The sequence below is a fragment of the Macaca nemestrina genome, chromosome 14, assembly GCF_043159975.1.
Source record: "Macaca nemestrina isolate mMacNem1 chromosome 14, mMacNem.hap1, whole genome shotgun sequence".
NCBI classification, from domain to species: domain Eukaryota; kingdom Metazoa; phylum Chordata; class Mammalia; order Primates; family Cercopithecidae; genus Macaca; species Macaca nemestrina.
In genome coordinates, this window is record NC_092138.1 from 7,868,438 (window position 1) to 8,156,795 (window position 288,358).

Consider the following 288,358-nt stretch of genomic DNA (forward strand, 5'->3'; position numbering starts at 1 on the left):
CCATGTTCAGTTAAGTGACAATAGACAGTGTGCTTACTTCTCAAGGCTCCTGGGACAATAAATATAATACAATCAGGACCTGTCATACAAGAAGCCTTGAGCAAATGTTAGCTACTTGTAATGAGTAGGCTTTTATAATTATTTCTTCTTTTGCTTGTGATTTTTCTGAGCTTTGTTTTGTTTTTCAAAGATTTATTGGTTGTTTCTTTTCTTTTTGGCATCACCAATTGCAGATGACTAGTGGGGTCATGTTTTTGTGGTCCCATAGCCTTTTCCTCAGAACACTGTAGATATCTCTCCATTGTCATCTAGCATTAAGTAAATATTAATGTGATGAGTTGTGAGAGCAGCCTGATTTTTTTCCCTTTAGATGATTTGTTCAAGGAGTAGAAATTTTTGTTTTGTCAATCTTGAATTGCGATAAGTTAGCTATATTATGTTACATTGTTAATTTTCCTGTTACCGAAAGATTTGATTCTTCTAATTCAACTCAAGGAAATTTTCTTGCTTTTTATGTTGGAAAATTTTTTCTTCTCTGTTAGTTTTGGTTGTTTGTTTCATGGACTTGAATTATCCTAACATCGGATCAATGTTGGTGTTTTGGGGTTCTTTCTTTTCAGTTTCTTCTAGTTAGTTAAATTTCTGTCCTTTTCTTTTTCTATCATCATAATAGGCCTCTCTGTATGTCATTGATTCAGTTTTCAGGATTGTTTAGTTTGCTCTTTGCAGTTTTTAATTTTGGTTTCAGTTTGTTTTCTTAGCTCTTTATTGCCCCTTGAATGCTGTTTTGTTAATTGTTTGGCCTTTGAGTACTCCTTTAAAAAAATATGTGTTCATTCTCATTGAAGTGTTTTCTGGATTGAAATATTATCAGGAATTCATTTATGTTCCTTAGGTTAGATTTTCTTCTGTAAACCCAGGAAATTTGAGACAGGTCTCAGTTAATTTAGAAAATTCATTTTGCCAAGGTTGAGGACACACACCTGTGACACAGCCTCAGGAAGTCCTGACAACATGTACCCAAGGTAGTTGGGGGCCAGCTTGGTTTTATAAATTTTAGGGAGACATGAGACATCAATCAATGTGTGTAAGAACTACACTGGTTCCGTCAAGAAAGGTGGGAACAACTTGCAGCAGGGAGGGGGGCTTCCAGGTCACAGGTAGGTGACAGACAAATGGTTGCACTCTTTGGAGTTTCTGGTAAACCTTTCCAAAGGAGGCAAGCAGAATAAGCATCTATCTCGGTGAGCAGGGGGATGACTTTGAAGAGAGCAGGAGGCAGGTTTGCACTGAGCAGTTTCCAGCTTGAAATCTCCTTTTATCAGTATGATTTTGGGGGCCCAAGATATTTTCATTTCACATTTCCAAACCAAGCTCCTAGGAACCACTTTACATTTTTGCATTTTTATGCTCTTTCTCTCACCTGCATTTATGGCTGTGCTGCTTCTGTTTTGCAGTCATGCTGGCTCTTTTTCATCAGATGGAGGCTGGAGCAGCTCTGTTCAAGGTGAATACTATGGGTCTGGCCGGTGACCGCTAACTCGTGTAATTCTTTTCCCTCCACCTTTCAGTGTCAAGACCAGATACTGCAAGTTGTAGAGACTTTCGAGTGGCCGGAGGGAATCAGAGGAGAGTGCGGGTGAGAGGTACCTCAGGAGACCTGGGCTCTCCTCTCCTTTCTAGTGAAATGTTGTTAAACGTCCTGGACCAGAGTTTACAGAAACCACCACAATGGGTTTCCTAGGGCCATGAAATGGATCCTTGGACTTTGCACACTCCCTAAAATCAGAACCTTTCATAACAATCATATCCACTACCCTGAACTCCAACCAAAAAATCTACCTTCTTTCCAGAATTGAGGGATGGATAAGGATTTTGGGGGTTTTGTGTCTACCTCAATGTACACCTGTGCACCTGAGGTGTGGGGAGACAGAGTCTGGGGTAAGATTGATAGCAAGGCATGCCACAATATTCTACATTATTACATTAAACAATGACATGTTTTTTCCCCCTTTCTGTATGTATTTGCTGCGGCAGTTTGCTTCCTCTTTGTTGATTTTTCTTACTTGGGTCATTTTATTAGGAACTGGGTGCCACGCAGGTAGCAGCTTGGTCTTCAGCTTCAGTACGAATGAGAAGGATGGCTGGGCTGCTTCTGCCCACCCCCTGCATCTTCTCCACCCTTTCCCACAGGCTTTTGCCTCCAGTTTTCTAGTGCTGCATAACAATCCCCCCAAAGCTCAGTTGTGTAAAATAACCATTTTATTTTTCCTCATGATGTTCTGCGTGGGGCATTCACACAGGTCACGGTGGGATTGGCTGGTCTCCTGAGCTTCATATAGGGCAACACTAATGTCTAGACAGGGCTGGGATGCTTGGCCATGGCCATGTGCCTGGTACAAGAGTAGGTTCTTTTGTACTCACCACATGTCACCTGCTGGAGTTGGAATGTTGGAGACAGCTTTCACTGGCTTCTGCATTCTTCACTAAAGAGGGTGGTTGGGCTGGGAGGACAAGGGAAGCTGGAGTCTGGTCAGACATCTGTCTCTCCATGCAGCCTCTCCAATGTTCACACCTTGGCAGCCCAGGAATGGCAGCCTCCGGGGCCCTACTTCTTACCCTGTAGCTGGCTTTTCCCAGAGTGACTGGCTCAGAACAGGGGGTGGAAGCTGCTAATCTCTTATGGCCTTGAACTGGAAACCTGCACAGTGTCACTTCTGTTTGGTCAAAGTCACACAGACACAATCATCAATCCAACACACTCCCCTGAAATTCGGGAAGATATACTTAATGAAATGGAGAGAGGTCCAAGACATGGCTGGAGATGGCATTTGCTTTTTCCACTCCAGGTGCCCTATTATCTCAAAATGATTCAAAGTTCATTACTTTTTAAAATGCTGCACATATTGAGACATACAAAAGACAGCTGGGTGGGTGAATTGCTCAGATATTGGATTATTTGGGCTAGAAGCGGTCTGAAGAGCATATGCTCTAGCCCCATTATTTCAGAAATAAGTGAGCCACATTCATCTAACTCCTGCCATGTTTAAAGTCTTGGGTTCACTGGTATTTCCATTACTTAACAATAGCGTCAAAAAGAGAAACATCATTTAGAATGTGTTCCATGAAAGGACCACTGCATTGTGAGGCTCAAAGGCTTCTCTGGATGATGCTTATTTTATTCTTCAACAGTTGAGTTCTCAAGTGTACAGAAGGATAAAAGTCCTAACAATAGTGTATACCCTAGAAAATATATTTTCCAAAGGATGGCAAGAAGTTGTAAAAATTAACTGTTTGTTACAGGAGGATCTTCCTTTTTTTTTTTTTTTTTTTTTTTTTGAGACGGAGTCTGGCTCTGTGCCCAGGCTGGAGTGCAGTGGCCGGATCTCAGCTCACTGCAAGCTCCGCCTCCCGGGTTCACGCCATTCTCCTGCCTCAGCCTCCCGAGTAGCTGGGACTACAGGTGCCCGCCGCCGTGCCCGGCTAGTTTTTTTTTGTATTTTTTTTAGTAGAGACGGGGTTTCACCGTGTTAGTCAGGATGGTCTCGATCTCCTGACCTCGTGATCCGCCCGTCTCGGCCTCCCAAAGTGCTGGGATTACAGGCTTGAGCCACCGCGCCCGGTCAGTTTTGCTGATCTTTAAACTTAATCTAAAGAGAGTCACGCGGCCTGGCGCGGTGGCTCAAGCCTGTAATCCCAGCACTTTGGGAGGCCGAGACGGGCGGATCACGAGGTCAGGAGATGGAGACCATCCTGGCTAACACGGGTCTCTGCTAAAAATACAAAAAACTAGCCGGGCGAGGTGGCGGCGCCTGTAGTCCCAGCCGCTCGGGAGGCTGAGGCAGGAGAATGGCGTGAACCCAGGAGGCGGAGCTTGCAGTGAGCTGAGATGGCGCCACTGCACTCCAGCCTGGGCGACAGAGCGAGACTCCGTCTCAGAAAAGAAAAAAAAAAAAAGAGAGAATCACGCAATGTGTATTGTTTTTCACGTGGCTTGTTTTGCTCAGCTTCATGTTTGTCAGACTCATCGGTGCTGCTGTGCCGAGCAGCAGCTTATTTTGTTCCCACTGAAGCATGGCCCTGCATTGAGGCCCAAATCACAACTTCGGTTTCCATTTTGCCATCCAGGAATGATTGCATTTGTCGCAGTGTTTACTATCACACTGTATACTACTACAAACAACACTGTTTTCGAAAATGGCTTTTTTGTCATGTGTTTTGTAATGGCTTTTTTTTTAGACGGAGTCTTGCTCTGTCACCAGGCTGGAGTGCAGTGGCACGATCTCAGCTCACTGCAACCTCCGCCTCCGGGGTTCAAGCGATTCTCCCGCCTCATTCTTTTATATGTCTTTGGGGAACATTGATAAAACTTCTGCTGAGTACACAGCTGCCAAGTGTTTCCCAAAGTGGTCGCATGTATTTACACACTCAGCACAAGGGTTACAGGGGTTCCATGTTCCCACTCATATTTGGTATTTTCACACTTCCTAATTTTACGATTTGAGTGAAAGTGTAATGGTATTTAGGTTCGCCTTTTTTTTTTTTTTTTTTTTTTTTGAGACGGAGTTTTTCTCTTGTTGCCCAGGCTGGAGTGCAATGGAGCAATCTTAGCTCATTGCAACCTCTGCCTCCCGGGTTCAAGCGATTCTTCTGCTTCAGCCACTCGAGTAGCTGGGATTACAGGCAGGCGCAATCACACCGAGCTGATTTTTGTATTTTTAGTAGAGGCAGGGTTTCGCCATGTTGGCCAGGCTGGTCTCAAACTCATGACCTCAGGTCATCCACCCGTCTTGGTCTCCCAAAGTGCTGGGATTACAGGCATGAGTCACCACACCTGGTCAGTTCAGCTTATTTTTATTAACCCGATGATTGAGGCTGAGCATATTTTCGTAGGTGTATTGGTTATTTGGATATTATCTTTTATAAAGTACCTGTTTCTGACTTTTATTTACTTAAAAATTAAATTATCTTTTTCCTAATGATTTAAAAAATGTATTCTGAGCATTAGTCTTTTGCTGCCTACATTTAATATGTATCACAAATTTCTTCTACTCTGCAGCAAGCCATTCCTTTTTTAAGATATTTTGATAAATAATGCTTGATTTTAATGATTCTAATTGATCAATCTTTTCCATTTTTTATCTTGTTTGACAAATCATCTTATCATAAGACCATATGTTTTTTTTTTGAAACATTGTTAATTTATTTTTCACATTTAGACCTATAATCTATGAAGACTTAATTTCTCTTTATCCTATGAAACAGAGTGACCATTTTTATTTTTTTTCTCTATTTATATTCAGTTTTCTTGGTACTGTTTTTTTTAAAAGAACCATACTTTCCCCTGTTCCATGGTATTACCGCTGTCCAAAATCAAGTGTCTTTTTATGCTTGGGTCTGTTAACAAACTTTCTATTGTGTTCCATTGGACTCTTTATCTATCCTTGTCCCCACACTACACTGTCTTGTCAAAAGACAAAATGCAACAGATTTAGTTTAACAATCGAACTGGCTTTTGTTAGTGAATCTAGAATGGGACAACATCTCATTTTACCAAACAAAATGAATGCTCAGATGAGCTGAGCAGAGGAGACTGGCTTTACTGGCAATAAGAAGAAAGCTGAAACAGGAAACAAGATGGGATTGGTCTTTTCAAGTTACGTTCTCTATAGGGTTAACCAAGGGGGACTTCTTTATTATGCTGGCTCAGGTAAACTGGGGCCCTTTTGCCAGGTGAATCTCCTGTTTCTCGGAAAACTGGCCCATTTCAAAGTTCAGTTTGATCATGTGGCACCTAGACCTGTGACTCCATTCTGATTTGGTCTGATCAGCTGGGGCCCAGCGCAGTTCAGTCCAAAACAACGGCTTCCCGTGAATTCTAGGTAACATTCTTTACAATGTTGCATAGCAGATCGTGCCAGTCCTCAAACTCTGTTTCACTTAGTAAGATTGTTTAGGTTATTTCTGGCCCTTTGTATTTCCATATGGGTTTTTTTTAACGAGCTTGCTAATTTTTGCAAAAAAAACCCAAAAGCATAAACAAAACAAATCAGGGAAGATCTGCACAGGACAAGCACTGATTCCTTAGTCTCGGTACCGGGAGAGCTGACGTTGCCACAGAGTTGAGTCTTTTAACCCTTAAGCACTACATATTCTTCTGTTGGTGTCCGCCTTGCTGAATTATTCTCAATAATATTTTTTAGTTTTTTGTGTCTCAAATTCGTGTGATTTTGAGAGTGTTTTATGCTTAGGTATTTGATTTATTTTATTTGTTATTGTAACAAGTAGAATTTTAAAACAGCATTTTCTTATTTTCTCCTGTTGGCATGTAGCAATACAGTTAAGTTTTGTATAACTTTGTATCTAGAGACTTTGTTTATCTCAATGATTAACATGCTAAATTTATTTGTGGATTCTTTTGGATGTTTTCCATCCACAATCATGTCATCCTGTTATCCTTTCTCAGAGTGAGGACATTCCTATCTGTTTGTTACATGTGAGCTGAGAGTTTTAATCATAGTAAGGGGCTTGTAAACCAAAAAAAACAAAAAAAGACTGTGTGGCCAAGTCTCAATTGGTTTTGAGGTTTATTTTGAAAAAGTTGAGGAGACACTTAGGAAAAAAGAAACACAAGTTACAGGTGGATTTGTGACTTGAGATTCTTCCAAAGAGGGTTTTGAGGACTTCAGTATTTAAAGGGGGAAAGAGTGAGCAGGTGGGAAAAGACAAAAGGCAAAAAGAGAGGAAGAGTGTAGGCAATGAGGAAGTGGTTACATTCTTGTTAGGCCTTTGTTAGCACTCACTGAATCCACATTTGACTTATGGAAGGAGGGGGCAGAGCAAGCTTGTCCAATCCACGGCCTGTGGGATGCATGTGGCCCAGGACAGCTTTGAATGCGGTCCAACACAACTTAGCAAACTTTCCCAAAACATTTGTGAGATTTGTTTGTGATTTTTGTTTTTTTTTGTTTTTGTTTTTAGCTCATCTGCTATTGTTAGTGTTAGTGTATTTTATGTGTGGCCCAAGACAATGCTTCTTTTTCCAATGTGGCCCAAGGAAGCCGAAATACTGGATATCCCTGGGGTAGAGGAACAGTCTACTATGCATTCCTCCCGTGCTGTTTATCACATAAGATAAAGTAAGCATGTGAAGTTACAGCTATCTTTCTGGGAACTAAAGGAAGGCAGTTTTTGTGTGACTCAGTCCCCAACCTTAACTTTCCCTTTGGTGCAGTGAGTTGGGAGTCCCAAGATTTCATTTTCCTTTCATAGGTTGGATTTTAATTATTTCCCAGCATTTTTAGGTTTATGTGATTTTTTTCTCCTTACTATCGTGATTTGATTTATTTATTTATTTTTGAAACTGAGTCTTGCTCTTGTTGCCCAGGCTGGAGTGCAATGGCACGATCTCAGCTCACCACAACCTCCACCTCCCGGGTTCAAGCGAGTCTCCTGTCTCAGGCTCCCAAGTAGCTAGGATTACAGGCATGCACCACCATGCCTGGCTAATTTTGTAGTTTTTTAAAGTAGAGATAGGGTTTCTCCTTGTTGCTCAGGCCGGTTTCGAACTCCCGACCTTAGGTAATCCATCTGCCTCGGCCTCCCAAAGTGCTGGGATTACAGGCTGAGCCACCGTGCCTGGCCTATAGTGATTTATATTGATTAATTTTCTAGTATTAAACCAACATTGTACTATGGAAATAAACAAAACTTGGTTATGATCTAGTATCATTTTATGCATCTGTTTGTTTGCTACCATTTTGTTTAGAATATTTGTATCTATGTTCATGAGAATGATTAGTCTACATTTTCCTTTCTTTTAATGATACATACATATTTTGATAATCAGATTATATTGTTCTCATTATTTAGTGGAGAGCCCCCTCTTGCTATACCCTGAAAGTATATGTGTAAGATTTGTGTTATTTCTTCATTAAGTGTTTTTTTCCCCCCCCCTTGAGGCAGGGTCTCAAAATAATTATCTGCTAAAGCCATCTGGTGTGGAAGTTTTCTTTGTGGAAATAATTTTAATAATGGGTTTCTTTAATAGCTACAGGACTATTAGCACTTTTGACTTTTTGTTGCTTATGTTTGGGTTAGTTGTGTTTTTCTAGAAATTTGTCTAAAATTATTGCCATGAATTTTTTTATAATGATCTCTGATTATCATTTCTGTCTATATTTGTAGCTTTGTTCCCTCTTTCAGTCTGAAGTATTTACTTATTCTTTCTTTGTTGTAATCAGATTTGCCAGTCATTTATCATTTTTTTAATCTTCTGAAGAGCCATCTTTGTCAGTCTCAATATATTAAGTATTTTTTTCTTATTTCATAATATTCTGCTCTTGTTTTAACAATTCGTTCTTTTTACTTTATTTAAGTTTGATTTGCGGTTACTTTTTACTTTCTCAGTCCTTACTGATTTTCCAACCTTTCTTCTTTTCTAATACGCACGTTTAAAGCGACACATTTTTCTCTAGACACAGCTTTAGAAAAATTTCATGTTTGATCTGTTGGATCTTCATTATTATGAAGCCATTGTGATTCTTTTGACTCATAGACTACATCCAGTGTCATTGCTTAATATTTTCACATTTAGAGATTCTCCAGTTTTCTTTTTATCACTGGCTTCCAGCTTCATTGTGATCATAGAATCATACTTGGTATAATTTCAGAAGTTTGAAATCTGTTAAATTTTATGGCAGATCATATAGTCAGTTTTGACAAATATTTCATGTACACTTAACAAGAATTAACATCCTTTTCTCTGTGTGTGTGTGCGTGATTCTTTTCTTTCTTTTTTTTAATCTTCTGAAGAGCCATCTTTGTCCATCTCTATGAAGTATTTTTTCTTATTTCATAATATTCTGCTCTTGTTTTAACAATCCATTCTTTTTACTTTATCTGAGTTTGTTTGCAATTACTTTTTACGTTCTCAGCCCTAACTGATTTTCCAAACTTTCTTCTTGCTCTTGCTTCTTGTCTTGCTCTGTCGCCCAGGCTGCAGTGCATTGATGTGATCATAGCTCACTGAAGCCTTGAGCTCCTGGGCTCGACCAACCCTCCTATCTCAGCCTCTCGAGTAGATGGGACTACATGTGAGCACCACCATGGCTGGCTAATTTTTAAATTTTTTTGTAAAGATGAGGTGTTTCTATGTTGCCCAGGCTGGACTGGGACTCCTGGAGTAAACTGATCCTCCCTTTTTTGTTGTTCCAATGCTTACAGCTTTTCTGTCTCCTTCTTAAGGCTTCTCAAAGTGCTGGGACTACAGGTGTGAGCCACCCCACCTGGCCTAGAATGAATATTTCATGTAATGGCTTATTTCCATCCTTTGCGTTCTTTCCTTGATTTTGGAGCCTGGTTGCTCTTCCCCCTCTTTATATTCTTTTGGTTGAAATTTTTGAGAAAATTGTTAATCCATATGTAGCTGTAAGAAATGAAACAGAGAAATTTATTGTACTGTCTGCTCAGTTTCCCCAAATGGTGACATTTTGCAAAGCAGGAATATGTCACAACCAGGAATTACATGGTGCTATTACCCCTGCCATTATCCACAGGCAGACCTGCTGTCTCTGGGCAATGGAGGAAAGTCTCAAGGCCAATGGGGACAGAGCAGCTTCCCCAGTCACGCACCTTGCTATGGTCACGTCCCTTCTCCTGATTTCACCTGCCGTCCCAGTTATCTTTCTTCAGAAAAGGGAGTTTCAATCCCAGATTGGGAGGAACATGTCTCCACTGGGCATGTATTTCTGGTGGGCCCCCAATCCATTCCGCTTGCCAGTGGTGTGGTCCTATCTATGATTGTCTGATGGAGTATTCTTCCATTGGTGTACGAATGAGCCTGCTCAGATGGCCTCTGCTGTACGTGGGAGTTGGGAAATGTCAGGTCTGGAGGGCCTTCTTTTAGAAGATGCTTATGCTATTGGGCCAGTCCTGGAGTCCCCAACCAGTCTGCTCTCCTGTTTCTCCCTTTCAGAGTCCTGCCTTCCTTGTCTGGTGCCATTTCCAGGGTCTACGGTTGTGCATTGCAAGGAGCTGGGGGAGAAACCAGTCTATACCATCTTGTCTCGAACAGAAGTCTCTGATTTTAAAAAAATATTGCCTGGATTACTAGTTGTTTTCAAAAAGTCAGAGAGGAATAAAACTAGAAAGCCAAAAACAGAAGAAAAATGGGAAAATTCACAGTATGCAAAAATTAAAAAGCATGCTTTTAAACAACAAATGAGTCAAAGGAGAAATCATAAGAGAAATTAGAAAGTATCTTGAGATAAATAAAAATGAAAAACAACATGACAAAACTCACGAACTGCAGCAAAAGCAGTACTAAAGGGGTAATTTATAACATAAATGCTTACATTTTTAAAAAGGTGTTAAATCAACAACTTTACAATGTAAGGAATTAGAACAAGAATGACTAATAGGGGCTGCATGCGGTGGCTCACACCTGTAATCCTAGCATTTTAGGAGTCCGAGGCAGGTGGATCACTTGAGGTTAGGAGTTCAAGACCAGTCTGGCCAATATGGTGAAACCATATTAAACTTTTTTGTAAAGATGAGGTGTTTCTATGTTGCCCAGGCTGGACTAGAACTACTAAAAATACAAAAATATTAGCTGGGCGCGGTGGTGTGTACTTGTAATCCCAACTACTTGGGAGGCTGAGGCAGGAGAATCACTTGAACCGAGAAGTGGAGCTTGCACTGAGCCAAGATCGCTGCCACTGCACTCCAGCCTGTGTGACAAAATGAGACTCCATCTCAAAAAAAAAAACAGAGAAGAGGAAAACAATAAAGAAAATAAGTGAAACCAAGGGTTGGCTCTTTGCAAAGATCAACAAAATTGACAAATTTTTAGCTTAAGAAAAAAAAAAGAAAGACGACTATTTAAATTCTAAAAGGCAAGACTATCATAGCTTCAAATGCTCTATGGAGGCACTCCTAATCCATCCTATGTTAACCTTCCCTTTATTATTTCTCTTTGCTGCAGTCCCTGTTTATACCTGGTCTTCCACAGAGCCTCACTTCAGTCTGTCCCAGAAGCTTACCGGAGTGCTCTCTCAGCACAGGCACTCTCAGTACTGAAATCTTCATTGTTCAAACGTGCTTCAGGAAAAACAAAAAAATGCATTGTATCTAGAAACCAGGGTCTGAAGCTGTGAAGGCAAATGAAGCCATGGAGGATCTTTAAAAGGATCTGGAAGCAGGTACCCAGGCTACAGTGTGAGCCATTCTGTGCAGAGCTGCCTGAAACCGAACCCTCTGCACATAGGAGCCTCCGAGGTTCTGCTGCTGCTCCTTAGCCTTGGTAAATTTCAGATGGCTGAGCATAAACCACCAGGGATGCCCCAGGCCGCATTTTACCTTTGTATTTTTTCTTGGGGGAAAGCTTGCTTTCAAGGCCCTGTTAAATTTCTTTAGTCCTTTCCCTGTAATATTGAGCGATTATTAAAATATTCCCAAACCTTGATAAATTTTTTAAAATGTAAGATGAAGGGCTTTTTTTTGCACTTCACCATTAATGATTCTACAAAATTGAATTATGGTGCAAACTGATTTTGAACCTCCCAGACTTGATGTACAGGCTAATATTCAGCGAACTCAGCATTTCCCGAGATCCCACTGGAATTGAGAAGCTGCTGCTGACCGACTTTTCTGCTGCTCACCACGTCCCGGTGCCCCATTAACAATGGCCTGGGAGACCCAGGGGACTTCTGAAGCATAGGGTCGCAACTGAGTAGGACTTCAATTCATGTAATTGCTTTAGCCTTTGGTGGTTGATTTAAAATGTTATACAAATGGTAAATAGTAGCCCTGAATTCCCTCAAATGACATTTTTTTGAGTACTGTTCTAAGCATATCTCTTATGTGTAAATAATGCTAAAGGTCTCAGCCTTTGATTCTATTAATAAGGGATATACTTGTGGACAAAAATGAATGTGCAGTTTGTTTCAAGATGGTGGAGGCAGCGGGAGGGAGGGTTTGGGCAGTTAAAAATGCCAGGGAAGGCCAGATGTGGTGGCTTACACCTGTAATTATGGCACTTACGGAGGCCGAAGTGAGTGAATCATTTGAGGTCAGGAGTTCGAGACCAGCCTGGCCAACATGGTGAAATCCCGTCTCTACTAAAAATACAAAAATTAGCTGGGTGTGGTGGCAGGTGCCTGTAATCCCAGCTACTCAGGAGGCTGAGGCATGAGAATCACTTGAACCCAGGAGGCAGAGGTTGCAGTGAGCTGAAATGGTGCCACTGCACTCCAGCCTGGGAGACAGAGCAAGATTCTGTCAAAAAAAAAAAAAGGCCACGAAGGAAGTTTGTCAAAAAATCCCTCACTTCCTTTCAAACTCTACTCTTGTAACTTTTGTAAGAAAAGTTCCATCTCATATAAACTAGGTGTTTTGTCTTTAAACCTACCATTATTCCTCTTAATATTGAAGCAGCTGGTAGAGCTCTAAAGTACTTTTTATTATTTAATGCAAATTTTTGGAAGGAACCCCAGCAGGCTCTCCATTTTAGTGGAACACAATTCCTGCAAATGATTGCTGAAGCTGCTCACGTTTAAACTAAATGTGCATAAGGTTTAAGCAAATGCCACATTACAGAGTAACTGCACAGTGTTGATCAGGGCGGGATAATCAGCACACTGCTTGGGGAAGGGTGATGGGGTGGGCCTTGGGGAGGGACTAGTCACAGGCCCTGGGAGGATTAGTTGCTGAATGCACTCAGCAGGTGTGGGCTGGGAAGAAGTCCAGTCGTTGGAACTCAAGATAAGCCCAAAACTGCATAGTGGGGGAGGAGTGTGTCCTTATTGGTCACAGGTCTCCTTTGGGGACCAAAACAGGCTTCAAGTGCTCTGTCCTTGTCTTGTGGGATTTCCTTTCTCAGCACCTGGGGCTCCTAGTGAGAGCTTTGTTCTACTGACTGATCCGCCTCCAACCCATCCACAGCAAGCCGGAAATGCCCTCCAACAGTGCAGGGCAGGAACTGTTATCTTGCTCGCTCCTGGCTGGGATCAGTCTTACAGGTGCTCCACAGCCCCCATAGCCCTAAAATGTAACTTGCTCATTAGCACACCAGGTCTGGGCTTCCGACTCCGCCCACCTTGCAGGCCTTCCTGGGCTCATCTCTCAAATACGGTCCATTAAAAACAATTATTTCCAACCCTTGTTGGAGATGGTAAGAGAGACTTGATTCAAGCAGGCCACAGCCATGGGGAACACAGCAACAGGCTTGTGCAGTAGGGGAGAGATTGGACTCAACTCCAACTCCAACAAAGACAAGCGGGGGTTTTAGCCAAGCAGCAGGGTGGGGTCAGGGGGTGGGAAGCAGTGTAGAGGAAACACCAAGAGTAAGAAGTTTCTGGCTACATTGGCTCACTGGGATTCTTGCTGAAGTCAGGCCAGGGTGATCAGATACCAACAGTGGTGAGATACAAGGGGCGAGGTGTCTTCCCTGAACTGACTTAGGATTCTTGGTCAAACTGGATTCAACAAGACAGAGAGGGAAGCTCAAGGTCAGGTCTCTTGGAAAAAACTCATGAGGTTGAGTCAAGTTCTGGTCAAAGGAGAGAGTCTTTGCCAAGTCACCTGTGCTTGCATGAAAGTGCAAATTTGTGCCAATGGGATTGATGTACAGTCATGTGTCGCTTGACGATGTAGACACATTCTGAGACGTGTCGTTAGGTGATTTTGTCATTACCCGATCATTGCAGAGTGCACTTACACAAACCTAGATGGTGTAGCCGCCTGCACACATAGGCTACATGGTATTTACTATTGCTTCCAGGTTACAAACCTGCAAAGCATGTTGCTGTACTAAACGCTGTAGGCAACTGTAACACGATGGGAAGTATTTGTGTGTCTAAATATATCTAAAGATAGATACAGTAAAAATACAGTATTATAATCTTATAGGACCACTGTTATCTATATGGTCTGTCCTTGACCAAAACATGACTACGAGGTACACACAGTTGGGTATGTTAGGTAACAGTTAGGCAACTATGAGGTATACAACTGGGTATAAGTGGGCTTTGCATTTGCTTATAAATGTGATTCACAAGACGGATGCCGGAAACAGCCACCAGCTGACTGGCACTGAACAGGAATCCAAGGCTCCTGCCTGCATTTCCAACACACCCTGACTCCCTGGGCACTGTGCACCTCTGGCCTTGCAGTTCGGGGCCACCAGTAGCCCTCCGTTACTGCGTGGTGGCTCCAGGCTGTAGTCCATACCTCTGCCCACTCTAATTTTCCCTCTTTCCTCCTGTCCCAGTTCTATCCATCCTCTGTTCTTTCTCGCTCTCTCTTTTGTTTTCTTCATCTGGCACAGAGGGCATAAGAGCAACAAAGGCACAAGCAAGGCTTAGTTAGGTCTTTTTCAAGGTGAGGTGCCATAGGTACTATAGCACTTTTGTATATCTTAACTGTAGAGCATGCAGAAACTGTGCTACCATGGTTATTAGCTTTCTGTCTTTTTATGTGTCACTGGCAGTCGTGGAGTGTTGTACCAATAACCCCATTTTCCCATCTGCCCTGCAGCCTTCACTTAGTGACTTTAGGAGGGCATGTGTGCATTATGGCAAAAGTGGCTTTGGACTTGGCGATCGAATTTTTGGCTCAGCGTCTTCTCACCTAGCTCAGTATGCTCCATCACAAGGGAAGAATTGATAGGCTAATTGGGCTAAATTATAAATGTCTGCTAAAGATGTAATGTCTTCTGTCCTCTAAAGGGTGTTTGAAGACTCCCACAGAGAACCTTGCAAAAGCATAAGCAATGCATTTCTGAGACTGGGAAGGATACTTGCAAATCATATATAGGAAGCATTATGTTCTATAACCTCTGTACCAGGAGGAAGTCCTTTCAGATCACTTACTTGGAAGCAGATCCAGTCTCTCCATGCTCCCTCTCTCCGTTTTTTTAAATTTAGGTGTGCAGGAAAGCCGAAGGAAGGAAACCAAAAGGAGAGATTCTCCAAACACAAAACAGCTCCTTAAGCCACATGGAGCAAATATCTGATAGTGAATAGTCTAGAAAGCTGTTGGGGGAGAATAAACAGAACTGAGCTACCACTGGCTGGAAATAAGCATAAGCAGTGTGTTTCGGGGCACACTGGGAAGTCAGATTTCCTGTGGTTTTGATTGAATGGACTTGTGCAGTAGTGAACCAGGGACAATCAACTCTATGGAAAGAATAAGACTTTGAGAGCTAGTTTTACATGCAATTTGGAAAGAATAATACTTTGAGGACTATATTTAAACAAGTACGGACCTTAAGGAATCACAGGTAGAGTTACCAAGACTACCTTAGAATAGGCATGAGAACATTGATGTCATGAAGTGCCCTGCACACTGCAGAATCGCGTGGACATGAACATGGCACTTCCTGACATTCAACACGGAGGATGTGAGTAGCATAGGGATGGAAGTCTCCTCTGATCACATTTAGCTCAAGTGCTTCATTTTTATGCTCAGTCCTTAGGCAGACAATGTTAACCCCAGGAAAACAAAAAAAAAAAGATATATGATTTGATTTATACATGTTAATGCTGCTTTTATCATTTTAGTAAAATGCATTTACAAGTTCTCATTTAAAAATATAGGCTCAGTCCAGTCATTCTCATCATTTTTGATATTTTTACAAAACAGTACTTTAAAATATTGTTAACGATTCCTGAGATTCTGGTGTTCAAAAGGAGCATAATTTATGATTCTGCCCTAACATATTTGTTTTAAGGGGCCATCTCCTTGATATATGTATAACATATACATGCACATGTATATTTGTATATGTATGTGCCTGCGTTTATTTGCTCATGTGTATACCCACCCCCACACACATATATATTTGGTTTTTAGGCATAATTTGTTATATAAGAAGGGTTTCCTGCTTCGTTTGTTTTGTTATTCTTGTTTGGTTTGCTTTTTCTTAATGAAGGACTCTGAACATAGCATGGCACAACAGAATGCCTTAGGGAATGTTAGCTCCACCAGTGTCCATCAGACCTTGCCAGTCATTCCAAATAAATCATGAAGAGGAAACAATGCAGCTGCTATGCAAACATGATGTCAAGAGAAGAATTCTCCTCGTTCACACACCCAGTCCGCTACTGCCCCAAGTCTTTGTTAGACAGAAATCCCTGAGCCATTGATTGCATCTGCAAACTATGTAATAATATTTCTAAATAATATTTGAAGAGCATTTCATATTTTACAAATTGTATTCATGCATCACCTTTCTGAATTTTTACAACAGTCTTGTGAATTAGATAATATCAATGCCATTTTACAATAGACTCCAGTGCCTTTGTGCTTTGATGAAAACAACACGTTTGCAGGCAGGTAGTGAACTGGAATTGGATGTTGTTTTAGTCACCAATCCCACTTATTTTAGGATGAATTTAGAATTCAAAGATTGGAATAATGCATGTATGAAAAGGGGATCTTTCTCAAGACCCATTTGCAAAACAGACATGAATGTTGATTATTTTGAGGGTGGAAAATAGGGGTGAACTATTACTTGTTGCAAAGGCTTAGGAATTTTATGTTTATCAGAATCCTGTTAGCCTCTGATTAAGGGGGATGCTAGTCATTTATTCAATTTGCAATGTTTTCAGTTTGTATTAGAGTTGCCAGACTATAAACAAAGTGAGAGTGGCTGTGCCAGTGCTGGACTCAGCAGTGTGTGCCGCTGTGAGGTTGCAGCAGCTGGCTAAAGCTAACGTTTAAGGAGTTTCACCTTCTTCTCATAAAACTGCTAGTAGCTTAGCCCGGGCGCGGTGGCTCAGACCTGTAATCCCAGCACTTTGGGAGGCAGAGGTGGGCGGATCACAAGGTCAACAGATGGAGACCATCCTGGCCAGCACGGTGAAACTCCCATCTCTACTAAGATACAGAAAATTAGCCGGGCATGGTGACTCGCGCCTGTAGTCCCAGCTATTTGGGAGGCTGAGGCAGGGGAATCGCTTGAACCCGGGAGGCAGAGGTTTCAGGGAGAGGAGATAGCGCCATGGCACTCCAGCCTGGGCGACAGGGCGAGACTCCGTATCAAATAAATAAACGAGTAAAAATAAATAAAACATCCCTTTCTACTAAAAATACAAAAATTAGTTGAGTGCAATGACCCATGCCTGTAGTCCCAGGTACTCGGGAGGCTGAGGCAGGAGAATTGAATCGCTTGAACCCAGGAGGCGGAGGTTGCAGTGAGCCAAGATGGCGCCCCCACTCCAGGTTGGCAACAGAGCAAGACTCTCTCAAAAACAAACAAACAAACAAACAAACAAACAAAAACCATTAGTAGCTTGAAATTGGCCATAGTGGGAGAAATTACATCATGAAAACTGGCAAATTCTTCAAATCAGTGCTTTTTATTTTTATTTATTGTGGAGAGCTGACTTACCAGAGCACCCATGGACTTGGACACCTGAGACGTCTGCTTGGGATCCCACACTTTCAAGGTCTTTCCTCTGGCCTTCTTGTGGTTCTGCAACTCCTCACAGTGCTGGGAGTTGGTGCTGCCAACAGGACATACCCTCCCAGAGCCTCCCGCTCCCAGATCACTTTAAAAGGCACCCAGGACCCCAGAATTCTCATCCTCAAAGGCATAGAGCTCAGTTCTTGACCCTCAACAAATCTCTTCCCCATAAAGATCCTTTTGAGAGCATAGGGTACCGCCTGGATGGTTTTGGTTGCAGATTGTGGTGGTGGAGGGAGCTATAAAATTTAACCCATTACGATTAATTGGATGCGCTAATGGCAGATTGGGCAGCGATAACGCCATAAGGCGTGGTGTGTGAACGGTGTGCTGCATCTGTGCCAGCTCAGGTAAGTCAGCACACAGTGCCTGCAGCCTCCTCTCACCTCTTCCCTGAGCAGCACCTTTTGGCCTGAACATGCCGATCCCCTGGTTCTTCATCTTGACAGCGACTTAACACGCCCTGGGCAGCTTTTTAAAATAAATGACTATGATATTGACTATGAAACTATATAAAAGTCACTTGTTTTTCAGTCACAATCCATGTCTAACTGCAGAAGAAATTCACACATTTGAAAAACAAATAAAAATGTAAAAAGTGAAAACTTTTTGTAACCGCAGTATCCTGAAATAGAACTTTTCTGTTAGATCATTTTCAAGAGGATTTTTCATACTTTCCTACAAAAATATCAATGTATGTGCACATGTATAAATTCATGGTTGAAATATTTATCAGGTGTATATGTCTAAATACAGAATCATACCCTATTGTATAGTTCTAGTAAATAGGTTTTCTTTGCTTTTAACTTAGGAAATATATTTTTTATTATACTTAAATTCTGGAATACATGTGCAGAACGTGCAGGTTTGTTACATTGGTATACACGTGCCATGGTGGTTTACTGCACTCATCAACCCATCATTTACGTTAGGTATTTCTCCTAACGCTCTTCCTCCCCTAGCCCCCACTCCCCGACAGGCCCCAATGTGGGATGTTCCCCTCCCCGTCTGTGTCCATGTGTTCTCATTGTTCAACTCCCACTTATGAGTGAGAACATGTGGTGTTTGTTCCTGTGTTAGTTTGCTGAGAATTATGGTTTCCAGCTTTGTCCATGTCCCTGCAAAGATGTGAACTCATCCTTTTTTATGGCTGCATAGTATTCCATTGTGAATATGTCACATTTTCTTTATCCAGACTATCACTGATGGGCATTTGGGCTGGTTCAAAGTCTTTGCTATTGTGAACAGTGCTGCAATAAACATAAAGTGTGCATGTGTCTTTATAGTAGAATGATTTATAATCCTTTGGGTATATACCCAGTAATGGGATTGCTGGGTCAAATGTTATTTCTGGTTCTAGATCCTTGAGGAATTGCAAGATGGTCTTCCACGATGGTTGAACTAATTTACACTCCCGCCAACAGTGTAAATGCATTCCTATTTCTCCATATCCTCTCCAGCATCTGTTGTTTCCTGACTTTTTAATGATCACTATTCTAACTGGCGTGAGATGGTAGCTCATTGTGGTTTTGATTTGTGTTTCTCTAATGACCAGTAATGATGAGCTTTTTTTTTTTTCATATATTTGTTGGCTGCATAAATGTCTTCTTTTGAGAAGTGTCTGTTCATATCCTTTGCCCACTTTTTGATGGGGTTGTTTGTTTTTTCTTGTAAGTTTGTTTACGTTCCTTGTAGATTCTGGATATTAGCCCTTTGCCAGATGGGTAGATTGCAAAAATATTCTCCCATTCTGTAGGTTGCCTGTTCACTCTGATGCTAGTTTCTTTTGCTGTGCAGAAGTTCTTTAGTTTAATTAGATCCCATTTGTCAATTTTGACTTTTGTTGCTATTGCTTTTGGCATTTTAGTCATGAAGTCTTTTCCCATGCCTATGTCCTGAATGGTATTGCCTAAGTTTTCCTCTAGGGTTTTTGTGGTTTTAGGTCTTAAATTTAAGTCTTTAATCCATCTTGAGTTAACTTTTGTATAAGATGTAAGAAAGGGGTCCAGTTTCAGTTTTCTGCATATGGCTAGCCAGTTTTCCCAACACCATTTATTAAATAGGGAATCCTTTCCCCAGTGCTTGTTTTTGTCAAGTTTGTCAAAGATCAGATAGTTGTAGATGTGTGGGATTATTTCTGAGGCTTCTGTTCTGTTCCATTGGTCTATACATCTGTTTTGGTACCAGTACCATGCTGTTTTGGTTACTGTAGTCTTGTAGTATAGTTTGAAGTCAGGTGGCATGACACTTCCAGCTTTGTTCTTTTTGCTTAGAATTGTCTTGACTTGACATTCATGCAAAATATTGTATATTCAACTTCTTTATTTGCAAAGGATACATAAATTTCATTTCAAAAGCAATACAACAAAGTGTTCCATTTGACAAATATAGGATAGCTTAACTTTTCCAGGATAAATGAATCACGCTTTTATTAATTTATGCATTTTCTTCTGAGAGCAGCTTCACACAGTAAAGTCTCCTTTTTGAGGCATCTGTTGATTATATTGCTATTTAATCCTCAACCACATGCTCCTTTGGAATATTTTTTATGTGATAGACATGGACTTTTACTTGACTTTGAGGAATTTTTCTTGCTTTTCCAACCAGATTATAAGTGTCACGAGGTCAAGAAACTTGTATTATCTTATTCTATTTTCTATGGAGTTTAAACCTCTACTATGTGATGGTAGTTTTATTGGATAGGAAACATGTGAGGGTAGGGAACAGAATACTCAAAATTTTCCAAATAAATAAATGATCCGTGCTCGTAAATGACCAGATATGAGCTGCCATCACAGGCCGTCTCAAATCTGGACGTCATTTCAAAGTACAAATAGACCCAGTGCCCTTAGACTCAATATGACCAAGGGTTGTAGGAAAAAGGAATCTGTGTTTTGAAAAGTGTTTTTGGATCGCTCTCATTTACCTATTTTGTTTGTTTGTTTGTTTGTTTGTTTTATCTTATTGAGATCAATGAGCTGAGATTCTCATGCGCTATTAGACCTGAAAGGGGCTTCAAGGATCCCTCAACATTTCTCAAACTGGTGAATAGTAAAAATGTCCCCCTTGAATTCTCCAGCCCTTCCCTGGAGATTCTGATGTAATAAGTCCAGGGTGGGCCTGGGTCCATCTACTTAAATAAGGACTCTGGCTGCTCTGTTTATGGGGTGTTTGAGGCATGTGAGGAAGCATGTCCCCAGGAGCACTGGTAGAACAGACAGAAGGCACACATGGCAATAACAAAGGTTGCTCTAGCGTTTGCCAAGGTTTATTGTGTCACTGTAATTACAGGTTGAGCACAGCTACATTCCTCAGCACAATAAAGTTGTCGGAGCCCACTCGGAGGCAATTGTTTCCCATTAGGGAAATGATGGGTTTCCTTTAATGATGAAAGGCAATAACACAACATGTAATTCCTGTAGCTGTGATATAATGCTTCCAGAACCGAAACACAACCCTCCTGGGAGCCACATCTACAGAGTGCCCAGAAAGGTGAGGTGTTCTCTTGGATTGAGGGGTGACCTCTTTGTCTTTTGCTGATATGAATTGACATCTCTGCTCCCCAGAAAGCTGAAATGTGACAGAGTCTTTGGACCTCACTTTCTCCCTCATAGCAATGAAGCAACACATACATACTGAGATTCACAAGGCTTCAGGCTTAGCTACGCCGAAAGAAAAACATGGTTTTTGTCTGAATTTTTTTGTTGTTGTTGTTGTAGATAATTTTAGTCCTAGAGGTTTTGTGGAAGTGATCTGAAATTTCTCCTTCTGAAGCTTTCAGTATTATAGATAATTATAGCTCTGCAGTGATCTGTAGAAATGATTGCTGACACACAGCATTTTCCCTGCCTCTCTCTTTCTTCTTTCCTGCCTACTCTTTCTTTGGGAGTTTTAGCCTCACCCAAAAAGACACAGGCCTATTATCTCATAGACTCTTACAAAAAAATAATGGATCAACAAGTAGAGATAAATTAATAGTAACTTAAGCCAGCTTAAATATAGAGAGATGCAAACTTTTGTGATAGATTCCTAGTATGCCTTTGTTTTATGTTTGTGGGTAAACACACTGTAATAAGAGGATAACAAGGGAAGTTGTTGAAGGTGTAAGGGAGAAGATAGTAGGTCTTAGGGCCTTTGTCAGTGTCATCTGCAGGCAGCTGCACACACTGAAGATGTTTGCATAAACTTCTGATTTCTGATCTACATGTACCTCGTGGGCTACTTTCAGAAGCACATCTCTAACTGAAACCAGTTTCACAATTTCATGTTGTGTTCATGGACAAGAGACAAAATGGGAGTTGTTTGCCTCGGATATGTGGGGAAAATTGTTTTGGAAAGATCTTTGGCGACTATTTAAAAAATTGATTTCCAAGAAAATTATATTGTGATTTGACCTGGCAAGTAAGGGCTAGAAAGTGTCATTTGGAGTCTATAAAAAATAACTTATGCTTCAATTGTTTCCAGTCCAATTCAATCCAGTCCAACCCAAGTGTGACTGAAAACAAAATATCTCCTAATGAAAACCTGCACAGAATACCGAGAGCAGAAGGCCATGGGAAGGCTGGCGCTTGTAGCCTTGAAGGGTTGTACCCAGCAGTGGGGAAGGGGAGGCGGGGATGGTGCTGCCGACATCAGCAAGCCAGCCCCGCTGTGAGGTCTTCCTTGGACGCCAGCAGGTGGCCACAGGGACTCTGACAGTACACAGGAAATGACCCCTGGACTCCATAGCGATCAACGGGCAATCACTGCTTCAGAGAGGCCAGGGGCAGAGCCAGGGAAATACTATGAGCATCCAGGACTGCTCTGCACACCACGTTGCTGTGTCATGGAAATTGTTCTAAAATTTTGAGAAAATTCGATTTTCGATTTTGCAATAAATACCAAAACTAATTTCTGCAGGAAATAAGCCTTTTTTTTTTCTTTTCAAAATATTTACCAAGGGCCTTCTTATATGTGCCTCATGTTTTGGGCTTAAATAAAACAAAAAACAAAAATACCCTCCTTATTAAATACTACCTTACCTAATTTTTATTCATTTCTATGTCAGAGTTCTTCTGAGATTATTTAATGTGGCTTATTACTTTTGCAGAAATGTACAATCTGCTAGGACAATGTAATAGCAAAACCTAAAAAATAAAAATAAAAAAAAGCAAAAAACAAAAAACAAAATCCCAACCCAAACCATCTTCTACTAGCTGCTGATAAAATATACACTGCAGAGACTTGAGTATTATTTGGTAATGCTCATCACTTCTTTCTCCTAGTTACACACCAGAGTGCACGCACACAACACACACACACCCCCCGTATCCCCCATACAACGCACATACTCCCACACACACAAACACCACACGCACATCCCCCACACAACAGAATCTTACAGACAGGCATTAATCAAATAATTCTAAATTGCATGGGAAATTTCCAGAGCGATCAGTGCTATATAAGGGAGACCACTGTGCCCTGAATACATGCAGTTGAGTCATCTAATTCCAAAAAAAAAAAAAAAAATGCCTCAGGGAAGGTTTTCCTGAGGTAATGAGGAGTAATCTGGAATCTAAAGGATGAGCCTGGATTTACTAGGAAAACCGAGGTGAAAAGGGCCTCTGACCACAGGAAAAACAGCACGTGTGCAAGTACAATGGCTGTGAAGGCTGCCCAGCATGTGGGGCCAGAAGGTGTGAACATATGGCTGGAGAAGAAGCAACGGGCTGGGCCTGCACCAGCGGGTCACATGCTGCCAGGGTAAGGGCATTTTTCCTTAAGAGCTGTAGCAGCATAGAGCCATCAGGTGTTTTGACAGGCACGGCAGGAGGACCTGGAAACTGATGGAATCAGGCTTGCATTTCAGAGCATCAGTGCAAAGGACACTGTGGATGTGAGTGATGATGCATCCTGGTAGACCCACTAATAGGGCTAGGGAAGGAACGATGGTAGGTAAAGGTGAGGTGTCAGCGCCTATTCCCTCTACCCAAAATTCCCAACCAGATCATCACAAGGCTGTCTCTTTCTCATCATTCAATTTTAGTTCCAGTATATTCACCTCAAAAAGACCTCCTTTAACCACTCTATATATTGTTGCTCCCTCTTCTTCTCATGGTGTTGCCAGACCTTTTGGTCTTGAATTTCTTATTCACAGCCCTTGCCATGAGCTGATTCAGCAGGTCCTAAAACAACATGGTTCCATTATAACATTGATGAGAAAAACAAGTGGCTCCTGATTTCCAGGAGTGTGGCGTTTGCAAGTCCTCCCAGCAGAGAAAGCAGAGAAAGCGGCTCTTCTCAGGGTACTCCGGTTTCTCCCACATCCCAAAGGTGCGTTGGTTAGGTGGATGGGTGTGTCCACACATGCCAGCGTGAGTGAACGGGTGTGGGTGGGTGTGAGTGCACCCTATGATGGGATGGCTTCCTGTCCAGCGTGGGTCCCACTTTTACTCTGCATTGCCAGGACAGGCTTTGGCCATCCACTACCATAAATTGGAATAAGAGGGCTGGAAAAAAGGAATGAGTGGATGAATACAAATTATTGTAAAATAAGAAAGTGCAAGGTCTATGATCATCACGCAAATATGCGATAAGGGCCAGTGAGGTACCAAGGGCCAAGAAGCTCAGCAGGCCCGCCAGATTGGTTCTTGCTTGCTTTTGAACTGCATGGTAGTAGGAGGTACTCCTGACAATTTTTGTCTTGCAAACACTTATTGCTTGATTTAACCGACCACCACTGCCACTGCAGTTCCTTGATGATTCAGCAAATATGTAATAAAAAATTATCTTACTTGTTTTTATTCATGTTTCTTAAATGTATGTATAGCTCACATGTATTTCGGTGTTTAATATTACAAGTGTTTGGGTCTTTTTTTTTTTGATAGAGTCTCACTCTGTCACCCAGGCTAGAGTACAGTGGCACGATCTCTGCTCACTGCATCCTCCGCCTCCCAGGCTCAAACAATTCTCCTGCCTCAGCCTCCCAAGCACCTGCGATTATAGGTGCCCACCACCATACTTGGCTGACTTTTTTGTATTTTTAGTAGAGACAGGGTTTCTCCATGTTGGCCAGACTGGTTTCGAACTCCTGACCTCAAGCAATCCACCTGCCTCGGCCTCCCAAAGGGCTAGGATTACAGGCATGAGCCACTGCACCTGGCCATGTTTGGGTCTTTATGTAGAAGTTTGGTGATGGTTTTGTGACTAGAAATGTGTCATAGGAATTTAACTCTTGTTTACATAAATTAGCTTATGGCAAAATTGGTTTAGTTATATATCATTTTGCTTAAAGTCACGGTTTCCAAGAAGCAGGTGATGACACTAAGTGAGGACTTACTGTACTCAAATGTTTGCTTCTGTCAGTTCATATTTTTCTCCTCCCTAGAATGTAATCTCCAGGGAGCATAAGCCTGTTCTTCTTCCTGTATCACTGTGTCCCTGCTGCCTAGTAAACCCCTGGGACACAAGAGATGCTCATTGATTTATATTTTATGAATAAATAGAGACAAATAAGCATATTCTAGAGGTATTAGAGAGGCCAAACAGGCAGGTGTCAGCAGTAGATTGGCTGCGGTGAGGAAGGAAGGCATTAGGGGCTACTTTTAGGCTTTCATCGCTGGTAGAAGGAAAATGCTAAGATCATTTGGGGGCCCCAGGGGACAATGAGTATTTGGAATAAATAAATAAATGAGTAAATAAGTCAATTAATATTTGTACCTTTTGGCAAAACAATGGCAGTTCAGGATTGATGGAATTGTAGGAGCTCCACTCTAGGCCAACAGCTTTGGGTTTTGGCAGACCTGATATTCCAGTTTCAATCAACCTGCCCAGCAAAACAAACAGGAAGGAGAGGTGAGGGCCCTCATATTTTGCTGCTTGCTTACTGCATTTCTATCTCTGGCCTTGCCAGAGCAGCCTGCTGGAAATATCGAAGGTAAGTCCTGTGTGTTCTCCAGGAAGCAAGGTCTCGGAAGCCACTGGATCCTGGAACACCTCACTCTTGCTGATTAACTTGTGCAGCCTGCAGAGAACCCCCTTGTCTCTGGCAAGCACCTTCTGAACACAAGATAGAGAGGACCTCAAGCAGAGCTGTGGGGAGAAAAATGTTCTGCCTTGCAGTGATGTGAGAAAAGAAAACACAGTGAAGCCCTGGGTAAATGAGAAGACGGAGTTGTTCTGGTTTTCCCGCAGGGGATAGTCAGCAGATGAATTTGCCTATTTTCTTTATCCTAAACAGCTAGGCTACCTTGAGAGAAGCAAGAGATCCTCTCCCTTTTGCCAAAACCTGCCTCCCCCAGGAGACTGTGGTTTGCTCAAACACATCATTAGAAATTGTCCTTAAATTTTAAAAAATAAATGAATATTCAATGAAAGACTAAAGTTTCACTAGTTTGAAAGCAAAACCTGTAAACTCTTATGTATTCAATTACACAAGGAAGATGAAAATGAACTGATTCATGGGCAACGCTAATTAATAATGAAGAAGGCCAGAAAAGTGGCCCTGTCATTGGGGGTGGCTAGAAGTGATGGGGAAGGCCTAAGCGAACTTTCAGGAGTGATGGCAAAGTTCTATATCTTGATGGGAATTCGGTTATACAGGTGTATACCAAATTTGTCAAAACCCACTGAATGGTCCCCTTGAGCTTTGTGCATTTCCCTCTCTGTAACTGTAACTAGAAAAAAACATAGAATAGGTACATGTTGAACTCAAGTCAATGATATGTACCCCAAAGCATTTAGGATGAAGGGGACTGACATCTGCAACTTACTTTAAAATGTATTAAAAAATGAAGTGGCCTGGTGGTGGCTAGAGGAAAGAAGGGTTGAATAGGTAAGTCAAAGCAAGGGTAGTAATGTGAATGGTAGGTTCTGAGTCCTGGTCATGTTCTTGTTCACACTGCCATGGCTTCAGCTTTTCTGTGTTTGAACACTTGAAAAATGAACTGATGGAAAAAAAGGAACTGGTTAGAATCGTGTCCAATGACCATTTCCCACTATATGAAATATCTCTTTTCTTAGGAATGCAGGACTATAATCACAAAGGGTATTTCTGCTTTAAAGTTCTGACTTAGATACTGAATTTGTATGTTACCCCAAATCCAATCAAATGCTAACAAAGGCAAGGTCCTTACTGCAGAGAATCCAGATAGTATTGTAAAGGAACATTATCCTAAACTAGTCTACAGCAGTGGGTTCAGTCTACACCACAGTGCTGTGGTAGTTACAGTTTTAATTCTGTTCTCTTCCCTGACTTATATTTATCCTCACTGAAACAAGTTTCTCAGCATGAGTCTTCATGTTCAGATGCATTGTTTTGATTTAGGGAAGATACATTCCAAAGAGTCATGCAAATATCTAAAAATATATTTGAAGGAATGCCTATTTTTATCTCCAATTTATAGATTTGTTTATATTGGACAACAGTATCACATTTACCATTAAGCGGAGTGAAACTTTTTAGCAGCAGAGCATATATTAACAAAGATGCTTGCATAATTATTAGGTAGACAGTAAAATGCACAAATATAATTCATCTTTATATGTTTGTAACTCTAATTTGCCTATAGCTGCCCTGAAAAGGACCTGTTCACCCATCCGTATGATCTCAATGGCTATTTCCTGGTTTAAATTTACTGTCAGAAACCCAGGTTCCCGTTATAGGTGGTTTCAGGCACAATATGTGCAAAGTAGCTGCAAAGGAATAGCAGTTAGACTGAGCACTGATGGTAAGCACGTCTTAGCCAATGTTTGAACCAAGGTGTCTGGAATGAGAAAACTAGTAATGATCCTCCAAGTATGAGAAAGCCTAGAATTGCATGAAGACAGTGTGGCGAAATTCAAAGTAACCTTTATATAAGCCCTTTTTCACACAAGCCAAGAGTGGTTGTACAAACAGCGCGCTGTGCAAGAATCCACACAGCATCTTAGGTAGATGTCCAAATAGTCCAAATGCACAGTGGCACCTCTAAAAATCCATGCGCTGTGCAAGAATCCACACAGCATCTTAGACAGATGTCCAAATAGTCCAAATGCACGGCGGCACCTCTAAAAATCCATGCGCTGTGCAAGAATCCACACAGCATCTTAGACAGATGTCCAAATAGTCCCAATGCACGGCGGCACCTCTAAAAATCCATGCTGAGTGGTGGCAGGGACAGCTTCATGGACTTACAAGTTGTGCAAGCATCAGAGGCTTGCAATAGGGTCCTGCTCTCGGGAGGGTCCCCGTGTTGGTTTAATGATTTGCTGAGATTCTTTGGAACTAACTTAAACTTTTACCTTTAAACTCATGTTTTTTAAGTGAGGCGTGGACATTGGAGAACGCACATGAGTGAAAACCTCTGCTTGGGGACAGTGCTTCCACACACAGGCTCAGGCTTAGGAACGTGACTGCCGCATGTGCGCCAAGCAGTTGCTCTGGGCACACCTGGGGCAGTCTGGGGAATGGTGGGGCCTCAAAAGCACAGGCCTGGCTGGTATCTGGGTCCACACTGCTGGTGGGGACTGTGGCAGTAGACAAAGGAAGAATTCTTCATGGGCAGCAATGGACTCAGAGCAGGAACCTCCGAGGCTCGTGCTGTCAATTTTGTCGCAAATTATTACCAAAAAGTGCACATATGGGCATTTGCAATAATGCATATCAGAAAGTTATGAGGTTCCTTGTGAGAATTTAGCATCCATAGTTTTAAAAATTGCTGCAACATTGCAAAGCAAATACTCATAGTATTAGAAATAAAAATTACATTTAAAGTTTATCACATTGAACAGAAAAAGCCACATTTCCATAAGGGGCTTCTGATGAATCCATTACAAAGAAGAGAACAATGTTGGAATTAATTTTTCCCTGTAATTGAAGATGCAAGGATAGCTTGCAAAACAGGCCTTTGAGTTATATACAGATCACAAAGTCACTTAGCACTTCTTGTACACCCTCCACAAGCTATCAGGTTACGTTGCTATTGTGTTTACGTGTGAAGTTAAATTCAGAATTGCATGAAACCTGTTTGTGTCAAGAGTTAAACCAATTTAGAAAATTCATTCTGTAGGATTCATCAACTCCAGATGGCCTAAAATTAATATGTTGAAATCGGTTATAAGAAATTTATCCCAACATTTTATAGAAAATGTCCACAATTTCCATAAACACACTTAACAGCCTCACTAACATTTTCATTAGCATAAAGGTCCTTCTCACTTTAAGCTGTGATTAAAAATTATTTGCAACCTTGTATTTTCCAACAGTGACTGGCATTGCTTTCAGTTATATCAATCATAAACAAGTTGTAAAAGTAAAAATTTTGATGAGATAATAAATGATTTTCAGAGTAACAGGCCAGGAAAATCTTACAATCAATCAAAATCTCACATTAATAAGGTATTATTTATTATATTATATTAAATTATGACACCATTATATATAATTGTTTTTCATATGTATATATGTATGCATATATATACACACACATGTGTATGTATGGCCTTCCACCAAATGCATCTCATTTCACCATGACTGTCTCCCCAGATCTTCCTCTGGGTCTGAATAGATCTAGGTGAGGAATACAAACCCCTAGAATGATTTTCCTGCAATCTGTGCTAGGCTGGAAGGCTTTTTTCGGCACATGTACAGTAATCATTGCAGCAAATACATTTTGTTACTTTCAAGTCAAGCTTCACAGACAAATGACAATAGGCGTTATTTTTTCTGGATTTTCTAGTCTGAATCAACTTGGCATGGGTGGATTTTGTGAGAAACACTTTCCACCAAATACAGAAGGTGCAGGGGGTCAAGTTTGTTTTCTTTTCTATCAAGCTTCTATCCCTAAAGAACTATATCCCATTTATCTTTAAAATCAGTCCTTTCTATTTTCTAAATTAATTAGCACTGCGTGGTGGTATTTCTCACGCAGCATCCACTGTTTCCAGAGCAAGTGTTGCAGTAATCCCCATAGCATTCCCTTATTATCAGAGTTTTCTCTGGGCAGACGCTTAATGACTGGGGAGGTAGTCTGGCTCCACCCTCTTTAAGACCTGTCTGTCTATCCCACATCTGGTCCATGGCAGCAGCAATGGGCTCAGTGTGATGGATCCAAGGCCAGAATCTGAAGAGCCTCTGGGGAGGTCCCAGGCTCTGGAATTGCCCTGGGTCAAGGTGGCCCCTCTCATTGCTCAGCAATATCCATGCCGGCCTTCAGGGGGACGTGCACGGGGAGCTTGCCACCTTACACGACTCTTCTCTTATCTGAGACATTTTCAGTGCTTATATCTACTTTATGAGAGAGAAGCATTGGGCCTCTCTGTTAGGCCCCCAAGTGGCCCTGGGCTTTTGCTCTTATGCATTCTTATGACACACGTCAGTGATTCTCCAAGTATGGTCCCCAGACCAGCGACATCCACGTCACCTGGAGCTAGTTAGAAAAGCAATCACTTGGGCCCTCCTCAGGCCTTCTGAGTCAGAAACTCTTCAGGTGGGCCTCAGCAAGTATGTTTTCACAAGGCTTACAGATGACGCTGCCACACTATGAGGTATGAGAATCACTGAACCACTCGGTGCCCACAGACTTTCCATCTATCACTTTGTACCTGAAGAACTGGAGTCATGTGTCAGCTCTGTAGCTGTGAAAACAATTTCCTGTGATGCCAACTCCCTGGCTTGCTCTGACCTTTCCCCAGATGCAGTCAGGGCTGGTGGGATCAGCTCTCCTCAAGACCCCAGTTCATCAGAGGCCAAGCCGCAGATGCCTGAAGAATTGTTCTATTAATCAACAAGCTGCCCTTCAATGTATCGGTAGCAGGTTTTCCTGTCTGCTGTGTTTACTCTGCAAAATGACGGCATGGATTAATGAATGATTCCTATCCGAAAGTCTAGGATAGACTAAGGACGCAGGGCATTGGTGTGCTATGTACGGTTGGTTCACAGCCTGACACTCCACACTCATCACACTTGTTAATGTTTCTTGCCGCAGGCCCCTCAATGAGATGTGGTTGGAGTTTTTTGATGTGATTGTTTGATGTGTCTATTTCTGACAGCAGACTTCCTGGGAGGCTCCTTAAAGCACTGCTCATGAAGGAAGAACCCTCGGGTCGTCATATGTAGTTTTCTTTTCATCTCTCCTTTCATTTCTCAGACTTCAGGGAGCATGAAACTTCTGATGACTTCTCCCTCCAGATACCCTTCACTGAAGAGTCATGAACAGCCCACGGGGTGAGCAGGCCTCCTTCTGATGGGTGCACTCACATGGATGCCTGTGTCACTAGGAAAGGGCCAGTGTTACCCCCAGCAAGCCCAAGAGGGAGATCCCCAAAAGGTCCTCGCTCTGGATGGGCAGCAAGGTCCAGAAACACCACTAGAGTGGGGGCTCCAGCTTCTTCAGACATTGCAGGGTTATCTCAAGGCACTCCAACATGGTAACTCTGTACCAGAGCCACACGGTGACCCCTTGTGAGTTGGCAGAGGGTGAGGATCACAAGTTGCCCCACAGACTGACTGAAAATTGGCAATGATAGGAGGTTCCAGTTTTTGGCATCCTGGGGGGAGGTTCCTCCTTAATCATAGCTGGCGTGTGTCCCTGGGGCCTCACCAATCCTGGTATCGAGAAAGCTGGGAGCTGCTCATGACCATTGGGGTTGGGGGTCATGCCTGGACAGCGTTAAGCCCAAGTCAGTTGGGGGCAAGCTCTCCTGTCTGAAGCCCCAAACCCTTTCCCTGGCAGGTCCCAGCACATCTGAATTTTTATCCAGGAGGAATTATGCCACTGAGGACAGAAGTGTGAGTTAGTAGAGAGCACCTGGCTTATCCACTGGAGAGGGTGGGGACTTGGGGAAATTCAGTGTCCCCTGTCTGAGAGCATGCTCCTGCTTCTCACCATGGCTCTCTGGTGACCCTGCACTGCCCACCACAGTGGCAGATGGCAGCCCAGCTGCACAGGACATGTATACAATTTTAGCACCACTGGTTTTCTCCTCTTTCCCTCAGTCACAAAGGCTGGAAAAATTCCGAGGTTTCTAAAGGAGATAGCATGAAGCCTGATGCTGGCCAAGAAAGCTGGGTGAGAAATCACCCCCAGGCAAAATAAGCTGGGAACATAATCAGAGATTGTGAGTGGTGTTCTCCACTGCCATGGCCTGTAGCTATCAGGTGGCTAAGGATTCAGCAAACACTTTTTGGACATCCTGTGCCCTCACCAAGTCTTACCCTAGAAATAAGAACCATCATGCATCACGCAGGTGCTTCCTTCCTGACTTTCAACCTACGTCCCAGGCAGTTCTGAGGCATTCTGCCTTGCTCCTCAGCCTCTGACCTTCTCCGTCTATTCTGGGCTCAGCTCCCAACTTCAAGTACCCCAGTGGAACTCACATAACCCTCTCAGGCCTTCGGTGCTTGACAGCATTCAGCAAAGGCTGCCTCCCCGGACTTATTGCCGATGCAGGTCCTCGGGCCATGGTTTTTGAGAAGCCACCGTTGAATCCAATATCTGCCTGAATCCGTCTGCCAGCTCTTCCAGGGTATGGCCTACCATGGATCTTCTCTTTCAACACCACATTCTCTAAACCCGTTTTCATAGGTCACTGTGGGATTATAAGCTGCTCCCTGGGGCTCCCCTCCCCTCCTACTTGCTCATGGGATCTCATGGAAATTGACCCGTTAAACAAACATCTCCCTCAACTGTAAAAACACCTTCTCTAATATCCACTGTATCCAGTGGTTCTCGCATGGAGTGTACATCTCTTCTTGATCCTTTTCACAACCTCAGTCCAGCACTAAGGGAAAATCTAAGCCTCATTATTTCTCTTCTGGGAACATTGTTGCTTCTCTTAACTGTGTAGACATCCTGCATCTAAATATTCCTTGACTCATCTCTAGAAACCCTTCTTTGGTCCTCTAGCAGGTAGTCTTGCACTCAGGAGTCCTATCCTAGATGAAAAGCTCACATCTCCCCTCAACATAACCCAGCACAGAGCTCAGGATCTTCAGGGGAGGCAAGACCCCTGAGCACTGGCCTCAAAGTGGATTATTTCAGACACAGCCAACCTTTTTACACTTCTCAAATTAAACACTGTTTAATCTCTTTTGTTCCTTTTTGTGCAAAATAATGTATCTCTTTCGCTACAAGTTTTATTGCTAAAGAACCCTTCTGTCATCTGCCTGTGCTGTGTACAAGGCCAACGGGTGGGAGGGGAACTTTCCGTCTCACAGACAATGGACATGTGTTTAACAAAAAAGAGACAGATGCTCAGTCACAAAGTCATAAAGATAATTATGTCCTCCAGGCCAGGGTCACAGAGCTGCTGCTATGATTCATAGATCACTTGGGAATGTTCTCAATAAAAGCTTTATGCATTTCTGACCTGAGACAGCAACACAGCCTGTACCATGTTGGCATTGATATGACTTGGGGCAAGAAAGAAGATTCAAATACCATCACCAGTGCAGCTCAACTATAGTCAAATTAATTAACACAGCTGCGAGAACGTGAGGTGACATGCAACGTATTTGCAGGAGAGCCACTTTTCGGTGATAATTAAGTGAGAGGAATTTAACACATTACAAATCAGAGACGAAAAATGCCAGAGGGTAGCTTGCTGATTCCTGGAGAGAACACATTTGCAGACACCTGGTGAAAGGCCTGACAATCCTGTACAGAAGAGGAGAACCAGAGTGAGATTTTCTCATAACGTGGGCATTATTGTCATGATGTGAGTTTCTGTGTCACTACCTTAGTCATTCCACGGGGCCTGTCAGTGTTTCTTGGTGGGTTATATTGCTTGATTTTTATAACATTTAAAGCAAATGAATGCTCTTCCCTTTAGACGAGATCACTTAAATTCTTACAAGGTGGAATCTGTCTATATAAAGACACAAAACAGAATTGCTTCTAGAAGGAAACTGGGTTGGGGAAGGATGGCCCAATCTGCCCTGGACCTATAGAGTAGCCTCTAAGACAAAAGAGGTAGCGGCTGGGCAAGGTAGCTCACCTCTGTAATCCCAGCACTTTGGGAGACTGAGGTGGGTGGATCACCTGAGGTCAGGAGTTCGAGACCAGCCTGGCCAACATGGTGAAACCCCATCACTTCTAAAAATACAAAACTTAGCTGTGCATGGTGGCATGCACCTGTAATCCCAGCTACTCGGGAGGCTGAGGCAGGAGAATTTCTTGAACCCAGGAAGTGGAGGTTGCCGTGAGCCAAGATCATGCCACTATACTCCATCTCAAAAAAAAAAAAAAAAAAAAAAAGAATGAGATGTGTGTGTGCATGCTCAGGTAGGGTTGTGTACCTGAACATATGTGTTTATGTAAATTCCAAAACAGAATTGCATTAGCTGCAAAACTTAATAACAATTTCTACCTAGAGTGAGATCATATCTTCCTGGAGCTCTGCTTTAGAGGTTGCACAAGGGAAAAGGTGTAGAATTTAAGTGACCAGGAGGGTGATTCGCTCCTTGGGAAAAGGGTGGATCATAGGTTGAGATAAGCTCTCTCTGGTCTGCAAAGCTGGCTTCCTCCTTCCTGTGTTTGAGCAGATCATTTTTCCCCCTTGAATATCAGCAGTCAGTGCATATGTTTTTAGGAGCCATGTGGAAAGAAAATCGTATATCTTCAAATCCTCTATTCACATACAACAGGGAAGTTTATGCTGAAATCCTGTAAGATGCATGGGAACTGACAGGTGTAAGTGGCAGATTCACATCTGGCTTCTCACAGTCCTTCTGGGAAGACACACTCTGGGTGGGATGGGGCAGAGCAAACCTGCCATGTTGCTTCCCACTGCCCTGGGGTTTAGTGATTGTGTGGCTTCAGTGGAATTCACAAACACTGAATCCACATAGGGATCCACTGTGTGAATCAGTGGCATGCCCTGATGGCTTTGGGTACACTATTCAGCTCCACAGCTTCTGGGCATAAAATGGAATTTTAGAAAGGAAAAAGAGCTGATTTATGGTGACTTGCAGTCTGTTTCTTTCAAATGTGCATACTTATACTAAGGAGCATGCTCACAAACTACAAGACATCTAATTCAACACTTCTGAATAAACATTCATCCAAGAGCCCTTCAAAGACAGTTTTGAATCTGCAAGTCAGGGTTCTCTGTCTTCCTTATTTATCACACAGCTCCAGTGGGGACCATAAGACGAGAGGCTGGGGCGGTCAAGCAGTTGACATTCCGCCGAGCATCCTAAGAAGATCAAAAGAGAGGCTCAGAAGCACTTGAGCAGCTGATGATCTTAGTGGCATCTTTGGCTTCTTCATCTGCTGAGTGTCTGATAAGGAGAATGGATAGCAGAGTGTTGATCTTCTCCTTGCATTTCCAAAGCAGACAAGGTGTTATGCTTCCACAAGTCAATGAAAATTATGTCCGACAAACTTCTCTTCAGGCTCTCCAGCATCAAAGAATCTGGTTCAGAGCTGTGCCTTCTCCATATAAGTAGTGATGTTTGGGGCCTTGCAAAGTCCATTGGTACAAAACAAACCTTGAAAAGGTGTTGAATGCATCAGAGGACTTTGTAGCTTCTTTGAAAAATAGGCTGCTGACTTCCACGACACTGATGCACATACAACACTGTCCCGTAGACCCAGCTTTCACAACATTCACCAAACTCCTTAACACAACCAAGCAAGCACCCTTATCTTACTAATCCTGACACCCACCTTGCAGCTTTCCTCTCTATCTGGGGCAGCGCCTGGCCTCAAGTGTGCCCCGCCTGCACACAGACTCTACCTGCCTGGAACTCTAGAGTAACATGGTGCATCTGCTTGCCTTCACTAAATTTCACTAACACTGTTTGGAACAGCTAAAGCCTCTGGGATGCCCTCGGGTTGTAAAGCGGAGGCTACCATATTCTCAGTCTCAGTTGAGCAAATATCCTGTGGTCACACATGGAAGCTGGACCAAGAAGAAGTATGTGTTTTCCATTCACAAAAGCTGATTTGTCTGCTATATGCATGTCCGAACATATGCTGAGAAACTGGAGACATCAAATTTGCTATAAATATCCATTCTGATTTTCCCCAATATTAACATCATGTTTCCAGAGGTGCCAGACTTTGTCACTTGTTGCCTTAAGAACTTTGGTCTGGAAGAGAGCACAACAGCCTTTGGAAGCCTACGTTGGCCATAAGGTTCAGCTCCAGAGGAGATCATACATACAAGGACCTCTAGATGGGAAAGGCGGAGCTCTGGAGCTAGGAGTCAAGAAGCAGAGAGGGGCCTGGGGAAGTCCAGCATCAACAGCACTTGCGATGACTTCTGCTTCTCTTGGTAGAGGTTAGCGCTCAGAGAAGATGCTGCTGTTGTGATGGTTTTACAGGGGTCAGAGCACTCAGAGTGGGATTCCCTGGCTCGTGAAAGATTACGAAAAGCAACAAAACCTATTTCCAGCCAGACTGGGTGGAGAAATGGTGTGTTGTCCTTGAATCAAGTAGGCATCTAGAGGTAGTCTCTCCATGCCATGGATGGTTTTGGGTTAGCCCGCAGCGTCGCTGAGCTGTCGGTGTCCAAATATCACACACACACGCACATACACACACACACACACACACTTCTGGGATTTAACTGACCACACAAGGTTTTTGCAGTGCTGATGCCAGTAGCAACCAGGATAGACTGGAGGACTGAAGACTTCTCTCTTCATTTGCAGGGACCAAGGAAGCCTCCAGGATCTCATGTGTCTTCTGGGAGAGGCAGTGGGGACAGATTCCAATTGTTATGGGCATAGAATCTTCTCATGAGGCTGCCGGGACTTGGCATCAGAATATAAGCTGATTTAAGTGATCGAAAGAAGAGGATATTTCTTGCCTACTGAGTTAAGAGTTAATCGTGCCTGGCTCATCATCTTTTTAAAGAGCCGATCTTTTTAAAGTCAGATAGCTAACTATAATCTCGTCATTTACAAAAGTTCTCTTCACAGGCTTAACACCAGGAATGGCTTTTGGTAGATGTTGTCAGGTATTTTCTAACTTTAGTTGGTTCTCTTTCTAAATCAGGGTGATGTTAAATTGCTCTCAGATTAGAAACAAAGCAAAAGAGTGAAGACCCAGACAGGAACACACTTAAAATAGCCAAAAACCTGTTTGATGTTACAGCAACACAGTTTGCCTCAGGCATGAGGGTGTGTAGCTTGGACTTTTGATTTTCCAAAGGATAATTTGATTCTAAAAGCATCTTAGTTTAATCTCAAATTGTTTTGATAAACACCTACGTGGAAGGAAAATGTTAAATGATGGGGTGGCGGTTGGTGGACAGAGCTTCTTATTTTCTAACAGGGCAGGAGGAAAATAAAAGAACATAAGGAAATATATTCCCTGGGCATGAGGATGGGAAGCCAAGCTTCACTCTAATAAAAGAAAGGAGAGAAGAGTCCACAGTATCCTTATGTCCTCATTTGGAGCAACCAACATGCCACTACATTTTGCTAAAGAAAAACCAGAGCTAGACAGTAAAGTGGTGAGAAAGAATTATTCAGGAACTACTGCAGTAGAGGAAAAGACACCTCAGTGCAAAACTGGGCTTAATTCCAAATACAAGGAGAAGTGAGAATTTATAGCTAAGAAGCAGGATGGAGGGGTCGGGGGATGAAAAATTACTAAGAGGAAACAGCAGGGGTAGGAAGAATTCTATTCTCTAAAAAGATCTAACAGGGTTCTTGCTGAGGACAGACTGGGGTCACCAGACATCACTTGGGGGAGGAGGAGGATGAGGAAGCTGATGAGATATGGAGGGTGGGGGGGTTCTCGCCTCATTGACTTGGCAAGATTTCTGTTGTAACTGAGCGACTCAGTCCTGACACCATGATAGAAGCCTGCAGCGCTTAGAGGATGCTGACTAAAGTTAAGTCAAGCAGGTGCAGGGTCTTGTTGATTAATTCTTTGTTTGTAGACTATAGTCATCTACTCTGGTTAATTATTACAAAATAGGTGTGTGCCAAAAATATCAGAGATACCTCATAGAATGAGCTACAATCTGGGAATCCACCCTGGCAGAACACAGGGCAGTGCCAGGGGTGTAAGTGGCAGGTGCCAACACTTGGCCATCTCCTCACGGCTCATTTACAATTGCATGAGCATTACCTCTTGTCCTTGTGTCAATCCATTCAGCATCTGAGGGCCTCACCCAGTCCTTGCTAGGGGAGGGGAGGGCATCTTAATGACAGCCCCACCAGACAGTGCACACTGGGAGGAGGTGATCCCACAGGTTTTTCGAAAGATGACAAAACACTGGTCCTGGAAATGGGCAAAGGGGTGCTATGAAAAAAATAAATAAAATAAAATTAAGTCTCTAAATGAAGCCTTTAAATCATGACTTCTCTGCAGAATTGTCTAATTTAGGGGCTAGACAAAGACCCAGATTCCTGAACCCTCAGGTAACTATTTACAATGTGGATGACAGAATCAGCTACAGCCAACATTACCTGAGATATGCACATTACTGGCTTTTGCTAATTGCATTTAACTTTTTGTTTTTCTACAAACTAGTAAAAAAGAACTATCAGCAGAACTTTAAAGATGCAGACTTGAGCTTGAATCTCGGTTCCATCATATACGATTTTTTTGTGAGTTTAGGCAAGTTAATTAGGAATTTTGAGACTCAGTTTGTTCTTCTGCATAACGTGGGGTGATACGGTCCTGCCCCAGAATCATGGGGATTAGACGTAATAATGCGTGTGCACTGCTGTGTGCCTGGCACCTGGTAACAAACTGATACATGTTAAAGATTACTCAGGTCTATATTTTCCCATCTTTAATAACTGTTTGTCAATAATATGGTTTAAATGTGCCCCCTCCAAAATCCAGGTGTTGCCAATATGGTGTTGTGAAGAGGCGAGACCTTTAAGAGGTGATTTGGCTATGAGGGATCCTCCCATGTCAGTTGAGTTAGGACTTGATAAAGGGAGTCCATCTCGTCTCACCTTTCTGCCTGCTTTCATGCAAGGACACAGCGTCCCTCCCCATTAGAGGACTCAGCATTCTAGACACCATCTTGGAAGCAGGGAGTGAAGCTTCTGCAGACCAATGAACATGCTGGTGCCTTGATCTTGAGCTTCCAGCCTCCAGAATTGTGAGAAATATATTTTTGTTCTTTATAAATTACCCAGTCTGACATCCACCATCCCAAGACTGAACCAGGATGAAGTTGAATCCCTGTATAGACCAATAACAAGTTCTGCAATTAAGGCAGTAATAAATAGCCTACTAACCCAAAACAGCTCAAGACCAGATGGATTTACAGCTGAATTTTACCAGTGGTGCAAATAAGAGGTGGTACCATTTTTCTGAAACTATTCCAAACAACTGAAAAGGAGGAACTCCTCCCTAACTCATTTTATGAGGCCAGCTTCATCCTCATACCAAAACCTGGTAGAGATACAACAAAAAAGAAAACTTCAGGTCAATCTCCCTAATGAACATTGATGCAAAAATCTTCAATAAAATACTGGCAAACCAAATTCAGAAGCATATCAAAAAGTTTATTCACCACGATCAAGTTGGTTTCATCCCCAGGATTCAAGGCTGGTTCAACATATGCAAATCAATAAACATAGTTCATCACATAAACAGAACTAAACACAAAAACCACATGATTATCTCAATAGATGCAGAAAAGGTCTTCCTATGTTGAATAAAATTCAACATCCCTTCATGTTAAACACTCTCAGTAAACTACGTATTGATGAAACATATCTCAAAATAATAAGAAGCACTTATGAAAAACCCACAGCCAACATCATACTGAAGAGACAAAAGCTGGAAGCATTCCCCTTGAAAACTGGCATAAGACAAGGATGCCCCTCTCTCACCACTCCTGTTCAACATGGTATTAGAAGTTCTGGCCAGGGCAATCAAGCGAGAGAAAGAAATAAAGGGTATTCAAACAGGAATAGAGGAAGTCAAATTGCCTGTTTGCAGATTACATGAACCTATTTCTATAAAACCCCAGTCTCAGCCCAAAATATTCTTAAGCTGATAAGCAACTTCAGTAGTCTCAGGATACAAAATCAATGTGCAAAAATCACAAGCATTCCTATACACCAACAACAGACAAGCAGAGAGTCAAATCATGAATGAATTCCCATTCACAATTGCTACAAAGAGAATAAAATACCTAGAAATACAGCTAACAAGGGAAATAAAGGACCTTTGCAAGAAGAACTACAAATCACTGTTCAAGGAAATCAGAGAGGACACAAACAAATGGAAAAACGTTCCATGCTCATGGATAGAAAGAATCAATATCATGAAAATTGCCATACTGCCCAAAGTAATTTATAGATTCAATGCTATTCCCATTAAACTACCACTGACATTCTTCACAGAATTAGAAAAAACTATTTTAAAATTCATATGGAACCAAAAAAGAGCCCTTATAGCCCAAACAATCCTAAGCAAAAACAACAAAGTAGAGCCATCACCCTACTTGACGTTAAACTGTACTGCAAGGCTACAGTAACCAAAACAGCATGGTACCGGTACAAAAACAGACATATAGACGAGAAGAGCAGAACAGATAACTCAGAAATAAGACCAAACACACACAACCATCTGATCTTCAACAAAACAAGCAACGGGGAAAGAATTCCTTATTTAATAAATGGTGGTGGGAGAACTGGCTAACCATATGCAGAAGATTGAAACTGGACTCCCTTCCTTATACCTTATACAAAAATTGATTCAAGATGGATTAAAGCCCTCAATGTAATACCCCAAAACTATAAAAACTCTAGAAGAAAATCTAGCAATACCATTTAGGACATAGGCACAGGCAAAGATTTTATGATGAAAACATCAAAAGCAATTGCAACAAAAGCAAAAATTGACAAATGGGATTTAATTAAACTAAAGATCTCTGCACAGTCAAAGAAACCATCGTCACAATGACAGCCAACCTACAGAATGGGAGAAAATTTTTGCAAACTGTGTATTTGACAAATTATCCCAACCTACAGAATGGGAGAAAATTTTTGCAAACTATGTATTTGACAAAGGTCTAATATCCAGAGTCTACAAGGAACTTAAAGAAATTTACAAGAAAACAAACAAACAACCCCATTAAAAAGTGGGCAAAGGACATGAACAGATACTTCTCAAAAGAAGACATTTATGGAGCCAACAAACATATGAAGAAAGCTCAACATTCTTGATGTGTTTTCATGAACCCTCTTCCACCCACAGCTGCAAGACCTATCTGTTTTTCATGTCTGTGCAGGGGAAAGCTGGAGGAAGCAAAAGAGTGTCTGACTAACTTGCAAACAGGAGAACACCAAAGAGTCAGGAGGTGTTCACTGCAAAGAGACGATGGTGCTAAGAAAAGGAGGCATCCATTACAATTTGGAAAAATCCTCAGCCATTATAAATTCAAATATTTTTTCTGTTCTGTTCTTTGTTACTTTTCTTTTATTCTAAGAAGGCATATGTTACACTCATGTCTTTGGAAAATGTCCCACAGCGATTGAATATCTGTTATTTTATTGTTTTATTCTTCTTTCACTTTGCATTTTAGTTTGGGGGAGGTCTCTGTACCATCTTCTCTAATTTCAAAATATAAAGTTATATAAAATAGACTCAGTTGGAACCACAAAGCACCAATAATGAAAGAAAGAAAAGAAATGATGAAAGATGTAAAAATCTTTTGAGAAGGTGACATAATTGAATGTAGGCAAGTAAGATATAACACAGACGTAATAAGAATCCTTTAGGAAAAAATAGAAGCAAGAACAGAACAAATAGTAAACGTTGTAATTTCAGACATTTTTAAAAATTGAAAACAAAATGATTTTAACCTAAACATTGAAATACTACATATCTGCAAATATTGACCCAGAATGACCAACATAAAAAGATTCTAGTAAAACAACTAGAATTTAGAAGCATCTAGGCACAAAGGGTCTGTGACTTAGAAGAAAATGTATTAGGCTATCATCAGGCTGATGGACAAGAATGCCAGAAGAAGACAGATTCACATAGTCAGGGGAAGAGAAAACTGAGCTTCCAGTGTTAAAGGCACAAATCATAATCAACATATAAGAATCTGGGGAATATTATTCCCACGAGCCTTTCCTAAGAATTCTACTAGAGAAAGAGCTTCAGAAAAACTGTGTAAGAGTGTTGACGGTGATAAACATCGAACATGTAATTATTTGTGGACACCTAAATGAAGGTTAAAAGTGAGTGATTAGCTGTCCAATGAGACTGTGATGTAACAATGTAGATTTAATACGGCTATTTAAAAATTATGGAAAATGGAGATATCTATTACAAACCAATGGTTTCCAGTGATTAGAATCAGTAGTGGAAGAATTAGCAGTGTTATTTTGAGTTTATTTTATGTGTAATATAGAATTACAAATGGTAATTATGAGATATTCTAATTCTGTTATCCCCTGTGTCTTTGGACACCAACATTTTCTGTGTGGAAGAAAAGAAATGTTAATGTAATATTAAAAAGGTCAAGTGAAGCCCTACAGTCCTGAATTTGAATTGGGAATGTTAGTATGAATTTACAGATTCTTTCAGCTTTATATATAACAGCAATAGATTAAAGAGTCAAAAACTTAAATTGATGAATTCATAATGATATTCCAAAATATAATCGATGACTTCCTGAAGATAGTAAGGAATCAATTTACGAGGTTGAAAATGGGGAAATGAAAGGATTCCTCTTTCCTAAAGAGCTGTGCTGTTGATTAAACAAAGTATAGAAGAGGGGCAGCAAGCCTTAATAATGTCATTCATAAGGCTTCTGATGAAATGAACCACCACCAACCCCGATACTCTGATCATCATCTTCCCAAAGGGGTCCATCCTAAGTCTATTTGAGCCTCCAGATCTAGAGACCAATGTGCAAGGAATACAGAGGGTAAAGGAAATGCTGAACTCAATTTGAGTTTGAATTAACAAAGCCGGACTGTGGGAGAGTACAGGTTAAGTATCCTGGGTTTTCCAACAGATAAATTGTAAGAATAAGAGTAGACTGAGAGGCTCAAGAAAAAAAAAAAAAAAAGACATTTTAAAAATCAACTAAGCCATAGAGTGTACAGATGTACACCAAAGTGAAAAAACTAGGAATGGACACACTAACTGTGAAATTCTTATCCTTGAAGTTCACATGAGCTCACTTTGGCCAGTGGAAATATCCGCCAGTGGCTCCGGAGCCCTCCTAACATGACTTGTGACCACTTTCTTGAATTCTGATATGACAAGATGCTCCAGGCTCAACTCGTAGAGTTCATGGAGTAGACCTAGAATCAGCCATGTCTCCGAAGAGCCCAGGTGCCATTGGGTTGGCAATACCAGTTTAAAATCACAAGTCAGGTGCTAGTTTTCTAGTCCTTTTCTGTGAAGAGGGTGAGGGCTTTTGAGAGGCAAAATACATCATGAGTTTATTCTAGTACTTTCAATTCAAATTCAGGACTACAGGTTTTTTATATAACCTCTTCTGTCTTATATTTTTACCTACTTTCTCCCATGCTGAGTACCTTATGAAGACCCATTTAGATGCTAATGAGCCTTGTCTGATAGAGACAGGAACAACAGTATGGAGGTTAATTTCACAGGACTTGGATTCAGAATGAACTGCATTCAAATACTCCACTTAATTTGGGCAAGTTACTGAAGTAAATTAAAGGATTCAGTGTTCTAATCCATAAACAATAATACCTCTATCATAGTGTTGTTATGAAGATAACTTGGAAGATAAATACTTCCTTTAAGGGCATCTTGAGGGATCAGGCAGCTGGATCTAATGATTGCATCCAAATTATTGCTTCGACTGTATGGTTCTTCCCATTTTAAAATGTCCATAGGAGGTCGCCAATGATTTCCTAGCAATCAGACAATCTTGAGTTAAGTTTGAACTTGTGATGTGAGAGAACATAATTCCAATTAGCTAACTCCTAATTTTTCTATTCCGCTAACCAAAATTCCAGCTAAATTGTAACAAAACAAAATCGCACACTTAAGATTTGTTAAAATGTTACATTATATATTATGTATATTTACCACAATAAAAAATATGTATGATAAATGCTTCAGTGATTAGAAAATAAATATCTTTAAAAATTAAATAAATGATAAAATTTTCTTTTTTAAAAATTTGATTATTAGATGCAAAAGTTAGGGATCAGATCTGCATTAAATATTATAAATACAGCTATTGTTAAGACAAGATAAGTAATGGGATTTAGGATAGTAATGTTTGGGTTATACATTAGAACTGCAATTATTCATCTTATAAGAAAGAAAATAGTGTAAATAAATTAAATTTTTAACATGGAAAGTATTGCCATTGGACCTCAGCCAACTTCTGCCTCCATCTTTTCCTTCCAGGAAACATAGCTGATAGTGTTTTCTGGTTTTTGTTTTTCTGGTGGCCTTTCTCTAGATGGGGGATGTTAATGGGAAAGCCTGTTGAGGAAAAGCCAGCATGTAGTTTACGTGCCTGCAGATAGGAAGAGTAACTGCTGCCCTATGCGCTCCCCATTCCCAGGAGAGCAATTGAGTATTTGGAGAGACTCAGGACCATTCTCCTCTGCCCCGCTGTTGCTGCGGGGACTGGTACATTCCAGGGAGGAGAGTAGTAGCCTCACATTAACCCCAAGAAACTCTTCTCTGAAAGCGAAGCATATCTGCTTGATTTCCAGAAGGCAAGCATGAGCTTAGCCTTGGGAAGGAGTTCTGCAAGATGCTCCCTTTTTGAGGACTGGGAAATTCATGTGTGGGAGTAGGGGAGAGCAGGACACTAGATGCTGCTTGATCAGGATGGCAGTAAACAGATCGTCAGAAGTGAGATTTTCTTTTTCCATTTTAAGAAGTTTCATGTATGTTCTCTTTCAACAGCTCTCAATTCCGGGATGTTCTGCTGCTCAGGGAGCGCATGAGATTTTTGGTTATCCCAGTGACTGGAGAGAAATTCCTGGCATACACTGAGCAGGATGCTTGCTAACAAGACTTCAGCAGGGAAAAATAGTCCTGCCGTAGAAAGACTACTGCTGCCCAAAATACTTCCCTTGACAAACTCTGATAGATGAACAAAATTTAATTTATTTTAGTTGCTTGACATAAACCTTGATCTTTTAATGGTCTTTCCTGCTGTCAATTTTTTTGAAACAACAGAGGACTGGGAGTATTTATAGAAATATTTAGTTTTATGCAGGTCAGAAGGACTGTGCGATGCCAGGAATCAGTGAAAAGAGAGAGGAGTACAAAGCCTGGTGCTTTACTGTCAAACGCAGGTCCCCAGCTGAAGCATGAAATTATCAAAATTGGTTTTTTCTTCTTTCATCTTCATTTATTTACATCTTCAGTGGATAGAGACAGCTTCTGAAATTTTCTTGTGAATACCAAAATTTTATGTGAATAAATAAATAATATGCAAATAAACAATAGCCATAGTAACCATGCATATGGAAAATTGATTAGTAGCTGTTTTCACATTGAAACCAACTATGATGAAGGAACTGTATTCAATTGCTTTTAGTGTTTGAGATATCAGATATTAGAACTAAGCTTAGAAATCTAGTTTGGTAAAGATGAATCTTTTATATTTATTCTTTTACTTGCTGTTTTCCTTGTTTATAACAATTTCTTTTCTTATTCTTCTTAATGTTCTTGTATGTCTATGATCCCTTGTTAGTGTGCTGTAAATTTTTAAGAGTGTAAAGAATATAATCTCACATTCTAAGGAAATGAGGAACTGTGTAAAATTGGTTTTAAAGGCCCGGCACGGTGGCTCATGCCTGTAATCCTAGCACTTTGGGAGGCCGAGGAGGGCGGATCACGAGGTCAGGAGATCAGGACCATCCTGGCTAACATGGTGAAACCCCGTCTCTACTAAAAATACAAAAAAACGTTAGCTCGGTGTGGTGGCGGACACCTGTAGTCCCAGCTACTTGGGAGGCTGAGGCAGGAGAAGGACGTGAACCCGGGAGGTAGAGCTTGCAGTGAGCGCCACTGCACTCCAGCGTGGGGGACAGAGCAAGACTCCACCTCAAAAAAAAAAAAAAAAAATTGGTTTTAAAAACTCATTGACTTTTCAAACTATTTTTGAGTTCAGAAGTAGAATTGGCTATAAACATATACTCCTTTTGGTCCACTACTGAACCACAGTGATGACTTTTGTAATAGAATTTTAGTTCCAGGATGACCATTTGAAATGATTTTACCCATCTCCCTCATCACATGTGTGATATCATTGGTTCTACATGGAAAGTTGTGTCTAACCAAACTATTGGATTTCTACTTTCCTAATTGGTAACTCCAGGGAAGAGATTTCCCACGGAGCTGGGTGGAGGTGAGGATGGGGGGATGTTTTCAGGATGAAACTGTTCCACCTCAGATCATCAAGCATTCGATGATTCTTACAAGGAGCACGCAACCTAGACCCCTCGCATGTGCAGTTCTCAGTAGGGCACGGCTCCGGTGAGAATGGAATGCTTCTGCTGTTCTGACAGGAGGCGGAGCTCCGGCGGTAATGCTCATCTCCTGCTGTGCCACCCGGTTCCTAAGAGGCCACAGACAGGCCGGAGTGGGGCAGGGGGATCCCTGCTTTAGTTGAAAAGAGGTGAGTCCTAGATGGATTAGAGACTTAAATGTTAGACCTAATACCATAAAAATCCTAGAGGAAAACCTAGGTAGTACCATTCAGGACATAGGCATGGGCAAAGACTTCATGTCTAAAACACCAAAAGCAACAGCAGCAAAAGCCAAAATTGACAAATGGGATCTAATTAAACTAAAGAGCTTCTGCACAGCAAAAGAAACTACCATCAGAGTGAACAGGCAACCTACAGAATGGGAGAAAATTTTTGCAATCTACTCATCTGACAAAGGGCTAATATCCAGAACCTACAAAGAACTCAAACAAATTTACAAGAAAAAAACAAACAACCCCACCAAAAAGTGGGCAAAGGATATGAACAGACATTTCTCAAAAGAAGACATTCATACAGCCAACAGACACATGAAAAAATGCTCATCATCACTGGCCATCAGAGAAATGCAAATCAAAACCACAATGAGATACCATCTCACACCAGTTAGAATGGCGATCATTAAAAAGTCAGGAAACAACAGGTGCTGGAGAGGATGTGGAGAAATAGGAACACTTTTACACTGTTGGTGGGATTGTAAACTAGTTCAACCATTATGGAAAACAGTATGGCGATTCCTCAAGGATCTAGAACTAGATGTACCATATGACCCAGCCATCCCATTACTGGGTATATACCCAAAGGATTATAAATTATGCTGCTATAAAGACACATGCACACGTATGTTTATTGCAGCACTATTCACAATAGCAAAGACTTGGAATCAACCCAAATGTCCATCAGTGACAGATTGGATTAAGAAAATGTGGCACATATACACCATGGAATACTATGCAGCCATAAAAAAGGATGAGTTTGTGTCCTTTGTAGGTACATGGATGCAGCTGGAAACCATCATTCTTAGCAAACTATCACAAGAACAGAAAACCAAACACCGCATGTTCTCACTCATAGGTGGGAACTGAACAATGAGATCACTTGGACTCAGGAAGGGGAACATCACACACCGGGGCCTATCATGGGGAGGGGGGAGGGGGGAGGGATTGCATTGGGAGTTATACGTGATGTAAATGACGAGTTGATGGGTGCAGCATACCAACATGGCACAAGTATACATATGTAACAAACCTGCACGTTATGCACATGTACCCTACAACTTAAAGTATAATAATAATAAATAAAAAATAAAAATAAAAAAAAAAAAGAAAAGAAAAGAGGTGAGTCCTTATATGAATAGGAACTAACAAGAGGAATCTTCAGAAGTGGGAAAGGCAGTGAAGTCCTGCAAATGACCTCGGGGAAAATGTTAGCACTCCTCAAAGCCCCTCTCGCGCACAGTAGGGCACCCCCAGCTCCCTGAGGGCCTGGCCCTAAGTCGGAGGGAAAACACTTGAACTTGCCAGACAGAACTCAAACACTGACTGTGGCGACGCGGGTGGAGAGAGAGATTGTGCACCTACACGTGTCACTTCACAAAGGCCTCCAGGTGACAAGCAGTACCATACATGCTAAGGCACAGACCTGAGTCCCAGGAGGAAGAAGAACGGCACTTGGGTTTTTTTCGTTTGTTTATTTGTTGCTGTTGTTGTTTTTTGCTAAAGAGCATATGATTTGTGAATTGGCAGTAAGAGAGATGGAGGATTTCTTTTGGGAGTTCCACACTGAATACAGTCCTCTCAAACGATGACTTAGGCTGCTGCTGTGAGAGCTTGAATTTAATCACAGCCTCTGTCATCCTTACAGCCTCCGTCATAGTCACCTTCAGGATGAGACCAGGTCCTTCTGAGCACATGTGGTGCCGTGCATGTGTGTGCTTATGTGTGTCTAAGTCATACATGCATAAGTCAAGGGATAACATTACCCCTAATCTGCATGTACGCCTCCGCCCGCCTCCTGACCAGCGTGGTCTGTTTTGCTAGTCTAAATATCCACAAAGAAAACTGGTTCACGAGGAAGAATATCTGTTCAAGGCAAACCCTCTCTCCATCCCGTATCAGCCCACTCAGCTTCTCCTCTTTACGGATAAAAACTTAAAATGGAGGCTTTCTGTTAACTGCTTTCAGTCTTAAGGCAGAAATAACTCCATTTCATACGTATGGAACTTGGCACTAGCGTCAAAACTGGGTCAGGGAATTTAAGCCTAAAGCAAGGACCCAGCTCGGAAGCTTAATTTTAATAAATCCACATTGTGGGAATAAATATCAAGGTGTATTCCCTCAAAACTAGGTATCTCTTTATAGTTAAAAAATACCAACTTGTCACAATACATAGTGTTGTTTGATTTGCTATAGGTATGTTTGTATTTAGGAAAATTTTAAAGTCATGGACAAAAAGAATCCTAGCCAATCTGTGATATTTATTACATCTCAGAGGAATTGGGAGTGTTCACCTAGTTTTTAATTTTGAGAGGATTTATCAAACCCTGTAATTGATGCATCCAATCTTTGTCTAATGCAGGTATTACATGACTTTATTACATTACTACTAGTATTACATTAATTTGGGGAAGAGAAAATAGACATCAGATTTTTGTCTAATCATCACCTATAAGAAACTTTAATACCGTGAGTGCACTGTATATCTGCTTATGTAGTGAACATGTCTGTGCTTCATACAAAAAAAAAAGACTAAGTAGAAACCTTACTAATTTTATTCATTGCCAGGTTAAGAATGACTAAACAAAATGCTTAAGTTAAAATTTAAAAGTAAAAGCTATAACATTTAACTTTATCTTTTTAGCCTAATAACTATTAATGTAATTTATTGCTTTATACAAATTGCAATGGATCACATTATTTATAAATATATATTAGCAACATAATATACATTTTAAACAGCATTCACAATTGCTTTTTCCCATCAAAGGTGAATAATTGAAAAATTAATTTCTTCAAACATTTAGTGAAGTTAACTTTTGCTTGATAAGAAAATTGTTAACTGTAATTCATTACTGCTATTTTTTTCTTTTTAGCACCTGACATAGTCAACCATGAATTGAAGAACATTTTTATAACTAAATGATAAAATACAAACAATTACATTTAATTCCCAAAGCCTAAGCCACACATAAAATCACTGAGATCATATGAGAAGTAATGCTTACAAGGTGACCGGGGCAGCCAACAGCACAGGCCAGCTCTCCACATGTGACTTTGAAATGGAGCAAGGGATGGAGAAGAAGCCCCCTACTCATGGCCATTTGCCACAGTTTTGTAGCATGACCTTGGATACATTTTGGGTCTCTGCCAGGAACTCAGTGTCCATGCGGCTTTTGTGATATCTAAGAAAATTCAATAGGAGAAATTAAATACTAGAGAATGAGGTTGATTGTCCTGCTTCAGTCTCCTGAGTAGCTGGGATTACAGGCGCCCGCCACCACACCCAGCTAACTTTTGTATTTTTAGTAGAGATGGACTACGTTGGCCAGGCTGGTCTCCAACTCCTGTTCTCAAGTGATCCATCTGCCTCGGCCTCCCAAAGTGCCAGGATTACAGGCAGGAGCCACCGTGCCTTGCCAGAGAAAATAAGGTTTTGTTGGGTAAGGTTGAGCTTTGGAGAGCCACAGATAAATATCATATCTAATAATTTTTTTTTGCTTCAGGAATTTTTACCTCCTAGGGAGTGATACTGCCTCTATTGAAAATGCAAGCTCTAGTTATATTTATATTATAAAACTGGGGTATTTTGATTTCCTTCTAATATTTATCACACAATTATATCACCACTATTCTTAGATCAAAAGGAAGATTATTTGAATCTTCTATACTTTTCTACCTCAAAAAATGAAGTAAACACATTAGATCTGTTTACTTAAAAAAAAAAACTGTTTGGGACCTTGAATTCTGTCTTTTTCTGAATTATGGTCTATTGATTAAAAGCACAAATCTTCACCTTTACTTTGGAGTTGCCAACTACTCCCTAAGAATTCTGGAGCATCTCATCAAGCCGTTCCATTTCCTGAACTATGAAACTCCAGTGCCTCTCCTAGAACAGAAACCCTCAGTTTTCCAACCTTAAGCTCACTTACTCTCCCTGTCCTTTTGTTTGGAAGGCCCTGGGCAGTCACAGTTCCTTCCTGGCCTGATCTCCTTAGTTTAACATTGGACCTGTCTATTCCCAGAATCCTTAACTCGCTCAGCACCTTATTTCTGTACCATGCTCAATTCTACAAATCCTAATTTCATACCAGTGTTATCGTCTGTTGCTTCATGGCAGTTAATCCCCAGAGAAAATTCTACAACGCTACTAAAAATTTATATTTCTAGGCTTGGTTGGGGCCTCAAACTACTATTCCATCTCTTTACTTGTCCGTGATTCTAAGGTTTTTTTACTCTAAAACCATCCTATTATAAACGGACACATGTATACATTTATTAGATCCTCACTACAATTGTTGAGACAGATGCCATTTAATTGCATTTTACAATTTTCATATGGAATCTGGAGCACAGAGAAGTTGTGATTTACCCAAGGTCACACAGCAAGTGACTGCCTAAGTGAGAGTGGACTCCAGGCAGTCTAATCCCAGAGACTATGCACTTAACTACATTGCCTGTCTAGTTAATGTTTGCCCCACTTTTAAGTAAATAGATAAACATATGTAACAATTTATTCTTTACAGGATTTATAGTCACCTGCTGCTTGAAAGTTTAGGCAATGGAAAACTTATAAGGGGAACTACTACTTTTGAGTTGTGCTGGTTTTGATTCCTACCTTTCTATCTCTTTTCCTTAAAAAGCTATTATGGGCTTTTCAAATCTTGTATTTTCATGGAATCTAGATTCTGTATAGGAATTTTGGAAAATAAAAGCAACAAAAGTCTTTGCACAGAAATTTAGCCTAAACATTCCATCTGGGTGAGGTGGTATATATTATCATCATTTCCAATTATGAGATGATAATAGGGAAAAGGGGGATCTGGTCAGGCAATGACTTCCTTATTCAAATAGAGGGAGACCCTTTCTTCATCTGTTTCCTTAGGAATCGTTGGTTTTTGATATTGAGAGGCTAGCATCTCCACTGGCATAAAGCATGGTGGAGGTTTTGTTTTTCAGATAATGAATTGCAGCCTTCTAGCCTTCCAAGAGACTTACTATTACCTTGATAAATTGCCCCATATGCTGTGTAACATAAAGAAAGAATGTTTGGCTGAACTGTGAATAGATTTTTTTCACCATTATTCAGAAAGAGCATATTGAGCAGAGAGAAGTAGCTAGTGGTGAGGCGAAGTCTCCTCGATGGTCCACTGATACCCTGTGGGAAGCCTAGGACCCATACAGTGTGTGGGTCAGAGGACAGCATCACACAGGGACAGCGTCACAGGACAGGAGGTTGGAGTTGGATCTGTAATCCAACTGTCTTCAAATGGTATAACAAAAGCACTCCCCGGTATGAAACAGGCGTTAGGGACTGCACAGGTGAAAGACCTCCCTGCAAAATGTGGAGAGTTTGGCTGAAATGGTCCGTGATTCAAAGAAATCCATATGCAACCGGATTGGTAGATTTTCTTCTACTTTACAACCTTTATTCCTTCCTCCAGAGAAGTCCCTAAGTCCACTGCATGCACATTTTATTCATATACACATAAACATATATAACTATATACAACTATGTGCAAGTAGATGTATGTACACACATGATGTAAACATGCATACATTGTCTCAGCTGGATTGAAAGGCAGGAAAAAGAGAGGTCATTATAATAAAACGGGCCAAAGGTAAACATCGAATACAATTTTTCTACACCTGTGAAAACAAAGTATTGCAGAATTCTGTTTTCCAATAGTCTTAGTTCTCTTCTGAGAAGAATCCAGGAACCCAGGCTGGCTTCCTCATGTGAAGAGCTCACCTTTGGCTTCGGTCTGTTGTCCAGCTCTCAGATTCAGAACTTGACTTGGACCTGGATGATGAGAACAGCGGCGTTTTGCAGGGAATGCTTTGTCATAACTAAACAAAAGAGATCAAGATATGCTGTCAGAATAGCAAGCGACATCTTAGGAGATGCAGAATCCTCCCAGCAGGCTGGCTGGTATAGCTGCAGGGTGACCCCAATCCTCCGTCTGCGCAGATGTCGGCGGCTGCCCAGAGAACATGGGCTCAGAGTGGGAGTAGTTAGTTGCACGGGCCCAGTGTCGAAGGGCCTCAGGCCGAGGGGACAGCTGCAGCCTCTGCATTCTAGGCTGGCTTTCCTTGCCACTACTGCTCCAGGAATCGGTCTAACCAAGTGATGGAGTTGTTTGCTGCTGTCCCTCACTTTTTCCTGGCTTCCAAACATGGCCAGACACCTGACTGACACAAATACTCTTCAGGTAATCCGGTGTGAGTGAGCAGTCAGCAGCTCAGCCTGAGGGTCTGTCTTCGAGGCGCTCTCGAGGTTGTTCCTTCACCTTGCCTGATATTTAGGGACTTTAAGAGGCTCATCTGATGTCCTTTCTTTTCAAGTCTTCAGGAAAAGTCTGTCTGTGGTCTAAGTGCAAACACCACAGATTAGTTACTAGTAGATAGTGAGCTAAATTATTCAAGTAATGTAATTACTTAATGGGAAGAATAACACCCTCCCCCTCTTTTGGGAGAGAGTAGGCCTTGAGGAGGTCAGCACATACCCAAATCTGATACATTTTCAATGTGAGAGGTGTGTTAGTAGTGGGGGGTGAAGCTAGCTGGACTTCCTGGGTCGAGTGGGGACTTGGAGAACTTTCCTGTCTTACAGGAGGATTGTAAAACGCACCCATCAGTGCTCTGCAGCTAGCAAGAGGTTTGTAAAATGCACCAATCAGTGCTCTGGAAAAATGCACCATCCAGTGCTCTGTAGCTAGCTAGAGGTTTATAAAATGGACCTTTCAGCCCTCTGTAAAATGGACCAATCAGTGCTCTGCAAAATGGACCAATCAGCGCTCTGTAAAATGGACCAATCAGTGCTCTGTAAAATGGACCAATCAGCACTCTGTAAAATGGACCAATCAGCAGGACATGGGCAGGGACAAATAAGGGAATAAAAACTGCCCACGCGGCCGGGCGCGGTGCCTCAAGGCTGTAATCCCAGCACTTTGGGAGGCCGAGGTGGGTGGATCACGAGGTCAGGAAATCGAGACCATCCTGGCTAACACGGTGAAACCCCGTCTCTACTAATACAAAAAATTAGCCGGGCGTGGTGGCGGCGCCTGTAGTCCCAGCTGCTCGCGAGGCTGAGGCAGGAGAATGGCGTGAACCCGGGAGGCGGAGCTTGCAGTGAGCTGAGATCCGGCCACTGTGCTCCAGCCTGGGCGGCAGAGCGAGACTGCGTCTCAAAAAAAACAAAAAACAAAAAACAAAAAACTGGCCGCCGTATCTGGCACAGGCAAGCTGGGTGTCCTTCCGCGGTGTGGAAGCTTTGTTCGTTCGTTCTTGGCAATAAATCTTGCTGCTGCTCGCTGTTTGGGTCCAGGCCATCTTTAAGAACTGAAACACTCACGGTCCGCAGCTCCATTCTTGAAGTCAGAGAGACCACGAATCCACCAGAAGGAACCAACTGCGGAACCAACAGGTAGAGAAGAATTCTTACTGCTGTATGTTTATAAGAGTGCATTTAATTTTTTAAAACATTTTTCTTCTGTCTCTTCTTTACTGTTACTGCTAATGCTCCTTCCTGTGGGCCCTTTTTCAAGCCTTTCTAGGTTTTCAATATTCTCATGACTACTATTCCCACTCCCCTAAAAAAAAAAAGCAGGACTATCTCAGAGCAGCTCTCCTAGCAGGTGTGCAGTCCATGGTGAGGCTGGGTCGCTGGCCAGTGGGGTAGCCATGTTTATGACATGGTTTCACTTCTTACACCATCAGGCTCTCTTGGCGCTGAGTGCCTTCTGCTTTTTAATCTGTGGAGACAAGTGATCTCTATGTTCTTATGCCTCACCATGCCCCACACCGAGCCTACCATCGAAACAGATCACCCTGGTTCACGTAACTACTAAACATCGGTGTTTTCTTAATTAGCGCAGCTATAAAGATTTATTATCTCTTGGGAGAGTAAGAGTGAGTCTGATTAAATAGTTCTTTGCAGAACAGCCACACATGACAACTGAGCTTTTGAAAATGTGTCTAGTGCCACAACTGAAAATACTATTACATTGAATATATTGGGACAAATGAAATAGCGTGTAAAAATTAATTTTACTTGTTTAATTTTATTTTTTAAAAATTGGGTCACTAGAAAATTTTAAATTGCACATGTGGCTCAGCATGTATTTCTTTGAATGGCCCTGGCTTAGAGGGTTGTAGTTAATTCTACCTTTAGAATTTACTGGTGAAACCCATTTGGTTACCACTGGATGAGACCCCTGAGATGCGTTCTTGTGAAGCACCCTTACTGGTACCACTCCTTGCTCTGATCTGAATCTTCTGGCTAGGTGTTTGTTTCCCAGGCTACCTGGTACATTGACCGTTCTCAGTCATTGCTTATTCTTGCTCAGGTAGAAACTAGTACAAATACATTTCTTAGACGTATACTAACTAGATGCAACCGAAACCGCACATGCACAAATAACTCTATAACTTACTAAAATCAATAATGAATTAAAAGTGTCTATCACATTCATCTTTTTTATTATAATTATCTATTTCCTTTTTTTTTTTTTTTTTTGAGAGTCTTACTCTATCACCCAGGCTGGAGTGCATTGGTACGATCTCGGCCCACTGCAACCTCCACCTCCCAGGTTCAAGTGATTCTCCTGCCTCAACCTCCTGAGTAACTGTGATTACAGGCACCTGCCACCGTGCCCAGCTAATTTTGTGTGTGTATGTGTGTGTTTTTAGTAGAGATGGGGTTTTACCATGTTGGCAAGGCTGGTCTCGAATTCCTGACCTCAAAGTCCTGAGATTACAGGTGTGAGCCACCATGTCAGGTATCACTTTACATTTTTAAATCAGTAGTTCTCTTTTGTCATTATGAACCTCATCAATATAATTAATGTAAGTTAATATGCCATTAACTATTATTATTTTCATGCTTCCGCAAATTGTCCAAATTTGACTGTGTACTACTTTCAGCTCTTCTAGTAACAGTCTTAAAGGGTGGAAGCGCCAGATTTTCTGAAAACATCTTAAATTTTTACATGAACTATATAATTATGAATTATGAGATAAATGTCCATCAGGAAGTCCCGATTTCTTCCAAGGCAGGAGAGGATTAGAGTTCAATATCTGGGCTCACGAGAGCTGGTATTGGGCAGAGAGCTGTCCTTGCTGCAACTGCTATATTTGGAATATATATTTTGTGTTAGTGACTTGGAAAAGACCATTTCTTTTACATTTTTATTTCACATTGATTTTCCAGTTTGATATAATATATCCTACTTGTTAGAGAATAAATGGTTTCATCTGTAGAAGAATGCATTCTCTACTAATTCGTATGATGACATTGCTCTCTTTTCCATATTTAAGTATAGAGGGAAAATAGGCAGAGGGTTAAGAACACACACACACACTCACACATGCTCACACTCACACACATGAAATGCTCACGTGACTCCACTGCCCCAAGAAGCAGGATGTAGGTCTTTCAAACACCTGTAAGGAAAGCCTCCTCAACTTGCATTTATATTTAATATAAGATTCAGTGGATCAAGATTTTCACAAGTCAAGTAGGTGCTGCCTGACTACAGAGTGATAGTCATGTGAGTAGTTCCTATTATTTCTTCAGTCGTGATTAGGAGCACTTCCTGGGATGTGTCTAATTTTACCACAGATCACCTCCTGTCACACGGATTATATAAAACTTCCAGGATTTAACTGGGACTTGGGGAAATGTATCTCATCATGGACGAGAAAATGACTTCTGTATTTTATTTACATATATCTCTTCTCTCTCCATGTCTGTCGTATTGAATCTTTGAATCTGTATAACAAGATGAAACTTCCATACTTTATTTCCTTTAATTTTCTTGAGTTTCCTCTGAGCCGGATATTACCCTCTCTGTTTTGTGTGTAAGGAAGCTGGGGCCCAGATCGGTTAAGGACTTGCTCAGGAATTTACAAAGAAGTTATCAATTCTCTCTGAAGTTTCCTCATCATCCTAATCTTTTAAGAAAACCCATAGAACCTACCAGAAAACCAGTGGAAACTACTAGATCTTGACTGGTTCATACCTCTAGAGTTTGAACTCTAGCCACTTGCTCCTTCTGAAAATTGACAGACTCATTTCCAAATGATTCACAACACACCTCTAAAAGAAAGGGCACACACAAAAGGGTTTCTGTACACAGCCCAGAAAATGCGAATAAAGCAAATTTTCAGCCATCTACTGAGGCTACTTGATTAGCTTGGCTTGGAGTGAAGTACTAAGAATCAGATATGCTGGAATTCAATATTGCTGCTTGATAGTCTAGCAAAAAAAGGTGTGTTGATCCCAAGAAGAAGGAATTCCCAGATGAAGATAGTTAAAAGCATTTTATCTGCCCAAAACGAATGTGCCTGTGGATGGGTTTCAAGTTGTTTTCGAAATTAGCAATCTTTCAAGGATTATACTTTATTTTTAGTTCTTCTCCATTATATTTGCTAGTATTATTTTATTTTTCAACTCATGATTTTCTTTTCTCAATGGTAAATCTGAAGTAGCTGTCCCTTCAAACATTGTTAGTTTTCTTCCATTAAAGGATATTAATAAAGAATTAGAGATAGTGTAGAAGTGAAAACAATGTAGATTCAGAGTTACACATTCATTCATTTGACAAATATTCCTTGAGTCCCTGCTATGAGCCAGTAGATTATTTTAGATGATGCACACACTAATAAATAATGAGACAAAAATCTTGTCTTTATGGAGTTATCATTCTGAAAGGGGAAGTGGACACAAATGAGATAAATAGGTAAAAAGATGTAATAAGTGAGGTTGAGTTAAAGCAAAGCAGTGGGAGTTAAGAGGCATTGAGAGAGTGGCTACAGTTGTGAAAGCTGGCCACAGAAGAGGCTTGTTGTGAACATGATGCTCAAAGGTCGGAATGGTGAAAGGGAGCCCTGCACATACACGGAGGAAAAGCTCAGGCAGAGGGAATAGCAAACGCACTGTCAAGGCAAGTGGTTGCCTGTTAGGTTTAAGGGTTAGGAAAGAAACCAGTGTTGTTGGAGCAAAGCAAGCAAGTAAAAGAGCTAATGTGTGTGAGTGTGCAGTGAAGGGGTAAGGGGGAACCATAAGGCTTCCATATTTACTCTGAATGGGGTAGGAAGGCCGTGGGAGGCTTAAACAGAGAAGAGAGTATTGAGTCAGGAACTGTGAAGGATCTGAGCTTTGACCCTACTCGCCCACCATGATGTTTTACATGTATGCTGACCAAAGGCATACACCATTAATTACTCACAGCAAAGTCAGCAGCTGCAGAAACATCTTGCCCTGGTTCCTACGCCCCAAGCTCTGCAAGGAGTGTAGTGAGGATCTCACATCACTTGTATAGGCGGTGAGGTCTACCACAGGGCATCACGGCAGAGGAACCACACAGTTAGGTGGCTGTGAGCTTTTATAGCGCTGCTATGTTTGCTTTTTTGCCTTTCCTCTTCTCTGAAGAGAGATGACTTACTACCCTGGAATGTAAGTGGATATCTCTGGGAAGAAAAGAGAGCTTTATCTTTACTACAGTGGATGTCTCTGGGGTGGTAGCTTCTTAAATTTCTCTACAGGGATACACCACCTCTAGCTTCCAAAGCTGTCTGCTATTTAAACATGTCTTTGCTCAGAAGCCCAATCTTTGCAGGAACAAAAGCGATCCATAGAATTGTCTCCCAACAGTCAACTCTCTCAGCACGACATGACAAGTTTTTAATAGCAAGCTCCATGCTGGATTGAGGACAGACTGAAAGTGGAAGAGGTGAGACAGAGTGGAGAGGGGAGACCAGTTAAGAGGCTACTATAAGGACTCAAGAGCAGGGATGATGGTTTCTTTCAACTTCTCTGTCTACTGTTCATGTGAGATTGGCCAAGTGTCTTAAGCTCTTTGATCCTCAGTTTCATTATGTGGACCATGTGGACAAGAGTACTTTCTAGGGCTGTTGTAGTTTAAAAAGTAATGGACATAAAGTAATCCCACGTCTAGAACTTAGTATTTCTATTCATATTCATTTAAAGTAACACCACTTACATTTCACTTTGGAAAACAAGCTACATGAAAAATGCTTGAATTGAAAATTAATACTTATTACATTAAATAAACAATACTAGACTTACCCATAATTACTTGATAAATCTTTACCACAATTATGATTCTCTATGAAATCATAATCTATTACTTGTATAATATAAATTTCATAATGAATCTATGAATTTCATAATGAATCTATGAATTCTATGAATCTATGAATTCATATGAATCTATGAATGAAATTCTATAAATCTATGAAATCCATGAATTTCATAATTTATGAATTTCAAATTCATAGATCTCTACAAAGAGTAAATTAAGCAGTTTTCTTTGCAAAAATAATTTCATTTGCATCTGTCTTTATCAGGGAAATGTTCAAGAAAGATAAACCAAAATGTTTTGGTGTATCTTTTAAAAAGAAATGTCTGAACATTTCTTTTGAGGTAATTATTATATTTCCAAGTTTGAAATATATGATATTTTGAAGGGTTATTTAAGATGGAGTAGAAATGATTCATTTACTCTATGTCTGGAAAGCAACGAATAACAAAGTATAAAAGCAGAAGAGACATATTTCAAAAAGCAGGAAACAGGCACAACACAACCCCAAATATGAATAATGAAGAGTGCCTGCCAACTATATGCAATTTGGACCAAATTTACAGTATTTCCTCTTACCAGATGCATTGTGATATACTAGGAATAATGGCAGGTAGAGATCTGAACACCCCATGGTGCTTTCCTGGTGGCCAGTGGACCTGTTACTTGCTCATAAAGGATGAACTACTAAGAGTTTGCAATGCTGAGGACAAAAGGTATGTCTAGATATGCCTTGGACATCATGCACAGCACAGTGGACCTGGAAATGATCAGACATACAGCATTTCATTGAGATGGCTGATACACCTTGTCTTTCCCTTGACACTTATTTTTCACTCTGTTTTCTGAAAATGCAGGTCCAGAAAGAAAATTTTTTCCTCTATGATGAGTACTAGACAGAATAGTGCCGCTAGGAGATAGGAGTTTATATGCTGATCCATTAAAACAGACAGAAAGCAAGAACCTAATACCCAAGTAAAATTCCTGCAAGGAAAAATGATTAAGGAACACAGTGCCTCATTCCAGAAGAGATTACTGCCAAGTATTTGGCCCTCTCTGCCTTGACAAATAGAAACAAAGCCCAGTGATTAGTGAGACCATCTGGCATTGGCACTCTTGCACACCCATGCAGAGCTCTTGATGGGACCCGTCTACCTTTGAGTGAGGCCCCCACCAACCCAGTGTCCTGGAGACCCTTCAACTGGTCACCCAGGCCACCTTCCCTGTGAGCCCCACTTTGCCACTTGAGTTACAGGTCTTGGTAACATCCTTCCCAACTTCCCATTTGCCAATTCAACCCTGTGGCAAAATGCATGACCTCTGGCCAGAGGACCCTGCTGCACTTTGAGACCCATAAGCTCCCAGCATTGGCTAAAAATTGTACACCTTTTCAGAGAAAATTATTTTCCTGTTACTGGGCTTTTGTAAATATTGAACACATAATCTATGGTTGTAAAATAATCTTAAAATTCCAAATCCTTATTGTATTGTGGGTCTAAAAATAGTCTCAAAATACTGAGTGGGAGCAACTCAGGTGTCTTCTATAGTAAAACAAAAATGATACCCACAAGAGCAGGCATGACTCAGGTTAGCTGGGATACTGCAGCTTCATGGAAAGATCTCAGGAGTGTCCCTTCACCTCCGCTGCACATCACCCAAGGAGATGCTGCCTCCACTGGCTCAGATATAGAGACCTCCCTTACCGCACTTGGGCCTGCTTCACTGACGGGTTACCTTCCTCCCAGGTAGCCTTTGTTGGCTGGAACAGGTTGTGCCTGTCCTCCAGCCTAAGAGAGGCCTGTCTCTTACAGAGCATGGTAAGGGATATTCAGCTCCATGGCAGAGCTTCGTAGGGTTCTGATGGCTATACAGGCCTCCCAACAAAGGATCCCTGTTGTCGTTCCATGGACTCATGGGTTATGGCTCAGCCCCAGACTGACATCAAACAAGCCACCCTGTGGGGATGAGACATTTACATAAAAATTAGCCCCACTCCTAATAAACGCTTTGTTGCCAATGTAAATAGTCTCTAGAAAAGCTGCTGAGCCGACAAGAGAAAACATAACCAATGAGCAGACTGCTTGCCAAGGAAATGAGACTGAAGCGTCTGCCCCAGAGGGAGCAGATGTGTGACTGTTCGCCTCCTGGATCCACAGGAAGGTGGCCCAGGCAAATCCAGACACTGTGCTAGACCAGGCATCCAGCCACAATGGCCACTGTCCTCAGAAGCTTCCGGATCAGCATAGAAAAGCCATACTCCTTGCCAGACTCTGGCCTAGGCTACAAACACGGCCCAGGCATTCTTGGCAGGTGGATCCCACTGGGCGTCTCTTCCCAGCCTTGGGGCTCATCTGGATGCTGACTGTGGTTGACACTTTCTTCAAGTTCAGCCTCCTCATCTCCAAACGTTTCACTGGCCTGGGCCACACTATTCAGGCCCTACAAGATCACGTTTGTTTCCTGATCAGGTTTCCGCAACACATTGCATCTGATGATAGCCAGTCATGGGGCAGGCAGTGGAATCTCTTCGTTCCGTGTCACTCTCAAGTTGCAGAGATGAAAAAACATTTTAATGATGTTTACAAACAGGCTTAAGTGGCTGGGAAGAGGAGACTAACCCCAATCTGCAGTATACATCTCAGGTAAGCAGTGCCCCAAGAGGGCACTTCTCATCTGTGGCATGTAGTTGGGTGGGCCTGGCTGCCCGTCCTTTACTTGTGTGCCCTCCTACAGTCACTGGCCCTGTGGTTTCCGTGGAAGACCCAGCAGGGGCCTTCTATCCCCTTTGACCCATTTCTAAAGACTTACATGAATTTGTTAAAATGTTTTTTAAACAACAAAGAGTGAGAGGTTATGGAAACTCATTTAAAAATTTTTTAAAAAGTGAAACCTTTGTGCTAGCCAGTTCTTAAACATGGTGTGTTTTCATACTTAAGTTATATACAAATATTTTCCTGTGAAAATCCTTTGTCTCTCTGACAATTCTTCCAAACAAAAAAATCTAAAAATTTAAAAATAATTTTAAAGAATACGAAGTCTTGGTTGAAGAAGACACACTAATGACAGCAACAACCAACCCCAAAGGAAACACAAAACCCCAACTCCTAGAAGGGTACAGGGGAGAGAAAAAGACACTAATAATCTTTGTTTTGTCAAACTGCATGCTCTGTAAAGCTTTCTCCTCATTCCCATGCCTCCAAAACAAAACCCAAAAACCTTGCCACACTGCCCATCCCAGCACTGGTGAGTGCTGTAGGTTCAGACAGACTGCTGAGCCTATACTCACGCCTGCCACCCTGACCCTGAGAGACAGTCTCAGCTGCCACCAGAACACCTCCAAATGACATCTACACTCCAAAGGCTGCTAAACTGATGTCATAGACAAACAAAACTGTGAAAACGACTGCCTCAGGCAGTTCCTCTAAAGCCAGAGACTAAATTATTCAGATGAAACTAAAAAGCCCAGGATAAGAGGCCCCGTGATAAAAGGCTCCATTCAAAACCCTGTTAACTTGACTACTTCATTAATAAATGTCTTACTTGGGGTGCCCTGACATCACAGACTCTTTATTTCCAAGCAGAGGAACCATGTGTGCCCCTTGGGATTACGCTTCTCCCGTATGAATCTGATTTTCATGACAAGGCTTCATCCCTGGCAGACATACATGACAGCTTCATCTTACTGGTCAGAGCTCACTTGTCTCAGGCCAAGCAAAAAAGGTTCACATAAAAACTTGTCTTTTTAAGCTCTTAACTCTCTAAAGTAAAGGCAGATAGTCCAGGAAACATCTTCCTGGTGTGGTAGACACTGTATTGAGACAGAGCTCATACTGAGACCCAGTCCTCCAGGTGGGCCTCATCATCCTGCGTAGAGGGACTGTGATCCCAGTATGGGTCTTTGGTCCCCTGTTGGCTCTAACAAATTACCCAGCCCTTGACAGAGCCCCTCAAAGTCTAACCTATTCCAGACCATGATATATAGCCCATGTTTCTCACTTCAGTCCTAAAAAATCCAGGAGTTGAGTGGAAGTGGTGAGGCCAGAACCCTCTGTGTCATCTCTCAGGTCCCACGTGGGTAGTCACAGCAGACTTGGGGGCCCTGCCCTGCCCTGCGCACATCAGACCAGGGGGCCTGCCAGGACATTGGCAGGCTCTGCAGGGAGCTGCAGTCAAGGACTCAGGCCTCCTGCCCAGCCATGCTGTCATTCATAGCTATATTTCCAGCCCGAGTGACTATATATGGAGGCCAGCTGCAGAGGCATCCTCAGGCACTTTGAACAAGACCTTCTTCTGAGGGGAGGGGTGACCTGAAAGACACTTGCCCTACTCGGACTCAGAACTCAGTGCTCTTCTGCTCCTAGGCTTTCTCCAGTCCCTGCTGTCAGCCCCCGGGGCCCACAAAACTGCAGAAGCCTTTTGTGTGGGGCTCCCTCTAAAGTGAGATGTCCCCCTAGACCCTCACGTCTGGGCAGGTCCACCTGACCATCTACCCACAAACTGTTCTATGGGAGATAAAGAGAACAAGGGGAGGATCAGTGCCTTCCCTGATTTAGCCTCTTGCATGGAAAATTCCAGAGTCTTAAAAAAAACTCAGTTGAAAGATGCAAAGTCAACATACAAAAACCAGTCATCTCTGTATATACTAGCAGTGGAAAAATTGGAAACCAAAATTAAAAGCATCATACCATTTACAGTTACTAAAAAACTCAAAAAGAACATAGCTAAAATGTATATTCTAACAAAGCCGTCTCGGATTCTGTTTAGTGAAAACTACAAAATATAAATGAAACAAATCAAAGAGTAAATAAATGGACAAACATTCTGTGTTTATCTTTATAGCAAAGGTGTTAGTTCTTCCCAAATCTGTAAGTCTAATGTAATTCTTATCCAAATCCCAACAGAATTATCTGTAGATATAGAAAAGCTGATTAGAAAATGTATGTGGAGACGCAAATGAGAGAGATCAAATAGTTTCAGAAAAGACTAATGCAGGAAGGATAACACTATGCAATTTTTTTTATTGTGGTAAAATATATATAACAAAATTTGCCATTTTAACTATTTTAAGTGTATTACTCAGTGGCATCAATTATATTCGCAGTGTTGTACATTTATCAATACTATCTACAGTTATTTCAAAACATTTTCATCACTCTAACAGAAACTTTGCACCCATTAACTGATAAATCTGCATTTTTCCCTATCACAGCCCCTGGTAATCTATAATCTGCTTTCTTTATCTATGAATTTGCCTATTCTAGGTACCTTATATAAGTGAAATCATATAATATTTCTTCTTTTACATTTGGCTTTTTTAACTTAGAATAATATTTTCAAAGTTCATCTATGTTGTAGCATGTGTTAGAATTTCATTCCTTTTTAAGGCTGAGTAATATTCCATTGCATGAATAGATTGCATTTTGTTTATACATCTGTTAATGGACACTTGGGTTCTTTTCACATTTTGACTCTTGTGAATAATGCTGCTTTGAACGTGGTGTACAAGTATCTATTTGAGTCTCTATTTTCAGATCTTTTGGTTATATAACTAGACAAGGAATTGGTAGGTCACATGGTAATTCTATGTTTAACTTTTTGAGAAACTGCCAAATTGTTTTCCACAGTGCCTGTACCACTTTACGTTTCAATCAGAAATGTATAAGAACTTCAATTTTATTATATCTTTGTCAATGCTTATTTTCTGCTTTTGCTTTGTTTTATTATAGTTGTCTTAGTAGTTGTGGAGTGGTATTTCATGATTTTAATTTGTATTTTCCTAATGACTAATGAAATTGGCAATCTTTTGTTTGCTTATGAGCCATTTATTTCTTCTTTGGAGAAATTCTATTCAAGTCCTTTGCCCAATTTTTAATTGAACTGTTTGCTTTTTGGCTGTTGAGTAGTAAGAGATTTTATATATTTTTGGTGTTAGGTCCTTATCAGATATGTGGATTGCAAATAGTTTTTTCCATTCTATGGTTTGTCTTCTCACTTTCTTCATAGTGTCTTTTGAGTCACATAGATTTTTAATTTTAACGAAGTTTCATTTATCTTTTTTTTCTTTGGTTGTCTGTACCTTTGATGTTGTATTTAAGAAAACATTGCCAAATCCAAGAGCATGAAGGTTTGCCCTTGTTTTATTCGAGTTTTATAATTTTAGCTCTTTAATTGAGGTCTTTTTATTTCATTTTGAGCCATTTTTTGTATATAGATTAAGGTAGGGGTCAGACTTTATTCTTTTGCATGTGGATATCCATTTTTCTAGAATTATTTCTAGAAGACACTGTTCTTTTTCCATTGAATGGTTTTGGTATACTTGTTAAAAGTCAATTTTTTTTTTTTTTAAGACAGGGTTTCATTCTGTCAACTTAGGCTGGAGTGCAGTGGCGCAATCACAACTCACTGCAGCCTCTGGTTCCCGGGTTCAAATAATCCTCCTACCTCAGCCTCCCAAGTATCTGGGACTATAGGCATGTACCAACAAGCCTGGCTAATTTTTGTATTTTCTTTCTTTTTTTTAATTGTAGAGAAAAGGTTTTAACTTGTTGCCCAGGCTGTTCTTGAGCTCCTGGGCTCAAGATATTTGCCCTCCTTGGCCCCTCAAAGTGATGGGATTGCAGGTATAAGCCACTGCACCCAGACTGAACATCTTTTAATGGTCATTATAGCTTAGTTTTGTCAATTTTATTGATCTTTTCAAAGTACTAATTTCTACTATTGTTTATTGTATGTATTGTTTTCTTACTCTTTATATCATTTCTACTATAATCTGTATTGTTTCTTTTTATTTTGATTTAAGTTTGTATTTATTTTTATACTTAAGGTGACAGTCCAGATTACTGATTTGAGATCTTTCTTCTTAATATAAGTGCTTTGGGCTATACATTTCTCTCTAAGCACTGCTTTAGCTGCACTCTAAAATAAGGATTAACTGCTTTCATTTACATCCCAAAATTTGGCATTTTGTGTTCTTCATTCATATCAAAGTATTTTCTAAGTTTCTTTTTAAAACTTCCTTCTTAATCACGGGTTATTTAGTAGTGGGTTTTAAATTTTCATATATTTGTAATTTTAAAAAAATTCCTTCTGCTATTTATTTCCAGCTTTATTCCACGTGATCAGAGGAGACACTTTATATAATTTCAGCCTTTTTAAATATACTGAGACTTGTTTTGTGGCCTAGCACATGGTCTGTTCTGGAAAATGCTCCATGCACACTGAGGAGAATATCTATTTTCCTGTTCTTAGGCAGACAGTTTTTAAAATGTCTGTTAAATGTTGTTGGTGCCCAGTGTTGTTCAAGTCTTCTATTTTCTTCTATTTCTGTCAAATCATTCTATTACTAAAAATATGATGTTGAAGTTACTAACTAGTATTGTTGAATAGTCTGTTTCTCTCTTCAACTGTATCATTTTTCTCTGTGTATTATGGGGCTCCATTTTTAGGTTCATATATACTTATAATTGCTATAATTTCTTGATGTACAAATACTTTTATTATCATAAACTGCCTGTTTTTATTTCTATTGACATCTTTTGTATAAACTCTAATTGTCTGTATGTATAGCTAGCTATTCTAGCATTCTTATAGTTAAAGGTTGCCTAATGTATTTTTCTACTTTTTTATTTTCAACTTGTATGTCTTTGAATCTAATCTGTGTCTCTTATAGACAACATATAGTTGGATCATTTTTATTTTGTTCTATTGTATCTAATCTTCTCATCTCTGACCATTTAGACTTAATGTACCTTTTAAAGTATGTTTTGTGTCTGTCGCTGTGTCATTTGGTTTCTCTGTGTAATATGTAATTTTTGTTCATTTAATATTCCATTACTATATTCTTTTGTATTAAATCAATATTTTCTACTCTATGATTTTAATTCTTCTGGTTTTTCTTTTACTACATTTTTCAATTTATTTTCTTCATGGTTGCCTTGGTGATCACAATTAACTTCTTAATTTGTAACATTTTTGTTTTCATTAATGCTGACATAATATTATTGGTATATAGCAGCTTCGCTCTTATGAAGCACTATTCTTTCCTTCCTCCTGTGGCACCATTATTATACAAATGACCTCTTTGTACATGATAGGTCCATCAATTTTTTGTGATTATTACTTTATTCAGTTGTCTTTTCAATCAGGTAGAAAAAAGTTACAAAGGAAAACAAAAATCTGTTTATACTGTCTTTTGTATTTACCTATATAGTTACCTTTACCAGTATTCTTTATTTTTTATGTGGCTTTGAGTTACCGGCTAGTGTCTTTTCCTTTGAGCTAGAAAGACTCTCTTCAGTATTCTTGTAAAGCAGGTGGTCTAATGATAAATTCTCCAGTGTTTGTTTATCTCAGACTATCTTAATCTCTCTTGTGTTTTTGAAAGGTTTTTTTGATGAATATAGAATTGTTGTTGACAGTGTTTTTCTTTTAGTGCCTTCACTATGTCATCGACTGCTTTCTGGACTCCATAATTTTGAATGCATAATCAGTGTTAATCTCATTAAGGAGCCTTATGGTCCTATTTTGTTCTCCTCAGTTTACCTGTTACCACAGGGGCTCCCTCTAGTTACCACTGGTCATGCCTAAAGGGCCGTGTGGGGTTTCTCCAGGCTAGGCCACCAGTGTCGTTCTGTGAGGTAGGGGAATCTTAGGCCTGTGGAGGTAAAGAGACTTCCCTAACTTGGGGCTTGCTGTGGTAGGATCCGCTTTGTCTGGGGCATGGAGAATGCATCTGTGCTCTTGTGCTTGTTCTGGCGGAATATTCCCTGGTGGTGCCCCTTGGCTGCTCTGATGTCTCTGGGTGGTGGAGTGGCATCTCAGGCCTGTGAATACAAAGCAGCTTCCCGGGCTAGGCACTTGGTGTAGTGTGGTTTCTCTTTCTAGTGCCATCTGAGCACGCTGTATCTCTCAGTGGTAGAGGGGAGCCCCAGGTTCAGTGGTAAAAAACACCACCCCGGCTGCTTAATGTTAGCAGTGGTGCTGGACTGACTTGCCGTTGTATTCAGGCCTGTCATTCAGTTTTGGGAGAAATATGCAAATGGGGCTACCTTCATATTGGTAAGAAACACCAGGGTTGGACAGCCTTTGTTCTTGTGTTGGGTGAGGAGATGAGAGACCTCAGTTGTCATGTTTCTCCTTCAGTCCTGGCATTCATTCAAAGCAGTTCACCTTCCTCTTTCTACCCCTCAGAAATCACATGTAGTCACTTCTTGCATTATTTCCAGGGCACACAGTTGTAACTGCTGGAGAGAAGAGGGTAAAGGAGTCTTCAGAATCTTATCTTATCCAGAATGGAAGTAGCCCAACTGATTATTGACACTGGTGCAAAAGCAATTCCATAAAGAAAGGGATGCTTCTTCAACAAATGATGTTGGAGCAATAGGACCCATATGTATAAAAAGGAAGCCTCCAACTAAACTTTGCATCCTATATAAGTATTAACTCACTATGGATCACAGACTCAAATTAAAATATAAAACTCTCAGTTTTGCAAAAAAGATAAAAGAAAAATTGGGGAATTTGTAAAAATAAATGAAGAGTACTTGATCTTGACTCCATATGTGTGATTCATATAAAAATATGGCAAATTGATCTCATCTAAATTAGTGACTTTTGCTCAGTGAGAGCCCATGTTAAAAGGACGAAGAGACAAATTACAGATAGGAAATACTCGTAAGCCACATATCTGACCAAGAACTAGTATATAAAATACATTTGGATGTATTTTATACATTTTATACAAACTGTACTCTTTGGCATTTATTCCTGAGTAATGAAACTTTATGTCTACATGAAACCTGTGCATGACTTCTTAAAGAAGCTTTGTGCAAAATAGCCAAATCCAGAAACAACCTGAATGTCATCAGTGGATGAATGATCAAATCATGATTCATGTATACCTTGGGATCATAGTCAACAATAAAAAGGAACAAATTATGGATACACAACTTGGAATAATCTTCTGGGAATTATGCTTTGTAAAAAAAGCCAATCCCAAGAGGTTACATACTGTGTGATTTCATGTATTTAGCATTTTTGAAATAATAAAGTGTTATAATTGGAGAAGAGATCAATGGCTTCTAGGGTTTAGGAGTGGGTGGGGGTGGGGGTAGACATGAGGGAGGTAAGCATTATTATCCAAAGGCAACACAAGAAATCCTGTGTTGCTGAAACTTTATCGCAACTGTAGTGGTGGACACACAAACCTACACATGTAATAAAATTGTGTAGAAGTAAACACATACACGTATGCACATGGGTAGTACGAGTAATACTAGGACAATCTGATCAGTGGATTCTATCAATATACTGTTTGTGATATTTTACCCTGATATTTTGAAATGTTAACATTGTGAACAACTAGGATAAAAATGTATGGGACCTCCATTATTTCTTCACTTAATCACCATAAGTGAGCTTTTCATCTCTCTGGAATTTGACCTCAGAGGTCCTGGTTGGCTAATACAGATGTTTTGTGTATTTTCACCTAGCTCTTCTAGTTGCTGTCAGTGAAAGTGTTGGTTTACTGTAAGTTACTCTATTATAGTCCTGTTTGATTGATTTTTGCAAGATGATTAAAATAGAAAACTTTAAAAATGACACTGTTTAGATGAAAATCTATGTTTTTGCAAAATGGCTCATTGTTTAAGAAGTAAAGCTACCTGGTTTCATTATCCTCATCTCCCCATAATATTTGAGGCTTTATAACATAGATGAAATAAGTCATAAGGATTATAAACATTATTTTATCTTTGCCTAATTATGTTCAAACTTCTAGCACACAAAGGACACACCACACTGCTTAAATGAGATCATTTCCAAAGTCCCTTGAAATCTTGTTCCAGTTTACAGTGGGATTAGATCAAACGGGCCTTCACATGATTGATTTTAGGTTTTTTCTTTAAAAACAATAATCAAAGTATCTACTCTTTAAGACACACACACATGCAGGCATGCACACACAATTTACCCACTGACAAATATTTTTATGTGAATAACTTATTATTGTAGTTTTTTCAAATGACACATTCAGCAACCATATTTAAGCAAATGCAGAAGACTTAATTTAACTGCACCATCTGTCCGTACAACTTTGAATAAATTTCATTTGTTCAAAATATCTTTAAATATAGATTATTTTAAACATAGATTATTTGTCAGGATTAACCCATTCCTCTGGTCTTCCCGCTCACATAAATTAAAATTTCTCGCACATTCTCGTGTAATATTTGTGAGAAGAAGAAGTGTAATTTACCTCCTGTTATTTGATAGCCTCTTTCCCCCAAATGCTAACTAGATGGAGGTCAGAGTGAACACATTCTATTTGTACTCATGGGCAACCCATCCTACAAGTTTCACTTCACAAAACCCTGCATAGAATCATCCAGCAAAGGCAGAGAGCTAAAAAGATCGGATTGTCATGATAAGTCTAGGAAGATTGGCCAAGAAAATTTGGGTTAGGCTATTATGAAAATGCACCATAGAGTTCTCTTATGTACAAGAGAGTATAAAAGCAAAACTTACCATTTTCTTCCTTGCAGCATAAAGCTGGGTGTTTAAACAAAACAGTGGGAGGGAATTCCAAATATATTCTACTTGAGTTAATTGTTTAATAATGGGCCAAGAAGTATTCTATTTTGCTTCCAAATATTTAAATTAGAAAAAAAAAAAACTCTTTCAACTATTTAACAAGCATTTTACTAAGAATAGTATGTAATTCAAACTATGAAACAACTCCAAGGAGCCAGATAACAATAGCAACAGTGAAGGCTGAATGAATGTGCTACATGAATCAGTACCAAGTAACATTTGGGGGAAACAAATAAAATGTGTTCAAAGAGCATGCACTTCCTAAAATAAAAGGATTTCATGGAAACATAGCAGCTGATCTATCTGTACCATATAATCTGTTTAACATTAGTGCAGGACTTTTGCAATCACTAATGTTTAAGGGTCTATAAAATAGCCAATGAACTGTTTGCATTGGGAAAACATAGGGTATTGATCCAGGGGTTGGGGTTTCTGGTCAGACCTCCTGGGTCCAAGTGCTGTCACTAACATGGTTTCCTTGCGAGAAGGGCTGCTTGTCTTCCTGACCTGTAGATTCCCCATCTGTAAGATGAGGAATCTTATGAAATCTTCATGAAAAGTCAGTGAGATGGCTGGGCTCGGTGGCTTATGCCTGTAATCCCAGCACTCTGGGAGGCTGGGGCAGGTGGATCACCTGAGGTCGGGAGTTCGAGAGCAGCCTGGCCAACATGGAGAAACCCTGTCTCTACTAAAAATACAAGAGTTAGCTGGATGCGGCGGCTGGTGCCTGTAATCCCAACTACTCAGAAGGCTGAGGCAGGAGAATCACTTGAACCCAGGAGGTGGAGATTGCTGTGAGCCGAGATTGCATTCCAGCCTGGGCAACAAGAGCGAGATTCCGTCTCAAAAAAAAAAAAAGAAAGAAAAAGAAAAGTCACTGACACACTGTAAGCAAAGTGCTTGTCACAGAGCCTGGCAAAGTGGGGCAAGATGGCCCCACAAAATTTGGTGCTGTGGCAAATGTCAAGTTATTTTGGTATCAGTAGGTGTCATCATATAGCGGTTCTATCTCTACAGCCTTGGCCACCAATAAGTAAATCACAGTGGAAGCAGGTTTTGGTGCACATCCTGCCAAACACACACACGTGCAGGAGCCATGCCCACTGCCATCAGAACCTCAGAGACACTTGTCATGAAAGGCTCTTCTCAGAGAAAATGTCCTGGATGCTGATGTCAAGCTCAGCAGGCAGGACTTACACCTGGGTCTGGCGGCAAAATGCAAACTGAAGTGAAAGCAGCAGGGTCAGCCCAGGACCTTGTTTCTTAGGTCCTATGTGTGCAAAGGTGGCAAGCTCTGCCATACTACTCTTTCCAATCACGCTGCAAAAGGACAGCAATTGCGCCAACTAAGAAATTAGTTTGGGCACCACTGTGTGAATTATCTAAGCTTAAGGTATTGATTCAGAGAAGGGATACTTCCTAAATGGATTAATCACCACTAAAGTGCTTATTAGAATGCCCTTATACACATGCAGTACAGAGTGTTTTCAAGTAATTTACTCCACAACAATTATTAATATGATGGAGGGTAACAGAAGGAATAGTTTAAGTCCTTACTATGTACTGGGAATCTTCTAAAAAGTTCAATATGAACTACTTTATTAAAGCCTCACCATCCCCTACTGTGCTAGATGTGTTTATTCACATTTTACCGATGAGGAAAGTGAGGCTAAGAAATTAACAACTTTGTAACATTGCAAGGCTAGTGAATGACAGAGTCAGGGTTTAAATGCAGACAGCTTTAATTACATCTCTCCAAAGGACTTTCTACTTTACTAAACAAATGGTAATTTTATTACACAAAATCATATATCAAAGTAGCCTGAAAGCTATAACTGTTATATGAACACATTGTATGTATTGTTATTATTGTTATTATTCATTTTGCTATTATGGACATCATTTTATTGTCATAATATAATGCCAATTAATAAATGGTAGCTATTAATACTTTCATCAGTCTAACTTGTGTTCCAAATCTAAAGAGGCAGAAAATACCAAAATATAAAACAAATAAAAAAGAAATAAAAGCTACTCGTTTGGCCCAAATACTTGTGGAATGCTCTACACTTTTATCTTCCAAATGGACAATTTGAAGTTATTACCTAATGATAGAAAAACACAATGGAAAATTTATCCCACCGCTAACATGGGCCTCATCAAATGACTGCCATATTAATTGCACTTGTTTGGAAATGTGTACGTATAAAAACAGTGAACAGACCCAATTTATGTAAAATTATGTTCTTAATAGTAAAATTAATGATAATATAATTTGCATTCATATAACAATTATAGCTTTTAGGCTATTTTGATATATGATTTAGTGTGATAAAATTACCATTTGTTTGGTAAAGTAGCAAGAGTGAGTCGTTTGCAGAGATGTGCTTAGAAAGCAGTCTCATACCTGCTAGCCAAATTCCCTTTCTACTGCTGTCATTACTAGATTGAATACATTTTCAAACACAATTGTGGTCATATGCAATGAGCAAACCAAAGCTAAATACATAATTTTGATTATGTGATTCAGCTTACCAATAGAATAACTTAAAAGTTATTATAGTTGGCTGGGTACGGTGGCTCACACCTGTAATCCCAGCTCCTTGGGAGGCTGAGGCTGGCAGATCACTTGAGGTCAGGAGTTCGAGACCAGCCTGGCCAATACGGTAAAACCTCGTCTCTACTAAAAATACAAAAATCAGCTGGGCATGGTGGTGCATACCTGTAGTCCCAGCTACTTGGGAAGCTGAGGCAGGAGAATCACTTGAACCCCGGAAGCAGAGTTTTCAGTGAGCCAAGATCTCGCCACTGCACTCCAGCCTGGGCATCACAGCAAGACTCTGACTCAAAAAAATATATATATTATAGTTGCCATTTAAAATTTTAATATAAATTTAGTGTCATGCACATCTTATTTAACTTAACTTTCCATATTCATATCATTTAATATAGCAGAGGTATCATTTTTGTGGTGAGAACATATCACACCCCTCTCTCGGCATTTTTCAACAGTACGATCTATGGTTAACTAACTATAGTCAGCATATTGTACAATAGTTCTCTTAAATTTATTCCTCTTATCTAAGTAAAATTTTGGATTCTTTGACCAACATTTCCTCATCTCTCTGCCCCCAACACCAACCACTATCATCGAACACCCCAGATCCTGGTACCACCATTCTATTCTCTACTTGTATGAGATCAATGTTTTTAGATTCCACATAAGTGAGATCATACAGTATTTGTCTTTCTGTGCCTGGCTTATTTCTCTTAACATGATATCCTCTGGGTTCATCTATGTTGTCAAAAACAACAGGATTTCTTTCCTTTTGATGACTGGATAGTATTCCACTGTGTATATATACCAAAATTTCTGTTTTTTTTTTTTTTTTTTTTTGAGATGGAATCTTGCTCTGTCACCAGGCTGGAGTGCAGTGGCACAATCTTGGCTCACTGCCACCTCTGCCTCCGGGTTCAAGTGATTCTCCTGCCTCAGCCTCCTGAGTAGCTAGGATTACAGGCACGCACCACCATGCCCAGCTAATTTTTGTATTTTCACTAGAGATGGGGTTTCACCATGTTGGTCAGGATGGTCTCGGTCTCTTGACCTCATGATCCACCTGCCTCGGCCTCCCAAAGTACTGGGATTACAGGTGAGAGCCACGGTGCCCAGCCCACAATTTCTTTATCCCTTCATCCATTGAAGGGCACTTAGGTTGACTCCATCTCTTGCCTTTTGTGAATAGTGCTGCAAAGATATGGGAATGCAGATACCACTTTTAGGTACTGATTTCCTTTCCTTTGAGTATATACCCAGTAGGGGAATTTCTGGATTATATGGTAGTTCTGTTTTTAATTTTTTGAGGAACCTCCATACTATTTTTCATAATATGTATACTAATTTACATACCCACCAACAGTTTGCGAGGCTTCCCATTATTTTTTCTTTAAACAATTGCCTTAACAGATTTTAAAATGAGAAAAAAATTGTGTATTTAACCATATACTTGCGATTTCTGATTTTCTTCATTCTGTCTATTATAATGTCTTGTGACTTTGAAGGGCTTCCTTTAATATTTCTTGTACTGCAGATATGCTAGCAATTAGTTCTCTTAGATTTTGTATGTCTCAAAGGTTTTATTTTGCCTTTGTGTTTTAAAAATATTTTTCTATGTATGGAATTTAAAGATCATTTTCTTCTTTTGTTACTTTTAAAATGTTGCTTCATTTTCTTCTGCTTTACTTTTATTCTAATGAGACATTTTATTTTCTGTTATGTAAAAAATCTTTTTGCCCGTTTATGTAATATGTCCTTTTTCTACAGCTGCTTTTAATATTTTCTTTTTTTAAATCAAGTTTTCAACAATTTTATTATGAGGTGCCTGATATGGCTTTCTTCTTGTTTCTTCTGCTTGGATGCTTTTAGGTATCTTGGAACTTTGGTTTTAACAGTTTTCATCATATTTATAAAAATAATTGGCCATTATTTCTTTAAATATCCAGTACCCAACCTTGTCCAGACTCCAGTTACTCACATGCTTTGTCACTTGTGCTGTCCCACTGCTCACTGATATTTTTTCTGATCTTTTATTGATCTCTGTGTGTCATTTTGGGTAGTTTTTATTCCTGTGTCTCCAGGTTCACGCATCTTTTTGTCTATAGTGTCTCACGCTGTTTATTCCATCAAGTATACTTTTCATTTTAGATATTTTAGATATTGTATTTCATTTCTAGAAGTTTGTTTGGGGCTTATTTTGCATGTACCATTCCCTACCTCATGGTGCTCGTGTTTTCCAACTTTTTTGATCATATGGAATACATTTATATCTGTTTTAATGTCCTTCGCATTCATGTTTTAATGCTAAGTGTATTGTTTGAATCACTTTGGGATCTATTTCTGCTGATTGATTTTCTCAAATGTATGAGTCCTATCTTTCTAATATTTGATTAGTTGTTGAACATGATGGATGTATGCTGTTGAATGGCTGGTGGTGGTGTTTATAAAAATATTTTTGAACTTTGTTCAGGGATGTAGTTAAGTCACGCCTTTTAAGTGTCAATCACTTTGTCCTTTTTAAGATTCACTTTAAAGTCTACCTTTTCTATAGACAGAATTTAATGTCATTACTGACTCACATATTCACATCGCTAATAATTTCTGTACATAGCTAAATTCCATTTCATTTTCTTGAGTTTTGCTTTTTTAATACATTTTCTTTTTTTTTTTTTTTTTTGGTCACTCTGTCGCCTGGGCTGGAGTGCAGTGGCTTGAACCCGCCTCCTGAATTCAAGCCATTCTCCTGCCTCAGCCTCCCAAGTAGCTGTGACTACAGGCGCCCGCCACTATGCCCAGCTAATTTTTTGTATTTTTAGTAGAGACGGGGTTTCACCATGTTGGCCAGGCTGGTCTCGAACTGCTGACCTCGTGATTCACGACCTCAGGTGATCTGCCTGCCTTGGCCTCCCAAAGTGCTAGAATTACAGGCTTGAGCCACCACACTGGGCCAACCTTTTGTTTTATTTTCTAACTGTACTGGTGATATGGAAGAAACTTTGAATTTTATGTATTAATTTTGTCACATTATAACCTAACTTCTGGCTTGTCACACTCTCAGTGGTTTCAGATTTCCCCCGGTTATTCCATTCTTTCATTTGCAAAGAATGACCACTTTATTGTCTTCTAACATTGCCCCCTCTTTTTTATTCTCTTGTTAGAGTTTACTGGTATATGGCTGGGAACCTTTGGGTTGCTACTAATGATAGTGGAAAAGCATTTCATGTTTCATAATTAAGTATAGAGCTGACTGTTGATTTGTGCTGGGGGATTTGGTGGAAAACAGAGCTTCTGATCAAGGCCTCTGGAGCCATGTTTACAGCATTCCGTCCAAGCTTCATTACTGCAACTCTGTGGCATCACAGTAATTATTTAAACTCTCTGTGCCTCAATTTCCTCATCTGTAAAATGGGACAATGACACTTATCTTAAAGAGTTTTCAGAAATTAATATTTGTAAAACACATAACCAGTTCTTGGCACATAACAGGTGCAAAATAAGTTTGCTATTTATTATAGCTTTCTACAAAGCACTCTGTTAAAATAGTTTAATAGCTTCTGAACTTCAGTTATTTTAAATCTTCAAATGTTTTAGGTTTGTTATTTATGTTTTGTATATTTTTATTATCTTTTATTCTGATTAGTATTGTGATTTGTTTTATTAGGTTTTGAAAAAAGAAGTGATGAATTTGTCAAACCTCTTTTTCTACAGTCAATTTCTGCTATGTTTCTTCCCTTTTTATCATAAATGTCATTCATGAATGTGTTTTAGTTTTATAAAATATGCAAAAAATCCATAAACAAAAGAAAAATATAGAAAAGTAGACATTTCCTCTTCAATTCTCACTTTAGTCTGCCTGGAAGTTTTCATAGTCACAAATTTGGTTGGCATCACCCTCTTTTATTTTGATGCATGTGCGTACATATTTATGCATCTACAGATGCATTTTACATGAATATATATTATTCTACAACTCTCCAGTTTACAATATGTCTTAGCAAGATATTTTGTTTGATTTAAAAATATCTGCCTGTTTCTCTGCAACAGCTACCTAGTATATTCCGCAGACAAATGCAGAGTCCGCTGTATAAGCACTTCCGTATTCATAGATGCAATAAGTATTCATGCACTTGTTTCTATAAACTCATGTGAAATTAATTTCTAAGGACAATTCTGAGAGTGAAATTATTCTATAAACGGCAAGCCTGTTTCATAACGTGGTGCACGGGGTAATACTGCTTCCCAATGTTTTTCTACCATTTACAGAACCACTAATACTTTGTGACAAGAGTACTAGTGCCTGCATGCTTTCTATTATTAGGGCTCATTAATGATTTTAATTTTTGCCAGTGGGATGGGTGACAAATGTTTCCTTCTTTCTTATCATTTTCTGTAAACACTGGAGAGTCTAAGCTTCTCTTTGTATAACCAATTGCTTTTGGGTGTGGGCTCTTTTTGACCCCACTTTCAGTGGAGCAGGTTGCGTGTGTACAGTCTAGTTTACAGCAATTGCTCACAGTTCACAGGGTTTTTGCTGAGTGGGTCAGTGAGCACTTGCTTTTGCAGGGCCGCCTTTGGTCAGCAGCTGGATTGTTGACTTGGCTCCAGTCCCACTTTTGAAGTTAATTTTAAGAGACAGACTAATTTAAACTTGCTCCTTTCCCGTCCCTCCCTGAGTTCACTCACTGCGCATCTGAACTAAGGTGTCCTTCTCTAATGGGTGCCCATTCCCTGTTCACATATTGCGTTTGACTCCTGACAAAGATTATCTTCTTGACCAGACTCACCTCAGGGTCCTCTCAGCTTGTTTTCAACTGGACTTCATCTTTGGATATGTACTCAGTAGCCCAGTGTTAGCAGTAATTCTGTCAAGCCCATTTAGCCAGAATCTGCCACCATCAAAATCTGATCCCTGTGAAAAGAGAGTAAATCTTGGGACCCCCAAAATCACTTAAGCCAAAGGGAAAAGTCAAGCTGGGGAACACATCAGGCAAACCTGCCCCCATTTTCTTCCTTTTTTTTTTTTTTTTTTTTTTTGAGACGGAGTCTCGCTCTGTCACCCGGGCTGGAGTGCAGTGGCCGGATCTCAGCTCACTGCAAGCTCTGCCTCCAGGTTCACGCCATTCTCCTGCCTCAGCCTCCCGAGTAGCTGGGACTACAGGCGCCCGCCACCTCGCCCGGCTAGTTTTTTGTATTTTTTAGTAGAGACGGGGTTTCACCGGGTTAGCCAGGATGGTTTCATCTCCTGACCTCGTGATCCACCCGCCTCGGCCTCCCAAAGTGCTGGGATTACAGGCTTGAGCCACCGCGCCCATTTTCTTCCTAAATAGGATAGTTGCAAAGGTAAAAAAGCTCCATGTCTCCCTCACAATTTGCCCACAATGAAACTCCTTGTGGGCCTCACAGTCTTTACCTTAAAACAGTTCTGTTGAATGTCACTGTCAATGTCAAAAAAAAATTTTTTTTTTTTTGAGACAATTTCTCTCTTTTTGCCCAAGCTGGAGAGCAATGATGCGATCTTAGCTCACTGCAGCCTCCGCCTCCTGGGTTCAAGTGATTCTCCTGCCTCAGCCTCCCAAGTACCTGGGATTACACGAGCGTGCTACCACGCCCGGCTAATTTTGTATTTTTAGTAGAGATGCGGTTTCACCGTGTTGGCCAGGCTGGTCCCGAACTCCTGACCTTGCGATCCACCCACCTTGGCCTCCCAAAGTGCTGGGATTACAGGCATGAGCCACCATGCCTGGCCTGTCAATGTAAATTGATAGCTTATCTTCACAGGTATGGTACAAAGGACAGAACTTAAAGTCATCTTTCTGCTCACCCGAGACAAGTGCATATCTGATTATTCCTCTGTCCTATCGTTTATGCAAAAATGCAGATTCACTGAGCCAGACTAAGGCTTAAGTGACTATTTCTCTACCCCTTCTCTCACATGTAAACTGTGATTCAGCGAAAGGCTGATCAAAGACTTAAAAGAATGCAAGTGTCTCTCATCTATCTATCCCCTGGAAGTTCCCACTTTGAGTTGTCCTGTCTTTCCAAACTAAAACAATGAACGTGTTACCCATAATTTATTGACGTCTGCCTAAAATGACGCATAATTGATTGATGTCTCATGTCTCCTCAAAATGTATAAAACTAAGCTGTACCCCCAACTTGGGCACAAGTCATCAGAAACTCCCGAGGCTGTGTCACAGGTACATCCTTAACCTTAGAAAAATAAAATTTCTAGATTGATTGAGACTTGGCTCAGAGACTTTTGGATTTACATCACTATCCACATCTGATCAAATTCCTCATGCTCACTACCTCCAGGTGATCCCTGGTTACCCTGGGTCTGCTCTCAGATAGATCCTGCTAGGTCAGTTTAGCAAAGCATTACCCCACCCTCTTAATAATTTTCCATTCACCCCCACCCACACTTTGATCCTTTTCTATACACCCGCAAGTTTTCCTTGTTGTATTCAGAGTTGAGTCCAATCTCTCTCTTCACTGCAAAGCCCCACTATAGTAGTCCCTGGAATAAAGTTTGCCTTTCAGTCCCTTGACAAGCATCAATAGTGATTATTTTCTTAAACACCGGAGAGCTCCCACTGCCAGAGTAGGGGTGGCTTCGGGGACCCATTGAGCTTATGCTTGGCATCATGAGGATTTTATCAGCTCCAAACAGTTTCTTTCCATTTGCTTCAAAGCATTATTGTATCAGGTGCAATGTGCTGAGAAATTGCCAGTATGAGGTTTTAGCCATTTCCTAGTTAAAGTAGAGGAAATTATCTTCTTCAGAACTCATTTTAAGGAGATTTGCAAGTGGGCGTCTGTGTTGGTACCCTTCCTAGAAGTCTTAAGTCAATTCTTTATCACTGAGGGTCAGATTTTTATTCTATCCTAGGCTAGTGGGTTTCCTAGTAGTTTTGCGACTTTACCAGTTCTGATGAGGTGTTACTATTAGTCAGAACCAGGCCTAAAACAAGGAACACTGGTATGTTGCCCTTTGATTAGTAGAGAAATCTGTAAATTTATGCTTTTTCTTTTTTCCTTTCTTTTATTTTTTCTTTAGACGGAGCTTCACTCTTGTTGCCCAGGCTGGAGTGCAGTGGTGTGATCTCAGCTCACCACAACCTCTGCCTCCCAGGTTCAAGCGATTCTCCTGCCTCAGCCTCCTGAGTAGCTGGGATTACAGGCAAGCACCACCATGCCCGGCTAATTTTTTGTGTTTTTAGTAGAGATGGGGTTTCTCCATGTTGTTCAGGCTGGTCTTGAACTCACGACCTCAGGTGATCTGCCTGCCTCGGCCTCCCAGAGTGCTGGGATTACAGGCATGAGCCACCGCACCTGGCTATACTTTTTCATAGTAGTAAGATGATTCAGAGAAGTTGTCCAGTGACATAACCATCAGACGTCTGAGTAAATCAAGCCTGGATGGGAAGTCTGAGTGAACTGCCTGCCTGCTGGCAAGGCTGGGGAGGAGGCAAGAGAGTGGAGGAACGGGGCGGGTCCAGATGGGGCCTGGGAAGAAGCAGCACAGGTCCAGGAAGGGAGCTCATCTGAGCAGAAAGGGCAGGGAAGTGAGAGGAGATATTGGAGTGAGGAGGAGAAGGGGATGTCAAAACTGGAGAAGGTGAAGCAACAGCAGGGAGAGGAGTCCCAGGAAGGGCAGCTGGGAGTGACAGTGGAAAAGAGAAAGAAGGGGTGCTAGGGGAAACAAGGATCAGACTGAGAGACAAGGAAGAGTGCAGGTGGTGGAGGAAGGCAGGAGAAAAGGGGACGAGAGTGAGAGATACAGGTGAGGGTGTGGTAGGGGTGTCTGTCAAAGGAAGTTCGGGGCTGCTGCTGAAATACTTCTCTTTAGGTCCACCTCACATTAAGAGGAAATTCTCCACCTTTTTAGTTTCCAATGGGTCTCCATTGTTAATGAAAAAACCAAACACTGTGAAATATTTTAAAGAGTTTATTCTGAGCCAATGTAAGTGACTGCAGCCTAGAGAAAACACAAACTGAAAAGCCTTGAGTAAGTGTTCCCTAGGCAGTGGGGTTACAATTTGGTTTCATGCATTTTAGGGAGACAGAAATTGTAGGGAAAATTATATATCAATACATGAAAGGCATACATTGGTTAAGCCCAAAAAGGCAGAGCATCTTGAAATGGGGGCTTGGAAGGTATAGGTGGGTTTTAGAGATTCTTTAGTTGGCAGTTGGTTGAAAGAGTTAAGCTTTGTCCGAAGACTTCAAGTCAGTAGCAAGAAGTGCTTAAGTTAAGATACGGGGTCTGCTTTCTGCCATATGATGTTATCCTAGAGTCAGGTTGGAAAGTAAGCCACATTATACTCGATTAATTAAAAAACCCATTTAACAAGATTTTATGGTTTGCAGGGCATGACTCAACTCTTTCCTTGCATGGCTTTAGGTCTTTTTTACAATTTGCTGTCTTATCGCCACAAAGAGTCTGTTTAATATTTAATTTTAATGGTGTAGACTAAAAATAAAACCCTAAGCCCCCAGCCAACTGAACAGACTCCCTGTTGGCCAAGGAGACCCCAGAAAAACCTTAAAAACTGAATTCCTGGCCATGACAGGAAGGGCAATCAGACCATGCCTTGTTACACTTTCCACCTTTTGGAGTTTAGGCACAAGCTCCCATCATTAATGTTAACATAGAAATTATAAGATTTAATTCACCTTAGATTTTCTGGGGTCTCCTTGGTCAACAGGGACGTCTGTTCATTCGGTTGGGGGATTAGGATTTTATTTTTAGCTTGCACCGTTAAAATGTAATATTCACTGTGGGGCAATGAATAATCTGCCCCTAAAATGAATTAAATCAATAGAGATAATGCATGCAAACAGTAAGGAAAGAATAGGTTGGATTAAGTTAAAAAATAAAAGCAGGCCAGGCACGGTGGCTCGCGCCTGTAATCCCAGCACTTTGGGAGGCCTAGGTGGGCGGATCACGAGGTCAGGAGATTGAGACCATCCTGGCTAACACGGTGCAACCCCGTCTCTACTAAAAATACAAAAAAGGTTAGCGGGGCGAGGTGGCGTGCGCCTGTAGTCCCAGCTACTTGGGAGGCTGAGGCAGGAGAATGGCGTGAACCCACGAGGCGGAGCTTGCAGTGAGCCGAGATCGCGCCACTGCACTCCAGCCTGGGCGACAGAGTGAGTCTCTGTCTCCAAACAAACAAAAAAACAGCAACAACAACAACAACAACAACAAAAGAAACACAAAAAAATTAGCCGGGCATGGCGGCTTGCGCCTGTAGTCCCAGCTGCTGGGGAGGCTGAGGCAAGAGAATGGCATGAACCCAAGAGGCCGAACTTGCAGTGAGCCAAGATCGCACCACTGCACTCCAGCCTGGGTGACAGAGCAAGACTCTGTCTCAAAACAAACAAACAACAACAAACAAAAAAACAATTAGCCGGGCATGGCGGCTTGCGCCTGTAGTCCCAGCTGCTGGAGAGGCTGAGGCAAGAGAATGGCGTGAACGCAGGAAGCCAAGCTTGCAGTGAGCCTAGATCGCGCCACCGCACTCCAGCCTGGGCGACGGAGGGAGACTGTGTCTCAAATAAATAAATAAATAAATAAAATAAAAATAAATAAAAACAAAAACTACTCTGGTCCTAAGTATTAAATTATCTTTAACTCATACAGACTAGGTAAGTGCAACCTAATTAATACAGTAGCGTTTCAATCATTCTAAACTGTTACTAAGGAAACTGAATTGTTTTGTACGCCTGTTGCCCGCCCATCAGGAAGCTTGGAGCGGAAGGCAGGCAGCACGCTGATTCAGAGTCTGGCGTGTTCTTTCTGTTTCCTCAGTTTTTTGAGCCATATAAAGCGGGAGGTGGCTCTTGGAGGACTGAGGAACAAACCTGGAGTCGCCTCCCTGAGATCAGCCCTTATAGGCATGAGCTTTCTCAGGTTGAGTGGCAGCAGGAAGGCTGTGTCAGCTCCATTGAACTCCATGTGGCACCAGGAAATATTTCCACCCAGGAGCAAAGGCGCACCTTAATACTCACACGGAAAGGAGGTTAGGTCACCTGTGCCCGGTCTGACTCGTGTTGGGTAGTGACTTTCTTAGGCTATGCTGGGAAGTTTAAGGCCAAGTCAGGACCCAAAGGGAGGGAGTGTAGTCCTCACCTAGTGATGTATGAGCATCTGTATTTTAACTTTGTAAAATGTCTTCATTTAAAGTTGCTTAAGGAAAATATAGTTAAGTAGTGGCTGATATACAGAGTATTTTAAAAATTACTTACAACATGACCATAAGACAAAAATGTGAGTGTTTGTCTCTCATTGTCCTTTGGGGGCAATTTAACAGGCCCCACAAGGGCTTCTCTGGAGGAATAGACCTTGTGTGACTCATTGCTAGCAAATGGTCCCCAGCTTAATAACATACATCCCAAGGTTACAGACTGTGGACCAGTGGGATTTTAGTCAGTTTTCTATCCAATTTAACAAACTTAGACTAACATTATTTTAAATTGGGTATAAAACCTGCCTCTTTAAATACTCTTTGAACCAGCTTTATAATCTTACTGACTCCCTCATCAATTAACAAGTTGAATAAAATCTTTGATATCCATTCGTGTCTTTTTGTGTTTCTTTGTGTTTTGAGACAGGGTCTTGCTCTGTTACTCAGGCTGGAGTGCAGTGGCATGATCACAGCTCGCTGCAGCCTCGACCTCCTGGGCTCAAGTGATTCTCCCACCTCAGCTTCTTGGGTAGCTGGGCCTATAGGCGTGAGTCACCATGCCCAGGTAATTTTTTTTTTTTTTTTTTTTTTTAGAGATGGTGTCTCACTATGTTACCCAGGCTGGTCTCAAATTCCTGGGCTCAGTGATCCTCTTGACTCAGCCTCTCCAAGTGCTGAGATGATAGGCATGAGCCACCTCTCCTGGCCCTGCATTCATCTTATATTTGTATGATGGTCATTTTTTTTTTTTTTTTTTTTTACTTTTGAAAGTTATACTTTAACATGAACATGATATCAAATTGTGCCTAGATATTTGCATATCTCTGAATCTTCCTTATAAACAGTTTTGCAAATGCTTAATTTTTATTTTAACAATTTAATTTTTCAGCTGAAGCATAATTATTGACAGAAAAAAAAATTAGCATGTCTTATTCCTTTTAGGAGAAACCTAGTTATAGACTATGCGGCTATTAATATATATAACAGAAAATGAGTGGTAACTTTTTAATGCATCTTCATAAGAAACTGTACAAGGAATAGTGAAACATCCTGTTGTTGGGATTAGGAGACAGGATAAAAAGTTGAAAAACAACGCTTTTTTAAATAGATAATTTAAATACTTTATTGTTATTTGCCCTGCATTGGAGGTAGATAAGCCTTCTTGTCCTTGCAACCCAAACTATAGTTGGGCATTTAAAAAATGTTTTTGAACCAGTATAATGATTCTTAGTCTTTGTATAACCCTGGAATCACTTGAAGGACTTTGAAACTGCCAGTGCCTGGGTTCCGTTCCCAGCACTTCCAATTTAATTGATGTAATCATGGCCCTGAACACTGAGATTTTAAGGATATATTTAATTCACAAATAAAGAATTGCATATATTTAAAGTATACAACATGGCGATTTGATATACATGTACATTGTGTAATGATTAGCACAATCAAATTAATTTACACATTGTCTAGGTGAAAACCATGGCCAACATAGACAATCACCAAGATTGTTCTCAGCACCTTATTAAAAATGAAAATTCGTGGTTCCCACCACTCAGAGGTTCTCATTCAGGTAGTTTCAAGTGGCAACAAAGAATCCGCAGTAAATGCTAATGATCGATCAAGTCTGGGATTTTAGTAGAATTGGTAATAAGATTGATTACCCAGACCAGACATTTTTGCCTTATCATATCCAGCTCCAACTATTATCCTTAGCTGGCTTTGTTCATTCACATGTTGGAAATTTAGTTTTTGATATTTTAGTAGGGAAATCTTATTTTGGGAAACGAGGAGATTCAATGTAATATTGAGAGGAAACAAGGTATTTTCATAGGAGGAGACATAATAGCTCCATAATTAAAGTACAAAAAGTGCATTTTACTGAACTTATGTAATTTTCACTGATCAATATTTGTTAATTGGGGAAATGAATTCAATCACAAGGGGAGAAAAATCATTTCTCAGTGTTCTAAATTGAAATCTTCCAGAAATACTGAAGACTGATAAAACCTTGGCCCCACTACCACATCACGATGTGGAATGGGGCTGCTGCTGCCCTAGCACTGGCTAATTATAAACATCTCTCTGAAACGCACAGAAAGCTTTCAACATAGGAACCTGCTGTCTCTAAATTGGGCACTACGAAGCACACTCCAGCTGGTGAGCGGCAAGCTCCATCTAGCCCTCTCTTTACCTGTTTGACTGTTTGTCTCAAAGGGGATGAACATGAAAGTTTACTTTCAGAAACAATAAACGTTAACTGACTTTGTTCCACTTCTTAAATTTTATGTTCTCATAATGGTATGGGAACTCTGTTGTCCCCACCCAAATCTCACCTTGAATTGTAATAATCCCCAAGTGCCAAGGGTGGGACCAGGCAGAAATAATTGAATTATGGGGGTGGTTTCCCCCATGCTGTTCTCGTGATAATGAGCAAGTTCTTACAAGATCTGATGGTGTTTATAAGTGTCTGACATTTCTCCTGATGGTTCTCTTTTTCTCTCCTGCTGCCCTGTGAAGAGGGGCCTTCTGCCATGATTGTAAGTTTCCTGAGGCCTGCTCAGCCACGTGTAACTATGAGTCAATTAAACCTCTTTGTAAATTACTCAACCTCCAGTATGTCTTTATAGCAGTGTGAGAAACGGACTCATACACAGAAGAAAATTAAAAGAACATTACAGTTGCATGCTTAACATTGATGCTGGTTGGAAAATCAAATTTTCATTCAGGTAGAGATAGAAGATAAAGAACTTGGAATTCACTGAGTTCAATAGAATTGCAAAAAATAACTAAGTTAATCATTCAAAGTCCAGATATTTCCTTGTTTGCAAGATAGTTTTTATTTTTATCTTATAACTTGACCATTTCAGGCTTCTCAAGGAATTTTTATGATAAGCATGCATTTAGACAAGCATAAATAGTACATAATGAATAGCGTAGAATTATATAAGTATACATGCTGTTGATGAGAATATGAATAGAAAAACATAAACTTGTATCTACATTCCACCAAATCACAAAATCTTAATATAAAATTGTATTTGTTTTGTTTTAGATTTTACAGATATTAAAACTAGATATAAAATTGAGGCTCATAGTGTTTCTATCGGAGATCCACCTCCATTTTTTCTATCCCCATGTATAACCACTATCATGAACTTCATGCATATGTTTATATCCTTTTTACATCTATAGGCATACACACATACATGCACATATATATGTATATGTACACAAGAATGCACTGCATTCTTTTGCAGGCTTTTATCTTTTATATAAATAATGTCATAGAGTGTGGACATTGTACAACTTACTCTTTTCAAATTGTTTTGGAAATTTGTACATGTTGATCCAGGAATCTCTAGCTTATTCATTTTAATTGCTCAGTTAAGTTTCATTTTAAGAATATTTTGCCAATATTTATTAAAAATCTTTACGTACTTAAAATATTGTATATTTTCATTTATTAGAGTACTTTGTGATGTACATTTTCATCAAACCAAACTTACTGATTTTGCTATCCCAAAAGTCTATACTATTTCCAATGTATTCTGATTTTTCTACCCATTTCTGAAATTAATCCATTAAAAATCTCCTATTATGATTACGGATTTGTCCATTTCTCCTTGAATTTCTGGCAGGTTTTGCTGTATGTATTTAAAGGTTGTGAATATTAAGTGCATATAAATGTGACTAATGGTGGATTTTTTCCATGTATTATTATGTAGTGATTGTTATTGCTTTTTGACATAAAATCTATTTTGTCTGTTATTAACATTACCGTACTGGTTTTTTGGTCAGTACTGATATAGTATTTTTATTCCACCACTTTATTATTTTTTCTCTGTATATGTATATAACAGGGCTCCTTCAACCAGCTCATAGCTACACTTAATATATCCAGTAAAATGTTTTCTGTCTTTCAATAGAGGACCTTGAGTGCATTTCTATTTACGGTGATTTCAATATACCCCAACTTAACTGTCATATATGGTGGGTTTTCTTTTAATATCCTTTTTTCTCTTCCCCGTTGCATTGTTTGATTGATTGTTTTCTCTTTCCATATCTTCTTTTGGATAAAGTTTCCTTTCTTCCTTTTTTCCTGCGCATTCCATAGTTTACTCAGTAAGCATTAAACCAGAAGTTGCCTCTTATTCTAGAATAGTCTGATTGTTCCGTACCTAGGTTACCCTTGCACTTTTAAAAAAATGGACAGATAGCATTGTACATTTTTACCATGTACAACATGATGCTTTGAAGCACGTATACATTGTGGAATGGTTAAATCTGATCATCAACAAATACATTACCACAATGGTTATTATGTTTCTGGTGACAGCACATGACATCCATTCTTTTCACATTTTTCAAGCATACATTATATCATCATTAACTTTAGTCACCTTATGGTACAGCCTATCTGTTGAAATGTATTCCTTTTATCTGTGATCATATATCCTTTGACAAACATCTCCCCATCCTCTGCTCCCTGCTAATAACCCCAGCTTCTGATAAGCACTGTTCTACTCTCCACTATGTGCTCAACTTTTTCTGTATTCTTCTTAAGTCTTCATACATCCGAAAATGTTCTTTTTTTCTCTTGCTCTTTTTAAATTCTAGGCTAACAGATTTTTCCTCAGAGATTTAAAGATTTTTGAACTACTGAAATTTTCCTCCATTGTTGTTGAAAAGGCAGTCAGCTGTCTGTCCAATTAATGACCCTTTGTACATAATTGGCTCATTCACTTTGATGTTCCACAGTTACGCTTCAATATGTCTAGGTATGGACTTAGTATTATTTACTCTGTTTGGGGCTTGGCATACCTTTTTAAAACCAAGGATTCATGTTATTCATTAGTTCTGGAACATTGTCAGATACTCTTCTTAAAATATTGTTTTTTTCTTGCAGTTATGTTGTATTTTCTCATTTTATCCTCCATACCTCCTACCTTTTCTTCTTTTTTTCTTCAATTTATTGTCTCTGTGATGAATCTCAAGTAGTTCGGACTGCTGTATTTTTATTCCACCACTTCTCCCTTCAGAGATATCTCAGCTGCTATTTAGTATACCCATTTACTATTTAGATGTCATTATCTATATTTTTCTGGCCAAAAGTGGCAGCATCTCCAGGCATTCCTCATCCCCAGCAGGTCTCAACTATACTGGGACCTAGGCCAGGAGCACCATGGTCCTCTAAGAATAAACAGAGCCAATGAGAAGAAATCCAAAACAAAATAAACAGAAAAAAGTAGAATAAAAACTTCATATAGATGAAGACCCCAAATTATGAAATTGTATAGAATATAATGGTAATTTTAGTTAGAAATACGAAGTTACTTCTATTTTGGTTGTTTATATTGCTTGAAATAATTAAGGAGAGAAAACCTTTGACAAGCCATTTAAAATGAAAGAAAAACCACACTTCAGAAATAATAAAAGTCATATATTAATATCTGCAGCAATAATCAAATTATTAGGTTGATGCAAAATGTAATGCTTTTATTACATTGAAAGTAATGGCAACAACCACAATTACTTTTTCACCTACCTAATAAAAAGCAATATAAGGTTTTTTTGTATAATCCTATAGGAATCAGCTGGCAAGTCTGCATAAAACTAATGGTTTTGAAGAAGATGTGCTGTCAAAATTAACTCAGAGATAAGAAAAAACTGAATAATAACCACATGAGTAATAGAATTTATGTTAATACAAAATAGTAAACGTAGTAAAAGTTTCAGATGTAATAAAAGAAAGAAAGTTGTGGCAAGGGGCATTCCCTAATGAGAGAAGGAGACAATGTGGCAAAGCATTGGCCAGTTCTTGCTGCAGGAGGGCTGAGGCTATGGTGTCTGAGTCATTTTTTTCTGGTTGTCACACCACCCCTAACTCCACTCAGAGCTTTTTTTTTTTTTTTTTTTTTAAAGCCACATGAGTTTCTAAAGATTTGCAAAAACAGTTGGTAAAATTCTACATGCCTTTGTGACTAACACTTATCATGCTGGTATCAGAAAGGTACATTTTAAAGAAGCATGCCAACAGCTTTGTCTTGATAGGCAAACATTAGACATATTCCCAGCAAAATAAGAGACAAAGTGGCTAACATCACCACTTCAATTGTGACTTTTATTTATTTTTTGAAAAGGCTCCACACCACTCTTGGTTCGAAAGAATCCTGCTGCAGCTTTCCTGAAAATGATTTGACTGGAATGCCACAGAATCTACACAATTCAAGAGCAGTGCTATTTAAAACCTGGCAGGGAACATCCATCCAAGTTTCCTTTTCTCCTTTATTTGGAAATGATTTTCTGGGAATTACTAATAATTCATATTAATGAATTTTTCTCAAAATTGTCACCCCTGGCTGGCCTGTGAGCCCTGGCTGTCCAGTGTTCCCAGAGCCGTCTGGGCCCAACCTTCTATATTCCTGGAAATTGGGGCTCTGATAGGACCAGTGTCAATATGAAGCGAGTATATTGGTGTCATCCTGATCTCTTTCAGGGCAGTTTTATATTATCCATCATGAGAGCAACCGCAGCCCTTTAAGGGAGTGTGGGTGGTAGATACCGGCTTCAGTGGGCGTGTTGACTCACCTAGCCTCTCAGGTGGGAGGGAAGAGCTGTAAGCAGAACCCAGGTCTCTGATCAGCCATGCCTGCTCCCTGGGGCCTCCTTCCACTAGTGTTGAAGCCCACCTGGAAAGGAGGAGCAGGTGCAGCCGGCAGGCTGCCTGGTGCTGCCGTCTCGCCCAAGTCTACCCTGCGGTGCTCCCTGCACTGCCACCTCTGGTCCTCTGGGCACCATGTCACTGTTTGCCATGTGGCTCCATCAAGACTGTTCTCTCCTGCTTAAATGATTTTCTTGATAGCTATGATTCTTCTGTCATACAATAAGGTTGATGATAAAAACACATGATCGTAACAAATATGAGTGATTAGTAACAGCTGTGATTCAAAGATAAAAATAAAACTAAGAACAAGGAGAGGTTCCACAATTTTCTAATGATTAAACTAATTCTGCATTGATGGATTCTTTGTCATTGTTATGACTAGTGTTAAGAGTTAGGGAATAATTTTAGGTGAACAGACTCATGAATGAGTCCAGTCACTGAATGTGAAAGCTGTCAAAGGGGATGGCTTTCTGAAAGGATTTCGTAGCAATAACAGCAACAACAAACCCGCAGCAGAGAATACGACGATTATTTATTTAACGTGTACAGTTGGCTAGGAAGGCAAAGTGTTAAGTGTTTTACTTTAAAATCCCACAAAAATATATGAAAAGTTTATTTTATTGTTCCCATTCCACAGATGGAATGGCTTCTCTGTTTCTTCTGCTGAAGAAACAAAGCTCTGATATAACGTGTTCCTTCATGCAACAGCAACTGGTGTGGGGCTTTGGAAAGTTCACAGGCTTTGTGTTCGAGATCGAGGAATTTTAAAGTGAGATGTGTCTTTGAAAGGGCATTTCTTTAATTTACAGCCCATGTTATTTCTGCTCTGCCATGGATATGACAAAAGCCAGGTAATGAGGAGTCTGCCAACATACATGAACTAAATTGTATCCACGTGAGGAGCTGGGTCTGTGCAATTAGCAATGACACTCTGTGATTAGTTAGGATGCAGAAGTGGAAATTCTGGGTCTGTTGCATATCAGAATGGAAAATTGCTTCTTCTAGCACAAGTTCAAAAATAGCTATTCAGGTGGTAGCTTATGCTGAGGAGGAATCATATAATTCCAAATTTTAAACACAAATCATTGCAAGTATTTTGAGACAATGTCTGATTATCCTACAGTAATCAAGATGTTTTAAAAGAGTCTACGTCATGCCTAAGGGTTCCTTATTCACTTCTCCCTCCACCCAGATTCCGACAAGTTGACATATGGTGCAGATATCAGGGATTAAAATATCTCCTTCATCGCTGATAAGGCTGAGTTGGGGAATTCTTCTTGGATCCAATACAAAAATGAGATTGTTTCCATTTCCCACCTGAATTAAACTTACAGGGCAGAGATGAAGTGCTCAGTGAGCAGGCCACATTCAGCAATAGCAGATCAAAGACCCGTATGTCTCGTGATCTTCAAGAAGTGGCTGGCAAGGCCAGAGATTCTGATCCCATCACCGCATGTTAATCTCCTGTCAAGAGAAGTAAAGAGCTGCTGAGAGAAAAGCAGATCCAGACTCCCCTCTCCTTGTGGGTGACTACAAAATCTTACTTTGTGGCACGAGGCAGGAGCCCAGAGAGATGGAGGAAAAAGCTGCTCCTCTAGAATGTGAAAATACAGTTTAAAGGGAAAGAGATTGACTAGTGATTCAGTGTATTCAGTGCTGTCTCTCCACCTGTTTGTCTGGCTGCCTCTTGCCTGCATGGCCTCCTGCTACTCAGTGTGGGTAACGTCAGAGACCTTCATCTGCAGGAAGGTAGAAAAAGGGATGTGCACACAAACATTGAATTCAGTACTCAAATGATAACACAACAAGCGTATCACAACACACCAGGTGCTCTCAAATAGCATACATTTCATTGTATCCGTACAGATGAGAGGCTTTTGAATTCTGATGAGGACAAGATCATTACTGACTGAGTCATGAGGGGATTTCCATGGGGCTGGTGCTTCCTTAGAAAAAACGTGTTCTTGAAGGGCAGGCAAGGTTGCGTAAGAGAGGCTTGTAGGAGAGAGGTTGTATGGAGTGCAAAACTAAGGAGACTTTGGGGATCGCCGATGAGAATGCAACGTTTTAAAGTTTCAGGCAATGCCTTAGGAAAACCTGAGGAGCCTGTGCCTCGTTCACTGGGAGAGGTAACTTGGGCAAAGAGGACTTTGGGAGGGGTTGAAAAATATAGCCCATGCAGTGATGGAATTAAAAGGGTGTTGGATGTGGGGATTATTACACAGGTGGCTTCTATGTGATTCCATTCTCTTCAGATTCGTGATGTAGACAGACTATTAACAATACAGCATCAGGGACAGAAAAGTGTCTAAAGGACCTGCTGAGAAAGATAACTGGGAGGCACAGTGGGTCACAGCTTCTCTGCACCAGAGAGGGAGTTGCTTTGGAGCCTTAAAGATCATGGCCACACTCGCGCTGTCTATATTGGTTGGGGTTTGGTCTGTGTTCTGATGACCATGAGTTTGGGACAACTTAATCTCACCTGGTTCATCTGCCGTCTATTTGTCCTTAAGGAAGGCACATCGTAGAACTACATCTTACCCAAAATGGACACGGATTATTTGTGGACTCTGGATGCATGTAATGGCAAGGATTGGTTGAGACAGCAGAGAATTCTGGGGACAAATCCTGGCTTTAACACTTCCTAGAGAGGTCACCATACATAGACAAATACAATTTCTGTGAGTTCTTGAAAGAGTGAAAATAATACCTCTCAATGAGCTGTTTTAAAATATAAATAATGGAATGGAAGGTGCCTGGGACAAAGCGTCACTGAATTGTTGTTCAGAAAATGCCAATTTACCTCTGAATTCCTTTTCTATGTATTCCATGATTTGTTGCTATTTGTGGCCTCCATGACCTTGAACAATCTCATCTATAAAATCCCTTCATCTCTGTGCTTTTCAGTTCCGTTTAGATAATTACGTACTTTTAGTGAATTCTCATAATATGCCAGACACAGCACTAGAGGTCCTGAATACACGGAACACAGTAAAATATGGTCTCCACTTTACAGGGGCTTATGATCAGGCAGAGGAGACGCCAGGAAAGAGGAGCAGAGTGGCCAGGGCAGTGCAGTGTAGATGCATGGATGAAATCACGCAGCAGCACAGGCATGGGGGGTCTGATCAGGGATGAGTGTGAGCAGCAGAACGGGGAGCACGCTTTCCCAGAGGAAGACAGGAAGCCGCTGGAGAGACGAAGGATGCCTTGGACAGATAAAACAGTGTGAAGTGGCATTTGCTGCCCACCACCACTTTCATATTCTATGCTTATAGAGGGAGTTGCCTTGGAGCCTTGCAGATCATGGCCACACTCAAGCTGTCGATCTTGGTTGGGGTTTGGTCTATGTTCCGATGGCTTGCGTCAGTTTGAGACAACTTAATCTCACCTGGCTCATCTGCCCTCCGCTTATTAAACAAACATTTACAGCAACTCTATATTCTGCTACTTTTTTTCTCCTATGCTTGGTGCCCACAGAGAGCGACCACAGTAACAAACATAAAGGCAAACAAATACCAGTATGTTGAGCATTAACTGGGTCACCCACTGTTTTAGATACTTCATGTATATTCTTATTTAATTTTCACTTTTTGGTACAAAAATTGGTTCAGAGAGGAAAAGCGAGTTAGCCAATGTTATACATAGTAAATAGTAGAACAAGCATTTTGGTTCACACATTAGGATTCCAAGTTCAGCATTCTTTCCACAGTGTTATATCTTTACTATGTTCCAATGAGGACGTTTCTGTGAGATGGTGCAAAGCTATAATGTATCTTGTGTATGTGTGTGTAATACATGATTTTTGCCTAGTTAATGTATTTAAATTTGAACAATTTCCATACAAAAATTACCCAGTATTACTGTGCAATTCAGTGACTTTAGTTACTTTGACTTGTTCAGTCATCATCACAGTCCAGTTTGAAGCATTTCCATCACTCTGAAAGTGGCACCTGCTCATTTGCAGTCAGTTTCTGCTTCCGTACCCAGTCCCATGCAGACATTGATCTGCTTTCTTTATGTATAAATTTGACTGTTATAGATATTTCATATAAATGGAACATATAACAAGTAACCTTTCTTCCTTCTTTTTTTTTTTGAGACAGAATCTCTCTCTGTTGCTGGAGTACAATGGCGCAATCATGGCTCACTGCAGTCTCCAATTTTGGGGGTCAAGTGATCTACCCACTTGAGCCTCCCGAGTAGCTGGGACTACAGGCACATGCCTCCATGTCTAGCTAATTTTTATTTTTCATTTTTAAGTTTTTTAGAGATGGGGTCTTACTATGTTGCCCGGACTAGTCTTGAACTCCTGGGCTCAAATGATCCTCCTACCTCAGCCTCCCCAGGTGCTAGGATTACAGGCGTGAGCCACTGCACTATGTCTGCAATCTTTCTCATACAGCTTTTCCTCACTGCAGTTAATGGAGCTGCCTGTGTGTGTAGATTAGTTCATTCATCAAATTTGTGAAGTCTTCAGCCATTATTTCTTCAAATAATTTTTCCTCCACTTAGCCTTCTTTTTCTGGGACTCTCATATGCTTATGTGGGTATACTGGGTGTATTTCTATAGATCTTTGAGACAATGTTTATTTTTACTTTCAATTTTTCTTTCTCTGTGCTCTTCATATTGGATACTTTCTATTAATCTGTCTCTAAATTTACTGATTACTTCATCTGCCATCTCAAACTGCTATGAAGTCCCCTGTCTAGGAAACTTCATTTCAGGTTAATTTACTTGTCAACTTCAAAATTTCCATTTGGTTCTCTTTTATAATTTGTATATGTTTACCGAGACTCTCTATTTGTTAATTCATTGTTATCATACATTAATTCTTTAAACTTGAATAACGTTAACGCTATGAATGTGTTTATAATAGCTACTCTGAAGTCTTTGATTACTAAATCAAAGACTGGGTCAAAATAACCTGTCTCCTGGGAGGTGCAGCCATTGATACTTCAGCTTAAGTGCTTTTGGTTGCTGTTCTTGAATTTTTGTTTTCGTACTTACTTCCTAGGGTTTGTACCTGGGTCAGCCTGCCTTAGTAGTCTATTGGTCAAATACCTCCAGCCAACAAGGCTTCTATCCCCTGCTCACGGATCAGAGATCAGGTCATTTTCAACTTGCCAGACTTTGGCTTTCCATGGGGCTCTAGGGAGTCTCCTGTGTGCACATGTGTAGCCCCAGGGTCAGCCAGGAGAGTGTGAATAATCTGAGCCCGGCCGGGCGCGGTGACTCACGCCTATAATCGCAGCACTTTGGGAGGCCGAGGCGGGATTACGCGGTTAGGAGATCGAGACCATCCTGGCTAACACAGTGAAACCCCATCTCTACTAAAGAATACAAAAAATTAGCCGGGCGTGGTGGCGGGCACCTGTAGTCCCAGCTACTCGGGAGGCTGAGGCAGGAGAATGGCGTGAACCCGGGAGGTGGAGGTTGCAGTGAGCCGAGATGGCGCCACCGCACTCCAGCCTGGGAGACAGAGCGATACTCTGTCTCAAAATAAATAAATAAATAAAATAAAACAAAAAATAAAAAAAATAATCTGAGCCCTCTGTTCTTGACTGCATACATGTGCAGCCTGAAGCAGGAATATGTGCTTCCCAACCATGACCACAAACTCAGGCTCATAGAGTCAAAAGTTAAGACTCCCACTTGTCCCCCACCTCTCCAAAAGCCCCTTCCCCAGAGGACACCTTGGCAGTGGGCATCACTGCTGCTCCATGCCAAGTGGACTTCCTTCCGTCATGGCAGAAGACAGAGAGCCCAGTCCTAGCAGAATCTCCATAGTGACTGATCCAGGGCTGAGTCCCCCAGGCCAGAATGCCACACACATCACCACTGTTCTTATTCAAAATTGAGTAGTTCGCCAATTTCCAGAGCAACAAAGGGTGGTTATTGAAGATTTTTTTCACCTTATGTTTGCTTTTTTGGGGAAAGAATTTACTGATCTTTTCTCTTGGCCATGGTACTCTCCTTACTATTTTTGCAACTGCTCTGGACATCTAAAATTATCTCAGAAAGTTTAGGCCGGACGCAGTGGCTCATGCCTGTAATCCCAACACTTTGGGAGGCCAAGGCAGACGGATCACAAGGTCAGGAGATCGAGACCATCCTGGCTAACACGGTGAAACTCCGTCTCTACTAAAAATACAAAAAATTAGCCGGGCGTGGTGGCGGGCGCCTGTAGTCCCAGCTACTCAGGAGGCTGAGGCAGGAGGAGGACGGGAACCCGGGAGGCAGAGGTTGCAGTGAGCCGAGATTGTGCCACCACACTCCAGCCTGGGCAACAGAGCGAGACTCCGTCTCAAAAAAAAAAAAAAAAAAAATTCAATTAATTATGACATTTCTTCTTTCTTTTCTACTTTTTTTTTTCTTTTTGTCATGAAATCCTGGAACGAAGGAGGCAGAAGTGGATTAATAATTCTGTATAATTCATCCTCCGCAAGTATGAATCTGGTAGAATTCTCTGGAACACTGACTTTGCTAGCCATTAAGAGTCATGGGCCCTGTCCCGTCGGCTGGGGGTGGGGAAGTTGGAAGGTGGGAAATACCTGCCAGAGCCCTTTCCCCACAGCAGAGGAAGATTAGTAAAATGAACCTTTTGGTCATGATGTGGGACATCCTTCAGCATGCCTAGCAAAACTAGTTTACATAGAGGAGATAAGGGAAAAAGTTAATAAAAGTTCTTATTTGGTAGATTATAACAAATGGGTGGATATACAAAAAGGCTGCCACATTCTGTAGATAAATGTCCAACTTTAGGGACACCCAGAATTCAATAACATGAAATGAAAAAAAGTATCTGAAGTGTATAAAGCAATGATAAGTCGCACAGAATCACTTACTGTCTCCTAGGAGATGAGTCCCAGTCCAACCTGTAATCAGATAGAAGTGAAGCTGCCGAATAAATGAAAAACGCTCAAAAGGGGCAGATTCTGAGAATGGCACAGGGGCCACAAAAGACGGTGGAGATACGAAGAGTGGCTGTGAGCGTCTGGAAAAGGGGCGTGTGCTTGAGAGCCCCGTGCATCCCCTTGCTCGCCAGGGCTCCACTGTCTGACTGCTGGCTTTGTATCTCAGCTTCGCCCCTCTACTGGCTATGTGACTGTAAACAAGCCACCTGAGTCCTCAGTCTAATCCTCCATGAAAATGGGGATTAAAATGGTACTTTTCTCGGGGGCGGGTGGGTTGTACAAATTGATGATTTAATACATGTAGTGTCCTTTGAGGTAGAGCATGGTGCTTAATACATGTTCAACAGCGTTTGCCATTTTGTTAAAAGCCAGGCTCTTTTCTATGTGTTGCCCAAAGAGCCCCTGTCCTCAATCAGAGCTTACATTTGAGTCACAACCACCAACCAGGCACACCCAGGACGTAATTAATCTAGGGTGGTTGACATGCTGCGGGGAGGGCTGCCATAATAAGGTACAAAAACTGGCTGGCTTAAAGCAACAGAAATGTATTGTCTCACACTTCTGAAAACTGGAAGTCCGAAATCAAGGTGTTGTCAGGACAGTGCTTCCTCTGAAAGCTTCCTTGCCTCCTCCTAGCTTCTGGGGGCCGGCCAGTCATGTTTTGGTGGTCCCGGCTCGCAGTTGCGTGGCGGTCCTCTGCCTTCCTGGTCACAGGGCAGTCTTTGAGTGTATCTATCTTCACGTGGCTGTGTTCTAATAATGACTCCAGTTACTTTGGATTAGGGGCCCCCCTTACAGTACCACCTCATTTAAACAAATTATATCTGAAATGACCCTATTTTCTAATAAAGTGGCATTCTGGAGTACTAGGGGTTAGGACTTCAACACTGATTTGTGGGGGACACAATTCAGTTCATAACGTGTTGTTGAAGGGACTAACGATGATTACAGCAGATGTAGAAAGAGATCTTAACTGAACTTCTCCTATCAGAGTAAAGCAGAGACTCCAGAGAATTCAGCTGCCGTACAACCCGAATCCAGGGTTTCCAGTCAGGGAGACAACTGAGACCTTTAGCATCATGGCATTTCAAGTCAATGGTGTTGGTGTCAGCAAACCTCAGCAGAACCTTCCATTCTTTCCCTAACCCTCCCTGCCCTCCCTTCTTTAATCAAGCTCCTATGTGAGCCACAGCCCCTAGCTGTTCAGAGATGCACTTCTTTGGTGTGCTGCTACGTGTGTGTAGAGAAATTCTGCCTTTTCTGCTGTTAATCTATTCGTTGCCATTTAATTCACAGGCTCCTGACCACTGAGATCTAAACTGATAGAGGAAGAGTCTCCTTCCCAACATGGTAAAGAGAGAGAGCCAAAGGGGACATTTGAGCAGAGGCCTGAAACAAGGACAGCTGGGCATCAAGAAATACTCACCTTGTGCTAGGAGCCTTGTGCCCAGACTTGTGATTCATCCCAGGTTTCCTAGGTTACAAAAATACATACTAGTGGGACTGACATGGAGATTAAATTGAGGGAATTTTTTATTTGTTTGTGTTTGTTTTTTTTTTTTGACACGGAGCCTCGCTCTGTTACCCAGACTGGAGTTCAGTGGCACTATCTTGGCTCAATGCAACCTCTGCCTCCTGGATTCAAGCGATTCTCCTGTCTCAGCCTCCTGAGTAGCTGGGATTACAGGTGCACACCACCATGCCCAGTTAATTTTGTATTTTTAGAAGAGATGGGTTTCATCAGGTTGGACAGGCTGGTCTTGAACTCCTGACTCCAAGAGATCCACCTGGCTTGGCCTCCCAAAGTGCTGGGATTACAGGTGTGAGCCACTGTGCCTGGCCCACTAAATTGCAGGAATCTAATCCCTGAATTGCAAGAATCTGATTATCTCAAATGCAAAAATTTAAGTTGCTGCAAACATCTTGCTTGTACCTAGCTTGGTGAAAGATGCTGATCAAGAACAATTGTGAAAATACAGCGTGTGCAGTATTTAATCCCTTTCATCATTTCATAGTTGTGTGTCAATTAGGTTTTGTTGCACAACAAACCATCCCAAAATTTATAAGGTGTGAAACAATATATTTTTTATGATTGGTCATGGGGTCATGGGCAGCGGAGTAGTTCCTCTGCTACGGAGCTACTGGGGTAGTCAGCTGTGGGTCTGGTAAGTTGGGTAGAGGGTGGGTCTGCTGAAATGGCTTAGACTCTGTTGTGTGTTGGGGTCATTTTTAAACAGGCTGGGGTCTTAACTCTCCTTTTCTCACCTTCCAGCAGGCTAGCCCAGGCTTGTTCTTATGAGATGCAAAAAAAGGAGCCAAAATGTGTACAACCTCTTCAAGTACAGGCTTAGAACAGGCATGCCATTATTACACCACATTCCATGGGCTAAAATAAATAAATAAATAAAAAGCACAAGGACAACCAAAGTGAAGGGCTTAGAAAATAGACTCTACTTCTTGATGGAAGAGTTACAAATTCACTTTGTAAAGAGCGTAAATACAGGAAAGAAAGGTGAGCTCTCTTTGCAGTCGTTTTACACCAGCGATTATAGCTTCAAGTGTACATCAGGAGTTGACCGGTGTTTTGTGCAAAGGGCTAGAAAATAAGCATTTTAGGTTTTGCAGGGCATGTATGTTCTTGGCTGCTTATTATTATTATATTTCTGCTTTCTCTCCTCCCTCTTTTTTTTTTTTTTTTTTGCTTCTCTGTTTTCTTCTACTTCTTCACCCTTTAAACATGTAAAAGCATTCTTTGAACAATGGCTGTACAAGAACAGGCTGTAGGCCAATTTTGAGCTGTAGACTCTCATTTGGAAACCATTGTAGATAATTAAACAGGCAACTGGCAAGGCAAAGTTTAGTTCTCTATGTATTTAAGAATTGTGTGTTGAAACTGGTACAATTTTAAGCAAGAATTCTTAAAAATTTTATTCTAAATATGTGCTTATGTTCAGCACTGAGAGAAGACGCTTATGTGACTAACCACACACAGTGTAATTTCACCATACGATATGTCCATTTACAAGTCTTTAGTTGAAAAATCGTTGCATGGATAACACCTGAGGGAAGAACACTGCTTGGTCTTTGTTCTGAAAAAATTCAGTTGTATTATACAAAGAAGCGCTTTGATTTCTGTAGCTTTGTAACAGGTTTTGAAATTTGGAAGTGTGAGTTTTCCACATTTGTTCTTTTTTCAAGATCGTATTGGCTATTCCAGATCCCTTGGATTTCCATATAAATTTGAGGATAGATCTTGTCAATTTCTGCAAAGAATCCAGCTGGGATTTTGTTAGTGTTGGTGTGAAATGTGTGTATCAGGGCAGTATTGCATAGAAGTGCCAAGAGTGGACAGCCCTGCCTTGTTTTTAACCTTAGTAGGAAATCCTTCCATCTTTCACCATTAAATACGATGTTAGTTGTGGGTTTTTCATTGATGCCCTTTTTGAGGTGGTAAAAGTTCCCTTCAGTTCTTAATTTGTTGGATAAAGTCTTACCAAGAAAAGGTGTTGGATATTTTAAAGTGCTGTTTCTTTGTCTGTTGGGATGATCATGTAGTTTTTGTTCTTTATTCAGTCAATTGATTTCTGAATGTCAACTTCTTCTGACATTCCTAGGATTAATTCCACTTGGGCATGGTGTACGTTGCTGGATTCAATGTAAAATTATTTTTGGAGAATTTTTGTCTGTATTCGTAAAATACATTAGGCTGTAGTTTTGTTCTCTTGTGAGGTCTCCATTTGATTTTGTATCTAAATAATACTGGTCTCAAAGAGTGAGTTAGAAAGTATTTCCACCTCTTATGTTTTAGAAGATTTAAAAAAAAATGGTACTAATTATTTTTTAAGTGCTTGGTAGAATTCATCAGTAGATTCATCTTAAGCTGGGCTTTTCTTTGTTGAAAGTTTAAAAATTACAAATTCAATCTCTTTACATTTTATGTTTATTACTGAGTTGGTTTTGGTAGTTTGTATGTTTCTAGGAATTTGCATAAGGCATCCTTGTTATCTAATTTTTTGCCATTCAATTTTTCATAGTATTTTCTTATAATTCTTTTACTTCCATAAAGTCAATATAATGCCCCTTCTTTTGTTCCTAATTTCAGTAATTTGAGTCTTTTTTCTTTTTCACTTGATCATTATTGCTAAAGGTTTGCCAAATGTGTTGAACTTGTCATTGGTTTTTTTCTACTGTTTCCTCATTTCAATTTTACTACTTTCCACTCTAATCTTTATTATCATCTTCATTTTGTTTGCTTTAGATTTAGTTTACTTTTGTTTATCCAGTGACTTTGCAGGAAAATTATGTCATTCATTTGAGATCTTTATTTTTCTTTAGTAGATGCATTTACAGCTGTAGAATTTCCTCCAAATTCTGCTTTAGCTGTATCTCATATTTTCATATGTTGTCTTCATTTAATTTATTTTAAAGTATTTTCATCGAGACCAACCTGGACAACATGGTGAAACCTCGTCTCTACTAAAAACACAAAAATTAGCTGGTCGTGGTGGCAGGCGCCTGTAGTCTCAGCTACTCAGGAGGCTGAGGCAGGGAAATCGCTTGAACCCGGAAGGGGGAGGTTGCGGTGACAGAAGATCATGCCACTGCACTCTAGACTGGGTGACAGAGCAAGACTGTGTCTCAAAAAATATATATATATGTATTTTTTGAAATTTCCATTGTGATTTGTTTTCTGAGTCTTTGGTTATTTAGCAGTATCTCATTTAACACATATGTGTGGATTGCTCAAATTTGCTTTTGTTATTGATTTATTATTTAATCCCACTTTCATCAGTACACTTTTCGTGATTTTAATTCTTTTTCATATGTTGAGGCTTTTTAGCCTATTGTATGGTTTGTCCTGGAGAATGTTCCATATGCTATTGAGAAGAATGTATATTGTGCTGTTGGTGGGTGATGTGTTTCACAGATATCTCTTAGGTCTACTTGCTGAATGGTGCAGTTCAATTACTCTGTACACTTTTTGATATTTTCTTAGTTGTCCTATTCATTGCTGAAAGTGGGATATTGATGTCTGCAATTATTATTATTGAATTGTCTATTTTCCCTTCATTTCCATCAGATTTTTTTCATGTATTTTAGAGCTCTGTTATTAGGGTACATATGTCTATAATTGATATTTCTTCTTGACTGATTCATTCTTTTATTATTACTAAGTGTTCCTTTTCATTTCTAAACACATTTTGGTCTGTTTTAAAGCTTGTTTTGTCTGATGTTAGTACCACCACTGCAGTTTTCTTATCTTATGGATGCTTTGGCATGACATATTATTTCTGTTCTTTTACGTTTTATTTTATTTTATTTTATTTTATTTTATTTTATTTTAATTTTATTTTTGAGATGGAGTTTCGCTCGTTGCCCAGACTGTAGTGCAATAGCGCAATCTCGGCTCCCTGCAACCTTCACTTCTTGGGTTCAAGTGAGTCTCCTGTCTCAGCCTCCCAAGTAGCTGGGATTACAGGTGCATGCCACCATGCCCTGCTAACTTTTGTAATTTTAGTAGAGATGGGGTTTCATCATATTGGTCAGGCTGGTCTCAAACTCCTGATTTCAGATTACCTGCCCGCCTCAGCCTCCCAAAGGGCTGCCATTCTTTTATTTTCAACCCAAAATAAAAAGATAAAATGTGTCTTCTATAGACAGCATATAATTGGATTTTAAAAATCAAGTCTGACAACACCGTCTTTTCTTTGGGTTTTAAAATCCATTTAAATTTAATGTTCTTTATATGCTTGAATTTACACCTGCCCTTTTACTTTTTGTTTTCTATATATGTATATTTGCTCCACTATTTCTCCTTTCCAGGCTTTTTTTTTTTTTTGCATAAAATGAATATTTAATATTTTAATATCTTTAACACTCTTCTTACTATGTTTTTGTTTTTATCTTATTGATAGCTCTAGGACATACCATATCCTTCTTAAATAATCCAAATATATTTTAGATTTATACTAACTTGATTGCAGTGAAATACTGAAATACTACTCTTCTGTAGTTTTTGTGTCTCTTAACCATCCTTTGTGTTGTCATTGTACATATTACATTTATATATTTTGCAAACCCCAAAACACATTCTTATAATTATTTTTTACAAGTTTATGACTTTTAAATAAAACTGTGAGAAGGAAGATTAGTAATACATACTTAGAGGGTTCGATGTATTGACTTTCTTACTTTCCATTTCTGGTTCTCTTCATTTGTTCCTTTGGATTCTAGTAACTATTTGGTGTCACTTCCTTACCCCAGTTCAACTTTAGTGCCACTAATGTCCTCTATGTTGATACTGGAAGGTACACATACATACCCAGAGATATTGTAGGTTTGGTTTCACACCACTGCAGTAAAGCAATATTGTCATAAGGCAAGTAACACACTTTTTATTTTATCTCCCAGTGCCTTTAAAAGTTGTGTTTAAACTACACTGTAGTCTATTAAGTGTGCAATAGCATTTTGACAAAAAATGTATGTACCTTAATTTTAAAATACTTTATCGCTAAAAAATGCTAATGATCGTCTAAGCCGTTAGTGAGTCTTAATCTTTTTGCAGGTGGAGGATCTTGCCTTGATGTTGATGGCTGCTGACTGATCAGGGTGGTGATTGCTGAAGGGTGAGGTGGCTGTGGAAATTTCTTAAAATAAGACAACAATGAAATTTATCCCATCAATTGACTCTCTTTCACGAAAGATTTCTCTGTAGTATGCAATGCTGTTTGATAGTATTTTACTTGTAGTAAAACTTCTTTGAAATTGAGGTCCATCATCTCAAATCCTGCCCGGCTTTATCAATTAGCTGTATGTAATATCCTAATCCCATTATTGTCACTTCAACAATGTTCGCAGCATCTTTACCAGGAGTAGATTCCGTCTCAGGAAACCACTTTCCATGCTCATCCCTGAGAATCAACTCCTCATGTGTTCAAGTTTCATCATGAGACTCAGCAATTCAGTCACATCTTCAGGTTACACTTCTAATTCAAATTCTCTTGCTATTTCTACCACATCTGCAGTCATTTCTGCTGAAGTCTTCAACTTCTCGAAGTTATCCATGAGGGTTGGAATCAACTTCTTTCAAACTCCTGGTAATACTGATATTTTTACCTCCTTCCATGAATCATGAATGTTCTTAATGGCATCTAAAATGATGAGTCCATTCCAGAAGATTTCCAATTTACTTGGCCCAGATCCATCAGAAGAATCACTATCTATGGCAACTATAACCTTACAAAATGTATTTCTTAAATAATAAGACTTGAAAGTCAAAATCAGTTCTTGATCCATGGGCTGCAGAATGGATGTGTTACAAGTCATGAAAACATTAATCTCCTCGTACATCTCCATCAGAGCTCTTAGGTGAGACTGGGTGCATTGTCAATGAGCAGCAATATTTTGAAAAAATATCTTTTTTTCTGAGCAATAGGTTTCAATACAAGGCTTAAAATATTCAAAAAACCATATTATAAATAGATGTGTTGTCATCTAGGCTCTGTTGTTTCATTTATAGAGCACAGGCAGCACGGATTTACCATACATTTTAAAGATCCCAGGATTTTCGGGATGATAAATGAGCATTGGTTTCAACTTAAAGTTACCAGCTATATTAGCCGCCATCAAGAGAGTCAGCCTGTCATTGAAGCTTTGTAGCCAGTCATTTACTTCTCTCTAGCTATGAAAGTCCAAGATGACAATAGCATATATAAGGCTGTTTTGCCTACGTGAAAAACTTGTCATTTAGTGTAGCCACCTTCATCAGTTATCTTAGCTAGATACGCTGGATAGCTTCCTGCAGCTTCTCCAGCAGTGCTTGTGGCTTCACCTTACGCTTTTACATTATAGAGGCAGCTTCTTTTACATTAGACCTCATGAACTAACCTCTGCTAGATTTAAACTTTTCTCCTGCTGCTTCGTCAACTCTGGGCCTCCATAGATGTGAAGAGAGTTCGAGTTTTGTGTGAGACTTTGGCTTAGGGGAATGTTGTGCCTGGTTTGATCTTCTATGCACACCCCCAAAACTTTGTCCGTATCAGCAATGAGGCTGCTTTGCTTTCTTTTTTTTTTTTTTGAGACGGAGTCTCACGCTGTTGCCCAGGCTGGAGTGCAGTGGCGCGATCTCGGCTCACTGCAAGCTCCGCCTCCCAGGTTCCCGCCATTCTCCTGCCTCAGCCTCCTGAGTAGCTAGGACTACAGGCGCCCGCCACCGCGCCCGGCTAATTTTTTGTATTTTTAGTAGAGACGGGGTTTCACTGTGGTCTCGATCTCCTGACCTTGTGATCCGCCCACCTCGGCCTCCCAAAGTGCTGGGATTACAGGCTTGAGCCACCGCGCCCGGCCGGCTGCTTTGCTTTCTCATCATTCATGTGCTCACCAGAGTAGCACTTTTCATATTCTTCAAGAACTTTCCCTTTGCAGTCAGAACTTGGCTAACTGGCACAAGAAACATAACCTTCAGCCTATCTTGACTTTAAATGTGCCTTCTTCACTAAGCCTACTTATTTTCTTATTAAAGTGAGATATGTTTGACTCTTCCTTTCATATGAACACTTAGAGGTCTTTGCAGTGTTATTAACTGGCCTAATTTCAATATTATAGTGTTTCAGGGAATAGGGAGACCCGAGGAGAAGGGAAATGGGAACAGCTGGTTGGTAGAGCAGTCAGAACATACACAACATTTACTGATTAAGTTTACCGTCTTATACGGGGGCAATTGGTGGCACTCCAAAGCAATTACAATAGCACCATCAAAGGTGACCGACCACAGATCACCGTAACAGATATAATAATAATGAAAAAAATTTGAAAGTTTACAAGAATTACCAAAATGTGACACAGAAACACAAAGCGAGCGCATCCTGCTGGAAAATTAGCAATGATAGATTTGTTCAACTCTGGCTTGCCACCAGACTTCAATGTGTAAATACCAAGCTATCTGTGAAGTGCAACAAAGTGAAACTCAACAAAAGAAAGTATTCCTGTATTACATTTCTCTATATTGTAGACCTAATGGTGAAATTATAAACATGTTGTTTTATACAACTGCTTTATAAACAAGTTAAGAGAATGAAGGAAAAGAAATATGCACTTATACTGCTTTTCATTGTTACATTTATTGGTGCCCTGTGTGTGTGTGTGTGTGTGTGTGTGTGTATGCATGTGTGAGCACATATGTGAATTTATGTTACTACCTGGAGTCACTTGCTTTCAGATTGCAGGACTTCCTTTAGGATTTCTTGTAAGGCAGGTCATATAGTTACATATTCCCTAAGTTTTGTTTATCTGAGAATGTCTTTATTTCACAGTGATTTTAGAAACTTACTCTCATTTTCATGTAAGAATCTTGATTAAAAAGACTTTGTACGTGATGAGTTCTTTATCTTTTTCTGCTTTAAATATTTTTCTTTAAAAAAAGTTTGGGTGTGAAATCATTACATTTCTCTTACTTGGAGTTTGTTGAGCTTCTTGAATGTGTAGATTTATGTTGTACATCAAATTTCAGAAAATGTTAGCTATTTTTTTGAATATTTTTTCTGCTTCTTTTTCTCTTGCCTTCCTTTCAGGTAATCTCATTAAATGTTTGGTTATCTGCTTAAGGGTTTGCCACATTTTTCTGAGGCTTTAGTTCTTTTCTTTCATTCTTTTTATTCTCTGTTCTTTGGATTTTATAGTCTTTATTTATCTATTTTCAAGTTTATTGATTTTTGCTTCTGCCAGCTAAACACTACTCTTGAGCTGCTGTAGTGATTTTTTAAATTTGTTATATTTTTCTATTTCTAAATTTGTTTTGTTATTTTTTATATTTTTTGTCATTGTATTATCTTCTGTTTGATGAGACATTATCATCATACTTTTGTTCACTTCTTTGAGAATAATTTCCTTTAATTTTTAAATTATACTTATAATGACTGCTTTGAAATCTTACAGTAAGTCTGTCACTTGGCTCTTTCATGGGAAGTTTCTGTTTGCTGCTACTTCTTCCTGTATGAGTAACATTTTTGTATTTTAAAAATATTTCATATTTTTTGGTGAAAACTGGGAATGTTAGGTAATTCACTGTAGCGACTTTGGATGCTTATACCACATCTTCTAGGACTTGCTATTGATGGCTTCTGCCATCAATATGTGTATTTGTTTAGCAACTTGGTGGGATTATTTTAGTGATGTCTACCTCTGTCATTGTATGGATAATCTGATGTCCCTTCTGCAAGAGCATACACAGCCATGGACATGAACGCAGCTGCCCTAGGATGGCAGTGTATGGATGTGGGCTCTTTCTGAACATCACTTTCCTTTGTCCTTCTGTCAAGTTGTCTGCCTCTATTGGTTTTGAGTCCAGGTTTACTAATGATCAAGTGGTTAATCTTTTTTTTTTTTTTGACAATTCCCTGGAACATAATTTTCTCTACAGCCTGAGTCAATTAAATATTGTCTTTTTTTAGGGACAGTTTTTGAGACCAGTCTTTGAGGTTTATTCTAAAAGGACAGGAGGGAAAACACGAGGGCTCTTCTTAGCTGTGTTATTCTCTGGTTCTCCCTAGTAAATTAACAGGCTTATAGTTTAGCTCATTGCTCTCCTGGAGAGAACAGCCTCCTCTTCATTGCTTGATAACAAAATCGCATTTGGTTTTAAGAGAACACTTAGGCATGAATTTCTCCATATTCTTTTCTAAATAATGTTAGTCCCTTTGTGGAAAGCTTCAGACCTCTGTTCTCATGACCTGCCTCTCCACTTGGGCTAAGTTTCTGAGCCCATGCTCAGGGAGTGAGTCACTTTTCTCTGGCCACTGCTTTGAGTTGTGTGCTGGACTGTGGTGACAGCCTCTGGTCCTCTTGGCTTAACTCTCCCAGCAAGAAATGTTTGCTCTGTGACTGAAAAGTGCCAAGGATGATCAGGGCCCCAATATTCTTGGCCTGTCATGCTCTGGGCAGAGCCTTCACACTCTGGGGGAGTCTAGGAGTAGGAGGGAAGCCCCAAGCCTCTCAGTCATGCTTGCTTGAAATTTAGCCTCTACAGCATAGAGCTGGGGGGGATAAGTGATGCTATCAGACTACCCCTCCAAAGAGAAGACCATAGCCCTCAACTTGGAGCCTGCAGGAGAGGGAGCCCCATCTCCTTGGCCACGCCGACTTGTGGTGGAATTTCCATTGTGCTAAGTTGGAAGACGAATCAGGCAAGAGGTGGGCGAATCTCAAGAACCGCAGGAATCTGCTGTTCCTACTTAGATTTGGTAGATTTTATTGACTAAATGTGTTATTTTCACTTGGTGTTGATCTGAGAACAATTTCCAGAGATTTGAAATAGTTAAAAAACATATTTCCCCCTAGTGATAGTTGATTTGATTGGAAGAGGGTTCAAGCAGTTCCTCATGCTGTCATTCTAAGTCTTGTTCTGTAAATAAGCATTTTAAAACTACAAAGAAGAGCAAGAGAGAGAAAATCAATAGTTTGACATTTATTTGCTTGTAGCTACGGTTGATTTAGTTAGTTGTCTTTATCCCCTTGATCTCTAAAATTCTTCAGCAAAAGGCTCTTTTATACCTGAGTACTAAATATAATTAAGAAATTATTGTAATTGATGCTTGGTTTAATAAGCACTTACTAAATGAGAAGCTATCCTCTTAGACAATGCAAATCCACACATGAGTGTAGGTAAAGAGTGACAGGTACATTCTGTAAACAGTGGGAGTGAATAATTGAGGCAGAATCTGCATGCTTTGTGGGAACCTGAAGCTGGCAGTTCTTTTTAAGAAATATCAGGCTAAGAATTCTAGAAGAGATAAGCAGAGTTATTAAGAACCTTGTAACAGTTGAAGCTGTGCCATGTATTTGCATTTCAATGATGTCAGCCCCTGGCTCACATTCCTATTTCATATTCACCTGCCTACTTTATTTTAATATTCTCATATTTTAGTCAAAATCCACTGTGGTCTTTGATTTGGAGTTTTTCTTTAGAAATATCTTAATATAAAGTACACACAGTATTGTAACAATCATCCTTATATCTCCACCCAGAATAATTTGTTTTAGATCTTTATTTTTAAAAACGAATGTTAGCTTAGATATACTTTAAGATGACTTTGTTTTTGTCTCCACTTCAATTTCCCTCTTCAGAAAAAAGGTCAATATCATAAATTTGATATGTATTCTTTCTCTGTATATATATCTACATACATACATATGCACAAGTAAGCACGTGCATACACACACATGCATGCATACACACATACAGGTTTGCTTCAATGTTACCTGTTTATAACTGTGCTTACCAAATTTCTGTCCACAGTTTAATGTCTTTATTTCTTTCTAAATGAATGAAAATTTAAAGTTAATACTTGGAATTTGGCATGTGTGACAGGGATATGGTAATTCCAGTACTGTGGGTGGAGAGAGTAACAGGCAGGCATATTCAGAAGGAAGATATTAAGCCTGGGGTTTTGTGTTTGAAGTGCTTCTGAGGCATTCAGGAGGTAATCTATGAACATATGCACATATGTAAATCTAGGAAAAGACGTCTGTCTAAAAAATCTCAATTTTGGAGACAAAAAATAACTAATTGTGGAAATAATGAGTGTGAATGAAAACACATATGGATGAAAACTTTTCTAAACCTCAGAAATGCTTATACCAAACACCTCTAGCAAATGAAGTATTAATCATAAATCATTTAAAATACTCTATTAGAAAATCAAAATGAACAAGTGAGGTGTGTTCTCGGTCCCAGCTAAAGGTCAATATATACCCCACTGAAGAAGGTAACCATGACAGTAAGACAAGAAATGCCAGCAGAAGAGGAAATATTGCACAAAAGAGACAATAACACTGTCATTATTCATAGATAACACAACATTCTATGAGAAAAACTTCCAGAAAGTGAAAAAGTACTAGTCAATAGGATAATTAGTAATCCCAGCTACTCGAGAGGCTGAGGCAAGAGAATCGCTTGAACCCAGGAGGCAGAGGTGGCAGTGAGCCGAGATCACACCACTGCACTCCAGCCTGGGCGACAGAGCAAGACTCCATCTCAAAAAAAAAAAAAAAAAAAAAGAAAGAAAGAAAGAAAAAAAAGAAATATTCAACATCCTAGTTTCCTGTAACTCAAGAGCAATGTGTTTGAAAATTGACAATGTGACAAATGAACCATATTTAAAATAGAACAAAATGTCTAAAGTACCTAGAAATATGCTTAACCATAAATTTTAAAAATTGTAGGGAGCAAACTATGAAATTACACTGAAAGACAGAAAATAGGATTTAAATAAATCTAGAGACATAGCATACCCCTGTTTTGAAACGTGACAGTTCTCCTCAAATCGACTTATTAAGTTAGTACAATTCCAGTAAAAGTCCCAACAGACTTTATTCATGGCTCTTAAAAAATTTTTCAGAAAATTAACAAAGTAAGGAAATGTACACACTTTTATTTAAAACAATTTTATAAAAGTAATGAAGAAGGCAATTATATTTGCTTTTTTAGATAGCAAAATGTACTGAAAACAGTTGTAAGTATACCAGTGTGAGTACTGGTGACACTTTACAAATAGAGAACAGAGTAATAGTTCACAGGGTTTGTGGATGGGTCAGGGAAAGGTAGTAGGGGTTGAGGGTGGTAATGGAAAGACAAAATGAAGGATGCTGGTAGTGATGGAAATGTTCAGTATGTTGAATTTGTTTTTTTTTTTTTTTTTTTGAGACCAAGTCTCCCTCTGTTGCCCAGGCTGGAGTGCAATGATGTGATCTCAGCTCACTGCAGCCTTCGTCCCCTAGATTCAAGTGATTCTTCTGCCTCAGCCTCCCAAGTAGCTGGGTTTACAGGCACATGCCACCATGCCCGGCTGATTTTTGTATCTTTATTAGAGACGGGGTTTCACCATGTTGACCAGCTTGATCTCGAACTTCTGACCTCAGGTGATCTGCCCACCTCAGCCTCCCAAAGTGCCGGGATTACAGGCGTGAGCCACCACTCCTGGCCTGTTGACTATTTTAACAGAGGAAGAGAATTTATCTGATTGGTGAGTTGAGAAGTAGCTTCCTTTGTCCAAGACCTTGTCAGGCTCCCTCTTTCTCAAAGCCAAGCTATTCTGTGCTCCTTTATGCTGCAGCAAAGGTCTATGTTTCTCTATCTGTCCGTGCCTATGATTGAATACATACGTTTAAGCCTAATGGTTTGACGATACAAAGACACACTCTTCTTAAATAGTATATTCAGCAGTAATAACCTAATGTTTTGACCTCAAGATGTCTTTTTTTGTTTTACTATTTCAATTGGCTCCAAACTCAGAAGGGGAAGATATCATTATTTCTTGCTTTTCTAATCCAATGTATTAGTTTTCTGTTTGAGATCATTGACAAATTGAGCAGAACTTGTCTAGGCGGGATAATCTGTGCTGATGTACAAATTCTTAAAAGGAAAACTGTTCTTGCTTGGATCGCTGTGTGTGGAAATGCCTTTTCCAACTAGCAGTGCTTTTGGGAAAAACAAGCAACACACGATTAGGAAGCTTAATGACAGGACATTTCTTTGTTTTTGAACTGCTATGTTTTTTGCACTTTCTCATGTAATGTGAGTATAGTACACATCTCTTTATTTTCTTTAAAAAAAATGAAAAAAATATGATTTTTTAAATTATAAAGATTACCCTCCAACGTTATCATTTTAACACAATATTTGTCCCCAAACTCTTCATTCTTTTATCTATATGGATGTTTTTCTAGATACTTTAAAGGAAAATAATTGGGAATGTAGAAACAATGCAAACAGTCTGAGGATAATGACCCATAGAGAATCTTAATAAACTAGATAGCATCATGAAATATAATTTCCAGCAATAATATAATGATCATGCAAACTATAAAAATAATATCTTGTTCCAAAATAATACTGATACATTTTGAGTTGAAAAGCATAAATAGAATAGCAGTAAAGTGGATATCATGACATCTTATTGGGAATATGAAAATTATTCTGTTGTTTGAATCATAATTGCATTTTGGTGGTGTGCCAGGAAAAGCCGAGTTTCTGTAAACATGCCTGGGCTAATATGAGTCCAGGCTTCTTTCACTGCATTGAGCACTGTAGCATAAGGGCCCCAGACAGCCTTGCCCCCACAGGCGAGGAAGGAGGCTTGTTCATCTGTCTGTGACAACACCTCTTTCATCTATAGACACATGGTCTTGGTAAATTTTCCCCAGGAGAGTTCAGCATTAATACGTTTGGGCCACTGTATTTCCACCTGGTCATGTAAATTATTTTAAAAAAGAAACAGGTGGGAATGGGGTGGTCTTGGGCAGCTGATTAGTGTCTCACGCATAATAATTTCACATGTTTGTGGCCAGGCGCAGTGGCTCATGCCTGTAATCCCAGCACTTTGGGAGGCTGAAGTCGGTGGATCACAAGGTCAGGAGTTCAAGGCCAGCCTGACCAAGATGGTGAAACCCTGTCTCTACTAAAACACAAAAATTAACCAGGCGTGGTGGCAGGCACCTGTGATCCCAGCTACTCAGGAGGCTGAGGCAGAAGAATTGCTTGAACCCGGGAGGCGGAGGTTGCAGTGAGCCAAGATTGCGCCACTGCACTCCAGCCTGGGCAACAGAGCGAGACTCTGTTCTTAAATAAATAAATAACAATAAAAAAAGAATTTTACATGTTTGCACCTTTGTTAGAGAACAGAGAACCTGACTCCTGGTGATACAAGTGAGACACCCATGAGCTATGAACAGTGTTAGGATTAACCAATGAAGGGAACTGACACGAGATGTGGAAAGTAGAGATGAAGATGAGGCCAGTGTTTTTGGTGGTTGGTTGCAGCCAGGTAAATGGATAATTTGAGATACACAGCTACCTCCTCCATGTGTGCTTCTTGGCAACCACTGATCCCGGTGCTGTGAGCTGAGGGTATTGGCTGCAATATTCCTGAGTAGGGCTGCCCCAGTGGGCCCTGAGGATACACTTTAATAAGATCATCTCTTAAAAATTGATTAAATAGAATACAGAGTATCTTAATATGATGCCCAAAATGTGAAATATATAATACGACAATCACTCATAATACCAAGAACCAGGAAGATCACAACATGATCTAGAAAAGGCAGCTCAACAAAAATAACACTGAGATGAATTAGATGTTGAGATTATCTGAAAATGATTTTAAAGCCACCATTATAAACATTATTTTATAAGCAATTATGACTTCTCCTGAAACAATTTGAAAAGTAGGAAATCTCAGCAAAGAAATAAAAACTAAAAGGAAGATCCAGATGGAAAGTATAGAACTGAAAAATTCAATCACCAAAACAAAATAAACAAACAAAAAGCTCACTGAATGATTTTAACATAAGGTGGAGAGATGACAGAAGATGGAGTCAGTGAACATAAGAACAGATGAATAGAATTTGCCCAATTTAAACAGTAGAAAAAAAGCTGAAAAAAATAACTACAAAGTATCAAGTGCCTGAAGTACTATAATGAAAAAGCTAACCTTTTGTATTCTCAGAGACCCAGAAGGAGAGAAAAAAGAATGAGATTGAAAAACTTCATCCTAAAAAGTAATGGCTATAATTTTCCCAAATTTGAAGACATAAACTAATTGATTCAAGAGGCAAATACACCACAGTGGATATACCCAAAGAATCACATAAAAAGACATCATCATTAAGATGCTGAAAATTGAAGGCAAAAAGAAAATCTTAGAAGCAGTCAGAGAAAAAAACATATGACCTATATGGGTATGCCAATTCAAATGTCAGTAAACTCATTTGAAATTTGGATGCCAGAAGAAAATGGCACATTTTTCAAGTCCTGAAGGACAAGGAGAGTCAATTGTGAATTCTGTATCTGGCTAGAGTATATTACTTCAGGAATAAAATAAAAATAAACATTATTAGATGAAAAAAACTAAGAGAGTTTGTTGCTGGTCAACCTACCTGTAAAGAATGGCTAAAAAAAATCATAACAGAATAAATCATGTAACTTCAGAAAGAAAATAAAATTAGCATGTATAAAAATAGAAATAAATATACAAGAATGTCTTTGAGTTTTTAAATCATATTTTATGGTTGAAGTAAAAGTTATAATGTTAACTGATGTGGTTCTCAATGACTGTAGATGAAAGACTTAAGATAATTACATTTAAACATAGTATAGAGTACAGGGACTTAAATGGAAGTAAGCTTTCTATGCCTCGCTCAAAGTCTGAAATGTTTGTACCTGGCTCTGTCTCTCTCTTTCTCTCTGTGTGTGTATGGTGTGTATATACATAGATACAAATATAGGGTGATAATTAATAATCTCTACAAAAACTCTCCAAAGAGATATACATAAAATCATTATAAATAAATGAAGATTGAATTAATTAAATGTTCAAATAAACAACATAAAGGCAAGAAAAGAGAAAGAGGCTACCAACAGAAAACAAATAAAATGGCAAACTAAAACCATAACACATCAATAATTACTCTTTGTGTATGTGTATCAGTCTGTTCTCACAGTACTGTAAAGAGCTACCTGAGACTGAGTAATTTATAAAGAAAAAGAGGTTTAATTGGCCGGTGGCTCCTGCAATCAAGGCAGAAGGCAAAGAGGAAAAAGGCATGTCTTACATGGCCAGAGAAAAAGAAAGATAGAAGCAGGGGTGGTACATACTTTTAAACAGACAGATCTCGTGAGAATTCACTCATTATCATAAGAACAGCAAGGGGAAAATCCACCTCCCTGATCTGATCACCTCCCAACAGGCCCCTCCACTAACACTGGGTATTACAATTTGATGTGAGATTTGGATGGGACAAAAATCCAAACCATGTCAGTGTGAATGGGATAAATACACCAATTAAAAGACAGAGATTGAGTGCATAAAAAAAATGATGCAACAGTATATTGTCTACAAAATAACTCACTTCAAATACAATGACATGGTTATGTTGAGTAAAAGAATAGAGTAAAAGAATAAAAAAAGATATGACGTGTATTATTCAGGGTTCTCCAGAGAAACAGAACAAATAACATAGGTATGTATATTGGCTCAAGTGATGATGGAGGCAGACACATTCCAAAATCTGCAGTTGGTGAGCTGAAGACCGAGGAGAGCCAATGGTGTATTCCAGCTCAAGTCTGAAAGCCTGAGACCTAAGAGACCTGATGATAGTTCCAGTCCAAATACCAGCAGGCTTGAGATCCAGTTTGAGTCTGACGAGGGGAAAAAACTCAAGTCCTAGAATAAAGCAGTCAGGCAGGAGGAGTTTCTTCTTACTTGTGGGAGGGTCCAGCTTTTGGTTCTTTTAAAATTTCCAACTGATTGAATAAGGCCCAACTACTTCAGGGAAGACAGTCTGCTTTACTTGATCTACTGATTCAACTGTTAATCTCATTTAGACGCACTCTCACAGAAACATCCAGAATAAACTTGTCCAAATGTATGGTCACCCCACGGCCCAGTTAAATAGATACCTGAAAATAATCATTGCACCATGGATACTTTAAACAAAAAACATAAAAGCGGTTATGTTAATATCAAACAATAGATTTCGGTGTGAAACAAAAAGTACTAGAGACAAAGAGGTACATTACATGAAACATAAAAAGATACATCTATGTGGATCCTGAATGTGTAGGTGCTAAACAACAAAGCCTCAAAATGTAAGAAGCAAATACCGAGGGCTGAAAGGAACAATAAACACAACTACAATGATGGGCGGAGGCTTCTACAAGCCACTCACATCAATTAAGATAAACATTGAATAGTAAAGATATAGAACTAAACAACACATTCAGCCAAAAGGATCTAATTACATATATAGAACACTCCCCTTAACAGCAGCAGAGCATACAGTTGACCAGCAACACAGGTTTGAACTGTGTGGGTCCACTCATGTATGGATTAAAAGTTACACTGAGTGTGCTTGCCCCGCCTGCCTCTCTTTCTATTTGCTCCATCTCTTCTGTCTCTGCCACCCGTGAGACAGCGAGACCAACCTCTCCTCCTCCTCAGTCTACCCCATATGAAGATGAGGATAAATACCTTTATGATAATCCACTTCCCCTTAATGAGTAGTAAATAGATTCTCTCTCCCTTACGATTTTTAATATTTTTCTCTAGCTTACTTTATTAAAAGAATATAGTATATAATATATATGACATATACGATATTTGTTAATTGGCTGTTATTGATAAGGCTTCTGATCAACAGTAGACTGAGAGTAAAGTTTTTGTGGACTCAAAATTTCACATGAATTTTCTACTGAATGGGGTGTTGATGCCTCTGAACCCTGCATTGTTCAAGGGTCAACTATATATATTTTTCAAGTGCCCATGTAACACTCACTAAGATAACTCATAGCCTTGGAAATAAAATGAACCACATAAATTTAAAAAATATGAAATCATACATTGTATGGAGCGTGTCCTACGGTTATATCTGAATCAAATTAGAAATCAATAACATAAAAAGGAACAAAACACTAAACACTTAGAAATTGAACAACATATTTGTAAATAATACATGAGCCAAAGAGAAAAAGTCCCAAGGAAGATAAAAATGAAAACATAAAACTAAATAAAATGGAAATATTACATTTCAACATATGTGGGTACAGCTAAAGCAAGGCTGAAAGGAAAATGTATAGTACTACTTGCTTTTATTAGAAAAAAGGACAGGTCACACCAATCAGTCATCTAAGTTTATAGCTCAAGAAACTAGAAAAATAAGCAAAGTAAACCCAATGCAAGTATAAGGGAGAAAATAATAAAAATAATTATATAAATCGGTGCATTTGAAAATATGAAACAGTGGAGTAAATTGATAAAACTAAAAGCTGGTTCTTTAAAAATCAACAAAATTCACAAGCCTCTAGCAAAACTGACAAAAAAGAAAGAAAACACAATTACTGATATCAGAAGGAAGTATCAGCACAGGCATATATCAAAAAGATAAGAGAATACTACCAATTACTCAGGACATATACATTTGACAACTTTCATAAAATGGAACAACTCCTCAAAAGGCACAGACTTCCACAGCTCACCAAATATGAAAAAGATTTGGACAGCCCCAAAACTATTAAGGAAATTAAACTTGTAATTAAAATACTTCTTCAAAAGAAATCTTCAGACCCAGGTGATTTCTCTGAAGAGTTCTATCAAACATTACATGGTTCAACATTTAAAAATCAATCAGTATAATCCACAAGATCAACAGACACTGAACAAAAGTTAATCATATAAATAAACACAGAAGAACATTTGACAAAATCTATGGTAAAAAATTCTCAACAACTTAGGAACAAATTTACAGAGTTCCTAAAGCACCTTACAGTAGCATCATTCTTAAAAGATTGAAGCTTTTTCACTAAGATTAGAAATAAAAACAATTTTAATTTTCATCACCCTTATTAAACATAGTACTAGAAATTCTAAAAAGGCCATTAAGACAAGAAAGGAGAGAGAAGGGAAGAAAAAAACTGGGAAAGAAGAAATAAAACTTTTCCTATTTTCAGGTGGCATGATCGATGCAGAAAATTTCGATGAATCTCCAAAAACAATTCTCCTAGAACTAATAAGTGAGTCCAGCAAGGTCACAGGATACACTATTGACACACAAAAATCAATTACATTTCTTTATATAGAGTGAACATGTGAAAACTGAAATTGAAAACACAATACCATTTAAAATTCCTTCAAAGATAACAAAATATTTAGGCATACGCAAAACAAAAGAAGTACAAAATCTGCATTTTAAATATAACAAAATACTAATGAAAGAAATCAAAAAATACCTAAATAAATGGAAAGACATACTATGTTCATAAGCTGGAAGACTAAACATAGTGACAATGTTGATTCTCCTTAAATTGATCTAAGATTTGATGCAATTATATCAAAATTCCAAAATCAGACAAGCTGATTATGAAATTTATGTGGAAAAGTACAGATCCTAGAATAGTTAAAACAATCTTGAAAATGAGAAATGTGGTGGGAACGTATCCTCCAAAAGATTTTTACAGATGGCAAATAGCATCTGGAAAGATGATCAATTTTATTAGCTATCAGGAAAATGCAAATTTAAGCCACAATGAGCTATCACCATACACTTATTAGAATGGATAGCATTTAAAAAATAGGGCAAACATCAAATGCTGGCAAGGATGCAGAGAAGCTGGACCACTGACACATTGCTGATAAGAATGTAAAACCATACAGCCATTCTGGAAAATGGCTTGTCATTTTCTTATAAAACTAAATATGCACTTATCTGGTAAGCCAGCAATTTCACATTGGAGCATTTATCCCAGAAAAGTAAAGATTCATAGTCACTGAAAAATTTCTACAGAAAGATTCAAAATAGCTTTTGATTCATAACCCTCATAAACTGGAAACATTCCAAATGTCATTCAATAAATGAATGGTTAAACAGACTGTCATGCATTTATACCATGGAACACTACTTGTCATTAAAAAGAAAGGAATTATTGACACATGTAATAATTTGGATAAGCCTCAGAGAAATATAATAAATGAAAAAAGCCATTTCAAAAAGATTATATAGTGAATGATTCAACTCACATTACATTTTTGAAATGACAAAATCTAGAAATGGAGTATAGATTAGTGGTTTCCAGGATCAGGGATGGCTGGGAGGTGGTTGGCTATAAAAGAGCAACACAACAGATCCTTCCATAGATGGCAATGTCTGTACCTGGATTCTGAACGTCAATATCATGGTTGTTACAGTGTGGTATAGTTTTGCAAGATGCTACCATTTCTGTAAACAATGCATAGGATTTCCGAATTTTTTTTTTTACAACTGCATGCAAATTTGCATTTACCTAAAAATAAAGTTTGATTTTGAAAAGGATAATTTGAAACAAAACAAACATAACCTCTTTCCTGGGAATTTTGTTCCTGTCAAGCAGCAGGAATTTTATGTATTTATTTATTTATTTATTTATTTATTTATTTATTTTATTATTATTTTTTTTGCCAGGATCCACTTTCATTGCCAATGACAAGTACACACTCATCCTTGTATCCTTCAAAGGTTCTTTTGAATAATTGGGTCTGGGCTGGCACAGTTGTGATAGGACCACATTGTTGGTTATGACAGCCACTGAAATGGGACTACTGCAGCATGGACACAAAAGATCCTAGTGATGGGCACCATCACATCCACAGTGAGCACTGATTGAGTATTGGATTAAAAAGAACATACATAACATGAAATTCAATAAGGACATTAAAGATCATTTTGTCTTTCCCTTTAATATTGCAGAAGATTAAACGGAGGCCTACATTATCTCATCCAAGATTAAAGCACTAGGTATTGGCAAACTCACAACTAAAAGCAAAGTTCAGGAATCTTAATGTTCCTATCTTTAAACCAGAAAAAAAACATGGATTTCTTTGCTCTCTTTCTTTCCCATCATCAGTGCATTCTTGTTTTGATAAAGAGATCTAAGGATCTGTAAAGCTTCCCTCTCATCACTATATATCTACAATAAGGATCCACTTTGTTGTATTTTCATCTGTAAGTTTTATACATGCTACAAAACTAATTTTGAAACACATAGAATAATGTATTGTAAATTGTTTACAGAGATAAATGGAACAAATATTTGTTTGATGATTGAATTATCTTCAGAGTTCATCTATCCTTTGCTTTACTGTCATGTCTTTCGCTATGTTTGTCTTGGCTGCTTTCCTAATTTTTCAATTTAAATACATTTTACTATTTCTTTTGCTTCTATCTCATCACTATGGAATCTTGAAGTCAACTTTGAACCAACCACATGCATTTTCTATGTCATCATCTAGATCACTAAATGAAAGGAACATGAATCGATCTTTCAGTATTTTTAGGATCACTGTGATCCAGACTAGTCTCTGAACCATCTAGGATGCAGTTTTCAGTCTAGAAGTTTCCTTCCATAAGTATATTTTTCGAGGAAAGAGTAAGGAATGCTTCCTGGTTGTATAAAGGGAGATGAATTAATGATAGTTTTTGTAAAGACTGCTTGACTGTAAGTTCTGACTCTGATGAACTATAAAAAAATGAAATCATCGGATACTAAAATAGGACAATTAATTTTTTTATATCTGTGATACTTTAACACCTTTATGAACTGTAAATCCTGGCTTTACTTTTTGCTTTAAAAATAATTTAAAAGAAATTCTTGGGTCCATCCTAACTAAAATAGTTACAAATGACAAAAAGATAAATGTATTATTTTGTTTTTTAAAAAAGTTCTGGCAGATGGAGTGAAAAAGGATAGAAGTTCTCATTTTCTCACTTACCTCCTTCCCCTTCACTCCTACTTCACCTCCTACTTCTCATCCATAGATATTCATAGACATTTAGCAGAAAACTAACATGCATTCTAGGCTTTCTTCCTAATTCAAGCAATGCCATCTGTACAATACATACAGAGGTATAGGTATCTTCAAAATGAAATTTATCCTTATTTTCATGAGCCAGGGACACACTGTTTTGTATGATTGCTTAATACAATACAATTTAATTTGTTGAAAACAAGAATGTTACAGATACATGAATTCAAACAGACAAACATTTTTTGCACCCCTTTGCAGTCAACCCCTCTCTCCACTCCCGGCCCCTCTCCACATTGCTCTGTTTTCTATCCCTGTAGTTCTACCTTTTTTTGCAATGTCATATAAACACAATCAATTTGAGCTTCATCTATGAAGTTGTGTATCAGTAGTTTGCTCATTTTAATGCTGAGTAGCATTCCTTTGCATGGATATACAACAGCTTATTCACTAATTGAAAGATAGTTTCAGTGTTTGCAGCTTTTGACAAGATGCATAATGCCAAGAGAACTATCATACGGGTTTTTTAGTAAATGTAAGTTTTTGTCTTGGGAAAATATTTAAGAGTAGGACTGCTGGGTCATATGGTAAGTGTGTGTTTAGCTTTATAAAAAAAAATTGCCAAACTGTTTGCAAAGTAGCTGTACCATTTTGCCTTCACACCAGCAATGTATGAGAGTTCCAGTTGCTCTGCCTGTTTCTTGTCAACATTTGCAGCACTTGATAGTGTCAATTATTTTTTGCCATTACATAAAGCGTACAATATTTTGTTTTTAAGTTTGCATATCCTTAATGCAAATTTAAATGAAAATATTTTTGGATAATTATTTGACATCCATTTATCTTCTTTCAAAGTGTTCAAAACCTTTGCACATTTTGTAATTGGAATGTTTGTCTCATAGTATTGAATTGGAGTTATTCATATATTCTGGATACAACACTTGCATATTTGGCAGATATTTTTGCTTAGTCTCTGCCATTTTTTATTCTGTTAACAATGTATTTCAAAGGGAAAAAGATTTAAATTTTGACCATTTAACATTTTTTCTCTTCTAAATAATGTTTTTGATATATGTCAGAGAAATCAAAAATATATTATGTTTTCTTTTAGAAGTGTTATTGTTTTAAGTTTTACATTTAAGTCTGTAATCTACTTTGAATTAATTGTTGTATATAGTGTGAGGTGTGGCTCAAGATTTGTTTTAATAATTACGTAGAACTTTTCCATCACCATTTTTTGAAAAGATTATTTTTTATAATGTTTTCAATTTGTTTAATACCAATTGACCACATATGTGTAGATCTTTTGATAGGCTCTCTATTCAGTTCTATTTATCTGCTTGTCTACCCTTTCAAAAATACCAACTGTCATAATTAGGGCATCTTTGTGTGTCTTAAATTGTGTAAACATTGTCTTCAACATTGTTCATCGTTAAAATTATTTTGGCTATTTTAGTTCCTTGCGTTTTCATATGAGTTTTAAAATAAGCTTATTGATTGTTATCACATTTTCTACTGAAATTTTGTTTTGTGGTTTCCTTTAGTTTGTAGCTCAATTTGGGATAATTGACATTTTAACAACATTGAGCTTTCTTTTTTTTCCATTTACATGGTGCATTTCTCAACTTTAGGTCTTCTGTGATTTCTTTCATCAATGTTTTGTAGTTTCTAGTATTTTGCACATATTTTATTAGATTTATATTTAAGTATTTCATTTTTTGTGGTAATGTAGATGATAATTTTAAAAAACTAAGTGTCCATTACTAGAATATATACATACAATTGATTTATATGTAGTGACATTGCACCTTGCAAACATACTAAGCTCACTTATTACTTTCAGTAGCTTTAGAGAAAGATTTCATGGGATTTTCTCCATGATAATTGTATCTTATATGAATAGAACAATTTTTATTTCTCCCTTTCCAATCTATATTCATGTTATTTCTTTTTCTTCTCTTATTGCACTGGTTGGGACCTCCAGTATAATGTTGAATAGGAGTGCTGAGAGCAAACATGTCCCCCAATCTTAGGTGAAAAGCATACAGGTTTTTATTAATGGTCATATTATCTGTAAGTCTGTATAGATGTTCATTATCGGGATAAGGAAATTTCCTTCTACTCTCAGTTTGCTGAGAGCTTTTACCATGCATACATGAAGGATTTAGTAATGTGCTTTTTTGGCATTTACTGAGATAATCATATGTTTTTTCTTCTTCTTTAGATATAGATATACTATAGATATAGTAACTCACATTGTTTTTTTATTGTCAAACAAGCCTTGCATTCCACGGATAAGTTGCGTCCTAATGTATTGCTGTTTTTATACATAGCTGGGGTTAATTTGCTAATATTTATTGAGGAATTTTCATCCATGTTTATAAAAGCTATTGGTCGGCATTTTTCTTTTCTTATAATTTCGGTATCTAGTTTTGGTGTTAAGTTATTATTGGTCTCTGTAGATGATTTAGACGTGCTAACTCCACTTGTTTTCTCAAGGAGTATATGTAGCATTGGGAATATTTCTTCCTTAAATATTTTGTAGAATTTGTCAGTGAAACCATCTAGACTTGGAACTTTTTGTTTTTGTTATTAAGAAGTTTTAAATTATGAATTCAGTGTCTTTAACAGATGTACAAATATTCAAAATGCACATTTCTTTAGTAGCCTTTAATAGTAGGTGATTTTGTAGAAAATTATTGTATTTAAGTTGTTGAATTTAGAGATATAAAGTTCTTAATATATCCTTATTATTTTAAATTTTATCTAGAGTAGTGATGAGGTCTCTTTTTTATCCTTGTATTGGTAATCTCTCTCTCTCTCTCTCTTTCTCTCTCCTCTTTTCCCTCCTTCCCTTTCTCTCTTATTTTTAAAGGTCTGGCTAGATATTTTTCAATTTCATTAACTTTTTTCAGTGCATCAGCTATTGGCATTATTTATTTTCTCTATTGTTTTTTCTGTCTCCAAATTGCATTTTTTGATTGTTATCTTCATTATACATTTCCTTCCTCTTTTTTTGATTTTAATTGGTTCTCCTTTCCTAGTTGTTTACGGTGGAAGCTTATATCATTGTTTTACTATCTGTGTGCTTTTTTAATTTAAGCATTTAATGCTATACAAGTCCCTCTAAGCATTGCTGTAGTAACATTTAACAAGTATTGCTAGGTTAAGTTTTATTTTTATTTCATTAAGAACATTTTCCCATTTCCACTGTTTGTTCTTTGACTCCTATTTAAATGCGTTATTTTCAATTTCTCAGTATTTAGGTGTTATCTTCATATAATTTTTATTCCTTTTAAAATTTTCTTATGATCAGATAATCATATTTTTACAATTCTCTTTTTAATTTGTTAAAATCAGTTTTGTGTTCATAATAAGTTCTATCCTAGAAAATATTCTATATGCACTTCAAGAGAATGTGTGCTCAGTGATTGTTGTTTAGAGTGTTCTATAAACGTTAGTTAAATCCAGATAGTTGATGAGGTTGTTCACTTCTTCCATATGCTTACTGACTTGCCGTGTATTTGTTTTACCTATTACTAAAAGAGGTAGATAAGACATCCAAGAATTTCCAATTACACAAATTTAGGATTCATACCTGTCTATTGCATTGACCTCTTTATTATTAGATAATGTCTCCTTTCATCTCTGGAAATGTTCTTGTTTTGAATTCTACTTGTGTGAAATTAATATAGCCACTCTAACTTTATTTTGATTCATTTGTATGGTATACATTTTTCTATTCTTTTATACTTATTATATGTTTTTCTCTTATTTAGTTTGTTATAGTTAAATATTGCTTTTTGTCCATCCTGACAATTTCTGTCTTTTAATGAGTATATTCAGACCATTCCCATTTAATTACTGATATAGCTAAATTAAAATCAGTCATCATGGTGGTTCTTTTTAAATTTCTATTTAGTCTAAACAGGTTCCTTTGTACCTGTTTTTCTGCCTGTTTTGTATTTTTTAAATTCTAGTTTGACTTTAGTATTGGCTTATTATTTATAATTGTATAAAAATACTTTATTAATTGCTGTGGTATTTGAAATATATATTTTAATTAATCATCATCTAGCTTCAAATAGCATTGAAGTTTCACCTGCAGTATTAGAACAATATAACTGCACACAACTATTTTCTCCTTTATGTCCTTTGTGTTCCTTATCATACCTTTTACTTTTCCATATGCTATAAACCCACAATACATTGCTACTGTTTTTTCTTTAAATAGTCAATTACCTTTTAGAGCAATTAAATGTATATAAAATAACTTTATACTTACTCTTATTTTAATGAGTTCTGAATATCTCCCTTTATTTGTGTTGATCAAAGTTTTGATCTGATGCCCTATTCTTTCTGCTTGAGGAACTTTTTAACATTTCAGGTAGTGTAAATTTGTTGGTCATGCATTTTAAAGTTTTGTTTGCCTGAAAATGTATTCACTTTGAAAGATATTTTCACAGTATAGAATTCTGTTGACATAACTAACAACTTTGTTTTCACTTACTGTCACTTTAAAAATTTTGCTTCACTCTTTTTTAACTTTTAGGTTCAAGGGTACTTGTGCAGGTTTGTTATATAGGTAAATTGCATGTCACAGGGATTTGACGTAAAGATTGTTTTGTCACCCAGGAAATAAGCATAGTACCTGATAGGTAGTTTTTCAATCCTCTTCCTGCTCCCACCCTCCAGCTTCAAATAGGTCTCAGTGCCTGTTGTTCCCCTCTTTGTGTCAATATGTACTCAAAGTTCAGCTCCTACTTATAAGTGAGAACATGTTGTATTTGGTTTTCTGTTCCAGTGTTAGTTTGCTTAGGATACTGGCCTCCAGCTCCATTTATGTTGCTGCAAAGAATATGATCTCACTCTTTGTATGGCTGCATAGTATCCCATGGTGTATATGTACCACAGTTTTAAATGCAGTCTACCACTGATAGGCATTTAGGTTGATTTCCATCTTTTGCTATTAGGAAGAGTGCAGTGATGAACATACATGTGCATGTGTCTTTTTAACAGAACAGTTTATATTCCTATGGGTATATACCTAATAATGGGATTGCTGGATGAAATGGTAATTATGTTTTAAGTTCCTCGAGAAATTGTCAAACTGATCTCCAAAATGGCTGAACTAATTTACATTCCCACCAGCGGTGTATAAGTGTTCTCTTTTCTCTACAACCTCACCAGCATCTATTTTTAGAGTTTTTAGTAATAGCCATTCTGACTGTTGTGAGATGGTGTCTCATTATGGTTTTGATCTGCATTTCTCTAATGATTAGTGATGATGAGCATATTTTCATATTCTTGCTGGCCACATGTATGTCTTCTTTTGAGAAGTGTCTGTTCATGTTCTTTACCCATTTTTTAATGGGCTTGTTTGATTTTTGCTTGTGAATTTGTTTAACTTCCTTATAGATTCTGGATATTAGACCTTTGTCAGATGCATAGTTTGCAAATATTTCCTCCCATTCTGTAGGTTGTCTATTTACCCTGTTGATAGTTTATTTTGCCATGTAGGAGCTCTTTAATTAGGTCCCTTTTGTCACTTTTTGGTTTTGCTGCAATTGCTTTTGGTATCTTCATCATGAAATCTTTGCCAGGTCCTATGTCCAGAATATTTCTTGGGTTATCTTCCAGGATTTTGACAGTTTTAGATTTTACATTCAAATCTTTAATCCACCTTGAGTTGATTTTTGTGTAGAGTATGAGGAAGGAGTCCAATTCCAATCTTCTGCATATGGCTAGCCCATTATCCAATTTATTGAATAGAAGGTCATTTCTCCATTGCTTGTTTTTGTTGATTTTGTCAAAGATCAGATGGTTGTAGATGTACAGCGTCATTTCTGAGCTGTCTGTTCTGTTCCATTGGTCTATATGTCTGTTTTTTTACTAGTACCATGCTGTTTGGTTACTGTGCCTTGTAGTATAGTTTGAAGTCAGGTAATGTGATGCCTCCAGCTTTGCTCTTTTTGCTTAATTTGCTTTTGATTGCCTTGGCTATTTTGACTCTTTTTTGGCTCTATGTGAATTTAAAAATAGTTTTTCTAGTTCTGTGAAGAATTTCATTCATTGTTTGACAGGAACAGCTTTTAATCTGTAGATTGCTTTGGACAGTATAGCCATTTTAATGATATTGATTCTTCCTAACCACGAGCATGAAAATTTTCCCATTTGTTAGTATAGTCTCTGAGTTATTTGAGCAGTGTTTTCAAATTCTCATTGTAGATGTTTTTCTACATATTAAACCATGTTTTGGTTAGCTATATTTCTAGGTATTTTATTGTTTTTTGGCAATTGTGAATGGAATTGTGTTCTTAATTTGGCTCTCAGGTTGGATGTTATTGGTGCATAGGAATGCTACTGATTTTTGTACATTGACTGTATCCTAACATTTTGCTGAAACTGTTGATCAGATCAAGGAGCTTTTGGGCAGAGACTATGGGGTTTTCTAGGTATAAAATCATGTTACCTATAAACAGATTTAGTTTAACTTCCTGTCTTCCTGTTTCCTGTTTGAATGCCTTTTATTTCTTTCTCTTGCCTGACTGCTCTGGATAGAATTTCTAGTACTGTGTTGAATAGGAGTGGTGAGAGTGGGCATCCTTGTCTTCTGCTGGTTTTCAAGAAAAATGCTTCCAGATTTTCTGTATTTGGTATGATGTTGGTTGTGAGTTTTTCCATAGATGGCCCTTATTATTATGAGGTGTAGTCCTTCAATCCCTAGATTGTTGAGAGGCTTTCATATGAAGGTATGTTGAATTTTATCAAAAGTCTTTTATGCATTTATTGAGATGATCATGTGGTTTTGGTTTTAGTTCTGGTTATGTGGTGAATCACACATCTTGATTTGCATATATTGAACCAACCTTGCATCCCAGGGATAAAGCCTACTTGATTGTAGCAGATTAGACTTTTGCTGCTGGATTCTGTTTGCTAGAATTTTATTATTTTTGCATCTGTGTTCATCAAGGATATTGGCCTGAAGTTTTCTTTTTTTCTTGCATCTCTGCAAGGTTTTGGCATCAGGATGAATGAGTTAGGAAGGAAGCCCTCCTCCTCAATTTTTTGAATATTTCAGCAGGAGTGGTACCAGTTCTTCATACGTCTGGTAGAATTCAGCTATGAATCCATCTGGTCTTGGCCTTTTCAGTTTGGTAGACTTTTTATTATTAATTCAGTTTTGGAACTCATTATTGGTCTAATCTGGGATTCAATAACTTCCTGGTTCAAGATTGGGAGGTTATATGTTTCCAGAAATTTATCCATTTTTCTACGTTTTCTAGCTTGTGTGCATAAAGGTATTCATAATAGTCTCTGTTTTTTGTGTTTCTGTGGGATCAGTGGTAACATCCCCTTTGTCATTTCTAACTGTGTTTATTTTTATCTTCTCTTTTTTTTCCTTTATTAGTCTGGGTAGCAGTCTGTTGATCTTATTAATTCTTTCAAAGAATTAGCTCCTGAATTTATTACTTGTTGTTTGGTGTTTTTGCCTTAATTTCCTTCAATTCTACTCTGATTTTGGCTATTTCTTGTCTTCTGCTAGCCTTGGAGTTGGTTTGCTCTTGTTTCTCTAGTTCTCTAATTGTGATATTAACTTGCTAATTTGAGATCTCTGTAACATTTTGATGGGGGCATTTAGTGCTATAAACTTTCCTCTTGACACTGCTTTGGCTGTGTCACAAGGATTCTGATATGTTGTATCTTTTTTCTCATTAGTTTCAAGGAATTTCTTGATTTCTGCCTTAATTTCATGGTTTACCAAAGTCATTTAGGAGCATGTTGTTTCATTTCCACATAACTTTATGGTTTTGAGTGGTTTTCTTAGCATTGATTTCTATTTTTATTGTGTTGTGGTCTGAGAGTGTGGTTAGTATGATTGTGATTTTTTTCAGATTTGCTGAGGATTATTATTTTTTTATTTTATTTATTTTTTTGAGATGGAGTCTTGCTCTGTCGCCCAGGCTGGAGTACAGTGGCACAATCTCAGCTCACTGCAAGTTCCGCCTCCCAGGTTCACGCCATTCTCCTGCCTCAGTCTCCCAAGTAGCTGGGACTACAGGTGCGCGCCACTACGCCTGGCTAATTTTTTGTATTTTTAGTAGAGACGAGGTTTCACCATGTTAGCCAGGATAGTCTCGATATCCTGACCACTGAGGATTATTTTATGCCTGATTGTGTGGTTAATTTCAGAGCATGTGCCGTATGCGGACGAGAAGAGTATATATTCTGTTGGTTCCTTCGGTCTTTGAAATTGCTGTCCTTTGGATTGGTTTTTTTGCTTTTTTTCATCTTTGATACCCTTGGTGGTTTGATTATGGTATAAGGTGAGTTTGATTGACTGACTTTGATTCTAGTCTTCTCCTAGGTCTTGGAGGGACGATCTCTGATTAGTCTCCATGCCCACATTTCTTTTGTTGGGTGTTCTGGTCCATGGAGTCCCTCAGGCAGGGCTCTCAGTTGGCAGACAAGTCACATCCTTGCTAGGTTGGCCCTAATCGGCTGTCTGTGTGTTTCCTCAGGAAATACAGAGTTGTGCCTGCCTGCAGAGTTCAGGCAGAGGTAAGACCACTTGGTTGGAAGCTGTAGCAGGTGTGGCCCATCTGGCTATGGAGGTGGGGGTGGGTGGAGTTGCCTGCCCTGCCATCCAGGTGTTTCCATGGCAACAGGCAGCTGTGCTCCTTAGGAAATTTAGGCAGAAGAAGGACCACTGGGCCTAGCAGGCATGGCTCACCTGGCTACCAGCAGTGGAGGTGGGTGAGAATGCCTGCCCTGCCCTCTGGGTATTTACTGGGACAACAGGAAGCTGTGACCTCTAGAGGAGTTCACATATAAGTGGGGCCATTGAGCCCAAAGCTCTAGCAGGTGCTGCCTGCCTGCCCGCCTATCAGTGGTGGGAGTGAGTAGGGTCATGCGCCCTGTTGTCCAGGTGTTTTCTGGGATAACAGAAACTTCCATGTGCCCACCAGTTGAGTTTCCATGGAAGCAGAATAACTGGGCTGAGAGCTCTAGTAGGTGTTGACTGCCTGACCATCAGCAGCAGGGGTGGGTGCGGTTGCTGGCTCTGCCATCTAGGTGCTTCCTGGGACAACAGGAGACTGTACCCAGCAGCTGAGTTCAGGCAGAAGTAGGGACCACAGGACCAGAAGCTCTAGTAGGTGTTGCTTGCCTGGATACCAGTGGCAGGAGTGGGTGGAGTGGCTGGCCAAGTTCAGGCCAAAGAGGGACCACTGGACCAGAAGCTGGCACCATGCTCCATCTGGCAAGGAGGGGTAGAGCAATCTTGCTGCTCACAGGCACCACAACTGCAGCCTCTATTGGGGATATGGCTCCTGTGATGGTCTGCTCTGGGCCCTGAGGCTTATAGAGGTCCCCTTGGACTCAAGAGTTGCCTCTGCAAAACAAATGGGTGGCTCTCTGCCTCAGTCTATAAGTCTGGTGGGGAGTGGGTGTGGGGAGGGGGTGGTCAGGGAGATTCTCCCATTTCTAATCTTGCACAGGTGGAGGGCATGAATCCCCTGAGGGCTCTCACGCACTCAGTATTTCCCATGTTAGAGAGGTCCTCCTGGCTCCATGCTGAGCCTAGACAGGCTGATGTCCAGCTTCTCTCCTGTCTGCTCTCTGTGTCCACCTGCTGTCTTGGTGTATCCCAGTGTGGTTTCTCAGATGATTGGCCTGCAGAGTCACTGCTCACTAGCACTTCTGTTTCCTCTCTCTGAGAGTGGTGCACATGAGCTGCCTCTAGTCTGCCGTCTTGGCCTTGCCCCCTCCACTTTCTTCTGGATTGCATGCTTTTTTACTGAAAGTCTCCTATAATGCTTATCATTGTTCCGCTTATGTCATGTGTTACATTTCTCCAGCTGTCTTTCATAATTTCTCTTCATCTTTTTTTAACAGTTTAAATATGTTTATATTCCTCCTTTTCCCTTGGATATTTATCTTACTTTACATTCTCTGAGCTCCTTGGGTCTATGTCAATATGGCTAATATATCTTCAAATATTTCTCATATTTTATTCTCTCTGCTTCTCCTGAAAGTCCTGTTACACATAGGTTAAATTATATGGTGTTATCCCGTAGCTCTTGAGTGCTTTGTTCTAGATTTCTTTAAACTTGTATTTTTCTCTATTTCAATTTTGGTAATTTCAATTGACATTATCTTTACATTCACAGATATTTTCCTCAACTGTCTCATGTCCACTGATGACCTTCTCAACAGAATTCTTACTGTTTTTTATTTCTAGAATTTCTGTTTGATTCTTGCTTTTAGTTTCTATCTTTCTGATAATACTCTACAACTGTTCATGTATGTTTTTTACTACAGCCTTTAACATATTACCTATAGATTTATTAAAAATTCCCTGGTTGATAGCTTAAACATCAGATTTATACTTGAATTTAGTTTCGTTGATTGATTTAGTCTGTTGACAGTAGCATTGACAGTGGTTTATTTGTTCATGCTATCCTGTGTGTCCCATAATTTTTGGTTGAAGGCTGGACATTGAGGGTAAAATAGTAGGAAATGAGGTAAATAGTATTTATGTCTGAAAATTGGCATAGCTCTTCTTCTTCTTGGTTTTAATATTGGGAGTAGAGAAGAGATTGGGTCAATTTATCACAACTTAAACTGGGTTACATATTTTGTTCTTATGTTACCATCAAACTATCACTGGATTCACATTCCTCTCAAGCTTAGCATGGGAGCCAATTTATCACCTTCAGGTTTAGACCTTCCTCAAATACCTGATCCTCAAAGGGAATCTCTCTCCACAGTCTCACCCTCTCCTCTGAGTGTAGAATGCCATATTCTCGGTCCAGAATGTGTTAGGCAAGTCCTCTATCTCTGGGTCATAGTGGTGGAGCTTTGTCAGTAGTCCTACCCTTCTGCCAGCAGTAGGCAATCTCTAATTTCCTGAGCCCAGAATGGTTTCTTACCTCTCCCCAGAATTAAAACGTTTCATTTTTTCCTATTTTCAACCTTCAGCAGCAAATTTTCACCTTTGTTTTGGAGGCAACATGTTTCTCCTGCTCTTTGACCAGTGGCCTAAGGCTTTTGCATTGTAGGGATGATTGATACAGGTGAGGCTGTCTGCGTTTCCTGCAGTAGCAGATCCTCCCTTTTTTCAGACCTATACCTCCAAGGGAATCTCCCTTTGGTTTCCTGCTTGACTCAAATTGGTTTTTATGAGGACCATGGAGAAGAGCCTGCAAGTGAGTGTCTGAGACTCTTAAGGTGCTATACTCTCATGTTAACCTGCTGTTGGCCTTTAACAAATCATTGAAAATGTTGGTTGCCATCTTACCTGCTTATATGGCTTTCATGGCAGTCCTGTCTACCTCTGCCTCAAGTCAATGCTCACATATCATCAATCCTTGGAAGTGCTTCTCTTTCCTTAGATCTTAGGCTACTTGATTGCTCTGCCACCTCAGCTCTCTGATTGATTCTAAAGATATTGATTTTGTCAATATCTGGATTTTCCTTGTTGTTAGAGTAGAAGTGTAACATGGTTTCCATTTGTTTTACATCCTAAAATAAGCCCGTATTCTCTCACTATGTTTTAATAGCAAGAAAAATTTTATTTGTCTGCAAATCTGCAAATTTCATTTGCAGGGCAAAATAAAAAATCAGAGCTTAGTCCTCACTCAGAAATTTCAAAGATTTCTTACTTAAAAGTTGTGTATAAGACTTTGCAGTATATTTAGTTCAGCTATGTAATGGCATGCAAAATATTATCAGCCTCAGAAGGAAACATTGTAATCATGTCTAATAATATTTGCCAAAAAAAAGAAAGAAAAAAATTAAAGTAATTTAAAACTTAAATAGAACAACCATACCAGCTTGCAACAATTTGTGAGAAGCCATGTTCACACTTCAGGCTAGAGTATAAATTTAGAATATTCCTAATGTCTCTTTGCCTGTTCATCAAGTTCAACAAATTAGATCTGTATAACTGACACATTTGTTGAGCATCATAAAAAATGTGCCTTGCAATATTCCTTCATTCCTTCATGTGACAGGAGGGAATGCAAAACAAGTTCAGCAGAGTCAGCAAGATATGTTTACTCAACTGTACTTTCTGCAGCCTACCAAAACTCATAAAGTGAAAATAAAAATGGGAAAAGGAATACTAATTTCCAATATTATTTGCCAAGAATTCCCAAGCTTAAGACTCTAGAAAATATCTCCCAAATATAGAGGCTCCTCAATATGTAGAATTTCCACTAACAAACTCTCACAAATGTGCACTGTACCAACTCTACAGTTTACTGATAGCTGGAAACAACCTTCTTAGCATTGCTCCCAGTGTTCAGAAATTTTGCTCTGTGTGTGCCTTTTGATCTCACAATTCAAAAAGCAATGGGAATGTTAAAAGGAGAAGAGGGACATGATTAAATTAACATGAAAATAGATCTACATAGAAATTTAAAAGAGAAAGGAAATAATATTTGATGTACTTATGGCATTAATGATTTGAAAGTAGAAACAATTCAGAGGTCAGAGTGATTCAGATGCCACATGAAAACGATTGTTAATGTGCACTCGGAAGAATTACAAAATACAAGACAAACTGACTAACAAAATGAATGTCAAAAATTTAAATATATTTTCAGATCTTCAGTTAGTCTAGCAACCAGGGATTGCTGGATGTCTTTTGGCCTAATATTAATTGAAGAGTTTGTACCTTTAAAAATGGGCTTTCAGTGAGCCTTTTAGAACTTACTTTTTTTTTTCTTTTTGGTAAGAAAAAGAAAAAACTGTGCTCTTCCACACAGTTAAATTTTGAGCCATAGTGAGTGGGATTGCTGAGAGACAAAAGTGCAGCCTTCTAAAATGTGAGCAGGATGCAGCATATATACACATACCTTACATTACCAGGTAAGCCTCAAACAGCAGTCCTTCCTGAATACAGTGAGACAGAGCAATGTGAGTGGGGGGCCTGAGAACATCCTCCTAAGTATTGAGCTAAATACCACAAAATGGCAGAGGAAATGGGTTCACAATGATAAATTCTGCAGATAAATAACATTTTAACTTCCTGTGACCTGACTTCCTTACCTGTAGAAGTGGATTAAACAGTGGTGAAAAGAAGAGGGGAAGAAATCAAATGGATACAAGCACGTGCTGCTATTTAGAGTCAGACCAGCAGAAAAAGCAAGTACTCAATCACCCAACAGAGACCTGGGCTGGAGGGGTAGGACTATGAATCTTGCCAGTCTCATCTCACTGCCAAGCATGGATGGGAATTATGAGGCAGAGTGAGTGCCCTGGGCTGTGCTGACATCACATGGGGAGAAAAATGAATCTAGCACAACGGAAGTCGCCACTGATTCTATTCATTTTGTCTCTCTCCCCATCCCTACCACACATGGTTACCTTAGGGACAACAGCCAATGTCAGAGAAGCAAAGGCAGGCACACAGTGACCTTGTATAAACAAGTGTAAACATGTACCAGTGTAAACATGCACACATACTAATACACACAAGAAGAAAGAAAGATAAAGTGTAAAAACAATAGTAGAAACCTGGCACGGTGGCTCACGCCTGTAATCCCAGCACTTTGGGAGGCTGACAGGAAGATCATGAGGTCAGGAGTTTGAGACCAGCTTGACCAACATGGTGAAACCCCATCTCTACTAAAAACACAAAAATTAGCCAGCCATGGTGGCGGGCACCTATAATCCCAGCTACTCAAGAGGCTGAGGCAGGAGAATCGCTTGAACCCAGGAGGCGGAGGTTGCAGTGAGCTGAGATCGTGCCGCTGTACTCCAGCCTGGGTGACAGCGAGACTCTGTCTCAAAAAAAAAAAAAAAAAAAAAAAAAAAAGTAGAATATGACTCTGAAGAATCACGATAGGAAACAGAGATTTTGAAATAAGTATCCATTCCCTTTAGGCAATTAAAGTAAACATGAAGTGTGTGAAAAAAATGTGACAAAGATATAAAATCAAAAAAGAAAAATGTGGGCAATTGAAGATAATATGTAAGCTAGGAGAAGGAAATGTAAAATAAAACTAAAAGCATTACAGAAATGAGTTGCACTGAAGACTCAGTCAGGGTCGGGGAGACTAGACTTAGGTGAATTGCAGAGGAAGAACTAGAAAATGGGAAAGAACAGAGAGAGAAAATATTGCAGAGAAGTTGATTGATACATGAGTCTGACAAAAAAAAAAAGAAAAAAGCCAGTTCCATAATTGTGTTTTCAGAATGAAGAAACAGAAAATATATTTCTTGTTTTAAAAATAAACTATGATTTCCTTAGTTAAAAAAAAAGTCACTTCAGTCTGGGTTATTTAAAAGTAACAATAGATCCAGATGATCAACATTAAGTCATATCCCCATGAAGTCACTGAATTGGAAAGATTAAATAAATAAAATAAAAAATTATTTGGTCCTTTTAGTTAAAAGCTCAGTCATCTCTTAAGAAGAAAATATAACTGACCTCATACTTTTCCACAGAAGTTCTTAATAACTGAGTGAAGACAGTAATATCTCCACAGTGGGTAGGGAAAGAACATACAAGGAAAGAACATTCTTTGAATTCCTCAGTTCACTGGCCAGATACGTTCTTTTTATTTTCCAGTCTGACTCTTCTGTTTGTGGGAGAAATCAGAAGATGTAGGAGGTGTCAGAACTACTTTTCTGGGCAGGACACAGCATGAATCAGTGAAACAAAAGAAAGCAGAATTGTTTCAAAGCAACCCATGGTAACAACAGCAAAAAGTGTTTGTGGGGTTGGAACAGAGATCATTTACATAGAAACAACACACCCTGTGGACTTTCCACTTATCTGACTTATGCTTTGCCTCAGAGACGGACTCAGCCAAGCACCCGTTTAAGTGACCGTGTCTCCTCTTGAGCTGCTCTGTCCTAGAAAAATAGAACTTGGCCAGTCCTTCCCCAGATGGATCTGCTCATGAATGATGATGAGGAGAAAGTGAAAAGGATGCAGCAGAATTTGTCCATGGATTAAAATTTTAAATTGCAGTTTTATTTTATGGAAATTGAAAATAATGAATTGGCTGGGAAAAATAAGGGTCTGTTGAAAAACTGCTGTTTTTCTTTAAAAAATGTATTATCGAGCTTAGGAGTTGGATTGATTGGAGTTGGAGGGAGGACAGAGAAGAGTAAAAGAAACAGAGATAAAGGCTAAGAACAAAGAGGCAGAAAGGTCAGTACATTGGACAGCAACAAAGGAGTGGTAAGGGCAGATGTTTGAAGGAGAATGGAGCCAGAGTTGGTAACCAGTTTAATGATCAGTGAAGACAAAAGCTAGTGTCTGCAGAGAAGCATAGTAATGACACTTAAGATAATTAGGCCTGTAGATCCTTTGAAATTGTCAGGGGTTTGGCTTAGGCTCACAGAAGGCTGATTGAGAATTGGACTGAAAGCAAATACTAATGACTTGATTGAAAGTCAATGAATTGAAATGGCATCTCTACACCACCATTGCCTTCCTGGGAAGGAGGCTGCAGCTGGCCTGGTTTCCGATGTTTAGAAAATGAGTCAGGGGCTGGGGTGGTGGCTCACACCTGTAATGCCAACACTTTGGGAGGCTGAGGCGGGTGAATCACCTGAGGCCAGGAGTTCAAGACCAGCCTGGTCAACATGGTAAAACCTCATCTCTACTAAAAATACAAAAATTAGCTGGGCATGGTGGCAGGCACCTGTAATTCCAGCTACTATGGAGACTGAGGCAGGAGGATCACTTGAACCTGGGAGGTAGAGATCACAGTGAGCCGAGATTGTGCCACTACTCTCCACCCTGGGTGACAGAGTGAGCGTCTGTTTCAAAAAGGAAAAAAAAAGAAAGAAAGGAAGAAAACAAGCCAGGGACGGGGAACAAGAGGTCCAATTACTTCCTAGGTAGACCTGTATTGAATATCCTATTTTCAACCCTGTGTCTCACTTCTGCTCTCTACCACAACTAGTGTCCTCATGTCCCCATACTTCTTTTTCCAATATCTTCACAGATCAACCTCCATATTCTGCTCAACTCAGAGAACACTACTGATGGGGCTTTAGACCCAAACAGAATATGGAGGAGTGTTCTCTGCTTTAATCCAATGGCTTGTCAGAATAGACTTTCATATCCCAATATTTGAGCATTCCGCAAAGAAAGAGTTGACTCCTCTTCCAATACTTCTAGAATGAATCTTAAAAGTTAATCAATGTTTCAACATATTGACAAACTTTCTGTTTAGTTCTTTAATGTCTTACTCTTAAATATGTAAAGACAGCTGAAGATAGCCTCATGTATTGGGTTTGGTTTCCCAAGAAACAGATGGAGATCTACATGCAGAGAGTTGATTGAAGAGTTCCCTTGCAATCCACAACTGTAGGAGGAATAGGAGGGAAAAAGTTTGGCAGAGAGATCAGTCAGACTCCCATACATGGTATAGGGTACTCTCAGATTGTTGTGGGAAGTCAGGGACTCTGAATGGAGGGACTGGCTGGAGCTGAGGCAGAAGAACATAAATTGTGAAGATTTCATGGATATTTATCAGTTCCCAAAAGTAATAATTTTATAATTTCTTACATCCTTCTTTACTGCAATCTCTGAACATAAATTATGAAGATTTCATGGACATTTATCACTTCCCTAGTAATACTCTTATAATTTCTTATGCCTGTCTTTACTTTAATCTCTTAATCCTGTTGTCTTCGTAAGCTGAGAAAGTACGCCACCTCAGGAATACTGTTGTACAAATTGATTGTAGAACATGTGTGTTTGAACAATATGAAATCAGTGCACCCTGAAAAAGAACAGAATAACAGTGATTTTCAGGGAACGGGGAAGACGACCATAAGGTCTCACTGCCTGTGGGGTCGGGCAGAATACAGCCATATTTTCCTTCTGGCAGAAAGCCTATAAACGGATGTGCGAGTAGGAGAGATATCACTGAATTCTTTTCCTGTCAAGGAATAACTCTGGGGAAGGAATGCATTCCTGGGGGGAGGTTTATAGACAGCCACTCTGGAATTGTCTGTCTTACGTGGTCAAGATAAGGACTGAAATACACCCTGGTCTCCTGCAGTACCCTCAGGCTTACTAAGGTTGGGAAATCCCAGCCTGGTAAATTCTAGTCAGACCAGTTCTCTGCTGTCAAACCCTGTTTCTTGTTAAGATGCTTATCAAGACAATGCATGCACAGCAGGACGCAGACCCATCAGTAATTCTAATTTTGCCTTTGCCTTGTGATCTTCATTGCCTTTTGAAGCATGTGGTCCTTGTGACCTACTCCCTGTTTGTACACCCCCTCCCCTTTTGAAATCCCTAATAAAAACTTGCTGGTTCTGCGGCTCGGGGGTCATCATCATGGTCCTACCAATATCTAATGTCACCCCTGGAGACCCAGCTGTAAAATTTCTCTCTTTGTACTCTTTCTCTTTATTTCTCAGACCAGCCCACACTTAGGGAAAATAGAAAGGACTTATGCTGAAATATTGGGGGCTGGTTCCCCTGATATCAGATGATCCCACAGAGAGCTCTGGGCTGGGAAATCTTTGTAGAGTCATCCCAAGTGGAGAAAAGAGGGGCAGACTTTTGACCCGATATCTATTGCAGGATCTGGTCAGCAACCCACAATGCAGTGGGGCTCTCTGTTTGTTCCCAAGCAGATTGGCAGCTCGAGAAATAATAGACACATACAAGATAGTGAAAGCTGGGTCCAGGGGAGTCACTGCCTTCTGGTCCCATGGTGCTGCCAATGCACTGGATATACCAGCATTTATTAAGTTCAGTGAGGGTGGCAGTAGGTTAGTGAGGGATTTAGGGTGATTTGATTATGAGGTGAGATGGTCACATGAGGATGAAGTAATTCTTTAACACAACATCTGTATGCAAAAGTACAGTATACAGAGGTAAGTATTTACAAGATAGTGTGTGCATCAGTAATTTCTAACAGAGCCTTAAAACAGGAACATAGTCTTTCCATAACCTATGATTAGCAAGATATTAATCAGCAGTAACAGTTGCAGCAAAAGCTGGTTACAAACAATCCATAGAAACAGGACGTGAAGCTAGACAACTGGTTAGACCAGAAATTCTCAGAAGGGAGTATGCCTTAATGCTGAAGAGGCCTAGAAGAGCCGTGGCAAGATGAGGGCATTTATAGCCCTATCTTATCCACATGGACAGGTGCTCCCCTTCCCCAATGCGTCCGTTTATAGGCTCTCCACAAGAGTCGCATTCCATTCCCAGAGCTATGAACATCTGCTTTTCTGGGATAGGAATCTTGGTGATGTGAAACCTCCCTGACTACATGTCCATTCACAGGCTCTCTGCAGGGGGAAGCACATCATGCGCTGTTGGTTCATTCTGGCATTCCAACCTGGCATTGTCTTTACACAATCCTGCATGCAATTTTGTATTTACAGTAATCAGGAGCATTTTATCTTTTATTCCATAGCAATAGTTTCAGGGAGTCTCCCTACACATATCCAGTGATTGCAGGTCAATTGCCCTGGAGTGGAATTAAAACTTTATATGATGTGGGTCCCTTCAGCCATGTCCACAGAAGTCAGAATTCATCTCCTCCCAAAAAGATCCAAGGTCATGTTGGACAAGTTGAATCAACTGTCAATACCATACAAGGATGCTCTTCAATTGGTGTAGTTCTTAAGTTATCCATGCCTTCTCACTGGGCTTGTTGGTCCCAGGAATGCCACTACATCACATTCCCATCTCACTGAGGCTTCTAACCCCAGATTTGCCATGATTTTGGTGTGTGCTTGCATTATGCATCTTGATTGGTACCTCAGTTTGTCAATTTTGATGGAGACCACAGAGGATTTCTAAGCATCCAATGTCCTGAACATTGTTGGGTTGGTCAGTATTTTCTGAGTGCAAGGGCAGTCATTCAGTGCCATTACCAGAAAATCTTCCTGTGCTGCAGGATAAACTCCATTTACTTTTCTCCTTTTCTTGCTCCCATCCAAAAGTTAATGAAGCAGACCATGGTGTACTTTAAAAAGTTGGAATTATTTGGTACTCTTTGCAAGGGAGACCCACTAAGGGGATTGCTTGTATTCATTTAAGTCTTTAAGAATTACCTTCTAATTTGGAATTTTAAGTCATCCCCACTAGATGATACACTTTGATTCCTTGGCTCCTCAGTAAATAGGTGCTTTATCTCTTTTAGTTATACAAGTTCTCTTTAGAGTATACAGGAGGAAGAACAGATGGCAGAGACTCCAGACATTTGAGGTTGAAGAGCAACATTTTGATACTCTCTCAGACGAGTTGCAGCAACTAGTAGCAAGAATCCTTGCAGGAAAGCAAGTTAAGAAAGTAAATGTCACATCTGTTTTCACATCTTTTCCCTTAATAGAAGTGCTTTCCTATAATATTTCTCTCAAATATTCATATGAAAAAGCATAGAAATTATGTAACAGGAAACTTGAGAATAGTCTAAATATGCACGACAGCAAATAAAAATGATACTCTGGGTATGTATTTACTGGAGTAGAACAATGTTCATACAAGGTTCAGTGAATAAAGGAAGTTTAAAGAAGAGGAATTAATGATTGCTGAATAAAGATTTGCATTGTCTTCTTGGATTCAAAAAAGAGTATTTCTGAGATAGAAAAAAAAAAAAACATAAGCTTTCACCTGTCAGAATCCTGCAGCAGGTATTTCAGAGGGAATGAAACCTCCAAGATTAAAACTCAACATTTTAGAATGACATTTAACCTTCCAAAATGGTATTATGAGTACAAGCTTAAATTCTTATAACTCTTGCAAAGTGAGGCATTTACAACCCTGTTAGAGATTCTAATGAAATTTCGACTACATCTTCATTTCAGGATACAGTGTAGACTCTGGGGCCAGACTGCCTGGCTTCAAAACTGGGCCCCTCCACTAGCTGCTCATGTGCCACTGGGCATTTTCTTAATTTACAAAAGAACAAAAATAACAGTAGCTTTTGGTAGCCTGCTTGTATTGCATCAGCCTCTCTGAATGCCCCCCGTCCTGACCCCTATTCCTGTATTACTCTGCCTGAAAGTATTCTCTGGACACGGGCCCTGCTTGCCCTCCCTCTAGGCAGGCAGAAGTGCAGGAATCAGTGCCTTGAGAACACCGTCAATTAACGAGAGCTGGGGTTTCAGCAGGGAGACCCCCTGTCTTAATGGAAGAGCTGTCAGTTGTGTTTCAAACAGTCTTACAGAGGCTCCTCGAAGGATTTGAGCCCCAGTCGTTCACAGCAGTATTATGCTCATTATTGCACTTTTCCCTTCTTTTTCCTGTTTCACTCACAATTCTTCTTCTCATCACTTTTCAAATCACCTTTTTCCATCCAAAGCTCTTCTCCAAAGGGAATCCAATCTAAGGCAATAGCATTTATCTTATGGAGTTGTGGTGAAAACTACATGAAATGATGCATGTTAAGAAATAAGCATCGTGCCTATCAAAAGCGAGTGGCCAATAAATATTGACTATAATTTATCACCATAAATATTATACAATCAGTATTACACTGGAATATCTAACATAAACAACTATATGAAAGAAGTTGTAAAAATATGCATCCAGGCTGGGCGTGGTGGCTCACACCTGTAATCCCAGCACTTTGGGAGGCCAAGTGGATGGATCACCTGAGGTCGGGAGTTCAAGGCCAGCCTGGCTAACATGGCGAAACCCCATCTCTACTAAAAATACAAAAAAAAAAATAGCTGAGTATGGTGGCAGGTACCTGTAATCCCAGCTACTTGGGAGGCTGAGGCACAAGAATCACTTGAACCTGGGAGGTGGAGGTTGCAGTGAACTGAGATTGTGCCACTGCACTCCAGCCTGGGCAACAAAGAGAAACTCCATCTCAAAAAAAAAAAAAAAAAAATGCATCCATTATAACACAATTTTAAATGTATTTACTAACAATTTTAAAATGCAAAATTATTCAAATTCCTACATGACTATAGATGAGATGAAATATAAACACATTTATCCTTTAAATTATCTTCAGTTTTTAGATACCAATTTTTACAACCACAAAACCAATCGCTATATTTCAAGCTTCATCTCCTTCAGTATACTGATTTTACAGATAAAAGTCCTGAGGAAAAAAAAAAGATGAGCTATAGTTTGGATATTTGACTCCTCCAAATGTCATGTTAAAATGTGATCCCCAATGTTGAATGTGGGGCCTGATGGGAAGTGTTGGGTCATGGTAGTGGATCCCTCGTGAATGTCTTGGTGCTGTCCTCACAGTGGTGAGTTCTCACTCTATTTGTTCCAATGAGAGCTGATTGTTTAAAAAAGCCTGGCACCTCCAGACCCCTGGCCCCATTATACAATCTTTGCATATGCTAGCTCCCCTTCCCCTTCCACCATTAATGGAAAGAGCCTGAATTCATCACCAGATGCAGATGCTGGTGCCATGCTGCTTGTACAGCTTGCAGAACCATGAGCCAAATAAACCTCTTTTCTTTACAAATCAGCCAGCCTCAGGTAGTCCTTTGTAGCAACACAAATGAGCTAAGATAGAGTGTTACATAGTTACTTGTCCTAGACCACACTCCTGACTGGGTTTTCCAACTTTCAACTCCTGGTCAGGTGTCCTTGCCATCATGCCACATCCCATACACTTTATTAAAAAGATAACCAAGAAAAAGACATCAAATAACCAGGTCATGCTGATCCTGGTGTGGATGAAGGGGTAGGGGGCTAAGCAATTGATTGACATTGATTCGTGGACAGTACCTGTTTTAGTCTATTTGGGCTGCTATAATAGAATACCTGAGGCTGCATAGTTAAAAAGAACAGAAATTTATTTCTCACCATTCTGGAGGCTGAGATGTACAGCGTCAAGGTGCTGTGTCCTCTGGAGAAGAGAAATATCATGTCTTCACATGGAAGAAGAGCAGAAGAGAGACAGAGCCCAGTCTTGCATGCCCTTTTTATAGGGCCACTAGCCCATTCATGAAGGCTCCACCCTAAACACCTCCCATTAGGCCCCACTTTCCCAAGACTTGCGTTGGGGATTAAATTTCTTTCATGTGAACTTTGGGGTACACATTCAGATCATAGCAGTAGTCAATCATTTGATCAATTGTTTTGGGACTTAGAAATAGCATAATCAGAGTATTTGCAATAAAGAGACCTGGGGAAGAAGTGCGTGGACAGATTCTTGGGAGGGACACCGAGTGTGAAGATACCCATTTCAGAGGAGGCACCAGATAAGTAGAGGAGGCATCAGATGATGAACGTGATTCTGCTATGAACAGTAGTCATCATCTTTCCTTATCCACGCCAGCACCTGCTCAATGGGTTCTTTGGCAGAAGGATAGAGGTTACACATGGAAATAACTCCCTTCCCAAGGCTGATATAACTGCCATTACCATGGAAATCAGTGCTGAGCTCCGTTGATGGTGCTGGTTCCTTGCAGGTACCACAAGTGAGCAGCAAGTTGGTTATATGGGATTCCACCTGTCCTATGTGGATGATACATGTGTAGTGATATGTCATTGTTGTTTAAACTTGCAGTTCCATCATGACAAATCATGTTGACCATATTTTCGTATGCTTATTTGCCTTCTGTGTATTTTCTTCCATTGGTGAGGTATGCCTGTGCAGATCTTTTGCCTATTTTTTACTTGGGATTTTTTTTTATTCTTAAGAGCCTTTGCATATTTTAGATATATGTCCTTTATCAGATATGTGTTTTGCAAATATTTTTCCCAGTCTGGGTCTGTTTGCCTTTTGACTCCCTTAAAAGTGACTTTCACAGAAAATACCTTTTCTATTTTAAGAAAAATTATCAAATCTAACTTTCATGGATTGGTGGAGTATCTAAAAACTCATCACCAAACCCAAATTCACCTAGATTTTCTCTGCTGTTTTCAAAGTTTAGTAATTTTGCATTTCAGATTTTAAGTTCATTATATCTTTTGAATTAATTTTTGTGAAAAGGGCAAAGTCTATGTCTTGGGTTTTATTGTTTGCTCATATAAATATCCAACTGTTTTAGCCTCATTTTAGAGAATCCTTTCTTCATTGAATGGCTTCAGAGCCTTTGCCGTGGATAAGGTGACTAGTCTGTTCCTTTGATCTGTCTGTTCCTTTGCTCATATCATGTTGTCTTGATTCTTGGAGCTTTACAACAATCTTGAAATTGGGTTGTATGCATCTTTAACTTACATTTCTTCTTCAATATTGTGTTAGCTATTGTAGGTTTTTTTGCCTTTATGTATATTTTAGAATTAGTTTGTTGATATGTATAAAATGGTTTATTGAAATTTTCATTGGGATTGTGTTGAATTTATTAAAATGGAGAATAATTGACATCCTAATTTGCGCTTCAGATTAAGAAATGTGAACTATCTTTCCATTTATTTAGACCTTTCTTGATTTCTTTCATCAATTTTATTTTTGTATATAGACCCTATACATATTTTATTAGGCTTATACCTTAAGTATGCCATGATTTTTGGTGCTATTGTAAGTGGTATTTTTAAAAAATAATTCTAATTCCAATTATTTATTGCTGAGACATGGAAATGCAGTTGCCTTTAATAAATTAACATTACAGTCCACAACCTTGCTACAGTCACTTATCAATTCCAGAAGTATTTTTGTTGAATCCTTAAGATTGTCACATATAATTGTTATCTGTGAGCAAAAGTAGTTTTCTGTTTTCCTTCCCAATCTGTATGCCTTTTACTTTCTCTTCTTGTTTCGCTCCCTTCACTAGGTCTTCCAGTGGCAGGCAGAATAGGAGAAATAGAAGTGGACATCCTGCCAGTTTCCAATATTTGGGGGAAAACAACCAGTTTCTCACCATCAAATATAATGCTAGAAGTAGAATACTTGTAAGTATTCTTTACCAAGATGAGAACGTTCCCTGTATTTCTAGTGTGCTGAGTTATTTTTTTATCCTGAATAGGTATTGGATTTTGTCAAATGCTTTTTTTTGCATCTACAGATATAATAATACATTTTTTCCTTTAAGCCTGTTGATATAAAAGATTAAATATACTGATTTTCAAATGATAAAATAGCCCTGCATACCTAGAATAAATTCCTCTTGGTCATGATGAAGAGATTTTTTTATACATTGCTGGATTTGATTTGCTCATGTTTTGTTGAGAATATTTGTGCCTGTGTTCACTGAAGATATTGATTTGTAGTTTTCTTTTTTGGATGTGCCTTAGTCTGATTTTGGAATCAAGGTAATCCTAGGCTTATAAAATGAACTAGGAAGCATTACCTGTGCTTCTATTTTCTGGAAGAAGTTGTAAAAAATTAAAGTCATTTTCTCCTTAATGTTTGGTAAGATTAACCATTGAAACCATCTGGGCATGGTACTTTTCTTTTTTGGAAGATTACTAATTATTTACCCAATTTCTTTAATAGATACAGGGCTATTCAAATGTTCTGTTTCTCCTTGTGTGATTTTGGTATTTTTTGGTCTTTTTTGGTATTGTTTATATATAAAAACTATCCATTTATGGACATAAAGTTGTTCATAGTGTTATTTTATTCTCCTTTTCATATCCATGGTAGTAGTAGTAATGACCTCTCCTGCATTTCTTGTGCTCTGTCTCTGTCTATCTCTCTCTCTCTCTTTCTGTGCTAGGCTAGTTAGATTTTATCAAGTACATCTCTGTTTTTAAAGAACCATCTTTTGGTTAGTTTGATTTTCTTTATTTTCTTCTTTTTTCATCTTTTTGATTTCTACTTTAATTTTTGTTATTTTATTTGCTTCCTTCAGATATAAATTGTACTTCTTTCTGTTATCACTAAGGTAGTAATAAGGTAGCTTAGATGATTGCTTTTAGTTCTCTGTGGATTTGTAACATAAGCACTCTAAGCACTCCTTTCTCTAAGTCTCCCAAAGTTTGAGAAGTTGTATTTTCAATTAGACCAAAATACTTTCTGGTTTATCTTCAGACTACTTATTTGGCATGACTCATTTACAAGGATATATTTACATTTTTTAATATTTGTGGCTTTTCTAGCTATCTTTCTGGTATGTATTTTTAGTTTAATTTCATTTTGGTCTGAGAACATACTTTGTATGATTCTAATTATTTTAAACTTCTTATGATGGGTTTTAGGACCCAGAGTATTATTTACCTTGATGAATATTCGACATAAGCTTAAGATGAAAGTGTGCGCTGCTGTCGTTGGATGGAATATTCTACAAACGTCCATTTGACTAAGTTAATTGATAGTGTTGTGCAGGCCAACTGTATCCTCGGTGATTTTCTGCCTGCTTGACCTATCAATCAATTGCAAAAACAGGCATGTTGAAATCTCCAACTGTGACAGTGCATTTGTCTACTTTTGTTTTCAGTCCTATTAGTTTTTGCCTTATGTACTTTGATGCTCTATTGTTAAGTCATACATGCTTAGATTGTTACATGTTTTTGGAAAATTGACCTTTTTGTCAATATGTAATACCTCTCTCTATCTCTAATAATTTGTCTTGCTCTGAAGTCTTCTTTGTTTAATATTAACCTATATACTTCAGTTTTCTTTTGGTTAGATTTACCATGGTAAAATTTCCTTTACTTTTTACTTGCAACCTATCTGAGTTGTTGTATTTAAAGTAGGTTTATTTTAAACAACATAATTTTATTTTTTATTCATGATGACAATTTTTATTGGTTTATTATGAGTATGATTGAATCAGTTTCTATCATTTTTATAGCTAATCTCTATTCATTACCTTTGTTCTTTGTTTTTTTCTCCTCTTATGCTTTATCTGGCTTTAATTGAACATTTTTATGATTCCATTTTATCTTCTGTCTTGCCATATCAATTATACTACTTTTTTAAAAAACATTAATTGTTACACTAGAAGTGCAATATATATTTTTAACTAATATAAGTCCACCTAAATTATCACTGTGCTGCTTCAAATGTAGGTCAAATGTAACAGTTTTCCCAATTACTTCTTATCTAGTACAGCATTGCTGTCCTTTCACTTAACCCTTGGCAGTAATAACCCAATACGTTGTTGCTACTGTTACCTTAAACAAAAGCTTATGTATTAATACATTAATTGTATTAATACATTTGTATTAATACAATTATACAATTATACATTTAATACATTAATTGTAATAAATTAATGTATTAACTAATATATTATTAATACATACATTAATATGAATAAGAAAACAAAAGATTTATTTTATTCTCATTTGTTATTTAAGTGATGATCTTCCTTCCTTTATGTAGATCAGAATTGCTGAACGATATAATTTTTCTTTTCCCTGAAGAACTTCTGTCCACACTTCTTGAAGGGTTGCTCTACTAGTGAGGAATTCCCTGAGTTTCTGTTTGTCTGAGACTGTCCTTATTTCCCCTTCACTTTTGAAGGATAATTTTTCTGGACATAGACACTCCAAGTTGGTGATTTTTTCATCCTATTTAAAATATCCACTCCACTCTCCCTTGCTTGCATGGTTTGTGGTGAGGAGTAAACTGTAATACTTACTTTGTTCCTCTACTTGTAAGGGGTTTTATTTCTCTAGCATTGTTTCAAGATTTTCTCAGGTTTCAATTTTTTTTTTTTTTTTTATTTATTATGCTCAGTGTTTTCTGAATTCTCTATAGCTGTGTTTTGCTGTCTGCCACTAATTTCTGGAAATTCTCAGCCATTATTTCTTCAAATATTTTCTCTGCTTTGTTCTCCCTTTCTGCTGCCATTCCAGGGTGCATGGTTTATGTATTTTCAAGTTGTTGAACAATTCTTGGATCTTTTGGATCTTTCTTTTTTTTTTGGATCTTATTTTTTCTCTTTACATTTCAGTTTGGGAATTTTTTTACAGACTCTATCTTTAAATTCCTTTCTTGGCTGTTTTCAGTATGCTGATGAGTGCATCAAAAGCATTCTTTATTTCTTTTGATTCATAGCATTTCCTTCTGATTCTTTTATGTATCTTCTGTCTCTGCTTACATTATCTGTCTCTTCCTATATGGCGTCTAATTTTTTTATTAGCATGTTTAACATATTAATCATAGTTTTTAAATTCCCTGTCGGATAATCTAATATCTGTATCATATCTAAGTCTGGTTCTGATGCTTGCTTTGTCTCTCGGACTGTGTTTCTGTTGTCTCTTAGCATGCTTTGTACATTTTTAGGAAAATTTGAACACGATATACTAGGGAATAGAACCTGAGATAAATAGGCCTTTCCTGTGAAGTTTTATGATAATCTAACAAAGAATTGGGCTGTGTTTAATGTTTGCCGTAGCTGTGGGTGCCAGACCCTTCACATTCCGTTAGGGTTCTTGTCGTTGTCTACACTATTAACTTTGAGCTTCCTTGCATACTTCTCAAAGAGAACTTTCATCTTGCAGCTCTTTTTGCTGTAACCCACTGTTACTGCACTGGAGCCCTGTTGGTGAGACAGTAAAAAGTCATAGGGGAGAAAAACTACTGTATAATCTTAGGATTAAATCCCACTCTTTTAGTGGCCTTCTTGGTATGTGGCCTCCTTGGTATGCGACTTTCATAAATATTTTCTAGTTTTGTTTTGTTTTGTTTTTGTGTTTTTCTTCCTCAGACGACACAGGAAAGTTAAAGGGGTCTGAAGTCAGAAAAATATCCTTACCTCAGGTGGATAATACTCGGTTATCCTTCACAGTGGAGAGCAGGCCTTTGCTAGGGAGAAAGTTCTAGGAGTATTTCACAGTGGTGACTCTTCTCCCCCGGCCAGAATCTAGGAGATTTTCTTTGCCTTTCTCTGTTGAGAATTTCTTGTTACAGTTTATGCAGCATTTCTAGGTGTTTTTTAAGAGAGATTTTAAGATTATCTAATCTGTAATTGTGCTAGAAATGGAAGCTTCTCAGTTCTTTCTCTAACACATATGGGTTGAGCATAAGCTCTGTGCCAGTCATTGTGTTAAACTGTGAGAAGAAATTAAAAAATAACTTAGATATATATTTTGCTTTTCCAAAATCTATAGTCTTATTTAAAAAAAGGTCTTGCACAAAAACTATAATAGGTAGAAAATAAGTGTTTGTTGGGTAAGCATCCCTTTGTGGCCATCTCCTAATGTAATCACAGTAGGTCCATTTTCCAATACATACAGCAAGTCGGGATGCTGAGACACCACGTTGCCCCCGAGAAAGAGGTTGAATCACAAGGTTACCAAATGAGAAGATAAGAGGAAATCTCAAAACTGTCTCTCCTTAGGAGTTGAGGCTGGGGATTTTAAGGATTTGGGAGTGGGCTGAAGTGTGGAAGTTATTGTTCGGTCAGAGTGCAGGGCGGAGTCATGGGACAGGGAAATGAAGAAACTGCATTCTCATGCTGATTCTATTTTTCTGTGGATGTTTTCAAACTGGTTTGCATCAGCTGTTTCACTGGAATTCAGAATCAGAAAAACATCTTAAGCAATCTTTAAACAAAAGCCTCAGGATTCTAATGTCGGGTATTTTATCTATAGGAGCAATAGGCGTGCAAATCAATTCTTAAAGAGAAGTCTTATGATCTTAACATCAGAAAGCCTACCCAGAGGATCAGTGGGGAGAGAGGTGGTCTGCATCGAGTGCTACCTGACTTTCAGCAGCAAGGAAGTGAGCCAAAGCGCAGCCTGATTAATGCTTAATTAGAGCTGTATTTCTATCCAGAACCCAGCATGCAATTCTTGACAACGCTGTGGGGATGGTTTTACTAACAGGCTCTATATTCTTTAATGGAATTTGCTACTTACTCAGAGTACTCAATTTACTTACATATCCTAGGTCATTTTCACTCAGCTATGTTAGCTCATGTCGACAAAAAGAGTCAAATTCTGTAAAGTATATTAAGAGATTTATTTTGAGCCAAATGTCAGTGACCAGGGCCCATGACACAGCCCTCAGGAGGTCCTGAGAACATGTGCCCAAGGTGGTCGGGGTACAGCTTGGTTTTACACATTTTAGGGAGGCACGAGGCATCAATAAAATACATTTAAGAAATACATTGGTTTGGTCCAGAAAGGCAGGACAACTCAAAGCAGGGGCTTCCAGGCTATAGGTAAATTTAAACATTTTCTGATTGACAATTGGTTGAGTTTATCTGAAGACCTGGGATCAATGGAAAGGAATGTTCAGGTTAAGATAAAGGATTGTGGAGACCAACTTTTATTGTGCAGAGGAAGCTCTCAGCTGACTTCAGAGAGAGAGCAGGTTGTAAAATGTTTCTTATCAGGCCTAAAAGGGTGCCTGGCTCTTAGCTGTTTTATCTCCTGGATCTGGAAAGAAAGGAAAAAAAAAAAAAAAAAAAAAAAAACAAGGGGGGAAGGGGGTTATCTATAGGATGTGGATTTTTCCCACAAGGGACTTTGCCAGGCAGTTTCAAGGTATGGCAAGGAAATACATTTTAGGGTTAAATATTTTTTTTTCTTTGTCTTGTAATGTTATTCCAGAGCCAGATTGAAAAGTAAGCCATGATACATAGGGTCAAATAAAACCCATCTGATGAGGATTTATGGTTTGCGGGGCATGACTTCCTAAACCCCTTAGGTAGGAATTTGGGCAAAATAAAAAATCAGAGCTTAGTCCTCACTCAGAAATTTCAAAGATTCTTTCCAGTTCTCAATCTCCTGACAGGTATCCTCCATCTTCCTGCCACTTCCTAGGCTTCATCGGCTTAGCCCCTTTTATGCGTAGATTTAAGGCTTTTGATTAACTAAAAATAAACTTTATAAATCATAATTCATTTGGATATCTGAATTTTCTATTTATGATATACATTTATGATACATATGATAAATTAAAATTTTTTTCACACATATTTGTTTATATTAAGAAATGAGTTTAAAAATAAAATGAAACTTTTGTATAAATTTTATTATCTCCAGTTATAAGAAATGTAGTCTAGTATATGACAAATATATTCCAGAATACTTTTTTCACAACTACTCATTACATCTCCTCACAATCTGAGCTGATTTTTACACATCAAAGGGTGTTTTGTTTTTACAGTACTAAGTTCAGATATACAGAGAAAATTAAGAACTGAGAGTTTGTCTCTTTTATTCGGAAAATTACTCTACTTTTCAGCCTTCCTCTAATTAGTAGAAAATTATACTCTTTCCATTTTATGCATTTTACTAAATTAAGTGAGCAAAGTGATAAAAAGAAGCCAACTAAAAGCTTTGGTTCCAGTTCATCAAATTTAATTTTAATTATGAGCAGTTAATCAAGATAAGGCCCTGGAGGGAAGACTCAAGCAACTGGGATTGCTTAGACAGAAAATAGAAGCCTCGGGAAGGTGTGGGGACAGAGCATGATGATGAGGCCATCACAGCCTCTGCGGGAAGAGTGGACCGGAGCCAGAGCAGCAGAGATTTTAGGTTAGAGTTAGAAATGGTTTATCTGATGTTCTTACTGAATTACAAAATGAATGTATTGGTCAGAAAGTTGCTTTAAGTTTCTTACAAGAACTCTGTAAGGCAAGTGTTTTTACCTCACAAAAGCATGAAAAGCTGAGAAAGTTTCCAAAACTCACAGTTACTCTGTAACTGGGCCAGGATTTTTACCTGGATATTCTCATTCCAAGACCTAAGGTCAGTGAGTCTTACTAAACTTCCCACCCTCATTCTGCCCAAGGGCCAGTGAATAAACTCGTGGACTTACCCAGTGCACTAGACTATGTTCATTGATGAGAGTCCACCAAAACCATCCCCAGGAACCTTTGCGCCGTTCACATGGTTCTGGAAAGTTGATGGGATTGGGGGCCCATTTTCACCCCCACATTTATAGCCCTTTGGGAAAAGACTGGTGGATGTTCTCATGGGTCATGGAAACCCTCAAGAAAAAAAGTGAAAATCTGCATACTTCATAAAGTTTCTGACCTCTTTATAATGCAGAGTGATCCATTTCTAGAGTAATAGTCAATGGATGAAAACACCGTTTAACAGCCAGTATCAGATTTTCAGGGTAAAATAATTGCCAGCTGATGAATAGAAATAAATTAAAAGAAATGGCCTGTAATCCCAGCACTTTGGGAGGCTGAGGTGAGCGGATCACCTGAGGTTGGGAGTTTGAGACCAGCCTGATCAACATGGAGAAACCTCGTCTCTACTAAAAATACAAAAAATTAGCTGGGCATGGTGGTGCATGCCTGTAATCCCAGATACTCAACAGGCTGAGGCAGGAGAATCGCTTGAACCTAGGAGGTGGAGGTTGCAGTGAGCTGAGGTTGCGCCACTGCACTGGAGCCCGGGTGACAAAATGAGACCGTCAAAACAACAGCAGCAATACAGAAACAAACCTCAAACAAGTCATTTTTTATGTTTATGAGATTTTTCAAAACTGTGGTATCTATCTCATAATTAAATATTTATTGAGTATTGATAATAAATGCTAAAGAGTAAATTTTAGAGTGATCTGTTTCCCTCAGCAGGTGACCTACCTTCCTAAATTTCACAGTGAAAATAGCATCTGTGTAGCAAATGAGGGTTTGGTTTAGTTTATCATGGTATGTTTAGGCCACAGGAGTAATGAAGTGGAGGTTCTTCTCTCTGTCAGTTTTATAGGGTAGTCATTAATTCCAGGGCAGAATAGGTGAGTGGTCTGAAGATGGAGAGAAAGAAGCACTATTCTTTACTGCAGGTCATGAGGCAATGCCAAGCTGGGGGCACAGGCACACGGCAGCTGCCAGGAAATTGCTGCAATGTTAGTAGCATGGCATCATTCACTCAGCAAATATCAGCTATAGTCCAACAAATTTCTGCTGAAGCCCTGCCGTCTTCTAGATATTAGGATATAACACCAAAGAAAGCCAGGAAAGTCACTGCCCTCACAGAGCACACATCCTGGTATGGGAAAGGGAAGACAAAACAGATTTAGAAAAGCAATGCAGACAGCGATGGCACCATAAAGAAAATAGAACAAAGTAATGACCTCCGTGCATCAGATTTTTTTGAAAACTTCTCTAGGGGTGACAGATGAGTGAGTCCTGAGCAGTTCGAAGAAGCCATGGGAGCGATCTTGGGAAAAGAGCCTCCCAGACAGAAGGCATAGCAGTGGCACAGGCCTGTGGTCAGATCCACGCTCAGGACAAACCATAAGTAGCACAAGGTCAACTCCATAGTGATGAAGTGGAGACTGACTGCCGGGAGACTAAGTTGGAGAAGCAGACAGCAGCCACTCTAGACGCAGCTTTGCAAACCAGAGCCCGGAGACTTCATGCAGGAAGTCAGTCTGGCTGCTCTGTTCAGAATAAATTGCAGGTGAGCAAAATTGGAAGCAGGGCAACTTCTAATGACTCAGGCCCCATAAGTAACACAGAAAAAGGCACCACTCACCACCTTTTGGGAATCTTTTGTCTTCCTGTGGCGTCTGAAGAGTTATGGACAGGTTCTTCTCAAGTCTAAAACTCTGCTGTCTTTGGTATTGCATTACCTGATCTCTTTGGCTTTTGGTGGTACCAGAGATGGCAATTAAAACTGGTGAAATCTGCATAAAGTCAGTAGGCTGTACCCATGTCAATTTCCTAGTCTGATGTTGTACTGGAGTTACATGAGATGTTACCATTGGCGAAACCTGGGCAAAAAGTACAGAACATCACATTGTACTATTTTTGAAACATCTGTTATTTATGATTATATCAACATTAAAATGTTTTAAATATCATAGAGGCACTGAAATAAACACTGTATAATGTGTATATTCATTGGCCCGCCTTTAGTAAATCTACCAGTTGATAATGCCTACACGAGGTAACCAAGTTACGTGTTTGCTGCTAGCATACTGGATAGTGTATTCTTGGCCTTGGGGTAGTTTTCGGAATGGGGGCGATGGATAGCAATATTGGTGGTACTAGTATGAGAATCCATGAATCCATGATAATGGAACTGACAGTGGTGGCCAAGGCCCCTGGGCAACCCCAGGGACGAACAATTGGGAGACTCTGGGGATGATGGTGTTGATAAGAAAGGTGATTGTGTCTTCAACAGTGGCATCTTTAGAGGTGAGCTAAATCCATGGGGCACAAGAGGCTGTGAAACAGCCTCACAGATTGCAGTGGTCCAGGTGCTGGCTGTAGCAGACAGAGAGATGCTATTGAAGGAGACAGTTGTTGTAGAATTAAGGGAAAAATACAAACTACAGTCTCATTAAAAATTCCTTTCATGTAAAATTTAAAAAAAATTTAAATGTCTTACCCAGAGGTTGGCTAGTTTGTGAAAGCCCAAAATTAACCAAAACCATTTGTTAGAAAGAAGACAAACACTTAAGGTTCAAACTATGATTCTTGGAAAATAAAGCATCTTTTAAAAAGTGCAGATGAAAAGACAATCCGGAGAATGGAAAAAATGTTAAATAATATTCCTGATAAGGGTCTAGTAAAAATAACATATAAAGCGATCTTACTCTTAAAAAGACAAATAATCCAATTAAATATATAGGCAAAGAATTTGAATGAGTATTGCTTCAAAAAAGACATACAAGTGGTCAATAAGTGCATTAAAAGGTGCTCAACATCATCAGTTGTCAGGCAGATGCAGATCAAACCCACATGAGACAGCACTTCACATCCCCTAGGATAGGTATGATTATAATGTTAAAAAGAGACAACGAGTGATAGTGAGGATGCTTTAAAAATGGAATTTAAAAAAATAGATTGGTGGTGGGAATGTGAAATGGCACAGCCACTTTGGCAGTTCCTCAAAGAGTTAAACATAGAATTTTATAATCTAAACATAGAAATAAAAGTTTAAAATAAAATTACCATATAATCCAGCAATTCTGCTCCTAGATATATGTCCAAGAGTACTGAAATATATGCTGTTACCAAAATGTGTACATGATTGTTTATAGCAATTAGTTATGATCACCAAAAGTGGAAACATTCCAAATGACCATCAGCTGATGAATAAACAAAAAATGTGATAAATCTATACGGAGTATTATTCATCCATAAAATGAATAAAGTACTGTTACATACCAATCCTTGGTTACAATATTGGTGAACCTTAAAAACAATATTCTAAGTGAATGAATAAAGACAAAACAGCCACATACTGTATGATTCCACTTATATGAAATGTACAGAAAAGGCAAATCGATAGAAAGTAGATTAGAGCTTGTTAGAGGATGAGAAGTGAGGTGTCTTTTTAGGTGCTGAACATATTCTGGAATTAGAAAGTGGGATAATTGTATAATGATTATACTACAGCCCTTAAGATGAATACTTTAAGGGGATAGAATTTATGATATATGAATAATATCTCAATAAATTGCAATGGTTCATTTGTTTTTACTAAGTGGATGCTAAAGTTAAGAAATATGAAGACACATCGGTAAATAGCTAAGTCAGACATGGGAGAAAAGTGAGACAATTTAACATTGTCTTTTGCTTGCTTGGTTTTTTAAGCCACGTTGTACTTTTCTAAACAATATAGTACATTGGCTGGACACAATGGCTCACGCCTGTAATCCCAGCACTTTAGGAAGCCAAGGCAGGCGGATCACAAGGTCGTCAGGAGGTCGAGACCAGCCTGACTAACATGGTGAAACCCTGTCTCTACTAAAAGTACAAAAATTAGGCGGGTGTGGTGGCACACACATGTAGTCCCAACTGCTCAGGAGGCTGAGGCAGGAGAATCACTTGAACCCGGGTGGCGGAGCTTGCAGTAAGCCGAGATTGCGCCGCTACTCTCCAGCCTGGGTGACATGTCTCAAGAAAAAGAAAAAAAGAATATAGTGCATTCTTAAATATTTCATGGTTTATCCACTTGGGGATTTTTTTGAAGTCTTTATTTTTCTTCTCACTATGTCTCAGTTGTATAGTAAAAGAATCATGCCAGAGGACAGACAGCACACCGTGAACATCAAATCAATTAATTTGGCTTTTAAGTGTTGTCATAAAAAATTCAACGGTAGAAACTCAAGTTGACATATTTTAGAGAAATTTGTGCTTCTCTATTCGTGCAAGCTTTAGTCACTGTGATAGATTATATATAATTACATTGGACATTTGGCATCTTGCCTTGTTAAAACATGAATCCCCCAGGTGCTTTATGAAGGTCCTCCAATACTGTTAGTTCCATTAGGAAGCCATGAACTGAAAACACTGAACTACTGACTGATCCCACGCTAAATGTGCTGAGTCACAGTGTTTCGTTTGTGTTTTTCTCCAAGTGTAAGGACTTACGGGCTAAGATGTTGGCTTGTCAACTCTATTAGAGAAGTCCATCCTAAATTACTAATAAAAGATCTATGGAAGTATATTTTTAAAAAAACCTTCACAATTCCATTCAAACAAGGAAAACTCAACATCATATGCTACAATCTGGGGATAATTTCTATAGACTCTAGCAAAAGAAAAAAAGGCTTGAGGAATGTCACTGTGGACTACGCATGTTCCTCCTGGGACCCAAATGATCCTTCCAGTTGGCGTTGTGAGAATACAGACACACCGGGCTAGACTTACCCGGGGAAAGGCGTCACATTCCTGAATTGCAGTATTTTCTGAAGGAATATTTGGATGGGAATACGTGTGTGTGTCTCTCCCACTAATGCTTCCACATTAGTAGATTTTGTTCAGAGGCCATAGAATGTTAAGAAACTGAAGTTAGAGGCTGAAACACAATTTATACTAGGAATATCCTATAAATCAAAACAAAACATTAGCTGAAAAGCAGTAAGATTTCGGATCGAACAGATAAAATTACCTTCTTTTTTAATCAGAATCTCATAGGAAAGGCAGAAAGTGTCTAAGATAGGGAATAGATTTCTAACAACTTGAAAAATATTTTTAAAAATCATCAGTAGCAGCCAGGCATGGTGGCTCATGCCTGTAATCCCAGCACTTTGGGAGGCCAAGATGGGGGGATCCCGAGGTCAGGAGTTTGAGACCAGCCTGGCCAACATAGTGAAACCCCATCTCTACCAAAAATATTAGCCAGGCATGGTGGCATGTGCCTGTAGTCCCAGCTAATCAGGTGGCTGAGGCAGGAGAATCACTTGAATCTGGGAGGCAGAGGTTGCAGTAAGCCGAGGTCACGCCACTGCACTCCAGCCTGGGTAACAGATTGAGACTCTGTCTCAAAAAAAAAAAAAAGAAAGAAAAAATCATCAGTGGCATTTTTAAGATTTTTTAAAAATATGCAATGAAATAGAAACTGAGAAAATAAAACATTACTGAAAACATATATTGAGCCTATCAGTTTTATCAGTGAAGCCCAGGAAAAAGTCCAAAATAAAAATTGCCAATATCACGGAAAAATTTTTCAACAAATGATATTTGGAGAACTAGATATACACATGCAAATAAGAAAAGATAAAAATAGGCTGGGCACGGTGGTTCAGGCTTGTAGCCCCAGCACTGTGGGAAGCTGAGATGGGGAGATAACCTGAGGTCAGGAGTTCGAGTTAACATAGTGAAACCCTGTCTCTACTAAAAATACAAAAGTTAGCCAAGTATGGTGGCACATGCCTGTAATCCCAGCTACTCGTGAGGCTGAGGAAGGAGAATGGCTTGAATCCTTGAATCTGGGAGGTGAAGGTTGCAGTGAGCCGAGATCGCACCACTGCACTCCAGCCTGGGCGACAGAGTGAGACTCCGTCTTAGGGAAAAAAAAAAGAAATAGATAAATATACCTTTATTTTATACCATGCACAAAAATCAAATCAAAATAAACTGAAGCCCTAAATATAAGAGGTAAAGCTATAAAACTTTTAGAGGAAACGTAGGAGATATCTTTGTCTTTAGATTAGGCAAACATTTCTTAGATTACACCAAAAATAATATATAAAAATATGATAAACTTGACTTGATCAAAATTAAAAATATTGGCCGGGCGCGGTGGCTCAAGCCTGTAATCCCAGCACTTTGGGAGGCCGAGGCGGGCGGATCACAAGGTCAGGAGATCGAGACCACGGTGAAACCCCGTCTCTACTAAAAAAAAAAAAATACAAAAAAAAAATTAGCCGGGCGTGGTTGTGGGCGCCTGTAGTCCCAGCTACTCGGGAGGCTGAGGCAGGAGAATGGCGTGAACCCGGGAGGCGGAGCTTGCAGTGAGCCGAGATCGCGCCACTGCACTCCAGCCTGGGCGACAGAGCGAGACTCCGTCTCAAAAAAAAAAAAAAAAAAAAAAAAAAAAAAAAATTAAAAATATTTTCTCCTGGACAATTTTTAAAATAATTAAAAGATAAGCCACAGACCGGGAGCAAGTTTTTACAAATCACATGTCTGACAAAGGACTCATATCTGCAATATATAAATAACTCTGAAAAATCCAAAATAAGAAAGCAAACAACCCAATTTTCAAAATTGGGCAAAAGATCTGAACATATACTTCACCACGAAAGATAAATGGATGGCAAATAAATAAAACACTCAGTGGCCAGGCGCGGTGGCCCATGCCTGTAATCCCAGCACTTTGGGAGGCCGAGGCAGGTGGATCACAAGGTCAGGAGTTCAAGACCAGCCTGGCCAAGATTGTGAAACCCCATCTCTACTAAAAATACAAAAAATTAGCCGGGCGTGGTGGTGGGCACCTGTAATCCCAGCTACTCGGGAGGCTGAGGCAGAGAACTGCTTGAACTCGCCAGGCAGAGGTTGTAGTGAGCCGAGATCTTGCCCCTGCACTCCAACCTGGGCGAAAGAGTGAGACTCAGTCTGAAAAAAAAAACATGCTCAACGTCATTTGTCACTAGGGAAATGCAAATTAGTAAATACCTTGGTGACACATCACTACACACTTGTTGGAATAGCTGAAATCCAAAAGAATAACTGATGACACCAAATGCCAGCCACAATGTGGAGCAACAGGATTGCTCATGGGGCTGCAAGATGATAGTCTCTTTGGAAGACAATGTGACAGTTTCTTATAAAGTTAAATATGTAGTTACCATAGAATTTGCCAGCTGAAATCCAAGGTGTTTACTACAGCAAATCAAAAACTTAAACTGGCAGAAAACTCTGTATTTGAATATGTATAGCAACTTTATTTGTAATAGTTAAAAACTGGGGGGAAAGTCAACAAGATGCTGTTCAACAGAGGAACTGATAAAATGTGATAACATGCATAAAATGGAATATTATTCAATGATATAAAAGAGAACAATGATTGATTCATTCAGCAACATGAATGAAACAAACACATTTTGCTAAATGAAAGAAACCAGCCACAAAAGGCTATATATAGTAAGATTTTATTCATATGACATTTGGGAAAACAGAAAAACTATAGGATGAAAAATATATTGCTTTGGAACTTTGGAAAATAGTGTTTTGACTGGAAACTACATATCTAAAGACAAAAAGAACTGTACATAAACAATATGCTCTAACTGGTGAATAGTATTTCATATAAGTGCAAAGATCTAGCCAAACAATCGTGAAAAAGAAAGAAGCTGAAGGACTCATATTTCCCAATTTCAAAAGTTATGACAAAGCTGCAGTAATCAAAAGAGTGTGGTACTGACATAGAACAGTCGTGTAAAACAAAGGAGTCAAAGAATTCAGAAATAAACCCATACATTTATGCCCAATTGATTTTTGATGAGTATTATTTAATGGGGAAAGAATAGTCTTTCTAAGAAGTAATACAGGGACAACTAAATATCTGCATACAAAAGAATGAAATTAGACCCCTGTCTCACACTGTATACAAAAACTAATTCAAAAGGGATCAAGACTTAAATGTAAGAATGAAAACTATAAAACTATGAGAAAGAAACATAAATCTTTGTGACCTTAGGTTAGGAAATATTTCTTGTTAACACCACCAAAAACACAACGCACTAAAGAAAAAAAAAATTGATTTCCTCACAATTTTTAAAAAATTGCTTCGAAAGACACCCTTAAGAAAATAAAAAGACAAGTCACAGACTGGGAGAAAATATCTTATTTTCTGATACTATATCTGATGAAAGACATGTCCAGAATATATACAGAATTCTTACAACTCAATAACAAAAATCAAAAGGGCTAATGAAAAGGGGCAAAAGATTTGAATAGACATGACAGCTAAGAATATGTACAAGTTGCCAAAAGGCACATGAGAAGATGTTCAACATCATGAGTCATTCAGGGAAGGCAAATTAAACTGCTATGAAGTACAGCCTGCAACTTCTAGATATAATCAAAAAGACAGATGGGAGCAAGGGTAGCAAGGGCATAGGGAAAATGGAACTGTCATACATGCTATTAGGAATGTGAAATGGAAAACAGTTTGGTAGTATCTTAAAAGGTTAAGCATAAATTAACTCCACAAACCAGTAAATCCATTCCTAAATATCTACACAAGAAAAATGAAAGTATATGTTCGCATACAGATTTACATATGACTGTTCCTAGCAGAATTATCTATATTAGTCCTAACTTGGAAAAAAAAAAAAAACAAATGTCTATCAAATGCTGAATGGAGAAAATATATCCATTTGGTATATCTATATGATGAAATATTATTCAATTTAAAAATGCACAAAATACTGGCATATGCTCAAACATGGAAGAAGCTCAAAATCATTATGCTAAGTTAAGGAAGATGGACATAAAAACTTACATATTATATGATTTCATTTATATGTACAGAAAAGGCAAATCTATAGAAACAGAAAATGGATGAGTGATTTTCTGGGCCTGGGACAGGATGGGAGGATTGGGAAGCGACTGCTAATGGGTAGAGATGAGGTTTCACCATGTTGGCCAGGCTGGCCTTGAACTACTGACCTCAGGAGATCCGCCCACCTTGGCCTCCCAAACTGCTGGGATTACAGGCATGAGCCACCACACCCAGCCCTTTTGTCAAATTTTTAATGGAAATGTCTGCCTTTTTAACATTGAGTTGTGAGAGTTCTTCATACACTCCAGGTATGAGCCTCTGTCAGATGTGTGGTATGCAAATATTTTCTCCCACTCTATAGCTTGTCTTTTGATCCTCTTCCCAGGGTTTTTCTCAGAGAGGAACATTTTAATTATGATGAGGTCCAGTGTGTTGAGTTTTTAATAGATCATGCTCTTTTGGTGTCATGTCTACACTTTATCAAGCCCTAGGTCTGGAAGATCTGTGTTATCTTTAAAAAATTTATAGCTAATTCTTTAACTCTATGATCATTTTTTTTAAGTCATGAGTTTTATTTTTTTTTTAAGTCATGAGTTCATTTTTTTTTAAGTCATGAGGTTTATGTCAGGGCTGCTTTTTTTATTGCCTATCTATATCCAGTTCCTCCAGCATGATTTGTTGAAAGTACTATCCTTCCTCTTTGCAACTCTATCGGAAACCAATTAGTCAGCTGGGCACGGTGGCTCATACCTGTAATCCCAGCATTGTGGGAGGCCAAGGCAGGTGGATCACCTGAGGTCAGGAGTTTGAGACCAGCCTGGACAACCTGGTGAAACCCCATCTCTACTAAAAATACAAAAATTAGCCAGGTGTGGTGGCAGGCACCTGTAATCCCAGCTACTTGGGAGGCTGAGGCAGGAGAATTGCTTGAACCTGGAAGGCAAAGGTTGCAGTGAGCCGAGATCACGCCACTGCACTACAACCTGGGTGACAAGAGCAAAACTCCATCTCAGAAGACCAACTAGTCATATCTGAGTTACTCAGTTTCTAGGTTCTTTATAGTATCCTGTTGATCTCTGAGTAGCTCTCTCCACCAATACTATACACTCCTGGTTACTGCAGCGACAAAACGTCTTGAAATTGGTAGACTGATTCCTCACATTTTATTCTTTATTCTTTTTTTTTTCAGGATCTAATTTCTTTGCATCTTCATGTAACTTTTATTTCCTTTTAATATTTTGTATTTGCCTTTTGATATTCCTGAAATGTCACTATGTAACTTTTAAAATAATCTTGTCTATATCTACAAAATCTATTTTTGAGATTTTGATAGGAATTGTGTTAAATCTGTATACTAATTTGGAGAGAATTGACATCTGTACCATACTGATTCCTCCCGTCCATGAAGGCAAAATGTCTTTCCATTTATTTAAATATTTGATTTATTTGCCAGCATTTTGAGTTTTTGGTGTTCAGATCCTGCACATCTTTTATTAGATTTGCAACTGTTTTTTCAATGTTGTGTGCCATCACAATTATATATGCCATTGGCATTTTTAATTTCAGTTTCCACATGTTCATTGCTAGTGCATTCATCTCATATACAGACCACGTATCGTATAAAATTGCGGAACTCATTTGTTGTAGGAGATTCTTTTTTTGTAGATTCCTTGTAATTTTCTACGTACATCATTATGCTATTTGCAAATAGGCTGTTTTATTTATTATCTGTAAGCAGAAAATGTTATAGGTCATTCACTTATTACCTAATCACCTCCGAAAGGCCCCACCTATTAATATTATTGCACTGGGGTCTGGACATCAACATATAAATTTTTCAGAAACACATTCAGACCATAACACAGTTAAAAAAAGAGAGACATCAATTTAAAAACTCTTGACAATAGAAGATTGAAGAGATATTATTTAACTTTGAAAAGGAAGTAATTCTGTGTCTGCTAATACTTTAATGAGGTTCACCAATTGTCTCATCCCTGGTTCCAGGTCAGAGGTAGGAGCTATTGGTCCAGTTTCAATTGTGTGAAATTGGCCAAGCACTTTCACTTTCTGGGCCTTAGATTTTTTTATCTGTAAGTTTCTCTAAGATTGTAAGAATGTATTTTTGAGATTATAATTGGAATGTGTAAATTACAAAGAAAACAAAAAGCAAGTTTATGTTACACCAGCAGCGTCTCTTTGGTAAAAAAGAACATTTTGATCAAGCTGTAAATACTATGATTTCTCTACTCCTAAATGTCTTTTATAAGTTTGCATTTTACTGGTAAATTTCTTGTATAGGTTTGCACTGGCAAAGTGCAGGTTAGTGACAAATTCTAGTGTACTTTCCAGGATAATGAAAGCTGTCATTTGTTGATAGAAGCCAAAATAAAAAAGGTTAAGCAGGGATTTTCGAGGTCATTCTAGTCTTTCCTTGTTGAGATTGATTCTAATTTTAATGCATTCTCTGCCCAGCTTTAAATATGGCAAGGGATTAAACAAAGTAATATTGATTGTTGCATCTGTGTTCAGGACTTTCGCACTGAATGTCCTGGAACTGTGAAAACCACCTTGGGTTAGGACAGCTCACCAGGGACCTCCTCTCTTCTGTGTATGATTATTTTATCTTTTGAGATAACTCTTAATTTTTTTTTATGACAGAGTAAATAACAATAGCAGGGACCTGTGACAAAGCCGCATGGGCAGGCAACCAGGGCCTCCCTGACAGTGACATTTTGTTGGACCCAGATGGTTTGCAGCCACTGTGATATGGCCCTGCTTTGTTTTATGAGCATGGAGCTAAGTGCCTCACCCTCCCTGATGCTGCCCACCTGCTTCCTGATCGCAGATATGCTCCCTCACCTCTCCCTACATAGAGCATCTTAATGCTGAGTTTGCTTTGATTAAGTCATGCTTGTGATTGAGCAGACACAGCCTCTGTTCTAATAGGGTGGCCCTTCAACTTTAAAGACTGCTGAGTTGCTACTATTCCTCGGCTGAGATCAAAATGAGTAAACTCAGCCTGTCAGCAAGGAGTTTAGAGTCTGATGGGGAAGAAGCAAGTGTTCAGGGCATGAAAGAGTCAGAAACAAAGGCCAGGACTCTGCCAGAAGGCCCACAGCACACTTGCCCAGTCTCTCTGCCACTGCTGGCTTCCAGGCAAGTGAACTCTGACTGGAGTTTCTTGGATGCTACTTGAATGTGGATTTAGCATCTTTAATTCAGAGCAGCCTCTGCTTACATGCTTAGCTCTACACTCCACCATCCACTTTCCAAATTTTTTTTTTTTTTTTTGAGGCGGAGTCTTGCTCTGTCGCCCAGTCTGGAGTGCAGTGGTGCAATCTCGGCTCACTGCAGCCTCTGCCTCCTGGGTTCCAGTGATTTTCTGGCCTCAGCCTCCCAGGTAGCTGGGATTACAGGCACATGCCACCACGCCTGGGTAATTTTTGTATTTTTAGTAGAAATGGGGTTTCACCATGTTGGCCAGACTGGTCTCGAACTCCTGACCTCAGGTGATCTGCCCTAATGGACCTCATTTATTAGTTTCTGATCACTGGGCACCTCCTGCCGGAGGCAGTCAGGACCATCCTTCACACCCTGGCAGCTGGGAAACAGCCTCCATCCTCCAGCAGCCAGTAAGGACCTTAGTCGTGGGAACCCGACAGGTATGTTAAATTCTGCACTCCGTCCTGATCCCAATTATCCAATTGTGTCTACTCCAGATGAAGAGATAATGTTTTTACCCCAAAGACAAGGGCACTGGCACTTTACTATGTTACTAGAAAAATAATTGACACTCAAATCAGTTACGCAATTTCTTAGAACTTACATTAAATTCACAACTGATGAAGCTCAGTGCATTTCCTTGAATGTTTTCGTTCATTTTAAATTCTAATATTAAGCTATGGTAGATGATTTTATTAAGAGCTGAATGAGCTTACGTATTTGGAGGATCAAGATCTTTCCTCATCTAAGATCTGGTAGCAAAATAAATAAATGAATAAAGTAAACATGCACAGCATCCATTTGTTAATGCAGGCTGTATGGTCCTTGTAGCAGGAGAGGATGTTATGGGAGGTCTTTTGTTTGACAGGTGAGTCCTATGGATGTGGCAGAGCTATGGTCTAGCCAGAAGCAAAATTGTTCTTACAGCATTACATTCTTCCTACATAGTTTTAATCTATGTTGATTCTACAAAGCATGTTTCCTAAAAAAAATTCTACCATATTTTGAATAGTTATTTCTTTGTTTCTCCTACTGCATTGGACTGTGTTATGAGGCTCATTTTCTCTGGGAATACGTGAACCCACCTTATTTCAGCATGTGAAATGCACAAATATAAAGGTTGTTCATTTCTGACAGCCAGTTGGTCAACTAGCACTGGGTGCTGGAAGTTCTGTGTACCACCTGCTGCATCCCCACGAGGATTTTGACACTGAAGCAGGTAAATGGGTACCAGCCAATATGTGAGGAGTTTTGCCATGATCATCAGCCACAAGGAATTTAAGTCTGAAATCACTGGGCTAATGTGTCTTCAATAACTTAGAGAAGCCTTTCTTAGAGCATTTCTCTGGGATCTATGCATGCAGGGGCATTCGTGATGCAAATGATACATTCCCAAATACATGAGAATTTGTGTGCAAGTTAAGAAACCTCAGTCACAATCACTTCCTTGCAGATGGTTTAAGTCGAGTATAGAAAAAGAATGAAGAGGAAATGAAGGTAGAGAGGCCTGCATTTTGTCTGGGAATGGGGAGCGGCTTCTGTGGAGGGGGTTTTGTGGTGGGAGAACACCCTGGAGTCCAAAGGCGAGGGAAAGAGACCCATCTGACTGGCAGATGGAGCAGAAGTTATGGAAAAGGTTGAGTCTCGCCTGCAGGTGCAGAAGAGGAACCAAGATAGTTGATCCCCTGATGAACTAGAAATAAAAGAGAGACATGGGAAAAATGAGACTGTGTTAGAAGCGAACAGAAGCCTCCAGGCTCCCTATTTGAGCTGTGACAGAATTCACTGTAGGGGATTGATAGCAGCTGATTTGCAGAGATGCTGCCGGTGTTGGATATAGAAAAGGACTGATTCCTTTTTATTTATTTTTATTTTTTTAGAGACTGAGCCACTTTCTGTTGCCAGGCTGGAGTGCAGTGGCAAGATCTCGGCTCACTGCAACCTCTGCCTCCCTAGTTCAAGCAATTCTTCTGCCTCAGCCTCCTAAGTAGCTGGGACTATAGGCGCATGCCACTACACCCAGCTAATTTTTTGTATTTTAGTAGAGATGGGGTTTCACCATGTTGCCCAGGCTGGTCTTGAACTCCTGAGCTGAGGAGCTCAGGCAGTCTGCCCTCCTCAGCCTCCCAAAGTGTTAGGGTTACAGGCGTGAGCCACTTTGCCTGGCCTGATTCCTTTTTAAATGGTGAGAAAAGAATTATGATTGAATGATGTGATTGGCAGTCTGCTGATAAAATTGGTTTGCAAGTCTACCATGTTGGCTGTGAAGACAGTAATGCCTCAAATCTTATTTTCAGTCATTTAAATATAAAATGGGCATAGCAGAAGAGTCACAAAGCTTTATTATTTATGATAATAAAACATTTTTACTATTCTAATTGTGACATGAATCTCTTTTGGATTTGTCCTTTTGGATTAAAACACAAAGCATCCAAATTTCACAAAAGTAACAACGCAATCACCTTGGAGACAGAAGAATGAATTGATAAGACCTGTGATTAAACATGGCAGACTGGGCTTCTGAACCTAAGCATGCTTTGATCAAGTAAGGAGGGGATTGTGTAATGCCCACAAAGACAAAGAACAGGAGAGGAGACTACCCCAGGAAGGTGTTCGGAAATTAGAAATCAGAGGGCAAAATGTTTACTATCCTACCTGCCAGACAGGACTTGCAGAGAGAAGCCCTAAAGAAAGCTAACTCCAGGGACGGGTGTGGTGGCTCACGCCTGTAAGCCCAGTACTTTGGGAGGTCGAGGCGGGCGGATCACGAGGTTAACAGATCGAGACTGTCCTGCCCAACATGGTGAAACCCCATCTCTACTAAAAATACAAAAATTAGCTGGGCATGGTGACACAAGCCTGCAGTCCCAGCTACTCGGGAGGCTGAGGCAGGAGAATTGCTTGAACCCGGGAGGCAGACATTGCTGTGAGCCGAGATCCTGCCACTGCACTCCAGCCTGGGCGACACAGCGAGACTTCATCTCAAAAAAAAAAAAAAGAAAGTTGACTGCAACCATGGGGCTGGAAATGCCCAGCAAGGAAAGCGACACTTCCCGTGCCTTGCACTTAACCAGGGAGATAACCAGAGATCAGCAGGCATTTGAGCAAGAAAGACCAGCCGAAAGGACCAGAGTGGAGAAACCCAGAGGAAACAAACTGCATGAAACAGAATAAAATGACTTTTTAAAACTGTAACTAATATTCTCAAAGTCATAAGAACAGATTGAATGTATGAACCGAGAACATGTAGCTATAGAAACATTCAAAAAATACGTATTTTTTTAAAAACCCATAAGTTAAAATAAAATCTAATTGAATAATTGCAAGCTAAAGTTAAGGAAATCTACCAGAAGTCAGGGCTAAAAGAAACAGACATGGAAAATATGAGAAAAGTAATAATATTAGATAATATTTCTAAGGGGTTCAACTAAACAATATTTCACAATGTTAAAAACAACGAAAAAGGAAAAATAGAAAAGCAAACATTAAAGAAAATTCTCCACAATAAAAGCATATGAGTTTCCAGATTTAAAAGGATCCCTGAGGCTGGGTATGGTGGCTCATAATTGTAATCCCAGCACTTTGGGAGGCCGAGGTGGGAGGATTGCTTGAGCTCAGGAGTTTGAGACCAGCCTGGGCAGCATGGCAAAACCTCGTCTGTACAAAAAATACAAACATTAGCCAGGTGTGGTGGCACGTACCTGGAGTCCCAGCTACGGGGGGGGTGGGTGCTGAGGTGGGACGAATGCTTGAGCCTAGGAGGTCAAAGCTGCAGTGAGCTGAAATCACGCCACTGCACTGCTGCCTGGGCGAGAGTAAGACTGTGTCTCAAAAAATAAATAGAAAGAATAAATAATAAATAAAAGGACCACTGAAAAAGCAGAACAAAAAGTATAAAATTATTCCTTACAAAGTGCCCCATGTATAACTTCAGACTATTAGTGATAATGACTAGATCATAAAATCTTCCAAAGAAAAGAAAGGCTCACATAGATAACTCTGTAAGAATCTGAATAACACATGTGCACATGTACATGTGCACAACGTGCAGGTTCGTTACATATGTATACATGTGCCATGTTGGTGTGCTGCACCCATTAACTCGTCATTTACATTAGGTATATCTCCTAATGCTATCCCTCCCCCCTCCCTCCACAATAGGACCCGGTGTGTGATGATCCCCTTCCTGTGTCCAAGTGATCTCATTGTTCAATTCCCACCTATGAGTGAGTCAGTTATTTTCAATGGGAAGAGCCATGAAGAAGTCACCAGAGGGACTGACAGAGACGCCTGCGAAGCTTGGAAATCAGCTGCCCTGTCCTAGCAATGGCAGTACAGCAAGACCCTTATCCATCAATTAACCTTCTCCAAATGATTAATAATGTTTTACTCCGCTAGGGAGCTGTGTTTTTTTCTGGTTGGAGGGAGGGGAGCAGAAAAAGGACAAAGAAGAGAGGAAATGAGGAGTCAGGCCCTGTTTTCCTTTCCCACCGCAGTCTGGCTGTCCTGGAAGAGGACGCATGGCCTTAACTGTGTTGAAGTTCTGACGACTACACTGAACTAAACATTTTCATCATGAATTTTATTGGGTGACATAGAGTAACCAGAATTCTTTTTGTTATCTAAAAATGATGTGAAATATTTTGCAGTTACTCTAGATTCCGAGGAGGAGTAAATAGGAGCAAATTGCAGCGTGGGTTGAAGGAGCAGTGAGGAGTATAAAGTAATTTCCTCCTACTTTCCCCGGATGGAGGCCCACTCATTCCATACAATTCCCCTTCTTACGCCATAGAAATGAGAAGGTTGTGGGCAAAGGGAGAGTGAGGGTTTAGGGATGCACTGGGGTGAACAGTATCAGAGAGCAAACTCTTCATCTTTAATGTAAGGAAGTCAGCTGATAATACCTACAACAAAAAGATAGGAAATGGTAAAGTAAGAGAAGCAAATAGCAGATGAAACACTCAAGATTATTTCTGGAAACAGGGCGGCAGTGGGGGTGAGAGGAACCTCTTTCTCCTTGTAGACTTATTTGACCCACCTGACCAGACAGTCCTGGCACTGCATGTGTTTCAGCTGAAGAACGTCACATTTAGCACATAGAACGCCTGCAGGAGGAGGGGTGCTGGGGGTGGGCGAAACAATTTCTAGTAGAAATGATTTTTTTTTTGAGGTGGAGTCACACTCTGTCGCCCAGGCTGGAGTGCAGTAGCGTGATCTCAGCTCACCTCCGCCTCCTGGGTTCAAGCGATTCTCCTGCTTCAGCCTCCCAAGTAGCTGGGACTACAGGTGCCTGCCACCATGCCCGGCTAATTATTTGTATTTTTAGTAGAGATGGGTTTTCACCGTGTTAGCCAGGATGGTCTCGATCTCCTGACCTCGTGATCCGCCTGCCTCAGCCTCCCCAAGTGCTGGGATTACAAGCATAAGCCACCACACCCGGCCTAGAAATGATATTCTTCTATCAGTCAGTTTTAAGATGTTAACTAAATGTCAAACTCTTTGTTTAGCTCCATCATCAAAATCACCTAAGTTTAAGGAAGAAGGGAAAAGAAAATGTCATAGTATGGGAGGGGCAGGCTCTTGGATTTTGTTTAAACAGTCAGCTTTTTAATTTGTGAATAAGACAAGTTAGATGCAAACATAAATTTACTAATGTAATGTGACATTGGAAAATCGCTTAACACCTGTTAACTAAGTACCATAGACATTAGCTAAACTATTTACCATTTCATTTCATGCTTTGACTTCTAAACTATAAATGAAATTTTATGAAACATTTTGAGTAAACCTCCTCAACTCATCCGTGAAGTTTTGGTATGCCAGGCAGCTTTTCAATGTAAATGATTTTAACATTTCCAGGAAAGATTTTATTTTAATTTTTTAAACTACCAGTCTTTCTTCTCTTCAGTCTTATAATGAGGTAGAACAATTTATTCAAAAGTACAGATATGGCTTTGTATAATGCTGATAATTCAGAAAGAAATTACCCAATTCATTCTTTCCAGTGCTGGACAAAGTTTAACAGGAAATAAACAGGGTATCATACATTGTAACAGTAGATTCTAGAACTATATGGCAGAAAATAATACATTACTACCCCAAATGGGCTATGTTCTCCATTTGGGTGAAAATAGAAAATAGCTATTTTATAGGGGGAATTTGAATGCTAAATCTGTTACTTATGACACAAGTTCTCACTCATTCTCTTCTGCTCAAGCACAGCTTAGGCCTTGCAGATGAGGTTACATTACACTCAGAGGCTGCCCACTGTAGATGGTGAAGCCACTGTCACCAAGCCGTGTGTGCACAGCTGACTCTGACCTGCTGAAATCAGCCACTTCTCCCATTACAGTGGATACAAGAGCTTTGCCATGATCTGTTCTGCTGCTATGAACTGTTGCAGGCTCCCCATTATGGGCTGTTTATGACTTAATTCTATGAGTACTTTGGCTCTGAGGTTCTGTTAATGCTTATGGTTCTATTCCTTTTTCATAAGCAAATGTGACCCAGCCCTTTGGAGACATGTAATGGAGCTGAAAAGATGCTGAAGATAGTATTTTCACCACTTTCCTCAATCCACGGAAATCAAAATAAAGCATTAAACATTGACTAGCTGAAGGCTAGATTCTGCCCCCACCAAGGTATTGAGGGAATCAACAGCTGCAGCACCAACAACACGGCTACTGTTCAAAGAGCTTTCTCTGCACTGCACATTGTGTTGGTGTTTTATATACATTACTTCCTTTAGTGCTCATAACCACCTGTTAGGTCAGCCTCGTCAGCTCCAACAAACAGAAATTAAGAATTGCCAAAGTCACACAATTGAGGGCAGACCTGGATTTTTATTTAAATCTGTATGAAATCATGAGAATGTATGGCTTATACATAGTGCTATGGATCCCCTGGAAATTGCATGTCAAGATAGTCCATTTCAAAGAGCTAACCATTACTTCACCTTCCCATAGGAGGTCTACATTTGCACCAGGACTTCTAGATATAAAGATTACAAGAGTAAAAGGGGGCCAGGCTTGGTGGTTCATGCCTGTAATACCAGCACTCTGGGAGGCCAAGGCAGGCGGATCACCTGAGGATGGGAGTTTAAGACCAGCCTGACCAACAATGGAGAAACCCCGTCTCTACTAAAAATACAAAATTAGCCAGGCATGGTGGCACATGCCTGTAATCCCAGCTACTTGGAAAGCTCAGGCAGGAGGGTCACTTGAACCCGGGAGCAGAAGTTGCAGTGAGCTGAGATTGCGCCATTGCACTCCAGCCTGGGCAACGAGAGCAAAACTCCTTCTCAAAAAACAAAAACAAAAACAAAAAAACCCACAAAAACAGTGAAAGGGAAAAGAGAGCTGTAGCTATAGCTCAAAAAAATATATACCTCATACACAGTGGATGTTTCTTGCTATGCCTAGCAGTCAGGGTTCCTCCAGAGAAGAGGAACCAGCAGGGTATATGTATTTATGTACATAAGTATGGTACAACATTAAGGAACTTATTACATCAACGGACTGATGACCAGAAATGAAACGATGCAGCTGTGGTCCCAGGACAGGCAGAGAGGGAGTGCCGTCAGCAATCTGCACCCTGACAGGCACGTGCTACGCATGGTGTTCACAGGCAGTGGTCAGCAAGGAGAATATGGAAGGATGGAAGAGTAATTTCAAATGCAGCTGCTTTTCAGAGTTGCTGGATCAAGGAGCTTAAACTCTCTTTTAAAGACTCCAACTGATTCTGTCAGGCCACTCGGACGATCTCACTTTGGATTAACCTTTGGTCAAGCCATGAGAGATTGTAATGGCACTTGCGGAGTCCCTTCACAGCAGCACTTAGGTTCATGTTTGATTGAATGCCTGGGAGAAGATGCCTGCAGGCTGCACAATGGGCTGCTTCCTCCAGTTCTCCCAAGGGAATATTCTTTGGAGCCTGCCTTAACCAGAAACATAATAGGAAGGCGGTTCTGGGACTGTATTTTAGCTAAGCCAAGATGATACACCAAAAAGCCTGCGCAGGATGTGCTTAGAGATGTGTTTTGCACAGCTCACGTGTGACCTAATGTTAACCTCAGACCATTCCATGAAGTAGGAGCTATGTGCTCATTCACTTTACGGGGGAGGAAACTGAGGGTTGGAATGATTACACAACTTGTCCAAACTTCCACCAATTGGAAATGATTAAGCCAGGAATAGAACAGAGCTGTGAACTCTGTTGGACAGGGATTGGCTTCTCAAGACCTGTCTAAGATTGACCATTGGTCTGTCTTCAATATCAGATTCATTTCAAGGCTACACACAATACTTATCTGGTTTCTATTTTCAGACCATCACTTATGAAAAAAGATGTACGGCCTTCATATAAAGAAAATAAAGATTTCTAGGATTTACAAAGGGGAAATAATCTAGATATACCTGTTGGGGTTTAAATTATTTTTATGTAACTCAGAGGGAACAGGATCAAAGAAAAAATGTTTTCCACCTATTTCCATCCATTACTAGTCATTTTCTGTTTGTTTCAAAAAAAACATTTCTTTTACCTGAGCATGCTTTTGTTTCTAGTAAACACTGTGTGGGAATAAGGGCTCTGCAGAGAGACGTGCTTTACAGACTGAATTCCAAGGCCTGTTCTCTGCCTGCACTTCATTTTATAGCTCTGTATCTGTACTAATCGTTTTGTTCTGAGTGTGACTCGTAAGTGGAGAGTCAGGCAGCCCACTCATAGTACACACTGTCAGCCTCCTGTCAGAACACTGCTACGTTTTATTTTTTATTAGCCACCAGCTTGACTTTTTCAAGTCCTGATGTATATTTTTTAAAATTCTGTAGATGGTCAAAGCCTGCAGCAACCATTTGGGAGTCCAAGTGTGAGGTTTTTGTTTTTTTAATGAGGGGTTTAGGGTACAGCATCTTTCACTGAGGCTGTTAGTAACAGGGGTGATGAAAGATCATTTTCACCATGGAGGTTTTACCTGGCAGTTTCCTCAGCTGCGCCTATAGCCTGGGGTTGAACAAATGTCCTCAAGGCAAAAACGTCAGTGGTCTTGTCAGCATCTCCCAGCTATGTGTCCTGGTGACACGCAGCCTCCAGGCTGTGTTTGTGGATCCCGGGTGCTGAAGAAGCCCTGATTCTGGGAAGCAAAGCTCTTTTCTAGGATGTATTCTAACTCCAGTGCTCTGCAATGTGCTGCCTGCAGCTCCATTTATTGGTGACTGTACAGACCCTGCTGTGTGCGATTCAGAACAGTCCCTTGTAACCGCAGGAGAAGAGGCTAAATGGAAAAATGTCTGTATATCCCACCCCAAGCTGTCACTTCAACATTGTCCTAAGTGGCTCCTAATGGCTTCTCCCTCCAGCAAATCAGCCACATGGAGCTGAGCCAGGGCTACTGCTTTGTCTGCAGCTGTTTGGGGTAATGCGGAGGTCACCACAGAGAGGGGATGTGAGAGGCAGCCAAACGCCAACATGCACAGGTCAGAGCTGGGAAGCAGAAAGCTGCCTCAATTCTCCAGTCCCCTTGGCACAGAGAAATACTGATGCCCCCTAGGCATCACCATTGGACCTGAGGACCTGCAGGCAGAGCTACAGCAGGAGACAAGGAATAGAGCATTGCGGATGGCTTTGTTGATTGGCAGATTTCATCATTTCACAATGCATGTGTACATCAAAGCATTATGTTGTATGCCAAAACATACACATTTTTAAAATTTGTCAGTTATACCTGAATAAAGCTAAAAATAAGGAAATGGAATCCACAGTGCTTGCAAATGGAGTAGCTGTGAAGGGTGTAGTCAAGGAGAAATCAACATTGACCTCTGGGCTCCTGCAATCTGATCTGTCTTTCCTGAGCCTCCCTCATCTCTTGCAGGGACTGCTCTTCAAAAATTCCAAGCTGGCCAGGCGCGGTGGCTCACGCCTGTAATTTCAGCACTTTGGGAGGCTGAGGTGGGTGGATCATGAGGTCAGGAGTTCAAGACCAGCCTGGCCAAGACGGTGAAACCCGTCTCTACTAAAAATACAAAATTAGCCAGGAGTGGTGGCGGGTGCCTGTAATCCCAGCTTCTCCTACTGGGGAGGCTGAGGCAGCGAATTGCTTGAACATAGAAGGCGGAGGTTGCAGTGAGCTGAGATCGCGCCACTGCTCTCCAACCTGGGCAACAGAGCGAGACTCTGTCTCAAAAAAATAAAAAATAAAAAATAAATACTCCAAGGTGGTCTGTCTTCTGTCATTTCTCTCTCTATAATTCAGTTCCCACAGAGAAGCCAGGGTTACTGCTTACAATGTATACCCAATCCTGTCATGGACTTGCTGGAAATTCCGCAATGGCATATCCCCTGCAGCCCTGCCCCCTCTCCCCCTCACATTTCACACGTGCTCCCTCCACCCAGCCACACGGCTTCCTTGGCTTCACAGGCCGCCCACAGGGCAGCACCAGGCTTGGCTGTGGGAGCCTGCAGCCAAGAGGAGATCCCTGTGGTTGGCAGCCAGGGGACCAAGAAGCGAAGGGTTCTGTGCTTGCTGCCCACCAATATTCATGCCAGGTGACAGGGTGCCCAGGGAGTGTCCAGGAGAAAAGCAGGGAGGAAGTGAAGACAAGGGTGGCCCAAACCTGAAGCAGCATTGTTTGAGGGTGGGGAAGAAATTGGAAAAAAATTACACTCAACCTCGTGTCCACTCCTGGAACGAGATGGGAAGAGAGGTCAGGCCAGCTTCTGCCTGAGAAGGCTGCAGGGAGGTGGGTCCTCAGAGGAGAGTTGGAACCCGTGAAGGCCAGGAGGTGAAGCCTGGGAGGGGTTGGGAGCATGGGGGCGTTTGTTAATGACAGGAGTTCAGAGGTCATGGTGCAACAATCCGGGAGGCACTGGAGAGCATGTGAAGAGGGAGGGCCTGTCATCTCCAGTTCTGCCTCAGGCAGGAAAGGAAGTTACAGAGATCCCATGACAGCCAGTTCTCCCCAGAACAAGGACAGCGCCAAAGGTGTCTGCTCCACTCTGAGGGTCGGAGTCCACACGATACCATGGTGTCTGTGAGCTATACCTGAGGGTTGTGACAATGTGGCTTCAGCAGCGTCCGTGCAGACCACTGGGAGACGTGTCACTCTGAGCACCAGGATTCTTGTCTCCGCTGTTCCAGGGAGCTGTGTTAGGTGATCTTTTTGGTTTGGTGAGCCTCGCAGTTCCTCTGTTTCAATGAGTTAAAATAATAAAACATTAGTCCCCAACTCTCAAAAGAAAGTAGATATTGGTGTAGCAGGAAGTACGCTTTCTGAAATGTGTCAGCTGTGTTTTCATGTCCTGTGAATATTATTTTCCTGAGGCGGGTTCCCACCAATTGAACCATGGGCTTCATTTGGGAAAAGCAGATACCACAGAGAATAACAGAGCCATTCCCCAAGCTTGAGAGGTGGAGAATTTTGAGTGTCTAGCAGGACAGTGAATTAAAAATCAAGCAGGATTGGAAGTAAAAAAGAATTCTGTATGTCCAAACTCTGCCTTCGCATACCCGAAACAAAACTTTCACATTGGAGCGATATGTGCTGGATGTGCACTGGGTAGGGGAATGCAGGATTTGATGTGAATGAGGAAGAGGAAAGTGGATGATATTTGACATGGAGCACACAGCAGATACTTGTGTCCCTGACACCACTCTCTGGGGCAGAACCCTGAATCCAAGAAGTAACAGAAACATCAAGGAAGGCTTGAAGAAATCGGGAGCTTCAGGATCAAGGCCCTGTTTCTGCCTGCATGGCCTGGGGAGGCTTGGTGTTTCTCAGTGGGTGCCTTCACCCAATGCCTCCACTTTCTGCCTATCCAGGAGCTGCAGAGTAACGATGGAGGAGCAATGTCCCTAGAGAGACTGACAACTGGGCTGGCTCCCTGCACATGGTGTCCCAGGTACCCAGAGGTTTCCAAGTGCCACCTGAGGGTTGTGCTAATTATCAATGTTGTATAACTGCCTCCAAACTTAATGAGCTAAAAAGACAACTGAATTTCTTTTTCTCATACATCTGCAATCCGGAAAGAGGTTTACCAAATTTATCCTGTATGTCCAAAATACCGTTGAAAATACAATGGTATTTTCATACAAAAGCACACTAAACGAATACTCTATAAAAAGTTGCTAGAACTTCAAACTTTCTTCTTTATGCCCAGAGGAGGTGGTGTCTCTGGAGCCACCTAGCAGCAGCCTCATTGCTCAGAAGATGAAGATGCTGACAAAGATCCAGACAGGAAAAAAGGAAGAAAAAGCATCCTGACTGTTCCATTAGCAAAACCACAGTCCCGGAGAGCAAAGGGAGGGGCACAGCAGGCAGCCGCACCCATGGGATGCATCTGCAGCTTGTGAGCAACACATGAGAGAGGAATCACACAACAGCATTGCCTTCAGCTTCCTTGTGCTACGGCTCACTCAGCACCAGCTCTGCAGGCTGCCTAAGCCGAAGTCAGTCTCTGCCTTTAGACTTGCTCGCTTCGTTTGGGAATGGAGATACCCTCTGATCCCTTGTCCTACAACCTCGATTAATGTCTTTGCAACAGCCATCTGCCAAACTCAAGAAGACCCTGGAACAACCTAATTGGGAAAGTTTCTCTCTTATCCCTTGGAAAACTATAGAATAGCAATGTCACACAAATGTTTAATTTCTGATTTCTACAATTTCAGATACCAGAGTTGATCTGTTACCATGACAACTAAGAGCTTTATAAATGTTTTCTAGCCTCTGCTATTTTCTGGAACTTATCTACATGTCAGTATTTGCTTAATAATTTTGAGCTGACACTAGTAACATGATTGTGTCTGGATTGTGTATGTCTTGTGTGTGTTTGCAGGGGGTGGGTATAACATGTCAGTGTTTTTCAATGTGAGCAATTTTTAATAAACTTTTATATTTAATGGGAACATTAAATGTCCCATTCCCTCTGTCTGGATTCCAGTTAATTCATTGCCTACCCCTGTATTACTATTCCCTCCAAGCTGAGAAATCATCACTAATGTGATTGTTCACTCCAGGCATTATCAGGCCATGGATACTTGTGGGGAGAGGCATTGTCCAAACGACTACCAAACCGAGTTTATCAACACTCGCTGGGTTAATGACAACTTGTGGGAGACAGTATAAGCAGTGCTTTAGGTGACATTTACAGCCTTAAGTATTTATAGTAAGGAGTAGTAAAGCTAAAAATTGATGGGCAAAATGACTAAACTAATTAGTAATGAAAAGCAAAGTAAACTCAAAGCAAAAAGAAGGAGGTAAAATTGTGAAAATAAAAAGCTGTAATAGAAAATCAACAATCAACTTTCAAAAGAGTAATTGTGTGTTCTGACTTGCCCAGGATAGTCCCAGTTTCCCTGCCGTCTGGTGTCACATTCCAATTAACTTACCTTGTGGATTATTTGTTATTGAAATACTATTAATGGTTGAATTCTGCTTATCCAGGATGAATTTGGTAAACCTCTCTTTTGTATTTCCGGCTTGTTTCATGGTCTCATTTCACAGTGCGTGCAATTAAACAGAAATCTCATTATAATGTGTGTTTAAGTCTGAGAGACGACCTGTGATAAACTGCCTTTTTACAGTCTTTCCCAGAGAGGAAATGGCTAACACCTCCCCTAGAGGAACAGCATGCATGCAGGGTTAGCTGATTAACTGTGTGTGCCGAGACACAAACAGGGACAGATAACTTCTCCTGATGGTGGGGACATGCTTGGCCCTGCCACTTTTGCCACACATTTGGTGTACCAGCTAGTTGGTACACCAGGCTGCTTCCTAGTGAGGACAGTCATTAAACATGGGAAATTAAGGGTCAGGTGTATGTGAAATATGCATGGGAAATGGAAGCAAACCAATTCTTTTCTAGAGTGTAAATAGCCCGAACATGCTTTTTTATGGCATTCTTCTCATCTTATGTAGGGTAAACCTATAATTATTTATTATATTGTTTGGCAACACCATCTCCTTTTGCAATTAAGTACTTTGTTTTGCAGCAATGAGCTAACAACTCCAAACTTTTACGTTCAATTAAAAAATACATATAGAAATTCTATTCCTCAAGAAGATTGATGATGGATAGTTAATTACCTTGCACATAACATTCAGTGGCACAGACCTCCTGCCATGGGGTTCATGGTGAACACATGGACATGAGAAGTGACAACATGAGAATCAGAAGACACAAATAATTTAAAGGTTAAGAGTTACTATAAGACCATACCTGAAAGTGAAAATTGAATACATCTTCAGAAATGTGTTAATACAGCATGCTATGAGGGAAGACTTTTCATTTAGATCAAATAGCTGTTTTCACTTTCATGTTCAAATTTTCATAGCCTCTATAAAAAGTGAAGCTATAGCTGTAAATGTTTTGTCTTTTTTTTTTTTTCTTTTCTGAGATGGAGTTTCGCTCTTGTTGCTCAAGCTGGAGTGCAATGGCACGTTATCAGCTCACTGCAACCTCTGCCTCCCGAGTTAAAGTGATCCTCCTGCCTCAGCCTCCCAAGTAGCGGGGATAACAGGTGTGTGCCATGACGCCTGGCTAATTTTTTGCATTTTTAGAAGAAACAGGGTTTCACCATGTTCGCCAGGCTGGTCTTGAACTCCTGACCTCAGGTGATCCACCCACCTCGGCCTCCCAAAGTCCTGGGATAACAGGTGTGAGCCATCATGTCCAACTATGTTTTGTCTTCTGTTAGCAGAAGAACATGGTCAACAATTGAATAATGCCAGATTTCTATCAGTGAATTGGATTCCTCAAATAGATCACATATTTCATTCCAATACTGGTTTTATCATTTAATCTATGGAATCAAAGTAGGCCTTTGGAAGTTTATTTTGTTAAAGGTGAAACATCTGATATTATGTGAATGTTATCAGGATTTTAGTTAAAAAGTTCAACCATGAATATGCAAGTATTTGTATCTGTGATAATAATAAAATTTTGTTGGTGCCAACGTTCATGAATAAAACAATTTGTTGAGTTAAATTTTTCAGCAGAAATATACTAGACAGTGACTGTAGACATAAAATTCATAATTTGTTCCAAATAAATTGCAATGTTCTGCCAATTGGAATAAAAATGTAGTTCACAAAATTTACAAATATTTTATATATCCACAGCTCAGAAGCTGAACAACAAAATGTGTGAAGAAGCTGACAATTAAGTTAAAAATAGCATAATGGAATGTGATTTATTTGTCTTCTTCACTCAACACAAATCTCATTTTAAATCATTGAACCTTTGAAGTAACAATTTTATGAAGTAATCCAAGTAATCAACAATGATAATTAATTTTTATAAATGAGTCTTTCAAATTTAGTTTTGTATTTTATTCCAAATGAGTGAAAAATCTTAAAACACAAGAACATCTACAAAAAACACTCAAAGAAAATGGTTTGACAATTTTACAGCATCTAAATTTGGCAAAATCCTCCCAAAATTGTATAGAGACAGTTTGATAAGTTTATCTTGTAAGATATTTGTCAATAAAATATATTCTGAGGGAAGGCACATCGTAGTACTGTACCTGTAAAAATACTTGAGCTAAAATATTTACATTTTAATTTAAAAATTGGAACTGCGAATAACTCCTTCCAAACTCTGTTGACGCTTTGATTTCAGCCTGTGAGAACCTGAACAGGGAACCCAACCGTGCCCTGCAGGATTCTGACCCACAGAAACTCAGATGAGACATTTGTGATGTTCTAAGCTGCTGAGTTTGTAGTAATTTGTCATGCAGCAAATTAAGCAATAAAATAACATGATTTTAAAAACCCTAGAAATAAAGAAAGAAAGTGTAAAGACAAAATGGCTCCCAAAGACAAAAATGGCATTTCATAAGGAGAAAGACATACATGGCCAATAAATATATGAAAGATATATTTAAAGTTAACCTCTAACAAGCAGTGCAAATGAAGCTACGACGAAATAATATTTTACATCTATTAAATTGCCATTACTTGAGAAAACCATCAATACCAAGATTTGGAGATGATATGAATCAATAATCTTATATATTGTGCATAGATAGAAATGTAAATTAATGTAACTACTTTAGTAAATAATGTAGCATTATATGGTAAAGTGGAATATTTGCATATCTTATTATGACTAGGAAATTCTCTTCCGAGGAACATTCCCAAGAATGTTGCAAGTGTGCATTAGGAATGATGTATTAGTTCAAAACAGCACTGTTTTTGTTGGAAATACCTTGGAAACAACCAAAACGCCTGTTAGTGGAAGAATGGATAAATTAACTGTGGCACAGTCACACATGAAATACTATGCAGTAGTCAACACGGCAGCCAGCCACACAGAACCGTATGGGTCAGTCTTAGCAATATATGGTAATAAAATGGAGCACATTTCCCAAGGCTAAATATAGCAGGATGTCATTTTGATAAAGTTAAGCAAATTAATTGTCATAAGAACCTTTAAAAAGGTTTTTAGAAATGCTAAAATAGTATTTTGCGAAAGCATCAGAATGATAAACATAAATTTTAGGAGAGTGCTTACCTCAGTGGCGAACAGCAGGAGTTTGGGTACGGAAGGAACACTGGGGAAGACATAAGTGGCAATTGGATGTAAAATTAATGTGGCCTCTGGGAAATTTCTAGTAAATAGGATATTCAATTTAGCTTTCATTTTTTTCTATCTAATTTGCTTATAGTTCATATATAGCAATACAAAAACATTCAAGGAAATAAAAAATCAGTTATCCCACTATGAAACAAAATACTTAATTTTCTTAATTTTTCCATGTTTTTTTCATTATGTCCATCCTATGTCAATAGATATTTTTTAACAGTTTAATTATGTCAGTAATTTATTGCACATTTTCTGTCTCTTTATAATGGGCTTTTGGATATAAACTGAGCGCCATAACCTCTGATGATTTATAGTCACAGATGCTCTAGAGGATTAATGCAGTATCATGCTGTGCGCCAAATTTCTTGGAAGAAATCCACGAGGAAATCACTGAGCATTATAAGGGGATCAATCATGTGGCTTGAGTCTAGCTTTTAGCACACTGTTACTGCATCAATCAATTGAAGAAATAAAACTGGTACATCACATTTGTGTTTGCAAAGACGCTGGATTTGTCTGTACTGTGCGTGGCTCAAAATACTGGGGAAAACCGGCCTGCAGTCATCTGCAGCGACCCAGCTGTGTGCACTGAGACTGCCCACGAGTCTTCCGGGGCAGGGGCTTCCTTGTGGATGAAATGAGAAACTGGATTTGATGAGCTCTAATCTCCTTCCAACATCTCAGATTTTGTAAACCTCAGAGTGAAAGAGAGCACTTCCAAGCAAGTTAATGCAAATACTGTCACTTGGAGATGTTTTCCTTTTGTGCTAGAAAAACAACACACGATTCTAACTCACTGCATTTTGGAGGCACAGAATATTAAACGTTGATAGTAAATGGAAGCCTCTGTTAGTCGATTTTAAAAATGAAAGAAGGAAAGGCTAAGACAATGTTGGCAAACTGGACAGTTACAGAAGGAGTGTTTTGCCACTAAGACAAAAATATGTGGACATTATATGAATAAGGGACCTGGGTGTACTCAAAAAGAAGCGGTGGTTGGGGCAGAGACGTGCAGAGTCTGCCTTCAAACATTTGAAATGTTCCCATAACTGAACAGGTTTAAACCTTCCCTATGCAATTACAGAGACAGAATTAACACAAATAAATAGAATCAGACAGGCAAATAACAAATTTCCAAATAAAAAAATAATCTTTTAAATATTAAACATTCAAAAACGATTTAGTTTCTCATGAAGCAATGTAATCAGTTGCATAATTATCAGAATTTATGGAGAAATATTCTAAAATTGGCTTAGAAGTTTAATAATATGACCCCAAATTCCTTCCAATGTTAAGATTATGTTATTCTGAACATTATATTATTAGAACATTATAAAAGAGTACATAATCTTTTAACCCTCTTTATTTTTGCATATGAAACTTAAGCAAACACATCTTTATGTAATCTCACAGACAACATTTATATTTTGTGTTTGAATTTTGAATGCCTACCTATTTTCTGGAAAAAAAATCTGAAAGGGTAAACATTTCCCTTCAATGTAACACTGAAGCAGAATTCGTATGTTAAACAAACGTGTTCATTTGGTTCGAGATATTTTCTAATTTTCCTTGTGACCTCTTCCTCAACCCATTATTTAAGAGTGTGTTACTTTCCACATATTTGTGCTTTTTTCAGTTTTCCTTTTACTATTGATGTCTAATTATAGTCCCTTGTGGTCAGAAAAGATACTCAGTATGATTTTAATCTTTGCAAATTTGTCAAGACCTGTTTTATGGACTTAAGATGTAGATAATCTTGTAGACTTACTTGGAAACTATAAAAATCTCTTACAACTTAATAATATAAGGACATATAACCCAATTAAAATGGGGCAAATAATTTAAATAGATATTTCTTTAAAGAAAATATACAATGGGCCAATAAACCCATCAAAAGATGCTCAACATCATTAGTCATCAGACAAAAGCAAATCAGAAACACAGTTCTATACCACCTCACTCCTACTAGGCTATTAAAAAAAAAAAAAAAAAAACACAAAAAAACCCAGAAAATTGAAAGTGTTGAGAGGATGTGAAGAAGTTGGAATTCTCATACATTGGTGATGGGAATATAAAACTGTGCAGTCACTTTGGAACACAGTTTGGCATTTCCTCAAACAGTTAAACATAGCGTTACCAAATGACCTAGAAATTCTACTCTTAGGTTTACACCCAAATACAAAAAAATTTGAAGATATATGCCCTCACAAACACTTGTGCATGAATGTTCATAGCAACATTACTCTTATTAGTCAAAAATTAGAAGCAACCCAAATTTCCATCAAATGAATGAATTGGTAAAAGGTGGCATATTTATATAATTAAATATTATTCAACAATAAAAAGAAATGACATACTGATACATGCTACAATGTGGATGAACCTTGAAAACATAATGCTAAGTAAAAGGATGCAAGCCAAAAAAATAATAAACACAAGCTATATATGGTATGATTCAATATATAAAAAATATCCAGAATAGGCAAATCTATTAATGGCCACTTAGCACCAAGGAGAAGGGTTGAGGAAAATGAGGAGTAACTGCTAATAGGTTACTAAGTTTCTCTTCAGAATGATGAAAACATTTGAAAATTGATCATGGTAATGGTTGCAAACCTGTAGATATCCTAAAAACTATTGAATTAACAACTTAAGTGGGCAATTTATATGTTATATGAATTATATATCAATAAAACTGTTACATAAATATTATGTACAAAAATATTCAGAGGGGCATTGAGAAAAAAATGAAAAATCAATAAAAATGTCCATTAGTGACAACTACATTGAAGAGCATCTTTTTAATGGAATATTATGTGATCTCCCAAAAGTGGCAGAGAATACACACACTGATGTATTCTGAACACACTCACTGATGAGAAGCAAGCTCTGTGCAATGAAAAGCTAGTTTTCTAAAAATGTATGCATACCATATTCCAATTTTTAATTTAACATGTATATATTTAGGCCAGGGACAGTGGTTCATGCCTGTAATCCCAGCAGTTTGGGAGGTCAAGGTGGGCAGATCACCTGAGGTCAGGAGTTCGAGACCAGGCTGGCCAACGTGGTGAAACCCCATCTCTACTAAAAATACAAAAATTAGTTGGGCGAGGTGGTGGCACACGCTTGTAATCCCAGCTATTGAGAGGCCGAGGCAGGAGAATTGCTTGAACCCAGGAGGCAGTTTGTGGTGAGCCCAGATGACACCACGACACTCCAGCCTGGGCAACAGAGGGAGATTCCATCTCAAAAATAAATGGAGTGTATATATTTATTAACTATTTGTATAAGAGCACTACAAAATAAACAAAAGACAGATCTATTTGCCAAAATCATCTTTGGAAAGTATGGTGAAAAAGAAGAAAATATGAGAATGGGAGGCCATCTGAATCTTTTAATGTTTATTTACATACTCTGAAATTGCTGGAATATTTGAGGATGAGAATGTATTTTTGTATGATGTGGATAATGAGTTACAAACAGATAAATAGTTAAATAGAAACACTGAGTGTGTGGAAATTAAGAGTTTGACAAAGGCCTGCCATTCATTCAGTGTCCTCTGACCCAGCCAAGCAGGGCCACTGCTGCCGGTACAAATGGCTTCTGCCAGGGACTGTACCTGCAGGCTAATCATAATCGTGGTTTTGAGGAGGACAGAGTTTTTACTCTGAGAAAAGAAAAGAGGGGCTATCCCAAGGCTTTGTATATTTTTTGTTCTCTTTACATTTCATTGAATTATTTTCTTCTTCCTTTCGATTTTTTTCATTTCTTGTCATTCATTTCTAATTTCTATTTTCATAATTCATTTCTATTTCTTGTGACTTATTTCTGTTTTTTTGTTTGTTTTTGTTTTTTTATATTGTTTTTGGTTTTTTTAAAGACAGAGTCTCACTCTGTTGCCCAGGCTGGAGTGCAGTGGAGCAATCTCGGCTCACTGCAACCTCTGCCTCCTGGATTCAAGTGTTTCTGCTGCCTCAGCCTCCCGAATAGCTAGGATTACAGGTGCGCCACTACACTTGGCTAATGTTTGCATTTTTAGTAGAGATAGGGTTTCACCATGTTGGTCAGGCTGATCTCGAACCCCTGACCTCGTGATCCATCCGCCTCAGCCTCCCAAAGTGCTGGGATTACAGGTGTGAGCCACCATGCCCGGCTCTATTTCTGTTTCTAATTGTTTATACCTATTGATAAAAGAGAACATGCCGAAGCATATTAGTCAGGTGCCAAATTAGAATTAGTTAAGGAGGATTTATTCCTAAAGAGAGCCTTTGATGTATGCAAGAAGATTGCAGGGTTGCCTCACAGATAGTGCAGCTGTATTGTATATAAATATGTACATTTATCTATATAAGTTTAATATATTGGCTTACTTGACTACGATGGCTGAGAAGTTCCATGATCTACCATCTGCAAGCTGGAGACCCAGGAAAGCTGATGGTGTAGTTTGAAGGCCTGAGAGCCTCAGAGCAGATGGTATGGATCCCAGTCCAGGTCTGAAGGCCTGAGAACCAGCTGAGTGCAGGACAAGATCAATATTCCAGTTCAAGCAGTCAGGCAGAGTGAATTCAACCATCCTCTGCCTTTTTGTTCTATTCACACCCTCAACGGATTGGTGATACCTATGCAGATTGGGGAGGGCCATCTGCTTTACTCTTTCCACCAATTAAAACACAAATCTCTTCCAGGTACACCCTCACAGACACAGCCAGAAATCATGTTTAAGCAACTATCTAGGCATCCTGTGGCCCAATCAAGTTGATTCATAAAGGCAATCATCACAGCAGCATGAGAGCTATGACCACCCTTAGATCTAACAGGACTCAAGGAAGAGCTGGTTCAGAAACTGAAATGAGAGTTTGAGGAACAGTGGTGTTCAGCAGAGGAATCCAGCCCTCCAAAGGTTACCTCACTTTGTGAACACCAGAGAAGGACCTGACCTCTCTCCGCTCTCCCTACAATCTCTTGCCAGAGGTCCCCACTGGGAAATTCATGGGAATCCCACAGACATTGGCCTAGCCTCCTGGGGCAGAGAATAGGATAAGAAGAGTCTGAATTTGGAAAATAGTGTAAAGATCTGGATAGAACATTTTGACCTCTATTGCTGTACAACATACTAACTTGCTGTGTGAACTTGACATATCTTGCAATTCTTCTGAATTGCAATCTATTCTGATTGGCATTTTAAATGTCAAGAATAGCCTTAAAACAGGTTCAGCCCAATTGCTCCACAACAGACAGTTGTATTTAGTTTAGGCAAGGTCTCTCATGACTACAATTTGCACAGTACTTTCTTATCCAAAATTACTTTTGAGAGAACTCTTGTAGGCTTAATTTAACCTTTATCTCAATAGCTTTAGAAATGAAGCACCGTCTTTCAAATACTGCCCACCATTCATTTTTAATTGCTCTTTCAAAAGCAGTACTTGAAAATAGTCCCATAGCAAAAACCAAATCACTTTCTTTTTCCTTCTCAGACAATGGAGAAGGGAGGAGTCCATTGGCAGAAGGGACACATTCAGTCAGCCACGTGATGGTGAGTCTTCAGGGAGACCTTGCTGTAGCTCCGTCTTTCCAAACCAAGTGTATTCCTTCTGGTGGGCAAAACAGGGCTGTGCTTTAGCCCACATGGAGAATAAACATCCTCCTCATGGCCCCCACACAAGCAATCCAAGAACGGTTTACGACATCTACTTCATGTCCATGTAATGCATAGGTGCAAATCTAATTAATTCTGATTAGATTGTTCTGATCTTTTCGGATTTGAATAGCTGGTTTCATTTTGCTCATTCGCCAATGCCAGCCATGCCTAGGTTATACATATATCATTGCCTCACATATAAGTAAATTTTAGGAAAATGCATATCTCTTTAGAGCCAGCTTGCAACTCATGTGGTCAAGGTAATGCTTGACTGTGATTCCAGTTATGTGAGTCACATACAGTGTGCTTTTATGTTACCATAAACACTGAAATCCACTGCAGAGTCCCTGAAGGCAGGCTTTTCCAAAGCAGAGGACTTGTCAGAATCACCTGGGAACCAGATTTACTCCAGGCTGATTGAGCCAAACTGAACCTAGAATCTGTCTTTTTAAGGAGCTTGTCATTTGATTCCAATGTGCAGCATGTTTGGAACCCTGCAGTATAGAATACTTGTTTTCATCAGTAAACAAGACAGTCTATTTTCTACATGATTAAGAAGCATGGAAGTATATGTGTGCATACACACACACACATGTTATGTCGGGGCAGTAATCGGTGAGGCTTCTGTTAGGAAAACTTTGGGGGGTATTTTTCTGGTGTTTCCTCACATAATGACCTAAGGCAGGTAGAGAGATGACTGGCAGTAGGTGGGTAACTGCAGAATAATTTTTAATATTCTTCGTTAAATGACTCATTTTAATTTCGGGAACCTGAAGAAAATGTGTTGACCCTATTTAAGTCCTCCAACTTTTTCTCTGGTAATTAATCGGAACTTCCAATGTTATTTGAAATCAATTTGCATTTTACCCCAAGATGATTACAGGACCCAGAGACTGCAAAACAGGCAGGGCAGGGTGGCAGATTTAACCCCCAAATATATCACTAATTTCATTAGTTGTAAAGAGGATCATCTGTTATATTAAGTGAAAAGTGAATACTCCAAGTAAAACTAGGAGATTTTCAAATGAGATTTTTAGAAGTACCTAGTTATATCCGGCTTACAGAACATACGCTTTAAATACAAGGCTGTAAGTAGTATCTGTTAATGGGATGCCACATTGATAAACGAAAGGATTTTCTCCAGAGGAAATGGGAGTGCTCCCTTACCCCCTCCTCACAGGGTGTGTGACAGGGGTATGGCTTGCTTCTTTAGTGCCCTTGCTGCTCAAACCCCTAGGGGGAGCATGCAGACAGGTAGGTCGTGGGGAGTGTGGGCTTCGACCCCATGGCAGCATCTAGGGTTGAGTGTTTACAGCTCCTAAAGCCCCAGTGTGTGTGTGTTACACTGCACTCTTTCAGCTTTGCTGTCTGCAGGTGGTTTATGTTAATCTTCTCAATTAGACCCTCTGCCTTATCGCAAAGACAGAGGGCTTTCTATATCCTGGGTTCTTGCCCTAGTGTACAAGAAAAATTGGATCACGTGTGAGCTTGGAGGATGAGTGCAGGGTTTTACTGAGTGGTGGAGGCTGCTGTCAGTAAGGTGGATGGGGAGCCAGAAGGGTGATGGAGTGGGAAGGTGGTATCCCCCTGGAGTTGGGCCACCCAGTGGCCAGACTCTCCTCCAACCGTCCCTGACCAAATTCTATGTCGTCCTGACGTTGATGGCCTGCCAGTGTGTGCTGGTGTCTGTCGGTGTGTTGTTCTGCTCCTCTTGACATCCAGCCACTTGTGTCTGTGCCCGCTCGGGTCTGGGGATTTTATGGGCACACAATGGGTGGCATGGTGGGTGAGCGTGGTCTTGGAAAATGCAACTTTTGTGAAGACAGGAGTGTCTGTTCTCACTTAGGTCTGTGGGCACATGTCCAAGGGTGGAGCCCTTGCCATGGACCCTGACTTTCTCTATGCAGCACTTCCCTGCCTTCCTGCCATAAAAAATATGTAGAAAATAAAATCAAATCAACATTCATTAATGATAAGCACTTTTAACAAACTAGAAATAGCAGGAAACTTTCTTAATCAGATACAGGAGATCTAAAAAGCAAAACAAAAATTAAAGCAAACATAATTAGAAGGTTTAAAACTTTTCCTGTAAGAGCAGAAACAAGATCAACATGCCTGCTATTTCCATTTTTATTCAATTCTATAGTGGAGATACCAGCAAGTACAATAAGAGACATAGGAAAATAAAAAAGAAATAAAAAGAAAATAAAAATTGAAAAGGAATAAATAGAATTGTCATTATTCTGTATGTGGATTACTCCATGCAGAAAGTTCAAAATAATCTAGAGTCTACTCAAATTAATAAGCAAATCTGTTAAGGTTATAATATGAATATATGCAAATCTACTGTGTTTCTATATACTAGCAACAAATCATTAGAAAATAAAATGTAATGAAAAGAGACCATTTATAAAATTACCAAAAACTTGAAATACAGGAATAAGTCTAAATGAAGCCTCACTAGTGAACTCAACTCAGGTGGCGAGAAGCTGTGTTTGTAACCCCTTAGCCTGGGCTGCCTCCAAAAAGGAACAGCCTCACTTAGGCTCCTCCAGTGGTGTTTCTTTGCTGGATCCCATCACTACAGCCTCTTAAACTGGTGCTGTGGACTTAGTAAGCCTGTTTTCTCCCCAACTGCAAGTCCCCAAAACACCATAACCTATTGACTTTCACCTAGCTGGGATAGCAGTTTGCTTTTCTCATACAATTTTCAAGGATATGTTGCCTCTTTAGCTTGGTGTGACCTTGATTACATCATCCCATATTGATGCCCTACACTGATAAAATTGAAGTTTTTTTTTAAGAGGGAGCATCTAAATCACATGAGGAGAGTTAGTGAGTTATTGGGAGTCCTGTGGTCTGGGACTTACACCAATATCCTCTGCCAAGGTCAGAATCTTGTGTGCTTTCTGCCACAGAGAAGGTAGCCCGATACAAGGGGGCCTCTGGATTTACTAGGTGGCCAATTCCACATTTGCAGGCTGCGCTCTGGCCTGGCTGGCTGAAGGGTTTGAGCGTCTCCGTGGGTAAGAAAGAGCTCTCCAGCTGGTCAGACTGCAGTGCCACTCAGCCCTGTCACTTGGCCCAAGCAGACCCCAAGGGAAAGAGTTCTAGTAGAATAGGACGCTGTCTCTGTGGCTGCGGCAGGCTCTGATTAGAAAGCACAGTCGAGGGCCCCAGAATTTTTTTTTAACAAAACTCATGGTTATGGCTGTTTTCCTTTTGTGAAACGCCTCTTAACTTACCTAGTGGAGAGTGTGTGTTTAACTATGACACACGAGGTGACCAGCGGACGAGCTGCATTCTGCCTGACTCAGCTGCCATAACGTCAGTAGGCTCAGAAGCATTCCAGTGTCAGGTAGAGGTGTCTGTTGTGCGGTGACCTGCCTCAGGCTGGCCCTGAAGTGCTAGCATGATGTCGTTACAGCACTGCAGGCTGCCCTTAGCCCACCCCTGAGCCTCCTGGGGATTCCCTATGACGGCTTCACAGAGAAACTGAAACTTCAAGTCTCTTGTACAAATGGTTCAGGTCGGTATCCAGAACAGCTGGAGAGCATCCTGATTTCGGCAACCTTCCCATTTCAACTCAGTGTCACACCCCCTTTTCTTAACTTTTCTATCCAAAGAAGCACCAACCCCATACCTTTCTATCATACCACACTATTTACTCTCATCATACAACTTAGAATTTTAAATGGTCTAGCTTGTTAATTTCCTTTGTTTTTGTCTGTTTCCTTTGTTTAGAATATAAAACACCTAAATGTAGGGAGCTTATTTGTCCAGGCACACAGAAAAGTGTTTGAATTCACACTGTTCAACCAAAGTAAAATGCAGGCCAGATATGTAATTTTAAGGTTTCTACAAAGTATTTTTTCAAGTTTTTTAAAAAAATCAAATTATTTTAAATAACATATCTTATTTAACCTAATATATATTAAAATATGATCATTTTAACATGTAATCAATATTAACATTTCTTTAAATCAGATCCAATGTGTATTTTACACTCACAGCTTATCTCAGTTTGGACTCTCTACATTTCTGGAACTCAAACGCTGCAGGTGACCTGTGGCTGCCGTAATGCATAGGGCTGATGGTCGATACTCAGTAAAACTTGCTGAATGCATTAAGTTATAAAGCATTCAGCACGGTAACCCGAATCAGAAGAATCCTTGAGGCAATGTGACAACTGATACCCTAGTTGGTCCGTATTTTATAACAACAGTTATGCTTTGTTTCCTTTTTTTCCTCCCATTCCGTATTTTTTCTGGGTCCATTGTGCTCTTTTCCCTCCTCCTTTACATTTTGAATCTAACTCTGCTTTTCAGTTCCACCAATGTTAATATTTTCATTCTTGGCCGGGCCCAGTGGCTCACATCTGTAATCCAATCACTTTGGGAGGCCAAGCCAGGTGGATCACCTGAGTTCAGGAGTTTGAGACCAGCCTGGCCAACATGGTGAAACCCCATCTCTACTAAAAATACAAAAATTAGCCAGGCATGGTGGTGGGTGCCTGTAATCTCAGCTACTTGGGAGGCTGAGGCAGGAGAATAACGTGAACCCAGGAGAGGGAGGCTGCAGTGAACAGAGATTATGCCACTGCACTCCAGCCTGGGCAAGACAGAGCAAGACTCTGTCTTAAAAAAAAAAAAAAAAAAAAAATTCTTTACAGTCCATTTCTTTATAATAACATAAAATTAAATAATTATCAGACCACTCACTAAGATGCCTCATTACACATTTCTGTCTCCACCAAAAGGCAGCATTCGAACTCTATCCCTTCTCTATTCTTCCCCATGCAAGAACTCTGATGAGGAGCCCTCACTTATTCCATCATGCACATTTGTAAATCTTGAGATTGGTTGAAGAGGTATATTTCTGTGTCAAGCCACTATTAAGATTCTTTTATCATATGGTATATTTCACTTCAGAAATCCACAATGAACCTTTCCACCTCAATCTCAGTCTCATCATCACCATCTACTAGCTGTACAGTCTGTGCTCGTCACTGCTTGCTAATTAACCACTGCTATTTCGACATATTTGTTCTGCTCCAGTTAACATTTGGGTTAAGAGCTTCGAGCATCTTTCTCAGATAAGATTCACAAACTGAATTCTCTCTGAATCCCTACATTAATAAAAATGCCTTCATTTTGCCCTGACAGCTAAATGGTATCCTTTTTAAAAAGCTCCATTGAATTATAATTAACATAATATAAAATTCATCCTTAAAATTACAATTAAATTGATTTTATTATATTCACTGAGTTGTGCAACCATAACCCCAATCAATTTTAGAACATTTTTGTCACCTCAAAAAGAAACCCTATATCTATTACCGGTCAATCTCCATTTCCTCAGGCAAACATTAATCTACATTTTGTCTTAGTAGATTCGTCTATTCTGAAAATTTCATATACTTAAAATTATACAATATGGTGCTTTTTGTGACTGGCTTCCCTACATGGCACATTTTTCAGATTCACCCATGTTGTAGCATGTATCAGTACTTTTTCAAATTGATGAATAATGTCCTTTGCATGAATATTCCACATTTTCTTTAGTCATTCCTCAGTTGGTAAATGTTTTCTACTTTGGGTTATTATGAATAATGCTACCTCGAACATCTGTGCATAAGTTTTTGTGTGGACATAATTACATTTTCCTTTCTCTTAGGGATACACCTAGGAGTGGAATTGCTGGGTCATATGGTAACTCTATGTTTAACCTTTTGGGAAAACACCAAACTGTTTTCCAAAGTGTTTGCACTATTTTACATTATAAGAGGATTCCAGTTTCTCCAAATCCTAAACAACACTGGGCAACAGAGTGAGACCTTGTCACACACGACACACACACACAAAAACCTCATTATGGTTTTGATTTTCATTTCCCTGACAGCCAATGACTTGAGCATAGTTTTGTTGTATATATAGGTCATTTATATACCTTCTTTGAAAAAGTTTCTATTCAAATCTTCTGCCCGTTTTAAATTAGATTATTTACATTTTAGTATTGACTTGAAATAATTCTTTATATATTCTCAATTATAAGCACCTCATCAGATATATGATTTGCAACAATTTTATTTCATTCTATGAATAATTTTTTCACTTTCTTGATGGTATCATTTGCAGTACAATTTTTAAAATTTAATAAATTTAACATGTAATTATTTTCCATTAATGCTTATGCTTTTTATGTCATATGTTGCCTAAACTTACTAAGTTATTAAAATTTGCACCTACATTTTCTTCTGAGGATTTAACATGTTTAGCTTCTGCATTTAAGTCTAGGATCTACTTTGAGTAAATTTTTGCATATGATGTGAGAGAAGAGTCCCAAATCTTTTGTGTGTGTGTGGATATCCAGTTGTACCAGCACCACCATTTGTTGAGAAGACTATTTTTCCCCCATTGAATTTTCTTGGCACTATTGTCAGAAATCAGTCACCAGGCTGGGCACAGTGGCTCAGGCCTGTAACCCCAGCACTTTGGGAGGTCAAGGCTGGCAGATCACTTGAGGTCAAGAGTTCGAGACCAGCCTAACCAAGATGGTGAAACCCTGTCTCTACTAAAAATTCAAAAATTAGTCAGGCATGGGGGTGCGCGCCTGTAATTCCAGCTACTTGAGAGGCTGAGGCAGGAGAATTGCTTGAACGTGGGAGGCAGAGGTTGCAGTGAGCCAAGATTGCGCCACTGCACCCCATCCTGGGAGACAGAGGGAGACTCCATCTCAAAAAAAAAAAAAAAAAAAAATCACCCAAAAATGTAAGGCTTGATTTCTAGGGCTTATTTCTCTCAGTTCAATGATATATGTGCCTGTTGTTATGCTAAAACTACAGTCTTGATGACTGTAGCATTGTAGTACATTTTAAAATTGGAAAGTGTGAGTTCTCCAACTTTTTTTTTAATTTTCAAAATTGTTTTGCCTATAAGTGCATCTAGCATTTTCATGTGAATATTATTATTATTATTATTATTTTTTTTTGAGATGAAATCTCACTCTGTTGCCCAACCTGGAGTGCAGTGGCACAATCTTGGCTCACTGCAACCTCCACCTCCTGGATTCAAGTAATTCTACTGCCTCAGCAGTAGCTGGGACTAGAGGCATGTGCCACTTTGCCCGGCTAATTTTTATCTTGATGATCCTGACAATGTATAGGCCTATGCTAAGATAAGTACTTATCTTGTAGGGTTTTTCTTAAGTTTAAAAACTAAAACGAAAAAATTCAAAAATAGGGAAAAGATTATAGAAAACGATACAAGGAAAAAAGATGTTTTTGTATAGCTGTACAATGTGTTTGTGTTTCTAGTTAAATGTTATTACAAAAGTCAAAAAATTTTAAAAAATAGTGTATAAAGTTGAAAAGTTACAGTAAGGTTAATTTATTATTGAAGAAATTATTTTTATTAATTTAGTGTAGCCTAAATATCTAGTTTTTAGAAAGTCTGCAGTAGTGCACAGGAATGTCCTAGGCCTTCACATTCACTCACCGCTCACTGACTGACTCACCCAGAGCAACTTCCAGTCCTGCAAGCTCCAGTCATGGCATGTGACCTATATGGGTGGACCATTTTTTATTTTTATTTTTTGAGATGGAGTCTCTCTCTGTCGCCCAGGCTGGAATGCAGTGGTGTGATCTTGGCTCCCTGCAACCTCCGCCTCCCGGGTTCAAGTGATTCTCCTGCCTCAGCTTCCCGAGTAGCTGGGACTAGAGGTACCCACCACCATGCCCAGCTAATTTTTGTATTTTTAGTAGAGACCAGATTTCACCATGTTGCCCAAGCTGGTCTCTAGCTCCTAACCTTGTGATCCACTCAAGTTGGCCTCCCAAAATGCTGGGATTACAGGCATGAGCCACTGCACCTGGCCTTTTAAATCTTTTATACTATATTTGTACTGTAGCTTTTCTAGGTTTAGATATGTTTTGATACACATGTAGTTACTATGGTGTTCCAGTTGCCTACGGTATTCAGTACAGCCGCATGCTGTACAGGTTTAACCTAGGAGCCATATATAGGCTCTATAGCTATATGGGAGCCAAGTTTAGCCATATAGCCTAGGCATATAGTAGGCTACATCATCCAGGTTTGTATGAATACACTCTATGATGCCCACACAAGGACAAAGTGGCCTAAGGGTGCATTTCTCAGAATGTATCCCGTCCTTAAGCTATGCATGACTGTAACTGAGTTCCACTATCCATTCAGTAGCTTTCAGATGTCAAGACGCATGAAATCTACTCTATTGGTTCAGTTCATGCTGGAGCTGGTGATAGGATCAAAGGCTGAGATCTGTGTGAGGCTGCTCATGATGATAGCATGATATGGAACCAGCAATGCCCTGTGTAGAACCCATAGCAGCTGCCCTGCTGGCCTGACTTGAGTGTGGTTCTTGGAATCCTGAATGTTCAACCTAGAGCAGTAGTTCTCAGCCTGGCTACATAGCAGAGTTGCCTGGAGGAGCTGTATGAATCCCACCATCTGTGCCCCAGGTGGTTACTGTTTTACACTCTGGGAGTAAATTCAGCACCTCTCTTCAGTGGATACTCATGCATTGGGATGGAGGGCTTCTGATCTAGGATCTATCTCTTGGGCCTCCCGACAAACCTATAAGCTATTTGTTTTCCTGTAATAGTGATTTTCTTACTGAAACTAGCGGAAGCAGATTCTGTGTCCTGCAACTAAACCCTGACTAATACACGTATTTGGCAGACTTCCAGGTTTTATATAATGACTTATTTTCTCATCTAGACAATTGCTGATTTAAATAATGCTTCAAGCTACAAACTTAAAGGACTTAAAACATGAGAAGTTATAAGAAGGCATTAATATGAAGAAACAGAGTGTTGTTATTTTTCCCCTGGTCAAGGATAGGACTTCCATTATAATTTTACATCATCGTCTTTCCTGCAGTTTCACTCTGGTGCGGCTTAAGGATAATGGCACACTGCAGTGTTAAATAACAGCACTACAAGGCATTTTCAGTGCAGTGATACAGTTCCCACCATAAACAAGAGCAATCAAGTCTAGCCCTCAGTCAAACTGAAGAATGGTCCCAGTGTCTCTATGTCATTCCTCAGTGGTCCTTCCTGACTCCGGGAGTTAAGTTGCTTTCCTTCAGGAGTCATCGATTTATCCACTAAATTGTTAGCTAATGATGCTCTCTGAGTCTTGGCACTGCTGAAGGCCTTGAGGGAACATTTATATAAATAAAGTTAAAAAAGAATGATTCTTGACTTAATAGAATTGTATACCTTGGCAAGCCAATGAAGGAAATTCTTTTGGGTGACTGAGGGTGAAAACAATACCTCAACATTTCCACTCCCTTTTCAGTCTGTTTTGACAGGAGCTTCTCCTTCTAGCCATTAATTAAGTTGTCCCTAACAATGAGTGGTCCTTATAACATGCTGGGAAGTTTTGGATACATGACATGAATTTTCCGAAAGAGTAGTTCATAGGATGCAGCTCCTTTGCTCAGCATACAGTATACATAGTAAAGGACCTTTGCCACCTGTCACTTGCCTACATTTCCACTATTAATTATCAACATTATTTTAGTTAAATCTTAATGAAAATGTAACTATCGTTGCTCTTTTACCCCTTTGTATGATTGCCCATGCTATTCTCTCTCCTTTAAAAAAAATATATATATATATATTTATATATATATAAATATATATATATATATATTTTTTTAATATTTGAACACCCAGGACTTTCTTGCATGGTTCAAGTTCTAGTCAAATGTGACCAGTGTTGGGTGGCTCCTCTAGAATGTCCATCTTTCATGGTGGCAACTATTAAGTTTTGGGGTTGGATGCATGCTGAGTACACTTGTGGAGCGCAGACATGGGGAAAAATAGGCAGAGTGTCAGGCAGCTGGTGTCTCCCAGCTCAGCTCTCCCTGAGAGCCCTCTCCAAAGTGCTGGCTTTGTGGTGGTCGGTAGGCATGTACACACCGGGAGGCACAGCTTCCTGACCCAGGCCTGCCTGCACTGGCCTTTCTGGGGGCCTCCAGCCAGTTGGTGAATAGCCTTCAAAGAATGTACTGATGACCTCAGTGGCTTGCAAAATTCCATCGCTGCTGCCAGGGAGCCACATCACCTTCCCTGTCTGCCACCCTGCATTCATAACCAGTGGGCCTTTCAAAACAAAAAGAAATAATGCGGTGGCAGCTCAACCTGCAGCGGCGAGGAATCTGCATCTCACACCAAGCAGCAGATGCTGAGTGAACTATGCTAAATTTCCCTTGTTTTTCTACACTATGCTGTGGCAGAACAGAAAGCTTGGGTTTGCAAATTACTCTTGGTTCCTCGGTTACATAACTCACTTGAATAAGGTAATGTAGTCAGAATAATTTTCTCTTTAACATTAAATACTTTTTAATGCGTTTTTAGTGTCAGCATGGACCAGCTTCTCCCCCACAAGGATTCAGGGAAGAGGGACAGAGGTGTGCGTGAGGCTGGGATTCCCCACCGATGACATGGAATACCTCACCAGCAGTGCAGGGACTGTCCTAGTACCGTTGCACTGGGATGCTTCCCTCCACTTTCCTCTCACATCCACTCTGTCTCATCTATGTTGAACGTGTCTTCCAGGGAGCATACGCAAGACAGAGTCACACACACACACACACACACACATACACACACGTGCCTGGTAAAGGGTAGGGAGTGGGAGAGGCAGGGAGAGCCATTGGCGTGATGTGGGTTGGACAGCCCTGAAAGGAGAGTGGGAAGGAAAGAAGATAGGAAAAGTCTTAGCCCACAGTGGAGCTCTGAGAAAGTTCTGGCCAGCTCAGTGGTGAGCTCCAATGCAAAGGCTGTCTAGAGAAGAATGCCACATTGCATAGAAATAACCAGACCCAAGGACACAGACTTGCTAAGTCACCAGGCTCCTTTGGGACAGTGTGTTCTCAGCTCCAGTGTTGCAGCCAACAGCTCTCCTACCAGCTGAATGGCAGGTCATTTCTTGATGGTGAACACACAAGGCACATCATGCCTGGGGCTGCACAGCCTCCTGGGGAGTCCCCCGTGGAGTGAATACAGCACTTTCTGCCCGCTTCCTGCTTCCCAGAGCACCTAGGATTCTCTAAGGTACTATGCACTTGAAGTGTTTGTTTTTGCCCCTTTCCTTCACAAACACTAGAACAGCAGTTACATGAAGGAAGAATTTTTTTCCGGGTTACACTTTCCCCTGCATCAAGAACTGTTCTTGGCAAACAACAGGTGCTCAAGAATTACTTGTTAAATAAATACAGAGAAAATGCCCATTACTCAGTTCCTACAAGGTCCCAGTATTAGGTTCTCCATACACATTTCTTATGTTCACAAGTACCATGCAAGGAAAGCATTGTATCCATGAAACAGAGGAAAAGAGAAGGTCATAGGGATTAAGTCCTCTGCCCAAGGCCACAGAGTCCTGGATCGGAGGTGAACACTGCCTCTGAGGCTGGCACATTTCCCATGTTCCAGGCTGGCACACCATCAGTCTGCGTCAAGACAGCAATTTGGGAAGAGATTTTTCTCTTCATGGCACATTTCTTTGGGAGAGGAGCTATGTTAAGTATTCCTCACATCACACATTGAGGAAACAGTTATTTTCTTTTAATTTTACAGGCTAGTATTTGTTCTCAATATATTCAGAAGCCATGGAAGCAGTTTTCCTGCCGAATCCAGAATGCTGTCTTGTGTTGTTATTTACTTGCCAATGGTCTACGAACCACACTTAAGCGGTTTAGTTTTCTGCCACAGTTTTAGCTTCCCTCTGGGTAAATCCTCTGGATTCTAAACATCAAGAGTTTTCCAATTTTCAGACCTGCCAAATCCGCATGACTTATTTTCTCATCTAGACAATTGCTGATTTAAATAATGTTTCAAGCTACAAGCAAGATAAAAAATGTATTTAATATTGATTTAAAACTTCAAATCTAAAACGCTTGTGTCAATACCTGCCTAAAGAGATTTTTCCTTAAACATATAATCATGTTCCACAGTTGCATCATAAAATGAACTTTAAGAGTATTTCAAGGCTAGTTATAGACATTAGCCTACATGTGACCACACAAGGTGAAAGTGACTATATTCCAGCAAGTGTAATAATTCATGAATCATCATCATGGTCTATGAGGGGTAGTCTGGCATCAAGGAATATATTCAGATATACTCTGGGAAGGAGTCATTTGTTTTCTCTCAAGTCTTTTAGTAAAAAATTTCAGTTAATGATTCCTCATCTTATTTCCTGCTTTCCCACATATATTTCAGTCTCCAGCTCCCCAAATATTTTTACTACCTTCTAGCACCTTTAAATTAAAGCTCTCTTACACAAAGAGGGGAACACTAGCCACCTGCTGGAGGATGGAGGTTGGAAGGAGAGAGAGGATGGAAAAACGATCTATCGGGTACTGTGCTTATTACCTGGGTGACAAAATAACCTGTACACCAAACCCCCATGACACATAATTTACCCATGTCACAAACCTGCACATGTACCCTTGAACCTCAAATAAAAGTTAAAAACAAATAAAGGTCTCTTTATCACTATTCCTCAGATGACCAGCCTTTAGAGGCCCCTTGCTTCTATCAGACATTGGTCTGTCCAGCAGTAAGAGCCTGAATGAATATATGCCCGTGCTATGACTTACCATGTGCATCAGCCATAAATCACAACAACACACGTTAGCCATAGTAGCCCAAAACTCAAAACCACTCAAATGTCAAACAAAAATAACTAGGCAATAGACTGTGAAGTGTTCATACCATGGAATTCTATTCTGCAATGAAAACCAGCAAGCCGCTGCCGATACCACAACACAGATGAATACAAAAAATACTGAGTGAGCAAAGGCAGAGCAGAAGAATGCATATTTTAGGTTATCATTACAAAGTGGGTAAGAAGACAAAACTAAAATGCAATGTTTGAAATGCACGAATGGTACAAAGACTGTTGGTTTTAAAATGTGATCATCAATAGCAAAACAGAGAGAGTGGTCACCTTAGGAAAGAATAAGTAGTCCCTTCTGTGTTGCTACAGAGGAGTACCTAAGACTCGGTGATTTATAGAGAAAAAAGTTTTACTTGGCTCACAATTCTGATATCTGGAAAGGTCAAGACTGGGTGTCTGGTGAGGGCCTCGGGCTGCTTCCACTCCTGACGGGAAGCCGAGGAGAGTCAGCACGTGCAGAGATCACACAGCAAGAGCGGAAGCCAGAGAGACGGGAGGTGCCAGGCTTTTGTCTTTTGTCTTAAACAGCTAGCCCTCATGGAAACTGAGTGGGAACTCATTGACCCCAAGGAAGACCATCAGTCTATTCATAAAGGATATGCCCCATGACCTAAACGCCTCACATTAGGCTCCACCTTTCACGTTGGGGATTGAATTTCAACAGGAGATTTGGTGGAAACAAACAAACCATATCCAAACGATAGGAGGTAGCAAGAGTGGCTTCTTCTGCAATGCTGATGAAGCTTATCTCTGGACCGGAGGCTGTGGCTACCTGTGCACACTCACTCTGTGATAACTTGCGGAGGTCCATACTCACAGTTGGTGCACCTCCACAAGTTACGGAGATATGCATGTTTTCCTTTCTGTATGCAGAATTTTACAAACTCTGACACTCGCGAACTCCACTGTGCTTACTCTCTCACTCTCCCTCCCCTCCCCTCCCCTCCCTCTCCCTCCCCAGTTGTTTCTGTAACAATTTCCTCATCAAGACATAAAGGAGGTAGATTAGATGATTTCTAAACCCAACTCCAGTTTTAGCATTTTATGATTCCAATATGCTGATGATTACTTGTAAGATATTATTCTGCAAGAAAACTGCATCTGTTTCCTAATAGATATTTTAACTTTTCTGGGGATTTATTTTCTTGATTTTTGTCATGATGCTGCTGAGGCAGTTCTCAACTGCTCTTTCAGCTTGCTTGACAATTGGTGAGACCATGCGCAAAGGTGGTGGTGGCAAGGCAGAAAAGCTATTTGCTTCATTTTCTTCTAACCAACTGTCAATTGAGACAGAAACTGGTGGCGAGGAGAAAGGAAGAGGGTGCTCTCTCCTTTCAGTATCTCAAGTGCACCAGGACTGTTGGGAGAGGGAGCAGGAACAAGTGTCAAGTTTAAACGGTGTCCTAAAGAAAGTAGCTAGCAAAAAACAGATGGGAAAGTAGTTTTAAATTTTGCTTCGTTCTTTAATTCACTCATTTATTTATTTTGAGTTCAAGAAAGACTCTAGTTTTATTAAGGAAAGAGTCTGCTGCCATTTGATGAAGACAGAGAAAGGAACAGACTAGGGACCATCAGGAAGGTCTGAGGGTGGCGAGGCTGAGGCTCCTTGGGAGGAGCCACAGTGCAGGGGCCCAGCCTTGGACCTGGTGACTCAGCACCGATGGTCGGCCTGGCTGCATCTCCAACAGTGGACTCACACAAACATGGCTTTCAGAGGCTGACACGGCAAAACCAGAAACCTTCCCTTCCCTTCCCTTCCAGTGAGGACTGCAAGTTGTCAGATGGACCAAATGGTCACTTTGACAGATGCCACGTGGAAAATCCAACATCAGCGCATTAGACACAGGGATTCAGAGAGAGTTCAGAAGTTTTTCTCTGTTGTGCTACTTGGAGGACCTGCAGTGACCTTGGAGGCAGGTAGGCAAGCTATTTAGGGAGGTGTCAGCTTTGATGAGGGGCTTGCTTCTGAGACATTCTTGTTTCTCTGATCTCCTTCTCTTGACTGTCTCTTCCCAAACAAGGATAGTGCAATTGATCAGGCCTCTACTTCATCACAGCCAGATTCTGGTCTTGGCCCCTCGGCCTCCTCATTGGCATGATTGGACTTTGGGTCCCACCTTATAGTAGGGCCTTTGCTTGGGCTACCAAAAGAAAATATCTCAGACTGGGTGGTTTACACCACATTTTTTTTTTTTTTCACAACTCTGGAAGCTAGAATCTGATGTCAGTTTCTGGTGCGAGCCCTCTCTCACTTATAGAGAGCTTCCTTCTTGCTGTGTGCTCACATGACAGAGAAAGAAGGAGCAAGTCTTTCCCATCTCTTTTTATAAGGACACTAATCCACTCATATCAGCCCGGCCCTCACAACTTCCTCTAACCCTATTGCCTCCCAAAATCTTTGTCTCCAAATACCGTCCCATTGAGGATCAGGGCTTCAATACAGGAATCTGAAGGGATGGATACAACCCAGTCCTTAACGAGTAGTTTAATTTTCAGAAGGCCCTGGAAAGGAGAGTGGGAGGCACCTCGCTGTCCAGTTCCAGCCTCCGTCATCCTGACCTTGGGCTGCTCTTTGCAGATAGCTTGAGGAGCGTGCTGGGGATGCAGTCCTGACCCAAGGAGATGGGGCCAAGGGCTCGTGCTGACATTTTGAAAAGGGATGACCCTTCATGGAGAGAAGTCAGGGCTGGCTTCTTTCTCCCAGCCAGAGCCACCGATGGGTTCCTGGTCCACCAGCCCACCTGGGGGCCCCTCCTGGGGAGGACTCCCAGGTCCTTCTCAGCTTATGCCTGAGGACAAGCCCAGTGAAGAGGCACCTGTCTAGTGAAGAGGCTGCCCCGCCACTGTCCTGGGCCTGCTGGAGAGTGGCCAGTGCAGCCACTGAGGTTGTCTGTGGCCTCCTACAAGGGAGGAGAGGGCAGGAGGTGGGGGAGAAAAAGCACAGGTGAGGAATTTCTCTTACGTTTTTCTAAAAGTTTTACAGTTTTGTGTTTCATATTTAAGCCCTTGATTCATTTTGAGGTTTTTTTTTTTTTTTTTTTTTTTTGTATAAGGTGTGAGAATTAAGTGAAGGTGTTGGTTCTGGTTTGGTTTTTTGCCTGAGTATGTCCACTTCCTCCAGCACCATTTGTCAGCAATGTTATCTTTCCCTCTGCGAATTCCCCTGTCAATTCATGTGTATGTCTGTCAAAAATCAGTTGCCTACATTACTGACTACCCTAGTTTTACCCTAAATCCTGTTTCTGGATTTTCTCTTCTGTCCTTTTCGTCTATGTGTCTCTCAATCTTCTTTTTTTATTATTATTTTTTTATTATACTCCAAGTACCCACAAAGGGAAGCCCATCAGACAAACAATAGATCTCTCTGCAAAAACCCTACAAGCCAGAAGAGAGTGGGGGGCAATATTCATCATTCTCAAAGAAAAGAATTTTCAACCCAGAATTTCATATCCAGTCAAACTAAGCTTCATAAGCGAAGGAGAAATAAAATCCTTTACAGACAAGCAAATGCTGAGGGATTTTGTCACCACCAGACCTGCCTTACAAGAGCTCCTGAAGGAAGCACTAAACATGGAAAGGAACAACCAGTACCAGCCACTGCAAAAACTCTCACTCTTCTAATAGCCACACCTTCTTGGTTGCTGTAGTTAAATAATAAGGGCTGAAATTGCATTGACTGGTTTCTTCCACTTTACTCTTTTTCAAAAACATGCTTTAGCTATTCGAAGTCCTCTGCCTTTCTATGTAAATTTTAGAATAATCTTGTCTATATCTACAAAAAATTTTGCAAGCATCTGTATAGGAATTACATGAAATCTGTTTATCTATTTGAGGGAATTGGCATTAGGGGAGAGTCACTATGTTGACTTCCAATGCATGAACGCTTATTTTGACCTCCTCTGACGCAGCTCCAGTGGGAGTGTTAGGCACCTCCTTCTGGCCTGGCAAGGCTGAAAATCTCTTTGCTGGAGCAGGTGGGGTCGGGGGCCACAGATTATTTTGTGTGGTATTTGGCTGGAGTAGAGTGCTTACCATCTAAAAGTGTTCTGTCTTGCTAGGCTGCCCCTTTTATGGTCCTCTGGCTAGAGAGGGAGCGGGCTTTTCTTGCCTGCAGCTGGTAACATTTCTAGGTTGCTGAATTCTCTTATTATCCAATCTAGAACATATGAAGCAAAAGAAGAAAAGAGGGAAGGAGGGAAGGAGGGAAGGAGGGAAGGAGGGAAGGAGGGAAGGAAGGAAGGAAGGAAGGAAGGAAGGAAGGAAGGAAGGAAGGAAGGAAGGAAGGAAGGAAGGAAGGAAGGAAGGAAGGAAAGGTGGGAGGGAGGGAAGGAGGGAGGGAGGAAGGAAGGGATGGAGGAAGGGGAGGAGAGGGAGGGAGGGAGGGGAGAAAGGGGGCAATGAGGGAAGAAAAGGGAAGGAAGGAAGGAAGGAAGGAAGGAAGGAAGGAAGGAAGGAAGGAATAAAGAAAGAAGAGGGAGGACCCACTGAACTTACCACCAAGTTGTTCCTCAGGTCCCAATGTCCCTAGCTGGTCTGCTGCCTTCTCTCCACCTTTCAGAGTCTTCTTAAGTTGATTAAAACACCCAGGTTATTTATTTGTACTTAGTAGGAGCATGAGGGAAAAGTACATCTACCTCATCTTCCTGCATAGTTAAATTTTATTGTTTAAATGGGATGTATATAATTTAGTTCAAAGACAGAGACTGAAATAAAACTTGCTTAAGATAGGCAAAGATGTACAGAAAGAACTGCAAATAATTTATCCAAATCAACAGGCAATCATAATGCACATTAAAAGCTATGATAACTTTCTCTGGTCTGAGTCACTTTTCTCCTTGAATGTGCTTGATGTTTCCTATTCTAATGAATTGACAACTGTAAATTCCTAACTGGGTATGATATACACTGTCAGAAAATCACACAGTGAAAACGTGATCACAATTGTCTTTTAAATGGAATGCAATTGGCTTCACCACTCATACATTTTGGTTTGTTTAGAAAAGGACATTTACAAACAGAAATATGAACTTGAAAGCAAAACTTGTCTTGAAATCAAGAATTGTGTTCATTGAAAATCTTTAGTTGATGTGTTCAGAGGCGAGTTTTATTACAAGCCAGGAATGGAGAATGGGGCATAAAGAACATTTCCACCACACAGGAAGAGGGGCCACAAGGATAGAATCGCATGGGGGATATTTGGAAGGTTATCAGGGTAAGGATGGAAACTGGGTCCCTGCAAAGGGATCATAGACCCAGTCATCCTCCATATTTTATTGAAAGCAGGGTGGTGAAAAGCAAAAACTCTGATAGAAACCTCAGAGATATTAAAAAAGAACCCAAGAATCCTAGCCAAAGGATTGTGCTTCATTGCTATATCTAGCTTGGAGCAGGAATAAGACAGTAAATAAGGGAAAAGCTAGTTCCTGCTGTCATGAAACTCATGTTCTAGTGAGGAGTGAATCCACAAATGACTAATAATAGATGTATAACATTTTAAGACACATGATAATATATTCTACATGGAAACAAGAAATTATAATGATTAGAAGGTAGTGAGGAGTGTGGCAGGGGGAACAGGTCAAATTTGAGCAAAAGACCTGACAAAAGTGTATAAATAAGCTAAGTGAAGACCCACAGGAAGTTCAGCAACTGTAAACGTGCTGTGGTAGGAATATTCTTAGACATTGGAGGAATAACAAAAAGAGCAAGGTAATGGGTACAGTGCAAGTGATGGGGAGAGGGACAGGAGCTGGGGCTGAAAAAATAAGCAGGGGTGAGTCACATCGGGCTGAGTGGATCACACTGAGAAGACTGATGATTTTTGTTTCACTATAATGGGAAATAATTGCAAGGTTTTGGGGGGAGGAAGTGGATAATCATATTTGCACTTTTAAAAGGCCACTCTTTCAAGAATATAGAATGAATCGAAAGGTATAAGTAGTGCCCTTTGGAGACTATTTCCAAGCCCAAGTGAGAACAAATGTAGGCTGGTTAAGTGAGAACAGTAAAGTTGGTGAATGGTAGTTGCATTTGAGACATATTTTGAAACGGGAGCTACTAAGGCTTGCTGTTGGATTGGATGGGTGTGAGCCTGGATAGCCAAGTGAAAATGATGCCATTAACCAAGATATAAAGAAATGGGTTGTGGATAAACCAAGAAACCATCTAGATGGAGCTGTTGAGTGGTCACTTGGCAAAAATGAGGAGAGGCAGGGCGGTGATAAAATTTGGGAGTCATCGGGGCATTGTTGGTTTTTAAAGGCATGAGACTGGATAAGATCACCCAGGGAATATATGTCAAGGAAAAGAGAAGAAGACAAAGGGTTGAGCCCTCGGGCCCTCCAACATTCAGATGTGAGATGAGGAAATGTGTAGGCAGCAAAAGAAGCTGCTAAGGAGTTCTAACTCAGAAGCCAAGAGCAAAAATATGTCCAGAAGAAAAGCATGATCCATTTGCTCCAGGTCTCATGGTACAGCTTATGTAAGGTAAGACCTAATAACTAACCACCCACGGGTCATGGGCCACTGGTGAGGGGCGATTTCAGTGATCTGGTGGGAATTCCTTACTGGAGTGAATTTATACAGAGAATGAGAACAGACAATGGGTATGTAGAAAAATGGACAACTCCTTTGAGAAGTTTTGTTGTAAATATGAGTATTAAAAAAGGGTGGTGGCCAGGAGGAGATATGGAAATCAAGGGAAAGTTTGAGAGAACTACTGCATGGGAGAACTACTGCATATTTTATGTGAAAGTCTCCAGTGGAGACTGAACAACTTATTTCAAGTGAATAAGAAGATGCAAGAGCAGAGGGTCCTTGAGAAGGCAGGAGGGATTAGAGCCATTCCCATGGGTAATGGGGCTGGCCTCAGGGCTAGGGTTTATTGGAGGAGGGGTGGCACATAGGAGTGCAAATGGAGAGGAAATGTGAGAATGAGAGATGATTCTGCTCTGATTGCTCCTAATTTCTCAGCAAAGTAGGAAACAATGTGGAGAGAGATGAGGGGAGTGGTCATTGGAGACGTGAGCAAAGAAGAGAAGGCATGAAATAATTATTTCAGCAGGGTAGCAGGGAGAGGAAAATGTTTAGGGAAATGTAAGTCTTGTTGCTGGACAGAAGCATGCTTTCTTAACATTTGATGATAAATAGAATGTGAATTTGATCAGCATGGGGTTTGTGCTTGTCTAATTATATTCACTTGCTTGAGTGTAGACTAAAGTGGGTGGGAAATTGCGTCTAATCAGGGTTGAAGTTATGTCAGGGAAGTTTAATAGAGGTTTGGAGGATCTTGAGATTTGAGAGTGTATTTAAAGGAATGATTCGCAAAATAGATAAAAGAATCTCCTGTGGTTAAAAAATTGAACGTGTAGTGGCAGAGATGAACAGTCAAAAAGTAGAAGGAGGCCTATGAATTGGAAGTCTGAGTGTTTTTTAAAATTGTTGGAGTAGAGGTTTTAGAAACAGTGAACTTGAAATACATTGAGATTTTGAGGTGATTAGATGATTGTAATGACAAGTTTTTGTGGCATTTCTAAGGGAGTGGATGGTTAAGGTGGTGCAGAGGGGAAAAATGTTAAAAATAAAGAAATCAAAATGTTTGGTGAATTGTCCATTGGATTTTTAAGGCACCAAAAATGATTTTCAAGAAGAGGCCCGACCATCATGATATGTTTATAGATGACTCGTGAAATAGCAAATATTTATAAAATAACTTGCAAAGTATTAATTATATAGTATTGGAGCTTTCTTACACTTGACATTTAATAAAATACTTCTATCATTTTGGATAACATAATTGCCCCAAGTGAAACCACCTTTGCAAAATTACAACAGTGAGAGGAATCTAACATAAATGACTCCATTTTGCTTCTAGCCTCACAAGCTAACTGTACCTGCTCATTCTTGGGCATAGGCCAACCTAACTATGGGAGACATTTTGTTCTAAAGCAAGGACAATAATAGGTTTTCCTGAAATTCACACCCTTCTTTGGGGACAGAAACTACCATTGTAAAACAAGTGAAAGACCAGAAGGTTAGAAATATGGCAGGGGCCTGAGTTCTGCTAAGATATAGGAATAGTTGAGTGACAACCAGCCGTTATTTCCTAGCTTGCTTTTCTATAATCACTTACTGCTCAGGAGTCATGTACCTGGAGGTCACAAGATTTATAACTTCCCCAATTGTTCCTATAGGTAACATCAGTACTGTGAAACCTAAGATTAGTCTTTGGGCTATTTTTCAGACTATGGCATTCTGGCAGACCAACAGACAGCACCCAGGCTTGTGACTCATACTGAGGAACAGACTCGACCCGTCCTGTGCTCCACCACACCCCACCCAGAAACTGACTCAGCACACAAAGACAATTTAGACACTTGTATGAGTTCATCCCCAACCAATCAGCAGCACCTATTCCCTAGCCTCTGCCTTAGATTCCAAGTTCTTGGAGAGGTGGATTTGAGCAATATCTCCTGCAATTCCACTTAGCTGCCTTGTGATAATTAAACTCTTTCTCTGTTGCAGCACTGCTGCCTCAGTGTATTAGCTTTTCTGTGCAGCAGGCAAGAAGAACCTGTTAGGCTGTAACGCAAGTAAATACTGAAACCATAGGTCATGTTTTATTTTTGTTTCCAGTCAATCTTCCCTATGGTCCCAAAAAAGAGTGTCTCATATAAAATTAAGAAGGATATAAACACATAAATTATTCACTAGTATTCTGACAAAAGCCACAATATTGATATTGTTGAGCATCCTTTCATCATCTTAACCAGCATAGGCTCACATAGGAGAGATTCTCCATAGAAGACAAATGCTGAAACACCACTGAGATATTCAGAACTGAACAAGGTGGATACAGAAAGATTTCATGAGAAGGGATCATCTGAAGACCTTTCTCAGGGGCTAGAAGAAAGCAAAAAAAGAGGGAAGAAGAGAAACAACAAAGTTGAAGATTCTATAAAACCACTCCCAAAAAACCCCAAATGTTGGCAAAGGCACCTATAAGCCTTTTTGTTCTCAGTACTTTCATATTTCCATCTGTAGACTTAAGGGTAGATTTTTCTTACTCTTCTTTTTATTATTATTATTATACTTTAAGTTCTAGGGTACATGTGCATATGTGCAGGTTTGTTACATATGTACACATGTGCCATGTCGGAGTGCTGCACCCATTAACTCATCAATTACATCAGGTATATCTCCTAATGCTATCCCTCCCCCTCCCCCCACTCCATGACAGGCCCCAGTATGTGATGTTCCCCTTCCTGTGTCCAAGTGTTCTCATTGTTCAATTCCCACCTATGAGTAAGAACATGCGGTGTTTAGCTTTTGTCCTTGCGATAGTTTGCTGACAATGATGGTTTCCAGCTTCAACCATGTCCCTACAAAGGACATGAACTCATCCTTTTTTATGGCTGCATAGTATTCCATGGTGTATATGTGCCACATTTTCTTAATCCAGTCTATCATTGATGGATATTTGGGTTGGTTCCAAGTCTTTGCTATTGTGAATAGTGCCACAACAAACATACATATGCATGTGTCTTTATAGCAGCATGATTTATAATCCTTTGGGTATATACCCAGTAATGGGATGGCTGGGTCAAATGGTATTTCTAGTCCCAGATCCTTGAGGAATCACCACACGGTCTTCCACAATGGTTGAACTAGTTTACAGTCCCACCAACAGTGTAAAAGTGTTGCTGTTTCTCCACATCCTCTCCAGCACCTGTTGTTTCCTGACTTTTTAATGATTGCCATTCTAACTGATGTGAGATGGTATCTCATTGTGGTTTTGATTTGCATTTCTCTGATAGCCAGCGATGATAAGTATTTTTTCATGTGTCTGTTGGCTGCATAAATGTCTTCTTTTGAGAAGTGTCTGTTCATATCCTTATCTTCTTGCTCTATAGAAAGTCTTCTGTGTTTGGGAACTATGTCCAGCTGTGCAGAGAGCATGTGGGTGCTGTCCAGATTTCTATAGATGTGGAATAAATATTATAGGGTGATAACATCTCACATCCTGTGCACCCCGTTCCTGGACAACAGTTCACAATCTCCTTCTGGAATTTTGGCCTAATGAGCTAGAAACACCTAACTGAGAAAAGAGGCAGTGATGGTTAGCATAACAAAAGACCTCAGTCATGTGAGAACAGGCAACCCTGGTGATAGAAAGGTACCATTGTCTTTTAGCTTCTCCACTTTGAAGCTGGCCTTGAAAGGACTACTTCCTTTATCCCTTTTCTTAGGCACTGGACTTGAGGACTCACCTTTCCTACACCTCCAACCCTTACTTCATTAAGGAGCAAACCATGCACCTAAAGGATCTTGTTTCTCTCTACTTTTCTGGGTAGCCAGTGCTGACCTTCTTCAATTTCCTAGAACAGGTCAAGCTATTTGTCACTTTTGGGCCTTTGCTGATTTTCTTTCCTCTTCCTAAAACATTCTTCCTGGTGCTCTTTGCTTATCCTCCAGCTTCTTCTCACTTTCTGGTCTCATTCTTGATCTCGGCTTCCATGTCTCTTCTTAGAGGAGTCTTCACTTACCCCCAGTGTAATGAAGATAGCCCTGTGTTAGCCTTTTCTCCAGAACACAGTTTGTTTCCCTCATTGTCACTCAGTGCTTCTGCAATTATTTCCTTGTGTATGGTCCTTCTAACCAACTGGAATACCATAGCCATGAAGGTCAGGCTCACATCTGTTTTGCTCATGTTAGGATCTCACTTGAAACAGAGCCTCTCACACAAAGTCAACAGTTGATAAATATTCGTTTGGTGCATAAGTTATAGGTTTCTAAAAGAAGCTCCTTCTTTTAGTGATATTATACCCACATGCTAACTCAGTTTTCCCAAGGCAGAAACTTTTCCTCCCCAAGCCACTTCACTTTATTTATAGCTGAACTCTACAGTCCGCAACAAATCTCAGTAACTTCCAGTGTGACTTCCTAATCTGTCCAATCCTTCACAGTCTTCTTTCATTTCATATCACATATGTCCACCCCCAGAGAAATTCTAAAATATCAAGAAATCTACATGCTATATACTTTAGACTTAAAACCCATGTCTGTGGTGACAGTGACCATAGAACTGCATGCTTTGGATAAGTGCCTTGCATAGTTAGTGATCAACACCGGTATAGCTTTCAATGTGTTTCTCTGTCACACCCTTGTGAAGAAACAAATGAAAGAGAATGCAAACATCAAAAGCTTTCTCTTTCCAGATGTTCAAGAACTACTTTTTGTTCTCTTTCAGAACTGTGTTTTTTTTATTTTTATTTTTATTTTTTTTTTATTTTTTATTTATTTTTTTTTTTTAATTTATTTGTTATTATTATACTTTAAGTTGGAGGGTACATGTGCATAACATGCAGGTTTGTTACATATGTATACTTGTGCCATGTTGCTGTGCTGCACCCATCAACTCGTCATTTACATCAGGTATAACTCCCAGTGCAATCCCTCCCCCCTACCCCCTCCCCATGATAGGCCCCGGTGTGTGATGTTCCCCTTCCTGAGTCAAAGTGATCTCATTGTTCAGTTCCCACCTATGAGTGAGAACATGCGGTGTTTGGTTTTCTGTTCTTGTGATAGTTTGCTAAGAATGATGGATTCCAGCTGCATCCAAGTCCCTACAAAGGACTCAAACTCATCCTTTTTTATGGCTGCATAGTATTCCATGGTGTATATGTGCCACATTTTCTTAATCCAATCTGTCACTGATGGACATTTGGGTTGATTCCAAGTCTTTGCTATTGTGAATAGTGCCGCAATAAACATACGTGTGCATGTGTCTTTATAGCAGCATAATTTATAATCCTTTGGGTATATACCCAGTAATGGGATGGCTGGGTCATATGGTACATCTAGTTCTAGATCCTTGAGGAATCGCCATACTGTTTTCCATAATGGTTGAACTAGTTTACAATCCCACCAACAGTGTAAAAGTGTTCCTATTTCTCCACATCCTCTCCAGCACCTGTTGTTTCCTGACTTTTTAATGATTGCCATTCTAACTGGTGTGAGATGGTATCTCATTGTGGTTTTGATTTGCATTTCTCTGATGGCCAGTGATGATGAGCATTTTTTCATGTGTCTGATGGCTGTATGAATGTCTTCTTTTGAGAAATGTCTGTTCATATCCTTTGCCCACTTTTTGATGGGGTTGTTTGTTTTTTTCTTGTAAATTTGTTTGAGTTCTTTGTAGGTTCTGGATATTAGCCCTTTTTCAGATGAGTAGATTGCAAAAATTTTCTCCCATTCTGTAGGTTGCCTGTTCACTCTGATGGTAGTTTCTTTTGCTGTGCAGAAGCTCTTTAGTTTAATGAGATCCCATTTGCCAATTTTGGCTTTTGCTGCCGTTGCTTTTGGTGTTTTAGACATGAAGTCTTTGCCCATGCCTATGTCCTGAATGGTACTACCTAGGTTTTCCTCTAGGATTTTTATGGTATTAGGTCTAACATTTAAGTCTCTGATCCATCTTGAATTAATTTTCGTATAAGGAGTAAGGAAAGGATCCAGTTTCAGCTTTCTACTTATGGCTAGCCAATTTTCCCAGCACCATTTATTAAATAGGGAATCCTTTCCCCATTTCTTGTTTCTCTCAGGTTTGTCAAAGATCAAATGGCTGTAGATGTGTGGTATTATTTCTGAGGACTCTGTTCTGTTCCATTGGTCTATATCTCTGTTTTGGTACCAGTACCATGCTGTTTTGGTTACTGTAGCCTTGTAGTATAGTTTGAAGTCAGGTAGCGTGATGCCTCCAGCTTTGTTCTTTTGACTTAGTATTGTCTTGGAGATGCGGGCTCTTTTTTGGTTCCATATGTACTTTAAAGCAGTTTTTTCCAATTCTGTGAAGAAACTCATTGGTAGCTTGATGGGGATGGCATTGAATCTATAAATTACTTTGGGCAGTATGGCCATTTTCACGATATTGATTCTTCCTATCCATGAGCATGGTATGTTCTTCCATTTGTTTGTGTCCTCTTTTATTTCACTGAGCAGTGGTTTGTAGTTCTCCTTGAAGAGGTCCTTTACATCCCTTGTCAGTTGGATTCCTAGGTATTTGATTCTCTTTGAAGCAATTGTGAATGGAAGTTCATTCCTGATTTGGCTCTCTGTTTGTCTGTTACTGGTGTATAAGAATGCTTGTGATTTTTGCACATTAATTTTGTATCCTGAGACTTTGCTGAAGTTGCTTATCAGCTTAAGGAGATTTTGGGCTGAGATGATGGGGTTTTCTAAATATACAATCATGTCATCTGCAAACAGGGACAATTTGACTTCTTCTTTTCCTAACTGAATACCCTTGATTTCTTTCTCTTGCCTGATTGCCCTAGCCAGAACTTCCAACACTATGTTGAATAGGAGTGGTGAGAGAGGGCATCCCTGTCTTGTGCCAGTTTTCAAAGGGAATTTTTCCAGTTTTTGCCCATTCAGTATGATATTGGCTGTGGGTTTGTCATAAATAGCTGTTATTATTTTGAGGTACGTTCCATCAATACCGAATTTATTGAGCGTTTTTAGCATGAAGGGCTGTTGAATTTTGTCAAAAGCCTTTTCTGCATCTATTGAGATAATCATGTGGTTCTTGTCTTTGGTTCTGTTTATATGCTGGATTATGTTTATTGATTTGCGAATGTTGAACCAGCCTTGCATCCCAGGGATGAAGCCCACTTGATCATGGTGGATAAGCTTTTTGATGTGTTGCTGAATCCGGTTTGCCAGTATTTTATTGAGGATTTTTGCATCGATGTTCATCAGGGATATTGGTCTAAAATTCTCTTTTTTTGTTGTGTCTCTGCCAGGCTTTGGTATCAGGATGATGTTGGCCTCATAAAATGAGTTAGGGAGGATTCCCTCTTTTTCTATTGATTGGAATAGTTTCAGAAGGAATGGTACCAACTCCTCCTTGTACCTCTGGTAGAATTCAGCTGTGAATCCATCTGGTCCTGGACTTTTTTTGGTTGGTAGACTATTAATTGTTGCCTCAATTTCAGAGCCTGCTATTGGTCTATTCAGGGATTCTACTTCTTCCTGGTTTAGTCTTGGAAGAGTGTAAGTGTCCAGGAAATTATCCATTTCTTCTAGATTTTCCAGTTTATTTGCGTAGAGGTGTTTATAGTATTCTCTGATGGTAGTTTGTATTTCTGTGGGGTCGGTGGTGATATCCCCTTTATCATTTTTAATTGCGTCGATTTGATTCTTCTCTCTTTTCTTCTTTATTAGTCTGGCTAGTGGTCTGTCAATTTTGTTGATCTTTTCAAAAAACCAACTCCTGGATTCATTGATTTTTTGGAGGGTTTTTTGTGTCTCTATCTCCTTCAGTTCTGCTCTGATCTTAGTTATTTCTTGCCTTCTGCTAGCTTTCGAATGTGTTTGCTCTTGCTTCTCTAGTTCTTTTAATTGCGATGTTAGAGTGTCAATTTTAGATCTTTCCTGCTTTCTCTTGTGGGCATTTAGTGCTATAAATTTCCCTCTACACACTGCTTTAAATGTGTCCCAGAGATTCTGGTATGATGTATCTTTGTTCTCATTGGTTTCAAAGAACATCTTTATTTCTGCCTTCATTTCGTTATGTACCCAGTAGTCATTCAGGAGCAGGTTGTTCAGTTTCCATGTAGTTGAGCGGTTTTGATTGAGTTTCTTAGTCCTGAGTTCTAGTTTGATTGCACTGTGGTCTGAGAGACAGTTTGTTATAATTTCTGTTCTTGTACATTTGCTGAGGAGTGCTTTACTTCCAATTACGTGGTCAATTTTGGAGTAAGTATGATGTGGTGCTGAGAAGAATGTATATTCTGTTGATTTGGGGTGGAGAGTTCTATAGATGTCTATTAGGTCTGCTTGCTGCAGAGATGAGTTCAATTCCTGGATATCCTTGTTAACTTTCTGTCTCGTTGATCTGTCTAATGTTGACAGTGGAGTGTTGAAGTCTCCCATTATTATTGTATGGGAGTCTAAGTCTCTTTGTAAGTCTCTAAGGACTTGCTTTATGAATCTGGGTGCTCCTGTATTGGGTGCATATATATTTAGGATAGTTAGCTCTTCCTGTTGAATTGATCCCTTTACCATTATGTAATGGCCTTCTTTGTCTCTTTTGATCTTTGATGGTTGAAAGTCTGTTTTATCAGAGACTAGTATTGCAACCCCTGCTTTTTTTTGTTCTCCATTTGCTTGGTAAATCTTCCTCCATCCCTTTATTTTGAGCCTATGTATGCCTCTGCGTGTGAGATGGGTCTCCTGAATACAGCAGACTGAGGGGTCTTGACTCTTTATCCAGTTTGCCAGTCTGTGTCTTTTAATTGGAGCATTTAGTCCATTTACATTTAAGGTTAAGATTGTTATGTGTGAACTTGATCCTGCCATTATGATATTAACTGGTTATTTTGCTCATTAGTTGATGCAGTTTCTTCCTAGCCTCGATGGTCTTTACATTTTGGCATGTTTTTGCAATGGCTGGTACCGGTTGTTCCTTTCCATGTTTAGTGCTTCCTTCAGGGTCTCTTGTAAGGCAGGCCTAGTGGTGACAAAATCTCTAAGCATTTGCTTATCTGTAAAGGATTTTATTTCTCCTTCACTTATGAAACTTAGTTTGGCTGGATATGAAATTCTGGGTTTAAAATTCTTTTCTTTAAGAATGTTGAATATTGGCCCCCACTCTCTTCTGGCTTGGAGAGTTTCTGCTGAGAGATCTGCTGTTAGTCTGATGGGCTTCCCTTTGTGGGTAACCCGACCTTTCTCTCTGGCTGCCCTTAAGATTTTTTCCTTCATTTCAACTTTGGTGAATCTGGCAATTATGTGTCTTGGAGTTGCTCTTCTCGAGGAGTATCTTTGTGGCGTTCTCTGTATTTCCTGGATTTGAATGTTGGCCTGCCCTACTAGGTTGGGGAAGTTCTCCTGGATGATATCCTGAAGAGTGTTTTCCAACTTGGTTCCATTTTCCCCCTCACTTTCAGGCACCCCAATCAGACGTAGATTTGGTCTTTTTACATAATCCCATACTTCTTGCAGGCTTTGTTCATTTCTTTTTCTTCTTTTTTCTTTTGGTTTCTCTTCTCGCTTCATTTCATTCATTTGATCCTCCATCGCTGATACTCTTTCTTCCAGTTGATCGAGTCGGTTACTGAAGCTTGTGCATTGGTCACGTATTTCTCGTGTAATGGTTTTCATCTCTTTCATTTCGTTTAGGACCTTCTCTGCATTAATTACTCTAGCCATCAATTCTTCCACTTTTTTTTCAAGATTTTTAGTTTCTTTATGCTGGGTACGTAATTCCTCCTTTAGCTCTGAGAAATTTGATGGACTGAAGCCTTCTTCTCTCATCTCGTCAAAGTCATTCTCCGTCCAGCTTTGATCCGTTGCTGGCGATGAGCTGCGCTCCTTTGCCGGGGGAGATGCGCTCTTATTTTTTGAATTTCCAGCTTTTCTGCCCTGCTTTTTCCCCATCTTTGTGGTTTTATCTGCCTCTGGTCTTTGATGATGGTGATGTACTGATGGGGTTTTGGTGTAGGTGTCCTTTCTGTTTGATAGTTTTCCTTCTAACAGTCAGGACCCTCAGCTGTAGGTCTGTTGGAGATTGCTTGAGGTCCACTCCAGACCCTGTTTGCCTGGGTATCAGCAGCAGAGGCTGCAGAAGATAGAATATTTCTGAACAGCGAGTGTACCTGTCTGATTCTTGCTTTGGAAGCTTCCTCTCAGGGGTGTACTCCTCCCTGTGAGGTGTGGGGTGTCAGACTGCCCCTAGTGGGGGATGTCTCCCAGTTAGGCTACTCAGGGTTCAGGGACCCACTTGAGCAGGGAGTCCGTCCCTTCTCAGATCTCAACCTCCGTGCTGGGAGATCCACTGCTCTCTTCAAAGCTGTCAGACAGAGTTCTTTGCGTCTGCAGAGGTGTCTGCTGCGTTTGTTTAGTTTACTGTGCCCGGTCCCCAGAGGTGGAGTTTACAGAGACAGGCAGGTTTCCTTGAGCTGCTGTGAGCTCCACCCAGTTCGAGCTTCCCAGCAGCTTTGTTTACCTACTTAAGCCTCAGCAATGGCGGGCGCCCCTCCCCCAGCCTCGCTGCTGCCTTGCCGGTAGATCACAGACTGCTGCGCTAGCAATGAGGGAGTCTTCGTGGGTGTGGGACCCTCCCGGCCAGGTGTGGGATATGATCTCCTGGGGTGCCTGTTGCTTAAAGCGTAGTATTGGGGTGGGAGTTACCCGATTTTCCAGGTGTTGTGTGTCTCAGTTCCCCTGGCTAGGAAAAGGGACTCCCTTCCCCCTTGCGCTTCCCAGGTGAGGCAATGCCTCGCCCTGCTTCAGCTCTCGCTGGTCGGGCTGCAGCAGCTGACCAGCACCGATCGTCCGGCACTCCCCAGTGAGATGAACCCAGTACCTCAGTTGAAAATGCAGAAATCACCGGTCTTCTGTGTCGCTCGCGCTGGGAGTTGGAGACTGGAGCTGCTCCTATTCGGCCATCTTGCTCCGCCCCCTTCTCAGAACTGTGTTTTAAAAATACTCTTTACTACTCTCTATTTCAGTGCTCTATGTTCTTCACATGATTCTTAATTTCATTTGCATCCATGTGAAGAGACCACCAAACAGGCTTTGTGTGAGCAATAAAGCTTTTTAATCGCCTGGGTGCAGTGGGCTGAGTCCGAAAAGAGAGTCAGTGAAGGGAGATAGGGGTGGGCCCATTTTATAGGATTTGGGTGGGTAAAGGAAAATTACAGTCAAAGGGGGTTGTTCTCTGGCGGGGAGGGGTGGGGTGTCACAAGGTGCTCAGTGGAGGAACTTTTGAGCCAGGATGAGCCAGGAAAAGGAATTTCACAAGGTAATGTCATCAGTTAAGGCAGGAACAGACCATTTTCACTTCTTTTGTGGTGGAATGTCATCAGTTAAGGCAGGAACAGACCATTTTCCCTTCTTTTGTGGTGGAATATCATCAGTTAAGGCAGGAACAGACCATTTTCACTTCTTTTGTGGTGGAATGTCATCAGTTAAGGCAGGAACCGGCCATCTGGACGTGTACGTGCAGGTCAAAGGGGATATGATGGCTTAGCTTTGGCTCAGAGGCCTGACACTTAGAATAAGCCAATGTTGTACATAAAATTATCCTATTTTTGGCAGGAAGGAAACTAAAACTCAGAAGTTAAGTAAATTACTCAAGATCAGAAAACCAGTTAGTGACACTGAAAGGAATGAGGCACATCCCCCATATATCTCCCAACTTCCTGAGCCCAGCACAAACACATTCCTCCATATTTCTTTCAAACTTCAGAAAAACATCACCTGGGAGATCTCCGATAAGGAATGCTAAATGTATAATGTTAACCAATTGTAATGCTGTAACCGAGAGAATTACCTTGTTCTCTGTAACTTTACATATCCTGTTTACATCAGGCTATAAAAAGCAAGCACTCGCATTGTTCGAGGCCCTCTTGTATGCTGTGGAATGGAGGGACCAAGTTCGAACTTGTAGTAAAGATCCTTGCCGCTTGGCTTTGACTCTGGACTCTGGTGGTCTTCTTTGGGGAACAAACGGTCTGGGCATAACATCTGGGGGCTCGTCCGGGATTCCCCAAGCCCACCAGACCCCTGGTCAAGGGATCTACTAGGATCGATCTACTGATAGGTGAGCCGGCTCGTCTCCGTTTGTCTGTCTGTGTCTGTTCTGAATCTGAATCTGTGACTTGCGAGGTCTGAAACTGGAGCTGGCGCCGTCCTGGCGGACGCGCTATAGGACAGCCAGCGGAGACTGGTGGGAGACGTCCCCTGGCTCTCGTCTGATCTAAATTGCGATCTGGGCTGCCAGAGCGCGATCGCGATCTGAGCAGCTAACTCTGACCCGGGCTACCGGTGCGCACTCGCGATCTGGACTGCCGGAGCGCGGTCGCGATCCGAGCAGCTAACTCTGACCCGGGCTACCGGTGCGCGCTCGCAATCTGGGCTGCCGGAGCGCGGTCGCGATCCGAGCAGCTAACTCTGACCCGGGCTACTGGTGCGCGCTCGCGATCTGGGCTGCCGGAGTGCGGTCGCGATCCGAGCAGCTAACTCTGACCCGGGCTACCGGGGTGTGCTCGCGATCTGAGCTGGCAGAGCGCGGTCACCATCTGGGCAGCAGCTGTTTCTGACCCGGGTGGCTGGGGCGCGCTCGCGATCTGAGCCGCCGGAGCGCGGTCGCGATCTGGGCAGCAGCTGTTTCTGACCCGGGCTGCCGGGGCGTGCTCGCGATCTGAGCCGCCGGAGCGCGGTCGCGATCTGGGCAGCAGCTGTTTCTGACCCGGGCTGCCGGGGCGTGCTTGCGATCTGAGCCGCCGGAGCGCGGTCGCGATCTGGGCAGCAGCTGTCTGACCCGGGCGGCCGGGGCGCGCTCGCGATCTGAGCTGCCGGAGCGCGTTTGCGATCTGGGCAGCAGCTGTTTCTGACCCGGGCTGCCAAAGCGCGCTTGCGACTAGATATCATTAATAAGTCAGATTTCCTTCACAGGGATTCTAACCCGCCTCCTTGGCTGTCACCTTTCCAATTAGCCCCTGAACCTTGTAAGGCACTGGTTGCTCGGCCGCTAAAATCCAAGCAACCAACTGCGCCCCCCCATCCTGTTCTACTTGATAGCAGGGACCCACTGTTCACAGAACCCCCTCCGTACCCCTCCGGGCCCCAGGACCCAGGCCCCCGGGCTGAGCTGTGGGAAGGAGCAGGCGGACGGGAGGCGGCCAGCGCACCCGGACCCACCCCCGGGGCTGAGCCGCGGGAGGGAGCAGGCGGACAGGAGGCAGCCGGCACACACGGGCCTGCTGAAAAGGAAAGTAACTTTGAAAGTCCGGTGGGGCGACGCAAAGGCGCACTTTGCGGGCTAGCCCCCCCCCCAGCCGCCTGACTCCACGGTGGCTTTACCCCTTCGGGAAATAGGACCCCCAGATGACACGGGAATCCCCAGGCTCCAGTACTGGCCATTCTCTACCAGTGATCTGTATAACTGGAAGACCCAGAGTGCTCGGTTTTCAGACAACCCCAAAGATTTAATGGCTTTACTGGATAGTGTCATGCTCACCCACCAGTCCACTTGGGATGATTGTCAGCAGCTCCTCTGAATCTTGTTCACAACGGAGGAGCGAGAGAGAATACAGGCAGAAGCTAGAAAGCTGGTCCCGGGGGACGACGGTCAACCGACTGCCAACCCCAACCTCATAAATGCGACTTTTCCTCTGACCAGGCTGGCGTGGGACTACAACATGGCAGAAGGTAGGGGACGGCTACGCGTTTATCGCCAGACTCTAATGGCGGGTCTCCGGGCAGCTGCTCGCAAGCCCACTAATTTGGCTAAAGTATACTCTGTTCTGCAGGTGAAAGACAGAGAGCCCAGCTACCTACTTAGAAAGATTAATGGAAGCTTTTAGACAGTACACCCCCATAGACCCAGAGGCTCCAGGAAGTCAGGCAGCTGTTGTAATGTCTTTCGTAAATCAGGCAGCCCCAGACATTAAAAGGAGGGCAGCGCTGGTTAACAGACGCCCGGAAGCAGACTGTTCTGCAGATCCCCAGGCCCCACCCGACAAGTGAGGGAATTCCTGGGGTCGGCGGGATTTTGTAGACTATGGATATCTGGCTTCGCAGAACTGGCTAAACCCTTGTATCAGGCAACACGGGGGCAGCAGCCATTTAATTGGACAGACGAAGCCGAGTAGGCTTTCCAACAGATCAAAACCGCCCTACTCTCTGCGCCTGCACTGGGACTACCTGATGTCACCAAGCCCTTCCACTTATACGTGGACGAGAGTAAGGGTGTCGCCAAGGCGATAATAACTCAGAACTTAGGCCCCTGGTGGAGGCCGGTTGCCTACCTGTCAAAGAAGTTAGACCCAGTGGCTGCCGGGTGGCCCCCTTGTCTCCGAATGATTGTGGCCACGGCTCTGATGGTACAAGATGCTGATAAACTTGTCATAGGTCAAGAATTGCGGGTCATTACCCCACATGCCATCGAAGGTGTACTCAAACAGCCACCTAATCGATGGATAAGTAACGCCCGGCTCACCCACTACCAAGGAAATCCTATCAGGATAACCTTCCTGCCCCCAACGACCTTAAACCCTGCCTCGCTGCTGCCCAACCCGGACGCGCCACTCCATGATTGCACCGAGATACTAGCTCAGGTGCACGGAGTTCGAGAGGACCTGCAGGACTGCCCACTCCCTGACGCTGACCTCTCTGGTTCACTGATGGGAGCAGTTTCATGCATCAAGGCCAGAGGTACGCTGGAGCGGCAGTGACTTCAGAGACTGAGGTAATCTGGGCGGAACCCCTGCCCCCGGGGACATCGGCCCAGAAGGCCGAACTGATAGCGCTCACCCAAGCTCTTACCTTAGGGGCAGGGAAAAAGCTGACAGTATATACAGACAGCCGATATGCTTTTGCTACGGCGCACATACATGGGGCCATTTACAGGGAGCGAGGGTTACTAACGGCTGAAAGAAAAGAGATAAAAAACAAGCAAGAGATCCTAGCCCTGTTAACAGCGCTATGGAAGCCAAAAAAAGCCATTGTGCATTGCCCAGGGCATCGAAACCAACCACTCCAACTGCTCAAGGCAACTTTCTGGCAGACCAAACTGCAAGAAATGTGGCAAAGGCTCCCAGCCAACTCCTTGCACTCCAGCTCCCTGACCCGGGCCCCCGGGACTTGCCATATTTCCCTGATTATTCAGAACAAGATCTCCAGTGGATTGACAAGCTTCCCCTGAAACAGATCCAGAATAGGTGGTGGACTGATACTAATGATCAAACCATCCTACCAGAAAAATTAGGACAACAAGTGTTAGAACACATCCACCGAACCACCCACCTGGGTGCTCGGCGGATGATAGACCTGATCAGATGCTCTAAGCTCAAATTCAGATATACAGCCGAGAAGGCCAGCAGCATCGTGGCAAGTTGCAAAATCTGCCAGCTTGACAACACCTACCCCCAATCCTAGACTGCAGCGGGAACAAGGCTCAGGAGAACCAGGCCTGGTATCTACTGGGAAGTAGATTTTACTGAAATAAAGCCAGGAAAGTACAGGTATCGGTACTTACTTGTCTTTGTAGATACTTTTTCAGGGTGGACTGAAAGCATTCCCAACCAAAAGAGAAACTGCTCAGGTCATAGCAAAGAAAATTCTGGAAGATATCCTTCCCAGGTATGGCTTCCCCGTCCAGATAAGGTCAGATAATGGGCCCGCCTTCGTCACTAAGGTAAGTCAGGATTTGGCTTCCATCCTTGGGGCAAATTGGAAACTACATTGCGCTTACTGGCCCCAGAGTTCAGGACAGGTAGAGAGGATAAATCAGACCTTAAAAGAGACCTTAACTAAATTGACTATGGAGACTGGCACTAATTTGGTAGTCCTTCTCCCCTACACTCTGTTCCGGGCCCATAATACCCCTTACAGACTGGGCCTTACCCCTTACGAAATCATGTATGGCAGACCTCCACCCCTGGTTCCCAGCTTAAAAGATGATCTGCTTAAGTCTGAAACAGAAAATGTCTCTGAATTCTTATTTTCCCTACAAGCCTTGCAGAAAATTCATCAAGAAATCTGGCCCAAGCTGAAGGAACTATATGAGACCAGTCCCCCACCGACACCCCATCCGTACCAGCCGGGAGACTGGGTCCTGGTTAAGCGACACCGACAAGAGACCCTAGAACCCAGGTGGAAAGGACCACTCCAGGTACTCCTGACCACACCCACCGCCCTGAAGGTAAAAGGCATCGCGTCGTGGATCCACTACACCCACGTCAAGCCAGTGGACCCAACCTCCAACCTTCTGGGACCAATCACGGTGGCGGCTGAAGCACCGGCCACGTGGACTGTGGACAGAGCTAAGAACCTATCTAGTCCCTCTGTTACCAACCTACTGTGTCTCCCTGTCACATTAGTTCCCCGGTTGACTCTACTAACTGCTGGCGAGTTCCTAGGGTACACCGGTAACTGGACTAGTACTGCTATTCACCCAGTCCCTAGACCGAGACCTGCACGAGCCATATTTCTCCCCCTCATTGCAGGAATCTCCCTCACCGCATCCCTCATTGCGGCCGGGATAGCGGGGGGAGCCCTAGGTCACACCCTCATAGAAAGCAACAAGTTGTACCAACAATTTGCCGTTGCTATGGAGGAGTCAGCTGAGTCCCTTGCCTCCCTTCAGCGACAGCTCACGTCCCTAGCCCAGGTAACCTTGCAGAACCAGAGGGCCCTAGACCTACTCACTGCTGAAAAAGGTGGTACATGTATGTTTCTGAAAGAGGACTGTTGTTTCTACATAAATAAATCAGGGCTTGTAAAAGACCAGGTCCAACAGTTACGCAAGTTAAGCACTGAAGTAAAAACACGGCAGTTTGCTTCAGCTGCAGACCAATGGTGGAATTCCTCTATGTTTTCTCTGTTAGCCCCCTTCTTTGGACCCCTGCTAAGTCTACTATTTCTGCTAACCGTAGGACCTTGTGTTGTTAACAGAATTTTGCAGTTTGTCAGAGAAAGGTTTAACACTGTTCAGCTCATGGTCCTCAGAGCCCAATACCAACCTGTAAACGCTGAAACAGAGTCAGACTTATAAGACCCAAGACTGGCTCTAGAGTTACCTGAAAAAAAGGGGGGAATGAAAGGAATGAGGCACATCCCCCATATATCTCCCAACTTCCTGAGCCCAGCACAAACACATTCCTCCATATTTCTTTCAGACTTCAGAAAAACATCACCTGGGAGATCTCCGATAAGGAATGCTAAATGTAGAATGTTAACCAATTGTAATGCTGTAACTGAGAGAATTACCTTGTTCCCTGTAACTTTACATATCCTGTTTACATCGGGCTATAAAAAGCAAGCACTCGCATTGTTTGAGGCCCTCTTGTATGCTGTGGAATGGAGGGACCAAGTTCGAGCTTGTAGTAAAGATCCTTGCCGCTTGGCTTTGACTCTGGACTCTGGTGGTCTTCTTTGGGGAACAAACGGTCTGGGCATAACAACACAAGATTTGAAACAGAGCCCATCTGATTCTAGTTTTGAGACTCTAAACCTGCAATGCACTTTTAGTCACTTCCTCTGTCCCACATTGCCTGCCCCTAGTACTTTAGGCTATTTTAAATGAATGATCCCATCATATTATTTACACGGATAATGTTCAGGAAGATCATGTCTAACACTTATGAAAATGCCAACCACCAATGTCAAATATCTTACTGCTTTTGCTCTCTGAATCATCTAGTTTGGAATCATCTTGACAAAAGGTCAGAATGCTCAGTGTGAGTCACTTTTGGGGTCAGGTGAAAGGAGACATTCCCATAAGCCAGTGCACATCACAATCTCTCTGCTCACGAGTGTGCGTGTGATCTCTGACATCTTCCAAGCCCACTTGGTATATTTCAGAAATGGTTGGTTAAGTGAGGCCCTGTTCCCTCTGTTCCAAACTGGAGCACAGAAACCTTTAGCTCAGGCTCCCTGACAATATGTTTAAAGGGCTCAACCCTCCTGGGGCAGCTCACACAGCAATCCTTCCATCCAGATTACTGGGAGGCAACGATGTGAGGTCTAAACTTTTTTGCTCTTGGGCAGGCAGCACACCCCCTTACCATACATTGGGCCACGGCCATCTCTTATCCTCTAAACATTTACATCTATCACATTCTCATTTGGAGTGATCCATTAAATTTTTCCCAGGAGAATGGGATGCAAAAAGCTAAAAGGGGAGGAACATAAAGAACTCCAATATTTTCAGGCGTGACACGGTGGCTCACGCCTCTAATACCAACACTTTGGGAGGCTGAGGCGAGCGGATCATGAGGTCAGGGGATTGAGACGATGGTTCACATGGTGAAACCCCGTCTCTACTAAAAATACAAAAAATTAGCTGGGCGTAGTGGCGCATGCCTGTAATCCCAGCTATTCAGGAGGCTGAGGCAGGAGAATCGCTTGAACCCAGGAGGTGGAGGTCGCAGTGAGCCCAGATCACACCACTGCACTCTAGCCTGAGCAAAAGAGTGAGTCTCTGCCTCAAAAAAAAAAAAAAAAAAAAAAAGAACTCCAATATTTGGAGTTCTTTTTGTTGTAGGTGCTTTGTTCTGGAACAGCATCTTCAAAGTGCAATAAAGTGAAGTGCAATAAAACAAGATATGTCTGTATCTGCTCAAAGTTCCTGTACTTCTTTTCCTTTTAATCATTTCTCAGCTTGCCCCAAATAAGTTTCTATTTCCACCACTCAACCTAGAAGAAATTACTCTTGTCTGAAGAATGTGTCTATGTCGCAGATGATGTCCATGCAACTAAGCGCAATGGGCCTTTCTCCATTGTTATTTTATTTGACCCTCAGAAACATTTGTCACACTGACTACTCCCTCCTTATTAAACTTTCATTATATCCCCAGGAAGCTACCAATTCCAAGGTGTCTGATTTCCCCAGCTCCCTTTATTTAATATGTAAAGCTATATCATTCGAACTCACTATGTATGTGAGTCTGAAAAACACAAAACAGAGAGATTTTATTTTTCTATTGTTTTATGTTATGATGAGCATATCACTAATTTGAGAGGACTTTTGCCCATAAATACTGCCCTTGTAACACATATTTCTTGATGACCATCTTAAGGAAAACCTTATTAAATGCCCAGCTCCAGTTTGGGTTCCAATCCCAGGCCTATACCACTTTTTCCTCATGTGTGAAATAATAGTAATAATTATCTACATCTTAGTGTTGTTTGAAAATGGAAGGCATCCATACAGATAAGGATCTGAAGTGAAGCATTACCAAATATGAGCTCTATAGTTATGACCAGTTTTCCTTGGCAATTTTATTACAGTAATTGATTTTGTACCAGTGTCTCTCGACTTCATGACTATATGAGGAATGCACAGCCATAGTTTTCTCCATTGGAGCCAGGTTCTTATAACTTAAAAAAAGGAGATTATGGTGAACTCCAATTTCCTCAGTTAGTAAAAAGATAAATCAAAGAGATTAAAAGTGCTCGCCAGTATTGTTAGGTGGGTATCACAAGTCACCTTTATTCATGCACATTTACTACCAGGCAGTGTTGACTTTTTGGTATTTAAAAAGGTCTTTAGATAAAGCAGCACAGAAATCAAGACCATCAAAGAAACTGGGTGTGGTGGTTCACGCCTGTAACCCCAGCACTTTGGGAGGCCGAGGTGAGTGGATCACTTGAGGTCAGGAGTTCAAGACCAGCCTGGCCAACATGGTGAAACTCCATCTCTACTAAAAACACAAAAATTAGCCAGGCATGCTGGCATGAGCCTCTAATCTCAGCCAGTCGGTAGGCTGAGGCAGGAGAGTTGCTTGAACCCAGAAAGTGGAGGTTGCGTGAGCCCAGATCATGCCACTGCACTCCAGACTGGGCAACAGAGCAAGACTCTGTTAAAAAAATCAAAGACTCTCTTCCATACATAAAAATATATCTGTTGATACATCATATACTAGGTGTACAGCTGCATCAAAGAGAAAATCTAATTGCTGCATATATAAGGTTTTAACATTGCCATAAAAAGGAAATGCCTATCTTCTTATATTTTGATGATAATAAAACAATAAAAGGTCGGGCACAGTGGCTCACGCCTGTAATCCCAACACTTTGGGAGGCCGAGGTGAGCCAATCACCTGAGGTCGGGAGTTCGAGACCAGCCTGACCAACATGGAGAAACCCCATCTCTACTAAAAATACAAAATTAGCTGGGCATGGTGGCGCATGCCTGTAATCCTAGCTACTTGGGAGGCTGAGGCAGCACAACTGCTTGAACCTGGGAGGTGGAGGTTGCAGTGAGCTGAGATCGTGCCGTTGCACTCCAGCCTGGGCAACAAGAGCAAAACTCCATCTCAAAAAAAATAAAAATAAAATAAAATATACTGAATACTGTCTGCATAAATAATATGGAGAAATGAGCTGATGAGAAGCAAATGCTGGCAGAGTAGGCTGTAACATATATTACACATCAGTGGGTTATCTACTGTAGGTGTCAAGTTGAGAATTCTGCAATAAGTACGAAACAGCAGAAGACGTCTCACAGGCCCGTAAGCCTCCAGGCTGCACTGCACTGTTTCTGGTGGGAACTCTGACTTAGCGTTTGCTGTGGAAACAGATGCCTGAGCTCTGCCCTCCTCCTCCTTCACCTCCTCTTCACTATTTCACCATGTTCTGCTTGTCAGTGTGATTCTCTCAGACAAACGAAGCCACAGAAAATACAGAGGGCACAATTTCATGCTTGACATTGAGAAAGCAATCTTCCTTATGATTAAATAATAAAGGCTTTAACTGTAAAGCTAAATGAAAATAATAACTCTCAGGACAGAAAACCCAAAGTTCATTTCTTAAACTTATAGATGGCCAGGTTTAAAATAACAAACATTTTGGACTGGGCGCTGTAGCTCACACCTGGAATCCCTGCACTTTGGGAGGCTGAGGCAGGTGGCTCACTTGAGGTCAGGAGTTTGAGACCACTCTGGCCAACATGGTGAAACCCCATCTCTACTAAAAATACAAAAAAATAGGCGTGGTGGCGCATGCCTGTAATCCCAGCTACTTGGGAGGCTGAGGTGGGAGAATCACTGGAACCCAGAAGGCGGAGGTCGCAGTGAGCCAAGACCGCACCACTGCACTCCAGCCTGGGTGACAGAGCAAGACTCCATCTCAAAACAAAACAAAACAAAAACATTTCAAGTCACTTTTTTTTTTTTTTGCCATGAATACACATTTTTTTAAATAAGAGGGAAAACTTTGCTTCTCCCCCTCAGAAGCTGCAATGTATGAGGACTGTGACCTGAGAGTCCACCACCAGCTACCTATTTAGCAATGGGATAAATGGTGACACCAGTTCCTTCCTGTGTGATACCCTTTGAGGAAGAAAGTCAAGTTAAAGTAAGGTACTAGTTAAAGTAAGGACTACTTGAGACTGTGCATTATTAATGCTGATAAATTCTAGACCCCACAAAGTCTGGAGCCACCCCTACTGGAAACAGACTTCTCAACAACCACATGAAAGTTCAAGTGCCATTGAAATGTCTTTGATATTGGAGACATTATGCTCCACATAAGAACTGTGCCCCTTTCCTATCTATCTATAAGTAAATTTAAGTATTGTTTATATACAATAAAAAAGCAATAATAATGACAATTAATGGAAATTAGAAATACAGAACTAAGTACTGTAAAATAGTATGCATGTGAGGAAGTAGTTGGAATCAATTTTTGTCTAATTTTCTAGTGCTTTGGGGCAGGGTTTATGGTACTGATTAATTTTAGAATGGCTAAGAATGCCTGATATAATTTGAAAGATAAGCACTAAAGAATATAAATAATATTGGGTTAACTTCCAAATGAGAAAAGGGAAAAAAAACTAAAACACAATTCTATTTGTATTAAAGACTTAATGGTTAAAATTTTAAAACTTGCCAGTATTTAGTGGAAAGCATAGGAGAATATGATAGTGGGGTAAGGAAAAACTTCTTAAATAAAATACCAATAACAAAAACTGTAAAGTTGATTAAATTCAATTTAAAACTTACCTTCTTAAAAGACAGAATGGGCTGGGCACGGTGTCTCATGCCTGTGATCCCAGCACTTTGGGAGGCCAAGGCGAGTGGATCATCTGAGGTCAGGAGTTCAAGATGTGGCCAAGATGGTGAAAGCCCATCTCTACTAAAAACACAAAAATTAGCCAGGTGTGGTCCTGGGCACCTGTAATCCCAGCTACTCGGGAGGCTGAGGCAGAGAATCGCTTGAACCCGGGAGGCGGAGACTGCAGTGAGCCGAGATCACGCCACTGCACTCCTGCCTGGGCGACACAGCAAGACTCCATCTCAAAAAAAAAAAAAAAAAAAAAGACAGAATAAAGAATATGAAAAAGAAAATTCACAAATACTGATATGTTTGCAACATGATAATTCAAAAATAAAATTTTAAAAAGTTTATGACTCAGTAAGGAAAAGAGAAACCCAATAAAAATTGCACAACAAACAGTAAAATAAATGATGAAGAAACATCAAGAAATGCCTAGCCTCATTTTTACTCAAAGTCTTACTAATGTAAATCACAGTGAGATGCCATTTCTCATCCATCAGAGCAGCTAGATTGAAAGACCAGTTAATAAGCCTGAGAATGATAATGAAGCAATAGAAACCCTTGGGCCTAAGTGGTAGATGTAAAAAGGCCTGATCCCTTTGGAAAACAATTTGCATTGCATAATCATCCCACTCCTGAGTTTTTTGCCTTGGCAAACTCTTGCACATTCCCACTAAGATTAAGTACAAAAATGCTCATATATCTGCATATCTTCTGAAGAAAAACAGAATCTGCTCTGGGTAATTTTGACTGAAGGAAGATAAATCACAGAATATTTTGAAGCTCAGTGAACCTAGGAAAGGCCTTCAGAAGCAGACTAAATCAAACTTCCAAAAATGTCAGAGAGAGATGTACTGCAGAAACAGTCTGCAGAACCAGCCAAGGCAGAAGCTGAGCTGGCTGCCACAAGCTCCAGAAACCCACAGCAAATGGTCTGGGGAAGGGCTGCTGCAGCCTGCACTCAGCCCCCACAGTGACAACAGAAATTGCTACCTTCTGCAGAACTTGCACCTTAGTTGTATTAAAGACTTAATGATTAAAATTTTAAAACTTGCCAATATTTAGTGGAAAGCACAGGAGAATATGAAAAACTGCATGGATGTGTTCTTGACCTGCACTGTAGCTGCAAGGCATATTTGCGGAAAACAAAGCTAGCAACGTGAGAAATTTCCAAAATATGAAAAAGGAAGAATGTTATTAACAACATTAACAAAATGAGAAAAAAATCATATGATCATCTTAATAGATGTAAAGAAACATCTGACATAATCCAATACCCATTTATGATAATAATTTTCAGCAAAGTAGGACTAGAAGGGAACTCTACCTGAAAAAGGGCCTGTACATGAAAAGCCCAGAGCTAAAAATCATGCTTAAAAGTAAAAGGGTGAATGCCTGCCCCTTGGGATTGAGGCATGGGTATTCGCTGCCACTGCTTTTATTCAGTGTCGATGAAAAGAGTCAAACACTGTCAAATATTTGAAGAGATTTATCCTAAGCCAAATATGAATGGTTGATGGCCTGTGGCACAGTCCCAGGAGACCCTGAGAACATGTGCCCAAGGTAGGCAGGCCACAGCTTGGTTTTATACATTTTAGGGAGATATAAGACATTAATCAATACACGTAAGATATACATTGGTTCGGTCCAGAAAGGCAGGACAACTCAAAGCAGTGACGAGGGGGCTTCCAGGTCATAGATGGATTCAATAATTTTCTAATGGGCAATTGGTTGAAAGAATTAAGTTATTGTCTATGGACCTGGAATCAATAGACACGAATGTCTTGGCTAAGATAAGGGGTTGGGGAGGCCAAGTTTCCCATTATGCAGATAGAATCAATAGAAGGGAATGTTTCTTATCAGACTTAACGAATCTGTTCTATCAGTCTTTAGATCTCCATTTTAAATGTTAATGCTGGTCAGCTGTGCCCAAATTTCAAAAGAAGGTGGGTATAATGAGGCATTTCTGACCCTCACTTCCCATCATGACCTGAACTAGTTTATCAGGTTAGCTTTAGAATGTCCTTGGCCAAGGGGAGGGTCCATCAGTTGGTTGGGGGTCCTTAGAATTGTATTTTTGGTTTTTATCAGTTTTGAGCTGGAAGTTCTAGCCACTGCAATAAAGCAAGGAAAAAAAAAGACAAAAAGATTGAAAAGGATAAGTTAAAATGTTTCTATTTGTGAGTGGCATAATTGAGTATGTAGAAAACTCTAAGGGCTCTTTGAGGCAGCTACTAGAACTAATATGCAAATGTATCAAGGTAACAGGATACAAAATCTACATACAAATAATAATATTTCTACCTACTAGCAACAATGAACAGAAATTGAAATTGTAAGAAATATCATTTACAATAACAACAACAACCACAAAAGCCCTAGGATTGAACTTAACAGAACATTTGCAAGACCTGTAAAATAAACACCACAAAGTATTGTTCAGAGACATTAAAGACACATAAATGGAAAGATATAGTATGTTTCTAGTTTGGAAGATACAACATTATTAACAGGGGTTTCAATGATGATTGGGGTTTCAATCACCCTAAATCAATCTATAGATTCATTACAGTAGTTATTTTAGGGTAGAAATTGGCAAACTGATATACAGATTTGTGTTGCAAATGACCTAGAATAGCCAAGACGATCTTGAAAAATAAGAACAAAGTTGGAGAATATGCCCTACCTGATTTCAGACTTAAAGAACAAAGTTGGAGAATGTGCCCTACCTGATTTCAGACTTAAAGAACAAAGTTGGAGAATATGCCCTACCTGATTTCAGACTTCCTGTAACGATAAAGCGTGACAGTGTGACATTGGCGAAAGGTTGGGCAAGTCGGTCAGAATAGAACAGAAAATTGAGATATACAGGATAGCCAGCAAGTCTTGGAAAAATAAGTAAACATATAATAAACAATTTATTAGTACTGTATAACTGTACATGATAAAATAATTATATATGTCAAAACTTTATGGAAACCCTATAAGTCTACACATGTGCAATGACTGGATTTTCAACAAATATGACAAGCTAGCTAACTAAAAGAAAAAGATATTTTCAAAAACTGGTGCTGGAAAAATTCGAAATCTACAAGGAACAAAAAACCTTAAAGTATAAACAAAAGATAACTTCAGATCAATCATAGATTAAATGTTAAATAAAAAAATATGCAGTTGTTAAAAATAGAAAATATAACTTTACAATCTTGTATGAAGTAAAGATTTCTCAGATGAGAAAACACTAATCATAACATTAAAAAAAGAATTTAAAATATAACTTTGCAATCTTTTATGAATTAAGGATTTCTCAGATGATAAAAAACTAATAACATTAAAAATAATAAATTTTAATAAAATTAAAAATTACTGCTCATCAAAAAAAAATCATCATTGAAAGAATTAAAATACGAATGAGAGTTGGAGAACATACTCTCAATACATGCACTAGGAATTGTATCCAGAAAATATATACTTATAAAGCAATAATCAAATAAAAAACAACCTAATTAAAAAAAAAGGCACAGGGAAGTGTGAACAAGAACCTTAACCAGCCGTTTCACAATATAATCAACATCATTAGTCATCAGTAAAACAACAATTAACATTACACTGAATAACCACTTCAAAGGTACTAAAATGGCTCAAATTTGAGAGATGGACAATCCAAGGTATTAACATGCAAGACAGAATTTTCATGCAAACAGATGGAATTCATACACTGCTGGTAGATTCCACAACCGCTTTGTAAAGCTAACTTTATAAAAACGTAGACTCATCTTTTATAAAGTTAAACGTATACTCATCTTTGAGTTCGAAATTACTCCTGGATAAGGTACATGTCCACAAAATAGTTTGTACAGACATTTGTAGGAGTCCACAACTGGAAACCAACCAAATGTCCATCGACAAATTAACATACATATAATGGAATATGATTCAGCCATCAAAAGAGGCAAATTGCTTATACACATGTATTAGTCCATCAAGATATTACTGGAGACTGGGTAATTTATAAACAAGGGAGGTTTAATTGACTCACAGTTCCACATGGCTGGGGAGACCTCAGGTAACACAATCATGGCAGAAGGGGAAGTAGGCAACTTCTTCAGAAGACAGCAGGAGAGAGAAGAGTGTGTAGGAGGAAATGTCAAACACTTATTAAACCATCAGATCTCGTGATAACTCACTATCATGAGAACAGCATAGGGGAACCACCCACATGGTCCAATCAGTTCCCACAGGGTCTCTTCCTTGAGACATGGGGATTACAATTTGAGATGAGATTTTGGTGGGGACACACAGCCAAACCATATCAACACACAGATGGATGAATCTCAGGTGAGACGTGCCAGCTGCGATAGTATTTATTCCATGTATACATCATTCTAGAGTAGGCGAGACTAAGTGGTGAAAATTGGAATTGGAGTAGTGGTTGTCTATAGATGGGCTACTAGGATTGATGGAAAAGGGCAGGAGGGAACTTTCTGAGTGATAGAAATATTCTGCATCAATATTGCGGTGATTAAATGGTGCATACCTTTAAACTGTGTTGACTTTAGTGCTTTTAAAACTATATCAGTAGATGTAAGGTAGCCACAGATGACGGACTTGCATTACAGAAAACTGGAAACAACCCAAATGCCAGGTGACAGACAATGACTAAATAGTGGTGTGCACAATTAATGAAATCATGCATCGATGAAGATAAACTATTTGAGGTACACACACCAACATGAATGGATCTCTCAAACATAATGAACCAAACAAAAAGCAATTTCAGAAGAATACATGTGCTGTGAATCCATACTTTTTGTTTACAATTAAACAAGAAGTAAGCAAATCAAATCAGTCTGTTTGAGGATATATGACAAAAGTATAATAGACTTAAAATGTAAGAGTGTGGTTTCCCTGTTATGTGGAGGAAGATGATGGGGTATGAGCACATCCTTCAAGGAGCTTCAAAACTATTGGTAATAACCCATTTTTCAGCTGAATGGTAAACACACTGGTGTTTTTGTCACTTCCTTTCCTTTACAGATTATTACTCATATACAATACCTTGTTCTTATGAAGTACACAATAAAAAGGTAACTTAGAAAAATAAAGTACGAGGGTACCTATACAGTGTATGCATAACAACGGCATACATATTCATAGGACCAAAAAGCTGGGTGCATGTAGATTTTGATGAATCTCATAGTATCTGTGGAAGATTATATTTTCTAGAGCTGGCATTATCTTTCTTTTTTTTTTTTTTTTTTTTGAGATGGAGTCTCACTCTGTTGCCCAGGCTGGAGTGCAGTGGCACAATCTTGGTTCACTGCAACCTCCGCCTCCCGGGTTCCAGCAGTTCTCCTGTCTCAGCCTCCCGAGTAGCTGGGACTACAGGCATGCACCACCATGCATGGCTAATTTTTGTATTTTTTAGTAGAGACGGGTTTCACCATATTGGCCAGGCTGGTCTCAAACTCCTGACCTCATGATCCACCCTCCTGGGCCTCCCAAAGTGCTGGGATTACAGGCGTAAGTCACTGTGTCCGGTACATTATATTTCATCTCACACATTCTTTTATGGTTATGTCTGGTCATTTTAATTTGCATGTGGAGGACCCATTCAAGTCAACAAATCTGCATCTCAGTACCTCAATTTTCTTAATGCCAATTATACTATCTTCAGAGCTACTAACTACTAAATCAGTCAATAACTTTCAAAATCTTCAATTTCAGACCTGCAATTTTCTGATCATTTTCTCTATGCTTTCCAGCTCACTCTCTCCCAGACGGAGGCACCAGCTATCCTTTGAACTCACTGGACCCTCTCCATGTCTATGAACCCTCTCACGGCCATTATCTCCATATCGTGTCTACATTCTGAGATATTTCATTATAATAAATCTTGTATTTACCTTGCTAATATCTTCAACTTATTTGCTTAGCAAAATGATTACTCTGTTCTCCATTGCCTTCTCGTTCACACTCAAGCAGCTAAACATAATTGGAATATATGTGTGTGTGTGTGTGCATGTATATATATACTAATGTATCTCCATTTAAATATATGACCCTAAACTTAAGGGGATCTTAATGCTACCCTGCGTCACATAAGATCACCCCCAAAGCCCCCAGTTTCATTTCACCGTCCCTTCCCTCCTGGAACAATGGATGAACTCTCCTGCTTTGTCCTGAGGCCAATGGCCCGTTTGTTTAATGGGGCTGATCCCTCTTGCCTTCTTGTAACATTGGCTCCAACAAATATCTGCCCTCCCTCTGGCATCATTATTTTTCTCTCCCTATTGGATCATTACTGTGGACATACAAGTGGACTTTAATATATCACATCTTTTTTTAAAAAAAAACCATTGTTTCAACATCTCTTAATCAGCTAATGGACCCATTTCTTGGAACTCTGGAAAAATGAACCCTTTCCCATGAGTCCTCTGTAGCTGCTGTTTTTACTTCCTCTTCTCACATTGTCTCCTGAATCTGGAACATTTGGACATCTGTGCCAATGCTCAGCAGAAAACACTCTTTTCAAGATACACTATAATTTTTACATGGCCAAACCTCAATGAATATCCCGCATCCTTATCTTACTGAACATCTCAGGAGGCTTTGAAACAGATTGCTAAACAGGTTTCTCCACAAATATTCAATGCTACCTTCTTGAAACACTTTCTCTATTGGTTTCTGAAACAACAGACTCCTGATTTTCCTTCTACATCAGCAGCCATTCCTCAGTCTCCTTTGCTGGACCACCCAATTCTTCATAACCTCTAAATGATGGTGTGGCCAAGAGCCCAATCTCTGGATCTCACCTCTGTTTACTCTTCCTTTCTGTGTGATTTCACCAAGTCCCTTGGCTCCAAACAACTATAGAATTGCATCACACAGAAATAGTTATCTCTACCTCTGATTCCTCCCTCTGAGACACCTCTGGGATGGCTTTATCCAAAATAAGGCTGACTATCATGTTCTATTATCTTTTTATTTTAATTTTAGTTTTTCTTATAGCCCTTATAACTATCAGATAGTGTATGTGTCTGTGTACATGTGTGTGTGTGTGTGTGTGTGTGTGTGTGTGTGTGTGTGTGTAAGGGTTTAATATCTGCCCCTACCCTACAAATATATGCTGCATGAGAGTAAACCTGTATTCACCATGGTATGTTCCTAATGCCTAAAATAATGACTATTAACTACATAGAATAAATACGAACATACATTGAGTGAATGAATAAATAAATGATTGAATCTATAAATGACCAGAAAAATGATCTGGAAAAATAGCCATGATGAGAGTAGTTACATCTCACAAGGGGAATCAAACTTAGCCCTGGTTAAAGTTGGAATTGGGGAATGTTCAACAAAGGCATGGTGCCGTGCCTCTAAGGCTGAACTTTACATAGTGGCTACATTTTCATGTAGCTGTTATATTACAAAACAGTGACTCCATAATATTAAAGAATGTATTAGTTAAAACTCTTCAAAGTTCTGAGAGTAAATATCTTTGATATTAGATTCTCTGAGCAACCAAATCATCTTTCAAGGTGGGAAATTGTTATTATGTTTTAATACAAGGAGTCAGAAATGGGAACCAATTTGTGAACTGCATGGTAGTAAAATTGAAAATAATCTCATAGGTAGATTTGAAATACAAGTAACAGGGGTAAAGCAAAAAAAGAAGTAAAACTGAAGTTTAAGTAAATGTGAACTTAAATACAGGTGAATAAGAACCAAAATCAATAAAAATTGGAAACTGGTTAACAGAACTTGATGGTCTTCACAATAGCTTTATGAGAAGTGGCTCCTGTTGAAGTGAAGGGTTCCCTGGCTCTTTTCTCTTAAAGGAAGGGATTATAAATACTGAAGAGCTGGAGAATTTTGGACAAAAATTGCAAGTTAAATATGTGCTAAAATTTGAATGCCATGACTATAAAATGAAATATTATATGACATGTCCAAGACTTTAAAAAAAGAGTAAAACTCAGAAAACTTTAACAATTCAATAAAGTCCAGTCAAGGAAAAAAAAAAAGAAAGAAAGAAAAGAGCAAGAAAGCATAGTAAGTAGAAAACATAAATTAAGACGATGGGAATAAATTATATATAGCTACAGTCTAAATAAACACACTTGGGTGAAGAATATTTCTCAAAAGACATTTTCTATGAGTAAATTTTTTTTTTTTTTTTTTGAGAATAGCTATCTCATTTACAAAAGACAGGCCTACAGAAAAACAACAAATGCATGTCTAAAGAAGGGGACTGAAAAAAGTCACTAAAAAGATAAAAAGATATTTCATATTGATAAAAAGCTACAATCTACTAGTAGGTACAGGAGCTATAAATATATCTGCACCTAGCACAAAGCTTCAGAATGTATTTTAAAAATTAAGTTCAGTGAAAATAAAAAATGTATAATTCTAGTGAGATAACCCTTTTAGTCTGAAATGAACAGATGAGAGAAACAAAGTAATTAAAAAGTACAGAGATGTCAATAACACAATTAAAATACTTGATCATAAGTACTGTTTTGATAAACCATGCATACTTACAGTCATCAATCAACTGGAATACACATTATTTAATAAAATTATGTTATTATTTAATAAAATATATTACATAATAAAAATGTAATATAAATAAATTGTGGCAAAAGCAATGCTTTGCATCAATGTCAACTATGTAGATGATTAATGAGTTAGTGTCAATTTCATGCTCATGAAGGGGAAGAGTTATATTCCTACATTGTACTCTGTACAAAATTAAAATCAGATGTAAAAATATCATGTTAGTAGAAAATACAGGAAAAATGTTATGGTCTTGATGTAAGAAATGCCTTCTTAAGCAAGACATACACATACAACAACACAAGTAGTTAATGGAAAGATTTAAATTAAAAACTCCCTTATGGAAAGACATGATATACATAAGAATAAAAGAAGAGTCACATGTCACAGACATTAAAATATTTACAACAAATAAACTATCAAAATATGAACACTGAAAATTTGTTTAAGATTTCATTCGTTCAACAAATAGTGGGAGATTTCCATATGCAAAGAAATGTCTGAGGAGTTGAGCAGTTAGTAGTCAATGGGAAAGCAAACTTCTTGCTTTACTGCAGCTTTCATGCAAGTGGGAGAAATAAGAACCAAACAGAAAAGCAAATTATTATAGTATATTCTTAGGAAGTTATGAGTGATATAAAAGTAACAAAGTGGCTGGGCAGAGTGGCTCACGCCTATAATCCCAGCACTTTGGGAGGCCAAGGTGGGTGATCACCTGAGGTCAGGAGTTCGTGACCAGCCTGGCCAACATGGTGAAACCCTGTCTCTACTGAAAATACAAAACAGTAGCTGGGTGTGGTGGTGGGCACCTGTAATCCCAGCTACGTGGGAGGCTGAGGCAGGAGAATCACTTGAACCGGGAGGTGGAGGTTGCAGTGAGCCGAGATCACACCACTGCACTCAGCCTAGGCAACAAGAGCAAAAGAAAGAAAGAGAGAAAGACAGAGAGAGAGAAGGAAAGGAAGGAAAGGAAAGAAAAGAAAGAAAAGAAGGAAGGAAGGAAGGAGAAAAAAGTAATAAAGTAGGGCAGGACAAGACAATAGCAAATGAGAAGAGATACAATTTTAGATAAAATGCATCTCTAAGTATTGATAAAAAATTAAAAAAGCAGAGCCACTGGATGATTTGTGATAAGAGGCCTTTATAGGATTGGACCCTGTGCAATTGTGCAAGCTGGAGGAGAAGTCTAGACAAGACCTGTGGCTCTGGTGTCAGGACTAAAATCACCAGAGGCCAGTTGGGGTAACCTGGACATGGAGTGGGAGAGGATAAGGATAGACTAGAATCCCTGAGGACAAAGTGAGACCCAGGAGGACAAAGCAAGTTTCATTCCTCCCAACCTCAGTGAGGCAGATGGTTTGCAGGAGAAGCTGAGGCTTCTCACCATAGAACTGCAAAGTTACAAAGCCCAGGACCTTTAGCAAGAGCTAAAGCACCGGCAGTGTGGACACTGCCTCACCAATGAGATCAGAGACAATGTGCAAAACCTGCAGCAGCACCTGGGGTCTTACCCCAGTCTTCAGAGCATTGAAACGGCCTCTGCTTCGCTTCAGCCTTCCACACTTCGTATACATTTCTAATGTATGTAACCACAGCCTGGAAGAATACAGGGAAAAGAATCTGGAAAATACAGCTCCCGCTTATCTAAGGTGACACAGTGCACCATGCAGAGTATCTTCCTTCCTGGGAAATCTGATGTGCAAGGAGAAACCTGGATGAACAGAGTAATTCATTCTGAGGTCTGAGAGAAGAGAGCAGACAGAGGCTGAAGGCCTGAGATGAGGCATGCTGATAAAGTAGCCAGGACAGGAAGGAGGCCAGTGTAGCGGCAGTAAGATGAGTGGGAGAGAAAGATGTCATCAAAAAGGTGCCCCGGGGATCAATTATTTGGAAACTTTGATCAACATCAAACTCCAGTTTCCACACATAGAAGGCATCCAATAAATAGATTTAAGTAATAAATAAATAAATAAATAGATAAATAAATAAATAATTATCTTCAATAACATTGGGAGCTAAAGAAATTCAGATGGTTTACAGCAAAGCTCTAATGTAGAAAATTCAAGTTCTTGAATTGTGACTTCAGGTGTTTGTATGTGGCAGCTACAATATATTTTCAGCAGCATATGAGGGTTGCCTTATTTGTTTCTCCACAAAACTTAGAGAGAGAAGGGTGCAGATGACAGGGCCAACTTCTGTACACTAATCCTATCCAAGACCAACATCTTAGATGATATAGACAAGGACTATATGAGAAGGGTTGACATCAGATGATTGATTCAATTCAGACCTAATGCAAATCTCAGGTGGTTTCTGAGATGGATATTTACAGGATGGAGAAGCAGAAGTTAACCCCAGACAACAGCTCAATGGCTAAACCATGAGAAGACTATAAAGAAGCAAAATAACATATGTAGTTAAGAATGAGAGCAAGGGCCTATACTGATTCACATGTAGAATATAAGTAATTATCTGACTTATGTGTGGGTAATATTCTTGTTAGAACCCATATAAAGACAGCACCTCTCCAGGAAAGAGCTACCTGATTGGAGCACCCAAGACTGCCATTAAATTCACTACTCAAAGCAGTCGAAACCCTAGAGGAATGTTCATTATGTAGAAAATATAAATAAAAAGTACAGGTGAGGCTGGGTGTGGTGGCTCACGCTGTAATCCCAGCTCTTTGGGAGACCGAGGCTAGCAAATCACGTGAGGTCAGGAGTTCGAGACCACCCTAGCCAACATGGTGAAACCCCGTCTCTACTAAAAATACAAAAAATTAGCCGGGCATGGTGGCATGCGCCTGTAGTCTCAGGTACTCAGGAGGCTGAGGCAGGAGAATTGCTTGAAACCAGGAGGCGGTGGTTGCAGTGAGCCGAGATCATACCACTGCACTCCAGCCTGGGTGACAGAGTGGGACTCCTTCTCAAAAATAAATAAATAAATAAATAAATAAATAAATAAATGTACAGGTGGGAAACTATCATATTCCAAGCAATGTGAACCAGGATAAATTTCTACTTTTAGGTCCTTAAAAACCTGATCCTAGATGGCTGAGGATTCAGTGAGCTACAGAGAAAGCTCTTAGCTGATAAAATAAGTGAATAAGTAGGACAGCCCACTACCTTTATTGTATTTGAACAATGGGAACACCTGCCATATGTAAGTAAGCCCCATGAGACAGAAACACAGACCACACCTGGATAAATAGCACAATTCAGGTCACACACCAACTAACCTCCAAAACAGAGGCAAAGGGAGGAAAAGAGACTCTGTCCACCAAAGAGAAGTTTCCCAGGCTGGTAACTGAGAACCCAGGGCTTTGCATGAGCAGGTAGACGGCAGTTATCCCTGATGGACTGAGGAGGGCAAGCAAGTCAGTTATGTCAAAAGTAACAACCAAGAAAGAGGCATCACATGCAGAAAGGCACTCTGAAATTATCAATTCTTGTTCCCGTGAATAACATTCAATGCCCTAACAATTTGGTCCTCAAAGTGAAAAATAAATAATAGGCTAATAGACAGCCAATGTGGAAAAAGCTAACAGGAGCAGAAATACACCAAATAGAACAAAGTAACCTACCAATGAGACATGTTTCAATGCCCCAGAAAGATGACTCAAAAGTCAAAATAAAGAACTAATGAAACTAACTAGAGTTATACATTAACCAATTGGTAGAAATACTAACTAGATAGGTCCATCCAAAATTGGACATTTGCAACAAACTTACCAATTGCATGGTCAAGGGAGAGAAGTATTCCTAACAACAAAGTGTGTCATAGAAACAGTATGAGATACATCCACTATCCAAGGAATATGTAATAGAAAAGGTACCACAAGGAAGATACACTGGGGGAAATATGACAGATAGACTCATTTTAACCTGTGATTGAATCACAAAGACCAAAGTACATACTATAAATTAAGACTAGGATTTGCACACGCGATTTCACCCCAAAACACTATAGTCATTGCTTAGAACGTCAAAGAAGCAGACCAGGAAACATTTTTATATCTAGGGAAATGAAGGCATGAGCCTATTAGAAGGTATATTATGGAAATTTCACAGTCTTTAATCCAGCTACAAAAGAATAAATAATTGAAAGATTTAATGGCTATAAAAGAAAAACTAGCTGAAAAACCAGGAATTGAAATAAATGGAAAATGGAACAATGTCAGAGCCTCTCCACAATCATAAAACTATTAACATATTCAGAAATAGTCCCATACCTTTGTTGTATGACATCAAAATTGCTTATAAAGGTAAAAGGGTAGGGATTCATTAACCCAAGCAAAGTTCAAAAAATGGACAGAAATGTATAGAAATGAGGGATACAATTTTCTTGTTATCTCACAAATATCTCAAACTAAAGAGACTTGGAGGAGAATGATAACGTATGCAGTGACAAATTGTTAGCAACTATCTTGACTTACATCATCCATTTTTATTGTAAATTGAATTAAAAAAACATAGTATGGGCAGGAAGTTTAGTGCTATGACCTGCTCTCTTGACAGTAGAGGACACCATGTGGATTATGGGGACCCAGCTATCCTGACATGGCAGGTCACTGCACTAGCAGTAGACCCAATAAGAATGATAAGACCATTTAACATCCCAAGGACATGAAAGTCCCGCTAAAGCAACATTGCTGAGAGCCATTATAAAAGCAGAAGAAAAGAACAGAGGTAACGAAGAATATCTAAATCTTCATAAACATTGAACATGAACTTATCAAGCTGACAAGACACTTGGAATGATTGAAACAGAGATGCAATGTATAAAGTGAATGCCTTTTTTCAGGTTTAGGGACTGGGCTGGGTATATATGGGTCTCTTTTCTCTTCTCCTCTCCTCCCCTCCCCTCCCCTACCTTCCCCTCCCCTACCTTCCCCTCCTCTCCTCTCCTCTCCTCTTTGAGACAGAATCTTGCTCTGTTGCCCAGGCTGGAGTGCAGTGGCACAATCTTGGCTCACTGTAACCTCCGCCTCTTAGTTTCAAGCAATTCTGCCTCAGCCTCCCGAGTAACTGGGATTATAGGAACATGCCACCATGCCCAGCTAATTTTTGTTATTTTTAGTAGAGATGGGATTTTACCATGTTGGCTAGGCTGGTTTCGAATTCCTGGCCTCAGGTGATGCACCCATCTCTGCCTTCCAAAATGCTGGGACTACAGATGCGAGCCACCAGGGCCCTGCCCATGTAGGTCTCTTAATAGGAATTGAGTTGAATCCCTGGACAGGTTAGAAAATTAGACACATCTAAAATGTATGTGATTATGACAATACGGATTTGGGTCTAGGGTACGGCATAGCATACTAGATTGACTTCGAGGCAGGATTGAGTTTTAGGTTGAGTTTTAATTGTAAGTCTGAGTTCCAGTGTGTGGCAGCCACAATACTTTCTCAGCATCAGCATGTGGGAGCTGTCTAATTTTTATGTCTGTAAAAGCTAAAGCCAGTTCAGTGAGAGAGGCAGAACTTTGCAGTAATCATATCTAGAGCTGACACCAGAGGCTCACTAGATTGCATATTGCCAGTCAAGTGAGGGCACTGAAGGCAAGGTGATCAGAGAAACAAATCCCCAGTAAAGGAGCTCACCACACAGCCTAGAAGGACCTAAGCCTTTATAACTCAAAACTACTTGCCCAGCTGCAAGACGAAATGCAGCCCCTCCCCTCTCTTAATGCCTGAAGGTTGCATTTATGGCCCAAAGTTGTCTAGATGTCGCTCTTGACAAGCGCTCTTATAATAGAAGCCTATCCAGAGCGAAGCCCTTGGCAGACCACCGGGAGAGTGGCAACCAATGGACAAGCACAGACACCACTGAGAAAATACAGCATTGTGGCTTAAAGAGGCACATGCGTGTTGTATGTATTATTAGTTTCTATTCAAACCATCTTTTTGGGGGGTTCCCTTTTTTTTGGTTCCATTTAGATTTAGGTATATTTACTTTAGAGAGCAAATATATTGGTAAAGACGTGACTTATTCTTCAGACCACATTGCCTGGGACTGCATGATTTATGTGATGGAGCCTGATATGACTCACCTTTCAAAGACAAAGCAAAGATCTCACAAAGTTTTCTAGAGAAACAGGAGGCTGATGATGCTTTTACTAAAGTGAGAAGTCAATACGAAGAGAAATTGTGTGAAAAGTATCAAATTATTCAGACTGAAAAAAAAAACCTACATAAAAAAGTGCCTATAACATGTATTTCAGGATTAGCTCTAACAGCTCTGAAACTTTTAATAAAGATTGAAGTTTCCTGCCATGTCATCTGATTGCCGTTGATTGCCTTATGTTTGCAGAAGAGCGAGGCCCTCTTTGTAGAGGAAAATGAACCTTTAATTTTATTCGCACTTCATCAAACTCAATGGGGATTCTAAAATCCTTTCACGTTTCCTGCCAGTAGGAATTACTTTTTATGCTAGAAACACCTTCTTAACAGAAGTTACAGGCTGCAGAGAAAGAAAAGGCATGAACACAAATCAAAGTAAGGCCATGAGAAAAAATAAGTTTCATTAAAGGAGTGAACATCACTTTGAAAGATGAAAGAAATAGAGAGTACATAGACCATGGCCAGAAAGGGGAGATAAGAGAAAAATAAGACAGAGGAACAGGCATTTTGGAAGACTATGGGAAAAAATTGCGTGTTGGTGTGAATGTGTGTGTACACCCATGTGTGTGAGGTTTGCTGTGTTTCAGCAGCCAGATGCAAGAGATGAGGCTGGAAATCCCTCCCCATGAACGTCAAGTGTTTCCATGCTGGATACATTTGCATAATGTACTCTGATTGTTCCAAAGGGAAAAAGATCTTATAATGACAAGTGTGTCTGAATCAGAACACTGAGAACTGACACGCAGTCACAACAGACACACCCTTAGGGCTACGGAGGCAGTTATATGAGAATGTCAGCAGGATGGTGAGGTGGGAGAAATCTCCCATGGAGGCAAGACTCAAAAGAGGTTCATGTCATCGTAGGGCCGTCTTCATGAGGGAGCCTCTACTAGACACGGTGGATGTGGAATTATACGTGGAAGCAGAATGGGAACAAAATGCACAGGAAGGCTCTCACAGCCATGGATTTATTCACATACTCACAGCAGTGCCATTACTTTATCCACTAACAGATGCCATTCTCATGCTGCTTGAGGTCCATTTCCATAAGGGTTGACATCTGTCATTTACATTTGGGACTTGTTGGGTTAAACACTATAGATAAAAAGTCTACAAGGACTCTGCAACTAAAATCTCAGGCAGGGAAAAGAAATGAGAAACATGCAATAAAGTCCGATGGCAAACAACTCAACTCCCAATCTTTTTAGTACTTTGATGTTACAAAACGTATATTAACAGACATGTACTATCCTGGGTGGATTCACCTACTGTAAAAGTGTGGCAATGGGTGGAATTCAATAGCTGCCTTTACATGTATGTGGCATGCGTATCAGTCCTGTTTCTTACATCTCATAGAGACAGCAGTGATAGCTGCAGTGTGGGTTTCATAACAGACTCAGCAACTCCTCAAATTCCAAGCAGCTCTGATCCACCCTGGGCAGTACTTCAGACACTCTGCTCAAAGAATCATGCCAATCATTTCTGTGAAATATCTGAAATCTACTTTCTTCAAATCTACAGAACATGAGAAGACAGTCCAAAATGTCCCTATTTGTTTCTGATGTGTTATAAGATCCAAAGTGCAAAATCATTGTGAACTCCAGAAACTCCTCAGCACTCTCTAACTCTTCTTAAATATGAGAACTAAGCATAAGATCGAAATTTTCCTTATTTTTCAACTACTTCATGCAAAAAAAAAAAAATATTGTCACTTCAAGGAGTAAAGAGTATAATAGATTTTTCTGGCTGGGCAGGGTGGCTCAAGCCTGTAATCCCAGCACTTTGAGAGGCCGAGGTGGGCAGATCACTTGAGGTAAGGAGTTTAAGACCAGCCTGGCCAATATGGTGAAATCCTGTCTTTACTAAAAATACAAAAGTTAGCCAGGCATGGTGGCAGGCACCTGTAGCCCCAGTTACTGCAGAGGCTGAAGCAGGAGAATCTCTTGAGTCCGGGAGGCAGAGGTTGTACTGAGCCAAGATCGTGCCATTGCACTCCAGTATAGGAGACAGAGCGAGACTCTGTCTCAAAAAAAAAAAAAAAAAAAAAAAAGTATAATAAAAGTTTCTGCCGCATGACTATTCCGCTATTTCTTCCTTTTTGAAACTCCCCTCTTTCATTACCTAATCATGTTTCAAAGTCAGGTTTATAATCTGTAAAGAAGGCATTATCCATCATGCTTGGCCTTCTCTTACCAAGAAACCAGCTCCTCATCCTTCACTCTAATAACTCTTTTCTCTTTCTACCCTCAAGAATGGGATTAAATAAAAGTTAAATATCTGGAAGACTATCTATTCCAAATATATAGAACTACTTTCACTAACCTTTGATGAGAAGTGCATTTTTCTATTGCGTATACTTCTAGTGTAATATTCAGCATAAATCCAACTTTATCAGATACTTGAGATCTTAGATTTTATTTACTTCTTTGAGTTACCATATTGATTTCACTTTATTACTCTCCACTCAATACCAGTACATAGAGACCTAAAGCCAAAATCAATGTGTTTGGTCCACACTCCTGTGATTTTCTACTGATGGTTACTGACAAACTAAAGAAGAATTAAAAAAAAAAAAAAAAGACAGGATAGCTTTGAGCAACAAGGTTCCCTTTTATGAACTTTTCCCAAATATTCATAAAGGCCCAGAATGAAAGCATCAACCTCATGACAACATGTTCTGACCAATTTTTGTGATTCACTGTCCTCCTCCTGAGAACCTGTTATTCTAGCATGGTAAACTGTCAATCAGAAAAGGAAATCCCATTCTAGACAATCCAGTAGCTGCAGAATCAGTTACTACATCCTTCTTTCACTCATCCAAAAACAACACTTCCGATTTAGAAAGAGAAAAAACCTACAACTTTTCAATTCCTGAGGAGATTTAAAAATACCTAGAAATATACTTTAAAGTGTTATTATTGTGCTTATTCTCATTGAAATTTCCAGAAATGAGTAGCAATGAATTTGTCCCTGTTTGTCAGTATAATGTGGAGTCTATTGGGGATAATTTTAAGGGGAACATAATATTAAGCATCCAACAGTCTTGTTGAAAAAAAACATGTCAGTCCTATAAAAGAAAAGAAGTAGAATCATACCCTTAATGAGGCATCCAACAACCAAGGCCATAGGCCTGAAATTATGTTATAGAAAATTTTAGGCCCTATTATAATTGAATACATGGTTTTCTAGCATAAGTCACAGTGTTATGACACATTTGTTAAAAGAATGTTGTCTGTAACAGAGGCTCAGAAAATGGGGTGAATACATTGGAAATTTTTTCTCTATAGGGACAAGACTTACAACTCAAATGTGGAGTTCAAATGGAAACAGAAATGTGAACTCGGCCAGGCATGGTGGCTCACACCTGTAATCCCAGCAATTTGAGAGGCTAAGGCGAGTGGATCACATGGTCAGGAGATCAAGACCATCCTGGCTAACACAGTGAAACCCCCGTCTCTACTAAAAATATAAAAAATTAGCCTGGAGTGGTGGCGGGTGCCTGCAGTCCCAGCTACTCAGGAGGCTGAGGCAGGAGAATGGCATGAACCCAGGAGGCGGAGCTTGCAGTGAGCCGAGATCACGCCACTGCACTCCAGCCTGGGGGACAGAGCAAGACTCCATCTCAAAAAAAAAAAAAAAAAAATTGTTTCTAGCTTTGCCTCTATTAACTTCAAAAAAAAGTATAAATTTAGAAAAAGAGAGGAGACATTATTTCTTATAAAAGGTGACCATCCCTCAGGCTAGAAAGTGGACCTCCAGCCAAGACCAGAGACAAGCACTCTGAAGGAGGAGGGGTTAGGGCAGGAGTTTTATGCTGAACGGGTGGGATAAATATACATACTCAACAGATTACAGGAGGAGCTATGAATATTCATGAGGGTAGTCCTGACACATGTTTATCAAACAAACATGGATGTAACATATAACCCATGTTCACTTTGGGGTGGTGACTTAACATTTAAATGTGTTACAATAAGGCCCTACACATCAAAAGGTCTTTTCAGAACACAAATGCACTCAATAGCACAGGCTCTGTAAGCCAGCCAGAGCCAGTCCGTAGTCAGTGGTCTTCCTATCAGGAGAAAGTTACTGAAATCAGTCTCTTGTCCAACCAAAGCTGTAGTTATGGCTGGTGGAACAGGCGGTAAGTTAGTCAGCATCTGGTGCAGCTGCAAATTGTTTTAATATTACTTATCTCAAGAGCAGTGTTTGTTCACCTGCTGGAGAAAAAGAAAAATCTTGTGGCAGCTAGAACATGGTTTGGTCATTAGGTACAGAGATGTGTAACTTAACCCTTGCCTGATCTTGTTTATAATTTGATATCTTATTGACACAAAGAGTCTGTTCTGTCAGTCTTACGCTCTCTATTTTAACATTCAGGCTGGTCACTTGTTGTGTCCAAACCATAAAAGAGAGGAGGTAAAAAGAGGCCTATATGACCTCCCATCCCACTGTGGCTGGGAACTAAGTTTTTCATTTTTTTTCTGGGGTCCCCTTGGTCAAGTGGGGGTCTGTTCGGTCAGTGTGGGCTTAGAGTTTTATTTTTAGTTTATATCTCTAAAATTACTGAGAAGTGATTTTAGCTATTACTTGTGCTCAAGGAAAACAATCTGATCTTTTTTTCCACTAAATGAAAAGTGTAGCTCTGTGAAAAGATTATAGGCATTTCCACAGGCAGAAAACATCAAGTTGAGGCTAGACATCTTTTTATTGACAGAGTGATAACAGTTTGAAATATATCCTACATAATGCTGGAACAAAGATGCTGCTTGAAGGGGCTCTGCCACCAAGCTCAAACCATTTGAGCAACACAGAATAATAATCCCATGAAAATCCATGAACTTATAAGAAGATTTTAAAAGATCAACTATAAAACACTCCAAAGGGCAAGTATGAAAGGATTTTTAATTTACAGAAATATGACATAATGATCAACTCAATCATGTGTATATTGCATAAAGATTTTGGTAAATAACACATCAATGAAAATCAATCATTAAGAGATTTGTTGATATACTAGAATCTCTGGGACACAGCTAAGGCAGTGTGAAAAGGGAAATTCATAGTAGTAAACACCCACATCAAAAAGTTAGAAGGATCTCAAGTTAACAACCTAATATCACAACTGAAAGAATTACAGAAGCAAGAGGAAACCAACTCCAAGGCTATCAGAAGACAAGAAATAACAAAAATCAGAGCTGAACTGAAGGAAATTGAGAAACAAAAAAACAACAAATCCAGGAGTTGGATTTTTGAAAAAATTAATAAGATACTTAGGCCACTAGCTAGACTAATAAAAAATAAGAGAAGATAGAAATAAACACAATTAGAAATGACAAAGAGGATGTTGCCACTGACCCCACAGATAGGAAACTAACCATCCAAAACTACTACAAACACCTATATGTACAAGAACTGGAAAACCTAGAAAAGATGAGTAAGTTCCTGGACATATAAACCCTCCCAAGACTGAAACATGAAGAAATTGATTCCCCGAATAGAACAATAATGAGCTCTGAAATTGAATCAGTAATGAATAGCCTACTAACCAAAGAAAGCCCAGGACCAGATGGATTAACATCCAAATTCTACCAGATGTACAAAGAAGAGCTGGTACTATTCCTACAGAAACTATTACAAAAAAATTGAGGAAGAGGGACTCCTCCCTAACTCGCTCTGTGAGGCCAGCATCATCCTGATGCCAAAACCTGGTAGAGACACAACAAAAAGAGAAAACTTCAGGCCAGTATCCTTAACAAACATTGATGCAATAATCTTCAGCAAAATACTTGCTAACTGAATCCAGTAGCATATTAAAAAGTTAATCCACCACAAACAAGTAGGCTTCATCCTACTTGGTTGAAGGTTGGTTCAACACATGTAAATCAACAAACATAATTCATCACATAAACAGAACTAAAGATGAAAACCACGTGATTATCTCAATAGACTCAGAAAAGGCCTTTGATAAAATTCAGCATCCTTTCATGCTAAAAGCTCTCAGTAAACTAGTTATTGAAGGAATGTACCTCAAAATAATGAGAGCCATTTATGACAAACTCACAGCCAACATCATACTGAATGGGCAAAAGCTGGAAGCATTCCCTTTAAAAACCAGTACAAGACAAGGATGCCCTCTCTCACTACTACTATTAAACATAGTATTGGAAGTCCTGGCCAGAGCAATCAGGCAAGAGAAAGAAATAAAAGGTGTCCTAATATGAAGAAAAGAAGTCAAACTATCCCTGTTTGCAATGACATGATTCTATATGCAGAAAACCTCAGAGTCTCAGCCCAGAAGTCCCTTCAGCTGATAAACAACTCCAGCAAAGTTGCAGGATACAAAATCAATGTGCAAAAATCAGTGGCATTTCTAAAAACCAACAACGGGCAGGCTGAGAGCCAAATCAGGAAGCCAATCTCATTCACAATTGCCACAAAAAGATAAAATACCTAGGAATACAGCTAACCATAGAGGTGAAAGATCTTTACTACGAGAATTACAAAACACTGCTCAAAGAAATCAGAGATGATGGCCGGGTGCAGTGGTTCACGCCTGTAATCCCAGCACTTTGGGAGGCCAAGGTGGGCAGACAACGAGGTCAGGAGTTCGAGACCAGCCTGGCCAACATGGTGAAACCTCAGCTCTACTGAAAATACAAAAATTAGCTGGGTGTGGTGGTGTGTGCCTGTAATCCCAGCTACTCAGGAGGCTGAGGCAGGAGAATTGCTTGAACCCAGGAGGCAGAGGTTGCAGTGAGCTGAGATTGCACCACTGCATTGCAGCCTGGGCGACAGAGCGACTTGGTCAAAAAAAAAAGAAAAAAAAGAAAAAGAAAAAGAAAAAAAGAAAAGAAATCTGAGATGACACAAACAAACGAAAAAGGAAAAAAGCACTCCATGCTCACGGACAGGAAGAATCAATATCATTAAAATGGCCATACTGCCCAAGCATTACAGATTCAGTGTTATTCCTATCAAACTATCAATGACATTCCTCATAGAACTAGAAAAAACTATTTTAAAATCCACTTGGGGCTGGGCGCGGTGGCTTATGCCTATAATCCCAGCACTTTGGGATGCAAGTTTATCTCTTTGGGTCAGCCTGGCCAACATGGCAAAACCCTGTCTCTACTAAAAATACAAAAATTAGGTGGGTGTGATGGCAGGTGCCTGTAATCCCAGCTACTCGGGAGGCTGAAGCAGGAGAATTGCTTGAACCCGGGAGGTGGAGGTTGTGGTGAGCTGAGATCGCGCCACTGCACTCCAGCCTGGATGACAGAGTGAGAATTGAGATCTCAAAAAAATAATAATTAAAATAAAAAATAAATCAAATAAAATTCACTTGGAACCAGAAAAAGAGCTCAAATAGTCAGGATGATCCTAAGCAAAAAGAAAAAAACTGGAAGCATCACATTACCCAACTTCAAACTATACTACAGGGCTACAGAAATCAAAACAGCGTGACATTGTACAAAAACAGACAAATAGACCAATGCAACAGAATAGAGTTTGGAAATAAGGTTGCACACCTACAATCATCTTATTTTTGACAAAACTGACAAAAACAAGCAATGGGGAAATGACTCCCTATTCAATAAATGGTGCTGAGATAACTGGCTAGCCATATGCAGGAGATTAAAACTGGAACCCTTCCTTATACCATATACAAAAATCAACTCAACATGAATTAAGGTTTAAACATAAAACCCAAAACTATAGAAACCCTGGAAGACAACCTAGGCAATACCATTCTGGACATAAAAACAGGTAAAGATTTCACGATGAAGATGCCAAAAGCAATCACAACAAAAGCAAAAACAGATCAATGGGATCTAATTAAACTTAAGAGCTTCTGCAAAGTAGAAGAAACTGTTAGCAAAGTAAACAGACAACCTACAAAATGGTAGAAAATATTTGCAAACTATGCATCTGACAAAGGTCTAATATCTAGCATCTATAAAAAACTTAAATTTACAAGAAAAAGACAACCCCATTAAAAAGTGGACAAAGAACATGAACAGACACTTTTCAAAAGAAGACATACATACAGCCAACAAGCATATGAAAATGTTCAGTATTACTGATGATTTGAGAAATGCAAATCAAAACCACAATGAGATACCATCTCAACGCCAGTCAGAATGCTCATTATTAAATAATCAAAAAATAACAGATGCTGGCAAGGTTGCAGAGAAAAGGGAACACTTATACACTGTTGGTGAAAGTATAAATTGGTTCAACCATTGTGGAAAGCAGTGAGATGATTCCTCAAAGAGCTAAAAATAGAACTATTATTCAACCTGGCAATCCTATTACTGAGTATATGCCCAGAGGAATATAAATCATCCTACCGTAAAGACACATACACGTTCGTGTTCATTGCAGCACTATTCAAAATAGCAAAGACATGGAACCTACCTAAATGCCCATTAATGACAGATTGGATAAAGAACATGTGGTACATATACACCATGGAATACCATGCAGCCATATGAAAGAACAAGATCGGGTCTCTTGTGGGAACGTGGATGAAGCTGGAGGTCACTGTTCTCAACAAACACAGGAACGGAAAACCAAATACTGCATGTTCTCATATATAAGTGGGAGTTAAATAATGAGGACTCATGGACACAAAGAGGGGAGCAACACACACTGGGTCCCACTTGAGGGTGGAGGGTGGGAGGAGGTAAAGGATCAGAAAAAAATAACTATTGGGTTCTAGGCTTAGTACTTGTGTGACAAAATAATCTGTACAACATACCCTGTGACATGAGTTTACTTATGTAACAAACCCGCACAAGTATCCCTGAACCTAAAAGTTATAAAAAAGATTTGTTGAACTTTGTTCGGAGTATGTGTATTGAGAGTAGGTTATGCGGCAATAATAAATAGTACCCAAAGTATGAGTAGATCAAAGTACAAAAAGTGTATTTCTTTTTCTTTTCTTTTCTTTTTTTTTTTTTTTTTTTTTGAGATGGAGTCTCACTCTGTCACCCAGGCTGGAGTGCAGTGGTGCATTCTCAGCTCACTGTAACCTCTGCCTCCCAGGTTCAAGCGATTCTCCTGTCACAGCCACCGTAGTAGCAGGGATTACAGGTACCTGCTACCATGCCCGGCTAATTTTTGTACTTTTTAGTAGAGACAGGATTTCACCATATTGGCCAGGTTGGTCTCGAACTCCTGACCTTGTGATCCACCCACCTCGGCCTCCCAAAGTGCTGGGATTACAGGCGTCAGCCACGACGCCTGGCCCTTCTTTTTCACATACCAGTTGCAAATGGTTTTCAGGTTGCCAAGGCACCTCTCACGCATATGATCATACAGGAACTTTTGTCTGCTTTGCCTCCTTTTTTATAACTTCCAGCAATGTGTTACATTTCCCAATCAGCCCAAGGAGGAAAAGCTGAACATAGACGTATCACTCCTGCTCACCTAGCACTGGCTAGAATTTAGTCACATGGTCACCCCTAAGCGCAAGAGAAGTGAGGGAATGTAGGTTATCTGTATGCTGAGGATGCAGAGAAAGTGGGTTTGGGGGACCAGCTAGCCACTCTACTTCCGAGCAGAATAGCATCATTTTAGTCAGGAAACAGAGTTATAAAAGGAGTTATGGCTGAGCACAGTGACTCATGCCTGTAATCCCAGAACTTTGGGAGGCTGACGTGGGCGGATCACCTGAGGTCAGGAGTTCGAGACGAGCCTGACCAACATGGTGAAACCCCGTCTCTACTAAAAATACAAAAATTAGCCGGGTGTGGTGGCGCATGCCTGTAATCCCAGCTACTCAGGAGACCGAGGCAGGAGTATCCCTTGATACTGGGAGGCGGAAGTTGCAGTGAGCCAAGATTGTGCCATTGTACTCCAGCCTGGGTGACAACGTGAGACTCTGTCTCAAAAAAAAAAAAGAGGGAGGGTTGATTATGGTAAAAATGTGTTAGAAGTGGTTTAAAAAAAAGAGAAAAGATTGTAAGAGAACAATTTATGATGTACCATGTTGCAAAAAAATTAACTTTGAAATATCCATTAAAATAAGAGCTAAATCCAGTTTAGGTCAAGGAAGTTTTTATTTTTATTTTTTTTAACAAGTCTCAGACCCTTATTCCAGATTTCCAGTTGATTACCTAAATATTTTCTCTCAGTAGCTCTAGAAGCCTGAGATGGCAATTCTCTTTCTCTGGCTTGGGTAAGTAAAAGTGTGTAAACCTGAGTGAAGAAATGAAGGAAACTCATAGCCCCAATCCTGTTGTGTATCATGTATTCCCCTGATAAAACAACAGCTTTCTAATCCCAGTGCTCCTTTCTTGCAGGCTTTGTTTTTAAGATGTTTGAAGCACTTTATTATATAAGTGCAATTTCTTAGAGTTCTAAAAGCTGCTTAAGTGATCAATAAAGTTTTGTTACATTTGTAAGCCTAGGTAGGTTTGAAGGTCTTTAGAGAATCACATGTGTTACCTTCGTGGTTTTAGGTTTGTGAAGTCACCATCAAAAGAGAATGTTTTTAACAATATCTCTCAGCTAGATTTAAAAATGAACTATTAGTTGAATACAAAAGTTCATTACCCCAAATTTGATAAATTAAGTATTAACTAAAAACACTAGTACCAATAATTATAATTTTCTTTGGACATACGTTTTCCGAAGATACAAAAATTCCAATTGGGACCGAATCTTTTTTTTTTTTTTTTTTTTTTTTGAGACAGAGTCTCACTCTGTTGCCCAGGCTGGAGTGCAGTGACACGATCACGGCTCACTGCAAGCTCCGCCTCCCGGGTTCACACCATTCTCCTGCCTCAGCCTCCTGAGTAGCTGGGACTACAGGCGCCCAGCACCATGACTGCTATTTTTTTTGTATTTTTAGTAGAGACGGGATTTCAACGTGTTAGCCAGGATGGTCTCAATCTCCCTGACCTCTCAATCCACCCGCCTCAGCCTCCCAAAGTGCTGGGATTACAGGTGTGAGCCACCACGCCCAGCCCCGGGACAGAATCTTAGACCTGTTACAAATGTCCTCTAGTCTTAAGTAGTCAGTTCAATGACTGAATCCCCCAGACTATGGAGACATCCACTGTGAAAATGTGCACCTGATAACAGAGAAGAAACTACTCACAAATACTCTGAACACAGAGAGATTTCTAGAATGACACTTGTGGGATGTGCCAGAGAACAGGCTCTACATGGGAGGGGACACAGTGTGCACACCTTCTAAATTGGGTTGGAAGGAGGGAAAACTGGATTTTGTTTTACCCATAGGACCATCCTTGTGATGGAAATAGGGGATATATTAGTCCCGGAACCGATTGCAAGAGGTCAGAAGAGCTACTAACTCCCCCCACTCTCTTTTCATGCTTTGGAGACTCTGATCATAAAATAGCAATTACTCATCTGAATAGTGAATATTGCTTAAGTTCAGAAGATCCAAAGGTCCTGCTCTAGACCATGCTGTCCCCTAAGCACAGGAGTGTGACTTTTGGGCCACAGGGCATCATTTGTCTGGGAGCAGGTGAAGGGCACCCGGCTGGACAGGAGGATCTGTCCCTTTCACGACCTCCCAAGGCCTCGCCTCTGGTCTCAGGGGACAATAGCATTCCTGTCTGTGGTTGCAGCTTGGGTTCATACCAATGCTCTTTAAAAAGTCACCTGCTAATGCACCACCAACCTGGTGGACAGTAATATTGAAAACTCCTTTGACATTTGTGAAAAAGCCTTTCTGGAATATCAAGAATTAGGGAAACATGCCAAAGAAATGGATACAGAAAAAAATGTTCTTGGCTTATTTCTTGTCCCATCATTTCTATCTCAACGTTTGTCTTATGCCTGCTTTATTTCTCCATTCTGTCCCCATTTCAGCTTCCTGTGGAGCCTTCACTCCTCTTTGGTTTTTTTAATGCTACCAACAGAGTTGCTATGCAAAGTCTGCTGTGGTAACTAACCAAGCAGAAGGTTAGTTCTGCTCTAAACTAAGCTCTGGTTATCCACTGCGGATGCAGGCTGTCCAACTTTCCTCTAAAGTATTTATTTATTTGAGACAGTCTCACTCTGTTGCCCAGGCTAGAGTGCAGTGGCAGGTTCTCAGCTCACTGCAACCTCTGCCTCCCAGGTTCAAGTGATTCTCCCGCCTCAGCCTCCTAAGTAGCTGGGATTACACGTGTGCACTACCACACCTGGCAAACTTTTGTATTTTTAATAGAAATGGGGTTTTACCATGTTGGCCAGGCTGGTCTTGAACTCCTGACCTCAGGTGATCTGCCCACCTCGGCCTCCCAAAGTGCTGGGATTACAAGGCATGAGCCACGGGGCCCAGACAGTTTTTTCTATTTTTAGTAGAGATGGGGTTTCACTGTGTTGGCCAGGCTAGTCTCGAACTCCTGACCTCAAGTGATCCCCCTGCCTTGACCTCCCAAAGTGCTGGGATTATAAGTGTAAGCCACCACGCCCAGCCCTCTAAAGTATTTATGAATGTGCAGTGGAGGTGAAAATTTACAACACTGAAAAATAAGCCCATCAGGCAATAATTTGCCAGAATCTTGCAGCCATTTCCATTAGCTAAGATGTCAGTATTTCTTCACTTAGCAATAAATCAGAGTCTTGCAGAAAAATTTTACACAGGGGTCTCCCAGAGGTAGCCTTGATTTGCACCTGGCTGAGGTAATGGCTTTGGATTGAAAATTTTAGGCAGCAGGATACAGTTGATGTGGAAATCAAAATAGAGCACCTCGCCAGTCCAAAGTGAGGTGCTTCCAGAAAATTAGAAGCATGGTACCGAAATGCAAACTCCACACCTCCCATGCTTCCCGCTGCCTTCAGAAGTCAGCCTGCTGCCTGCTCTCTCCCCAGCAACACTCACCTGCTCTCCCCATTGCTGTCAATCAAATGCTCTCCATAGTCATATGGAAACTGCACTAGACAGAAGACAGGCAGACAGTAGGTAAAGAAATAATGTAGAGGCAAATTGTGCCCTAGGAACTGCAGTCTCCACCAAGGAGCTCCCTAGGAATAGGGCTACCAGGGAAAGAGGCTCGATGGATGTATAAAACTAATTGCAATATGTCATGCAATGTATTTAACTTTCCTAATTTTTCCAGAAGAGCAGTTGTAGATGAACGCCAGCTGGACACCAGGAAGGGGGCTGGGACATAAGTCTAGTGCAAGGCATACAGCAGAAAAGCAAAGCAGAGTAGAAACAGGGCTGACAGTGCTAGGTGACAGAAATAGTGTCTTATATGACAGCATTTTTTTTTTTTTTTTTTTGAGACAGAGTCTCACTCTGTCACCCAGGCTGGAGTGCAGTGCCGCTGTCTCAGCTCTCCGCACCCCCTGCCACTGAGATTCAAGCGATTCTCCTTCCTCAGCCTCCCGAATAGCTGGGATTACAGGCACCTGCCATCATGCATGGCTAATTTTTGTATTTTTAGTAGAGATGGGATTTCGCCACATTGGCCAAGCTGTTCTTGAACTCCTGACCTCATGATCCACCTGCCTCGGCCTCCCAAAGTGCTGGGATTACAGTTGTGAGCCACCGCACCCGGCCCACAGCATCTCTTTTGAAATGAAAAGAAGAAGCTGGTGAGGCACATGTTGAAGTGATGCAGATTAACACATTAAAAAGTATCTACTATAGGAATCAAAAGATAATTTTAGAAAGTGCAATTAATATATTTAAGTAAGCCATATCTAAAAAAATTTGAGCCAAAAAATCATAGTTGAAATAAGCTAATATTAAGTGGGAGATGGGTGAGACAGCAAACAATGTAGGACAATAAGAAAAGGAATAACATGATTAAAACTCTACACTGAGGCAACTGGAGGCTGAATTGACAGTGTGGGATATTGTGTCAGTGATTTGCTGAAATAAATATGAGCTTTTCTAGAATACAGAGTGCACCTTTCAAATGTAAACCAGTCAGAGCCCAGGGTCTTTCTATCATTATGCTTTGTCATGTGGTTTTTATTATTATGGTCACAAAATGCCTGTAGCAACTCCAGGCTTTGCTTCCAAAGTCCAGGCAGGAAGGAGAAGAAAGGATAATGTCAAAGGGCAAAAACATTTTTTTCCCTCAAAGTGGTTTGATGTTCTATGCTGCCACTCATTGAGCTACCCTGTGCAAGAAAATTCTCAAAGCCCCGTGGCTTCTGCCTCATATTTGATGCAGCTGAAACTAGCAGAGCTCTTTCCAGCCTTCCTCAAGGGCTGTCTGAAATTCTCAGGCAGGGAACTTGGGAGCTTGATGAACAGACAAACTCTGCTGGAAATAAAAACCATGTTGTATTCAGAATATCAGCTCCTTCATCACCTGAAGTCTGTGATAGAGTTGAGCTCACAGCTCTTCTGTCTTTCTTTTTTTATTGAGACGGAGTCTCGCTCTGCCACCCAGGCTGGAGTGCAGTAGCATGATCTCGGCTCACTGCACCCTCCACCTCCTGAGTTCAAGCGATTCTCCTATCTCAGCCTCCCGAGTAGCTGGGACTACAGGCACGTGCCACCACCCCCAGCCAATTTTTGTATTTTTAGTAGAGACAGGTTTTCAACGTGTTAGCCAGGATGGTCTCAATCTCTTGACCTCGTGATCCGCCCACCTTGGCCTCCCAAAGTGCTGGGATTACAGGCGTGAGCCACCACGCTTGGCCTCTTCTGCCTTTGTTTTCTGAGAAAGCTTCTGTCATTCAAGCGTACAGATTTTGGGTAAACCAACCCCACCAGTTTACCCTCTGAGTCTTAACCTGTAGTTGGCAATATGTAAGATGTCACTTCTTAAACAATGACCATTTGTTTCCATTGTGATTGTTCTTTTTTCTTTTTGTCCTAATTTAATGGGTCTTTGACATATAAACCAAGGAGTAAGATTTACATAATTTTTTAAAAACTAATGATGCTGCTGAGAAAAGTACATATACTTTTTCATATTCCTCCCATTAAGAACAAATAAAAACCTGATGTTATATCTAAAACACAGAAAGACTGAAAAGGGGCAAGAAAGCAGAGCATCTAGTGACACAGAGATCCAAAAAAACACTGGTGAATTCCCCTGGTATTATTTTTGCCTCATATATCTTACATTAGGTAATGGAAAATCTAGTGACTTGGAAACATTAACAGGCACAGACAAAAAATGCTCCAATAAAAGCCTGCTGTCTGTAGCCAAAGGACCGTGAAAAGGGCATCCTAAAAGGAGAGAAAACTTTGAGATAACAGTCGTTCTGCTCTAGTCATACACAACGAAAGAAAAAGGCATACCGATCTGAAAGGAAAGCATAAAACTGCCCCTATTTGCCATGACATGATAAATCCCAAGGAATCCGCAAAATTAACTCCATGAACGAATAAGCGTGTTCATTCAGGTCTCAGCATACAAGATACATGCACACACTGTCAGCCCTCCATATCTACAGGGTCTGCAGTCACAGATTCAACCAGTCATGGATCAAAAAGATTTGAAAATAAAGATAACAATAAAATAAAAATCAGTGCAAATGAAAATATAGTATAAGAACTATGTATATAGCATTTACATTGTATTTAGTATTATAAGTAAACTAGAGAGAGTTTAAAGTATACGGAGAATACGCACTGATTATATGTAAGTACTATACCATTTTATCTAAGGGACTGAAGCAGCCACAGATTTTGGTATCCATCTGGGATCCTGGGACCAATTCCGCATGGATACCAAGAGACAAATCTACTAACATATAGGCACCAAAATTAACAATACGATACCATTTAATATCATTTGAAAAATACTTAAGTGTAAGTTTAACAAAGGACTTATGTCCTGAAAACTAAACAATGCTGATGAAAAAAGATCTAAACAAATGTAGAGACATGCCATGTTCATGTTATGAAAGACTTAAGACTTCACATAGTAAAGATGAAAATTATCTGAATGAACCAAACTGATAGATTTTATGCAATATCTATTAAAATCTTAGCAAGATTTTTTATTAAGACTTTATTCTGAAATTTATCTGAAAAGGCAAATAAACTAAAATAGCTAAAAGAATCTTGAAAAAGAACAATAAAGTTGCATTAACCAGCTTGCACAATTTCAAAATGTATTATATAGCTACAATAATCAAGACTGTGCAATATTGGTCAATAGACAATGGCAGACACATAGACCAATTGAATGGAATAGAAAATCAAAAAATAGAATTACACAACTACACCCAACTTATTTTTGAAAAAGTTGATAAAAGACTCAAAAGAGGAAAGATAACCTTTCAACAAATAGTGCTAAAACAATTGGACATTTATAGGCAAAAAATAAAATACAACCTATTCTCACATTTTTTACAAAAATTATATGATGAATTTAAATGTAAAACATAAAAAGAAAAAAACACAAGAGAAAGTCATCAGGATCTCGAGCTAGGCAGAGTTCTTAGTCTTGAGACCAAAAGCACACTTGATGGAGAAACAATTAATGTCAGACTACACTAAAATTTAAAACATTTTTTTGGCTGGGCACGGTGGCTCACACCTCTAATCCCAGCACTTTGGGAGGCCAAGGCAGGTTGATCACAAGGTCAGGAGATCAAGACCATCATGACTAATGTGGTGAAACCCCGTCTCTACTAAAAAATACAAAAAATTAACTGGGCGTGGTGGCAGGCACCTGTAGTCCCAGCTACTTGGGAGGCTGAGGCAGGAGAATGGTGTGAACCCGGGAGGTGGAGCTCGCAGTGAGAAGAGATCGCACCACTGCACTCCAGCCTGGGCAACAGAGTAAGACTCCATCTCAAAACAAACAAACAAAACCATTTTTCTTTGTTAAAAAAAAAAACAACACTGTTATGAGGATGGAAGGAAACTACAGGCTGGAAGAAAATATTTGCAAACCACGTATCAAACAAAGTACCAGTATCTCAAATCCATAATAAGCTTTTAAAACCCAACATTAAAGAGAAACATCAGCAAGATGGTAGAACAGGAAGGCTCAGCTCCTCATTTTTCTACAGAGACACTGACATGACAACAATACATGGACCAAATTGTCTTTGTGAGAATTTTAGAAATCAGTTAAGGGATTGCAGCACTCCAGATGGGCACAAAGCCAAGAAGAGGCTCATCGAAGTGGGTAGAAAAATGTATAGCGTTCCCCCTCCCCACAGTTCTCTCTTCCCTTGGCACAGTGTAGCAACTTCAGGAGTGAGTAAACTCCCAACTTCTAGTTTGTCCCTGAGTAGGGAAGGAAAAGAGTGGAATGTTCATTCAATGTTCTGGCTTTTTTTTTTGACGGGGGAGCAGCATGGGGTGCCCTGCTGGAAGGGGAGGGCGCTGCTGGGGCAACTGGTTTCTTTCTTACATAACTTGAAGTACTTACAGGAATCAGCATAGTTTAGATGCCAGGTTGGGGGCCACTGAGAATAGAGGTGAGTGCTGTGGATGGTTATAGTTCCAGAGATACTGCAGTACTATAGAATGACACAAGGAGAGATTGTGAAATACTGAGAAGTAGGGACAAATAGCTTTAACACAAAAGTTATACACATAAGCCCAGAGAAGACTTATCTCTAGAAAGGCTTTGAGAGGTCTCCAGAACCTCTAGCTGGATTTATTGCTGAGGGCCTATCCGTTCTACAAAACCCATCAGGGAGAGGTGGCTTTTAAAAAATACTCAGATCTCAACAAAAGATCACAAAGTATACAAAGAAACGGAGAGAAGTAGCCAAATCAAAGAAACAAGGTAAAACTCCAGGAGCTGACCCTAAAAAACCTAAGCACTATGAAGTACATGACAAAGAACCCAAAATGCTTATCATAAATATGCTCAATGAGATAAAAGAGAACATAAACAACTAAATGAAATGAGGAAAATAATGCATGAGCAAAATGAGAATATCAACAAAGAGTTAGAAACTATACAGAAAAAGAACTAAGCAGAAAATCTGGAGCTAAACGATAAAATAACTGACATAAAAATGTAATAGAGGGGTCAACAGCAGATTTGATCAAGCAGGATCGGAGGAAAGAAACAGAAAGCTTGAAGACAGGTCATGTGAAAGTACTGTGTCAGAGGAACAAAAAGAAAAAAAGAATAAAGAAAAGTAAAGGAACCTAAGGCATTTATGGGGCACCATCAGACAGACCAATAAATGCATTATGGAAACCCCAGAAAGAGAAGAGAAGCTAAAGAAAAAAAGAGCTTGTCTGAAAAAATAATGGCTAAAAACTTCTTAAATTTTAGAAAAGAAGTGAATAAAAGAACCTCAATGAGCTACAACTGAAATATACTTAAAGAATCCCACACCAAGACACATTATAATCATACTGGTAAAAGTCACAGACAGAAAGAATCTTGAAAGTAACAAGGGAAAATAAGCTCATCATACACAAGGAAACTCTTATAAGATTATCATGGGTTTCTCAGAAGAAATCTTGCAGGTCATAAAGGAATGGGATGATATATTCAAAGTGTTAAAAGAAATAATAAACTGCCAAACATATCCAGCAAACCTGTCCTCCAAAAATAAAAGTGAAATACTAAAAGGAGTCCTTCAAGTTAAATGAGGGAAACTAGACAGTAATATAAACTATATGAAAATATAAAGCTCTCTGGTAAAAGATAAATATACAGGACCCTGTAGTATTTTCATGGCAGTGCATACATACATTATTTTTATTTTTTCATAGAATATGAAATACAAAGGCATAAAAATAACATTAAATCTATGTTAATTGATATACAGTATAAAAAGATGTAGGCAGTGACATCATAATGTAAAGGCAGACAGAGATGTAAAGAAGTATAGTTTCTATATGTGAATAAATTTACCATTGTTATCACTTCAAAATAGGTTGTTTGATTTTAAAATGTTTTATGTAATCTCAATTACAACCAAACAAAAATGTCAGTAGAAGACACAAAAGGAAATGAGAAGGGAATTGAAGCATAGCACTACAAAAAAAATAAACAAAACAAAGGAAAGCAGTAAAAGAGAAAAAGAGGCACAAAATAACTACAAGACATACAGAAAATAAATAACAAAATAGCAATAGTAAGTTATTGAATATAAATGCTTTCCATATAAATGAATTAAACTTTCTTCTCCACTCCTAAGAAATGAAAGACACAAATTGATAAGTGGATTTTAAAAATCTAACCATATGCTGCCTACAAGAGACTCACTTTAGCTCTAAAGGCATATACATGGTCAAAGTGAAAGGATAGAAAAAGATATTCCATAGAAATGATAATTTAAAAAGAGCAAAGATGGCCATGCTCACATCAGACAAAAGAGACTTTAAGTCATGAACTGTCAGAAGAGAAAATAAGGGTATTATGTAATAAGAGAGGGTCAATTCACCAAGAAGATAGAACAATTATTAATATATATACACTTAACATTAGAGTTGCCAAATATATGAAGCAAAAATTGACAAATTGAAGGAGAAAATAGACAGCAACACAATAATAATATGAGACTTCAGTATTACGCTTTCAAGGATTGATAGAATAACCAGAGTGAAGATGTAAAAGGAAACAGAAGACTTGAACAATTCCAAGACCAGTTGAATCTAATAGAAATACATAGAACACTCCACCCTATAATAGCAAAACAGATATTATTTGCAAGTGCACACAAAATATTCTCCATAATTGACCACATGGTAAGCAAAAACAACAAATTTTAAATTATGATAAATATTAAAAAGTATGTTTTCTGACCACAATGACTCAAAATTTCATGGAATTTTTAAAGAAATTTTTAAAATGCTAAAATTCACAAGGAATCTAAAGGTACTCTGAAATAGCCAAAACAATCTTGAAAGGAACGAAGTTGAAGGCCCTACACTTTCTGATTTTAAAACTTATTACAGAGCTACAGTAATCAAAACAGTATGCTACTGCCATAAAGACAGATCTATAGACAATGAAACAGAATACAGTCTAGAAATAACTCCTTATGTATATGACTAAATAACCTCTGACAGAAGTGCCAAGACCACACATAGGAGAATTAACAGTCTATTCAACAAATAGTGTTAAGAAAATATATATCCACATGCAAAAGAATAAAGTTGGATATTTACCTTACATGATTTATAAAAATAAACACAAAATTAACTACAGACCTAAAATTAATACCTAAAAGTATAAAATTTATAAATGAAAAAATGGGAGAAAGCTTCATGCCTTTGGATTTGGCAGTGAGTTTTTGGATATAACATCAAAAGAAGAGGCAAAAAAGTAAGAATAGACAAGTGTGACTACAGCAAACTTTAACTTCTTCTCATCATAAGAAGCAATAAAGTGAAATGTCAACCTGTGTGGTATGAAAAAAGATTTTTGTGTTTAGTCAACAGGTTTCAGCAATCCAAATGTCCATCAGTGAATGAAGGGATAAACAACCTGTGGTATATACATCAAGCAGGATCAGAGAAAAGAAACAGAAAACTTGAATATAGGTCCTTTGAAAGTACTGTGTCAGAGGAATAAAAAGAAAAAAGAAAAGTGAAGGAACCTAAGGCATTTATGGGACACCATCAGGCAGACCAACAGATGTATTATGGAAGTCCCAGAAAGAGAAGACAAGCTAAAGAAAAAAGGAACAATATTACTACTCAAAAAATGAATATTGCAAAAAGAACAAAGCTGGAGGCATCATGCTACTTGACTTCAAACTACACTACAAGGCTATAGTAACCAAAACAGCATGGTACTGGTACCAAAACAAATATATAGACCAATGCAACAGAACAGAGGCCTCAGAAATAACACCACATGTCTTCAACCATTGGATCTTCAACAAACCTGATGAAAACAAGCAATGGGGAGAGGAGTCTGTATTTAATAAGTGGTGCTGGGGAAATTGGCTAGCCATATGCAGAAAACAGAAACAGGACCCCTTTCTTACACCTTATACAAAAATTAACTCAAGAGGGATTAAAGACTTAAATGTAAAACCCAAAGTCGTAAATACCTTAGAAGAAAACCTAGGCAATACCATTTAGGACATAGGTATAGGCAAAGACTTTATGACTAAAACACCAAAAGCAACTGCAACAAAAGCCAAAATAGACAAATGGGATCTAATCAAACTAAAGAACTTCTGTACAGCAAAAGAAACCATCATCAGAGTGAACAGGAAACTCATAGAATGGGAGAAAAATTTTGCAGTCTATCCATCTGACAAACAAAGGTCTAATATCCAGAGTCTACAAAGAACTTAAACAAATCTACAAGATTAAAAAAAAAAAAAAAAAAAAACTCCATCAAAAAGTGGGCAAAGGATATGAACAGACAGTTCTCAAAAGAAGACATTTATGCAGCCAACAAACATATGAAAAAAGCTCATCATCACTGGTCATTAGAGAAATGCAAATCAAAACCACAGTGAGATATCATCTCACTCCAGTTAGAATGTCAATTATTAAAAAGTTAGGAAACAACAGATGCTGATGAGGCTATGGAGAAATAGGAATGCTTTTACACTGTTGGTGGGAGTGTCAATTAGTTCAACCATTGTGGAAGACAGTGTGGCGATTCCTCAAGGATCTAGAACCAGAAATACTATTTGACCCAGCAATCCCATTACTGGGTATATGCCCCCCAAATTAGAAATCATCCTACTATAAAGACACATGCACACGTATGTTTATTGCAGCACTATTTACAATAACAAAGAGTTGGAAGCAACCAAATGCCAGTTAATGATAGACTGGATAAAGAAAATGTGGCACATATATGCCATGGAATACTATGCAGCCATAAAAAAGCATGAGTTCATGTCCTTTGCAGGGACGTGGATGAAGCTGGAAGCCATCATTCTCAGCAAACTAACGCAGGAACAGAAAAACAAACACTGCATGTTCTCACTCATATGTGGAGTTGAACAGTGAGAACACATGGACATAGGGAGGGGAACAACACACACCAGGGCCTGTCAGGGGGTGGGGGGCAAGGGGAGGGAGAGCATTAGGATAAATACCTAATGCATGCGGGGCTTAAAACCTAGATGATGGGTTGATAGGTACAGCAAACCACCATGGCACGTGTATATCTATGTAACAAACCTGGACGTTCTGCACACGTATTCCAGAATTTAAAGTAAAATTAAAAAGAGAGAGAAAGAGAAAAAGGAGCCTGACACCTCCTTGCCCTCTCTTACTTCCTCTCTTACTATGTGATCTGTGCACAGGCCAGTTCCTCTTTGCCTTCTGCCATAAATAGAAGCAGCCTGAGACCTTCACCAGATATAAGTATCCAAACTTAAACTTTCTACCCATCACAATTGTCAGCCAAATGACCCTGCATCAGGTATTCCTTTATAGCAACAAAAAACAGACTATGACAGTATCTTTAAGAAGCAGACATAGACTTACTACATGACCAAGCCATTGTACTCCTGGTTACTTATCCTAAAGAAATAAAGACTTTTGTTCACACAAAAACCTGTACACACATATGTGTTATATTCTTATATGTAATACCTAAAAACCGAATATAATCAGATGTCCTTCAGTAGGTAAATGGCTGAATCTGTGGATGTACTTGTAGTACATCCATGCCATGAAATACTACTCACCAATAAGAAAGAATGAACTATTGATATCTGCAGCAATGCAGATGAATCACCAAACTATGCTGAATAAAAATGCCAATTTCTGAAGGTTGCATACTACATAATCCTATTTACGTAACATTCTTTAAATGAGAAAAACATAAAAATGGAGAACAGATTTGTAGTTGCCAAGGGTTAAAGAGAGGGTAGAGAGGGACAGGCAGGAAGTGGTTGTGACTATACAATAGGAACATGAGAGATCCTTGTAGAGATAAAAATTTTCTGTATCTTGCTTATTTCAAGGCTAAGATTCTGGTTTGCTATAGTACTATAGGTTTGCAAGATGTTACTATAAGAAGGAATTGGTTAAAGAATACACAGGATCCATTTGTAATATTTATTACAGGAAAATTAATCCATGACCTCTTCAAATAAAATGTAAAAAAAAAAAAAAAGAAAACTAATTGTACTAATAAGAATAAACATCTTTTTAAGTTATCATCCATGTAGTCATCCTTTCTGGTGTTCTCTATTAAATTTGTCAATCCATATATCCAACCAACATCATCTCTTTCTGCCCGAAAGATTTCTTTCAATATTTCTCACAGTAAATACCTGCTGATGATGAGTTCTGCCTCTTGCATATCTTTATTTTGCCTTTGTTTTGAAAGTATTTTGCTAGACATAGGATTCTAAGTTGTGATAGCTTTTTTTTTTCTTTCAGTGCTTTAAAGATGTTGCTTTTTTTGTTTTGGCACATTTATTGATTTCTATAAGAAATCCAGTTATCTGTGGATTATCTGTACCTCTGTTATCTGTATCTTTGTGGCACTATATGTAGCATGTCATTTTTTTTCTCTGCCTGATTTTAAGAACTTCTCCATACCACTAGTTTGAGCAACGGAAATATCATGTGTTAAGTTACTTGGGAATAGTTTAATCTTTTTGGCTCTTGCTTTTAAAATTTTGTAGGCAGGACAGAAACAATTATCAATTTAGTCCTAGTAATTCCCATTTCCCCAGGCAAGATCATTTGTGTACTCCATCCAGTGTCCTTTGGATAGTGATGTTTTCTGCTCTGATTTTGGTGAAAACAGATACTTTTCTAGTCCTTATGCGAGCACCAGCCACCATGACCTCTAATCTTTTCAGATAGGTTTTCCTTAGCCTTCCTCACATGCATCCACTGAGCAATACTCAACTCAATATTCAACAAGAATCCTTGGCTTATGTACACAGTTCTATCTTTGCCTGCTGTTTTGTCCACTACTCAATTCTGTGGGATCCATATGCCTTGGCTTTCTTAGAACTTCAGATCCTTCTCCTCAAGTCAGGGAGTTGGATGGTCTCTGCCTGGGATCCCTCTCCTGTGTGGTGGCAATAGCTAGGGCAATTGTAGAACTAATCTCATTTTCTTTCCTTCACTCAGAAATACATGTCTTTGTTATCTCGCTTCTATCTCCTTGCATATTTGTTTCATATATTTTATTCATATTTTGGTTGTTTCAGGCAGGAAGGTAAATCTAGTTCTTGTTAGCTACATTTTGACCAGAATGTAACAAAAACAGATGGCACAAACAGGTTGAATAAAAGACCACATTTTTGCTTCCAACAAGAAACGCCCTTGAAATATAAAGCACAAATAGGTTGAAAGAAAATGGATGGGGAAAGATACATCATGCGAACAGGAATCAAAACAAGTCTGGAGTGGCTGTATTGGTACCAAAGTAGATTTCAGAACAAAGCATATTGCCAGAAATAAAGTGCATCATTTTAAAAGCGTCAAATAATTAAGGAGACATAACAGTCCTAAACATTCATGCACTCACTAACAGAGCCTCAAAATACCTGAGGAAAAACTGATACAACTGCAAAGACAAATAAACAAACTCACAAACATCAGATTTTCAATACTCCTCTCTCAATAATTTATAAGTTAAAGGAGCTAGAATACGAACAACCATTTTATATAAAACAAGTAGACAGAAAATCAGTGAAGATCTAGAAAACTTGAATAGCACTATCAAACAACTTGACCTAACTGACATTTACAAAAGACTCCCCCCAAACAGCAAAAAAAAAAAAAAAAAAAAAAAAAAAAAAAAAAATTTCAATTGCACACTAAAAATTGACCAATATAAGACCATATTCTGAACCATAAAACTACTCTTGATAAGTTCAAAAAGATTCAGGTCATATAAAATATATTCTCAGCCACAGTGGAATTAAATTTGAAAGAAGTAACAGAAAGACCCTGTAAAATCTGCAGGTATTTGAAGATGTTTAAATAAGACTTAAGTCAAAAAACAGATTATGATAGGCATTAGCAACTTGGAAAGGTTGGGAATGGGAAGGGGGTGCATGAGGAGATACAATGCATTTTATTCAGGTGATGGATACCATAAAAACCTTGACTTTGCCGCTATGCAGTCTATGCATGTAATAAAATTGCACTTGTACCCATAAATTTATACAAATAATAAAAAAGAAAGAATGTGCTTATACACACACACACTATAGAATACTACTCAGCCATAAGAAAGAATGAAATCATGTCTTTTGTAGCAACATGGATGGAGATGGAGTCCATTATCCTAAGCGAAATAACTCAGAAACAGAAAGTCAAGTACTGCATGTTCTTACTTATAAGTGGGAGCTAAACAATGAGTACATGTGAACATATGGGATGGAATAAGACATTGGAGACTACAAAAGGTGGGATGGTGGGGAGGAGCGTGAGAGTTGAATCACCTACTGGGTACGGTGTTCACTATCTGTGTCATGGGCTAAAAGCCGAGTTTACCACTATGCAATATATGCATGTACAAAACCTGCACTTGGACCCAACAAATATGTAAAATTTTAAAAACAAAAATAAAGAAATTAAATAAATAAATAAATAAATACAAATGTAAAAAAGAAATTAAAAGGGCAATCTTATCCAGAGTAATAGGTTAAGGAAAGTTAAAAAAAAAAAAAAAGCAAAGAAACTAAAAGCTGTTTTTTGGGTGGTGTGATTCTCTAAATCCTGATGAAATATGATTAAATCAAAAATCTGGGTTCTAGAACTAATAAATCACTTTAGCAAAGTTGCAGATAAATACGTAAAAACTGATTTTATCTATGTAAACTGATGACAAACAATTGGATACTGAAATTTTTTAAAAGAGGCAATACCGTTGACAATAGCATCTAAAAAACAAAATATCTACAGGCAAATGTGACAAAATAAGCTAAAAACTTATAACACCAAAGACTATATTATATTGATGAGAAATTAAAGATGACCTAAATAAATGGAGAGTTGTATATCTTTGTGAGTTGGAAGATTCAATATTGTTAGTATGTCAATTCTCTCCAATTATAACTATATATTCAACACAATCCCTATCAATATCCCGGTAGGCTTTCTGTATAAATTAATCACCTCATTCTAAAATCCATATGAAAATAGAAAGGGCATATAATAACTAAAACAATTTTGAAAATGAAGAATAAAGATGGAGGACTAATGTTCCCACTTACTATGAAACAACAAGAATCATGGCAGTGTAGTTTTGGTATAAAAATGCACAAATAAATCAATGGAACAGAATACAGAGTTCAGAAATAGACTTGCACACACACACAAACACACACACGTATAAATGATTTTTGACAAAATTTCTAAAGCACTTTGGTAGAGAAAGGATAGTCTTTTCAATAAATGGTGCTTAAAAAATAGTATCTGTAAGCACAAAAATAAACTTCAATCCAATCTGTATCCTTTGCCATGTACAAAAGCTAACACAGAATGGATTATATACGTATATGTAAAACTTAAAATTATAAAATTTCCGGGTAACAACACAGGAGAAAATTTTTTGAAACTGGCTTAGGCAAAGATTTTAGATCTGACATCAAAAGCATGATCCACGAAAAAAAAACACACACTGGTAAATTGGACTTCATCAAAAGTAAAACCTACTGCTCTTCAAAACACACTTTTAAGGGAACAAAAACACAAGCCACAGACTAGGAAAAATATTTGCAAAGGATATATGTGTTAAAGAACTTGCATCCAGAATATGTAAAGCAGTCTCAAAACATAACAAAAAGAAACAATCCAATTCAGCTCACTAAATGAATTGGTGAATTGGACAGACACTTCATCAAGGAAGATGCATGGATGGCAAACTGGCACATGAAATGATGCTCAACATCATTAGTCATTAGAGAAATACAAATTAAAACCTGAATGAGAAACTACTACACTCCTGTAATGGCGGCTAGATTATAAAAGTCTAACCACACCATGTATTGATGAGGATGTGGAGGAACTGAATTCTCACACATTGCTGGTGGGAATGTAAAATGGTACAATCATTTTGGATAACAATCTAGCAGTTTCTTAAAAAGACAGATGCACACCCACAGTATGCTCCAGTCTACTCCTAAGTGTTTACCCAAAATGAAATAAAGCATGAATCCATACAAATATTTATGCACTAATTTTCACAGCATCTTAATTTGTAATAGCCAAAAGGTGAATGGATAAACAAACTATGGAATAACATTCCATAAAAAAAGGAATGGAAGAATGGTAATTCCTCAGCATGAATAAATGTCAGAATAAGTATGAAGACAGAAGGAAATCAGGCAAAAAAGAATACACCATGTATGATTACATTTATATAAAATTCTACTCAATGCAAAATAATGTATAGTAATAGCAGATCAGTGGTTGTTTGGGGCTGGGTGAGAGCCACAGAAAGAACAGGATTATGAAGAAACATTAGGAAATGTGAGGGGATTGTTGGTTATCTTCATTATCTTGATTGTGATGATGTTCTTGCAGGTATATACATATGTCAAAGCTCATCACATTATATTTTTAAATATGTACACTTTATTGCATGTCAATTTTATTCCAGTGTAGCTGTTAGCAAAAAGTAACGTGGGTTTGCATTGTCCTAATAACAAAAATCCCCTTACCCAGCCACACAGTCCCTATGAGTAAACTACAATTATGAAATGAAATTCCTTGTTTGATGAACGTAGGTCCAAAAAGCCACGGATTTTTACTACTGCTGAAATGTTAATAGAGCAAACATAAAAATCTGTGTTCTAAACTAGCTTTGGGCTTTTACACAAGGGTTATTTGAAGAAATGTGACAGTTTGCTTTTTAAAGTGGACTTTTGTTTATTTTAATGATGCCCTTAACCTCTTCAAAAGAAATCGATGGCTTTTAAGTGTAAGAAGTTAATAAAAACACTGATAACAACAAGTACCTGAAATTGACATACTTAAACACCACTTGGGTTTTTTGCAGATTTAAAATAGTACCCAATCATTCTTTGATGCTAAACATATGTAATAATATATTTAAGTTTTTAAAGGTAGAAGAGGCCAGTACTCTTTAAACTCAATGGCAGTTTAAATTCTGGGCCCCTAAAAAATGCACAAGTCTCCAAGAAAAAAAAAGAGATCTTTTAATCAGACCTCCACTGTCTGATTCCCCTAACCAGCGTGTCCTGGCCTTCTTGAGGGTGTACTGATCAGCAGGAGCGTGTTAGCATTCATCCCTTCCGTGGGAAGATGAACTGCAGTGCAGAAAGACGAGAAGGAGAATGTAGCAAGGGGAATATATTGCCTTGTGGTAAAACGGGTACCAGGCTGCCAGCATTTAACACTGCCAACATTGTGTATGCTCACAATGTGTTCTCTGTGTGTGTGTGTGTGTGTGTGTGTGTGTGTGTGTGAGAGAGAGAGAGAGAGAGAGAGAGAGAGAGAGAGAGAGAGACAACTCTTGAATACAGGTACTGGTGACCTTCAGAGTAGACCAGAAAACATCATTTATTAAAAAGCAAGATTTTCACTGAACAAGAAGTAAGGAGACAGACCACGTAGGGAATGGAGTGGACATTTCGGAGTCAGAACCAACTTCCCGGTTCAGGGCCTGGAAACCACAATACTTTTAAGGGCTCATGAAAACGTTTTACTTTTAATTTCTCTAAATATAAGAAGAACATGAATATATAACAATGAATTGAGCCTAAAAATATTTGATTTTCTACCAACATAGCCATGATTTTTTATTTTTTTCCATAAGGGAAGGTGCTCACAAAGGCAACAGCGTCTCAGTGCTGCTGAAGTTATAATGTGGCCCTGAAAGAAGGAAGCTACTAACAAAGTTTCATGTCTTATGAAATGCCAAGGCTGAGGACCTAGACAATGTCAGAGGTTTATGGACTGCGATGAGATTTTCCTGGGCTAAGAAGCAGAAGCCAAGGATGGAGTAAAAAAGATGTGTTTGGTGTGGAGTCCTCAAAAGCTGCTGTCACACCCGCTCTCTGTCACACCTGCTCTGTCACACCCGCTCACAGCTGAGCAAGGCCAGGTAAGAACTGGCAGTATCTGTTCTGAGGTGGCCTGCAGTGTCTTTTTAATGTCCCACTTGCTAAACTAAAACTTGGACGTCCCCTCCACTACAGGCTAAAGTTGTTAAAAAAAGGACCCCAGGAGGACTTGTAATATCCAGCTCTAGCTTATCATTTCTTCTGTAGCTCCAGGGGAAAAAACCAGAAGATAATTATGTCTAGAAAAAAATGATAATGTTATTCCAAAACTCATTAGGGAATGAGGAGGTGGACTGTGACATGATAAGAGAGAACAATGTCAAGGTCCACAATAAAAACAAATTTCACAGGGAACTCCAACCAAAATACACTATTTATCTAACTTTTAGAAGGTTTTCTTGAGAATTTCAAAATAGCAGTATCTACAGAAAATATTCAGATAAAGTTAAGTCTCTAAACCCACTTAATGCTAAAACACAGTGTTTGTGGCATATTCAACCCCTTTCCAATTTTCCTGATGTAATTGCATCTCCCAGCCTTGATTTCTGCTGCAACTGATAAGAATGCTGTATTGTGCCCCTACAGTTGTCTGGGGCTAATGGATTCATTTTCTGTGAGGGTCTCAATGTGGGCAGAATTGGAACACGGGTTTGTTAGTGGATTACCCTCCATAAATTGAATGTGAATGTAGAAGCTACTGCCTTTGGAATTCAACTCCAACACAATCTTACAAAGGGTTTCACTGACTATTGCAAAAAAATGTAAGTGATTTTAAAAATGAAAAAGCAAAATATAAACTTCTGGTGGAATGAAGCCCAATGTACTCAGTGACAGAGATGAAAATTCCAACAGTGGTAACACTATTATTGATGTCTGTCCATCTTCACAGTAGAAGAATAGGAGGTGAGTGGCCAGGGACAGAACCAGCATTCCCTGTCTTCTGACGCCTTCCTCCTTTGCCAAGGGCATGGACTGATCTATGAGACATGGACTTTGGATATTTAAAACAGTCAATGTGTGTTTTCTAAATTGGAGATACTGGTAGCTAGAGTGGCAGATGTGCCATATACTGGTGTAGTTGGCCCTCCCTGTTGGTGGTTTTGCATCTGTGGGTTCAACCAACCATAGATGGAAATAACTCCCAAAAAATTGCATCTGTGCTGAACACATACAGACCTTTTTTCTTGTCATTATTCCCTAATCAATACAGAAGCAAGCAAGATCACCGAACAAGAAGTAAGGAGACAGACCACATAGGGAATCGAGTGGACATTTCGGAGTCAGGGCCAACTTCCCAGTTCAGGGCCTGGAAACCACAATACTTTGAAGGGCAACAACAATTAGATAGCGCTTACATTGTATTGAGTATTATAGAAATGATTTAAAGTATCATTTAAAGTCATTTAAATGATAAGAGAGTCATTTATTCAAATAAATGATTCATTTATCTGAATCCACAAGAGGATGTGCATAGGTTATATGCAAATACTACAGTACTTTATAGAGGGATTTGAGCATTCATAGATTTTGGTATCTGCAGGAGTCCTAGACCCAATCTCTCACAAATACCAACGGACATCTGTATTTTATTTGAATACTTCTTTGTCCTCTACATTGTGCTACCTGATCTTTCTTTTCCCTAACAATATACACAGTTTGTAAACAGACTTCTTAGTCTTTTTTGACCACTTTAGTCATCCTTAAAATGATGGAATTCTCTCCAGGTCAGTGGGATGAAGACAGGGTCCTTCAGAACACCTCCCTCACCCTTTGAGCCTCTCCTCTGCAGGTGGCAGGCGAGGTATCTATGTTAGGGATATAGCTGTGGCTTTAAAACTCATGCCCATGGCGGGTGCTCTGAAAAATATATTGATCTTAAACCCTTCTGCATTACACCTGGGCAACAGATTTTAATTTTAATTGAAAAGTTGTAGATTTTATATTTTTATGTGATTCAGCAGAGACAACTAAAATTCAGGGGCCATGTCCCTTTCTGTACAGGTGCTTGAATTGGGCAGGGTTTATTCAGAACACCAGGGTTTACCAAAACACCAGGGGTTCCATCTAGGTCCTGCTCCATGCCACACCAGAAGCCAATGACTGAGACAATCAGTATTGCCAGAGAAGAAAGCTTTAATCGGGTGCTACAGCCAAGGAGTTGGGAGATCAGTCTCAAATCCATCTTCCTAACCAACTACAATTAGTGACTTACATAGCAGAAAAGAAATGTAACTACATGCAGGAAAACAGGAATTAGGGAGGAATAAGGAAGAGCAACTGGTCAACAGGAAGCAGGTACTTAGGTAATCATGGTGGGTGAGGACTGATGTCTCATTGTCCAGAGGCAGCGATCTGGTGAGTTTTAGTTCCATGATACTATCTGGGAGGCCTGACTGTTGGTTTCCTTAGAAAGGAACACAGATAAGACAAATATAACTTTCTAAAGATTCAAGACTGGGAGGGTCAATTTCTATGTTTGTTCAAAAGAATAGTAAACATTAGTTCTATGGGAAAATTCGTCAGTTTCAGGGTTATTGGGCAAAAGAGAGTAAATGGATAAAAAAATTTATGTTAGGACTTCAAACTATCTCCTGTTTCTTATGTGTATAACTATTTCCTAAAGTATGTCACTTACACATTATTCTGTATAAGTTACCATAAAGTTTTCTGCCAATACTCATTCTGTTTTATTCACCAATAGCATAAACACACAATTTTTGCTAGAGTTATTAGAAAATTAAAATACTTGGCAATTAAATTAGCTTCTTTGGAACATTAGTATATTATTTCTATGCAGTGTCATTTGGAAAATAGTAAAAGATAAACCAAAATTATAGGACAATTTGTACAATTTATATAAGCTTTGATAAAGAAACAGTGAGAAAGAGCCTCACTGCAATTATCTTCAGACTTCAGTATCTACATCTTTGTGAAAAAGAGAATGCCCGAGGGCTTTAAGTTATCATAGAAAGGATAGTTCCTTTGCTTCATAACAATTTAAAACTCCCACCTCCAATTCCAGTAATATTACAGCACAACCAATGGGTCTTTTCTTTTGTGATTTCCAGCAGTTCTCATTGCCAGTTAGCCCTTTGAATGCACAAAGCACCCATTTACAAATTGCACATTTAAATTACTTGGCAGGCAGATGTCAATGCTAGATCTGTCTGTGCTGGTTGCAATAAAGGAAAGAGAATAGTAAACAAAGGGGGATGTTTAGTTAGGCATAAAAGCATTTTAATAAAATGATTGAGGCAGGTGCACTGAAATATGAGGACATAGGAAAATGTAGCTAAGCATTTTATAAAGAGGTGAAACTCTGAATCAAACAGAAAACCATAGCTATTTCCTGTTCTCTAATTTATTTTTATCTATCTATCTATCTATCTATCTATCTATCTATCTATCTATCTCTCTATCTATCTCTCTTTCTGTTTTTAGAGAGAGGGTCTCCCTCTGTTGCCCAGGCTGGAAAACACCGATGTGGTCATAGCTCACAGCAGCCTATATTTTTTAAAAAACTTTTTTTTGATAGAGAGAGGGTTTCACTATTTTGCCCAGGCTAGTCTTGAACTCCTGGCCTCAAGCAATCCTCCTGCCTTAGCCTCCTGAGTAGCTGGGATTACAAGCCCAAGCCACTATGCCCAACCTTTTCCCCAGAGACTTGCTCATGGGTGGATTTGCATCATCCACCGCAGATTGCCAGGATGTCGTATTTTACTCATGTTACAACTTCAGTGTATTAGAGATTGGTTGCATTTCATGAGTCTGGACTGGTACTTTGCCAGTTATGCTTTTTGACTCTCTCCTTTTTTCCCTGATGTAAAAAGCAAGTTGTATGGCATCCACGTAGATAAAAAGTAAAGGTTAACTTTTCCAGGGACCTCACTGAATGGTCTGAAGGAGCTTCTGGAATGGCTTATGGGTGTACTGAGCTCTTACCACCCCTGACAGCCACATAGCATACACCACTGCATACTTGGCATCTGCTCTTTGGAGATGGCCAGTAGTTGAAATGTTATCCATTACCAGTCAACAAAGCCAATATAAAGACTCATAAAGATTGTGTAGTTTTGCCTGCAATACAGTTGTGCTGCTTGTCAGCAGCTTTGAGAGAATGTATAAGTACTAAAAAATAAAAACTCAGCTGATTATATATGAAAAAATATATATAAGAATCAACAAAACTATCAGCCTCCCTGCTTATGCTGCCTCCCCTCGGAAGCCTGCTGCTGTTCACTTGTACCATTAGATAAAAATCAACCTTTAAGTAATGAGATTTTCTGCTGCTTCCCTATGTGTCTATTACTTTCCCTTGGGACATGGATTTTGTTTTACATCTTCTTGATGGCAAAAGTTTCTGCTGAGGAGTCTTCCAGGAGGCTGACAGGCATCTTTTCTTTTTGAGCCAATACCTTGGTCATTTATGTAATGATGAGAACCCTAGAGATTCAGCAGATGGTGTTCAGTTTGCACTTATTTGCATATCTGTTTCGCGATCATAAAGTTCTAATGACATAGTCATGACAACCCAAAATGGAAGCACTTCTGTGTGTTGGTAAATTTGGACGGGGTGCTGAGTGAGGCAAGGACTGTGAGATGCATGGGTGTGTCTGAGGTGAGAGGAGATTGGTTTAGATGGCCAGAGTCATGCCTTTATGAGGACAAGTGTATGAATCCTAATTCTGGGTTTCTGGTATATGTGTTAGGAGGGTCAGATATCAGAGATCTGGGTAGATAAGAGGACCAAATCAAAGAAATGCTTCAAGTCATGGGTCAAGAAGTAGCTGAACCAAGGTGAGGGAAGCAGGGGCTGCATTTTAGGAGACTGAAGACTTAATGGGCAAGGCACATGCACAGGGAAACCCTAGGGAAGAGTTCCAAACATACACAGTAGTGTTCAGCCCTCTCTCTCCAGGTGGCCAGCCTGGCTGACAGCTTGTAGGTGTTCTTTTGTCCACGAAGACTGAGCACTCTTGACTGAGGGAAGGGGTATGCTCTGAAGGCCTATTTTGCGTCACTCACCACAAAGAACTGATGTCGTCCTGGGAGGAGGTCCCCTGACAGGATAGCAGAAAGAGCCCCCACTGCTGGGTGTCTCTAAGTGCACTTCAGCTATAATCAGAAACAACTGAGAAGCTCATCGCAGATGCGAATTCCTAGGATCTCATCCTTGACTCACTGAATGCGACTTTCCAGGGTTGAGCCTGGGGTGATTGTCAGTTCCACATAAGTTTGCAAACCACTGAGCTCCATGTGGATGCTGTGCTCAGTTTCCTATCTAACACTATTTGACATTGTGCTGCAGTTGTTTCTCCAGTCAAACAAGGATAATAATGTATATTCCAGCTACTGGTTAAAATAACAGGAAATTCCTTTTTAAATTTGAAAGTCCTACCCAGAGATTATTATTCTGTTTTTTAGTGAACCAAGGTAAGCTCGTTTCTGGCCTCCAGCTGGAAATGTCGTCAACATCAGTATTCTTCAGTGTGTGGTAGATACGTCAAAAAATGGCTTCGGAAGAGAGATTTGGGTTCATTCTCTCCACCACCACCATCACTACCACCACAAATTATGGAGTATTAGATAAAAGACACTGTGTTATTCACTATGCAGGATCAACATGTGAGCAAAATACACTTCTCCAGGAACGTCTGTCTAATAAGATCTCTTAAAGCACACCATATAATTGCAGGCAGGGTGTGTTCATGGACAGAACATAGGCTTTGAACAATACAAGACAAAGAGAGCACCTCTGTGACAAAGGAAGTCGGGAAGTCTCCACAAAAGAGACAGGGATGGGCTGGGCCTTTCATGGTGTTCAAACATGCGGAGTAGAGAGGGGAGCAAAAAGCCTTCTAGAATGGTGTACATAAAGATTTGCTAGTAGGAAGAGGCAGATGTGTGTTCCAATTATTCATAATGTCCAAGGCAACAGTTGTATAAAGTGCAGGGTGGCTGGTAAGACGATGCTATGGTTTGAATATGGTTTGTTTGATTTGGCCGAGTCTCATGTTGACACATATTCCCAACATTGCAGATGGGACCTACTGAGAAGTGTTTGGGTCTCACGTCGGATCCCTCATGAATGGCTTGGTGCCATCCTCATGGTAATGATTCTTGCTGTATTCATTTATGCAAGAATGAATACAGAAGAGCTGATGGTTAAAAAGAGCCTGACACCTCCCACCATCCCCTCTTGCCTCTTCTCTCATCATGTGATCTGCACGCTGGCTCCTCTTCACCTTGCACCATGAGTGGAAGCTTCCTGAAGCTCTCAACAGAAGTAGATGCCAGTGCCATGCCCCTCATACAGCTTACAGAACTGTGAGCCTAATAAATCTCTTTTATTTGTAAATTACCCAGCCTCAGATATTCCTTTATGGCAACACAAATGGTCTAAGACAGATGAAGTTATTTTCCTCACACATACAAAATAAGAAGTTTGTTTTTTGAGTAGCCTTTCTTTGAAGAGAGGTGAACATACCATATACTTTTACAATTCATAAATGTTTTGCCTTTAATTATAGCTCAGTTTATTAAATCAAGATAAAATAAGTGAAATAAGATATAAACAGAAAACATTGCAGATTATTTTTATGTGAACAGAACTTCAAATAAGTTACCTGTGCTTGGGTTTTCCACAAGACTGACAAGATTGCACTTAGTCAAATGCAGGAGTTCAGTCCCATTCCTGGGTGCTTCCCTGAACCAGCCCATACTGGCCTCAACAACAGAACATATGCTCAATACACATCATATACGACTGTGCTAGAGAATGAGCAGGTAGCCGTGGCAAAGCAGACCAGAGCTCATAACTGCTTATGAGACAACTGCAGTCTCCAGAGAGGACAGCTTCTCACATCCTCCTCACCTGCAATGAACGCCCACCTTCACCCACCACATGACCAGAAAACTCCCAAGCCAACCTTAAGAGACTTAACAGCAGAATCTGCCCCCAGCTACATGATCTGGAATTTGAGTTACATTTTTCTAAAAAGAACAACCAAGCCATACTCATGGTTTTAGGTTCTATTTATTTTCATGGGAGCATCTCCAAGGCAACAAACTGTTGGTTGCACCCAATTCATAAATAGCATTTTAATAATTCGTTGGAGAATTAATCTTATACACACTCTGCGTTTGTCCTTAAAATCCTGGAAAGAGAATAGAGAGAGAAGGTGGAGGTAGAACACAAGCAGAAAAACTGTTCAGAGAGACAGAACACAGTCTCAGTCTCTTGCCAATGAGGCCTCACATTGCAGAAGAGCTTCAGCCACAAGCCTGAGTGGTCCTCAGCAGTATTTCCCCCACTCAGCGCAAGGTTTCTTTCCTTCCGAAGCCTGGGATTCTGAGACCAGAGTCTCTGCACTGTTTACCCACCCACACTCATCCACCCCTACCCACCAGACTCACCCATCTCCCCATCCCCCGGACACTCCCAACTCCCACCCTCCAGGTACACCCAATCCCTACCTTCCAAGGCTCATCCAACCCCAACCTTCAGGCACAGCAACCCCATCCCCCAACCCAAGGGCAGATGGTTGAAGTAAGATTGAGGGATGATTAATGTACGTATCATTGAATAAGCAATGCAGAGCTGTGGGAAGTTTGCTGCCCCATCCTCCTCCTTGTGATTAGAAAGAAGAGGGCATATGGAAGGAGCTGGAGCTGAGTTGGGGACACTGCCAGGGTCAGCAGAGAGAGAGAGCAGCAAAGAGAGGAAAGGAGCTTCCCAGTGTGGAAGAGGTGGCCTGTCCTGTACTGATAATCCAAGGAGAGAAATTCTAATGAAGACTTTGCTTTAATAAAAATTGCATTAACTTCAGCAGCTGTCAAGCATGGGTGGGTAATAGAAAAATAAATTAGAAGGAAGTTATGTACCTGATGAAGTGATTTTTACATCTATAGCATATTTCAGGTTTCCTGACTTTTATCCATCCACACACCCCTGAAATGTTCACCCACTGTGGACTATCAGCGATCCTGAAACTGAGAGCCATAACTGTGACACCTCATGCCATCAGGCTGACAAGTGAGTACAGGCTCTGCCTAATTTCTCTTTGGTTGGCAAGCACCTTCAGAAGGAAGCAGGAGGTGGAGGCCGGGCACAGTGGCTCACGCTTGTAATCGCAGCACTTTGGGAGGCTGAGGCAGGCAGATCACCTGACGTCAGGAGTTCGAGACCAGCCTGGCCAACAGGGCGAAACTCCGTCTCTACTAAAAATACAAAAATTAGCCGGGTGTGGTGGTGCATGCCTGTAACCCCAGCTACTCAGGAGGCTGAGGCAGCAGAATCACTTGAACCCAAGAGGCAGAAATTGCAGTGAGCCGGGTTTGTGCCACTGCACTCCAGCCTGGGCAGCAGAGCAAGACTCCATCTCAAAAAAAAAAAAAAAAAAAAAAAAAGAAAAGAAAAAGAAGTAGGAGGTGGTGCTGGCAACTGCCTGGAAGTGCCTACATCTTGACAGCCATCAGCTCCAGTTCCTCTGTGCACAGGGGTAAACACACCTCTGGACAGAAGCTCTAATCTGTAGAAATGACAAAGGATATGCATATAATATCCCATTTCTTCCAGGAATTAAATGACCATCTTTGCAAACCTCACTTAAAAGTGTGTGCATCAAAAACTTGCGGAGAACAGATGTCTGAATACAGCCAGCCCACCTCTCTGCCCACTCCACCACCCACCAAGCAAGAAACTCTGGGAGGACTCTGGAGGCCAGCTTCATGGCCACAATGAATCTTCTATATAGCAATAAGCATATACTGGTGGCCAGGCGTGGTGGCTCACACCTGTAAACCCAGCACTTTGGGAGGCTGAGGTGGGTGAATCACCTGAGGTCAGCAGTTCGAGACCAGCCTGGTCGACATGGTGAAACCATCTCTACTAAAAAAAAAAAAGAAAAAAAAAATAGCCAGGTATGGTGGCACGCCCCTATAATCCCAGCTACTCGGGAGGCTGAGGCAGGAGAATCGCTTGAACCTGGGAGGCAAAGGTTGCAGTGAGCCAAGATGGTGCCACTGCACTCCAGCCTGGGCAAGAGAGTGAGACTCTGCCCAAAAAAAAAAAAAAAAAGAAAAAGAAAAAAAAGATACACTGGCTTCTCTTCATACCATATTCTATATCACATATAACCATTATTCTCTAAAGTTCTGATTAGAACAAGTTTCTAAAGGAATTTTCACATCCATGAATGAACTGAAAAGTAAAGTGGCAAAGAAAACTGTTTACACTGCAGGAGGGTTCAACTTCTTTTCTCCTGGATCCAGTACCTAAAGTTTTATAAGGCGGTCTCTGTGTGGTTCTGAGACTTCTCTGGGAAAAAAAAAAAAAAAAGTTGGATCTCCCTTACATACGACTTTGAATTTCATGTTTGCTTTTTATAATCAGATTTTAGATGTTTCTTTTCTCCTTTGAAAGTATTTCTCTATGAGAGTCTTAAAGGCAATTGGCCAAGATTGAACATATCAAATTAACCAATACCTGCGTCGTTGATCAGCCATCTGGAACAACTAAGTAGGCCCTTCAGAGAATAATCTTCCAGTGGAAACATCAGGCCTGATCTGTGCTCTAAATGCTGCATTTATCTAGGCAGACAGGGCTACTTTGAAGCCTAGATAGCTCTTGTCAAGGATGCATCTTCTACACAACCATTTTAATCCAATATCTGAGTGCATAATATTAGGGCAAGAAATCGGGAATAAATGTTTCTTCTTAGTTAAACAAGTGCCCTTTTCATTCACAGACAGAAAAAATATTTTTATTTTTTTAAAATATTCATGACCTAAGCATAACATATCTAGGTCATGAGACTAAATATGTTAATCAGGTTATTATTTGGCCTTTTTGTAAAATTGAAGGTCAGGCTAAAAGGAGTGCTCTACAGTTGTATTTATCACTGGATGTCTAACCCCAGGCAGGACACAGATGGGGCTCAAAAAGTCTCACGTAAAGTTACATGAGACTCTCAGAGTCCTAAGCCCCATCCTGAAGCTTGCTGCCAGGTAATAAAAGAGCAAAGTCTGGAACTGGAATCCAACTCCTCTTTGCCAGGTTTGACTTAATGGCTCCGTAAGCCTAGCCCAGTAGACTAGAAAGTCTACTAGGACCCAAGCTACCCTGCCTGTCTTTGAATCAACATGATTGTTTACTGACCATATGGATACATTGTTTTATTTTACTGATTCCTCAAAGTAATTTTTGTATATTTGTTACTTCTTTCTTTGATTTTCATTTAAGAGCTAACTACTATTTTTTTAATGTTAGCCTTGTATTTGAAGAGTAGCTTCAATTTTTTTTAACTGCACTAAAACAAGACTTCCCCAGGTATTTGCTGAGGTCTGTACCTCTCTTACCTCATTCAGGATCCATGTTTCATTGTATTTCAGAGTATAAGGATGTGTCACCATGTCAGCTTAGACTCCATTCTTTCTTCTGCCCACCAAAAGATTGAAGAATACATTGCCCTGACCAAAGATAGTCTTTTACTCTACCAGAGCGTCTACTAAAATGTTGGCAGCCAGACTTATTATCAGTTTTACCGCCACATACAAAAACACACTTCAAGAAAAAGTGATGAAACAACGGAAAGAAATCCCTGCAGATGAAAATATCTGACCTGTCTCATTACTGCCACAAACAAAAGTTCGGCAATGACAAACTCACCCATGCCCATAGAGTTAAGGATTGATGTTTTAGTGCCCTACCCTTAAATAAAAACCAACAAATAAGAGTCACCAGGACTTGAGAACCTTTAACAAAACCTCTAACAAAAAATATGGAAATGAAGACAAACAGAAAAAAAAAAAATAGAAAACTCAGAAGAGAGATATTGTAGGGAGCCAAAGAAACCTTCAAATTAACAATCATTCTACTCCTAAGGAAGGCAAAATAAGATAATGTGTCCTTGGAAAAAGAAAGATAAAGACAAGGGTTTTGGGAACCAGGATCCAATGTAGGAGAGAGGAAAAGGGAATTTCCAGGATGAAATTGGAAGGATGTCCAGGATTGAATCTGTGCAGTAGGCCTGTGACATGAGAGAAGGGAACAGGGACTTTTGAAAAAATGTCTCCAAGGGGGAAAAGTAATCTGACAGCTTAATTAATATGTTTGACTTTATTTGAAGGAGCTTTTCGGTTTAATCAGAGAGTTTAGGAATGATAGACACATTGGGATTCATAGACTCTAAGTGTTTCTGTTATCTACAGTTGTGTAACAAACCCCAAAGCTCAGTGGTTTAAAATCATAACTTATTGTTACCTCTCAAGCTTCTGTGGGTTGACAGGGCTCAGCAGAGCTCACTTGAGGGCCTCTCCTGTGATTATAGGCAGATATTGCTGAGGCTAGAGTCACCTGAAGGGTCAATGGCTGAAGGTACCAAATGATTCACTCACATGTCTGTGCCTGGGTGCTTCCTGGAACAGCCAGAGAATGGCCAGTCTTCTATTTCTGTTCACACAACTTCTCCACATGCTGACTTGGGCTTCCTCACAGCATGGCTGCCAGGCATCTCTTTCCATGCCCACAGTCTCTGCATATGCTAATCTAGGCTGCCTCACAGCATGACTACCAGGCATCTCTTTCTGTGCACACAGTCTCTGGACATGGTAACTTAGGCTGCCTTCCACTACAGCCATAGGTGGGAGGGTAGTCTCAAGGCAGTCATAATCCCCCATCAGAGCAGCTTCCTCCAGAGTATTCAAGGCACCTGCAAAGTGCCTTGTGATGTAGCCTCAGAAGGCCCGGAAGGTCACCTCCACTATACTCTTTGGTCAAAATCTAGCCCTGATTCAAGAGGCAGACTACACAAAGGCAAGAAAACTGAAAAGTGTAGTTCACTGGGGGCCATATTTGTAAACAAGCTCCAATATTAACTGAATAATCAAATAATACCAAAATCGTAACGTTAATGTGAAAGAATAGTTACACATGATTGCGTAGATTAGAACAATTTTTACAGGAACTAAGTAAACACTAAATATTGATTTAACTCAAGATGCTGTGGTTATACTGACAGAATGGGGTTAAAGATGACACGTGTGAGGGAGGGGAAGTGGAGTGCACCCAGAGAGGACAATGCCAGGGAGGCCAGCAGGGCCCAGAATTGAGGGGGCTCATTCGCAGGTTCGCACAGGGGCAGGGCCAGCACTGAGTGACCCCTCCTTCCATTCTGCTCCCTCAACACCGTAGCTGCCTCATACTAGTCGCTGCCCAAGCAGCAAGAGAGGAGTTTATTTCTGATTTTCACCTTCCATGTAAGAAATCAGTAAGTCATAATGAAATTTAAAAATTAAGGAATATGGGTATAGAGTTTCAGTTTTAGAAGATGAAAAAGTCCTGGAGATGGAGGGTGGTGATGGTTGCACAACATGTGAATGTACTTAATGACAATAGGCTGTACCCTTGAAAATGGTTAGTGACCAATTTTATATTATGCATATTGTACTCTCTATATAAATAGCATCTTATCTAGAATTAAGTAAAATATTAATATATTTGAATATTTTTTAATGGTTTTAAAAACTTTCAACAGAAATAAAGATACCATGGGGAGAGGAGAATTAAGGAATATCTACTAAGGTATGTTATCTAAGTAAAAAATAAAAGGTAAATAGCTAAAATAGTAGAAAATTGCCTTCCCTAGAAAAGAGAGAATTGGTAGTATGGCAAGAGATTACTATTTCCTGTTCCAACATTTGTGGCACTATTTAAGAATTTAAGTCGTTTTCATGCATTACTTTGATAAAAACAAGAACTTACAATGAAAGTTAAAACTAAATCATTTGAATAGTAGGATAAATCATCCTGGTTTCTATACTTTATCTCTAGGAAAAACAAATGACCTGGATAATCTAGAAAGGGCTAATTTAAACTTGTGACTCCATTATCTCCACTATTTACTTTCACTTACATGGATGCTACTTCAAGAGCCTACTCCAGAACAACGACATTCACTCTCTGGGAGACACACCTTGGTAGATGTATAATAATTCACAGAAACAAGCAAGTGTTAAGAGCACAGTACACAATTCATAAGAACAATGGGCAGCACTTAGAAAAATCAGTAAATCTTTCATGGTAAAATAAGATGCTTTTCCTCATGAATTTCAAGTTAAATTTGATTTTTTAATGACAGTTATAGTGGATACATGCATTTTACTAAGAAAAAAAGATAAATCTTCATAAACTTGCTGAAGGAGACACCAATTATTGTGATCAGTCGTATGCCATGACTCAATCCCCAAATATCATAAATCCACTCAATAAAATGGAAGTTTACCCTAATCTAGTTGGATTTTACAACATTTGTGTGGCTTGGTGAATTATACCTGAAAGAATTGTGGAAAGTTTTATTACTAACAATGTTTCTAAGTGTCACACTGGGGAAGAGTACATTCTTTCTAGAGTTTGTTTACCTCATAAAAGTCTATTATCTGGGAAGAGGATTGTCAATCACAAGTTGCACTTTATTAATAACTAAGTCAAACTGAAACTTTATTCACTTAACGTGGTCATAAAAATGTATTCCTACCTGAAATTGAAAGGATTTAAACAAAATATAGCATCCAAATATATACATTTTGTAATAGTCTATTACTATTTATTGTTGTCAAAAGAACGTATTTCCAGGGAGACATATAAGCAAACGGTACTAAACTAAGTTATATTTGCCTGGCTTGAGTATCTGTATAATCTATTTACAAGCCTGTGGAAATTTTCAATTCCAAGAGCTATGCGGTTTTGATTAATAAAGGGAAAATCTACTCTTTTTTTCACAAATCTTAATTAGTAAATCTCAGTACTGTTCTTCCCCTCATTAAAATGGGGCAAACACATTCCAGTCTGTCTCTTCCTTTGAGTATAATATTGACAATAGCAAAGAGGTGGAAGCAACTCAGATGTCCATTGGGGGATGAATGCATTGCAAATGTGGTATATACATGGTACAGAATGGTATTCAAAAAGAAGAAAATCCTATTAACTTTCTCCAAAATGAATAAACTTGGAGGATATTATACTAAGGAAAATGTACTTATCATAAAAAGTCAAATACTATGTGATTCTACTTACACAGAGTATCTAAAATAGTCACATTTCTAGAGACAAAGTAGAATGGCCATTTCCAGAGGATGGAGAGAGGGATGAATGTGGAGTTGGTGTTTAATGGGTACAGAGCTTTAGATTTGCAAGATGAAAAATTCTGGAGATTGCTGCATACTTATGTAAATATACTTAACACTGCTGAACTATACACTTTATTATGTATGGTTAAGATAGTAAATTTAATGTAATGTGTTTTTAACTAAAATAAATAAATAGTAAAGGGTAGATGGCAGATTGAGAAAGCAGACCAAAATTCCAACTACCACAAAGCCGGTGGAGAGTGTCCCATTTTTTCTCTAATATTCCCCAGCCTAAACTCAAGGGATCCATAAACTCAGAAGTGGGAGCTAAAGCATAGAAACAACGAGCTCCAGGAAGTGCCCAGCAGAGTGGTATAATTGACACTCCTGTTTCTGGCTAGGGTGAAATTACCAGGGAGACTGTGGAGAGGAAATAGCATGAGAAAAGATTCCATAAACTTGTTTATGAACTCTTGGCCGCATCCTCAGGAATTGCACAAATGTGGATCTGATCCTAACTGGCAGAACAAAGCCTTTGAGAACTAAACTACAGGATAAAACAACACAACACACAGGTCCCAGGCTGGTCCCTGGGTGGTGCATGTACAGGAAATGTCTGAATATCATGCAAAGTCTCTGATAACTGGACTGGCATAGGAATCAAGACCCAGAGGAGGCCAGTAGCCTGAGCCCAAACATGTGTAATGTCTACTAGAACATATGTATGAACAATCCTGGTAAGACACAAACAAGATCCAGAGTTTCATAACATAATACCCAAATGTCCAGGATACAATAAAAACTTACATTGCTTAAAATGAGTCAAGAATATCTCAACTCGCATGAGAAAAAGTGATCAACAGATATTCATGTCACGATAACAGAAACGTTGACATTATCTGGCAGTTAATTTAAAGCCATTAATACAAATGTTCCACTAAGAAAAGGTGAACATTCTTGAAACAAATGGAAAGGGAAAATGGTCCAGCAAAGGAATAGAAGATATAAAGAAGAATTAAATGTAAATTTTAGAACTGAAACATATGATAACCAAATTTTTGAAATATATTGATGTCAAACAACACGGAAGTCAGAAAGAAGTTGATGACCTTGAAGACAGAGCAAGATAATTACAAATCTTAACAACACCAAGAAAAAAGATGGAAGAAAATAATAGAGCTTCAAAAACTTACAGGACTGAAGGAGGCCAGCCCCTCCACACCTGTGGGTATTTCTCGTCAGGTGGGATGAGAGACTGAGAAAAGAAATAAGACACAGAGACAAAGTATAGAGAAAGAAGAGTGGGTCGGGGGACTGGCGCTCACCATACGGAGGACCCTCACCAGCGCCAGCCTCTGAGTTCCCTCACTATTTATTGATCATTATTTTTACTATCTTAGCGAGGGGAGTGTAGCAGGGCAACAGGTGGGGGGAGAAGGTCAGCAGGGAAACGTGTGAGCAAAGGAATCTATATCATGAATAAGTTCAAGGAAAGGTACCTGGATGTGCACGTAGGCTAGATTTATGTTTCTCTTTACCCAAACATCTCAGTGTAGCAAAGAGCAACAGAGCAGTGTCGCCACCAGCATATCTCGCCTCCAGCCACAGGGCTGTTTTCTCCTATCTCAGAATAGAACAAATGGGAATGGTCAGCTTTACACCGAGACATTCCATTCCCAGGGATGAGCAGGAGACAGAAGCCTTCCACTCATCTCAGCTGCAAAGAGGCCTCCCTCTTTCACTCCTCCTCCCCAGCACAGACCCTTTATGGGTGTCAGGCTGGGGGATGGTCAGGTCTTTCCTTTCCCAAGAGGCCAAACCTCAGGCTGTCTCAGTGGGGAGAAACCTTGGACAATACCCAGGCTTTCTTGGGCAGAGGTCCCTGCGGCTTTCCACAGTGCATTGTGTCCCTGGTTAATGGAGAATGGAGAATGGCGATGACTTTTACCAAGCATGCTGCCTGCAAACATATTGTTAACAAGGCACATCCTGCACAGCCCTAAATCCATTAAACTTTGATTCAGTACAGCACATGTTTCTGTGAGCACAGGGTTGGGGCTAAAGTTACAGGTTGACAGCATCTCAAAGCAGAAACAATTTTTTTTAGTACAGATCAAAATGGAGCTTCTTATGTCTTCCTTTTCTACACAGACACAGTAACAATCTGCTCTCTCTTTCTTTTCCCCACCCAGGACGATAACAAACAATCTAACAATGGAGTCATTGAAGTCCTACAAGAAAAAAAAAAGTGGAGCGAAGAAAATATTTGAAGAGATAATGACTAAAAATTTCCCAAATTGAGCCAAAGATTTGAAAATTACAGATGTAAAAGCCCAGCAAACACCAAACCGGATGAACTCAAATAGTTCCACATCTAGACCCATCATAAAAAAAAAACTATTGAAAAATAAACACAGAGGAAATGGTCCTAAAAGCAGCCAGAGAAAAGTAACGCATTAATATTTCGTTTGTATGACATTGGATTTCACACCAAAAATCAGGAAGGCCAGAGGGAGAGGAACCGTGTTTGTTAAATGTGTTGAAAGAAAAAAACTGCCAATGCAGAACCTATGTGCAGTAAAAATATTCTTCAGGAATGAAATTGAACGTAGAGACTGTCAGACGAAGGAAAATTACCAAAATGTATTGCCAGGATCCTGCCGTAAAAGAAGTACTAATGTCAGAGGTTAGGGATTCGGCAGGACGGAAGTGGGTAGGATTATAAAAGGGCAACATAGGAAACCCTCGTGCTGTGGCACCGTTTTGTATCTTGACTCTGTGCCCGCATGAACCTATAAAGACAATAAACTTACACAGTCACACACAGCCACACAGATGCGTGCGAGTAAACTGGGGAAATCTGAAGAAGACGAGTGGCTTGCATCATTGTCAAGCATACCCCCCCACACACACACACACATATTATACACTGTCTCCCCACTTCCCTGTCTCAGCAACTACGAGAAAGAGTTTGAACCCTGCCCTCAGCAGCCATGAATGCAGCCCACCAAATCCTTCACTCACATCCACCCACGTTATTTTCCATTTGATTGGTCCTTCAGTGGGAACAATGGCCAGAAAGTCAGCAAAATGTTACACTGGAGGAAACTGGGCAAAGTATACAAAATATTTCTCTGTACTGCTTCTTCCAACTGCATTTTAATCTACCATGATCAATAAAATGTTACTTTTAAAATGTAAAAATATTTTTTGAAAAGTGAAAGAACAGTAACTGTCCAAGAGGTTGTCCAAAAGGAGCATGCGGAGGCATGATAACTGAATACCAGACTGTATCCTGGATTCAACCCTGCGACAACAACACAGGCAGACAGAAGTTAAAACAAAGGCATGCTGAATAAGTTACAGATATTAATAATTATGTGTCATATGGACTCATTAAGTGTAACAAATCTACCATACTAATGTATGACATTACCAATAAGAAAAACTGTGTTTTGGGGGCATATATGGGAACTGTCTAATATCTTAGCAATTTTCCCGTAAATCTGAAATTGCTCTAAAATGAAAAGTTTATTTAAAAAAATAAATGGATATATATGGGCCAGGTACGGTGGCTCATGCCTGTAATCCCAGCACTTTGGGAGGCCGAGGTGGGCAAATCACCTGAGGTCAGGAGTTCAAGACCAGCCTGGTCAACATGGTGAAACCCCCTCTCTACTAAAAATACAAAAAAATATTAGCCAGGAGTGGTGGCAGCACTTGTAATCCCAGCTACTCGGAAAGCTGAGGCAGGAGAATTGCTTGAACCCAGGAGGCAGAGGTTGCAGTGAGCTGGTATCACACCACTACACCAGCCTGGGCAACAAGATCGAAACTCCATCTCAAAATACAAAATAAAAAATATATAGGCGGGGCGCAGTGGCTCACACCTGTAATCCCAGCACTTTGGGAGGCCAAGATGGGCAGATCATGAGGTCAGGAGATTGAGACCATCCTGGCTAACACAGTGAAACCCCATCTCTACTAGAAACAAAAAAATTAGCTGGGCATGGTGGTGGGCATCTGTAGTCCCAGCTACTTGGGAGGCTGAGGCAGGAGAATGGCGTGAACCCACGAGGGAGAGCTTGCAGTGGGCAAGCAAGCTCTAGCCTGGGCAACAGAGCGAGACTCCATCTCAAATAAATAAATAATAAAAATTTTTTTAAAATTATATTTTTTCTAAAAAAAATCTTGTGTGGCTATACTAATATCAGACTAAGTAGATATTTCTAATATCTACTGGATATTTCTAATATCAGACTAAGTAGATATTTCTACTTTTCTCTAAAGTAGAGAAAGGAAATTATCCAGGACAAAATGGGATATTATATAATAATAAAAGTGTCAATTCACCAAAAAAACCACTGCAGCCATCCTAAATTGGACACGCCCGCCAACAGAGTTTCAAAATACATAGAGCAAAAACCGGTAGAATGGAAAGGATAAATAGTTAAATCCACAACAGTGAGAAATGTCCACATTCTTCTCTCGGTAATTGATAGAACTAGTGCATAAATATTCTTAGCAGTTCTACTCAGGATTACCGAAAACTGAATCCACAGTCTCAAAAGATTGTATACTTGTTCCATTATGTGACATTCTCAAAACGACAAAGTTATTGTGACAGAGAAAACATCAGTGGTTGCCAAGGCTTAGGGGTTGGGGGAGGATATGTTTAGAACGGGGTTGCACAAGGGACTCTGGGGGTGGTCCTGTCCTGTATCCTGACTCTGGTTGTGGGTACGTGATACTGTGCAATGTGCTAAAATTCATGGAATCCTACATCCAATAAAGGTCAATGGTACTATGTAATAACTCAAACGTTTTTTAAAATGCTAATACAGTCGGACAGAAACTGCCTTCATACAGTAATTCTAAATTGTTTGACCTGCCTGGCATATAGTAGGCACAGAGTAGAGGCTCAACGAACACTGGTGGACTCACTACTCACTCTGGCCCTTCCATCAAGGTCAATGAAATATTAAGGTTCTTTCCAGCTTCTTTTGCTCTCCCTAGGGGACCTCTCTCACTCCTGGGCTTTCAATGCCATCCACGTTAATATTACATATAATAATAAAATACTA

General features: G+C 39.9%; 1 protein-coding gene and 1 long non-coding RNA gene across 8 annotated transcripts; one reads left to right on the forward strand and one right to left on the reverse strand.

Annotated features, from left to right (window-relative positions):
* The first annotated feature begins 52,964 nt into the window (after window positions 1-52,964).
* LOC139358083 (endogenous retrovirus group FC1 Env polyprotein-like) lies at window positions 52,965-232,651 on the forward strand. 6 transcript variants are annotated; one of them, XM_071077566.1, is made up of 5 exons: window positions 52,987-53,510; window positions 102,669-102,729; window positions 143,119-143,236; window positions 184,165-184,223; window positions 219,577-220,974. In XM_071077566.1, the coding sequence occupies exons 3-5, from the start codon at window positions 143,217-143,219 to the stop codon at window positions 220,614-220,616; spliced, it is 1,119 nt and encodes a 372-aa protein (XP_070933667.1). In that variant the 5' UTR covers window positions 52,987-53,510; window positions 102,669-102,729; window positions 143,119-143,216; the 3' UTR covers window positions 220,617-220,974. The 6 variants fall into 6 exon arrangements, 4 of the variants coding, with proteins under 4 accessions (XP_070933667.1, XP_070933666.1, XP_070933668.1 ...); XM_071077565.1 differs by lacking the exon at window positions 102,669-102,729; XM_071077567.1 differs by lacking the exons at window positions 52,987-53,510; window positions 102,669-102,729 and adding an exon at window positions 81,290-82,359.
* Window positions 151,607-225,831, reverse strand: LOC139358084 (uncharacterized). 2 transcript variants are annotated; one of them, XR_011612337.1, is made up of 3 exons: window positions 178,619-179,014; window positions 173,148-173,291; window positions 151,607-151,916 (listed from the first exon to the last, which is right to left on the reverse strand). It is a non-coding gene; the product is annotated as an uncharacterized lncRNA (long non-coding RNA). The 2 variants fall into 2 exon arrangements; XR_011612336.1 differs by lacking the exon at window positions 151,607-151,916 and adding an exon at window positions 225,568-225,831 and having other exon boundaries at window positions 169,087-173,291; window positions 178,619-178,658.
* Window positions 232,652-288,358: the final 55,707 nt, after the last annotated feature.

Coding starts and splice junctions, on each gene's coding strand:
- LOC139358083 (XM_071077566.1), top strand. CDS start 143,217: ATGCTAGAAGTAGAATACTT. Junction 143,237..184,164: donor ATGCTAGAAGTAGAATACTT/GTAAGTATTCTT, acceptor TTTCCTTCTCAG/ACAATGGAGAAGGGAGGAGT. Junction 184,224..219,576: donor ATTCAGTCAGCCACGTGATG/GTGAGTCTTCAG, acceptor TTTCCCTACAAG/CCTTGCAGAAAATTCATCAA.